At 42.0% G+C, this 255376-nt stretch overlaps 1 long non-coding RNA gene across 3 annotated transcripts; it reads right to left on the reverse strand.

Annotated features, from left to right (window-relative positions):
* Positions 1-1967: 1967 nt before the first annotated feature.
* On the reverse strand, positions 1968-211226 carry LOC307182552. Of its 3 annotated transcripts, none has more exons than XR_013827192.1 (6): positions 210796-211226; positions 76000-76047; positions 61169-61275; positions 4490-4541; positions 2972-3110; positions 1968-2087 (listed from the first exon to the last, which is right to left on the reverse strand). It is a non-coding gene; the product is annotated as an uncharacterized lncRNA (long non-coding RNA). The 3 variants fall into 3 exon arrangements; XR_013827193.1 differs by lacking the exon at positions 1968-2087 and adding an exon at positions 2490-2573; XR_013827194.1 differs by lacking the exon at positions 1968-2087 and having other exon boundaries at positions 2501-3110.
* Between the last annotated feature and the right edge of the window lie 44150 nt (positions 211227-255376).

Raw genomic sequence — 255376 nt, forward strand, 5'->3', positions numbered from 1 at the left:
TTTCTCTGACCTGTCACATCTTTGGCCATCAGAGAAGTGCTGATGGAAGCAATATATTTCTAATTCCAGAAAGGTCGCGCACAGTTTTGAATTGAAAATTTAAAAGCTTCCTTAACACTCCTAAAGGCAAGGATCAAACCAGGGTTTGGTCAATGGAATGCTGGGGAACAATTTCCACCTTTCCTGTCCTTCTATTACCGCTCAGGCCCAACTGCTCACAGGAACCACTCAGGAAACATTTGCTTCTCAAACGGAGTTCTATTTTATTGCCCCATGGAAGAGAGAAAGGGATAGGGAGAGAGGTAGGAAGTATCCTTGTTTCCTTTATCCCAGCTCAAGTCCTGAATCAAATCCACCATTCTCATATCTACTAAACAGAAGAGGAACATTTCCACTGGAGCAGGTCTTTACATCCTCCTTAACACTGGAAGGGTGAATGCACAGAACAGCTCTAGGCCTCTCAACGGATTGAATCCAGCCCGTCTGACCATCTAGGATAATCTAACTCAGTTAAAGTTAACTGACTGTGGACTTTAATCACAGCTACAAAGTACCTTCACAACACCACCTAGATCAGTGCTTGACTGAGTAACTGGGGACTGTAGCCAAGCCAAGTTCACACGTAAAACTGACCGTGACACTAGCAGTAAGACAACACATCAAATCCACTAGTCTTAATTTCCTCAACCCATTCACTGTACTCTTTACTTCAGTCCCTCAGACTTAACAGCTACACAGTAATGATGGAACACATCATTATTGGCAACTGTTCAAATTTTAACAGTTGTAAAATGTACCACTGTAAATGTGAAATGCCTACCCCTCGCTTCAGCTGAGCATGTTCTCCATGTCCATCATGTCCCAACCCTGGGCCCTAGTCCCCCAAATACACATTCAGCCTGGATCACTCTCCACCTGGCCACTGGTGCTCTGGTAGCACAGGCATCCTCCCTCTGACACTTCCTCCCGACAGCTGACTTTTCAATCCCCGCTGCTGCAAATACTCACTGTTTCTCTCTCTCTCTCTCTCTCTCTCTCTCTCTCTCTCTCTCTCTCTCTCTCTCTCTCTCTCTCTCTCTCTCCCTCCCTCCCTCCCTCCCTCCCTCCCTCCTCCTCCCTCCCTCTCCCTCCCTCCCCCTCTCCCTCCCTCCCTCTCTCTCTCTCTCTCTCTCTCTCTCTCTCATTGAATGAGGTCAATGATTGATGCCACAATAAATTCATTTTCTCTACCCTAAGCCAGACTCTCACTGCTGCTTGGGGTTTTACTTGTCTCCAACTGATTCCCTCTGTCTTTCCTCCAATACATTAAATCTTTCCCACTCTCTTCGAGCCTCCAGGCTTCCCTTCTCTGCGGGTGACCTGGTGTCCTACTGAAGCTGCACAACGTGAACTTTTTCCCTCTCTCTTCCACGTCTAAGTGTCTGTTTCTTCTGCCACCCTCTGCTCCTTCGCTCCCATTACAGAGATGGTTCTTCCTTCTTCTCCCTGAGGTCGACTCCTCTACCTCTATTTGTATTTAGCCATCCTAAGCCTCCTGCCTCTTCTTGAACCTTATCTCGTATTTATCAGTCCTCTCCCTGTAGCCTTCAAGTTCTTCCTCTCTTCATTGCTTTTTTCTCCATCATTAAAAGCATGTGCAGCATTCTTGTGTTTCAAAACAAGACGTAACAGAACAAAATTCCTCTCTAGATCCCCACTCCTTCCTGAACTTCCTCTTCCTTTCCCTCCCAATGTTCTCAAAGAACCCATTCTGTCTACTTTTATTCTACCCCCAGCTCCTGCCTCCTTACCAAAGAAATCATTGTTTTGAAGATCATTAATTTACCAGTCACCAAATCCGATGGCTTTTTAACAGCATTTGATTGTTAAACAAACCTCCTTCACGTTCCAAGACCTGGGAATTTCTTGGTTCTCCTCTGCCTTTCTTGACCACTCCTTGTCTGTCTCCTCTCACCAGTGATTCTCCTTCATTGCACATTCACAGCTCACATGCACCTACATCTTTCAAACTGGGTATTCTTACCCCGAGACTTCACCATGATGCAGTAGGAGGATGTGAAGACATAGGATAACCAGGGTGCACGGAACTGGAGAAAATACATGGAGAATGCAAAACTGGCTATGACGTTTAATATGAAACCATAAATCTTTCAAGAAACAGCCACACCTTCCAGATCCCAGACGTGTGCCATTCGCTGTCCTCTGCCACCGGGGGTGCTTTAATGGAAACACTTTAGAATCACTGGACACATTATCTCATTTGACCGTTATGGCAAACATATTATCAGAGTGATAGAGTTATTAACTGGTTTTGCAGGCAAGAAAACTTAGGGTAGGGTAAGTTTTGATTAACTTGTGGTTTCAGTTATCTAGTGCTGTATAACAAACCACTTCAAACTTAGTGGTATGAAACAACCAATTTATTATTTCAAACAGTTATGTGCGTGGATGGGGGCTCAGCTGGACAGCTTTTTTTTTTTTTTTTTTTTGGTCTCTCTTGGGATTTCTCATGAAGCTGCATCCGATGGCGGCTGGAACGTCTTAGATGGCTTGCTTGCATGTCAGGCACCTGGCTGGGGACAGTTAAAAGGCTGGCCTCAGCTGGGATGCTGAAATAGCTGGGTCTCTCTCTCTCCCCATGTAGTCTCAGGGCTACTCTCTCTATGGGTTCTCCAGAAGGGTAACTGGATTTCTTATATGGTGGCTCAGAGCACCCCAGAGAACAAAAGCCTTCTTAAGGTTTAAGTCCGGAACTGGCACAGTATGACTTCCACCATATTCCATTGGTTAGAGCAGTCACAGACCCAGGCCATGCTCAAGGGGAAGGGAAGTGAGGCTCACTGGGGACCACCAGTGTAACCAGCCACTGCATTTGTCTAGCCGATGATGCTGGGACTGGGACCTGTTCTTTAACTCTAAGTTTAGTGAACCTTGTTTTTGTTCTACTGTCCTTCCTTGTTGTTATTCTTACCGCTAGCTGAAGTTCTGTCCTCTGCCTCTTTCTCTCCACTCTTCTTTGGTAACCTCATTCCATTTCAGGAACTCAGCAGTTCACTCCATGGGAATGGGTATCATGCCTTCTCTGTTTGACTTCTCTCATTTCCAATTGTCTGTGGATTAAGACGTCCTACCTCAGACTGAACACACCTGAGATAGGTTCCATGCTCTTCCCTTCTGTACTTGCTGATTCCTGTGTTCCCTATTTTGGATCCTGGAATCAGCTTCTCCTAATCACCCAAGATTGAAGTCACTGAATACCTTTGATACCGCCCTCTCCCACAGCCCACACATAATCAAGGTGGCAAAAGCTCGCTATCTGACCTCCTCCTCACCTTTTAATCCATGCCTTTCTTGTTATTCCCACTCCATTCCCAAGCCTTATAAACCCTTGCCTAGACTGTTTTCAAATTATAATTTTAAGCACGAGTGGTTTAAAACTAGAGGAGAAAATCATAATCCCCAAACCCCAATACCCTCACACAATTACAATCTTAATTTGGTTTATTTTTTAATGTATTTTTAAAAGAATTATTATTATATTATACATATCATTGACTGCTTTCTTCACTAATATTTTTCAATTTTGCTACATACTGTTCATAATGATAACATTTTGATGACTATACAACTTTCCATCCTATGCATTCCTAATTTACATAAAAATTTCTCTATTACTGGACCTTTTTCTCAGCATTACCTTTTTTTAAAATTTAATTTAATTTTTATTTTATATTGGAGTATAGTTGATTTACAATGTTGTGTTAGTTTCAGGTGTACAGCAAAGTGATTCAGTTATACATATACATATATCCATTCTTTTTCAGATTCTTTTCCCATATAGGTTATTACAGAATATTAAGTAGAGTTCCCTGTGCTATACCGTAGGTTCTTGTTGATTATCTATTTTATATATAGTATGTGTAATTACCTTGTTATTTATTTTTTTGCTATTATAAGTTACTTGGTGATGAAAGAACAACTTCATTTATGTAGCTTCTTGATGTTTGAGGTTATTTCCTAAATATCCAAAATTGGTATTGCTAGAATTAATTATATTAATACTCTTATAGCTCTTGATACATAGTCAATTATTTTTCAATTCAGTTATGCTGTTTTATATAAAGTTTTGTACATAATATATGAATACATAACTTTCCTATGCCCTTAATTTGAACTAAATATTATCATCAAAGCTTTGCTAATTTAATTAGCAAAGTGATATCATTATTTCAGTTTGCATTTCCTTGAATAATAGCAAGACCAGCTTTTTGGTTGCATTTCCTTACCAATTATTATTTTTTCTTTTAGGAATTATAAGCCTATATCTTTTGTCTATTATTCTTTGATATGTTGCTATATTCCTTATCAAGTTTATGGTACTTTACATAATAATAATCCTAAAATTTTGTTACATCTGCTATAAACATTTTTTTCCTTTTTTGGGGGGTACCCCATCTATGGTCTACTTTTTCTTCAATCATCTACATACCTTTTAATATGACTTTTTTTGAAGTCCCAGTCTTGAATGTGACAGTCTCCTCCTAAAAACAAAACCAAACAACCAAGAAAGAAATCAGTAGTTTCTTACTGTTTAAGACAGCAGTTCCCATTTCTTTGTGACTCAGGACACCCATGACAGACAGTCGTCACATGCCTGTCACACTACCATTGCACATATAGGATTATGCACAACTTTTCACACATTTGTTTTCACTTCACCTTTTTCCCTTATTTAAAAAAAACTTATCAAGATTTTCTAACTCTCTGCTGAGATTGCCTATTTTTCATTTGTTACAAGCATATTTTCTTTTACCTGATGAGCATAGTTATAATATGTTAAATTATAGTTAAAATTCTTTTCTGACAGTACCAATGTCTACATTATCTTGGAGTTGGCATCTGTCAATTGTTCTTTCCCTTAGAAATATTTTCCTGAGTTTTCATATATTAAATAATTTAGGGTTGTGTCTTTGGCATGTTAATACTATGCTGTGGGAGACTCTCAATTCTGTTATATTCCTTCAAAAAGTATTCTTTTTATTTTCTTTAGAAAGCAATTAACTTGGTTAAACTCAAAATGTAAAATGAAAGCCTGCCTGCCCTGGTGGTGACTCTGCATGTATGGTTTAATGTCTGGCAGGGTCTTGGGCAAAGTGTATGTGCAGATTTTGACATTTCCTCCTCTGCTTCTCTTGTTTCTGGAGTTCCCCATCATCCTCCAGTGCTCCTAGCTGCCCAAGCCTCGTCCTTCTAAATCCCCTTGGCAGAGAGGCAGAGGATTTCCACTGCAGTTTTAACCCCATGCCAACACCATGAATGCCTGCAGGGTAAAACTGCTGCAGGGCATTGGCAGTCACCTCTTCCAAATTGTGACTCTCTTTTTGCTTTGCTACAGTCTCCAGAGCCCTCAGAGTGACTTTTTTGTTGTTGCTCAGACTTTATAGTTGTTATCTGTCAGACAGTCAAGCTGTTAGATTAGAAACCTACTCTACAATACAGGAAGCAGAACTCTTTCAGAATATATACTTATGAGGTGAAGTTTCACAAAAATACACACACTGTTTGTTCAAGGTGAACACAGAGCCATTCTGGTATGGAGTATCACTATTTTGCTCATAACTTTTTGTTTAATTATGGCTGCAAAATTTTAACAAGAAGCTGCCAGTGTACTAACATGTCTCTAAATCAATCGCCTATAAACACACTCTCAGTGAACATATACAACTTTTGTAATTCTTTTGTTCTGCTTGTTCTGATTATACCCATTGAAATGTAATATGTATCTGTTAACTATACATAATATATAAATATTTAATATATCTGAATATATATTAAATATATTTTTATGTATTTAAAATATATTTTTATGTGAAAATATTTTTATATCTATTTTTAACATCTTTTTTGGAGTATAATTGCTTTACAATGGTGTGTTAGTTTCTGCTGTATAACAATGTGAATCAGCTATACATATACATATATCCCCATATCTCCTCCCTCTTGCATCTCCCTCCCACCCTCCCTATCCCACCCCTCTAGGTGGTCACAAAGCACCAAGCTGGTCTCCCTGTGCCATGCGGCTGCTGCACACGAGCTAGCTATTTTACAATTTGGTAGTATATATTTGTCCATGTCACTCTCTCACTTCGTCTCAGCTTACCCTTCCCACTCCCTGTGTCCTCAAGACCATTCTCTATGTCTGCGTCTTTATTCCTGTCCTGCCACTAGGTTCATCAGAACCATTTTCTTTCTTTTATTCCATATATATGTGTTAGCATACGGTATTTGTTTTCTCTTTCTGACTTACTTCACTCTCTATGACAGGCTCTAGGTCCATCCACCTCACTACAAACAACTCAATTTTGTTTTGTTTTATGGCTGAGTAATATTCCATTGTATATATGTGCCACATCTTTATTCATTCATCTGTCGATGGACACTTACGTTGCTTCCATGTCCTGGCTATTGTAAATAGAGCTGCAATGAACATTGTGGTACATGTCGCTTTTAGAATTATGGTTTTCTCAGGGTTTATGCCTAGTAGTGGAATTGCTGCGTCATATGGTAGTTCTATTTTCAGTTTTTTAATGAACCTCCATACTGTTCTCCATAGTGGCTGTTTCAATTTACATTCCCACCAACAGTGCAAGAGGCTTCCCTTTTCTCCACACCCTCTTCAGCATGTACTGTTTGTAGATTTTTTGATGATGGCCATTCTGACTGGTGTGAGGTGATACCTCACTGTAGTTTTGATCTGTATTTCTCTAATGATTAATGATGTTGAACATTCTTTCATGTGTTTGTTGGCAATCTTCTTTGGAGAAATGTCTATTTAGGTCTTTTGCCTGTTTTTGGATTGGGTTGTTTTGTTGATATTGAGCTGCATGAGCTGCTTGTAAATTTTGCAGATTAATCCTTTGTCAGTTGTTTCATTTGCAAATACTTTCTTTTGTCTTTTGGTCTTGTTTATGGTTTCCTTTGCTGTGCAAAAGCTTTTAAGTTTCATTAGGTCCCATTTGTTTATTTTTGTTTTTATTTCCATTTCTCTAGGAGGTGGGTCAAAAAGGATCTTGCTGTGATTGATGTCAAAGAGTGTTCTGCCTATGTTTTCCTCTAAGAGTTTTATAGTGCCTTACATTTAGGTCTTTAATTCATTTTGAGTTTATTTTTGTGTGTGGTGTTAGGGAGTGTTCTAATTTCATTCTTTTACATGGAGCTGTCCAGTTTTCCCAACATCACTTATTAAAGAGGCTGTCTTTTCTCCATTGTATATTCTTTCCTCCTTTAACAAAAATAAGGTGACCATATGCGTGTGGGTTTATCTCTAGGCTTTCTATCCTGTTCCATTGATCTATATTTCTGTTTTTGTGCCAGTACCATAATGCATTTTAACCCTCAAAATTTCAATCACATGATAAGTTTAAAATTTTTAACATAATGATAAGGGACAAAATGAGGGTGGAAAACTGTACATTTGTTCTAGTTCTGTGAAAAATGCCAGTGGTAGTTTGACAGGGATTGCACTGAATCTGTATATTGCTTTGGGTAGCATAGTCATTTTCACAACGTTGCTTCTTCCAATCAAAGAACATGGTATATCTCTCCGTCTGTTTGTATCCTCTTTCTTTCATCAATGTCATAGTTTTCTGCATAGAGGTCTTTTGTCTCCTTAGGTAGGTTTATTCCTAGGTATTTTATTCTTTTTGTTGCATTGGTAAATGGGGATGTTTCCTAAATTTCTCTTTCAGATTTTTCATCATTAGTGTATAGGAATGCCAGAGATTTCTGTGCATTAATTTTGTATCCTGCTACTTTACCAAATTCATTGATTAGCTCTAGTAGTTTTCTGGTAGCATCTTTAGGATTCTCTATGTATAGTATCATGTCACCTGCAAACAGTAACAGCCTTACTTCTTCTTTTCCGATTTGGATCCCTTTTATTTCATTTTCTTCTCTGACTGCTGTGGCTAAAACTTCCAAAACTATGTTGAATAATAGTGGTGAGAGTGGGCAACCTTCTCTTGTTCCTGATCTTAGTGGAAATGGTTTCAGTTTTTCACCATTAAGAACTATGTTGGCTGTGAGTTGGTCATATATGGCCTTTATTATGTTGACGTAAGTTCCCTCTGTGCCTATTTTCTGGAGGGTTTTTTACCATAAATTGGTGTTGAATTTTGTCAAAAGCTTTTTCTGCATTTATTCAGATTATCATATGGTTTTTATCCTTCAATTTGTTAATATGGTGTATCACATTGATTGATGTGCATATATTGAAGAATCCTTGCATTCCTAGGATAAACCCCACTTGATCATGGTGTATGACCTTTTTCACATGCTGTTGGATTCTGTTTGCTACTATTCTGTTGAGGATTTTTGCATCTATGCTTATCAGTGATATTGGCCTGCAGTTTTCTTTCCTTGTGACATCTTTGTCTGGTTTTGGTATCAGGGTGATGGTGGCCTCATAGAATGAGTTTGGGAGTCTTCTTCCCTCTGCTATATTTTGAAAGAGTTTGAGAAGAATAGGTGTTAGCTCTTCTCTAAATGTTTGATAGAATTCGCCTGTGAAGCCATCTGGCCCTGGGCTTTTGTTTGTTGGAAGATTTTTAATAACAGTCTCAATTTCAATGCTTGTGATTGGTCTGTTTATATTTTCTATTTCTTCCTGGTTCAGTCTCAGAAGGTTGTGCTTTTCTAAGAATTTGTCCATTTCTTCTTGTTTGTCCATTTTATTGGCATATAGTTGCTTGTAGTAATTTCTCATGATCCTTTGTATTTCTGGAGTGTCAGTTGTTACTTCTCCTTTTTCATTTCTAATTCTATTGATTTGAGTCTTCTCCCATTTTTTTCTTGATGAGTCTGGCTAATGGTTTATCAATTTTGTTTATCTTCTCAAAGAACGAGCTTTTAGTTTTATTGATCTTTGCTGTTGTTTCCTTCATTTCTTTTTCATTTATTTCTGATCTGATCTTTATGATTTCTTTCCTTCTGCTAACTTTGGGGTTTTATTGTTTTTCTTTCTCTAATTGCTTTAGGCGTAAGGTAAGGTTGTTTATTTGAGATGTTTCTTGTTTCCTGAGGTAGGATTGTATTGCTATACACTTCCCTCTTAGAACTGCTTTTGCTGCATCACATATGTTTTGGGTCATTGTGTTTTCATTGTCATTTGTTCCTAGGTATTTTCTGATTTCCTCTTTGATTTCTTCAGTGATTGCTTGGTTATTTAGTAGTGTATTGTTTAGCCTCCATGTGTTGTATTTTTTACAGATTTTTTCCTGTAATTGATATCTAGTCTTATAGCGTTGTGGTCAGAAAAGATACTTGATACAATTTCAATTTTCTTAAATTTACCAAGGCTTGATTTGTGACCCAATATATGATCTATCCTGGAGAATGTTCCATGAGCACTTGAGAAGAAAGTGTATTCTGTTGTTTTTGGATGGAATGTCCTATAAATACCAAATAAGTCCATCTTGTGTAATGTACCATTTAAAGCTTGTGTTTCCTTATTTATTTTCATTTGGGATGATCTGTCCTTTGGTGAAAGTGGGGTGTTAAAGTCCCCTACTATGATTGTTGTACTCTCAATTTCCCCTTTTATGGCTGTCAGCATGTGCCTTATGTATTGAGGTGCTCCTATGTTGGGTGCATAAATATTTACAATTGTTGTATCTTCTTCTTTGATTGATCCCTTGATCATTATGTAGTGTCTTTCTTTGCCTCTTGTAATAGTCTTTATTTTAAAGTCTATTTTGTCTGATACGAGAATTGCTACTCCAGCTTTCTTTTGATTTCCATTTGCATGGAATATCTTTTTTTCATCCCCTCACTTTCAGTCTGTATGTGCCCCTAGGTCTGAAATGGGTCTCTTGTAGACAGCATATATACGGGTCTTGTTTTTGTATCCATTCAGCCAGTCTATGTCTTTTGGTTGAAGCATTTAATCCATTTACACTTAAAGTAGTTATCAGTATATATGTTCCTATTACCATTTTCTTAATTGTTATGTGTTTGTTTTTGTAGGTCTTTTCCTTCTCTTGTGTTTCCTGCCTAGAGAATTTCCTTTAGTATTTGTTGTAAAGCTGATTTGGTGGTACTGAATTTTCTTAGCTTTTGCTTGTCTGTAAAGTTTTTAATTTCTCCTTCAAATCTGAATGAGCTCCTTGCTGGGTAGAGTAATCTTGGTTGTAGGTTTTTCTCTTTCATCACTTTAAATATGTTCTGCCACTCCCTTCTGGCTTGCAGAGTTTCTGATGAAAGATCAGCTGTTAACCTTATGGGGATTCCCTTGAAAGTTATTTGTTGCATTTCAGTTGCTGCTTTAAATATTTTTTCTTTGTATCTAATTTTTGATAGTTTGATACGTGTCTTGGCATGTTTCTCCTTGGATTTATCCTGTATGAGACTCTCTGCGCTTCCTAGATGTGACTATTTCTTTTCCCATATAAGGGAAGTTTTCAACTATAATCTCTTCAAATATTTTCTCAGTCCCTTTCTTTTGCTCTTCTTCTTCTGAGACCCCTATAATTCAAATGTTGGTTTGTTTAATGTTGTCCCAGAAGTCTCTGAGATTGTCCTCAATTCTTTTCATTCTTTTTTCTTTACTCTGCTCTGCAGTAGTTATTTCCACTATTTTATCTTTCAGGTCACTTATCCGTTCTTCTGCCTCAGTTATTCTTTTATTGATTCCTTCTAGAGAATTCTTAATTTCATTCATTGTGTTGTTCATCAATGTTTGTTTGCTCTTTAGTTCTTCTAGGTCCTTGTTAAACATTTCTTGTATTTTCTCCATTCTCTTTCCAAGGTTTTGGATCTTTACTATCATTATTCTGAATTCTTTTTCAGGTAGACTGCCTATTTCCTCTCATTTGTTTGCTCTGGTAGGTTTTTTCCTTGCTCCTTCATTTGCTGTGTGCTTCTCTGTCTTCTCATTTTGCTTAACTTATTGTGTTTGGGGTCTCCTTTTCACAGGCTGCAGGTTCACAGTTCCCGTTGTTTTTGGTGTTGCCCCTAGTGGCTAAGGTTGATTCAGTGGGTTGTGTAGGCTTCCGGGTGGAGGAGACTGGTGCCTCTGTTCTGCTGGATAAGGCTGGATCTTGTCTTTCTGGTGGGCAGGACCATATCCAACGGTGTGTTTAGGGTGTCTGTGACCTTATTATGATTTTAGGCAGCCTCTCTGCTAATGGGTGGGGTTGTGTTCCTGTCTTGCTAGTTGTTTGGCATGGGGTGTCCAGCACTGTAGCTTGCTGGTCATTGAGTTGAGCTGGGTCTCAGCATTGATATGGAGATCTCTGTGAGAGCTTTCGCCGATTGATATTACGTGGAGCTGGGAGGTCTCTGGTGGACCAATGTCCTGAACTTTGCTCTCCCACCTCAAAGGCACAGGCCTGACACCCGGCCAGAGCACCAAGACCCTGTCAGCCACATGGCTCAGAAGAAAAGGGAGAGAAAAAAAGAAAGAAAGAAATAATAAAATAAAATAAAGTTATTAAAATAAAAAAAATTATTAAAAATAAAATAATTAAAAAGTCATAAAAAGAAGAAAGACGAGAGCAACCGAACCAATAAGCAAATCCACCAATGGTAACAAGCACTAAAAACTATACTAAAAAAAGAAACCCTAGGACAAATGGTAAAACCAAACGATACAGACAAAATCACACAAAGAAACATACATATAGACACTCACAAAAAGAGAAAAAGGAAAAATATATATATACCTATATATATGAGAAAAAAAAAAGGAAGAGAGCAACCAAATCAATAAACAAATCTACCAATGAAAATAAACTCTAAATACTAAACTAAGATAAACATAAAACCCAAAACAAATTAAATGCAGAAAGCAAATCTCAAGTCTACAGCTGCTCCCAAAGTCCATCCACCTCCTCAATTTGGGATGATTCGTTGTCTATTCAGGTATTCCACAGATGCAGGGTACATCAAGTTGACTGTGGAGGCTGCTCCTGAGGCTGCTGGGAGAGATTTCCCTTTCTCTCCTTTGTTCGCACAGCTCCTGGGGTTCAGCTTTGGATTTGGCCCCACCTCTGCGTGTAGGTCACCTCAGGGCATCTGTTCTTTGCCCAGACAGAACAGGGTTAAGGAAGCAGCTGATTTGGGGGCTCTGGCTCACTCAGGCCGGGGGTAGGGAGGGTTACAGAATGCGGGGCGAGCCTGTGGCAGCAGAGGCCAGCATGACATTGCAACAGCCTGGGGTGCGCTGTGTGTTCTCCCGGGGAAGTTGTCCCTGCATCACAGAACCCTGGCAGTGGCGGGCTGCACAGGCTCCTGGGAGGGGAGGTGTGGATAGTGACCTGTGCTTGCACACAGGCTTCTTGGTGGCTGCAGCAGCAGCCTTAGAGTTTCATGCCCATCTCTGGTGTCCGCGCTGATAGTTGTGGCTCCTGCCTGTCTCTGGAGCTCGTTTAGGTGGTGCTCTGAATCCCCTCTCCTCGCGCACCCCGAAACAATGGTCTCTTGCTTCTTAGGCAAGTCCAGACCTTTCCCGGACTCCCTCCCGGCTAGCCGTGGTGCACTAACCCCTTCAGGCTGTGTTCAAGCCGCCAACCCCAGTCCTCTCCTTGGGATCTGACCTCTGAAGCCCGAGCCTCAGCTCCCAGCCCCCGCCCGCCCCGGCGGGTGAGCAGACAAGCCTCTTGGGCTGGTGAGTGCTGGTCGGCACCGGTCCTTTGTGCGGGAATCTCTCTGCTTTGCCCCCTGCACCCCTGTTGCTGCGCTCTCCCCCATGGCTCCAAAGCTTCCCCCCATCTCTGCCAGTGAAGGGGCTTCCCTTCCTAGTGTGTGGAAACTTTTCTTCCTTCACGGCTCTCTCCCAGAGGTGCAGGTCCCGTCCCTATTCTTTTGTCTCTGTTTTTCCGTTTTTCTTTTGCCCTACCCAGGTACGTGGGGAGTTTCTTGCCTTTTGGGAAGTCTGAGGTCTTCTGCCAGAGTTCAGTAGGTGTTCTGTAGGAGTTGTTCCACATGTAGATGTATTTCTGATGTGTTTGTGCGGAGGAAGGTGACCTCCACGTGTTACTCCTCCGCCATCTTGAAAGTCTCTCTCAATGGGAAAATATTGACATAAATCAGTCTCTTGTAGTTTATCAAGCTCTGTCCCTTGTGGTTCATCACCATCAAATCAGTTTGATAAATATTCTCATGTAGATTTCTGGTAATTTATGTTTCTTTTCTCCAGAAGAAGCAAACTCTGACTAAATTGGTTTATGCTAAATTGGCTTACGCTGACTCCCATAAATATTTTGCATCTACCTCATAACTACTTTATAATATTTTGATACAGTACCTAGGTTTTATTGTTTATATTTTGAGTTTAAAAAGATGTTTTTGAACTCCTATACTAATAGATATTTTGTAAGTTCCATGACAAACAGTTTAAGTTCCCGTAGGAAGCTGGGAGCCAGTGCTCATGAATAGACTTTTCCATACATTTCCAAAGGCAGTTGGAGCTTTACTGTGCTGGTTAGGGCAAGGTCAATGGACTCGTGGTGGCTGGCAGGAGTGGGAGAATCCAGTTCCTTTTTGATCAAACATCTTAAGAACACTGGCATTATCACTGGTATTCATTCTATGTTCTGATATGAATATTAAAACTTTGATAAGAGCATGAGAATTTTGGCACTATTACTAGTTTCCTCCACCTCACATATTGGCCACCACTTTGTACACCTGGTAAAATGAGCCTTGCAGCAAGTCGCAGGAGAGCAGTATTGTCTAACTTCAGACCTAAGTCCATTTTCACGGGCCATGTTCACTGGTGTGTTTTTCGTACAGAGAAGCAGGAATATATACACCTTTTACATGCAAACAATATTTGCCCCACTAGGACCACTTCAATCAACCATTAGCAATCATAAGAAGCATTGATACTAATATACAATACTTGTATTTGTGACAGAATGTCCATGTGGATGCCTTTCTAAAGAGTAAACCTGTGTACATATGACTAGTGTCATATTCTCAGCTCAGCTTCTATTCCACAAAGCCAATCAACTTGCTGTCCTTTATCCATGTTGCACTGGGTCCTCACCAGTGACCCTTTGCTTGGTCATCCTTACAGCCTCTTTCTTCCTCTTTGACCATCACATGAATCCCACACTTCAGCCCACATCTGAAAACTGACCCCCTCAAGAAGCTTCTCCAGCAACTTCCTCTTGATCTCGGTTTTAGAAGATAGATTACTAAGTCGGTGCTGCATTAATTTGTACTTGTTTTTAATCCTACCTGCTCATTTTTACTCACTTCTCTGGCTAAACAAATTACTGAGCACCTGACTACAATTGCTCCCACAATCTCTCATGTGGGCCTGAAATTTACTTAATACCCCATACTGGTAGATTAAAAAATATTAAAAAATCTTTTTATTATATAGCTAATACTGTTACATTGTGGAAAAATTATAAAATAGAGAAAATAATAAAATTACCCATAATTCCACCTGCAAGCAACAGCACGTTGGCATCTATCCTTCTAGAGATCATTCTATATAATTACATAGCTATAGAGATGGATATGGATGCAAACCTAAATATAGACACAGATATAAATATATTACAAATGAAAAAACTGACTAGATTATGAATGATTATGAAAATAATTGCATGGGGAAAATGCAATTTAGATACTTTATGTTAACATTATGCTTTACCAGTTTTTAGGTTTAATTCCAAAAGACTGTCTTCCTTTACCTGGAAGAGTGAAAAGGAATACTGGATTCCAATTTGCTGGATATAAGGACTTTCCTGGATATAAGGAAGGTTAAATACAAACATAGGTTCCTGAGGGATATTTAATCTCCTTTAGATATTTTAACAGAAACAGTAACAAAACTACATAGACGTTAATACATAGGGATAAATGTAAATGTGGTCTTCTCTGAAGACTAGAGCAAAATGGCAAAACAATCCTCCAGGTTGCCACAGAAAATTCTGCTTCTATCTACGTGGTAAGTTTTCATGGGGGCATGAAACCCAGCTCTGATGCTGTCATTACCAAGTCCTGAGACCACAGGGAAGTCCCTTTACCTGTCTCAGCAGCGACAGCCTGAGTTTTAAAATGAGGATGTTATAGAGGAGATCATGGATGAGAGAATGTAGCTCATCAGCTGTGGTCATTACTCCTTTGCTTCTAGATAAGAAGAGGGACTGGCTTCTTGTTAGTTTCCATATTCTTTTCCTTCCCTTATAAATAGAAATTACAATTTCAAAAGACATTCCTTTTTCTCTCTTTTTTTTTTTTTTTTTGGAGTCAGTATCACTTGAGAGTTTTCAGCTTCTTGGAGACTTGCAAGGACCTTCTGACAAATAAAGACACACACCCCCACCCCACGACCTTATCCTCATGCTCATGGAAAGCTTTTGTATGATCATATGCCATCTCCTGGGTTTGGCAGGACCAGAAAATACAACATAGGGTGAGACCAAGCAATTTCAGAGCTTTTGAAACTCAGTAGGAAAAAAATAATGGAAGCTATTAGAAAATGGGTGAGAGATAAACCTAAGCGGTGTCTGCCCTGTCTTGTTTTCTTGTGCTATTACGTTATTCCTGGGGGGAGGAGGGGGGAAATATCTTCATAGCACAGAGACACCATACAAACATTAAGGGAGCTCATCACTTCCACACAAAAAAGGCTAACACACTCTTTTATAAGCTGGCATTCTTTGGATAGGATTTTGTTAAATGGCATTGTAACGTATTTATTCAGACATAGTTTTAGTTTCTATAGCCGTGTGGGTAGGACAGAGAAATTAGAGGAAAGAAGGAATTGGTGAGATGAAGAGTAAAGTAAGTCCAGACATGGGCTCTCAAACTTGAGAGTCTGAGCACCAGTTTCCTCAACTGTAAAATGTAGATAGTCATTCTCAGTGAGGTGTCATGATATTCAAATTATATCATTGATCTGAAAGGGCTGATAAATCAGAAAGCATTATATAATTATAAGGGAATATTACTACAAAAGATGAAAATCCCCTTGCCTGTACTCTGAGCATGTGTGATGTTCTCCCATAGCAAGATTTCCTCTCCTGATGCCTGTACAATCCTCATTTACTGTACTTTCTACATTTTGCCACCAATCTAGACTTCCTCTCTGAGCTCCAGAATGTTCATCCAATTGCCTACTTGACCTGTGCACTGAGATATCTCAAAGGCACTGCAAACTCTACAGGTCCAAAGGTAAACTCATGGTCTTTCCTCCTCAAACCTCTTTCAGCACTCCTTAACTCAGGAAATGGTGTCGTTTCTCAACCAGTGACTCAAGTCAGAAATTTTGAGTTATCACTGACATCTCCCTTTCACTCATGCTCTGTATCCAACCCATCACCAAATCCCATTAATAGTATCGTCTTAAATATCTCTTGAGTTTGCCTACTTGTTTGCATCTTCATCACTACAACAATCACCATCCTGGTTCAAGCCAACCTCACTTCTAGTCTCCTCACTTCTCTTTCTGTACCCCCATTCTTAGCTCACCCCCTCTCACCCATGTGTTTACCACACTATTCACCCGAATAATTTTTTCAAAACACAGATCTGATCATGTAACCCTTCTGCTTCAATGGCTTCCCATCTTAGGGAAAAAGACAATGATGACTCCACAGTCCAGCCATCACCCACTGGTCCAGCCTTATCTTGCCAGTTCCATACTATCTGCACTAGGCTTTTCTGTTTCTTGAATTTGTAATTTTCCCTCCTGCTACAGACTGCTGTGCTTTCTATGAGCCCTACCTAGAACCTCTTCCCTCGACTCTTCACCTGATTACCGAAGGTGTTATTTCCTTTTCCTTGACATACCTGCTAGGGCAAAGCCCCCCATCATATACCCATGAAGCATCATGTATGCCAACTTCAGAGCCCTTTCATGATTATGGTTTTATAGTTACTTCTGTGAAGCTGTCTCCTCCACTGTCTCTTCAAGCATGTCTGTTTGGCTCCATCCCCAGTGTCTGACCTATACTAGATGCTGTATAAATATCTTTTTGAATAAATGAATGAATGAGTGGATGAGTGACAATACAGTTATTCATTATTTCTATATTTGTCTTCCCTAGGAAAAGTGAGCTCCTAAAAAGGCAAGTACACCTAATTCATCTTAGAAGCCTTCAGTGTCTAACACTGTTCTAACATATAACAAATATAAAACGTTTGTTGAAGGAACAAATTAATTCCAATATTGAGGTATATATATAATTGAAAAAACAGAGTCATATGGATCTTAATTTGGGTCCCTCCTCTTTCCTTCACTAGTGGTAAAACCAGGGACAAGTGACCTAGCCTTTCAGAAACTGTTTCCTCATTACATACCTATCTTACAAATCTGTCATAAAAGAGGGAGCTAACCCATGTAGAGACCCCACAGAGAGACTAATAAATAGTAATCACGCAAAGTTTCACCAGTGTTCCTTCTCCCTCTCTCAGAGTCTGTATACCACCCACCTTGATACATCTGAGATATTATGGTGTGTCTTGCCCACTTCTTGTTTGAGAATGTAATCCTATGACCCTGAGTCTGACAAGTCTTAGTATCCTCATTTTTTCTCTCCCAAAGCTCATTCATTAATTCAGTGATTCATTCTTGGGCCCACCCATTCATTAAACTGTTGACTCATCAAGAGGTTGCTGTGTACCAAGCACTGTGTCGTGCATCCGTGATGACCCAAATAGCCCTCCTGATGCTTAGAGTCTACTGGGAGAGCCGGCCATCAGAGAAACACTTATGTGAATAACTATTTTCAAAGCTAGGGGAATTCAGTCTTCAGGCAGGATTCAGTCAAGGCTTTCCTAAGAATAGATGCTAGGAATGAGAAGTGAGGAGGACCTAGTCTGGCAAGGATGGTTTTCCCGAGGAAGAGATGTTGAAGCTGAGAAGGGGAGGATGAAAAGGGTTAGGCAAGGGAAGAGGGTATAGAAATATCTCTAGGTAAAGGTGCCAACATGTGTGAAGGTGCTGAATGAGGCTATCTGAGAATCTAAAAGAATATTGATGTTTCTGGAGGGTGCCAGTGAGGAGTGAGTGGTGTGGAAGGAGCTCACAGAGGTGGAGAGATGCCATGGTCTGCAAGCCCCTGCAGACCATGCTAAATGTCATTCACCTGCTGTGCAGAGAGTCAGGCAAAAGTATGGAAGGAATTCAAGGCAAATTCAATATGAAGGAATGCAGAATCCAATCTGATGGTTAAGGGAATTCATGGCAATCTCGGACAGAGTGTAGAAAACATCTATTTAAATTAGGTGATAAAAATTGAGAGAAGTTATGAGTGAACTAGGTAAGAGTATAACTTGAACCCATGGAATGCTGGTAGTGAAACCAATACCGTGTAAGGGATATGGACTCAGAGTCCCTTGTTGATACATCAGCTATAAAAAGGGTCCAACATGTCATCTATGGCTTGAATAGAATCATCCTGGACACATGTAGCCCTGGAATCCCTCCAGCTATAAATTTATACAAATTAACAAATGCCTTGGTAACCTCAGCCTGCCTGAAATGAAAATATGCTCCAACAGGTTTAAAATTAAATTTAAAATGATAAAGTAAATCAAACTTATCATTTGGTTTAGGAATAATCTCTGTGCTGTAACTTAACATGTAATGTTTGAAAGGTTCTTGACATTTTAGACTTGTGATTTTAAGTTTAAACATAAAAGAAAGTTAACTAAACTTGTGAATAGTATTGAAAATTTAAGAGAATTTGACAATTAGATTCACTAGAGCTATTCAAATACTTGGAAAGTTCCTGTTTGTTAGTGTAGACATTCAAAGATTCCCCCCAGTAAAGTCAAATACAGTAAATGTATACATGAGTTTAAATGTTTAAGATAATTTAATTAATTGAACTTGTATATGGGATCAATTTCATAAGGCAGTTTAATCAAAGAAAAAATGAAAGTGGTTGTTCTTACTAAATTAACAAACAGGATAACAAGATTTGTAAGCTGAACTCAAAGACCTGAGGGAAAAAGTCTGTTTTAACTTTGCGAATTTAACAAATTGAATATTATTTTAAAACAAAGTAACCGTAAGTACTCTGTTCCACACTCAAAAATGGTTCTGAACATTTACCAAAAACAAATACCCTCACACTGACTTTACGAACTCGAGACTCTCAGTGCAATTGTTGGTCCACAGTCACCTCAGATTTCTTGATATATATGTGTGTGTGTGTGTGTATACTAGTAATCCCTTCCTGAATTAGAGACTGGCTATGAATACATTTTAAGCTATGCTAGCCAAATCAGTCTTTGGCTGGATTAAAGACAGAATCTGAAATTAGTTCTCTGGAAGCTCATTCATTTCTCTACTTCTGTGGTTTCCTTTCATATCTTAGTAAAGATGACAGCCTCATCATGTGGGGGGAATGGAACTCCTTAACTGTCGGTAAGGTTGGAGAGGTGAGCTGGATGTGGGGCCAACAGACTGGACTGGTTCAAAGCCCAGAGTGACTCACAGAGCTGTGGGGACACAGACTAGGACCCAAAGAGGGGAAGAATTAGTGATACCATCAACTGCCCAGACAGGATTTAAGTACGCCACCCTACAACATGACATGCTGGAAGTGAAGGGGGAGGCTGGACAGAGAAGTGAGGTGCCGGGCAGGGAAGGAGGACGCTCCAGACACCTAGGAGCAGGCCAGCTGGCCTCCACGTGAGAGTTTCTGAGAGCAACACTGAAGGGCTGGAGGGGCGGGTCGATGGCAGTTTACTGTAGTGAGCACTGAAGACAATTTCCAGAGTCCACTGGCTGGTGGGGTGGACGTTCCCAGTGTCATGTAGGACTAGACATAAGATGCGCTAGAGCTGAATCAGGGAGTGAGGCTGGAGGCACGCTTCTTTTCCGTGTTCCACCAATCATGTTTTAAAACCTTAAATCATTGGAACATTTTCCAAAAAAGTAAATCTTAATTGTAAACCAATACACCACAGATAAGGAAAGCCGCATTGTTGAAGAGGAGACGGGGGAGGGGCATTGGGTTCCCTTTTATCTACTGGAGATGGAAGAGGTCCAGTTAGCCTCCTTTTAATCATTGGGGATGGGAGAGAGGCACCCGTAACTTCTCTTTCAACCATTATGGGCGGAGGGGTGGGAGGCACACGCAGCCCCTCCTTCAATCCTTACCCCATCCCTGAGGGCAACTCAGAGAGATCTGAGTTAGCAAACTGTTGCCTCTGATCATTTGCCCTTAGTCTTGTCCAAGAAAAACACAAATGTGTATGTTGTCTTATAAAGAGGCTCTTGCGATGTTGGCCACAGCTGGAGACAAACAAGAAAATTAAGTTTCCATGACAGTTATCAGGCTTGAAAGTAGACAAGGAAGAAAAATATATTGCCCATATTTTCTCTGGCACAAAATTAGGGTGTAATTACACAATGGCAACTGTCCTGTGAACAACTATAGCCTCAGGCTTTGCTCATAATGGTTACCACCAAGGCAGAATATTCCGGGTTGTTGTGGATCCAAAGCTGTGCTACACTGAGCTGGAGTGACAGGACGTTTCTGTGACGAGGGTAAAGAGCATACTGAGTGCTCATGTCTAATCAGTACTAAGTGCTGGACTGCGTATTTGCCACGTAACGTGAATAGTTATAATGAAATACAGGGGAAGGTGTGTGGCAGAGGCCACTTGTTCTTTATTAAAGGGAATACAAATTGGTCCAACTTTCCCTTAGAGAAATTTGGCAGTACAATCACCATTTTAAGTGTGCATAAGCATCAACACAGCAATTCCACTTCTAGCAGTGTATCCTATAGAAATACTCAGCAGAGGTACACATAGAGAGAGAGAGAGATAAGGACTTTTTTGCAGCGTGGTTTTTAACAGCAAAAATGGGAATACTAAAATAACTTTTAATAGAGATTTTACCTAATATATTATATATATATATTACATAATCTGTACCCAGTATGGGACACAACACAGCTTTCAAAAGGAGATACTTCTAAATGTATGGGCATGGAGGGATATGCGTGTAGTAAAAAGCAAAAGAGAGTTTCAGGCAGTCTGCATAGTATACTTCCATTTGTGTGTAAAAACCTCAAAACTATGCATCTACATAATGCATATAGACAGCTGGAGCCACAGTAATTGACATTGCCACAGAAAAAGGTAAACACCAAATGTTAACATCTTTTTCCCCTGGGGAGCAGGTGTACAGGAAAAACTTTAACTTCCTACTCTTCAGTGGTAATCGGAATACTTTCAACAAGAAAACAACGAAGTGGGCACGAAAAACAAGAGAATGACAGAGTCAGCATTTGCAGCCCTGCTGGGCTGGCTCACTGTCCGAATCTTCTGCCCTATGCCACAAGCCACAAGCCAATTTTATATATAGACAGCTGGCCACTGTCTATATATAAAATTACCTGTCAGGCTACCACTTGGTCTACCAACACCGTGGGACTCCTCCCAGCTGTCACTACTCCTGTTGCAGGAGGCTGGGGCCAAAATTTTAGTTCCTGTTTCATCTCCTCAGAACGATGACCAGCCGTTTAGAACCCCCGAGATGGAGAAGGGGACTTGCTATTTGAGACCCCAGATTCCTTTGACCAGGAATTTCCCTTTTCATTAATCAAAAATAAAGACTTCTCTTAAAAACCTAAACATGTTACCTGTTAAGCAAACCTCTGAACAGAGCAGATGCTGAGAACAAACGTCTCAAGCAGACAAGCCTGGGGCCTAGTTAACTACCCCAGCCCTTCCCATCACTTAAACCCCCGGTCCTGTTGCTGTAGGTAGGTTGAGGAGGGGCCTGGGTTCTTTTCCATCTACTTGAGTGCTGTGAAAACCCTCCACGGCTGATACTTGGTGTGGTTCCAGTGAGAAGCCTTCTGGGCCTGCTGGTCTCCTGGCCCCCTGGGGCCTGGCTTTCTGAGACTCTGATCTCAGACGTTCCCTGCTCAGGCTCTGTGGCCAAGGGAGCCAGCTATGGCAGAAAGGCCTCTGACTTTCCTGACCTTGTGCTTTTTCACCTCTTTCTCAAGCCCAGGCTTTTGCCCTCAGCAGCCAAACCCTCTTAGTGCTGGTCACAAGCTACTCACAGGTCTGTGCTACTCCAGGCTCAGACACCTTCTCATCCATGTTACTGACCAACAGGAGAGACTCTTTTGCTTGATGTTACAATTCTGTTTGCATTCTTTCTGTCTGTTCGGGAAAGATCTGCTTTTGACCCCTTGCTTCTAACTTTTCAGATATCCATGGTTTTTTTGAGGTATCATCAGATTAACAGGAACAAGATGTATTTCTCTGGTTCCTATCTCCACAGACCATAGTGACCTCCATCTCTTCCTACTTCACCCCCAAGGGTCTCCATCATTCTTCTTCTGGGAGAGTTGGATCTTCCTCACAATCCACAAGGCGGGCACCACGTCGCCATCAGTGTTCCCTGCACTCAGCAATGAAAGAGGCAGAACCGGGACAGGAGCCTCAACATGACAGGCAGGCTGGGGAGGGCCTTCAGAACACTGACCTTTCTGTGCCTGGAGGTCTGCTGGGTAAGGATCTACCCAACCCCCATCCCTCACCATCCCACCATTTAAAACCAACAAACACTTATTTTAAATCTTTGTCTCCGAGATTTTTCAGTAGGATTCTGTGAGGAGTCCCCAGGGGCGATGCATCTGAGATTTGAAATGAATATTCAATATTATAATTTAAGACTCTTATTCAAACTTGGGTTTTATGTTCTTCAAACAAGTGTTTGCGATACCAGTCTTAGCAACTGTCAGTTTAAAAACCTCTGTCTCCTCTTCTCATAGGAAAGAAATCACATGGATGGCTCCATGTTTAGTTCAGAAGACAGAAAACTCTTTGCGGGTGGTTCCTTAACTCAGAAAGCTAGGAGAATGAAGAAAATTTGGAAGTCTGTCTCCATGTCAAGCCCTGATTGACATGATGATTGTGCTTATCCACCACCACTGCCCTCAATTCCCCCAGGTCCTGGGACGGAGGTATGTTGGTACCGTGGATAAGACCTAGCTTTGCAGACAGTGGTGGACCAAGCCTGAGCAAATGTGTTTGGGGAGATTTCTGAAGACAGGCCTCTATCTTGGTCTGATCTTCGACATTTCTCAAATGTTCTGGTTCTGTCCTGCAGAAGTTTGCACATTGTACCCAGTCCCATTCCAAATTCCACCTCTTAAGTGTTTAAGCTTCCTGAGTGACTCTGTTTGGAGGTAACCACTGGTTACAAAAGAAAAGAAAGGAAAATACTGCAAGCGACTACTCTTCTCTTCCTTGGTTTCTAAAGTACTTCTTTTCTGATACACCATAAAATGTCTTTATTTATTATGTTTACTGTTTATCATTTATCTCTTCCTGTGGAATGTAAACTTCAAAAGGGCAGGAATCTTTGTTTTGTTTACTGACAAATCCCATATGCCTGTAAAAGATCTGACATATAGTAGGCAGTCAAAAAGTATTTGCTGAATTAAATTGAAGTTGAAACTGGGACACAGTTCAAAGTTCCCTTCCCTGATATCTGAACCCTCTGATTTTCAAAGCTTTTCTTGATTATGGGTTAGGCCCATTTGTGCCAGCTTGTTGGTATTCTCCTTGGAGGCGGCCATGCTCCCTCCTCCTGCCAACTGCCGTGACACTGATACATTGTTTGTATACAGCTCCTCCTAGGCACGGAGACAGTCTTCCATATCAGAGCCCACAGCCAAGCTCAGGCAACCAGCTCAGATGTGAAACCCTAGACTTGGCAGCTGGCACCTGGCAGCCAGACATGATAAGCGGTCCCCAGCTTTCTTCAGACATTTCCAAGCACTCCTGGGTATGCCCGCACTTCCCTGAGCATGAGCTTTTTCACTTGACATGACTTGGAAGGGAATGAGCAAGCCCTGGTGCTCTGCTCACCATCAGCTGCTTTTCATTAGAGCAAACATTCAGCCATACCCATGTGCTTGGCCCAGCCCTGCCTGGAGAAACGGGCACAAACGCTGGGCCAGTGACCAGCAGGGCCAGAAGTGGGCCCCAGATTCAGGCTCCCTGCCAGGCAGAAGGGAAGAGGACTGCAGATCGTCACTGAGGAAATAGAAGCACTGAAGACCAGACGGGTGAGGGGATTTGTCCAACATCATATGGCAAGATGGTGGCAAACTGGACTGCATTTCCTACTCCTTCACTGCCCTGCCTCTTGGCTGTTACGTGTCTGCTTTTACCTTTAGCCCAAGCGACAGGGCCACCACACCTGCCCTGCATGAGTATGGCTCAGGCATGGAGGGTCTTTGAGGCCTTTCTTGTCTACATGTCTTCACACAGCTCAGTTGGTTCTTTACTGGAAGACAACTGACTTCAATGACATTCTCATTCATTCTATTTCACCCATCTCTTTTGCCCTGAGCACCTAACACAGTTACTTGCATTTAATAGGTACTCGATAGACAGCCACTGAATAAAGAAAGAAATGAATAAGTAAATACGTTTCATCCCCTTAGTTCTACAGATGTGGCACATGGTTTCTTCCATGAGTATTGTAGTTTAAGCACCAAGCTACCAAGGCAATCACACAGCTGACCAGTCCTCACTTCTGGGAGCAGATCTCCCGGGTGGATATTTTAGGTAATTTGGTGCTCTTGAGCAAAGGCAAGGAGGCCTGGTTGTTGAGCATCGGGCCTTCTGGAATTGATACCCCAAATGGGAATTTCCAGCAGGGCCAAGGAGAGACCAGGACCAAAGGGGCAGGTATGAGACAGAAGAGAAGTATTTCTGCCCTGCATCACCCAACATCAGAGCTGGGCAATGACAGTCTATTCCTTACTAGCTAGGCTAATGTGTCAGCAACGATGCAGCCAGATAAGTGAAAGCATTTGAGTTATGAAAATACATTTTAGGTTAATTTCTGGGAGACAACGTGTCAAAATGGCAATAGCAGAGGTTTTGTGGTTAAATCAATGAGGTTCGTATCCCTGCTGCACCATTTACCAGCTGCAAAACTTAGGACAATTACTTAACTTTGTTTACTCATTTGTAATAAGGAGGAAAGTAAATAGCTGGCAGGAATAATGTGAACGTGAAAAGGAAAAATAATGTGTGTGTGTGTGTGCGTATCTTAACACAGTACCCAAAACATTGAAAGTACTCAGTTGCTAGTATAAGACTAACTTCAGTCTTTCATCATCACTCAATAATTGTTTTTAAGCACCTGGTATGTGCTAAGCAGTTGGTATTCTGTTTAAGTTTTATTTTAAAATATCCCACATTAAGAAATATTCACGTTGAGGACTTCCCTGGTGGTGCAGTGATTGGGAGACCGCCTGCCAATGTGGGGGAGACGGGTTCGAGCCCTGGTCCAGGAGGATCCCACGTGCCGCGGAGTGGCTGGGCCCGTGCGCCACAATTACTGGGCCTGCGCTCTAGAGCTCAAAAGCCACAACTACTGAAGCCCGCATGTCTGGGGCCCATGCTCTGCAACGGGGGAGGCCACCGCAATAAGAAGCCCATGCACCACAGCAGGGAGTGGCCCCCGCTCGCCGCAACTAGAGAAAAGCCCACATGCAGCAATGAAAACCCAATGCAGCCAAAAATAAATAAATAAATAAATTTATTTTTTAAAAAAAGAAAAAAGAAATATTCACCTTGAAGAAAGTTTTCAGAAGCAGCAGAGGCATTTTATAAAAGTTGCAGGTGAGCTGTAATCATTGATAAGTCACCAAAAGAAGCCTCGGTAACACTAGCTCTGTGCTTGGTAACTATTAATGAGCAACAGCTCCCTCTGACTGAGTAACTGGGAAAACACTATCTTCTGATTAGAGAGGATACTGTCTTGAAAAACTATCTTCTTAACAGAGGGAAACCTTGTGGTTTCTTTCCTTTTGCCTCTATTGCATGAAAGGAGGTGGTAAGAAAGAAAAACCGCCCCAGGTCTTTAAGTCAGGTGTCTCCACCTTTATAAAATTCACGTGCTTCATGTGGGGTTTCAATGTTTTTTAAGCTAATAACAGTCATGAGTCAAGAGGCTCCTCGTTTGGTGTAAGTACTGGATGTAGCTCCGAGATTAATGAAATATAGTCTTTATTTCAAATTATTTTAGTTTTGTCTGTCATCCTTTATTTTGCCCCAATGTAGATTAATTAAAATCAGTTCAGAATTATATAATTAATTACATTCAGCTTTAATTATGGTTCCTGCTAACATGATATCCGGTGAGAGTCAGTTACTAATGGCCACAGCCAAGTGCGGTCCCTACTGGGTTTGTGTTAGCTAAAGAAATTTCAGAAAATTTTGGCTAATGAATTGTGGCCTGTAGGCCACATGTTGGATCCCCAGGGTACTGGTGATCTGAACTGCTTGGAAGGGAAACTGAGATCACCCTATATATACCTTCGATAGCTTAGGCCAAGTTGACAAATCATGTTGCCTTCTTGATTTTTTTCATCCTAGCACACATCACTGTTGATCACTATACTCTCTCCTAGTAAGCCTAAACTCTGCCCCAGAATATTTTTCAAGATAGCCATCACCAGTTGTATTAGTTATCTATTGCTGCCTAGCAAATTACAACAAACTTAGCAGTTTTAAAAAACACACATTGGGCTTCCCTGGTGGCGCAGTGGTTGAGAGTCCGCCTGCCGATGCAGGGGACACAGGTTCATGCCCCGGTCCGGGAGGACCCCACATGCCACGGAGCGGCTGGGCCCGTGGGCCACGGCCACTGAGCCTGCGCGTCCGGAGCCTGTGCTCCGCAACGGGAGAGGCCACGGCGGTGAGAGGCGCGCGTACCGCAAAAACAACAACAACAACAACAAAAACATTTATTATCTCACAGTTTCTGTAGGTCAGGCTTCTGGGCATGGTTTAGCTGGATTCTCTGTTTCAAGATCTTTCACAAAGCTGCAATCCAAGTGCTGGCCAGGGCTGGGATCTCATCTCATCCAGGGCTGGGGAAGGATTTGCTTCCATGCTCCTGTGGTTGTTGGCAGCATCTAGTTCTTCACAAGCTGCCAGGCTGAGGGCCTCCATTTCTTGCTGGTTGTTGGCTGGAGGCTTAGCTCCTGCCACATGGCTCTTTCCCTAGGCAGCTCACAACATGGCAGCTTGCTTCTTCAAAGCCAACAAGGAAGGGAGTCTTCTAGCAAGACAGCCGTTACAATTTTATGTAATTAGGTACAGCTTGTCACCTTTGCTGTATTCTACTGGTTAGAAGCAAGTCACATGTCCTGCCCACATTCAATAGAAGGGGATTACACAAGGGTGTGAATACCAGGAAGTGGGGATCATAAGGGTTACCTTAGACTGTCCCTTACACCAATATATCAGAGTTATCTGGAGAGATAACACAGTTTCACCTTTTTTGATTTAGGCAGTTAGATTGCCTGTGATGGGAATTTTTGACCCGCTGAACCAGGCCACTTAAAAGTATTTGAAGGTCATGTTAAGCCATTCCTAGAAGACTATAACTCTAAGAATTTTTGTTACAAAGGAGCATTCTAATTAAATTCGAAGTATTCAAACTAAAAAATATTAGGGAAGACTTGCATGTTCAGCAATATGGCAAAGTTTTTCAGTACAAAACGTCTAAGAATATAGGATAAAAATACATGAAAACTTTAAAGGCACGGCTGAGTCCATAAAAAAAAAGTAAGACAAAGCCTCAGAAATTTGAATCAATCAGAATACACAATTCTAAGAGGCAAGAGAGCACTGAAGCACTTGTCTGTGGCATCTGCTAATCACCAATGAACTGAAACTTAGGTTTTAATGGGCTAAAGATGTGGCAGGGAGGAGAAAATCCTAGGTCCAGCATGGTGGGAGGTTGGATTGGAGCCTATCTTCTCCACCCACTAAAGCCAGGACATTGAAAAGACAAGACCCTCAGTGGTAAACTGGTGGGGAGGAACCATCTCTCACAGAGAGGTGATAGAAATGATTACTTGACTATTAGTAGAGAAGAAAATGTGGGGGAAAAGTTCTCCCCTGAGAGTTGCTAACCACCATGAGCAACCCTCATGAAGATCTGGGGCAAGAACTTGTACTTCCAAAAAGTCTCAAGCTGAAAATTTAGATTAAAATTACCTTGGGATATAGCTACTCCAGGCCTTGGGTAGAAATGTTCCTAATCATTGCAGAAAGAATGTATTTAAATTCAAGCTTCACATAATTCCCACAGATAAAGTTTGAATGAACTCATAGTAATCATAACCACAACAACAAAATCACAAAACATACAAGGAAACAAGCCAGTGGGAGCTAGAGTCTGCAGAAACAAACCAACCCAGAAACTACAAAGGTAGACTTGCAAAGACTGCAGATACAGAAATGATAAGATATAGAGTATACAATAAATACATTAAAAATGTTTAAATATGGAAAAAGAATTCAAAAGGATGCTTAGGAATAATAGATGATTATATTTGATTAGGCAAAATTGAAAAAATTATGCTGCTAAAAACACAAGATACATAACTGACATTAGAAACTTGGTGGGTGATTTTAAAAGCAGATTAAACACAGCAGAAGTGAGAATTTTTTTTTTGTTTTTTTTTTGCGGTACGCGGGCCTCTTACTGTTGTGGCCTCTCCCATTGCGGAGCACAGGCTCTGGACGCGCAGGCTCAGTGGCCATGGTTCACGGGCCCAGCCGCTCCGCGGCATGTGGAATCTTCCCGGACGGGGGCACGAACCCGTGTCCCCTGCATAGGCAGGCAGACTCTCAACCACTGTGCCACCAGGGAAGCCCAGAAGTGAGAATTTATGAATTGAAATATAGATCTGAAAAAAACTGCACAAGAATCAGCTCAGTAAAACAAAGAAATGAAAATTTGAGAAGAGGTTAAGAGAAATGGGAGGGTAAAGTGAGAAAGTCTAATGGGAGTTCCAGAAGAAGACAAAGAGAATAGGAAGAGGTAATATTCAGAAAAAAAAGTAGATGAGAATTTCCCAGAACTAACAAATGATATAAATCTTCATATTCAAGAAGCCCTGTGAAACCCAAACAAGGTAAATTAAGAGACAAAACAAAAAACCCAGATTTATTGTTCTTAAACTCCAGAACACCCAAGTCAAAGAGAAGCTCTTGAATCATGAAATATTTTAATCTGTTGAGGAAAAAAGGCAGATTACTTATAAAAGAACAATAGACTGATTTGACATCTGAGTTCTCAAAAGCAACAAAGAAGACAGAAGAAAATGGAATAATATATTCAAAGGGTTGAAAATAATTAACTGTCAACTTAGATTTCTGTTGTTAATACAATAATAATATCTAATTTGGAACTTACAAAAGAGAACACATATGCAGGGAAACTACAAATAAGGTGGAAGAGTGTGACAGGAGTTAAAGTTCTCATTTTTCTGGAGAAGGGAGAAAATATTGGTAACTTGAGACTTTATTGAGTTAGTATGAATATTAAAATTTCTAGGGCAAACACACAAAAAAATCAATGGAGTATATACCTTAGGAAAACTTTTAATATGGACTGTAGCCTCAAACGATCTAAAATGAGGCAACGAAGAGAAAAAAAAGAGATAACTAGAAAGCATACAATAATATTGACAAAATTAATCCAAATATACCATTAAATTTAATCAATGTATACAGACTAACCTCCCTAAGTTTAAATGAAAAAGATGGTCAGATGGGGTAAAACCTACCTATGTGAAGACACACAAAACTAAAATACAATAAGGTTTAAAAATTTTTAATGATATTCTAGGTAAGTAGTAACAAAATCTGGAGTAGCCATGTTTATAGCAGACAAAATAGATTTTTAGGAAAAAAAATCACTAGAGACAAAGAGGGTCACTGTATATGAATAAATGTTCAATTGGGCAGGAAAATACAATTCTACCCTTGTGTGTTCCTAATTCGATAGCCTCAAAATAAGTAAATCAAATTGACAGAACTACAAAGAAAAATATTCAAGTTCACCATCATAGTGACAAATGTTATCATATTTTTCTCAATAATGTATAGACCAAAAAACTTGAAGATTTAAACAGTGAAAAGCTTGATCTAATGAACATAATCAGAACATGGTACCCAACAGTTACATTCTTTCCACACATTTTTCCAAACACACATGGAACACTGTGGCAGAGACAGACAGAAGACTCCCAATAACCATTCTCTCTCTCTTCTCTGAGTTTTTACCTGGGAATATGGCCATTCCAAATAAGGAACTACATTTCCCAGCTTCCTTTGAAGGTAGCTGTGGCCACCTGACTACATGCTGGCTAACAGGATACAAGCAGAAGCAATATACGTGCACTGAAGGGAGGGCACAAGTTCTTTCCTTCCCTGTCCTCCTTCCTGTCTGGAACACAGCTGGGGTGGTAATGTGCACAGAGATAAAAACAAGAATGTTCACAGCAGCATAATTCGTAATAGCCTAAAACCAGTAACACACCAAACATCCATCATCAAAGAAAGGAATAAGTAAATTTGGAAAATCCATACAATAGAAAACTATTCTAGAGTAAAAATGAATGAACAGCAGCTACACCTGTCAACACAGCATGGAATGAAACAGGACACAGAGGAATATATATAGTACCATTCCAGTTATATAAAAGTAAAAAACTAAGTAATATATTTTAAGGGATGCATACGAATGTGGTAAAAACTAAAGAAAAGCAAGAGAATTATAAATCCAAAATTCAGCAGAGGATACTTCTTCATAGGAGAGAGGGGGGCAATTAAGGAGGGATATACAGAGCTACAGATGTACTAGTAATTTTTATTCTGAGGGATTACACAGGTTAATTTTATTATAAATCTTATCAATCTATTTGTAATCTTATAAATCTATTGAAATTATATATATATAAACACACATTATGTATTCTCTATTGTATACGTAACACACTAAAAAGTGAACTTAGAAGAGAGAAGTGGTAAAACTACCAGGTTCTTCCTAGACATTCATGTCTTTAAAAGCCTGCAACAATTATGACTTACCTATTGTTTAATGTCTAACTGATTTAGTAAGCCCTTGAGTGTGGGAACCTGAACTACCTGGCACCATTTTAGTAACTCAGAGGTGGACTTCCCGGGTAGCTCCTGCCTTAGCCCACCCTTTATCAGACTTTGTGTCTGGACCAATAGTTTTCATATTTTACTTTTTGAAATCCTGTTCATTTTTAGTGGACCCTTCCATCAAATGAGATCTCGTGGAAAGCCAAAACATACAGCAGATAAAAGCAGAGCTGCCCTGACTGGGGAGAGGGGTGCCTGAGACCCTTCTTGTTAACATTACTAGTGCCTGGACGTAACCCCGGGAGTCTATGGCTCTGGGGAATGTCATTAATGAAGGTACAAAGCAGAAGTGACATTATCGCATTTGTGCAACATCCTCCTTTTGCAAAGGAGGAAACCAGACCCTAGTTGAAGCTCAGACCAGCGGCAATAAATTTGTGGTCATTGGAGAGGACAAAATTAATTAGATTAATTGCTGGGTACCATCAGCTTTTAATAACTATCTGCCAGACTCTGCTCTAAATGTAAACACACACACACACACACACACACACACACACACACACACACACACGCGCGCGCGGACTATCTCGCCCCCGCCCCCTGCCCTTACAGAGCTCACCGTCAATGAACCTCCCTAATACGGCTGGTTCCAAAGGGGACAGCAGCATTTGCCATGGCACACGGTGAAGCTCATTATCACAGGATAGCTGGTCATGAGGCAGCAGAGGCAGCCTTTTCCTGCTGGGAGAATCGTTCTTACCCACCTGCTTTACCAAGTAACCCTGTCAACATGAATCAAAGCTAGGCAGGACGCAGACAATTGCTTGTAGAATACTCAGCTGCAACAACAAAGGCCTAGACGAGGTGGGTACCTTGATCTCTTCTCAGCAGGCCGCCCGGGCCTCAGAGACAGCGGAGATCTCAGACCTTGGCTCCTGCACGTGCAAAACCAGTTATCTCAGCAGCTGCTGCTCCTAACAGGAATTCCCTCTGGGCGACGTTCATGCCTTTGTTCCAGTCAGCGTGTCTTTTTCAGTTCTAAAGCTAGAGTCAAGAATCAGGCTTACACATCTTGCCTGGAAAAATGTCCCACAAATGCTTTTACCTTAGAGATGACTATACATGAACTGACGTGTATACTTTAAATGTAGGCAGTGCAAGGAGTCTGGTACCTAAAATTTCTCCTTTAAAACACTTGTGAGCATCCGTTTGGGCCTTTCTTCCAAGGCCTTTCTCCAGGTCAGCCTTTTGGCATAGACCATCTTTATCTAGAATTTTGGATTTTAATCTTCAGCTACCTGGTCTGTAGGTCCAGAATGCTTTTGAAAATACGATGAAAGCTATAACCCTCTCCGAGAAAAATGCACAGAACTTTGCACACAATTTCGGAGGATTCATGGATCCCTGGAGCTATGCATGAAAACCCTTCCCTAGGCTGACAAGCATTTACTTTCTCCAATTATAAGAAGAGTTCTTGACCAAGAAAGAATGGAGCTTGGCATTACCCCTACTATCAAGTCAGTCTGTATAGGTCTGTTCAATAAGCTGGTCAGGTTGTTAGTCCTATTCCTCCAGCCACACTCATTGGGACATTTTGGTTCCAACGGAAGACAGATTAGATTAGATAAATAGATTAGAACGCTGTAAGGCGTATTTGCTGCCTTTTCTCTCCCCCATTCCCCCCTTGGGTTTCTCTTCCTCCATCACCGCCTTCAATGTTGGCTCCTGATCACATGGCTCCTCTGTTTGAAACACTTCAGTGATTCACCATCTCCGACAGGACAAAGTCCAAGTTCCCCGACATGCTTTCCAGGTTGTCCATCTTCCTCATCCATCTGGCTCGTATCCCTCCACTCTTTCTGGTCCCATCCACCCAGAAGTCCACCTCGTGCTTCTGCCTCTCATGCCTGGCTCATGTAGTCCCACGGCCTAGAATGCTCCTCTCCCTTCAGCAGGCTCATCTCTGGTCATCAGTTCATTTGGCTGCCATCTCCTCCAGGGAGCCTCTGCTGACCCCTCTGTGTGTCCTTTGTCTCGCTGAGCTTCCTTCGCCCTCTCAGGGCACCTATCAGTATGCAATTGTCCGCTCATAGGTCTGTCTTCCCCACAAGATGGTGAGCTCCCCAGGGCTAGTTCAGTTTTATATCACCAGTGTCTGCTGCATGGCGGCTACTCAGTAAATGTTTGAGGAAGGAAGGATGGAAAGAGCCTTTGAATATACCCATTATATGCTCTAACAGGACAAGGTCTCCTTGAAAGTTTACACCTGCAGAACAATGCTAAATCACAGGGTGAAAAGGAGTGGGTCAGAATTAGCATGGGGACCTGAAAAGAAGCGAATCACTCAGTCGGTTCCGAGGGAGCCTGGCATGCTGCACTCACCCTCTCTCCTTATGGTATGGCTTCGTGGCTAAGGGTCCAGAGAGCACAGTTCTCAGTTGGAACTGCACATCAGAATCCCTGGGGAGCTTTAAAAAAATACCGATGCCTGGGTCACACCCCCAAAGGTTCTGATCTAATTGTTCTAGGGTATAGCCTAGGCATCAGGAGTTTTAAAATCTCCCCAGGCGATTCTAATGTGAAACCATGGCTGAGGTCCGCCACTCTAGATTTGGACATGGATTGAAGTCTAGCTCTGGTCCTAAAGCAGCTTTGAACGTTCTGGTAAGTCCCCTAGTCTCTCTGAACTTCAGATTCCCCTTCATTTGGATAGTGTGAGGATTAAATGAGATGATGACTATTAAGTGCTCAGCCTGGCACCCCATAAGGAGACACACAGTAAGTGTTAGCAGATGTCATTATGATACCACCGACTTTGTCCTCCCAAAGGGAAACTCTAGAAGGATGCTGAAAGAGGTAGTGAGTCATACAGAGCACCAGCTCCTACAAGACTGGCTGGCTGGGATGACTCTTGGTTGTTCAAGCATTCTGGAACCAATAGGATGCTCATAGTAATCAACACACCTTGGTGAACGAGGTAAGATTACTGAATGCAAATGAGTCAGAGATATATTGCAGCTGTTTGTCAGCGAGACCTTGGAACATACTAAAGTTTATGAGCTTAATAAAGTACGTTTTTTTTTTTTCCGTCCCCAACCTCACTGAGTCTGATCAACATCAGCAGCTCAGCAGTCACTCAAATCAGTTCAAAAATCCTCAGGATGTGGGGTAAGATTAGCAGAGGGGCTCAACTGCAGAGAGCGTAAGAATCACCTGGGGGCATGTTTAAGTACAGAACCCCTGGCTTCAGCCCCAAGGATCAGTGGGGCTACTTAGAAGTGTCTGGGGGCTTTAGCCCAACACTTCCTAATCCCCATGAGCACCGTAAGCCACCCCAAATTTCATAAAAACAGTAGCATACATTGATATGAAATGGACAACTGAAACTTCCTTATCCTGTAAAGTGTGAATCTTTAGAAAGCATTGCTCTTTGTGAAAACTGGCTGTATTTTAAGTGAAAATGCACCCATTTGAAGTGAAAGTTTTGATCGATTTTAACAATTTTATACACCTGTGTAGCCACAACCACAAACACTGCCAAACATAAACGTGCCCATCAACCCCAAAATTCCCCCCCCCCCCAGGCTCTCTTTCAGTCAGTCCTCACTCCATCCCGCATCCCCAGACGTGGGCAACAATGAAATCATCCCTCTGTCACTATACACGAGGATGTATTTCTAGAGTTTTTTTTTTTTTTACAAATATAATCAAGCAGTGTGAATTCTTCTGTGTCTGGCTTTTCCCGCTCAGCAAAGTGTCTGTGAAATTTATCCCTGTGGCTGCACGTGTCACTAGTTTATTCCTTTTTATTGCTGAATCATTGTCCATTGTAAAGATGTACCACAATTTATTTATTCACCTGTTGATGGACATTTAGTTGTTTTCAGTTTGGGCTTTTATTCGGTTGCATACATGCTAAGTCAAACAGTGCATTTACTACTTAAACAGTTTCAAAGACAAGACTCAGCCCCTTTACCAAACAGATTGCTGACCCTAAGTCTCTCCTGTATGCAAGTTCTAGAGTTGCCTTCTCCAGGAATTCTGATGAGGTTTGAGTTACAGCCCAGGAACCTGCATCCTTAATAATTATGGCTGGTTATGCTGATACCCAAATCCCCAAACTACACCATGAAGATATCGTCCCAAAGTGTAGGGCACTGGCTAACCCCAGGTACAGCCCACCTCTGGTCACAAGGATTTGCATCTTTCTTCTGTGGCAGAACTACATTAAGACCCTCTCTCTCAGAGTCCACAGGGCTCACCAGGCTCCTGTATCAAACGGCCAAATCAGAGATGCGGGGAAGCCAGGGCACTGCTTCCCAAATTGTGAATCCTCTCAGATCAACAAGGCCGCTGCTATGGTAAGATCCTCAGGGAGTGAGAGGTGGCCATGAAGGCCTTTTGCACACCTTCCATCCCTAGTCATTTCAAGACCCAATTTTTCATCTCATTAAGGAGTCAGACATCAGGTAAAGTTGATGCCATTGATGTCTGAAGCAAGAACCTGTAATTATGGCCTAAAGAAAGATACCACCTACTGGAAGGGTATGAAAGAATTCCACAGATTGGCCTGAGTATCAAACCATGGGTAATCATAGTTAAATCCATCACACCTCTAACCTGCCCTAACCAATCAAGGTCATTTTAATTGTTGCTACAAAAGACTTACAGGTCCTCCAAGCAGCACACAGCCTAAACAATAAGATGTTTGCCTGAGTTGTTTTCCAGGAACTTGGAGTCAGCTGTGTCTAGTTGGAGTTGAGCTGGTTAAGACTGGGTAAGACCACCGACCCTCCAACTGGGCATGCAAAAGTGTCCACTTGGTGACCTTTTGACAGCAGAGGGCTGAAAACTCCACCCTCAGATCCTGCTAAGCACCTCCACATTGGAACGTGTGCAGAGGCCTGTAGTTAGTTACACCTGTGCAGAACGATGATTACCACACCTTTTCCCAATCAACTTTCCCCAGACTCCCTAAGCCACCACGCTTCAGACCGCCCTGATGCTTTAGCCCAGAAGTACCCTGGGCCCATTGCCTTTGGGGGAGGCTGAACTAAGTCTTGTCTCGCGTCTCCTCACTTGGCTGCCTTGCGAATAAACCCCCTCTTTGCTGCTAAACCTCAGGGTCTCAGCATTTTGGCTCTCTGTGCGTAGGGCAAAACAAACCCTTGGGTAACAAGTATGGCTAGGACAACACAGGCGGTCAAAGTTATAGCTAAAGAAAATGAGGCTCAGTGCTAACAAGGCTGGCCTGTTTGGCAAGGATGCTTTAACGAAGATTGAAGGAGAAGTGGGGAGTGTCAAAGGAGGCGAACGCAAGAACCAGGGCTTAGCTTGTGGGGCCTCTTCTTACCATCTTAAATATCATATTAGTTAACCACTGACAAAAGGATTCTCATTTTTCCTCTAAGAAAAACATACATTTTGTTGAGCCTTTCCTCCCCAAACCACTCTGTTGTTAGTTTCATTCCTTTAGATTTTTCCTTTTTTGGGAACACTTTTAACCTGTAGGATACAACAGATGAAGCACATCCCTAAGTTTCCACATCCACAGAATTAAGGAAACCATAAGCTTTTCCTTCTCCTCCTTTTTCTCTTTTTCTCTTCCCCCCCCCCACCATCTTTTTTTGGGCCAAGTTTCATGACCCATGCCTGGCATTTTGCACAACAGGAGTGTGTCAGAAGTCAAAACGATAAAATATTATGCCAAGGAGGAGAGAGGTGGGAGATGGAGGTACTGGGAGGTTGGGATTAGCGGATGCAAACTGCTATATATACAATGGAGAAACAAAGTCCTACTGTATAACACAGGGAACTATATTCAATATCCAGTGATAAGCCATAATGGAAAAGAATATGAAAAAGAATGTATATATGTGTGTAACTGAGTCACTTTGCTGTACAGCAGTAATTAACACATTGTAATTCAACTATACTTCAATAAGAAAAATTTCTAAAAAGGAATACTGTGTCACATCAACCTAGTCCATGTGTGAAAGCTTGCCAGCCAATCTTGGTATGTTAATAGAAGTGTTTTCAGTTTCTACAACAGTTTGGAGTTTTTCTGCCATTTATTCATTCTTTCAGCAGATATTTAATGAGGACCTAATAAATGCCACGCACTGTCCTGGATGCTGAGGATGCCAAAATTAGAGTTTACGGTCCAGTGGGAGAAACAGGCACTGAAGCAGACAAATTACAAGCTGGTGCTGTAGGGCAGGAAAAGAGATGGGAGCACAGGAGTGGGAGGAGGATGCTGCAGGAGTTGGGAGATACTGATGTTAATTTAAAAATCTGCTGTGCCATCAGTGACCTCCGTTCATGCAAGATCATAGCAGATTTAATGGAGTGGAGGGAAGGGTCGAGGGCAGGAGTGATGAGGAAAGCTTTCATAATTTATCACTCTATGCATGCTGGAACCTTGGTTTTCACCAAAACACAACCTGTTGTTCTATTAGCTCTTCTCGCTTGAAAGTCAAGATTGTCCTCTTTCTTCAGGACACTGTCAAGTAAATCTGTTGATGTGTGAAGCTGAGGGATTCGAAATGAAATTACTCATGGAAGAAATGAGTATTTCAAGGAAAATAACATGTGCTCTCTGAGAATCTCTTGAAGTTTGGCCAGAAGTTCATACCAACCCTTTGTGCTGGCCAAATGCCTGATTTCTGGGAAGTTTAAACATGTAATTGACATTTCCCCCATGGTTGTCATAGAAACTCTCCAATGGGGATGGATGACCAAAAACATTGTAAAAGTGGGGGGTAAACAATCAGAAGGAATATAGGTTGGGGTTGCCCTGGGTTTAGAGCCCCCTTTTCCTTGTTTTTCATATTCATCAGTTGCCTTCTAGGCCTTCCACCCCCATGTGACCCGCACTCCCCATCTGTGTATTCAGCCCCTAGCCTTCCCTCCAGCTCTAGAGCTGTGTGTCTATCTGCCAGAGCCAAACTTAGCATCCACCCCCTCCAGATCAGTGAGTGGGAAAGAACATATATAACAGGAATGTATGGAAAAATCTACAGTCTAATGCAGATAGAGATGGGGATTCTGATCTCTTTCCCAGAATTTGTTTTATAAGTCAGATCTAATAGCAAGTAAAAAAATGGTTTAGTTTGACTTTCCGTTCTTTCTATTTCCTTTTCTCCTTGAAAAGTCCCAAAAGCAGAAAGACAGAAAAACAGACAGCCCCAAGAAATCCAAATGGGATGTGGCAGAAACTCTTACATGCCTCCAATATAGCCACTCTTCTCTTTTTCCTTAGTAACAGAACCTTGATTTTACTTGGTCCAGCAGTGCATACAGCTGAAAGACATTTCCCACCTTGCTTTGCCGTTAGCTGTAGCCACCTGACTAAGTTCTGGTCAGTGAGACTTAATTGGCAATATCTTATGGGATTTCCAAGAAGGCTGTTTAAAGGGATTTAAAGTTATCTGACACTGCTGGGAAAAGAGCCCTTTGTCCTTCCTCTCCTTCCTCCTGCCAGGGATATAGACATGATGACTAGAGGTTCAGCAGCCTTTTTCTGCTAAGAAGACCTTGGTGATAAAAATTATGTGATGAGGGAAGAGCCAGGCTCTCTAATGACCTCATGGAGCTGCCATACAAGCCCTGGACTGCTTATTTCCAGACTTCTTTTAAGTAAAAGACTTTAAGCTACTATGTACTTAAGCTACTATATTCAGGTCTCTGTTATGACAAAACCTAATCCTTACCGATACATTAAATAATTAGGAGTTAGCTATAATATCTAATAATCGGGGGTTAACTGTAATATCAGCAGTTAAAGCTTGAGAGAGACCTATAGTGTCTGGTGAGTGTGATAATAAATTAAACATCAACCCTTCCCATTCTCAACATTATTGTGGCCTTGATGGATGCAAGGCAGTGACAGCAGCAGGACAAAGGAAATGAATGTTGGGTTAACGTCTGACTGCATAGCCTGATGAAGTTCAAATGCCCTAGCAGCTGATGTTCTTCTGGTCTTACTATTTAACTGCTTTGCTCCGGGCCTGAATTCAGCACCGGGATCCTCAGGCTGCACAGCCTGGACTGGACTGATCAGATACAAGCCGCATGACCCAAGTTAGCATCAAGCAAACCCTCACGGTAACAACTTTGCTCCTATTTGCCTTATCAGGAAGCTGGTGACAAATCCACCCAGAACCAAGATCAAGCTCGGAAGAGGGAAGAAGCCCATTTAGTGACAAAAACAAGTTACTCTCTGCCCCTCCCAACTCATCAAGATGTCAGTGCACATCTCCACCAAACCCCAGGACAAGAATCACCACGATCACCAGGACTATAAGCAGATGAGGCCAGAGGTCACATTTGTACTAGTGGCACTTCCCCCCCACCTCTACCCCAGCCTTGATATTCCACTGGGTCAAGCAGGGCTCAAGGCAGTCACTTCCTCAATCAAAGACTCAGGCAGCCTTCTAGCCTGGAATCAGCCCTGCCCAGCTGCCTTGGACTCTGGCCCTCCTCCAGAGAGACTCAGAGCCCTTGTCCAGGGGTGAAGACAGGACAAGTCTTCCCCACCAGCTCAGTGGAGAGAGGCCCTGCCTTCTCCTCATGTTTCTTTTGGCTCCCTGACATGACCTCAGCAGGTCCCACATCAAGGGTTTCTTCAGGATTTGGGGGGAACACTGCTGGGCAGGAGTGGGATTCCAAGCCACTTTTCAATGGGCATCCCTTTCACACCACCGTCTTACACTCTACCATTTCTTAATTAAAAACAGGGCTTTCAAATCTGAATGGAATTAGCTGGATTTTTAACACCTTGTCAAAGGCAACCTGGCTCAGTATGGTGCATTGGAGAGAGCTGAGTTATGGGCCACCAGAGGCGTGGGTTCAAGTGCTACTGTTTACTAATTAGCCATGGGGTCTTGGGCAAGCCCAGTTGCATCCTTTTTCTTTTTTCTTTTTTTTTTTTTTGGTGACTTCTACATACCAAGCATTTGTCAAGGTGCTGAGAATTCAGGAGCAAACAAAACAGATTAAAAAATCCCTGCCTTTATGGGGTTTATGATTTGATGCAGCAGGGTGGAGGTGTGGGGAGAGATAGACCTGAAACAGAATGACATATGTACATATATGTTTGTAGACTCTGATAAATATTATGAAAAGAAAGCACATGGTTCTCAGTGGGGGAACCATCTACTTTAGACTGAGGGAGATAACATTTTAGCTAAAGCCTGAGGAACGGGCAGGAGTTAGATGGAAGAAGATGGTTTGAAAAACAGGAACCAGACAAGCAATGGATCTATGAGTCCATATTTCTCTTTCATGGCTCCAAAATAATAATAATAATTATTACTATAATCGTCAAGCGATCTGTACATGTATGTATATCATGTACACACATGAATAATAATTGTAATAGTCAAGTGACCTGTGAGAGCCTGTTGACCAAGACCAGATGAGAGATGTGACATTCAGGAGATACTGATGGAACAGAGGCCAGTCATCAAGAACCAGACAAGAGGATTTGCACCCTGTAGACACCAGCCAACGGGCAAACCACCACCCCAGCGCTCCACCACACCCTGAATCCCTGACATCCTGCAAGACCAGGGCTCTTGGTCCCCATGAGGGGAAAAAAGGCAGGTAGTGGTAGTTATCCTGAATTCATTGGGATTAAATGTGAAAATTCTGAAAAACACTGCAGTGACCAAGACTATTTGGAAAGAATGAAGTGGAGTTTTCTGCCATGGGCTTGAGATGGAAATTGTTTTTGCCATGAGAGATTATGGTTTTGTTTTGGGTTTTTTTGCACATCTGACTGTAACCTGTGAGGTGCTTCTGTGTGAGTGCGTATGTGCATTCCACAGAAGGAGAGAGTGATGGGAGAGTGAGTCAGCTGTTGCTTGTTATGGAGTGCGGACTGGCAGCAGCAGAACACATCACCAACCTCTTGGCAGCCTGGCAGCAGGCTCCCCCAGCCCATGCCTGACCTCCCCTTACAGACCCCTCCACCCACACTCCCTCCGCTCGCTTGGCCCAGGCCTAAGATTTCCCAGCACCCTCCAGGAGTGTGCACACGTTAACAGACGGGTCTACTCTGGCCCTGGACATATTTCCCAGCGCTTCCTGACTTCTTCCTGCTCTGCAGGGTGTGTGATCTGAGACTCGAGCCTGGGGGTCGCCTCCCAGTAGCCCCTCCACCCCGGTGGGCGCCTGCAACCCCAACTGTGTTCTCCCAGACCGAATGGCCTCAACTCCCACTTCTACCTGAGAGAAGGGGCTGGCAGCCCTGACTGGGTGGAGAGGCCAGAGCAGGGATGTAAATAACTCTGAGTTAAGATGAGGCAGCTTGGCAGAGTGAAGAATAGGCTATGCAAACACCTAGACAGCAATGGCCATTCTGACTGGTGTGAGGTGATACCTCATTGTAGTTTTGATTTGCATTTCTCTAATAATTAGTGAAGTTGAGCAGCTTTTCATGTGCTTTTTGGACATCTGTATGTCTTCTTTGGAGAAATGTCTACTTAGACCTTCCACACATTTTTTGATTGAGTTGTTTGCTTTTTGAATTTGGGCTGCATAAGCTCTTTGTATATTTTGGAGATTAATCCCTTGTCTGTTGCTTAATTTGCAAATATTTTCTCCCATTCTGTGGGTTGTCTTTTCATCCTGTTTATGGTTTCCTTTGCTATGCAAAAGCTTTTAAGTTTCATTAGGTCCCATTTGTTTATTTTTATTTCCATTTCTCTAGGAGGTGGGTCAAAAAGGATCTTGCTGTGATTTGTGTCAAAGAGTGTTCTGCCTAAGCTTTTCTCTAAGAGTTCTAAAGTGTCTGGCCTTACATTTAGGTCTTTGATCCATTTTGATTTTGTTTTTGTGTATGGTGTTAGAGAATGTTCTAATTTCATTCTTTTACATGCAGCTGTCCAGTTTTCCCAGCAACACTTATTGAAGAGACTGTCTTTTCTCCATTGTATATTCTTGCCTCCTTTGTTATAGATTAGGTGACCATAGGTGTATGGGTTTAGCTCTGGACTTTCTATCCTGTTCCACTGATCTATTTTCTGTTTTTGTGAGAGTACCATACCGTTTTCATTACTATAGCTTTGTAGTATAGTCTAATCAGTCAGAATGGCCATCATCAAAAAATCTACAAACAGTAAATGCTGGAGAGGGTGTGGAGAAAAAGGAACCCTCCTACACTGTTGGTGGGAATGTAAATTTGTACAGTCACTATGGAGAACAGTATGGAGGTTTCTTAAAAAAAAAAAAAAAAACACTAAAAATAAAGCTATCATATGATCCAGCAACCCCAATCCTGGGCATATATCCAGAGAAAACCATACTTTGAAAAGATACATGCACCCCAATGTTCACTGCAGCACTATTTACAATAGCCAGGACGTGGAAACAATGTAAATGTCCATCAATGGATGAATGGATAAAGAAGATGTGGCTTACTAGAAGACATCAATAAACTAACACAGGAACATGAATGACTTAGACCAGTAGGAACAAAAGTTTGGGGTCAGTCTGCAGAGCAGTGAGACATTGTCAGCTGAGTGACTTTCTAAAACTAAAGAAAATGTTGACTGGAGAGAGAAAAATTAGATATACCGACCAGGGACCTTCAAGACAGCAGAGGAGTAAGACATGGAGATCACCTTCCTCCCCACAAATACATCAAAAATACAACTACATGTGGAACAACTCCTACAGAACACCTACTGAACTCTGGCAGAAGACCTCAGAATTCCCAAAAGGCAAGAAAATCCCCACATACCTGGGTAGGGCAAAAGAAAAAAGAAAAAACAAGGACAAAAGAATAGGGATGGGACCTGCACCTCTGGGAGGGAGATGTGAAGGAGGAAACGTTTCCACACACTAGGAAGCCCCTTCACTGGCAGAGACGGGGTGTGGGTGGGGAGAAGCTTCGGAGCCATGGAGGAGAGAGCAGCAACAGGGGTGCAGAGGGCAAAGGAGAGAGATTTTCACACAGAGGATCGGTGCCAGCCAGCACTCACCAGCCCGAGAGGCTTGTCTGCTCACCTGCCGGGGTGGGCGGGGGCTGGGAGCTGAGGCTCGGGCTTCAGAGGTCAGATCCCAGGGAGAGGACTGGAGTTGGCTGTGGGAACATAGCCTGAAGGGGCCTAGTATGCCACTGCTAGCTGGGAGGGAGTCTGGGGAAAACACTGGACCCGCCTAAGAGGCAAGAGACCATTGTTTCGAGGTGCGCAAGGAGAGGGGATTCCTTTCCTGTCTGCCCACAGAAGGCAGAGCACCACCTAAATGAGCTCCAGAGATGGGTGCGAGCCATGGCTGTCAGCTCGGACACCAGAGGCAGGTCTGAAACGCTAATGCTGTGGCTGCAGCCACCAAGATTCCTGTGTGCAAGCACAGATCACTATCCACAGGCTGCAACCCCAGTGTGCAGCCCACCACTGCCAGGATCCTGTGATCCAGGGACAAATTGCCTGGGAGAACACACAGTGCACCTCAGGCTGTTACAACGTCACGCCAGCCTCTGCCGCCGCAGGCTCATCCTGCATTCCAATTATAACTACCATACCTCTCCTTCCCCCTGGCATGAGTAAGCCAGAGCCCCCTAATCAGCAGCTGCTTTAACCCCGTCCTGTCTGGGTGGAAACAGAATCCTGAGGGCGACCTACACGCAGAGGTGGGGCCAAAACCAAAGCTGAACCCCGGGAGCTGTGCGAACATAGAAGAAAAAGGGAAATCTCTCCCAGCAGCCTCAAGAGCAGCATATTAAATCCCCACAATCAACTTGAGGTACCCTGCATCTGTGGAATACCTGAATAGACAACGAATCAACCCAAAATTGAGGCGGTGGACTGTGGGTGCAACTGTAGACTTTGGGTTTGCTGTCTGCAACTGACTTGTTTCTGATTTTTATGTTTATCTTAGTATAGTTTTTAGTGCCTGTTAACATTGGTGGATTTGTTTACTGGTTTGGTTTCTCTCTCCTTTTTTTTTTGATTATTATTTTTTCTTTCTTCATTTCTCCCTTTTCTTCTGAACCATGTGGCTGACAAGGTCTTGTTGCTCCAGCCTAGTGTCAGGCCTGAGCCTCTGAGAGGGGGAGCTGAGTTCAGGACATTGGACTCCAGAGAACTCTCCCAGAGATCTCCATCTCAACGCTAAGACCCAGCTCCACCCAACAGCCAGCAGCTCCAGTGCTGTACACCCCATGCCAAACAACTAGCAACACAGGAACACAGCCCCACCCATTAACAGAGAGGTTGCCTAAAATCATACTAAGTTCACAGACACCCCAAAACACACCATCAGATGCAGCCCTGCCCACCAGAAAGATAAGATCCAGCCTCCCCTCAACCAGAACAGAGGAACCAGTCCCCTCCACAAAAGCCTACACAAGCCACTGAATGAACCTTACCCACCGGGGGCAGACACAAGAAACAACGGGAACTACGAGCGTGCAGCCTGTGAAAAGGAGACCCCCAAAACAGCAAGTTAGGCAAAAGGAGAAGACAGAGAAACACACAGCAGGTGAAGGAGCAGTGTAAAAATCCACCAGACCAAACAAATGAAGAGGAAATAGGCAGTCTCCCTGAAAAAGAATTCACAGTAATGATAGTAAAGATGATCCAAAACCTTGGAAATAGAATGGAGAAAATAAAAGAAACGTTTAACAAAGACCCAGAAGAACTAAAGAGCAAACAAACAATGATGAACAACACAATAAATGAAATAAAAAATTCTCTAGAAGGAATCAATAGCAGAATAATGGAGGCAGAAGAACGGATAAGTGACCTGGGAGATAAAAAATGCGAAACAACTACCACAGAGCAGAATAAAGAAAAAAGAATGAAAAGAATTGAGGACAGTCTCAGAGACCTCTGGGACAACATTAAAGCACCAACATTCGAATTATAGGGGTCCCAGAAGAAGAAGAGAAAGAAAGGGTCTGAGAACATATTTGAAGAGATTGTAGTTGAAAACTTCCCTAACATATGAAAGGAAATACTCAATCAAGTCCAGGAAGCATAGAGAGCCCATTCAGGATAAATCCATGGAGAAACATGCCAAGACACATATTAATCAAACTATCAAAAATTAAATACAAAGAAAAAACATTAAAAGCAGCAAGGGAAAAACAACTAATACCATACAAGGGAATCCAAATAAGGTTAACAGCTGATCTTTCAGCAGAAATTCTGCAGGCCAGAAGGGGGTGGCAGGACATATTTAAAGTGATGAAACGGAAAAACCTACAACCAAGATTACTCTACCCAGCAACGATCTCATTCAGATTTGAAGGAGAAATTAAAACCTTTACAGACAAGCAAAAGTTAAGAATTCAGCGCCACCAAACCAGCTGTACAACAAAAAAGGAACTTCTCTAGGCAGGAAACACAAGAGAAGGAAAAGACCTATAAAAACAAACCCCAAACAATTAAGAAAATGGTAATAGGAACATACGTATCGATAATCACCTAGAATGTAAATGGATTAAATGCTCCAACCAAAAGACATAGACTGGATACAAAAACAAGACCTGTATATATACTGTCTACAAGAGACCCACTTCAGACCTAGGGACACATGCAGACTGAAAGTCAGGGGATGGAAAAAGATATTCCATGCAAATGGAAATCAAAAGAAAGCTGGAGTAGCAATTCTCATATCAGACAAAATAGACTTTAAAATAAAGACTTTTATAAGAGACAAAGAAAGACACTACATAATGATCAAGGGGTCAGTCCAAGAAGGTATAACAATTGTAAATATTTATGCACCCAACACAGGAGTGCCTCAATACATAAGGCAAATGCTAAAAGCCATAAAAGGAGAAACTGACATGAACACAATCATACAGGGGACTTTAACACCCCACTTTCACAAACCGACAGATCATTCAAAATGAAAATAAATAAGGAAACATAGGCTTTAAATGATACATTATACAAGATGAATTTAATTGATATTTACAGGACATTCCATCCTATAATGGAACTCATGGAACATTCTCCAGGATAGATCATATCTTGGGTCACAAATCGAGCCTTGGTAAATTTAAGAAAATTGAAATCCTATGAAGTATCTGTTCTGACCACAATGCTATGAGACTGGATATCAATTACAGGAAAAAATCTGTAAAAAATACAAACAAATGGAGGCTAAACAATACACTATTAATAACCAAGATATCACTGAGGAAATCAAAAAATACCTAGAAACAAATGACAATGAAAACACACTGACCCAAAACCTATGGGATGCAACAAAAGCAGTTCTAAGAGGGAAGTTTATAGCAATACAATCCTATGCAACAAACAAGAATCATCTCATATAAACAACCTAAACATACACTTAAAGCAATGAGAGAAAGAAGAACAAAAAAAACCAATGTTAGCAGAAGGAAAGAAATCATAAAGATCAGATCAGAAATAAATGATAAAGAAATGAAGGAAACAATAGCAAAGATCAATAAAACTAAAAGCTGGTTCTTTGAGAAGATAAACAAAATTGATAAACCCTTAGCCAGACTCATGAAGAAAAAAAGGGAGAAGACTCAAGTCAATAGAATTAGAAGTGAAAAAGGAGAAGTAACAACTGACACTGCAGAAATAAAAAGGATCATGAGAGAGTACTACAAGCAATTATATGCCAATGAAATGGAAAACCTGGAGGAAATGTATAAATTCTTAGAAAAGCACAACCTTCCAAGACTGAACCAGGAAGAAACAGAAAATATAAGCAGACCAATCACAAGCACTGAAATTAAAAGTGTGAGTAAAAACCTTCCAACAAACAAAAGCCCAGGGCCAGATGGCTTCTATCAAACATTTAGAGAAGACCTAACACCTATCCTTTGCAAATTCTTCCAAAATATAGCAGAGGGAGGAACACTCCCAAACTCATTCTACGAGGGCACCATCACCCTGACACCAAAACTACACAAAGATGTCACAAAGAAAGAAAACTGCAGGCCAATATCACTGATGAACATAGATGCAAAAATCCTCCCACAAAATACTAGAAAACAGAATCCAACAGCACAATAAAAGGATCATACACCATGATCAAGTGGGGTTTATCCCAGGAATGCAGGGAGTCTTCAGTATATGCAAATCAATCAATGTGATATACCATATTAACAAACTGAAGGAGAAAAACCATATGATCATCTCAATAGATGCAGAAAAAGCTTTTGACAAAATTGAACACCCATTTATGATAAAACCCCTCCAGAAAGTAGGCATAGAGGGAACTTACCTCAACATAATAAAGGCCATATATGACAAACACACAGCCAACATCATCCTCAATGGTGAAAAACTGAAACCATTTCCTCTAAGATCAGGAACAAGACAAGACTGTCCACTCTCACCACTATTATTCAACATAGTTTTGTAAGTTTTAGCCACAGCAATCAGAGAAGAAAAGGAAATAAAAGGAATCCAAATCAGAAAAGAAGAAGTAAAGCGGTCATTGTTTGCAGATGACATGATACTATACATAGAGAATCCTAAAGATGCCACCAGAAAACTACTAGAGCTTATCCATGAATTTGGTAAATAGCAGGATACAAAATTAATGCACAGAAATCTCTTGCATTCCTGTACACTAATGAAGAAAAGTCTGAAAGAGAAATTAAGGAAACGCTCCCAGTTACCATTGCAACAAAAAGAATAAAATACCTAGGAATAAGCCTACCTAAGGAGACAAAAGACCTGTATGTAGAAAACTATAAGACACTGATGAAAGAAATTAAAGAGGATACAAAACTGATGGAGAGATATACCATGTTCTTGGAATGGAAGAAGCAACATTGTGAAATTGACTATACTACCCAAAGCAATCTACAGATTCAATGCAATTCCTATCAAACTACCAATGGCATTTTTCACAGAATTAGAACAAAAGTTTCACAATTTGTATGGAAACACAGAAGACCCCGAAAAGCCAAAGCAATCTTGAGAAAGAAAAATGGAGCTGGAAGAATCAGGCTCCCTGACTTCAGACTGTACTACAAAGCCACAGTAATCAAGACAGTATGGTACTGGCACAAAAACAGAAATATAGATCAACTGAACAAGATAGAAAGCCCAGAGATAAACCCACGCACATATGGTCACCTTATTTTTGATAAAGGAGGCAAGAATATACAATGGAGAAAAGACAGCCTCTTCAATAAGTGGTGCTGGGAAAACTGGACAGCTACATGTAAAAGAATGAAATTAGAACACTCTCTAACACCATACAAAAAAATAAACTCAAAATGGGTTAAAGACCTAAATGTAAGGCCAGACACTATAAAACTCTTAGAAGAAAACAGAGGCAGAACACTCTATGACATAAATCACAGCAAGATCCTTTTTGACCCACCTCCTAGAGAAATGGAAATAAAAAGAAAAATAAACAAATGGGACCTAATGAAACTTCAAAGCTTTTGCACAACAAAGGAAAACATAAAGAAGAGAAAAAGACAACCCTCAGAGTGGGAAAAAATATTGGCAAATGAAGCAACTGACAAAGATTAATCTCCAAAATTTATGAGCAGCTCATGCAGCTCAATATCAAAAAAACAAACAACCCAATCCAAAAATGGTCAGAAGACCTACATAGACATTTCTCCAAAGAAGATATACAGATTGCCAACAAACACATGAAAGAATGCTCAACATCATTAATCATTAGAGAAATGCAAATCAAAACTACAATGAGGTATCACCTCACACCAGTCAGAATGGTCATCATCAAAAAATCTACAAACAATAAATGCTGGAGAGGGTATGGAGAAAAGGGAACCCTCCTGCACTGTTGGTGGGAATGTAGATTGATACAGCCACTATGGAGAACAGTATGAAGGTTCCTTAAAAAACTAAAAATAGAACTACCATATGACCCAGCAATCCCGCTACTGGGCATGTACCCTGAGAAAACCATAATTCAGAAGGAGTCATGTACTACAATGTTCACTGCAGCTCTAGTTACAATAGCCAGGACATGGAAGCAACCTAAGTGTCCACTGACAATGTGGCACATATATACAATGGAATATTACTCAGCCATAAAAAGGAATGAAACTGACTTATTTGTAGTGAGGTGGATGGACCTAGAGACTGTCATACAGAGTGAAGTAAGTCAGAAAGAGAAAAACAAATACCATATGCTAACACATATATATGGAATCTAAAAAAAAAGAGAGAGAGAGAAAAAATGGTTCTGATGAGCCTAGGGGCAGGACAGGAATAAAGATGTAGACACAGAGAATGGACTTGAGGACATTGCGAGGGGGAAGGGGAAGCTGGGATGAAGTAAGTGAGTAGCACTGACATATATACACTAGCAAATGTAAAATAGATAGCTAGTGGGAAGCAGCTACATCGCACACGGAGATCAGCTCGGTGCTCTGTGTCCACCTAGACGGGTGGGATAGGGAGGGTGAGAGGGAGATGCAAGTGGGAGGGGATATGGGGATATATGTATACGTATAGCTGATTCACTTTGTTATATGGCAGAAACTAACACAACACTGTAAAGCAATTATACTCCAATAAAGATGTTAAAAAAAAAAAAGATGTGGTACATATGTACAATGGAATACTACTCAGCCAAAAAAAGAATGAAATCATGCCATTTTCAGTGACATGGATGGAAGTCAAACAGCGAAAGACAAATATATATCGCTTATATGTGAAATCTAAAAAAATGGTGTAAATGAACTTATTTACAAAACATAAATAGAGTTCAGATGTAGAAAACAAACTTATGGTCACCAAGAGGGAAAATGGGGGGATAAACTGGGAGACTGGATTGACATAAACACACTAGTATATATAAAACAGATAACTAATAAGGACCTACTGTATAGCACAGGGAACTCTACTCAGTACTCTGTAATGACCTATATGGGAAAAGAATGTAAAAAAGACAGAATATATGTGTGTGTATAACTGATTCACTTTGTTGTGTAGCAGAAACTAACACAACATTGTAAATCAACTATACTCCAATAAAAATTAATTAAAAAAAATAATCTAGAGGGCACATGGCTCTGGGTCCAGGGGGGCAGCCCCCCAGAGCTGGCCAAGAGACCACCTCCAGCCACAAGGCGCCCCCTGCAGAACTCACCACTGGAAACCCAGACAAGGCCTGGCCTGGATCACTAACAAACAGTATGAGGCCTTCCCCAAGGAGTGAATTCTATCCAATCCACCATTTATTTGTTTGGAGGACTTGCTATTCCCTTTTTTTTTTCTGGCAGACGGGGAGCTTGCAGAGAGGACAGCCGAACTGCACTTAGAGCTGACAGTAGTCTGGAAACTTGACCACATCCCCTGGGGTGGCAGAGGGGGTCTCCTGTGCCTTGAAACACAGCCCAGGGAAAAAGCAGTGGTCTTGAATTGGAACCAAGATGGTGGAGTAGAAGGACATGCTCTCACTCCCTCTTGCGAGAACACCAGAATCACAACTAGCTGCTGGACAATCGTCGAATGGAAGACACTGGGACTCACCCAAAAAGATACCCCACATCCAAAGGCAAAGGAGAAGCCACAATGACACGGTAAGAGGGGCACAATCACAGTAACATCAAATCCTATAACTGCTGGGTGGGTGACTCAGACTGGAGAACACTTATACCACAGAAGTCCACCCACTGGAGTGAAGGTTCTGAGCCCCACATCAGGCTTCCCAACCTGGGGGTCTGGCAACGGGAGGAGGAATTCCTAGAGAATCAGACTTTGAAGGTTAGTGGGATTTGACTGCAGTGGGATTTGACAGAAATGGGGGAAACAGAGGCTCCACTCTTGGAGGGCACACACAAAGTAGTGTGCGCATCGGGACTCAGGGGAAGGAACAGTGACCCCAGGGGAGAGTGAACGAGACCTACCTGCTACTGTTGGAGGGTCTCTGCAGAGGCGGGGGGGGGGGGTGGCTGTGGCTCACCATGAGGACAAGGACACTGACAGCAGAAGTTCTGGGAGTACTCCTTGGCGTGAGCCCTCCCAGAGTCTGCCATTAGCCCCACAAAAGAGCCCAGGTAGGCTCCAGTGTTGGGTTGCCTCAGGCCAAACAATCAACAGGGAGGGAACCCAGCCCCACCCATCAGCAGTCAAGCGGATTAAAGTTTTACTGAGCTCTGCCCACCAGAGCAACAGTCAGCTCTACCCACCACCAGTCCCTCCCATCAGGAAACTTGCACAAACCTCTTAGATAGCCTCATCCACCAGACGGCAGACAGCAGAACAATCCTGCAGCCTGTAGAATGAAAACCACATTCACAGAAAGATGGACAAGAAGAAAAGGCAGAGGACTATGTACCAGATGAAGGAACAAGATAAAACGCCAGAAAAAAACCTAAATGAAGTGGAGATGGGCAACTTTCCAGAAAAAGAATTCAGAATAATGATAGTGAAGATGATCCAGGACCTCAGAAAAAAAATGGAGGCAAAGATCAAGAAGATGCAAGAAATGTTTAACAAAGACCTAGAAGAATTAAAGGAAAAACAAACAGAGATGAACAGTACAATAAGGGAAATGAAAACTACACTAGAAGGAATCAATAGCAGAATAACTGAGGCAGAAGAAAAGATAAATGACAGAACAGTGTCAGTGCAGAACAGAATAAAGAAAAAAGAATGAAAAGAAATGAAGACAGCCTAAGAGACCTCTGGGACAACATTAAATGCAACAACATTCACATTATAGGGGCCCCAAAAGAAGAGAGACAGCAAGGACCAGAGAAAATATTTGAAGAGATTATAGTCGAAAACTTCCCTAACATAGGAAAGGAAATAGCCACCCAAGTCCAGGAAGCTCAGAGAGTCCCATACAGGATAAACCCAAGGAGACACACACCAAGACACATAGTAATCAAATTGGCAAAAATTAAAGACAAAGAAAAATTATCGAAAGCAGCAAGGGAAAAACGACAAATAACATACAAGGGAACTCCCATAAGGTTAACAGCTGATTTCTCAGCAGAAACTCTACAAGCCAGAAGGGAGTGGCATGATATACTTAAAGTGATGAAAGGGAAGAACCTACAACCAAGATTACTCACCCAGCAAGGATCTCATTCAGATTTGATGGAGAAATCCAAAGCTTTACAGACAAGCAAAAGCTAAGAGAATTCAGCACCACCAAACCAGCTCTACAACAAATGCTACAGGAATTTCTCTAAGTGGGAAACACAAGAGAAGAAAAGGACCTACAAAAACAACCCCAAAACAATTAAGAAAATGGTCAGAGGAACATACATATCAATAATTACCTTAAACGTAAATGGATTAAATGCTCCAACCAAAAGACACAGGCTTCCTTTATGGATACAAAAACAAGACCCATATATATGCTGTCTACAAGAGACCTACTTCAGAACTAGGGACACATGCAGACTGAAAGTCAGGGGATGGAAAAAGATAATCCATGCAAATAGAAATCAGAAGAAAGCTGGAGTAGCAATTCTCATATCAGATAAAATAGACTTTAAAGAATGTTACAAGAGACAAGGAAGGACACTACATAAGGATCGGGGGATCAATCCAAGAAGAAGATAAAACAATTATAAATATATATGCACCCAACATAGGAGCACCTCAATACATAAGGCAACTGCTAACAGCTATAAAAGAGGAAAGCAACAGTAACACAATAATAGTGGGGGACTTTTAACACATCACTTATACCAATGGACAGATCATACAAAATGAAAATAAATAAGGAAACAGAAGCTTTAAATGACACAATAGACTAGGTAGATTTAACTGATATTTATAGGACATTCCATCCAAAACCAGCAGATTACACTTTCCTCTCAAGTGCACATGGAACATCCTCCAGGATAGATCACATCTTGGGTCACAAATCAAACCTCAGTAAATTTAAGAAAACTGAAATCATATCAAGCATCTTTTCTGACCACAACACTATGAGATTAGAAATGAATTACAGGGAAAAAAACATAAAAAACACAAACACATGGAGGCTAAACAATACATTACTAAATAACCACGAGATCACTGAAGAAATCAAAGAGGAAATCAAAAAATACCTAGAGACAAATGACAATGAAAACACAATGATCCAAAAGCTATGGGATGCAGCAAAAGCAGTTCTAAGAGGGAAGTTTATAGCTATACAAGTCTACCTCAAAAAACAAGAAAAATCTCAAATAAACAATCTAACCTTACACCTAAAGGAACTAGAGAAAGAATAACAAACAAAACCCAAAGTTAGCAGAAGGAAAGAAATCATAAAGATCCGAGCAGAAATAAATGAAATAGAAACAAAGAAAATAATAGCGAAGATCAATAAAACTAAAAGCTGGTTCTTTGAGAAGATAAACAAAATTGATAAACCATTAGCCAGACTCATCAAGAAAAAGAGGGAGAGGACTCAAATCAATAATATTAGAAATGAAAAAGAAGTTACAACAGACACCACAGAAATACAAAGCATCCTAAGAGACTACTACAAGCAACTCTATGCCAATAAAATGGACAACCTGGAAGAAATGGACAAATTCTTCGAAAGGTTTAACTTTCCGAGACTGAACCAGGAAGAAATAGAAAATATGAACAGACCAATCACAAGTAATGAAATTGAAACTGTGATTAAAAATCTTCCAACAAAGAGAAGTCCAGAATCAGATAGTTTCACAGATGAATTCTATCAAACATTTAGAGACAAGCTAACACCCATCCTTCTGAAACTCTTCCAAAAAATTGCGGAGGAAGGAACACTCCCAAACTCATTCTATGAGGCCTCCATCACCCTGATACCAAAACCAGACAAAGATACTACAAAAAAAGAAAATTACAGACCAATATCACTGATGAATATAGATGCAAAAATCCTCAACAAAATACTAGCGAACAGAATCCAACAACACATTAAAAGGATCATACACCATGATCAAGTGGGACTTATCCCAGGGATGCAAGGATTCTTCAATATACGAAATCAATCAATGTGATACACCATATTAACAAACTGAAGAACAAAAACCATATGATCATCTCAATAGATGTAGAAAAATCTTTTGACAAAATTCAACAGCAATTTATGATAAAAGCTCTCCAGAAAGTGGGCATAGAGGGAACCTATCTCAACATAATAAAGGCCATATACAACAAACCCACAGCAAACATCATTCTCAATGGTGAAAAACTGAAAGCATTTCCTCTGAGATCAGGAACAAGACAAGGATATCCACTCTCACCACTATTATTCAACATAGTTTTGAAGTCCTAGCCACGGCAATCAGAGAAGAAAAAGAAATAAAAGGAATACAAATTGGAAAAGAAGAAGTAAAACTGTCACTGTTTACAGACGACATGATACTATACATAGAGAATCCTAAAGATGCCACTAGAAAACTACTAGAGTTAATCAATGAATTTGGTAAAGTTGCAGGATACAAAATTAATGCACAGAAATCTCTTGCATTCCTATACACTAATGATGAAATATCTGAACGAGAAATTAAGGAAACACTCCCATTTACCATTGCAACAAAAAGAATAAAATACCTAGGAATAAACCTACCTAAGGAGATGAGACCTGTATGCAGAAAACTATAAGACACTGATGAAAGAAATTAAAGATGATACCAACAGATGGAGAGATATACCATGTTCTTGGATTGGAAGAATCAATATTGGGAAAATGACTATACTACCCAAAACAATCTAAAGATTCAATGCAACCCCTATCAAATTACCAATGGCATTTTTTATGGAACTAGAACAAAAAATCTTAAAATTTGTATGGAGACACAAACGACCCCAAATAGCCAAAGAGTCTTGAGGGAAAAATATGGAGCTGGAGGAATCAGACTCCCTGCCTTCAGACTATAGTACAAAGCTACAATAATCAAGACAATATGGTACTGGCACAAAAACAGAAACATAGATCAGTGGAACAAGATAGAAAGCCCAGAGACAAACCCATGCACCTATGGTCAACTAATCTATGACAAAGGATGCAAGGATATACAATGGAGAAAAGAGAGCCTCTTCAATAAGCGGTGCTGGGAAAACTGGACAGCTACATGTAAAAGAATGAAATTAGAACACTCCCTCACACCGTACACAAAAAGAAACTCAAAATGGATTGAAAACCTAAATGTAAGGCCAGACACTATCAAACTCTTAGAGGAAAACAGAGGCAGAACACTCTTTGACATAAAGCACAGCAAGATCTTTTTTGATCCACCTCCTAGAGTAATGGAAATAAAAACAAAAATAAACAAATGGGACCTAATGAAACTTCAAAGCTTTTGCACAGCAAAGGAAACCATAAACAAGCCGAAAAGACAACCCTCAGAATGGGAGAAAATATTTGCAAATGAATCAACGGACAAAGGATTAATCTCCAAAATATATAAACAGCTGGTGCAGCTCAATATTAAAAAAACAAACAACCCAATCTAAAAATGGGCAGAAGACCTAAATAGACATTTCTCCAAAGAAGACATACAGATGGCCAAGAAGCACATGAAAAGCTGCTCAAAATCACTAATTATTAGAGTAATGCAAATCAGAACTACAATGAGGTATCACTTCACACCAGTTAGAATGGGCATCATCAGAAAATCTACAAACAACAAATGCTGGAGAGGGTGTGGAGAAAAGGGAACCCTCTTGCACTGCTGGTGGGAATGTAAATTGATACAGCCACTATGGAGAACAGTATGGAGGTTCCTTAAATACTAAATACAGAATTACCATATGATCCAGCAATCCCACTACTGGGCATATACCCAGAGAAAACCATAATTCAAAAAGACAGATGCACCCCAATTTTCACTGCAGCACTATTTACAACAGCCAGGTCGTGGAAGCAACATAAATGCCCACTGACAGACAAATGGATAAAGAAGATGTGGTACATATATACAATAGAATATTACTCAGCCATAAAAAGGAATGAAACTGGGTCATTTGTAGAGACGTGGATGGATCTAGAGACTGTCATACAGAGTGAAGTCAGAGAGAGTAAAACAAATATTGTATATTGACCCATATATGTGAAACCTAGAAAAATGGTACAGATGAACCAGTTTGCAGGGCAGAAGTTGAGACACAAATGTAGAGAACAAACGTATGGACATCAAGGGGGGAAAGCGGCTTGGGGTGGGGGTGGGGGTGGGATGAATTCAGAGATTGGTATTGACATGTACACACTGATGTGTATAAAATGGATGACTAATAAGAACCTGCTGTTTAAAAAAGTAAATAAAATTAAATTTTTTTTTAAAAAAGGTGGTTGAGACAACATGTATACAACTTTTTTAAATATTTGGTAAAAATATAAAGACAGAAAGGAGTAGCTAAGATGCATGTATGTATTTAAAATGATTTTTCAATTATCAAACCACATCACCAAGAAATGCAAAGCCTGTAGTAAAAAAAGAAAAAAAAAATCCCTCTACCCCAAAACAAATATGGTTAAAATATTGCTTAAAAATTGATTAAATTTTTTTTCTAGCATTTCTCCTATAACAACAATAATAATTATTAGGTACCATTTAGTAAGCTCCTATGCTAAACTGTTTTCTAAATTCTTTAAAAATGTTCTTTCAATGGATGAATGAATAGCTAAAATGTGGTATATACTAATACAACGGAATATTATTCAGCCTGAATATTATTCAGGAAGGAAATTCTGACATATGCTACAACTAGATGCACCCTGAAAACATTACGCTAAGTGAAACAAACCAGACACAATAATATAAATATTGAATGATTCCACTTACATGAGGTACCAAGAATAGGCAAATTCATAGAGACAGAAAGTAGAACAGCGAGGTGGCCAGGGGCCAGCAGAAGGGGAGAGTGGGGAGTTATTGTTTAATGAGGAGAGTTTCTGTTTGGAATGATTTAAACATTTTGGAAATGGACGGTAGTGATGACTGCACTATATTGTGCAGGTACTTAAAGCCACTCAACTGTACATTTAAAAATGGCTAAAGTATCAGTAGTACATTTTATACGATGTATATTTTACCACAAAAACCTATTCTCATTCATATCTTCAATTCTATAAGATGAGTTATACAACTAATAGATGGATTTGAACCCAAGCAATCTGACTACAGAACCTAGGTTCTTTGCCCATATTTTTAAAAAGAAAGAGAGAATAGTATAAAGAACCTCCACACCGATCACCCTGTTTCAACAATTATCTGCTTCTGGCCAACCTTGTTTCATATGTTCCCTTACCTATTCCCTGCCCTGCCTCTAGGATATTTTGATGTAAATTTCAGACATCATGTCATTTAATCTGTAAATATTTCAATATATAGCTCTAAAAGAATTTTTTAGAAGTTATAACACTTTAAAAAATCTAACGATTTCTTAATATCATCAAGTATTCTGTTATTGTTCACATTTCCCCAATTGCCTTACAAATTTTTAAGTTTGTTTGAATTAGGACCCAAATAAAACTTACACACTGCAAAAAAAAGAGAAAAAGCACTGGTCTTGCATCCAGCTCCCCCTGTGTCACGTGGAACAGACTACTTAATGTGTCTAGGATCAGGGAGAACAGGTGCTTCATGGATGTTTGGCAGGTTAGTGATATTGTATGTGAATGTGTCTAAAACAATATCTAGGTTTTTATTTTCTACCTCAGCCACCTTCTGTTCTGACACTGCATTTATTGCAACTTGTAATTTTATTACTTTGTGTTTTGACTTCATTATTTTTATTGTTTTTGCTGTTGTTTATATCCCTCACCAGACTATAAAATTCCTGAGAACACAGAGCACGGCTGTCTTGCTCACATGTGTCCCCAGAGCCTAGCGCATAATAAGTACTCAATAAGAATATTTTCAATAATGTATTAATTCATTCAATAAAAATTAGATTCTCTTGTTCTTTTGACCCCCTGGGTAAGTCAAATATTCCTGAGATAGCAACCAAAGCTGGGTGGCTTTTCCGAGATACTCATTGCAGCATTTACACCCAAAACTACTGAGAAAGGAAACCAGTAACCTCGGGCAATCACTAGACACGGTTCTGGTGTTTACCTGATGAGATATTACTAAGTCAGTCACCTAGGAGCAACTTCAGAATGAAGCAGTCAACCAGCTCACTCCTGGAGGATAGCAGAGTAGGGACGTGTGGCTCTGGCCCCTCCGCCCACCCCTCCTAGGAACAACAGCAAGACCCTCTGGTCCTGGGGGTAGGCTGCTGGGAGAGCAAGCTTCCAGTAATTGCAATGCTGTTTCTTCAAGAGATGGAGGGAAAAGCATTTCAGTAATAAGCAAAGACGAGGGAAAATCAATAAGGATGTGTGTAATGAATTTTTGTTTCCTGAAATAGCCTGGCAGGAGCCTTGCCAGGAAAAGTTAGGAGTGATCAGCGACAAGATTAGAGACACAAATCCAAGAACATTATTCAGCTCTGCAGGCTCCCCTGGTGGAAGAATGTCAGTGTAAGGAATTAAAGAGAGCCCAGGCTTTGTCCAGAAAGACAGTCTTTAAGAGAAGCTGGACAAGGTAACAATAGTATCTATTGGGGAGGAAAACCGTGCTTCTCTTGCCACTTGGAATTTGAGAGGGGTCTGATCAGGTTGGACAAATTGTAATGGTTTTTGAACCCTTCAAGTCAAATAATCATCCTCCATTAATATTATACATATTCCACGTTTGTGCTACCACATAATGGTTATGAGCAGATTTCAACTCTGCCATTTACTACTCATTAACTGTGTAATCTTGGGTAAGTTACTTAACATCTCTGAACCTCTGCTGCATCTTCTATAAAACAGGGAGCTAACAGCACCCATGTTGTAAAGCTGTTGGGAAGATTAAATGAGATAATATGTCGATCATGGAGCTCAATGCCTGCCACAAGGTAAACACGCAATAAACAGTAGTTATTATTGTTATCATCATTGTTAACTAAGCCCACTGTGCTGAGTCCCTGATAAGATCACTGGGTCTTTTGCTAGACTGTTTGTTCACCCTTAACGTGCTGGCATCGTGTTTTCATCCTAGAACACCCTTTACCTGGCAGAACCAATAAACATTAGCCCAACAAAACTGTTGAACTGAAAGCTAGAAATTAGGATAAGGAGTTTCTCACTTTAATCTTCTCCCCTGTATATCTCATCTTAGTTTATGTCTATGTGTGCATGGTTCACCTGAAAAATAGAGGGAATTCCCTTACAGGGACTTCAAACATCTAACAATTCACTCACTGATGACAGAGCAATTAGCCTCATATTAGCACTTTCTAAAACCACTCTGAAGTAATTTCACTTCTTGCCATAATTACTTGCAACACAGTGAAGTGGTTCTGAACCACATTATCATCATTTTGTTAATTCCTGTAACTAAAGTTTTAAAATCAATTTTATTTGCGGCACAATTTACATGTAACAAATAGACACATTCCAGTGTACGGTGTAGTGTGTTTTGATCAATTTCCTCACTCATGTAACCACCAGATAAATCATAATGTAGAAAATTTCCAAACAGGCTCCCTTGTGCTCTTTCCCAATCAATCCCTACCTCCACTTCCATCCCCAGACAACCACTCTTGCATCTATTATAGATTAGACTTGTCTTTACTAGAGTTTGACTTAAATGGAAACATACCATATGTAGCCTGTATTGTCTGTCCTCTTTTGATCAACATAATGTTTTTTCTTTGTTTTTTTGCGGTACGCGGGCCTCTCACCGCTGTGGCCTCTCCTGTCGCGGAGCACATGCTCCGGATGCGCAGGCCCAGCGGCCATGGCCCACGGGCCCAGCCGCTCCGCGGCATGTGGGACCCTCCCGGACCGGGGCACGAACCCGCGTCCCCTGCATCGGCAGGCGGACTCCCAACCACTGCGCCACCAGGGAAGCCCCAACATAATGTTTTTGATATTCATTTATTTTGTTGCATGTATCAGCAGTACATTCCTTTCTATTGCTAGGCAGTATTCCATTGTATGACTATAATACATTTTTTAAAAAAATTGATTCACCTACTGATGAACATTCTAGGTTGTTTCCAGTTTTTCTTACTCTTATGAATAAAGCTGCTATGAATATTCATGTACAAGTCTTTTGACATGTTTTCATTTCCCTTAGGTGAATATCTAGGAATGATATTCCAGGGTCATATGACAAGTTTATGTTCAACTTTTGAAGATACTGCCAAACTATTTTCCAAAGTGTCTGTGCCATTTTTCATTCTCACCAGCAGTAAGAACTCCTGTGGCTCCATACATTCTCCAACATTTGGAGTTGTGACTACATCTTAAATGACTTATTCTATTTTACTTGGACCTTCTGAGAATTTCTTCCTCTCTCCCCCATCCCTCCAATTTCTAGAACCTCTACCATTCCGTTTAGTGTCTCTGGAGGGCAGAAGTAAGGTTAAAGTGTTTATTATTAAATTCCAAAACTTGTTTTAAATATACTTTAAAGTGCTCATATGGAAACAATCTAAGTGTTCATCAATGGATGAATGGATAAAGAGGATTGTCATATATATGAGACAATATTATTCAGCCATGAGAAGGAAAGAAGTCCTGCCATTTGCAACAACATGGATGGACCTTGAGGACCTTATGCTAAGTGAGATAAGTCAGACAGAGAAAGACAAATACTAATACTGTAGGATTTCACTTATACGTGGAATCTGAAAAAAGCCAAACTCATAGAAACAGAGGGTAGAATAGTGGTTACCAGGGGCTGGGGAGTTGGGGGAATTGGGGAGACATTGGTCAAAAGAGTACAAGCTTGCAGTTAGAAGATGAATAATAAGTCCTAGAGATCTAATGCACAGCACAGCGATTATAGTCAACAATACTGCATTGCATACTTCAAAGTTGCTAAGAGATGAGATCATGAATGTTCTCACCACAAAAAAGTTAATAATTATGTGACAGGATAGAGGTGTTAGTTAATGCTACAGTGGTAATCATATTACAATATATAAGTGTATCAAATCAACACACTTTAAACTTACACAATGTTATATGTCAATTACATCTCAATTAAAATAAAATAAAATGCTCAAAAGATGTCAGAAGCTCATCTACCAGAGAAAGACCTTCCACAGCAGGATCGCTCTTGTTTATGTCACTATAACCCACACATACAAATATACACACTTAAAATCTTCTTATCTTTGGGCAAATGTGGCTCTGGAATAATTTAATTACAGCAGACAAAGGAAAGAAGAAAAAACCCAGCTTCCTTTAGACACTAAACTATTAGCTTCCAGGACCTTACTTTCAACAACTGCTCAGAAAATGGAATTGTCTGGCTCACCTTCTGTGGTGTCCTTCCCTCTGGGCTTGTTTTCAGTCACTCTTGAGCCCAGTTTGGCCTCCATATTACATGTCAGTCACTAAATTCACAGTAGCCAACCACTGCACCTGTAAACAGATTCGTTGCTTCATAAAATTTATTGTCTAGGCTGTGTTTCATTCAGTGCTATCAGTTCTTGTTTTAGAAAATAGAATCTCAATCTGTAGCAAAATGAAGAACACACACAGGTATTTCATTACGAAGATTTTGACTCAGGGAAATAAAAACCTCATGTACTTTAAATTTCCAAGATTTCAACATAACCATGTTCTTTCTAGGATTAAAAGAATAATAATAATAAACAACAAAACTTTGTGATGGAAATGCCAAGGTCTTTTTAAAAGATGTGCAAATGATTTCTTAAGGCAAGTAATGGGGTCTATCAGGCTCTGAGGTTCAGATCATGTTTGGATGGTCAGATTATATTCCTTGAGGAGCCTACAGTTATTTTCCAAACCCCAAGTATAGGAAAATGCAAACCTTTTTTTTTTTTTTTTTGGCCAAATACTTTCCAGTTTTAAAGCCAAGTAATTTAAGGAAGATGTTTATGCCACTACTCCTTTCTACTTAAGTCATTAAATGTTGTATGACATAAACTCTTTGATACCTTTGAAAGCCATCTGCAAGGGCTTTTCTGAGTTCTTTTTCTTAGAAACAGAACATTTTTATTTTAAGAGTAAATTAGCTTGAACATCAGAAGTTTCCACTTCAGGTGAAAACGCTGAACCCAGGAGGTTTGGGTGAGTTATGAACTTGACAAAATGCACGCTCTGCCATCCCCAGCGATCAGTGCAGCTTCCAGCAATAGAAATGCAATGGTCAAATGCTGCAGGAGCAGAACATGGCCAATCACTGTGACAGGCAGGTGATCAATAATGCTGTCAGCCTCTTCTTAAGGTTTGGAAGGATAGAAGCCCAGGGGCTCCTCAACACTCTAGTAAATGAACAAAAACAAATGCCTCCACCACAAAAACAAGACACTACAAACCCAAGCTAGAAACTCTCATAAATGTGAAAGGTTTTTTGCATTCTTATATATAAGCTGTTATATTTTTTGCAAATAGTAATACTGTTTCACAACTGCATTACTATTTCATAACTATATTTACTATTATATTTCTTATTATATAACCGTATATACTATTACTATGATATATATTACATACCATATATAACTGTTATGTAACTGTACACACTGTTACATTTCGTAACTGTATATACTATTTCATAGCTACATATTACATATGTATGTGTACATGCACACACACACACACACACACACACACACACACACACACACACACATAAAAGAAAATACATCAAAATGTTAATAGCAGGGCTTCCCTCGTGGCACATTGGTTGAGAGTCTGCCTGCCGATTCAGGGGACAGGGGTTTGTGCCCCGGTCTGGGAAGATACCACATGCCACAGAGCGGCTGGGCCCGTGAGCCATGGCCGCTGAGCCTGCGCGTCCGGAGCCTGTGCTCCGCAACGGGAGAGGTCACAACAGTGAGAGGCCCACGTACCACAAAAAAAAAAAAAAAAGTCACTCAAAAAGTTAAGAAAAAAAAAGATCAAGATGAGAAACAAAATCTAACATGACCCATTTGGCACAGTGTGTTGGACTTGGCCCGGGGAAGGGCCTTGAACTTTAAGCCCTGGACACAAAGTTTAGCTTTGGAGCATTCAGCGTCCTACATGAGGCTCTGTGGGCATCTGTATGGGAACCCAAGCTCAACTTGTCTTCACCTCTTTTATTCCAGGGACACTGTTAGGGACTCAATTACTTTACAATGCCTGTTCTTCATGGGAAAGCAGCCCAGACGACTGATTAGATTATTTTTAATCCCTTATTTAGAAAAGCCCAAGTTGCTACAACTGATGTTCTATCCAACTGGATGAACACAAAGTGAGTAGCCAAAAGGTTCAGTAATTGCTGTAGCTAGAATATATTAATTACTCAGACAGAGGTACAGCATTTTAAGTCCATGGAATTCACTGTCCACTGTCCCAAGCAGTAGAGAAAAAATATCAAGTAGATTCAAATCTCATTTGAAGAATGGAAGAGAAATAAATATGTTAGCATTAACACAAATGGTCATATATAAATAAAGTAAAATTTCTATTAGAGCTGTTGATCCTGCAGAGTGTATTAAACCAAAGGTAGTACCAGGAGGAGGTGTTGCAACCTATTCCCTGAACTAGACCCCTCAAGGCAAATGTGAGCATCAACAATGTTTGGCTTAAAACAACGATAAACCAGAATGACAATGTGTTAATTCAGAGAGAAATCCATTTTTTATGGGGACAGTAATATATCAATCCATGTGACTAGCTCATGGCATAGTGAAGTGCATAGGCATCTGAGCTAGACAGATCTGGGTTCAAGTCCTGGGCCCTGCACTTAATTGCTGGGTGATCTTGGGTAGACATTGATCCCAAGGTTTAAGCCTTGGTAACAACAAAATGTTACTGAGGTGTTTTGCATTAAATTAGATAATGCATACAAAGCACTTGGAACATTGTCTACATATGGTGACAGCTCATTAAATGTTAGCTATTATTATCCCATTTTATAGATGAAATTCAAAAAGGTGGAGTAATTTGCCCAAAGTCCCAGAGATAAAACACAGATGTGAATCCAAGTGAACCAGGTCCTCATATACAGATCATAGATAATGAAAAAAAAATGATAATAAGTTCCATATTATCAGAAGGAGACTCAAATGTATTCTCATTTCTGTAATATTTATAATCAACCCTGACCCATGTTCGGGGAGGAAAGAAAAATCTCTCAAATTACCTTTCAAAGGTAATTTGAAACTGCCTGAATTGAGGGTGGCATATTCAGTTGTACAAGATGTACACTGCACAACTCTAGAGTTTGCCTTTCACACAGACAGCAGCCTTAAGGGTACCTGACGCATGAACTGCAGAACCACTGTTATGCACTGGGATTAAGAGGACACTGGGAGTGAGGAGCTAAACTGCAGAAGCTATATATTGTTAAGGAGCTCCTGTAGATATAATCAGAACTTTCTATCATTTCCAGAAGCACAGTGCTTCTGGAATAGTGCTCAGTACCACTACCACCTCTCTTTGCAATGCTAAACAGTTCTCTCTTCGGAAAGGACAAAGCACTTTTATAAGTATCCTCATAATACCAATTGTTACTTTGGTAGTGCTTAGTCACAACAGGATCCACTGTTTAAAACAGCTCTGGGCCAAAAACCTAAAATAGGATTTTGATGTGTAAAATAAGTGCTCTGAGTGATGAAATGATTCTAAGAGAATTCTTCTATGAAGCAAGAACAGGCCAGTCATCAATATTCCCCAGCTGCCAGGACTGGGTGGGCTGTCCACTTGTGGGCCTTAGTTAGAGCTAAGGCTCACCCTCATTGTAGTGTTTATTGCAGTGCTGAGCACGTCCGCCTGTGTCCTGGGAGCTTCCCAAGCTGGGAGGCTCTGGCGAGCCAGAAGGACTGTGTGTCTCATCTCTGCATCACCAGTGCCTGGCACAGAGCAGGGTATCAATAAACGTTCAGTGAATGGATGAATTTATAACTTCTGAGGAGGCCTGATTATTAACAGATCCCATATTTGTAGAAAATTTTGTTGCGAAACTGAATTTTTGTCAAAAATGAATCAGAATGACTTGCCTGACCCAGGGCTGCTGCTAAAAAGCTTTTCCTCCCACATCACAGCCAGCAAAGGAAGGCCAGGCACCGGAGAAAAATCCCAAGACTCTCTGGGATTCTCATGATATTGGGTTCATCCCAATCTAGTCCAAGAAGACATGTTCTGTTCTTCACTTGGAGTAAGGCATGAAGTGGACTATCTCTATAAGTCTTCTCAGGACCTCACTCAGTGACATTTACCCTTCAAAACTCTCACCAGAGCTATGTCCTTTCAATTGAGTCCCTTCTAGGAGGACACCGTAATAACCATACATTTATCTGTTTTTGGCTTCCTGAAAGTCTTGTTATGATGCAGGCAGAACAAATCTATTTCCACACTGTGTTCAGTAGACTTCCCCCCACTCTTTTGGCCCACTGCTATTTTTAAAAAATATATAAGGAAAATATTTTAAATATAATAATTAGTAATTATAATAATGACATAAATAATTTTCGTGACAGACACTGCTAGGATACACACACACACTACTATAATATATATACAAATGTGTGTGTGTGTGTGTGTGTTTACACAGTAGGCCCTTGGTACCTGCAGAGGATTGGTTCCAGGACATGCCCCCCACAACGGATACCAAAATCCATGGATGCTCAAGCCTTCTATACAAAAGGCATAGTACAGTTGGACTCCAAATCCGTGGATGCAGAGGGCTGACTGTATATGCTAAAAAACTTTATATATTTTAAAAATCTCAGAAAGTCCTTACAATAACAATACCATGTTAGTTCTGTTCACCAATTCAATTCAACTGATGGCGAATCTGAGGCTCACTAACTCCCACTGTCACATAAATAATAAGCAGTGGCATGTGGATCAGATCTCAGACCTACCTATAGCCCAAACCCCACTCTTTACACTAAGCTTCACCAGTAAAGCCACAAAGCTGCCCCATCCTGTTAGGTTCTTAACATATTTTTTAAAATTCATGCAATCCCCTCCCAACCTTCCAGCCTCCCAAATAATAAGTAACCAAATAATAAGATTGTCTCCCAGGGTGAGATTCCATCTGTGCGATGAGGGGTGCACACCTAGGGCTTTGATTTAATTCTCTTGCACTAAACTGATCAAGTGCAGAGCAGTTTAGAATCTTTTATAATTTTATTAGGTTAGATCATTAGATTTCAGAGATGAAATGAATGGAAGCCTGACCTGAGACTAAAACAGCCAAATCCAGCTGCATGGAAGGTTCCTCAGGGCTAGCTTTCAGGACTCAAACACTCAATAATACTGCAAAGCATGACACTCTGAACAACAAGGATAAAATTTCGATATTAAAATAACTTTTATGGTGCCAGGAAGTACAGTGACATGCCTTTGTCTTGAAGCAACATGCTTTTGCTTTAGTGAAACCATAGATTATCGATTCTCAGATTCGGGAACACTGTCCTAATGGATTTGGTCTCGAGTTATATTACTACTACAGCCATTAACTCATGCAACTAAAAGCAAATGACTTCACCTCCTTGTGCCTTATCTCCCTTGAACCTTTCCCGAAGAATTTAGAAAAATGAGGGCATTCAATTAAGAAAACATTTGAGTCCACATGTAAAAGACACAGTAAAATGGAATGTGTAGCTGCTTCTTATGCTTCTTGCTGGATTCCCAGGGTCAGAATTCCTTGGGCAAAGCCACTTTTGTAATATTTCAACAGACACAAAAATAGCATCAGGTGTATATCATACCTGGCTCAGTCCTGAGATGGTCATTCTTCTCTATCTCTATACTCCTTCTTGAGGTCCTATAAAATGTTCAAAACCCGCCACATGGAGTTCTCTCCAAGCCTCTAATTTCTAGCCCTAATTCCTCATCCTGTCCTGAATTTTACATCTCCAGTTAACCATGGACTATCTCTACTTGGATATAAAAATTAATAATCCAAGCACTGCTTTGCCACCATCCTCTCTCAATTTCTCCTTCCATCCGTGGTACCAGGTTCTCCAGGCTCAGAACCTCATCCTTTTTCGCCTCCCACATCAGACCAGTCACCATGTCCTGCTCATTTTTGTTGCTATTGATATCTCCCTTTTTATTTCTTTAGTTCCACTCTTAATCCAGGACTCTTTACCTTATCTCTAATTTTTTGGCAGTTGCCTTCCATCTCATCCAGATTCCTCTGATTTTTCTCTATATTATTCTACACATAGATCCATAAGAAAGAACTCTCCTCTTGACTGTCATATAAACTCTGATTTCCATCATGGGGCCTTGCTCTTTTATCTGTTCTCCCTACTCCATTACCCTCACAAGCTTCTTCTCCATGTTACAACCTTAACATGGGCCCTGTCCTCCAGACAAGCTTATTTGTGTTCTGACTCCAATCTACTGCTTGCTTGTTCCTATTATTGGTATTCCAAAAGAATTAACTGAATCAAAGAATGGATGGATGGATACACAGAATGGGTGTATATGCCCAAACCTGAACTCTCCTCTACTATCTCTGTCCCTCACCACAATAATCAGAGCAAAATACATTCATAAAGCCTTTGGAAATGGATCATCTACACAGATTGCTGCTACTCAGAATTGGTGTTATTCTTCCCTGGGTTCCTGTCTCAGACACATGATTTTCAGTTTCACGTGTGTGTGTTCTCCTTCCTTGTGGCAGAGATTGCTAGCTCTTTACCAAACCCAGTTCCTCTTCTTGTATGTAACTGGGCATGTAACTGGACTACATTTCCCAGCCCCCTTTGCAGTTGGCTAGGTGTAGCCATGTTACTACTGGACGATGGAATGTGAGTGAAAGCAACGCGGGCCACTTCCAGGCTGTGGAAGCTTAAGACCAGGTTGTACCTCTCCATGCTTCTTTTTCTGTTTCCTCTGGGGTGGGGAAAAGCAAAGAGCAAGTGGCTTTGGGAGTCAGGTGTTGAAGATGGCAGTGTTGCCACCAGCCTGGGCCCCCAAAGAGGAGAGCTAGCCACTAACCTGGAACATTTCCCTGGATGAGGGTATAAAAACTTCTGTATTTCTGGGGCCACTGAAATTTTGCTGGATCTTGTTACAACAGCTCAGCCCTCTCTAAATAATTCATTCCTCAACTGGATCACGAGTGCCCTGAGTAGTTGCAGCAGCATGAGCAGTCAGGACTACACCTGGATGTGCATCAGAGCTGCAGAAACACCTTGAGTAGGACTAGATAATCCAGCTGAAGGTATAAAGCAAGGTGGACTAGGCTGAGCTCTGGGATTCCTCCTAAGCGTGGATGTAGCTGAATCACGGACAAGGAAGAAGGCATCTTAGAAGAATTAATGTGTGATCAGTGCTGGAGACTGTTGAGGCAGAAGCCTGGAGAATGGATTAAAATAGCACTAGGGATCATTCTCACTGGGTTTGGTTCTATTGCTAAGTTTGTAAAGAATACTGGGCTCTGTTCTAGAAGAGCATAGGCTTTTCTTCTAATCATACCTGGTAAATCTTTCGGAGTCTTATTTCTGCAGGTTCATGATTATTTCCTTATCTGTGCCATCTCCCAGGGATAGCACAAGGTTGGACTGAAATAAAGTCTTCTGAGTCCCTACAACAGGATGGGCTAGAGTCCTGAAAGCTGGGTTTGGGGGCAGGGCTTAAACTCCATTCACATTGCCAGGACAGCTCAGGCCAGGCAAAGTGGCAGAAGGCTAAAGAAAAGAAACTCTGTTCTGGGGCTTCCCTGGTGGCACAGTGGTTGAGAATCCGACTGCCAATGCAGGGGACACGGGTTCGTGCCCCGGTCCGGGAAGATCCCACATGCCGCGGAGCGGCTGGGCCCGTGAGCCATGGCCGCTGAGCCTGCGCGTCTGGAGCCTGTGCTCCGCAACAGGAGAGGCCACAACAGTGAGAGGCCCGAGTACCGCAAAAAAAAAAGAAAGAAAGAAACTCTGTCCTGGACCCCTGGATTAGACCCCCTTCCAGAGGATTGAGGGTACATAGGAAGATCTGAGGCTGGTGAAGGGGTGCAATGGAGAAGCATTTTGGCATTGTGCTAAGGCAGAGGAGAAAGCAATGGAGGTAGGATGGGTCTTTAGGTCACTAAGGAACTGAAATTTGTAGATTTCAGGTTCATTCACTGGAAAAACAATTATACAACATCTTTTAAGTTCCAGGAACTACAGAGGTAGAATTCTGATGCTACGTGAGCATCTAAAGAAGCAGTGTACCTATTTTTTTATAAAGCTAAATGGAAACCAAGGGCAGAGTGTATGGCCATATCTCTCCACCACAAGGTCTTCCTTTGCTGAAATTGTTGAAATTTTATACAAGTGTTTCAGCTGGGCTATTTTGAAGTCCCCATCTTGAACAGTCCGTGGGTAGGAAGGGGATGAGGTAGGGAAAAGCAGCAGCACAGGTAAAAGCCATGACCTATGGGTAAGAGGCATCCCCAACCAGGATGTCAAGGTGTAATTATAAGCATAAGAGTCTCTAATGTGACAGTTGGAAGAGTGGCAGATCAGAGAGCTAAGAATTGCCCTTGAATGAAGAGTCTTCTTACTTCAGAACTTGATTAGCAACATGAAATCCAGACTGGGCTGATGGACAACATCATTCCCTGGTCAAAAAGCCAGGGGTTCTGATGTCCTCAGACCAAAGCTGGAATTTAATGACAAAGCCTTGGCTCTCCAAGTCAGAAGCCAGGCAGACATTTGTCTGGAAGTTAAGAAAGAAGACAAAGAAGGGTCATTACACGTGACCAGAGTCAGCACAAAAGCATGCTTGGTCCCCTCCATCTGTTATTACGTCTCAAGTGAAGCCTTTCTTGCCAGCAGTGTTCCCACAAGATCAAGTCATTCAGTTCTGTAACGAGCTTATGTCAGGTTATAACTTATGGCCCATACTGAATTTAGATGCTCTATACCTACAGTGTGAAGAGACATCTTAGATCCCCCAAATTTGTATGACTAAGGCCGATGATGCTTTCTTCACTGCTAGAAAAACATGCTCTTGGGAAAGGAATCATTAAACTCAACCACTCAAGGGGAAGTGACTTTGATAATATGATATAGTGTTCATTCTAGGGATGTTTATACTTTAACCAGCCAGGAGAAGTCTTTATCTCAAAGAGTCAATCAACCACGTTGAAGAACTGGGAGATCAACATAAGTCTAATAACTAGGCTCTCCCACATGTTCACCTTTCACCAGATAGGTGGCATATGTAGGGAAGGGTTGAGGTGAGGATTTATGGGATTTTCTGTACGGAGAAGAGCAGTGAAATAGAAGGACGAGGGTCTATTCCTACCTTCAAGAGTAAATAGCTGTAGGACAATGTCCAAGCCATTTAGCCTTTTTGTAACATATTCTGCATAAAATAAGAAGAACAATACTTTTTGCTCTTACATGGGTATTATGAGGATCTAATGAAGTGTTGGGTGTGGATCATTTTACTAAATACATATGAACACAAAACATATTATTGTGCTAATGTTGCCAGCACGTGAGTGTGTATGTGAATTTGTTAAACAGCAATGTGGAAAGTAACACAATACTTTATACTCTACACAATACTTTACAATAATAATTCTCAGCTTGTGCCCCACCCAAGCAGCAGAAGGTGACTCTTCCCATCAAGGAAACAAAACACACACAGATGTACTGAGACACAGAACATGCATGTAGGACAGCAAACTCAGGTTAGAGAGAGAGCTGCCAGGCCAAGGAACAGATCAAAGTTAACCCATGATAAATGAGTAAAATAGTCAGACAGGGATTTATTGAATCTATGCTGTTAATTTTTTAAAAATAGCCTCCCACAAAAATAACTGACAAAATCTTGCTATTGGGTTGGCCAAAAATGTTCGTTCGGGTTTTTCCATAACATCTTACAGAAAAACCCAAACGAACTTTTTTGGTCAACCCAATACTTAAAGTAAACTTTAGAAAGCAGAAATAGGAATAACCCACAGATATCAGCAAGTGATTTGAAACAAGGATGCTAATTCCAGGGCAGACAGCCTGGTGAGGTGTGATGGAAACCAGGAGTATGATTCGTGGCCTAAAATAAAGTGTAATTAAGGAATGGGTGCCTTGTCAGTTTCACTAGCTGACTACTCCAGAGAAGGACGGCCACAGCTCTGCCATCCATGGTGTGAGATAAGCGCATTCACAGCCTGCTTTGGTGCCACCACAGTGCCAGGTTGGAGCATTGACAGCCAGGACCTGGGGCTTGAAGATTAACCTAAAAGGAAGGGGCAGCGGAGATGCCCCAAGGTGCCTGAGAAGACAACTTCCCTTCAGCAGTACTGTGAGTTTACTCCTGCCCAGATGAAGGTTGGCTGGGGTCCCAGTGATTTCCTGGGAGGGGCTGCACCAGACACTATGGAGACCCTCATTCCTTAGTGCACACCAGGCTGGTGTGGTCTCAGGAAGCAGAGTGCTTGTGTATTACCAGAGAACAGCTCTCCATTTTAGAGTTTAAGAAAAACTTAAGGAAGTGAGTGACTGCTTTCCATAGCCTGCTTGCACCCTGCATGTGCTTTACAACTTTAAAAGCAACTGGAAGGCAAAAAGTTAATAATAGTTAAACATTCAGACAGAGTTGGAAATGGAGTACTCTTGTTCCTTAGAGTCTGTGTAGCCAGCTTATGTCTTTCTTTAGCAAGGGATGAGGGACCACAGAAATTGTAAAAGAAAGCTTCTAGAGAGCAGTACTTGGTGAGCTGTAATACGTTTACTTATGAATTAGCCTTTAATCAACAGATTTAATATTAATTAATAATTCATAAGCTGCTCTTCGCATAGAAATGACATAATTATGTCTCTGGTTCAACCCAAAGTGTCCACTGAAGAATGTATAAAATGTTAATTAGTAGTGAAAGGCAGTTAGGAAAAAAATTCTTTTAATTATGTAATAATGCTCATTACAATGGGTAATCAACAAAACTGCCAAATTAGTCCTCTGGTGGCATTTTTCTATATATAGCAAATAAACTTTTGTTTGAAGAAAACGTGTGTTTGAATAGACCGATTTTGAATTGCTTTCCTGAAAGGAGCAGCAGTAAATCCCAGAAACAGTTAGAAATGATCTTGTAATCTTTCAATTCTGTGAGCCAATAAAGATGGGTCAGATAAAGGAAGGAAAAAAGTCCCAAGTATTCCTCCAATAGTTGAACAAATGCTCAAAACTTCCCCTGATTTGAACCGATGTGATATTATCTTTTGGAGACCTCAGCTGTTTCTGAAAGAGTTCAGGTAGCAGAAGCATTATTATAAACAGGGTATTAATGCAGCACCTATTGAATACAGAACATCAAAGAAAGGGAAAATGTGATCCCTGCCTTTTATTGATAAGACCTCAAAAACTGAGTCTCCATCCATCCTACATGTGTGAGCTCCATGGCCAAGAACTCACCAAACACATATTCATGAGCAAAGATGCAACTTCATCCATCATTCATCATTCACTCATTCATTCATTCTGCAAAAACGTATTGATTGCTTTCCGTTTTCAGGCCCAGTGCCAGAACCACAAAGATGGCCAAAGCATGACTTCTGCCCCCACAGAGCTTTCGGAAGTAGTTTGAGGAGTAGATCTGAGGTCTGAAAATCGAACCATCCTAGATTCCCATACATTGTAGCCCCACCCTCACCACATCATAGCCATGTGAAGTTGGGCAAATAACTTCCCTAAGGCTCAGTTTCCTCATCTACAGGAGGACGATCTTATCTACTTTGTGGGGTTCTTTAAAGGTTTCAATGGGTTAATGATGTAAAGTGCTCAGCCCGTGCGTGGCAGGAGGCAATGCAGACTGTCTCTTCTCTGTCCTTCACGTCTTGGGTGGTGGTGATTCGTCAGCTTCAGCTGAACTTAATACACCTTATGATATAAAGACATTTAAGGAATGGCTACGGAACTTAATTCAAATTAACCAACATTTGTATTAAGTGCTGCCCTAGATGCAGGGAACATAAAGGGGAAAGCTCTAATCCCTCCTGCCAGGAGTGTCAAACCTATTTCTCCTTGTCTTGGGCCTTGCGCCCGCACTTTCTACCCATCCTACTTGTCCTCATCCCTCCTAGGACTTTGCCTCTATTAGGTCGTCATCTGTGATCAGTTCTCCAGTCCTGAGAACTAGTCTCTAGTCTCTCTGGCCACTTTCATTCCTCCTCTCCACAAACCCCCAGGTCCTGACCTCTGCTGCCCATCAGAACCTCTGCTCAGGCCTGCAGAGGCCAGACTCATAATGCCCCTGCAGGGGCTCAGGTCAGACTGTCCTAACCCCAATGAAGAGAGTGGAAATTCACTCCCTCCCCCACCTTACCATAGTCCTTTCCATCAGGAAGCAAAAGAACAAAGCTCTGCAGATCCTGGCACTCCAGCCGGGAGCAGGAAGTACAACTCTTCGGTCATCCCACTCTGGCTCAGCCTCTGAGGGTCCCCTTCCAGCTCACTCCCACCAGACAAGTGCCCAGTTGGCCCTGGAAGAGTTGCAGAGCCTTCAGGCTCACCTCCAGATGAGTGCAGAGCTCCAGCAACTGAGTGGGGGCGATTGAGAAGTCTTGGGCACTTTCTGATATTCAGTGGCTCAGAGTGCCTGGCCCACAGAGGGTGCGTAATACGTGCAGAATGTAAAATGCATGAATCTGATATGTAGGCTACCTGCTGTCTACCAGCCTATCCCAAAGCTGGGTATGACCAGAGCTTAATCACCCAGCTTAAGCAGACTTTCTGAGACCCACTCTGCCAGGAGGCTATCAACTGTCAGACTTCATGGCTCTAGCAGAGGCACTGATCCATCCTGGGGCATATGAGTCCATGACAAATGCCTAGACCCTGAACTGGAATGAGATGAGTCTGCCATGGTGGACATGGTCCAGGCTGGACCAGGAATCCATCCAGGAGCGGCCTGCCCAGGCTGAGATATATGAATCCATGCCTAGAGAGAGCAACTGACGCTGCTGAGATATCCTTACCATAGTGTTCTTCTGCCAGGACATTCCTAGTTTAAAAAGGAGGGTTACAGCAATCCCACTACTGAACATATACCCTGAGAAAATCATAATTCAAAAAGATACGTGTACCACAATGTTCATTGCAGCACTATTTACAATAGCCAGGACATGGAAGCAACCTAAATGTCCATCGACAGATGAATGGATAAAGAAGATGTGGCACATATATACAATGGAATATTACTCAGCCATAAAATGGAACGAAATTGAGTTGTTTGTAATTAGGCAGATGGACCTAGAGTCTGTCATACAGAGTGAAGTAAGTCAGAAAGAGAAAAACAAATATGCTAACGCACATATATGGAATCTAAAATAAACGGTACTGATGAACCTACTGGCAGGGCAGGAATAAAGACGCAGAGGTAGAGAACAGACTTGAGGACACAGGGTGGGAAGGGGAAGCTGGGACGAAGTGAGAGAGTAGCACGGATGTATATACACTACCAAATGTAAAATAGATAGCTAGTGGGAAGCTGCTGCATAGCACAGGGAGATCAACTCAGAGCTTTGTGACCACCTCGAGGGGTGGGATAGGGAGGGTGGGAGGGAGGCTCAATAGGAAGGGGATATGGGGATATATATATACTTATAGCTAATTCACTTTGTTACACAGCAGAAACTAACACAACATTGTAAAGCAATTATACTCTATTAAAGATATGAAATTAAAAAAATTAAAAAATACAAAGGAGGGTCAGGGACTGTGCATAAAAACCAGGAGATGGGCATGAGCCCAGGGCAAGTGCAGAAATACTCTGAGGTTTGTTACATCTCAGCCAGTTCTTCTACCTGCCCTCCTCACCCAGAAATTGCTCTTTTTAAATGGATATAATAAACAGTGAAGAATAGATTGGATAGACAGACGGATGGATGGTGGTGGATGGATGGATGGATGGATGGATGGATGGATGGAGATACAGAGGGAGGGGGTTTTAATTCAAGATACTTTCCCAGAAGTATGAGAATTTCAAAAGAGAATATAAACCTTTGCGATGGAAAAGCCTCTATATGGAAATCCATGGGACAGCCCAGTTGCCAGCTACGTGGCAGCCAGCCCTCAGACACAGGTTTTCTAACTCCAAGTCATCATCCCAGGCTGCACTTATACATGGCATTATAGCCTTAGGGAAATACATACGGATAATTAGCTACTCCTGCTTTTAAAAATTCATTCCAAGACACAAAACCTGCTATAGAACCAAAGTTGAGATAATAATTTGGGGACAATGATGACAGCATTCAGACAACTGAGACAGGAGGCAACACGACATTTTTTGACTCATAAAACCATTTTCCTATTACCCAAATCCAGTTTAAGTCCACACAACAGCTGCTGATGGTGCTGTGTAATTCCCTAGAGGTACCTCCTCCTGAAGAGAGAAATTTAAACCACCGACCGCATCAAATCCTGGTGGACTGTGGCCATCAGCAATGACCCTGAGGCTAATCAGATCTCCATTCTCTATAAGTAAAGATGCCCAGAAGTGCTGGATATGTTTGGGTGGCCTCCTCCTGGAGCTACATTCATTTTGAAGCTATAAAACCACAGCAACCATTTCTATAAAATTTGGATAATTCCAGTTTCTACGCTATTGGTTTTCATCAGGAAGGCTCACATATCAAAACGAGCTGTAAAATATGAAATGAGCAGTAAGGACAGATTCTTCCATGACAGCCTCCTCAATGCTCACCCTGGGGTCGCTGCAGGTGCTGAGTTCCAGGCATGGCAATAGGAACATTTTTGCCGTCCCTCTATGATCACGAGCCATGTGAACTTGGGATGCTGGTTGGCTCTGTAACTCAGATGTTAGCTGGAGTTTCAGCTACTTCAGATCTAGATAAGATGGATTTACAACCTTTACCAAAACCCAAAGCCCTGTCCGCAAAATTCCTCAGCTCCCCATGGGCTTATATTTCTATATTATCCTTGACCTTAAATTTCCTGCTTCTGCTGAAATTTGTTTTTCGCTTCGCATCCCTTGATCTCATCTGGAATCGACCCAAACTTGGTGCCCACTCTCCAAAATCCTCAGCTTCAAAACAAGTTCAAATAATTATTATTAACAACTAAGATTTATTGGGCGCTTACTGTATATCAGACTCTATTCAGAGCACTTATGTGTATGTTTTCATTTGATCATCCCAACAATACTTTAAAAAATATCTAGAATATTACCTGTAGCAGAATCAGGATTTGGGGATCACAGGAAAGTGGCATCACATTCTGCACAAAAGAAAAACAACTTCTAATTGTCTTGGTCTGTCTGGCTTCCCTGGTCTTCAGTTCTTCACAGGCTCTATCTATCCCCTGTGGCAAGCCCTCCTTGCAACCTCATCTTATTGGCTTCTACTGTCTCCCATCATAAATTTGCTTCTCACTTATTCTGTCTGGTATTAGTCTAGGAATCTTATCTTATGCAGGGAAATCCTGCTTACTTAGAGCACCTATTTCCAAATTCTCATGTACGAAATGACTGTGGTGTTCAGCAGAACAAGGTGATTCACTCTGCGCAGTGAGGACTTTCCTGAGAAGGTAGCTGGGATTATAAAAATCAGGTTTGGTTGATACTTGTGTCATGGTTCTTACTTGTTATTATGACTGTAATCCCCAAGAAATCAAACCAAACATCAGGAATAGAGCTGGACTCATTTGTGGACAATCACTGTTAAGATTTTTAGTTTAAATCTTTTACATTGATAGTGCATTTTCATGTTCTAAATTCAAAGAGTTCAAAGGATACATGGTGAGAAGGCTCCCTTCCACCCTGGTCCCCCAGCAAGTGGGTTCTTTTCCACTGAGGGGAATAAATTTTATCAATATTTTGCATATATTCTAGGGATACTTTAGGCATCTACAAACACACCCTCTTAAATTTCATCCTTCCTCTTTTTATTACAATGGCTTTAAAATGGTAGCATGCCATGCCACTGTTAGGCACTTTGCTTTTCTCACTCAACAATAGCTCTCAGAGGTCATTCCACATCAGTATATAAAGAGTTCTTCATTCTTTGTTACAGCTGCATAGTATTCTCTTGAGTTCCATAATGTATATAAGCAGTCCCCAAAGTGGGGACATTTAGGTTGATTCCAATGTTCTGCTATTATAAACTATAGTTCAGTTAATAACTTACACATATATCATCTCACATATGTGCAAGGGAAACGACTTTTGGAAAAAACAATCATGAGAGAAGTGCTGTAGAGAGAAACAGAACCTATCTACAAAGCTACACAGATGCAAAGCTACCAGGTCTTACACTTCACACAAGAGGAGTGGCATCCAAGTGTGTTCCCTCAACTCCCTCCTCTCCCTTAGCATCTTCACTCATTTCCTGCTTCCCTCCAGTCTCAGAGGAAGGCCTGCTGCATCAATGATGTCTTTTTCCATCAGTTATCCTCCTTCTTTTGCTTCCTACCTCAATCCCTCCCTCTGAATTCGTTCCTTCCACTCAGCCTACAAATATGCTAAGTCTGCCAAGCTGAAAACAACCAACCAACCAACACTTCACTGACTATTATCTCTTGGTTGTCTAGTCCAGTTTTCTTAAGTTAGTATTTGTGGAGCACTCATTAGGTGTCAAGTACTATTCTAAAATCTTACATGGGTTAACTCATTTAATCCCTGACAACCCTATAAGGAAGGTACAAAATTATCTTGCCCAGTTTTTGTTTTTGTTTTTAATGAGGAAATAGGCACAGAGAAGTTAGGTGACTTGCCCAAGGTCACACAGCTAGTATACGGCAGAGCCAGGGTTTGAACACAGCATCCTTGCTCCAGAGTTCACAAGCTTGAACACTACACTGCCCTCTGCCTGCACACTTCTCAACAGAGCCATCTCCATCAGTATGTCTGCTTCCCACCTCTGACTCACCCCTTAACCCTCCATTCTTAACTAACTTCTACCCTTGCTATTCTACTTAAACTCTTCTGGAAAACTACCAGTGACTTCCTGAGAACCAAACCTAAAGAATCTCATTTTACAAATGTTATTTTCTAGTCATTATGCCAAGCAAATAGAAAAAGTACAAGACGACACAATTTTTACTCTCAAGGAGCAAAGAGTTTTGTACATTAGAAAAGGCAATCACGACACAGTGTGACCTGTGTAAAAACATAAATGTGCACAAGATACAGAAGAGTGTTTACCCCACCGTGAGTGGTCCAAACATGCTTTGTGAAAGACATGGCACCTGAACAGCATTTTGAAGGGTGAATAAGAATTTTCCAAGCAGACAAAGGTAGAGAAAGTGTTCCAAAAAGATTGCAAAGGGCAGATACTGTTTGAAAGGCTCAGGTTCAATGTCTTGGGGAATAAGCAACCGTTGACTCTAAGAAGATGGGAACAGGAGGGTGGGACTGATTGATAGATGATATGGTGGGAGAAGGGGCTGGAGAGTCACGAAGGGCCATAAACGCAGAAGAAATGAAAGCAAAAGTAAACAAATGGGACCTAGTTAGACTTAAAAGCTCTTGCACAGCGAAAGAAACCACCAACAAAATGAAAAGACAACCTACAGAATGGGAGAAAATATTTGCAAATGATTAGACTAACAAAGGGTTAATATCCAAAATACACAAGCAGCTCATACAACTCAATATCAAACAAAAACAAAAACACATACACACACAATCCAATCAAAAAATGGGCAAGACATGAATAGATATTTTTCCAAAGAAAACATACAGGTGGCTAACAGGCACATGAAAAAATGCTCAACATTCCTCATTATTAGAGAAATGCAAATCAAAACCACAATGAGGTATCACCTCACACTGGTGAGAATGGCTATCATCAAAAAGTCTACAAACAGCAAATGTTGGAGAGGGTGTTGAAGAAAGGGTACACACCTACATTGTTGGTGGGGCCAACAGTGGAGCAGCCACTATGGAAAACAGTATGGAGGGTCCTTAAAAAAAAATAAATAAATAACTAAAAATAGAACTACCATATGATCCAGCAATTCCACTCCTGGGCATAGATCTGAAAAAAATGAAAACACTAAGCCAAAAAAGACACATGTCCCTCTATGTTCATAGCAGCACTATTTATAATAGCCAAGGCATGGAAGCAACCTAAGTGTCCATCAACAGATGACTGGATTAAGAAAATGTGGTATATATATAAAATGGAATATTACTCAGCCATAAAAAGGAACGAAATACTGCCACTAGCAGCAATGTGGATGGACCTAGAAAATATTATGCTTAGTGAAATAAATCAGAGAACGACAATACAATGTGATATCACTGATATGTGGAATCTAAAAAATAATACAAATGAATGTTTATACAAAACAGCAATAGACTCACAGACATAGAAAACAAACTTATGGTTACCGAAGGATGGGGGGAGGAACAAATTAGGGGTATGGTATTAACAAGATACTATACATAAAATAGATAAGCAACAAGGACTAACTGTACAGGGAACTATACCCAGTATCTTACAGTAACCTATAACAGAATATAATCTTCAAAAAAACTGAATCACTATGCTGTATACCTGAAACTAACAAGAGGGAAGGAGCCAGCACTACCTCAATCCTCCCTATTCAATTCAATCTCCCTTGGAACTTTTGTGCCTGCTATAAGCCTAGTACATGCTCTTTTCATAACTGTTATAAAAATATCCTAACTGGTTTCTCCATCTCCATTCTCTCTCCTGCTGGTAGGACATATGTCCCATCCTACTCAATTATTGCTATGATTTCCCATGGTCTTGTGAACCTGCTTTGATTCATATCTGGCATTTCAGACTTGGATTCATAATCTGAATCCAAGTCCCTTCTATCTTATCCTTAACCTGCTCCTCTCGCCACCCTCCATTCCAGTTCAACTGATCTCCCATTTCACCCTTATCCACTCCGAGAGCATTTCTAATAAACGTGCCCTCTCCATTCCCATTTCACTACAGTATCTCCTCCAGAAATCCTTCTTCCTGGACCCGCACTCCTCCAGGAGCAACTCATTCCTCTTCTAGACTCATGTAGTGTTTTATCTGTACCTCTCTTTTGGTCTTTTTGGCCATATAGTTATTTGTGTATTTATTCAACATTCAACAAGCATTATTTAGAATCTATGACATGCCAAGCCCTGTGCTAAGTGCTACGTATACAGTGGTAACCAAAACAGGGTGCAGGGCAATTTCACACCCTAAGGAACATTTGACAGTATCTAGAGACATTTTGGGTTGTAACACTGTGGGAAAGAAGGTGCTATTGACATTGAGTAGATAGAGGCTAAGGATGACGCTAAACAGCCTGCAAGGCACACAACATCCCTCACCCAACAAAGAATTATCTGGCTCCCAATGTCAAAAGTGATGAGGTTGAGAGATTATGTACAAAATGCACAGGGGCGGGCGGGGGTGGGAATCTGTTTATTGTTTAGTTTAACATCCTCCAAAACACCCAACATAGTGATTTGATAGATAAGCAGCTCCTAAGTATTTTTAGGAATAAAAAATGGTACCCTTAGGATCTAGAAAAGGGATAAGTTTTAATTAGAAAAAGCAATAAGAAATATTAATTTCACAGGGGAAATCATAGCCTAAACTTCTCTGTTATGGGTATGGTAAATTAAGTTAGTATTTTATGTTCCACTGTTGTGTTTTCTTCATTATAATATTTATCATGTAAATCCACCAACTTACATAACTCACTGGGAAAGCAAGGGATTAATTAAGCAATTTCAAGATGCATAAGTACATTAATATTAACAAAATATATATGGTGGTGGAGGAACACATTAAGAGACATAAATCAAAGGTAATAGAGAACAAACTTACTAGTGGAAAACAGGCTTGCAATGTCTAGAAATGTTTTTCTTTTGTATCTAATAACATGACAGATTCCTGGAACAATACTCCTGTTCATTACAGGGCTATTAATTTCATCATATGTACCTTGTGCGAACTTGCTTTATGTCATTTGTGTGTATGTGAAGGGTCAATAGAGGTCACTGTCATGGCAATGACTTGGCATATCCACAGCTTTTGAAATGGTTCTGTACATCCAGCAAAGACAAACATCTGGCAATGGATGGGTTCAGGATGTGCTAACAGGGCCCACTCACAGACATGCATTTCAGGGGCAGGCTAAATGGAAGCTCCAGCCAAGTCCAGACTCTCCCCCATAGATGGGGCATTTTCCTCCCCAGCTATCCAAGGGAGATTTTACTCAGAGGCATAAATCCTTAAAATTCCAGCCTTAGAAGTATACTGAGAGTTGATCTAATCCGACCCTTTCATTTTACAGAAAGTGAAACTGAGGCAGAGGAGTTTAAGTGAGTTGCCAAAGGCAGAGAGCTGGCTAGCAGATGCCCTGGTTTGGATGCCTTCTGACTCCACTAATTCTCCCTGCATTTTCTTACCATTATATCCTTCTGATTTTAAACACATCTCCTACTATTGAACGGAGATTACATTTAATATGCCAGTTGCTACTCACTTGTCTCTTTATTTCATGTATTATTTGATTTCAAATGCATTTTATAGTTCAGAGGCTTTGTATATATACCTTTAACCAAATATGGATGCATCTATATATTGATTTGTTCATTTGTTGATGTCTAATGGTCAGTGTTTGTGTAGCAGCCAGTGTCTAACCAGGAAAATGGAAAGTATTCCAGGTATTTCAGAGGGAATTTAATACAGGTAATTGGTTACAAAAGTGGTGAAAGGATTGAGGGGCCCAAAACGCAAAAAAATATTCCAATTTAAGTAAGCCCCTAGAGGAGCAAAGGGGAAATTATGCCCAAGGGGTTCATGTACACTGCCACTGTCAGAAACTGGCTGCTGAGCAAGAACCAGGGGAGGCACCTGCTGCCCACTGATACTGCTGCCCAGAGCTGGAAGATGAAATAGCTCCTCCCTTTCTTCCACCTTCCAGTCACCCATCAGTACCTCCCACCAGCAGAATCTAATAAGCCAGCTGGCTAAAAAGTCTGGGAAATGTAGTTTACAGGCTTCCCGCCCCAAAAGTAGAGAGATGGGTGAAGAAGGATCGGTAAGGCCCTGAGCAACCGCAGACAGCATCTGGCGCTCACCCCAATGGAAAATCCTTTGTGCGTCTTGTGCAAGAGCAAGCTGCACATGTATTTAAAACTGTCCTCACTGTTGCTCCCATATCTGCCAATCTCCCATCATCTTTTTTTTGTTTTGTTTTGTTTTTTGGCGGTACGCGGGCCTCTCACTGTTGTGGCCTCTCCTGTTGTGGAGCACAGGCTCCAAACGCGCAGGCTCAGCGGCCATGGCTCACGGGCCCAGCCGCTCCGCGGCATGTGGGATCTTCCCGGACCGGGGCACGAACCCGTGGTCTCCTGCATCGGCAGGCGGACTCTCAACCACCAGGGAAGCCCTCTCCCATGATCTTTTATCCCTGCTTTCCTTCCTTCCTCCCTTCCTCACATATCATATGCTAAGCGGGGCACTTGGCACCGGGGATACAAAGTGAACCAGCCAGTGCTCCTACTCCCATGAGGGTTAGATTCTCGTAGAGGGTAAGACACACAAACATTCTGAGCTCTCCCTAATTCTTTCCTTTCCGGATTTTTGTTCATGCTTTCCCATTCCTAACTTTCCCAGGATAGCAATTCCCTTATTTAAATGACATGCCAACGCTGCTTAATATTCATGCTTTAGAATGCTGTTTACACTTCTACTGTGAATGTAAATCATTTGTCTAATAGGACGCTATTCCAAGATTAAGAGAGGATACGAGTTAATGAGTGTGTGTGATTTCCAGAAGTATGTTTGAATTTCATAGTCTTATCCTTCACAGCTGAGCCTCAGATTCAGTTGAGGCTTTCTGTATTTCCATTATAATCAATTTGAGCTTATAAATAATAAGCTTTGTCAAAACAAAAAGGACAGAACTATAGTTTATAGAATTTTCTCATAGAGCCTCCCTGAAAAAATGCATAAAACCAGTTTGTTCACTGATTCAAGTGAATGAATTGACAGTTAACCCTGCGTTGCTGCTGGGTCCTGAGAATACAGAAGAAAGTAAGAGTCTCTGTTCTCAAGGAGCCTGTAGCCTAGAGGGGGAGGTAGACAAACAGAATTAACAGTGACAGCCCAGGGTACAAAGTGCCTAATCGTGGGGTAAGAACACAGAAAAGGTGTATCCATGTCAGCCTGAGGGCTCAGGGCAGTTTCCAAGAAAAATGAGGCTTTAGATGAAATGGAAGGGTGCAGACAAGTCAAGTGAAGAAGGGAGAAGAAGGAGGAGGCCTCTTGACCCCCTGCACAAAGCACTGGAGGGTCATGAGACAAGAGTGAAGGAAGGTGCAGGAGTGACTTCCATGAAGGAAAATATGAGATGACGTGACGGTTGTTAGGAGGAGTTGGGTTACGGAAGGATTTAAACCATGTGCAAAAGGCTTTATTCTGAAGGAAGTGAACCAGCCACCAGCTTTAGAGGAAAGAATAAGATCACTCTGGGAGCACCATGGAGGGTGTACCAGAAGGGCTCAAGACTGAGACTGCAAGACCAGTTGAAAGACATTGTGGTAAGAAATGACAAGGACCTAAACTATGCGACTGGAGAAGAAATGAAGAGCAGAGGGCAGGGATGAGAAATATATAAGCTAGAGAGGCAATAAGATATAGTGAGAAGTGCTGTAAGAGCAGAAGAAGGATCTAGAATGATTCCCGGCGTGCTGAGTTATGTGACCAGCGGGCCAGTGGTCCAGTGACCAAGGCAGTGAAGTACAGGAGCAGGAAAAGTTCAGGGCAGGTATTGGGGTGGTGGGAGATGGCTGGATGAGAAGACTTTTAACATGCTAAATTTAAAACACTTAAGAAACATCCTAGTGTTTGGTAGAAAATATGAATATGGAGCTCAGCAGACAGACCTGAGCTGTCTACCCAGCTTTAGGAGTTGTCTGCTTTAAAGAGAAGCCAGAGATGGGCAAGAAATCACACAAGGAGAAGGAGGAGGCCAAGGACAAATCGCTTGAGAACTTCCATATTTAAAGGACATACAGAGTAAAAGAAACCCACAAAGAAAACCAGGAAAGAATGGTTAGAACTGCAGGAGAAAAAGTCTGTGTGTGTTCTGCCTTATCTCGTAAACCTCCAAGATGCATCCTCCAAGTTGCTTTTGCTGGAAACTAGGAGACCATCCTTCCACTTCCAATTCTTCATTGAGTTCCATTAATGGTATCTTCAATATATACTACAAATCCAGTGCCACTGGTAGCAGCCGAGTCCTGGTTCAAGCCGCCATCTGCTCTCTACTGATCTATACGATTGCCTTCCACTCATCCCTAATTCCCTCTTGCCCAGCTGTAAGCCAGAGAACCTGTCTGTTTTGTTTAAACAGCACAACATAGCTTCTTGAACGAATACATGATCAAATGAATGAATGTAGTAGTACTGCTGGAAGACACTGGTGACAGCTGTTCTCCTGAAGGACTGGAGGGCATTGGGGTTAAGTCTTGAGTTCCCTATGATGTTAGGGACCCTGATTATTCTCTGTGGCCAGAGGTCACTCTCCTGTCATTAGGGAGAAGAGCCAAAATTAAATTATTTCTTAAGGTTGAGAATAAATCCTTAAGTATTTATGCTCTCCTTCCCATTGAGGACGCGGAATTTTGCTGGATGGATAAAAATGTCCATTACACCCATTATATCACAGCATTAACTGTCCAAACCTTGAATCTTCCTTATGATTCTTCTTCAACCCAAATGCTGATATACCATAAGTTTCAATGCCCTTAATGAGATCCAGGACCAAATCCCCTGGGCCCCTGATATTCTATTTCCATGTCACATCTAAGCAACTTTCAGAGAGTCAGGTAAGGAATTCTGTGCCTTCTACGTTTGACTAAATTGAGGAGTAGTAGCTTTCACAACAGAAAATTTGTCTCACTTGGTCAACATCTGCCAGATTATTACTGCACCTTTCTGCAACCTTCATGAGGTGTGGAGTGAGTGTTTTGAAGGGAAAAAAAAATTTCTCTAACAGTATTTCTCAGGAGCCAGTTGCCAGAGTTGGCAGAGAAAGAGTAAAACTCAGTTGATGAGGAGGGAGGGGTAGCGTTTTGGTGTAAAATTTGGGCCCCATTAGAGCTTGGCAGCACTGACCTAGTGGAAGTCTGGGAGCATCCCTTGGATTCCAAGGTCCGGGGAGCATCTCCAGAAGAAGACAGGCAGACAAGTGCGGACCTTGGGGCCGTAGCCAGCATGCCCAGGCAAGAACTGCAGCCCGATGTTTATCGCTTTGCTGCCGTTTTCTATTATAGATGTCCCCTGAAGGCTCTAGTACTGGGCACCATTTTTCAGACAGAAATTTAGTAAAGCAATTGACATCCACCTGGGCCCCATGGCAAGTGGGAATAAAGCTTGTTGTCCCTTAAACTGACAACGTGGTGATGAAGAGGTCTCCTGTGTCTCCCTCTGTTGTAGTACTCACCCTCTGGCCCTGCTGGATATGAAAACTGTTTCCAGTAGCACCTTGCTAGAAGGAGGCATGTATTAAACCTGTTCTCCCACACTGAGCTTGAAGCAGAGCGTAGGCACTGAGCTGGATTTGAAGCCTGGTAACTGTTGATGAGACCAGATTGTCCTCGAGGTCTTTGCATCCCAGAAGAAAACGCTGAGATTTTCAGGACAGAATTTAACCCTCCCTCCCAGCTGCCCTGCGAAGTAGGCAGGTCGCCTTGGGGGCTGTCAAAGTCAGAACAGCTGCAGGGGAAACCTGATGCGGGGAGGGGTCCAGAGAGGAGCACAGGGGAAGATGCTGCCTTGCCAGCAGGCACCGAAGATGTCCTCCAGCTGCATTTAGCAGCTAAATCCAGAAACGGGTTCACAGCAGGACGTCCAGTTCTCCAAACTGGATATAGAAGAAAACTAGTCTCCCCAAGATTTTGAATTTGCTCCAGACTGACTTTTAAGAGCCACAGAGATTCTCCCAGGGGGTCAGAAGGAGAGCCCTGGAGTCCTGGGAAGGTGCTGTAAAAGTAGCCCTGTTAAGAAGCTGCAGGAAGAAAGTGGGGCTTCCTGCCCTTCCTTGATATCCCTGTGACCCAGGCTTCCTAGGTTTCAGTAGCCTGGGCTTCAAAGCTGGGCCATTTTAGTGGTACCAACAAACCCACCAACAAACCCAGAAGGTGCCTCCCTGGAGCACATCCATTCAGTGTTAGGAAATTTTCCATTTCTGTCTCCTGCTGAGTCCCTCCCTCTTGGGTCTCAGTGCTCAGTCAGGGAGGGGATCTTCCCTGCTTGTGAAAAAACACAGGCCCTTCTCAGGTGTGCTCTGTGGTTTAACACTGACCCTACTGCAGAAGCATCTGAGGAGCTCTTAAAGAACGAAATGTTCAGACCCCACCTCTAGAACCACTAGAGGTAGTGCCCAGGAATTGTAAATCACTTTAAAAAGAGACTCGAATAATTATGATGCAGCCATCCACAGACTGGCTTGGAAACCACAATCCTGTAAAACAAGAGTCCAGACTTGAAGTCAAATTCCTTCTCTGCCACCAACCAGCTTAATATTTAGGCAAAGCTATTTTAACATCCCCGGGCCCTGATTTCCTCATCTCCATGGTACAGGTAATCTACTGATATTGTTAAAGCAGTGATTTTTATTTGTATTTTCTTGCTGCCTTCTAAGACAGCATTTTCCATGAGATTTAGTGTCCCAGAGGAGAGGGCAGACCAGTGGGGACCCCTCCCCTTTTAATACATGGGGAGCCAGGGCTGGAGACTGTGGTCTTCAAACTTCCAGAAACTTCTCCCTTGCCAAGGCACCCCAATCTGGAGAGTTGTATGGGAATCAGTGTTATCTGCTACACTTTCCTACCTCCCTCTTCCCTCACGGTACAGAGGAAGGTAGACAACGCAAAGAAAGGAAGCTGACTCAAATCTTACTAAGAGGCATTTTCCTAAAGTGCAGAACCTCTGGCAACAAACGAAAGGACACTTTGAAGTATTAGTAGCTGCAGAGCCCACTTGAATTGCCATAACAACCCTCCCATCCATTTCATTAAGAGATAACATTTCTAGCGCAATTGTTTTTTTGTTTAATAATTACCCATAAAACTATGTAATATGTATATATATATAGTTTTGATCAATTTACTAATAATAATTCTATTGGAAACTTAATCCATAATACATTTTATAACAGGATGCTGTGGTGACTCCCCCAAAATTAACAATTTAAAATTTTCAATGTATATACATATTTTTGTTGAAGAGCAGAACGATAGGGTGATTAATAAAAAGACTTTCAAGCATAAAATATATCACATTAGGATACAGTTCTGCAGGAGAAGCGAAATGGAAATGCAATTTCAAAAAGGAAAAGAAAATATTGTAAAATTTCCAACTTAAAGAAAAGAGCTTGTTCATGTGTTTTTTGAACCATGGGTATTAAATCACTATGGTATTTAGATTTCACTGGGTAAATTTAAAAGAGCACCATAACAGTTTTATTCTAAAATGTCAATATTCACAGGGAGGAGGAAGGGTAAGCTGGGATGAAGTGAGAGAGTGGCATGGACATATATACACTACCAAATGTAAAATAGGTAGCTAGTGGGAAGCAGCCACATAGCACAGGGAGATCAGCTCAGTGCTTTGTGTGGGTGGGATAGGGAGGGTGGGAGGGAGGCTGAAGGGGGAGGAGATATGGAGATATATGTATATGTATAGCTGGTTCACTTTGTTATAAAGCAGAAACTAACACACTAAAAAAATACAAAATAAAATAAAATACGATCTGGGGGGTGGGGATGGTGGTGTGATGAACTGGGTGATTGGGATTGACATGTATACACTGATGTGTATAAAATTGATGACTACTAAGAACCTGCTGTATAAAAAATAAATAAAAATAAATACGATCCTCATGTATTGTACAACACAAGGAATATAGCCAATATTTTGTAATAACTGTAAGTGGAGTATAATCTCTGAAAATTGTGAATCACTATATTGTACACCTATAACTTATATAATATTGTACATCAACTATACTTCAATATAAAAACATCTAAAGGAAGAAAAATAAATATGAACCTCATTTTAGAAAGAAAAATAAATAAATAAAATGTCAGTATTTACAATAAGACAAAAATTACATCCTTTTGCAACTCTATTGTTTAGATGAAAAACATGCAATAGCAACCTGAAAAGGAGGTCAGAGCTTCCCAGAAGTTTTTGAGGGGCCACACAAAACAAGAGTATGAGGACCACGGGGCTGTATCATAGGGTTGTACTACAACCTATGCAAGGAGCCATGGTCCTTTGCAGCCCAGGGATCAGGGTAAGAGAGGCCGGGAGAGCGATGAGTCAGCGCACTGTCCTCCCATAGAGGGCGGCCTGAGGTTGCCATGGCCCATGTGTGGCATTCGGGAAGTTTCCACGAGCCCCAGCACAGACGGACGATCACCTGCTACAGACTTCACGACAGCACGGATGATCAGCCCCCAGTAGTGTGAGATTCATGTGACTCCGGAAGACCAGATGGGCCCATTTACCCTCCCTGGTCAGCCAGCCCATATGCAGCAGGGCAAGAAGTGTCCAGCAGCCCGTCCCCTGACTGTGGAATCCCAGTGAGTCCTGCCAACACCCAGGACTGTCTTTGGGGATATGCAGCAAGAGTACGTGCTCATCGAGGGAGAATGAGTCATCCAAAAGACACCAATGGAAACAGCCCTGATAGGGAATTTGGCTTAGAAAATCCTGACTATTGAAACAGGAAAGAGGCTATAAACCAGGAGAGATGGAAGTGTTGTTAATTGGTGAGACTCAGTTCCATGCTACCCAGCAGGGCGGGAGCAAGTCAGTTGGAGAAAAGGGTTTACATTGTCTCTGTGCACAGTGTCATCTGAGCAAATACACCATCCTATTGCACCTGTAAGTGAGGCTAACGATACTTATGTTGCAGGGTTCCTGTAAGAATTACAGAGAATGAACATAAAGTAACCCAGCACATACGTGCTCTGTGAAGGGCAACTACGACTGTTATTGTAAAATCTGTCTGCCTCCACTGCTGCCTTGAGGTGATGAGAAGATGCCTGGACCATGGTCCCTGGGGCTGGTGTCAAGCTTTCCCTACCTTTGTGTGGCAGCGGCAGCCTCTGAGAACTGAAGCCCACTTCTAACAGAGGCAGGAGGACACCTCTCCTATCATGTTCAGTACTTTATCCCTGGGTACCGTGGGTGCTGCTCTGGGCTGCAATATCATACAGAGCCAGAGAGGAACCAGTTCTGAGGAAAAGCCCTCACACTCTTCTCAGAATCAGTTCTCTGATAACTGGGGCACTGTTATTAGTAGGCCTGACCCTTCCTTAGAGCAGGTTTGTTCCCAGGGAACACCCCATCCTCCCTGCAAACAGGCCCTCAGTGAGCCCCACCCTAGGAGTCCCCGATAAAGCTGGGTCCCAGAGGGTGCAGAGCACCCAGCCCCAGAAGCAGATTGACCGTCAAACTACTGAAACATAAGCTTCCATGCTGCTTCCCAGACCCTGTGCCTAATGTCATATTCTTTCTCTCAAACAGAGCCATCCAAAATGTGAACAGCTCTGGCTCCACAAAACCTGGATCTGTTCCATCCAGACCTTATTCGTACTCTCTCTGGTGAGTGGAAGAAAGAACTGGGCCTCCCGTGCTGCTATTGTGAGAAAGCCCTAACTGTGTCAGTGATAAAAGCACCTCCACGGATTGAAAAAAAAAAACACTTCCCAAGTTAAATTTTCTCACCAAGTTCCCTCAGGTAATGAATTCATTGATCAAACGTTAATTAAGCACCCACCAAGGGCAGGCACCAGGCCAGGTGCTCCCAGCCCATACCGGGAAGATCCTACAGCCAAGTGGGGGCATCTGCCAGCACACTGCCTAAGCAATCTCTGCAAACTCTCTCCCTTGGGGCTGATGAGCAGCCTAGAGGCACCAGCATGTGCCGCCCTGGGTCAGCTCCCCAAGGTCCATCAACTAAAGGGTTAACACAGCAGGAGATGGGAACCATACTGGTTGTCAAGATTTTCATATTATCCCTCCTTCCAACTAGTATTTTCCAAGTCCTTCAGTTCGACTGGTCTTCATTAGGGACCAAAAACAAACCGAGGAATAGTGATCATTCTGATCATCTATACAGGAAGCCCAGGTAAGCCTGGATGACCTTTGGAAGGCTCTCTACCATGCACATAGCCATATAGAGGCAGATCTTGCTTGAAGAAAAATCTGACTCTAAAACTTAGGTCTAAACAAAAGGCCAACTAGGAATTCTAATTCCTTTTACAGGATTGATGCAAGATAGGATTCATTTGAACAATAGCTTTCTCCTAATGCATTTAAAATATGTTCTACCAGAAGCTAACACAACGTTGTAAATCAACTATACCTCAATAAAAAAACCATGCTCCATTTATAATAACTAATTTATACACAGTTGCCCAGGAACATGTCCATGGGGTAAAATGAGTTCAAGCATTCATTCTTTCATTCGACAGAATTTTATTAAGTATCCACTATGTGCCAGGCACTGTTCTAGATACAGTAGTGAACAAAACAGACAATGGTTATTTTCATGGAGCTGACATTCTGGTGGGAGTAGACAAATAGCCACTAAATATGTAATATGTTAGGATGGGATAAGTGCTATATATAAAATAAAACAGAGCAAAGGGGGTATCAGAGTGACTGGGTAAGGAATGGGGTGCTATCTCTACAGGGAAGGCCACTCTGCTTGGTGATGTTTGAGCTGAGAAGATGTGGGCAGAGGAAAGAAAGGGAACATGGCTTGAAGTCAGAGCATGCTTGGTGTGTCTTAAGAACAGCAAAGCAGGCTAGCATGGCTGGGGCCTGGTGCAGCTGGGGTCGAACCTGCAAAGGGGAGTGTGGAAGAGTATGAGGTTGGAGAACGAGCCAGGACTTATGTCTGAACTGCCTGAAGCAGACATTTGTTCTGAAATAGTCCTCGATATGCGCAGCATATAGTCAGGACCCAGAATCTCCCTGACTCCTCTAGAAAATTCAATAATAAAATGATAAACCAAATTTAGGAACTCTAAACACATTTTAGATTAAAAAACAAGTTCCTTCCAATATCCTGCAACTCTACACCAGGATATCCATGGCAGGCTGGACACAGTATACAATGATTGCTTCTCACTCAATAAATGTGCTGTCAGCTACCCAGGCCTAGAGAGGAAAGGATGGTACTCTCACATACTTAATTCCACTCTGCTTTTGATTAGGTCTTTGTGTTGCACCACTGACTCCCAGAAGGCTTTCTGATACACCAGCTGCTGACGGCCTGGTATGCAATATTCACTAGAAAGGTTATTCTCTGATGCTGACCTCCAGTTTCCTGATGATAAACATGAATGAGCTAAGAAGCACATTAAACCCACCCCAGTGTCATTCCTGCCCCAAAGAGAAGTGCTCTTCAAATTCTCACCTCTTCCTTCCTTTATCCTACACTTTAAAAAATTAAAATATATCAACAACTTTCATGAGTTATTTTTCCCCCTTCGTATCTCTGAGGAATTCCGTTACTAGTGTATGGGAAGGGCCAGTGTCTCAGGACCCCATGGAGTCATGCCACAATAATGTCAAAGAAGGATCATTTCTTTATTCGGGGAAATTACAGTCACCTAGCATGCTTGACTGTAGGAAGTTATCAGGTAGCATCTCAGCAAGAGAAAACTGTTTCTAGAAACTGCTCAACTAGGCAATCCATCTCTCAAAAGGATTTTAGCTTCCTAACCAAGCAAAAGAATAACATGGAGGAAATTTAGTAAATAATGACCCAACTCCCAAAAGCTACTAGCAAGTGTTTATTTTGTTTTGTTTTTAGATTAAAATAGCTTCTATAAAAACAAAACATTTCTCAATGTAGAAATATATTAATGCAATTCAGAAAAGCATGAAGGAGAAAGTGAAAAACTAGTCACTTGATATCACTGAGAGATAACCCATGTTAACATTCTGGTGAACACTTTTTCAGACATTTTTATGCATGAGCACACAGAGATAATTTTACATAAATAGAATCAAAGCATACTTAAAGTTTTGTGATTTACTTTTTTTTCACTCATGTATTGTGGACAGCTTTCTAAATTATTAAATATAGACCTTAATCATTATTTCAACTAGATGCACAAAATTCCATTATACAAATTGAGAGAGTCACGAAATCACTTAACTACACTCATACATGCGAAGAAATAAGGCTTCTTTATGGGTCATAAGTGGAGCCTTTCACCAGTTAGTGGAGAAAAAATAATTTAGTCCAATTCCATCATCTCAGTACAATCTCATAATGTGAATGGTCCTCAAAGGATAATATTCTTTTCTGGGCAAAATTCTTAATCTCTCATATTCATTTCTCTCCCACATATTTTTACTAATAAATGTGTGGCTGTATAACAGAAAAGGGTACAGATTATGGGACATTATGGTAACAAGGGAGGAGGATTCTCAGGTGCACCTCCCTTGCCTGGTCTGCTGGATCCTAGCTGGGACTTCCAATGATGTAGCAGGTGTTACCTGCCTCCTGAACAGAGGCTGTGGAAGTACCACTGGCCATCTTGGTTTTTTGTTCAGGCAATGAGCGAAATCCACCCATGATAGCAACCACTATATACCACCATGGTCAGGGTGATCCCCAGAAAGGAGTGGGGCTCCGAGGCAACTCAACCAGTGTAGGGGTGCCCAAGGTAGCACACTTGAAAGGAGACTACTGCTGACATCTTCCACTGCACCCTTGGGTATATACTATTAAAGACGGACATCTGCAAGCCTAGGGTGGCTGCCTGATTATCCCACCCAGGAGACAGACCTGTTGCAGTCTCTTTCAGTTGACCCTGATCTCAAAGGTCCCAACTCTGGCAGCCTCTTCCACCTGCCCCCAGTCCCTGCTCATTCAGTGGGGCTCTCAGCACCCCCAAAGCTCCTTGAGGTTGCAGTGGCTAGTACTTCCTTGGCCCGGAACCCTCCTGATAGCAGTGCCTGTGATCAGTAAAACACCACCCAGTTGGGTTTAGAATTCTCTTAGGGGATCCAGGTGTCCAATCACCTGCCTCCCCATCCTCTGTGGGGTCCAGAGTTCCCCATCTTTGAAGTCTTCCTCTCTGCTGTCAGGGTATAGAGGTCCCACTGCACTCTAGCCTCCCCCATCCAAACATGGAGCACATTCCTCTTCAATCTGCAAGCTCCATGAGGGCGGAGACCACATCTGCTGTGTTTACTATTGAGTTCACACTGCCCTGCAAAGGATATTATACATGCTCAAGGCACATTTGAGGAATGAACAAATGAATGAATGAATGAATGAGGTTCCTGCACCAGTGTGGCCCTGAGAGGAGCATTTCCTGCCTAGCACTTGACTTCTGTAATCCTGGGGATGCTGTTTCTGTCTTCTGGGTCTGTCAGAACTCAGACAGGATCCCTGGACAGGATCTTGTTCCTACTCCGACAGAAGCTTCCCTGTATCTGGACACCAGATTGGATGCTAACAGCAGGAGTCATGAGGGGAGTTAGGCATTCAGAAACACTCTGTTTCCTGACATCTGGAGAGAGAGAGAGACAGAGAGAGGGAGGGAGAGAGCACACTAAGTGCTACCAGGAGATAGCCATACCCCATCTAAGCCCTGCTTTGCATTGCAGTGTCTTACACTTATTAAGAGGTGAGAATCCCCCATCATGATTTATCAACTCTAATAAGTACATTTTATGGTCCAGGTCATATCCTTTCATGAGCCTCATTATTTTAAACCAGTTTTATAGCAATAAGAGAATAAAATGTACCATAAATTATTTTTCACTAAGCATCAATTAGCAATTCTGTTTAAGCACTACTTCTAAATCCAAAGGAAGAAAGTTGTTTGTGCTAAATAATATGTTGCTATGACAGGGTGTCAAAAATGTAAGTTCATGTTAATTTTAGTCCACTGAGATAAACTATAAAAGTCTTGGGGCTTCCCTGGTGGCGCAGTGGTTGAGCGTCCGCCTGCCGATGCAGGGGACACGGGTTCGTGCCCCGGTCCGGGAAGTTCCCACATGCCACGAAGCAACTGGGCCCGTGAGCCATGGCCGCTGAGCCTGCGCGTCCGGAGCCTGTGCTCCGCAACGGGAGAGGTCACAACAGTGAGAGGCCCGTGTACCGCAAAAAAAAAAAAAAAAAAAAAAAACTATAAGTCTTTTACTTTCATTAAAAAATACTGCTTTTTTGACAACTGACAAAAAAAAAAAGCCTGTGGATTTTTGTTGCCATTGTTTATTTATTTCCCTCACTTAAAAAAACAAGTTACTGATATTTTTCTGTGAGTAGCTGTAATTGGCTCTGGCCAGCCAATAAATTCAGGGAGGAAATTAGGGTTTTTCTTGTGCTATGAGTAAGTTACCCAGGAACGTTTTCTAATTACCTTGTTTTATGACAACTGCTTCTACTCAGGAGGTATTTATTGAAAAATCCCTTCAACTACTTCAGAGATATACTTCGAAAGCAAAAGTATTATTTATTTCTAACTTTTTGCTAGAGTGAAATACTGCCACTTTTACCTGGATGGAGGTGGGGAGATGCCATCCTGCTATGCTGTTATCTCTGACTCAGGGCAAAATCAGCTCCAAACCATTGTGTCTCGTGGCCCTCGTTCATCTGAGCAGCTTCAGCCCAATGTGATCACTGGTCTGTTCCCCACAGTGTCAGCTGGCACCATCTCATGACCACCTTTAAAGCAGGATCCTTCAGAAGTTCTGTGCTGCAGTTAACCTCTCTTCCCCTTGGACTGTCCTCCAGTCTTGCTCTAATAGAACCTCATCCTGGAGATCTACTCGCCGGCCTGGTGCTCACAGCCAACAGCACTGTACTATGTACCTAAAGTTTTCTAAGAGGGTGAATCTTAAGTGCTCTTACCACACACATGTACACACAAAATAATAATAATAATAATAAAGGAGGCAAGAGGAAAGTGGCCCCTTTTGCAAGGTGATGGATATGTCTGTAGCCTTGAAGGTGATCATGGTTTCATGGGTGTATACTTATCCCCAAACTCATCGAGTTGCATACATTAAATATGTACAGCTTTTCCCATGTCAATCATACCTCAAGAAAGTGGGTTTGTTTGTTTTTGTTTTGTTTTGTTTTGCGGTACACGGGCCTCTCACTGTTGTGGCCTCTCCCATTGTGGAGCACAGGCTCCGGACGCGCAGGCTCAGCGGCCATGGTTCACGGGCGCAGCCGCTCCTCGGAATGTGGGATCTTCCCGGACCGGGGCACGAACCCGTGTCCCCTGCATCGGCAGGCGGACTCTCAACCACTGTGCCACCAGGGAAGCCCAATAAAGTGGTTTCTAAAAAATAAAGTTTTTTTTAAATCAGGAAAAAAAGAAAAAAAATTGGGTCATATCTCTCTTTCAGCTAATGACCCAGCATGGCTGGCTGCTAAAATTATGTTATATTTTTCTTCCACCAAGATCACCACTCCTGCTCACAAGCTGTAAGAGAATCAGCATTCTATTCACCCAGGAATAAAAGGTAATCATCACGAGGCATTGTGCTGTAAAATTCTATTTCCAGGCTTATAAACTCAAGTTATGAAAGACAGGTATACCCAAAATTAATAGGAATAAAGCAATACTTTGAAAAGGCATTAGTAAAACCAAAGCTGATAACTTAAAGTCCGGTTAAAATCAATATTTTCATATTTAATAACAAAAGCAAAGAAAGAGTGGCATCAGGAAGCCAGGAAAAGATATTTTGGGAAAAGGATCTCATTCTTGGAGTTAATGAGTTTCCCTACACAAGTTCCATGAGTTCAAGAATGTTGATAACATCACCAAGTGGTATTTCAGAGCCAAGATGGAATCACAGAGCTATGTAGCACGTGTTTCGTAAGTTCAAGTTTCAATGAGGATCTCTGCATTTACCCAAAAACCTTTGAAATAATTATGTAAGGATGTAATCACGATTTTCCACTTACCACATTGTTGGAGTTGTTTTGGTGTATCTCAAAGTTTTTGGAACAGCAGTTTGAGACAATGTGATTTGATTGTGTGAAATTTTCCAGGGTGAGTGCATAAGCATGTAATTCATGTTTTTAAATACATGCTATGAAATGCACGTTGCTTATTAGCTTTCTAGCAATCTCCCAACTCTTCTATTTTCATCCCTTTAATTTTTATTAAATGATTTTCTTTTTTATCATTATCTTCCTTATTCCCAACTTCAAAGAAATAATTATTTACATGACCCTATTTTCTACTAACCTTTGAAAGTATTTTCCCTACCAGCCCCCATCTTTTTTTGGTGATATTTTGTGCAACGGTTCTTGGTAGTGGTGTCCAGCCATAACAGTTAGCATTTACTGGCCACTTACTATGTGCCAGGCACTACATTATCTCATTCAATTTACTGAAAGCACAGTTCTAAATTCTCCTGTTGCTTTTGCTTGGGAGAATTTGTTAAAACCCCGTTTATTAGTGTGAGAATTAGCAGCAGCTTTGCTGCTTGAAGTAGACTAAAAGCAAAATCCGCTCTGTATTCAAGCCAGGGTACTGAATGCGGCTGCCAGGTCCAGCTGGCCACGGGAAATGTCTGGATGATTTCATTTAACGCCTTTAGAAATATTTCTCACTGGGCTAATTCAAGGAAAATGGCTTGTCACGGATGATATCTGACTATAATAAGCGGCTAAAATGCTTTCCCAATAAATATTGTAAAATGAAACAGGTGTAAAGCCACAGTTGAAAAATCAGCAGCCAAAGAGTGCCGCAGGGATTATGGGCCAACTTTCCAGCAGAAGGCTGATCCCTGGGAGGTGGCAGGGATCCGTGTTAGCCGGGCATTTTCCCCAATGCTTCCAAGAAAGTCATCGTTTATTCAAGCATTCATTTAATAAATATTGACATACTACATAGAGGCATTCTACTGGGTCTTAGCAGGACTCAAAGATTAATGCACTTCAGCCTTAAGGAGATGCAGGCTAGTGGGAATTAGAGGACCTGGTAGGATCTGTGTGAAGCCCTGCCACCCCACATATGCATAGATTGCTCCCTGCTGCACGTAGAGAAAACCCAAGTCCCTGAGTTGAAGGAGGTGCCAAAGGGCCATCAGTCTGGATTGGTTAGAGAGAAAAGAGCTGCAGAAGAAGCTGAAAACGAGCAAGGTGGTAGACGCTGGTGGCAGGAAACAGCTCCCCTCTCCCCTGGAGGAACACCAGGGGTTTAGAGACCTGCAAGGTAAGAGCTGAGCCCGGGCGAGTGGCCTGTGAGGACTGCCCGTTGTGTGGAGGAGCTGCAGCGGAGGCAGGCAGTGGAGGAGAGCCAAGGGCATACCTTGCGGGTTGGTCAGCTGGCTTCTGTTTGCCTCCAAGTTGTTGTGCAAGCTGAGCTCAGGGCCAGCGCTGAGAGAGGAGTGAGCAGCACGTCCAGCATCCAATGCAGAGAGCGGAGGGCTCAAAATTTAGTGTATTCAGCGGAGCTCCACGGAAGTGGGAGCTGTGAGGCTGGCCTGAGGAGCCACCCACCCTGAGGCTCGCATGTCTGCACAAAGAAGGGAGAGCCAAGGTTGTGTGGAAGCCGATGGCCCTTAAGGGAGAGAAAGGGCCCTGTGATTTTCCTGTGCTCCCAACATGTGCGTGACGATGATGATGCGTTGAGTGTTTCCTACGTGCCAAACATTTTTCTAAACATAGAAAAATGTTATCTCATTGAATCTCTATAACAACTCTATGAGGTAAATATTATTATTATCCCCATTTGGCAAGTGATAAACCTGAGTACAAGAGAGGCGACACAACTTCCCCACGTTCCCACAGCTAATACCCACAACAGCTGGATTTCGAACCCTGGCTGCCTGCCCTAGACCCACACTGTTCATTACTGAGCCATTCTGCCCCCTGGAAAATGGTCATGCTTCAGAGAAATGAAAATCCATAAAGTCATGATGCCAGGCCAGCATCAGTCAACACAGGCATCTAAGATGCATCTCAAGAGTGTATAACTGAGACACCTCAGCCACATAAGTGCAGCACATGGCTTTTACGTTTATTTGCTTAAAAAGTCTTCATTCTATCGGACTTGGAAGCGGAGCAGGAGAAGCTCGTGCTGATGGGGTGAAGGTGCCAGCAGGTCCTAAAAGCCAGTAGGAGAGCAAACCATCCCCACGATGCTCTGTGTGAATGCTCAAGGACACTTTATTACAATTCATGTGTGAGTCAAGACCTGTCCATATTTACAGCATGAGCTTCCAACGGCCAACATCTCTTAAGATTCTAATATGTCATTGCTAAGTACACAAATGTACTTGTCCAATAATTCTCTTATATCTCAAGTTGGAGTTTTAAAAAAAGGAAAATATTACTCCTGGATTTCAGGCTTTTGGTGGGGGACAGAGGGAGAAGGAGACTAATAAAGGCATATTTCAAAAATATTTATGTTCACATGAAAACCTGTACATGAACGTACACAATAGCTCTATTCCCAATAAGCTAAAACTAGAAATAACTCAGACATCCTACAACAGGTGAAGAGTTTACAGCGGTACAGCCATACCATGGACTACTACTTAGTAATAAAAAGGAATGAACTATTGATACATGCCCCCCAAAGTTGTACTTGCTACTCATTAAACTCCATTTCTGTAATGCTGACCACCTATGCTTTCTTTTACATATTCTTATGAACACTTGGAAAAAAGACTGTGGCAATCCCATAATAGTCTGGGAAATTGAGTGCCTGGGCAGTTTGTGTTAGGGGTGGCTGTCACCAATGTTACACTGAGTTATGTGTAAGTAGTGGTATGCTGGAGTCAGCTTGTACCATTCATCACCCCAACTCTATGCTCAGTGACATCATAATGGTGCCTAAAATTAGCCATGGTGGGAGTATTTACATCATGGAAATCAGCAAATCAGAGGTCACTTCCAACCCTGAGAACTTGTTATTAAAGCTTTGCCAGGATGTCACTGTGGATGTCATGTGAATAAGTTATTTTAGGAAGTTCCAGAGGTGGGAAGTGGGAATAATCCAAGACAGGGAAATCTAAATCAGTTCATATATTGTAGCACCACCACTGTATGATCCCTCATGTATCACCACCCTGATAATCAGTTCTGAGCCAGACACATTTCTCAAGCCAGAACTAAGACTTGAGTGGAAAAACCTGGGAGATGTGAATAAGGAAAATATCTGAGTTTTAATAAACAAAGTCCTTTCACGTTTTTCAAGGAACATGAAAAATAAACCAATAAAATGTCACCCAACACAGTAAGACAAGTTGCTGAAAGGGAAAACACCTGGGCAAGGTCAGTTTTGACCACCTGCAGGTGCCATGTATCTATTTTGAGGAAGGTGATTCAGCACCTACAAGGATCATTGCCTGAGTGCCTTCCAAACATTATTAAAGACCAAAACTTGTATCTTAAAAAAAGCATTTGACAAAATCCAACACTCATCCTTAAAGGGAAAAAAAAAAACAAAAACAAGAACCTCTTAGCAAACTGGGAATAAAGGGGAACTTTCTTAACTTGATACAGAGTTTCTAAAAACAAAAAGAAAAAAATAAACAAAAATAAACCCAAAAAACCCTATACAACTAACAACATACTTAATAAAGAAATGCTGAATGCTTTCTCCCTAAGATTAGGAAGAGGGCTAGATGGCTTCTCTCTCTCTCTTATTCAACATATGACTCACAACTCATTCAACATAGTATTGGAAGTTCTATGTTGCAATAGGGCAAGGAAAAGAAATAAAATACATTAAGATTGGAAAGGATGAAATTAAAATGTCCCTATTTGCAGATAATGTAATTGTGTAGAAAATCCCAAGGAATTTACAAAAAGAAAACAAAAAACAGAAACCCTTCTAGAATTAGTAAGTGAGCTCAGCAGAATTGTAGGATACAAGGTCAATATTTTAAAAATTAATTACATTTCTATGTATTAATAATGATATATGGAAAATGAAATTAGAAACACAGTACCACTCATGACCAAAAAAATGAATACTTGGATATAAACTTAACAAAACATGTACAGAATCTTTATGCTGAAATTTACAAAACACTGATGAAAGAAATCAAAGACCTAAATAATTGAGGGACATATGAAATTCATGGATTCAAAGACTCAACATAGTAAAGATGTAATTTCTCCCCAAGTCAATACATAGCTTTAATGCAATCCCTATCGAAATCCCCAGCAAGATTTTTTGGCAGATACAGACAGCATTATTCTAAAATTTGTATGGAAAGGCAAAGAAACTAGAATAGCTAAAACAATTTTGAAAAATAAAGTGGGAGGAATCACTCTACTTGATATTAAAGACTACAATATACTACAGTAATCAAGATGGTGTGGTACTGTCAAAGGGATAAATACATAGATCAATGGGACAGAATACAGAACCCATAAATAGACCCACACAAATATGCCCAACTGATTTTTGATGAAAGTGCAAAAGCAATTAAATGCAGGAAGGACAACCTTTTCAAAAAATGGTACTGGAGCAATTCGACATCTGTAGTGAAAAAAACAAAACAGAACAAAAAAGGAAGAACCTGGACTTAAGTCTCTTAACTTACAGAAAAATTAACTCATAATGAATCACAGACCTAAATGTACAATGTAAAATTAAGTGTTATAGCTCTTTTAGAATTGGTCTGGCAGGTTTCTGGTCCTTACCAGAAGACCTCCATAGGGGGGAAAAATGTGAAACTAGAACTTTTAGAAAAAAAATAGAAGAAAAATTGGGGGACACAGGATTCAGCAAAGAATTCTTAGATTTGACTAAAAAAGCATAATCTATATGAGGAAAAACTGATAAATTAGACCTCATCCAAAACTTGCAACTTTCCTATGTAAAAAATCTTAAAAGGATGAAAAGATAAGCCACAGACTAGGAAAAGATACTTGCAAACCACATATTCAACAAAGGACTAGAATACATAAAAACTCGACATTAAAAGACAAATAATCTAATTAGGAAATGAGCAAAAAACATTAATAACGTGTCACCAAAGAGGATATACAGATGGCAAATAAGCACATGAAAAGATGTTCAATAGCATTATCCATTAGGAGAATGCAAATTAAAACTACAATGATATCATCACCACACACCTTGCAAAATGGCTAAAATGAAAAACAGTAACAGCACCAAATTCTGCCAAGAATGTAAAAAACTGAATCATCCATAGACTGCTCCTGAGAATGAAAAATAAAACTCTGGAAAACTATTGGGCAGCTACATACAAAACAAAAATATGACTAACATACAATCCAACAATAACACTCTTGGGCATTTTCCCCAGATAATTTTAAAATGTATGTTTACATCAAAATCTGTGTACAAATGTTCATAACAGCTTTATTCATAATAACCCAAAACTGGAAACAACTCAGATGTCTTTCACCAGGTGATCATTAAACAAATGTGGTACATCCATACCATGGAATACTACTCAACAATGAAAAGGATAAACTATTGACACACATGGCTTGGATGAATCTCCAGGGGATTATGCTGGGTGAAAGAAAGCCAATCCTAAAAAGTCAGACACTTTATGATTTTATTTATATAACATTCCTGAAAAAACAAAATTATGGACATGGAGAACAGGTTAGTCGTTGTCAAGAGTCAGGCATGGGAGTTAGGGGGAGGTATACATGGCTATAAAAGGGCATCATGAGGGATTCTTGTGGTGATAAAAATGTTCTTTACCTTGACTGTATCAATGAGATATCCCAGTTGTAGTAATACACTATGGTTTTTTAAGATGTTAGCTTGGGAGAAATGGCACAAATGGTAGCGGGATCTCTCTGTATCATTTCTTAGCAATGCATGTGGATCTAAAATTATCTCAAAATGAAAATTCTAATATTTTTAAAAACCCTGTATCTTGGGAACTTGATTGTTTCTTTTTACATTTTTATCTGTATTTTTTTTTTGCTTATAACTTTTTGTAAGTTTCTTTGAAAATATTAGCCTGTTTGTATATTTAAGAGACTTTTAACATGTTTGATCATTTGACACAGTAATTCCAAGTCCAGAATTATAGCCTTAGAAAAAATTCAAAATGCAGAAAAAGATGTTCATTGTAACAATATGTGCTAACAAAAAATCCTAAAAGCAACTCTGTGTCCAACATCTAAGGAGGGATTAAATAAAATATCATATCCAAATGATGGAATATTCTGCAACCACTGAGGACAATTTTTTTAAACATCTTTATTGGAGTATAATTGCTTTACAATGGTGTGTTAGTTTCTGCTGTATAACAAAGTGAATCAGCTATACATCTACATATATCCCCATATCTCCTCTCTCTTGCGTCTCCCTCCCACCCTCCCTATCCTACCCCTCTAGGAGGACACAAAGCACTGAGCTGATCTCCCCATACTACGTGGCTGCTTCCCACTAGCTATCTATTTTACATTTGGTAGTGTATATATGTCCATGCCACTCTCTCACTTCGTCCCAGCTTACCCTTCTCCCTCCCCGTGTCCTCAAGTCCATTCTCTACATCTGTGTCTTTACTCCTGTCCTGCCCCTAGTTTCTTCAGAACCTTTTTTTTTTTTAGATTCCATATATATGTGTTAGCATACGGTATTTGTTTGTCTCTTTCTGACTTACTTCACTCTGTATGACAGTCTCTATGTCCATCCACCTCACTACAAATAACTCAATTTCATTTCTTTTTATGGCTGAGTAATATTCCATTGTTTATATGTGCCACATCTTCTTTATCCATTCATCTGTCAATGGACATTTAGGTTGCTTCCAGGTCCTGGCTATTGTAAATAGAGCTGCAGTGAACATTGTGGGACATGACTCTTTTTGATTTATGGTTTTCTCAGGGTATATGTCCACTAGTGGGATTGCTGGGTCATATGGTAGTTCTAGTTTTAGTTTTTGAGGAACCTCCATACTGTTCTCCATAATGGCTGCATCAATTTACATTCCCACCAACACTGCAAGAGGGTTCCCTTTTCTCCACACCCTCTCCAGCATTTACTGTTTGTAGATTTTTTGATGATGGCCATTCTGACCAGTGTGAGGTGATACCTCATTGTAGTTTTGATTTGCATTTCTCTAATGATTAATGATGTTGAGCATTCTTTCATGGGTCTGTAGGCAATCTGTATATCTTCTTTGGAGAAATGTCTGTTTAGGTCTTCTGCCCATTTTTGGATTGGGTTGTTTGTTTTTTCTGATATTGAGCTGCATAAGCTGCCTGTATATTTTGGAGACTAATCCTTTGTCAGTTGCTTCGTTTGCAAATATTTTCTCCCATTCTGAGGGCTGTCTTTTCGTCTTGTTTATGGTTTCCTTTGCTGTGCAAAAGCTTTGAAGTTTCATTAGGTCCCATTTGTTTGTTTTTGTTTTTATTTCCATTTCTCTGGGAGGTGGGTCAAAAAGGATCTTGCTGTGATGTATGTCATAGAGTGTTGCCTATGTTTTCCTCTAAGACTTTTATAGTGTCTGGCCTTACATTTACATCTTTAATCCATTTTGAGTTTATTTTTTGTGTATGGTGTTAGGGAGTGTTCTAATTTCATTCTTTTACATGTAGCTGTCCAGTTTTCCCAGCACCACTTATTGAAGAGGCTGTCTTTTCTCCATTGTATATTCTTGCCTCCTTTATCAAAGATAAGGTGACCATAGGTGCGTGGGTTTATCTCTGGGCTTTCTATCCTGTTCCATTGATCTATATTTCTGTTTTTGTGCCAGTACCATACTGCATTTAAGACAATTTTAACCTCCCAAATTTCAATCACATGATGAGTTGAAAATTTTTAACATAATGCTAAGGGACAAAATGAAGGTGGAGAACTGTACATTCAACATGATTTCAATAATTTACAATGATATGGATAGAAAGAGGGAAATACTCCAAATGTTAGCAATAATACTGTCTAGGTGATAGAATTACAGATGAGTTTTATTCTCCTCTTCAATATTCTTTTTGGTTTTCTGCGAGGAGCTTACAACTGGTATGATCTTGGACTAGCTGTTATCCTTTCTAAGCCTTGGAGTCCTCACTCATTAAACAGAGATAATAATAGTACCTTCCTTATGTTTGGTATTAATCTATAGTGCTTCGCAAATTATGACACACAATAAATGTTATTTATTTGACAAGCATACATGTATAGTACTCACAATGTACCAGGCACTATTCTAAGATCTTTCCAAATATTAACTCATTTAGTCCTCATAACAAGCGTCTGAGGTAGTACAATTATTACTGAATGAGGAAACTGAGGCAAAGAGAAATTAAATAATCTGCCCTAAGTTATACAACAAATAAATAGCAGAGCTGGAGTCTGAACCCAGATAGTCTGGCTCCAAAGTCTGTACTATTAATCATTACGCTATTTGGCCATTGTTTATTACTATTATTATGGAGTAAAAGTAAAACTTTAAGTCAGATCCTAAAATAATGAAAAAGGCAGAATTTTTCTAGACATGTATGGTTGATGACAACCAGCACAGAGAAAGAATGGCAGAACAGGTACATTGCTAGGAGTGCTTATGGAATTTGGAGTCATGTAATCTGAACTGGATATCAGTTCCCTCAATTCTAACCTATAGGGCCTTGCATAAATTATTTAATCTGTCTGGGCATGAATTGAATAATCTGTGAAATAAAATTTAAAAGTACCTACATTTCAGGCTCATTGAGAGGATTATTTAAGTTAATACAGGTAAAGTAATTCTATATAGTAAATACTCAACAAATGCTTATTTCTTTTCTCCTTGTTAACATCTAAAACAGTTTTTAAATAGGGCAGAACACATTCAGACGATCACATCAAAAAACATGCCTCATGATAAACAGACCATGTCCTGATTATCACCAGCAAAATAAAATTGATGCATGGTATCTAAGTGGCTTAATGGACCATCTTGACTACATAGCCCAAAGTTCCTGGAAAACGTAGAACCTACAGAGTGTGTAGTTGAATTATCTCTTGGAGTTTGAATACCCAGCACAGACAGCAAGTGGGTGATTCTTGGTAACATTGTTTACTTGATAAATACAGCAGACACTATAAAACACCCCTTGCAGAGTCCTAAGACTTCACAACATCAAAAGCAAATATACACCATCCGGTCTTTATGGAGCTTTATGACCCAATAAAAATGGAAACAACAGACCACTGCATCAATATACAAACCCAAAATAACAGTGGGGCCCAACAGACACTGGGGTATATCATCTGCAGCTAAAGAACGGGAGAGTGATCAGGTATAACTAAACTATCTGTAGCAGGTCCAAACAGGTAGTGTGGTATTACTTACAGCTGGGGACAGTTGGTCAGAGAACCTTAAGGGTGGTGACCTATGAGTTTCCTGGTCACAAGGTTTAAAAAAATAGCCTTTCCTACACAAAGTGTGAAGCTGAGGGAAAATGGATTATCTGCTATGATACAAAATGTGTCTTACATTGATCGTTTTAACAGTCAGGTAATTTCATATTTCATGTCAATAGCCACAACAATTAGTAAAATCCTGTGTCTAGAAGTCATACATGCCAAAATTGTGGAAGTTGCCATGAAAAGAACACAGCCTTTGGAGCTAGACGGAGGTTGGCCCCCTGACCCCTCTCTTTACCATTAAGGTGACTTTGAGCAAGACATTTAAGTTCCTTTAATTCTCAGTTTTATTCATCTATAAAGTAAAAAAAATTACTTAAGCTTGAAGAATTATTATAAGATTATAGATTAGGTATGGAAAGGGAAAACATCAAATGCCCACTAAATGAACTGCTATTATTATTAAATTTAAAAGTGTGGAAACTCTTACCACTCAGCCATAAAATAGGGTGGAATCTTGCCATTTGTAAGACATGGATGGGCCTTGAGGCATTACACTAAGTGAAGTAAGTCAGGCAGAGAAAGAAAAATATCATATTATCTCAGTTACATGTGGAATCAAAAGAAACAAACAAAACAAAACAACAACAAACCAAGTCCATAGATAGAAAGAACAGACTGGTGGTTGCCAGAGGGGAAGCTGGATGGGGAAGTGGGCAAAATGGATGAAGAAGGTCAAAAGGTACAAACTTCTAGTTATAAAATAAATAAGTCATGGAGATGTAATGTATGGCATGGTGACTATAGTTAATAATACTGTGTTACATGTTTGAAAGTTCCTAAGAAAGTAAATCTTAAATGTTCTCACAAGAAAAAAAAATTTTTTTGTAACGTGTATGGTGATGGATGGTAACTAGACTTATGATGGTGTTAATTTTGCAGTGTATACAAATACCAAATCATTAGGTTATACATCTGAAACTAATATAATGTTATATGTCAATTATACCTCAACAAAAATTAATTTATTAATTTTTTTCAAAAGAAATCATGCAAATTCTACAAAACTCTTTCAGAAAATAGAAAAGCAAAGAACAGGTCCCACCTCATTTTATGAAACCAGAAGTCATTACCCTGATACCAAACCAGGTAATAAGAAGGAAAGAAAAGAAAAAAAAAAAGAAAAGAAAGACCAATATTCCTCACGGGCATAGATGCAAAAATCCTCAACGAAGTATCAGTACATTGCAACTGACAATACATAAAAAGAATAATGCACCACAACCAAGTGGGGTTTATCCAGGAAATGTAAGGCTGGTTCATGTTTAAAACTCAATCATGTAATCCACAACATTAACATTCTAAAGAAAGAATACCATATGATCATAGTAATTGATGTAGAAGAAACATTTGAAAAAAATCAACATCCATTATGACAAAAACTCTCAGCAAACTAGAAACACAAGAGGACTTCCTTGCCCTGATAAAAGGCATCTACAAAAACCTAGAGCTAACATCATGCTTAATGATGTAAGCTGAATGTTTTATCCCTAATACAGGGAACCAGGTAAGGATGTCCACTCTCACCAGTCCTATTCCGCATCAGGAAGTCTTAGCCAGTGCAACTGGCAATAAATAGAAATAAAAGACATACCAAATAGAAAGGAAGAAATAAAACTCTACCTATTCATATGTGACACAGTTGTCTACAAAAAAGCCTAAGCAGTCTGAAAAAAAAAAGAATAAGTGAGTTAGTAAGGCCTCAGAAAACAAGGTCACCTCACAAAAATTAATCACATTTCTATATACTACAATGAACATGGAAAACCAAAATTTAAAAATGCAGTACCATGCAGAATAGATACAAAAATGAAATATTTAGGTATAAATTTAAAAAATATGTACAGGATCTATATTTGAAAACTACAAAATACTGATGAAAAGATTTAAAGAAGACTTAAGTAAAATAAGGGACCTACCATGTCTTATGTATAGAATGTTTGTGTCCCCCCAAAATCCATATGTTGAAGTCATAAGCTCCAGTGTGGCTATAGTACCTCTAAGCAAGTAAAGTTAAAAGAGGTCATAGGGGCTTCCCTGGTGGTGCAGTGGTTGAGAGTCTGCCTGCCGATGCAGGGGACACGGGTTCGTGCCCCGGTTCAGGAAGATCCCACATGCCACGGAGCGGCTAGGCCCATGAGCCATGGCTGCTGAGCCTGCGCTTCCAGAGCCTATGCTCCACAACAGGAGAGGCCACAACAGTGAGAGGCCCACGCACCACAAAAAAAAAAAAAGAAAGAAAAAAAAAAAGAGGTCATAGGGTGGAGCCTTGCTCTGATAGGAATAGTGTTCTGATAAGAAGAGACTGAAGGAGCTCACTCTCTCTCTTTCTCCAAGGACAAAAAGAAGAAGTCATGTGAGCAAATAGTGAGAAGATGACTGTCTGCAACCCAAGGAGATAGACTTCACCAGACACTGACCCTGATGACATCTTGATCTTAGACTTCCAGTCTCCAGAACTGAGCAAATAAGTTGCTTAAGCTATCCAGTTTATGGTATTTTGGCAAGGTAGCCTGAACAGATAAATACACCATGCTTATGGACTGGAAGACTCAACGAAGTAAAGATGTTAATTCCACCCAAGTTGATCTAGAGATTTAATACCATTCCAAACAAAACACCAATCATATTTTTTCTAATTCTCAAATACATATGGAAAGGCAAAGCAGCTAGAATAGCCAAAACAATCATTAAAAATGAGAATAAAATTGGAAGAACCACACTACTTAAATGTACAAGTTACTAAAAATTACAGTAATCAAAAGAATATAGTATTGGTCAAAGAACAGACATATAAATCAATGGAGCAAAATAGATGGCCAATAAATAAATTCATGGAAATACAGTCAATGGATTTTTGACAAAGGTAAAGATAATTCAATAGAGAAAGAATAGTCTTTTCAGCTACAGTGTTGGAAAACTTGGATATCCTTATATCCAATAAGAATCTTGGCCACTGTCTCCATTAGTACTTTTAACCTCATAACTTACACAAAAATTAAAATGTATCATCGGTTTAAATGTAAAAATAAAACTCTCATATTCTTAAGAGAAAACCTTGTGACTTACGGTTAGACAAAGAGTTCTTAGACATGAAGCAAAAGCACACACAAAAAAGAAAAAATTAATAAACTGGACTTCATAAAAATTATCACCTTTTGCTCTATGAAAGACACTGTTAACAGAATTAAAAGATAAGCTACAGACTGGGAGGAAATATCTGCAAGTCACATATCCAACAGACAGTTTGTATCCATAAAGAACTCTCAAAATTCCACAGTATGAAAACAGAGAACTCAATTTTTAAATGGGCAAAAGACTTGAACAGACACTTCAGTAAAGAAGATGTTTGGATATCAAATGAAAGATGTACAACATCATTAGCCATCACAGAAATGCACATTAAAACCACAGTTAGATATCACTACACACATATTAGAAAGACTAAAACTAAAAACACTGACAATACTAAGTGCTGACAAGGATATGGATCAATAAAGCTCTTATATATTTCTTTGAAAATGCAAAATGGTACAACTTTTCTGGAAACATTTTGGCAGTTTCTTATAAAGTTAAACATACACTTACCATATGATCCAGAAACTGGAATTTCCTAGTATTTACAAGGTATTTACTATAGAGAAATAATAAACCCTTGTTCATACAAAAGCCTGTTAATATTAACTCTGTTCATAATCACCCACAACTGGAAACAACCCACTGTCTCTCAATGGGTAAAAGGATAAACTATGAGACATCTATACAGTAGAGTACTACTAAGCAAAAGGAAGGAATAAACTACTGATGTGTGCAACAAACTGGATGAATCTCAAAGGCATTATCCTGAGTGAAAGAAGCCAGTATCCACAGGGATGCAAGGATTCTTCAATATCCGCAAATCAATCAGTGTGATACACCACACTGACAAACTGAAGAATAAAAAGCATACAATCATCTCAATAGATGCAGAAAAAGCTTCTGACAAAATTCAACACCCATTTATGATAAAAACTCTCCAGAAAGTTGGCATAGAGGGAACTTACCTCAACATAATAAAGGCCATATATGACAAACCCACAGTTAGCATCATTCTCAACAGTGAATAGATGAAAGCATTCCCTCTAAGATCAGGAACACGACAAAGATATCCACTGTTGGCCCTTTTATTCAATATAGTTTTGGAAGTCCTAGCCAGGGCAATCAGAGAAGAAAAAGAAATAAAAGGAATCCAAACGGGAAAAGTAGAAGTAAAACTGTCACTGTATGCAGATGACATGATACTATACATAGAAAATCCTAAAGATGCCACCAGAAAACTACTAGAGCTCATTAATGTATTTGGTAAAGTTGCAGGATACACAATTAATACACAGAAATCTCTTGCATTCCTATATGCCAAAAATGAAATGTCAGAAAGAGAAGAAAGAGAAGTTAAAGAAACAATTTCATTTACCATCACATCAAAAAGAATAAAATACCTAGTAATAAACCTACCTAAGGAGGCAAAAGACCTGTACTCTGAAAGCTCTAAGACACTGATGAAAGAAATTGAAGATGACACAAACAGATGGAAAGATATACCATGCTCTTGGATTGGAAGACTCAGTACTGTCAAAATGACTATACTACCAAAGGCAATCTACAGATTCAATGCAATCCTATCAAAGTACCAAAGACATTTTTCACAGAACTAGAACAAACATTTTTTTTAATTTGTATGGAAACACAAAAGACACCAAATAGCCAAAGCAATCCTGAGAAAGAAAAATGCAGCTGGAGGAATCAGGTTCCCTGACTTCAGACTATACTACAAAGCTACAGTAAGTAAAACAGTATGGTACTGGTGCAAAAACAGAAATATAAATCAATGGAACAGGACAGAAAGCCCAGAAATAAACCAACACACCTATGGTCAATTAATCTATGACAAAGAAGGCAAGAACACACAATGGAGAAAGATAGTCTCTTCAATAAGTGGTGCTTGGAAAACTGGACAGCTACATGTAAAAGAATGAAATTAGAACATTCTCTAACACCATACACAAAAACAAGCTCAAAATGGATCAAAGACCTAAACATAAGGCCGAACACTATAGAACTCTTAGAGAAAAACATAGGCAGAACATTCTTTGGCATAAATCGCAGCAATATCTTTTTTGATCCGTCTCCTAGAGTCATGAAAATAAAAACAAACAAACGGGACCTAATGAAACTTAAAAGCTTTTGCACAGCAAAGGAAACCATAAACAAAACAAAAAGACAACCCACAGAATAGGAGAAAATATTTGCAAATGAAGCAACTGACAAGGGATTAATCTCCAAAATATACAAGCAGCTCATGCAGCTCAATATCAAAAAAATGAACAACGCAATCAAAAAATGAGCATAAGATTTGGGGCTTCCCTGGTGGCGCAGTGGTTGAGAGTCCGCCTGCCGATGCAGGGGACACGGGTTCGTGCCCCGGTCTGGGAAGATCCCACATGCCACGGAGCGGCTGCGCCCGTGAGCCATGGCCGCTGAGCCTGCGCGACCGGAGCCTGTGCTCCGCAATGGGAGAGGCCACAACAGTGAGAGGCCCGCGTACCGCATTAAAAAAAAAAAAAAAAAGAGATCTAAATAGACATTTCTCCAAAGAAGACATACAGATGGTCAAAAAGCACATGAAAAGATGCTCAAAAACACTAATCAGAGAAATGCAAATCAAAACTACAATGAGGTATCAGCTCACACCAGTCAGAATGGCCATCATCAAAAAATCTACAAACAGTAAATGCTGGAGAGGGTGTGGAGAAAAGGAACCCTCTTACACTGTTGGTGGGAATGTAAATTGGTACAGCCACTATGGAGAACAGTACAGAGGTTCTGTAAAAAACTAAAAGCAGAACTACCATATGATCCAACAACCCCACTCCTGAGCATATGTCTGAAGAAAACCATAATTCAAAAAGATGCATGCACTCCAACATTCATTGCAGCACTATTTACAATAGCCAAGACATGGAAACAACCTAAATGTCCACTGACAGAGGAATGGATAAAGATGTGGTACTTTTATACAATGCAATATTTCTCAACCATAAAAAAGAACGAAATAATGCCATTTGCAGCAAAATGGATGGACCTAGAGATTATCATACTAAGTGAAGTCAGACAGAAAGACAAATATAATATGATATCACTCATATGTGGAATCTAAAATATGATACAAATGAACTTATTTACAAAGCAGAAACAGATTTCAAAAACAAACTTATGGCTTCCAAAGGGGAAACGTGGCAGGCAGGGATAAATTAGGAGCTTGAGATTAACATACACACACTACTACATATAAAATTGATTACCAACAAGGACCTACTGTATAGCATAGGGAACCCTACTCAATATTCTGTAATAACCTATATGGGTAAAAATCTGAAGAAGAATGAATATATGTATATGTATAACTGAATTACTTTGCTGTACACCTGAAACTAACACAGCATTGCAAATCAACTATACGCCAAAAGAATTTTAAGAAAAAAGCAGCCAGTATCAAAAGATTATGTTTTGTAATGATCTCATATATATGACATTCTCAAAAAGACAAACCTATAGTGATGGAGAACACACCATTGGTTGTCAGAGGCTGGGATGGGGGGAGGTCCTGACTAAAAAGGAGTGGCACAATCGAAATTTTTTGGGTGGTGCAGCCATCTGTACCCTGATTGTGGGGATAGTTACACAAATTTTTTAATGTGTTAAAATACATAAAAATGTATATACAAAAAGAATAAATTTTACTGTATATTAATTTACAAAATATTTTTTAACAGAAGTAAAAACATTGCATTGCTAGCATCGTTTTCACCAAATTCCATTGGGTTTGATAACTGTATTACAGTGACCATGCTGTGAGTGTCCAGAATCAAATTGCAAATTTGGATATAACATGATAATGTGGACATGAACTTGACAGTGTTGTATTTACTGGCTTAGAGTAAGGAAACACACCATAATCTTTACTTGGTATTTGTTTACCTTATAGAATTGTATAGCAGAAGTCTAACTTATCATAAGTAAGACTGCCTGTCTAGAGACATTTACAAGCTACTCCTTGATGATATGATGGGCCAAATCAAGTTGGATTTTATGATCAATATTCTTCATAACAAAGAGACTGAAGCCAGGTTGGCTAAAAGAGTCAGTCTTCTTCAATCTACTAAATTCTATTTGCTATGTCTTATTCTCCTAGCGCTGCCTGTTTTTAATAGACATCTATAATACAAATGGTCAGAAATTCCCTGTTCAGATATCAACTACAGCCCACTGTCTCCATTAGTACTTTTACTACGCCAGAATTTAATTGGACCTGAGAGCTTATGTTTGCCAACTTTTTCTAAATATAGTGCTTTCAAGCTTTATACAGAATATGATACTTGGGCACTTAATACTTTACTTTTTCTTGCTTGGAAATCAGTGACAGGTGTGGGTGGAAAATCTCTGAGCAGAGTTAAAGCAAACTGATAATGAAGAAGCTCTAGAATAGTATCATTTCTAAAGACATTCACTCATTCATTTACTCATACATTCATTTATTCAAGAAATATTTACACAGTAGCTATGTGATAGGCATTATGCTAATGAATAAGACAGTCAAGGTCCCTGCTCATGCAGCTTACAATTGGATGGGGGGGGATCAAAAATAATCAAATAAATAGCCAAATAAATAAGACAGTCACAGATTATAATAAGTACTAGGAAGGAAAGTCCAGGTGAGGTGATAGAGAGTAATTGGGAGAGGCCACCTAAGAGGGGATGGTCAGAAAAGGCCCACTAGCAAAGTAAGATTTGAGCCAAGACCTGAAGGATGAGAATGAGATGGCTGGGAGGAAATGAAGGAATGGGATTCCTAAATGGTGAAGGAAAATGCCCAAAGGCAGAAGGCTCAGTGCATGTGACTAACAGAAAGGCCAGTGTGTTCATGGAGCAGTGAGTGAGAGAGAAGCATGGTATGGAAAGATGTCAGAGGAGTGCAGTAGACAAATCAGGCATAAACTTGTAGGTCAAGCATTCTTTTCTTTCCAAAATAAACAGAAAGCTACTAAAGAATTTTAAGCAGGGAAGTGACATATATAATTTGTTATTTTTTTAAATCTCTCTGGTTGGTACCTAAGAGAATGGGTTGAAAAGGGGCAAAGAAGCAACTGTAGAAATTCAAATAAAAAATAATGATGACTTGAACGTAAGTGGTAATAATGCAGATGGGGAGAAGTGGACAGATTTTAAACCTGCTTTGGATGTAGAATCAACAACATATGCTGATTGAGTAGACATGTGGAGGGTTGAAGGAAAGGGGGAAATCAAACATAACTCCTATACTTTTGGCTTGAGCATCTGAGAGTTTGACAGTGCCATCTATTGAGAAGGTTAATACTGGAGGAAGATTCAGTTCGTGAGAGAAAGAAACTCCTCCGTTTTGAGCACATTAAGTTTAAGAAGTCAGTTAGACATTCACATGGGAAGAAATGGAAAGTAACTGGATATGTGAGTAAGTTGCTCAGGTGATAGGTCTAAATTACACTTAACCAGGGAATATATTGAACCCTTGGGGAAGAGCTCAGGACTGAACTCCAAGGTGTGCCAACATTTGGAAGTTAAGTAGACTAGAAGTAACCAGCAAAGGAGGATGAGAAAACAAGGCCAGTGATGTTGAAGCCAAACCAGGAGAGTTCAGTGCTTTGGAAACCAAGACATGAAAGTGCTGGTAGATGGAGAGGATGGTCAACCAGCCAACAACTGGAGTGGTTGATGCCGTTCAAGGGTCAAATCAGATGAGGGCAGAGAACAGCCCTTTGGACTGACAACATGGAAGACACTGATACCCTTAAGGAGAACGTTTTAGTGGAAGGAAACCAGTTTTAATGCAGAAACTGGACTAAAGTACAGATGAGAAGTAAAGAAATGAAGGTGGTAAGCATAGGTAATGCACTGTGAAAGTTCAGCTATTCAGGAGAGCAGATAAGTGAGCTCAAGGGAAAGTTTTTCAACATGGGAGAGCTTAGAGAATATTTATGTGCTTATGGAAATTGTCAGCCAAGAAGGAAAAACTGGTGATGTAGGAGAGAGTGGACACAAAGGAAGGAGCACTGTTATGAAGAGGCAGGTGATCTTTGATAAAAGAAAGGGCAGAGATGGGTACACGTGCTTAGTTAATCCTTGTAAGGTAATAATTAGGATGCAATGCCTACAACCTGACTCTCCAGATTAAAGACTGTGTGTAAGACCCAACCCAGAGAGGCTGATCTGTTTCCATCTCATGTATCCCCGGCCATCATGCTATCATGAGGGCAGCTGGCCTGACAAACCCAGCATGCCTCCCTCCAAAGGGAATTGAGTGAGGAGAGGAGCCACATTCAAGAAAATCTGTAATCGTGCTTATCCCATGTGTATTCAGTTTCATGCAATGTATGAGTAAACTGATTTTATGTTGTTAATAAAATAGAGTTGTCAGTTATTTTCTCTCTATCTAAGGTTTTTCGTGAAAACTTAGAGGAGACCATAGTTTAGCCTGTAACATATCCTACCAGTGAAATCTATCAGCAATACAAGAAGGCTTATGAGAGTAAGAATGTCCTATTTCAAGTATGTTAGTGGTATATGGTGGGCTGGCTGGGCTGTGCAGTATGCTGAGAGCACCATGGCAGACAAACTCGAAACCGGGACAGAAGCTTCCCTACACAGACAGGATAACTAGAAAAAATGGCTATAGTTTCCTGGACACTCCGCGCCCTTTAGATGATTAAAGGATTATCCCTTCAGGTAGCAGATTAAATCCAGGCATCATCTAAGGGTGAACATTCACTCCGATAGAACTGCAAAGCCGGCTCTCATTGGCTATGCTCAATTACAGGACAGAACTACACCCACAGGATGAAAGCCACAGTTATCTTCAGCTGAGCAGGGGTTAGTAAGCTGAGAGCAGAGTGCCAGGATCCAGGGAGAAATGAACCAGTCACTTCCACCAAATCCTATGAGATCTGGGTAGTGAATATTAGCAACGCATTTAAGCTTGCTGGGCAGTGCTGCTGACTCCAGAGATTTCTTTTTATCCCTCACCCTTTAGTCATGGTTAAGCTCTAATAAGGATATGTTTTTACTAAGTGAATTTAGAGTCACTCTTTTTGGAGACCTGAATGGCCTTCTCTATCAAATTTTCTACTAAATTCTTATTTTACCATAAAAATATATACAAACACACACACGTGCACACACACACACACACGTCCTAAAGATAGTCCAGAACATATTCTAATTTAGCCTGTAGGAACAGAGCAGGAAGCTATCATACAATCAAATCTTTCGACCCATAAACCTCACCAAATCTCTTAGAGTCATTAAGAAATTTCTGTAATCCCATGAGAATGCCTCCAGAGGCACGTGCATGATGGCATGCACACAATTATGACTCACTTAGCAGAGTCAGCATCTCTATGAACAAACACAAAACCCAAGATTAAACACCCTTCCACATTAGGGCAATCCAAAAAGCTCATCTTCTCTTGGCTTCAGAGCTGAAGATATTGCTGAATGTATCCTCTGAGGCACCGCACTTCCCATGATCAAGAAATTCTAAGTGTTCTTAGGGACCCTGGTGTGACATTAAGCTCCATCCCTAACTGAGTGGGGCTAAGAACAACTCTTTCTGTTTGCAGAACCTGCTACAGATCTCACATTTCCTTCTTGAGTGTTTTCTCAACTCTCCTTAGAGTTATTTTTGTATTTCATTAGTGGTTAGCATATGGTTCTTCCTTGGAAAATCACTTATTTGAAAATGATGTCCCCAAAGCTTTTCTTCTCTCCCAGGCAATCTCTCAATGGCTATGCCTCTCCAAGAGTCATTGCCTATTTCTCTCTCATGCAAACTGAAGGCCTGCAGGGAGATACAAAAGAACCATTTTTCCTAGCTAAACCTTGAACATATCACAGAGGTCACCTATGTGCTCTTAAATACAGTTTTCTCAGTTTCATTTGCCCTTTTACAGCACTGGGGGCAAATCACATTCAACTTACCCTGGACTTTTGATTCATGTGAAGGAAGATGTGATGGTGGGATAAGAACAAGAGAGAGAACTTTGAGAAACACAGTTTATCCCTGCAGACACTGTTTGTTTCCCCTGGGAAGAAATAAACAAGGCCTCAGGCCAGGAGCTGAAGATGGAGGCACACAGGTATAGCGATAACTAAACATTAGGGAGAGGAGTGGGTATCAGCACAAATGTGCTGCTGACCATGGTCCTGAGAAATAGTTGCCTATTAGGGTCTAATCTTCCTAATACTGAGATACTGGTGACTCTGGTACAACCCTCTTCAGGACTTCTGAATCAGGTGAGGAAGGAAGTGGTGGCAGGAAAGAATGGAAGAGAGCAAGAGAGAGATGGACAGAGGTTCTCAGAGAAGCGTAGTCATTAACTAATTCCCAGGAAGAAAAAAAGACTTTCTGGACATTTTCAATTAATTGTAATCACTAAGAAAGAAACAACTAACCGTACCTAAAAATCAAACATTTGAGGGTAACTAAGAAATTTTGTACCAGAATATGCAGAGTTGTACAAGGGGAGGCATGAACAAATAAGTATGACCAGGAGATGAACAGAGCATCAGCTGTGTAGAATCGAAATGTCATTGTGAGTTGAGTTATAACAACATCCTCCTCTCATCCCTCTGCATTATCTCCTTGGAGGATCTTGTCCATTTCCATAGCTGCAACAGCATCTAATGCTGATGACTCCAATTTCATATTTCCACCTGTGATCTCACCTTTGAGCTCTAGAAATTAGTATCCAACCGCCTACTTCCCATATCTACTTGTATGATTCATAAGATATGAATTGCCCAATTGAACACGCCTTTAGAGAGAGAACAACTGGCAGCACAGAAAAAAAAATACTTCAATAGGATAAATACAGTATCAGACAGTGTAAACCACGTGACAACATTCAGGACAAATGAAAAAATTCTAACTGGATAGGAAACTTGGACGTGAGACAGGGGGCTTATTCAGAGAGGATAGTGAAAAGATGGAAACTCAGAGGCATTTCCTGCTCATGGTAACTATAAATAAAAGCAATTCCTTTCTGAATACCCTGCAGAAAGAGTTGTGGCCAGGCATGTCTTCCCAGTCATATCTGTACCCACAAATAGGAACACTGTCAAATAATGATAATAAGATTCTCAAATCCAGAAACTCGAAGGCTGAAGGTAAGACTGAAGGAAACTCACATATACTGATAAACCCAGAAAAGTGATGATGGAGTCATCATGTTCCAAAGCCTCAGAATTCCAGAACCAAGGCTTGCAGGACGATACCTTAAAGGAAGTAAAAGTAGCATTACTTTACACAGTGGGTAGTAAATTTATGGAATTCTTAGCTCTAGTGGTAACAGAAGCTAAAAACATAAATCAAGTTGAAAATTTTTGGATCCCTTTCTTGGTAGAGGCATCATTGTGTATTAGCAAGGGACTTTTATTTGGGGGAAACATAACTGGTTGTGTAAGCCTGAAGTCCTAGAGAGATTTGTAAATGCCATCCTGATACCATCTTTCAAATAAATGCAGAGGTAAGACAAGACTGCCCACAGGTTACAGAACATGGAGCTGATAGAGATCTGAATGTCAACATCTTGGACTAAGTAAGACCAGAATTGAGAACTGAGATAACCCAAATGCCAAAGACCAGAATTGAGAACTGAGATAACCCAAACGCCACATGTAAAGTAACAGAATGGCATTTAATAGCAAAAAGACAGAAGGAGCAAGTTCAGAGGAAAGGAAGGAGGTAGATACTGGAAAGATGTTTCAAGACACAAACATAGGAGCTTATCTAGGGGGTAAGGGCCTGGCCATGGATGAGGAGCAGGTTGTCATGGGCACAAAGCTATGGCACCCCTTCAAAGGTAAAGCCTGCCAATGGACCAGTGACCTTTCCGTATACTCTTTGGAACATGAAATGCACACACAGATTATAACATCCTCTAAAACCATATTCTAGTATGAAGATTGGCGTGCTGCATGAGAAGGCTCACGCATGCACACACACACATTCCCATAAAGTTTTTATTAGCATCAAAAGCCAAGAAAGGAGGAGGGAAAGGATCCTTTGACCCAAAGACTGAACAAAGTTTTTCACAATATGTCATGCACATGAGAATTTAATGAGTCACAAATTCCAGGGGGTATTTTTTTCCTCAATTTTCCAGTTTGTTCTGTTTTGCAAATATTTGTACTCAAATGATAATGTGACTTTTGTTGAACAGCCACACTGACTCCCTCATGAAGAGCTTTATTTTGAGCCAGAAGACATCTGCTAAATTGAGATTTACAAAGAACTTAATAAACCCCAACATAAATAGATGAGCTCTGAATATTTTATTCTGAGCATTCACTTCCTTATGTACTCGCAAATTATACACCAGTAGGCAAAGCATCTCAAAAGAGCGATGAGTAAATCTCAGAATATTTTCCTTCTGAACACCTTGGAGATGTTCTTCCATTCAAAGCCATTAATCAGGGAGGTTAGACACTGCCTTCCTCATATGCAATCTTTGTCTCTACCGGCTACTGATGCACAATGTGGGGAAAGACAAAGCCAGTGCACTGGAGGATTATGACAGTTGATGACTGACATCAAGAATCCATAATATATTCCAGACACAGATTTCAGTCAAGTCTAACAGTGCACAGGACGCACTATGGCACAAGCCAAAACCCTTGGGAACTTCATATTCCTGGGGAGGAGGCTGTTTTACGATTTTCAGCCTCATAAGTGAATCAGATTTGGCCTCATTGCTTTGCTTTCGAAACCGTTACTTGGCACTGTCACAGTGAAAAAACCAATGGCCTAAAATGCAATTAGCTATTATGCCTCCTTGTTAAGCAACAGCCTGCTTGCCCCTGGCAATACATGTGAGATGCAGTTAATGTGGCATGCCTAGCTGTTAGGCAGGTCCCAGTCCAGATGAAATAAGGAACTCGAGGCATTTCTCTGCAGACTCCAAAACTATTAAAAAAAAATTGCCTGCCAAATTAAAGAGAAGTTTTGTAATATGATATAGATGCAGTGTCGCAGAGGTTCTGGGCTCCCTCTGGAACTGTGTAATATTTTAATAATATTTATCACTTATCTCCTGTGGTTAGAAAGGTAGAGAGGGTCAGGAAGGCACAGCATATAAATTGGTTTCTGCGGCCTTTGATAAAAAACTGTTTGCATTACATCATTTTAGTGGCTCTTGAATTCTGACTGAGGACATTATTTGGCTCTCCAAAACTGACGGCACCTCCTCGGGCGATAAAGTCATAATATGGAAAATTTTGCACTCCCTACCCTTCCCTTGTAAATTGAAGTCCTAGCAAGAGGAAAGACTTCAGTTTTGCCATCTATCTGCAGATGCATGACTATGATAATGATAATGACCAATTCCACATCACTGAACAAGAGTACTCCATTAATTCCGAGGAGCCAGGTCTCAAGGATAAATGAAATAAGTGTCCAGTGGTCTCAGTTCCTGCCCTGGGTCCTACCAATCCCAGCTGGCTCCCAATCACCCACAGTGAAATCCCAGCTGTTTCCTGAATGTGCAGCAAGAGCGTATAAATTTCTTTCCACGATAAACCAGCTTCTGAGATGGTGGACCCTGATCCTTGTAGGTCTTTAGTTTTGCAGTGTGCGATATGCATGTTTGGGGCCTGTGAGACGGGTTGCTTTAACAGCCCCAATGAATGTCCTCTGTATACTCATCTCTTTGTCCTGTAACTTTGTAGACCCCGTCCACTGTAACTCTGGGCTTGACCATGTGGCTTTCTTTCGCCAGTGGGACCATAACAAACCTGACACTTAACAGAGGTATTACAAAGTGTTTGAGTACTTCTGCTTCCTGTCTTGTTCCTCCGTGATTATCGTGAGTATATCTCAGGCAGGGCAGCCTGAGACCATGCCTGAGCTAGCATGCCAGGGGCGTATGTGGGACATGTGCATGTGACAGACCCATGGAGGAGACCTCAGCATGCCCAGCTGTGGCCACCCCAGCCCAGGCAGTCTTCATCTGACTCACCAGCTGAACAGATGCATGAATGGGCCCAACTAACCCAAGATGCATGGGAAATAATAAATGGCTATTGTTTTGGGTCACTATTTGGGGGTGTTTTGTTACATGGTACTATGTTGGCAATAAGTAACTGATATAGAGCAGGAGCTGAATTTTTTAGGGCAACAAAGGACAATGTGAGTGCTAACGTCATCCTGCTTCTCCACTGTCCCCTGTGCAACCTCATTAAATGTCAAACAAAAACTTAAAGAGTCAGCTTGAAAGAGCACTAAATGATTAATCTATCTGAAGCACGCACAGTTTGGGGAGGCATCACAGACAAGAGGCAAAGCAGGACCTCAGCTATCAGGTGACTGTGAACAGACCTAGGTGGATGGGTCTAAGGACAGACAGGACTCGAAAGCCTAAGACACTGACGCATCATGAAGCTGAGTACCCGACTTTGGCCCTGGGGCTCCAGAGTCTTTCAGCAAGCTTACAGGTACAGGCTCTATCTCATCAACACCTTCCTTGAGAAAAACTCTGAAGAATCTCAGAAGGAATCTCAATGGTCATCTGGTATGTACACTCCTGAAACTTGATAAATGGGAGTTGTCTGTCATCTTGCCTGGTTTGTTATAAGCTGAACAAATGATTGTATCTGGGAGAGGTGGTACATTAATGACAATCACTGGGGACAGTTAGACAGGTCTGAGAACTAGAAAAGGCCTCTGTGTGTTCAGGTTCCTGCCTGGAACTCCCTCACTAGGCTCTGCCAGCAAGAAATACAAACCGAGCCAGAGCCTTCGATTTCTCTAAAGCTTTTAATCCACACATTAAAGCCAGAATCTGAAGGAAAAATAAACCAGGTTTCATTAATCAGAATTTTACAAAATCTCAAGTCAAACAAAAATGTATTATATGCCCGGTTTTGTGCCCTCTGCTGGACACTATTGTTTTTCAAAATAAGGACACAGACTTCTGCCTTCAAAATTCTTATAATTTGCTAAAGGAATATCAACATACTGTAAATACTAGCAGACCAATAAGGACTACATAATTATGATAATCATTTATATGTTCAAAAATATTCAGATTCTCCTTCCACACACAAGGATTTTATTTTATTTTTTTAACATCTGTATTGGAGTATAACTGCTTTACAATGGTGTGTTAATTTCTGATCTAAAACATAGTGAATCAGCTATACATATACATATAACTTCATATCTCCTCCCTCTTGCATCTCCTTCCCACCATCCCTATCCCACCCCTCTAGGTGGACACAAAAAACCGAGCTGATCTCCCTGTGCTATGTGGCTGCTTCCCACTAGCTAACTATTTTACATTTGGTAGTGTATATATGTCAATGTTACTCTGTCACTTGTCCCAGCTTACCCTTCCCCCTCCCTGTGTCGTCAACTCCGTTCTCTATGTCTGAGTCTTTATTCCTGTCCTGCCCCTAAGTTCTTCAGAACCTTTTTTTTTTCTTTATAGATTCCATATATATGTGTTAGCATACAGTATTTGTTTTTCTTTTTCTAACTTACTTCACTCTGTATGAAAGTCTCTAGATCCATCGACCTCACTACAAATAACTCAATTTCGTTTCTTTTTATGGCTGAGTAATAGTCCATGGTATAAATGTGCCGTATCTTCTTTATCCATTCATCTGTCAATGGACACTTCAGTTGCTTCCATGTCCTGGCTATTGTAAATAGAGCTGCAGTGAGCATTGTGGGACATGACTCTTTTTGAATTATGGTTTTCTCAGGGTATATGCCCAGTAGTGGGATTGCTGGGTCGTATAGTAGTTCTACTTTTAGGTTTTTGAGGAATCTCCATACTCTTCTGCATAGTGGCTGTATCAATTTACATTCCCAACAACACTGCAAGAGGGTTCCCTTTTCTCCACACCCTCTCCAGCATTTACTGCTTGTAGATTTTCTGATGATGGCTATTCTGACCTGTGTGAGGTGAAACCTCATTGTAGTCTTGATCTGCATTTCTCTAATTAGAGATGTTGAGCATCCTTTCATGTGTTTGTTGGCAATCTGTATATCTTCTTTGGAGAAATGTCTATTTTAGGTCTTCTACCCATTTTTGGATTGGGTGGTTGTTTTTTTTTTTTTTGATATTGAGCTGCATGAGCTGCTTGTATATTTTTGAGATTAATCATTTGTCAGTTGCTTCATTTGCAAATATTTCCTCAGATTCTGAGGGTTGTCTTTTCCTCTTGTTTGCTGTGCAACAGCTTTTAAATTTCATTAGGTCTCATTTGTTTATTTTTGTTTTTATTTCCATTTCTCTAGGATGTGGGTCAAAAAGGATCTTGCTGTGATTTATGTCATAGAGTGCTCTGCCTATGCTTTCCTCTAAGAGTTTGATAGTGTCTGGCCTTACATTTAGGTCTTTAATCCATTTTGAGTTTATTTTTGTGTATGGTGTTAGGGAGTGTTCTAATTTCATTTTTTTACATGTAGCTGTCCAGTTTTCTCAGTACCACTTATTGAAGAGGCTGTCTCTTCTCCACTGTATATTCTTGCCTCCTTTATCAAAGATAAGGTGACCATATATGTGTGAGTTTATCTCTGGGCTTTCTATCCTGTTCCATTGATCTATATTTCTGCTTTTCAGTACCATACTGTCTTCATTACTGTAGCTTTGTAGTATAGTCTGAAGTCAGGGAGCCTGATTACTCCAGCTCCGTTTTTCTTTCTCAAGACTCCTTTGGCTATTCAGGGTCTTTTGTGCTTCCATACAAATTGTAAAATTTTTTGTTCTAGTTCTGTGAAAAATGCCAGTGGTAGTTTGATAGGGATTGCATTGAATCTGTAGATTGCTTTGGGTAGTAGAGTCATTTTCACAATGTTGCTTCTTCCAATCCAAGAATGTGATATATCTCTCATTCTATTTGCGTCATCTTTAATTTATCAGTGTCTTATAGTTTTCTGCATACAGGTCTTTTGTCTCCTTAGGTAGGCTTATTCCCAGGGAATTTATTCACTTTGTTGCAATGGAAAATGGGAGTGTTTCCTTAATTTCTCTTTCAGATTTTTCATCATTGTGTATAGGAATGTAAGAGATTTCTGTGCATTAATTTTACATCCTGCTACTTTACCAAATTCATTGATTAGCTCTAGTAGTTTTCTGGTGGCATCTTTAGGATTCTCTATGTATAGCATCATGTCATCTGCAGACACTGACAACTTTACTTCTTTTCCAATTTGGATTCCTTTTATTTCTTTTTCTTCTCTGATTGCTATGGCTAAAACTTCCAAAACTATGTTGAATAACAGTGGTGAGAGTGGGCAACCTTGTCTTGTCCCTGATCTTAGTGGAAATGGTTTCAGTCTTTCACCACTGAAAAAGATGTTGGCTGGGCTTCTCTGGTGGAGCAGTGGTTGAGAGTCCACCTGCTGATGCAGGGAACATGGGTTCATGCCCCTGTCTGGGAAGATCCCACATGCTGCAGAGCAGCTGGGCCCATGAGCCATGGCTGCTGAGCCTGCGTGTCCGGAGTCTGTGCTCCGCAACAGGATAGGCCACAACAGTGAGAGGCCCACATACCGCAAAAAAAAAAAAAAAAAAAAAAAAAAAAAAATGTTGGCTGTGGGTTTGTCATATATGGCCTTTATTATGTTGAGGTAAGTTCCCTCTATGCCTAAATGTATGCTGAATTTTGTCAAAAGCTTTTTCTGCATCTATTGAGATGATCATATGGTTTTTCTCCTTCAATTTGTTAATATGGTTTATCACATTGATTGACCTGCGTATACTTAAGAATCCTTGCATTCCTTGGATAAATCCCACTTGATCATGGTGTACGAGCCTTTTAATGTGCTGTTTGATTCCGTTTGTTGCAAGATTTTTAATCACAGTCTCAATTTCAGTGCTTGTGATTGGTCTCTTTATATTTTCTATCTCTTCCTGGTTCAGTCTCTGAAGGTTGTGCTTTTCTAAGAATTTGTCCATTTCTTCTTGGTTGTCCATTTTATTGACATATAGTTGCCTGTAGTTATCTCTCATGATTCTTTGTATTTCTGGAGTGTCATTGTTACTTCTCCTTTTTCATTTCTAATTATGTTGGTTTGAGTCTTCTCCCTTTTTTTCTTGATGAGTCTGGTTAGTGGTTTATCAATTTTGTTTTTCTTCTCAAAGAACCAGATTTTAGTTTTATGATTGTTGCTATAGTTTCCTTCATTTCTTTTTCATTTATTTCGGATCTGATATTTATGATTTCTTTCCTTCTGCTAACTTTGGAGTTTTTTTGTTCTTTTTTCTCTAATTGCTTTAGGTGCAAAGTTAGGCTGTTTATTTGAGATGTTTCTTGTTTCTTGAGGTAGAACTGTATTGCTTTAAACTTCCCTCTTAGAACTGCTTTTGCTGCATCCCATAAGTTTTGGGTCATCGTGTTTTCATTGTCATTTGTTTCTAGGTATTTTTTGATTTCCTCTTTGAATTCTTCAGTGATCTCTTGGTTATTTAGTAGCATATTCTTTAGCCTCCATGTGTTTGTATTTTTTACAGTTTTTTTTTTTCCTGTAATTGATAGCTAGTCTCATAGTGTTGTGGTTGGAAAAGATAGTTGATACAATTTCAATTTTCCTAAATTTACCAAGGCTTGATTTGTGACCCAAGGTATGATCTATCCTGGAGAATGTTTCATGGGCACTTGAGAAGAATGTGTAATCTGCTGGTTTTGGATGCAATGTGCCATAAATATCAATTAAGTGCATCTTCTTTAATGTGTCATTTAAAGCTTGTGTTTCCTTGTTTATTTTCATTTTGGATGATCTGTCCATTGGTGAAAGTGGGCTGTTAATGTCCCCTATTATGATTGTGTTACTGTCGATTTCCCCATTCTTGGCTGTTACCATTTGTATTATGTATTGAGGTGCTCCTATGTTGGACACATAAATATTTACAATTGTTATATCTTCTTCTTGGATTGATCCCTTGATCATTATGTAGTGTCCTCCTTTGTCTCTTGTAATAGTCTATTTCAAAGTCTATTTGTCTGATATGAGAATTGCTACTCCAGCTCTCTTTTGATTTCCATTTGCATGGAATATCTTTTTCCATCCCCCACTTTCAGTCTATATGTGTCCATAGGTCTGAAGTGGGTCTCTTGTAGACAGCATATATATGGGTCTTGTTTTTGTATCCATTCAGCCAGTCTATGTCTTTTGGTTGGAGCATTTAATCCATTTACACTTAAGGTAATTATCAATATGTATGTTCCTATTCCCATTTTCTTAATTGTTTTTGGTTTGTTATTGTAGGTCTTCTCCTTCTCATGTTTCTTGCCTAGAGAAGATGCTTTTGCATTGGTTGTAAAGCTGGTTTGGTGGTGCTGAACTCTCTCAGCTTTTGCTTATCTGTAAAGGTTTTAATTTCTCCATCAAATCTGAATGAGATCCTTGCTGGATAGAGTAATCTTGGTTGTAGGTTTTTCTCCTTCATCACTTTAAATATGTCCTGCCACTCCCTTCTGGCTTGCAGAGCTTCTGCTGAGAAATCAGCTGCTAACCTTATGGGGATTCCCTTGTATGTCATTTGTTGCTTCTCCCTTGCTGCTTTTAATATTTTTTCTTTGTATTTAATTTTTCATAGTTTGATTAATATGTGTCTTGGCGTGTTTCTCCTTGGATTTATCCTGTATGGGACTCTCTGTGCTTCCTGGACTTGACTATTTCCTTTCCCATATTAGGGAAGGTTTCAACTACAATCTCTTCAAATATTTTCTCAGTCCCTTTCTTTTTTTCTTTTTCTGGGACCACTTTAATTCGAATGCTGGTCCGTTTAATATTGCCCCAGATGTCTCTGAGACTGTTCTCAATTCTTTTCATTCTTTTTTCTTTATTCCGCTCTGTGGTAGTTATTTCCACTATTTTATCTTCCAGGTCACTTATCCATTTTTCTGCCTCAGTTATTCTGCTATTGACTCCTTCTAGAGAATTTTTAATTTCATTTATAGTGTTGTTCATCATTGTTTCTTTGCTCTTTAGTTCTTCTATGGCCTTGTTAAACGTTTCTTGTATTTTCTCCATTCTATTTCCAATTCTATTTTCCAATTCTATTTCCAATTCTCTTTTCAATATCTTTAGTATCATTACTGAGAATCTTTTTCAGGTAGGCTGCCTATTTCCTCTTCATTTGTTTGGTCTGGTGGGTTTTTACCTTGGTCCTTCATCTGCTGTGTATTTCTCTGTCTCCTCATTTTGCTTAACTTACTGTGTTTGGGGTCTCCTTTTCACAGGCTGCAGGTTTGTAGTTCCCGTTACTTCTGGTGTCTGCCCCTAGTGGGCAAGGTGGGTTCAGTGGGTTGTGTAGGTTTTCTGGTGGAGGCGACTGGTGCCTGTGTTCTGGTGGTTGGGGCTGGATACTGTCTTTCTGGTGGGCAGGACTGTGTCCGGTGGTGTGTCTTGGGGTGTCTGTGAACTTATGATTTTAGGTAGCCTCTCTGCTAATAAGCGGGTTGTGTTCCTGTCTTGCTAGTTGTTTGGCATAGGGTATCCAGCACTGTAGCTTGCTGGTCGTAAAGTGGAGCTGGTCTTAGTGTTGAGATGGAGATTTCTGGGAGAGCTTCCGCCATTTGATATTACATGGGGCCAGGAGGTCTCTGGTGGACCAATATCCTGAACTTGGCTCTCCCTCCTCAGAGCCTCAGATCTGACACCCGGCCGGAGCACGAAGACCCTGTCAGCCACACGGATCAGAAAAAGAAAGAAACAAAGAGAGAGAGAGTAAGAGAGGGAGGGAGGAAGGGAGGAAGAAAAAAAGGAAGGTAGGAAGGAAGGAAGGAAGGAAGGAAGGAAGAAAGAAAGAAAGAAAGAGAGAAAGAAAGAAAGAAAGAAAGAAAGAAAGAAAGAAAGAAAGAAAGAAAGAAAGAAAGAAAGAAAGGAAGGAAGGAAGGAAGGAAGAAAGAAAGAAAGAAAAAATAATAATAAAATAAAATAAAGTTATAAAAATTTTAAAAAATGATTAAAAAATAAAAACGTAACTTAAAAAAAGAAAGAGAGAAGAGAGCAACCAAACCAAAAAACAAATCCAACAATAACAAGTGCTAAAAACTAAACAAAAAAAAAAAAGCAGACAGAACCCTACGACAAACGGTAAAACCAAAGCTATACAGACAAAATCACACAAAGAAGCATACACATACACTCACAAAAACAGAAAAAGGAAAATATATACATATGTATATATATATAAAAGGAAGAGAGCAACCAAATCAATAAACAAATCTACCAATGATAATAAGCTCTAAACACTAAACTAAGATAAACATAAAACCAGAAACAAATCAGATGCAGAAAGCAAACCCCAAGTCTACAGTTGCTCCAAAATTCCACCACCTCAATTTTGGGATGATTCGTTGTCTATTCAGGTATTCCACAGATGCAGGGTACATCAAGTTGATTGTGGAGATTTAATTTGCTGCTCCTCAGGCTGCTGGGAGAGATTTCCCTTTCTCTTCTTTGTTCGCACAGCTCCCGGGGTTCAGCTTTGGATTTGGCCTCGCCTCTGCGTGTAGGTCACCTGAAGGCGTCTGTTCTTCGCCCAGACAGGACAGGGTTAAAGAAGCAGCTGATTCAGGGGCTCTGGCTCACTCAGGCCAGGGGGAGGGTGGGGTACAGTATGTGGGGCGAGCCTGCAGCAGCAGAGGCCAGCATAAGGTTGCACCAGCCTGAGGCACGCCGTGTGTTCTCCTGGGGAAGTTGTCCCTCGATCACAGGACCCTGGCAGTGGCAGGATGCACAGGCTCCCGGGAGGGGAGGTGTGGAGAGTGACCTGTGTTGCACACAGGTTTCTTGGTGGCTGCAGCAGCAGCCTTAGCGTTTCATGCCCATCTCTGTTGTCCACACTGATAGCCACTACTCGCGCCCATCTCTGGAGCCCGTTTAGGCAGTGCTCTTAATCCCCTCTCCTCACGCACCCCGAAACAACGGTCTCTGGCCTCTTAGGCAGGTCCAGACGTTTCCCCAGACTACCCCCTGGCTAGCCGTGGCACACTAGCCCCCTTCAGGCTGTGTTCACGCAGCCAACCCGAGTCCTCTCCCTGAGATCTGAACTCCGAAGCCTGAGCCTCAGCTCCCAGCCCTGCCCGCCCCGGCGGGTGAGCAGACAAGCCTCTCGGGCTGGTGAGTGCCGGTCGGCCCTGATCCTCTGTGCCGGAATCTCTCCGCTTTGCCCTCTGCACCCCTGTTGCTGGGCTCTCCTCCGTGGCTCCGAAGCTTCCCCCCCACCCACCCCCGTCTTTGCCCGCGAAGGGGCTTCCAAGTATGTGGAAACCTTTCCTCCTTCACATCTCCCTCCCAGAGGTGCAGGTCCCGTCCCTATTCTTTTGTCTCTGTTTTTTTCTTTTTTCTTTTGCCCTACCTAGGTACGTGGGGGAGTTTCTTGCCTTTTGGGAAGTCTGAGGTCTTCTCTCAGCATTCAGTAAGTGTTCTGTAGGAGCTGTTCCACGTGTAGATGTATTTTTGATATATTTGTGGGGAGGAAGGTGATCTCCACATCTTACTCCTCCGCCATCTTGAAGGTCCCTCTGCACCACTTTTTAAATATGTTAGGTCTGAACTCAGTCCTCCCACTTGCTCAGACTTCAGTCCACCTGAGGCAGGGGCCAGTGCCCTTAGAAGCACCAACCCTCAGGCCAAGAGCTAAGTGCTTTACAGGCAGAGCAGGCCCTGGGGGCTTGAAATACATGACCATTCAACACGCCATCCCGGGACTGTCATCCTGCTCCAGGCAGCAAGCTCTTCCACCAGGAAACCTCAGACTAGAGCTTACTGTCTGAACTGTCTTTGACTAGGCCTGGGACAGCCTTCATCCTAGGTAATATAATTAAGCTATTAAGCAATAATGATGGAGACTATGCTTATTATAAGGTAATTGTACACTCAAGATGGTTTTAGCAGCAAGGCCTACCCAGAGGGCCTTAAGTCTCCAGGAAGGAGATTAACTCGTGATAAAAACACTCACTGGGGCCTTCTCTGCTTTGGAAATTTTTTTTAAAATAATAATCTTTACCACAGAGAAAGATGATATGGTGTGGGGGAGAGGACTTTTGAACAACAATTTCAGATGTGATAAGTTCAGATTAATGGGCCCTACTAGACTGTCCCACTGCCAGTCAATACCTCATTAACCATTACAATAAAAACAGAAACACTCAAGACAAGGGTCTCCTATTGTGGAAAATAGATAAATACCCCTAAAGCTAATCTTGGAGAGGCTCAATATGGGGATGAGGGAAGCAGGGAATTCACCTGGTCTAATTACATAAGCCAGTTTAACGATTTCTCCTTTATTTGCACTTTCTTGAGAGTGCTCAGGAAAACATGTCATAGATTTTTCTGTCTGGTTTCAACAAGCTTATTGACTCATCTGTGCCAACTGCACATCAAAGCATATGCTCTTAGCCTCCTCTGTGGTGTGTGATGTGTGTGTGTGATATCCAGGGCTAGGTGGTTCTCTGATGTCTCTGCTCCTCACTTCCAGAGAGGCTTCTCAGTCACAATAAGATGAGAGAAAAGTGACCAGTACGGAAGCTCCAAACTATCCTCTCCCGCACAAAGCCGAAAATTCTCCACAATGGCGCAGCAGCATCATGGCTGCCAACAGAGTATGTTCTATCCTACATGCACCTGTGGATACATAATCAAGGAATTCTAGGTACGTAAGACAAAAAATTCAAGTGGAACCTCCCAGGGAAGAATTCCTGCCATTTCCCTTTTATTTTGACACCACACTAGGGATCCTGTCATGTGAGGCTTGGTCATTAGTCTTTTACAGTTATCTCTAAATACCCCTTGGATCCATACATGCCTTTCCACCTTCAGAGCCGCCTCCTTCATCCAAGCTATCATAATTTCTCGCATGGACTATGGCGATAGCCTTAAAACCTGTCCTTCTAGCAGCCTCCGCATTGCATTCAGAGCAATGTGGTTTTCTTTTTTATTGAGGTGAAATTCACATAACATAAAGTTAACCACTTAAAGTTTACAATCCACTAGCATTTAGTGTACATGCACAGGACTGTGCATGTACCACCTATATCAAGTTCCAAAAGCTTGTCGTCATCCCAATAGGAAACTCCATACCATTAAGCAATCGCTCCCCATTCCCGTGCTCTCTCCAACTCCTAGCAACCATGAATCTGATTTTTGTCTCTATGGCTTTACCTATTCTAGGTATTTTGTGTAAACGGAATCATGAAATATTTGTCCTTTTGTGTCTGGCTTCTTTCATTTAGCTTAATGTTTTCAAGATTCATCCATGTTGTAGCAAGCATCAGTACTTCGTTCCTGTTCATGACTGAGTAATATTCCATTGTGTGTATATACCCTAATTTGTTTACCCATTCATTCACTGAGGGACGTTTGGGGGTTTCCACTTTGGGCTAGTGTGAAGAGTGCTGCTATGAACATTCTGGTGGTGGCAGAAGTCAATCAAAGCAGCTGGGTGGCATTATGAAAAGAAATTTTAGTTTCTACCTAGTCCTGTGAAGTTTATAGAAGTCTGTCCGGCCTAGAGCTGTTGAGCCCCCGCCTTTCAAGGGAGAGAAATGGGAAAAACTTACTCCTCTCCAAACTGAGATGTTCTAGCCAAGGCCATTGTGAGCTGTCACTTCACAGACATTGGAGATTTCCCTTCTCACTCTCCAGGGCTCTCACCAATCAAAAGAACATAAACCAACCAATAGGACAGGGTCAAACATGGGTCTTTAACTAGATTATGGGTTTTGCTTTCAAGCCTGTCATAATACCTATAAGCTGTATAGCAAACCAAAAATGGAAAAAGACCTCTGTTTCAATGGAATTTACCCAGCCTTCTAACTGTATGCCAATGTAATGAACCCTTTTATGCTAATATCAAGCCAGATCAGTTGCAGGCATTTTGTTCATTAGAAGGTATCATTTTTCAACTCTTATCAGTATGTAAATTAGATTGACTCTCTGGCCACCTGCTCCAAAGGCACAAACTCTCGAAATTCAATTAACATAATTTTTATTCTAGTGTGACACTTCTGTTGATGAGGGCTGGATAGAGCCCCTAACTGAGGACTGGGCTGGGGTTCCTCTACTTTTGGCAGAACCAGAAAAGGCTAGGTTTTCCTAAGGTAAAAGCCACTAGAAATCAAACCTCGGGGACGTGAATCAGAGGATGCCAAGTATTTTCTTGCTGGAAGTTCTTCAGAAATGTCTAAGGCCAGCCCCCTTTTTTGACACATCAGGACACTGAGGCTCCAAGTGCAGAGGTGGGAGGGTTCTGAGGCAGACGTTCAGGAGGGGCTATCTGAATAGTGGGTGAATACCTGGACTGAATGCCAGAGGCAGCTTCCGACCTAGGTCCCGCTGTACAGAGAACTGTGTTTTCCATTGTTAAAAAAAGAAAGGACAGGCCCAAAATAGAGTCACTTGTGCTAAGCCCCACATCAATAAACCAAGACTTAATATCTAACCTAATTGCAGTTACGACCACCCGCAGGAATGTCGTCTGACCCGGTCAGTCTGGAATGTTCTGGTGAGCATCAGTGAGGTAATCTGCCACATAGCTCCCTTCCATCCCCCATAGGTCGGTTACCTAAGCCTAAAACAGTTCACTCTTTTGCCTCTTCTGCCTATAAAAGGCTTCCATCTTGTACAACTCCTTGGAGCTACTCACTACTTGCCAGATGGGATGCTGCCCATTCATGAATCATTCATAAATCCAATTAGATCTCTAAAATTTACTCAGTTGAATTTTTATTTTTTAACACCACCTACTCCTATTTCCTTTTTTTCACCCTTTTCTTCTCCTTCGTGCCATCACCCCCAGCTACCCAGAAGTCTACACTATGGTGTCCCATCTCTATCTACTCTCTCAAACACTGCCTTAGAACACAAACTTCTCCTTTCCTTCCTTCTCCCTCTTCTATCTATGTTATTGATTGTTTACTTTGATAATCTGATGAATGCAATGAACTCTCTCAGAAAAAAAATGCACCCACACAATTTTGCATTCAATTTTAGTGTTTTCAGACCTCCTGAGGTCTTATCCACCTGTCTCAACTTAAGAACTCTTGACTTCTGCCTTTTTTTTTCTCTAAGCAATCATGGGGGGAAAGCAGTCAGAAAATTTAAATTTTGTACTGAAAAGTATTTCCCAACCCAGGTTCCCCACAAAGAACCAAAAGCTTAAAATACAGCACTTCATTGGGAAGTCTGATCCCAGGGAGATGGATGGGGGAGGGGTGAAGGTTGTATTATGGAGTTTGCCACCTGAAGTGGGGAGGGGGAGGCAGGAACTGTTCTGGATGGCACAACCTATGAACCTCGCAGATATCTGAGGAATCCCAAGCTGAGGCATCAGTAACAAAGCTCTGGGGTGGGTGTTGAGAGATGCAGAAGGTGGGCCTGAGGTGAGGCATGGCTTGCTGCACCTGCATGAACCTGGTCTGAGCTCTCCCTGAGTTGGTCCCCACAGCAGTGGCCAAGAGAAGACACAGGTGAGGTGAAGAGGATCTAAAGCGATGCTTAAGAGGTATCTGACATAGGAATCTTGCAATCTGTCTAAATCATTTTCCACATTTATCTGATAAACTAACTCACACTTATCTGTCAGGGATTGGGAAGAATTCTGGTTACCCAGAAATGGCATTAAATTTGGAAAAGGCATTAAAGTTGTACAATAAGATATTTTGAGAAAGAGAGATCACACTCACGTAACTTTTACTACAGTATATTGCTACAATATATTGTTCTATCTTATTATTATTGTTAATCTCTTATTTACCTAATTTATAAATTAAACTTTATCATAGGTATGTATGTATAGGAAAAAACATAGTACAATATATATAGGGTCTGGTACTGTCCATGGCTTCAGGCATCCACTGGGGGTCTTAGAACGTATTCCCCATGGATAAAGGGAGGCTACTGTATATCCATATATATTTCATAAATACTCTGCAACCATGAAAACTGTTCTTATAGATGAATATTTAATGGAAGGGAAAAGTGTGCCCAGAACATAGTAGGGTTCTATAAATATTGGTTAAATGAATAATAGCTACCACATATAATGTATATTATCTGCCAGGCTCTATTTTTGTATATTAACTCATTTAATCCTCAGACCAATGCTATGAGGTAGGTACTAATATTATTCCAATTTTATAGACAAGGAAATCTCATGAAGAGATTAAGGGACATGCTCAAGATCATGCAGCTGTTAAGTAGTGGAGGTGAAATTCACACCTGGAAGTCTGAGTCAGAGTCCCTGCTCTTAACCATTATGGATGGGTGGAGGGGTGGGTGGGTGGGTGGGTGGATGGGTGGGTGGACGGATGGATGTTGATTCTTCTTAGCAACTTATAGCTTTCTGTATAAAACCACACTACAACTGGGCATTTTGTGCTACAGGTATTTCATGAACACATAAAACTCTATAATCACTAGGTTTTATCTTCAATCACAGGAGCATCTCTTTGGAAGTCAATTGTTTCCTCCCATGTAAAGTGAATCTCATTCTCCAGGTGTTAGTAGCTGATTTTTTCTAGTGCTATAAGAATCCTTTGTCTTTAAAAGAGCAGCATTGGGACTTCCCTGGTGGTGCACTGGTTAAGAATCCGCCTGCCAATGCAGGGGACATGGGTTCGAGCCCTGGTCCGGGAAGATCCCACATGCCGCGGAGCAACTAAGCCCATGTGCCACAACTACTGAGCCTGTGCTCTAGAGCCCACAAGCCACAACTACTGAACCCTGTGCCACAACTACTGAGCCTGTGCTCTAGAGCCCGCAAGCTACAACTACTGAAGCCCGCGCGCCTAGAGCCCGTGCTCTGCAGCAAGAAAAGCCACCTCAATGAGAAGCACACACACTGCAACGAAGAGTAGCCCCTGCTCGCGGCAACTAGAGCAAAGCCCGCACGCAGCAACAAAGACCCAACTCAGCCAAAAATATATTTAAAAAAATAAAACTAAAAGAGTAGCATTTTATTCCTAGAGAACAGTGGCTTTTTTATGACATAACCATGCCATTAGCCAAGCCTGGGGGGCATTTTTAACCCTCATTTTAATAATAGAAACGCATTAATGTGGTACAGTAACAAGGGCAGACTCAATTTGGGGCAGCCTGCTCTGTTTCTTATTATCTTTTTCCTTTTCTTTCCCCATCATTGTTTACTTCCTTCATTCCCTCCTCCCTCCCTTCCTTCCTTCCTTCTGAAGGTAATTCCTGGAAAGAAAAATGAATTCGAGTTCAGAAAATGTGGCTGTTTTTTAAATAAGGAACTTACTACACTCAATACAAATGCCTTTTTCTTTGGCAAAGTGCTTTGTACTTCTAAATCCTGGGTATTATCTCCTTTGAGCCTAGTGAAAATCCCAAGAAACAAAACCAATACTCTATCGTTATTTTGCAGATTAGAAGACTGGAGTTGCTATTCTATACTTTCCGCTCCAACAAACAAACAAACAAAAGAATCCCACTGCCCTGTTTCTTTTCTCCAAAAAGAGGAGAGAGAAACCCATCTGATGGTGGTCTGTCCTTGCGAAGAAGCATCGTGTAGAAGTACTGTAGCAGCAGCACTGCACAGAGGAGATCCGTCCTACTGAGCCAGGTGGGCAGGAGGGCGCGAGGCTGGCGGCTGGCCGTAGAGTCTGCTTCCTCCGGCAGCTTCTTCCTCCAGTTGGTGAGGTTGTCCTGTGTTCCTCCACTTCCTCCACTTGGTGAGGCTGTCCTGTGTTAATGTCTTTGCTGCCCAGCCTCCGGTAAATACACGAAGGTGGTAACCATGCGGTGGCTCAAACAGAGGCAACGACAGTCCTGAGGTGGAGCTGGGGAGGAGGTCAGGGCCGGAGGGGACAGGTGACTCTCAGAGAACTCGCAGGGCTGGTGGATGTGCAGCACACAGGCCAGCTGATCGGAGCCAGAGTCGGGAATGCTGGTGATCCTTGCTGCCTTCTTGGCCTACAGATAGGTGATCAAGGCAGATAGGCGACGAGGGACTTAGTCTGGCCCACAACGTCCTCTTGGTGATGGCCACAGGGCAGAGCCAATAATCTGTCTCTCCCGTCATCATTCATTTCAGGCAACCCCCTGCAGATCTGAGGCCTCCAGCTGCATCCTCCGTGGAATTCCTAGGGACGCCTCCTTCAGCAAGGGGCAGAGACCCATGGACCAGGGCTTTGTTGCCATTCTATACCTTCCAACAATTTGTTTAGAGACAGGACGATGCATTCGTTCAGTTCATTCAACAAACATTTATTCAGCGCCTATTACGGTCCAGACACCGTTCTAGCTGCTTTGGATATATCAGTGAACAAAACAAAGATCTCTGAGGAGAAGGAGCTTACATCCCAGAAGGGGAGACACATATTAAACATGAGAAATAAAGTGTATAGTATGCTAGAAGAGGGTGAGGAACACGGAAAATGAAAACAAAGCACAGAGTAAGAGGGACAGGAAGTGCGGTGGCAGGGGTAAATGAGGAGTCAGGAAAGGCCTCATTGAGATGGTGAATTTTGAGCAAAGACTGGAAGAGGCAGAGGGCATGTGAGCCATGCTTCTATCTCGGGGGAGAGTTCCAGGCAGACAGAACAGATTGGATAAGAACAGTTCTCCTGACATCTGGTACAGAGCCTTTGGCACCTCACCCAGTGTAATCTGACATGGGGAAGGAAAATAGAATAAATGAACCTTTTGCATAAAATCTATCATGAAGACATTATAATCCAGGCCTCCCGGCTGTAATACAGCAAGCACTCTGTGAGGGCACCTACGATTCTCTGGTAAAAGTTTAACAACCAGGACTCCAGAGAGGCATGTGTGTGTCAATTTCCATGGTGTAAATACCTTCACTATGGCTGAGTCCAAGCTACCAAAATGAGATCACTGAACTTGGAGCTGGAGCTGATGCCAACATACTGATTCTCACCTTCTTCTAGGGAAAAATGCCAAAAATTACCCAGTGTTTCAGGATTTCTTATCACCCACTCGTTCCTTAATATTTCTTTATTCTGAAGTGGAACCTTCTTTCCCCTACCTTTACACCCAGCACCAAAAGTCAACTCAAGAACATCTCTTTTTCTTTCTGCTTTGTAAGAAATTTTCTGGAGAAAGGCCTAAATGGATAAAGAAAAATCCAGGGAGACAGAGATGTAAAACATGGAGTCAAGAGGCAAATGCTGAGATGAGGGGAGAGGAAAACCTAGCTCATAACACACAGTTCAAATGGATGAAACATCAAGAACTTAGTCAGAAGCCTGTGAGCTCCAGCACCAAAAAAAAAAAAGAGAAAAAAATAATAAAATGCACTTGAAAGCAAATGTACTTTTACTTGAGCAAATGATGTAAATCCATCCAAAACACAAATCTGAGCGCAGCTGTCCCTCCTGAGCTGGTTTTATGCATACACACACACACACACACACACACACACACACACACACACACATATAAAGAATTTGGGATGGGGTTAGGAAAGGTAGGCCTATTTGAAACTAGGTTTGCAGATTTGTTTTGATCACAGCCTTTCATAATAACAAAGGCAACCACACTACATGAAGCCACCTGTTGCTCTTGGTTCCTTCAGCAAAATCAACAAGGAACAAAGGATGAGATTAAAGGTCCAATTAAAACAGGCAAGAGGATTTTGAGTCTGCCTGTGCCCCGCCCAAAGAAGCTCTGGGGATGAACAAAGGGGTCAGGGAGACGAAGCTCAGACGTGCCCTTAACCCATGGGCAGGGGGACTCTGAAATCCTTGGGCTAGACTGTCCCAATCCATTTAGTAGAATAATCCCTCTGAGTGTCATTCCACTTTGTATCCACTAGACAACACTGAACTGAATCTACCTTGGAAGGCTATTGTGGGAAACACCCATTAAAAGTATTCTTAAGTCTTCGTCTCTGAAATTCCTTTCCAGTTTGGTTCAGAAGGAACCAACTCTGCCAGCCCCCTAGATGCAATACTCAAGGTATTCTTTCTGAGCACTTGGTGGAGAAGAGAAACAAGAAAGATCCTGCAAATGTCTTAGAGGCTTTCTTCCAAAGGGGCACTATTTTCATTTTATGAAACATTTTCTGCCTAACTTCCTCATCGAGTTCCTCTGAAGACTGAGCTTTAAATAAAACTTAAAGCACTTTGAACTCTGGATGAAAGAAGTTTTGATACGTGCATTATTATTAGTTGCTGTCTTAATGGATATCTACTGTTTTGTCTTCTGAGGAATGTGCCTTTCACTAAACTCTAAATATGATTAAATGACAGCTGCTGTCATTTTATGAGCCGTGCCTCCCTGGCCACAGTGATTGTCTAGAGGTAGAACCTAACCCAAGTAAGAAGAGTCATGGCAACATGCCCCCGGGGCCATAATGCTAAGAGAATAAGCTCTGAAGCACCACAGTTCAGAAAGGTCTTTAGAAACAAAAGAAGTCTCAGCTACACAGGATGTGTATCTGGAAGCAGCCAGGTGTGAGTTCTAGTGCAAATGCACAGAACACCTTTTGTACACAACTGCAAATCTGCTCCGCCTCACCTCTTATCCACCCACAGCTGGAACAACCAGTTCTGCATAGATTTTGAACAGATCATGCAGGTACAACCTGACAGCCGCACCTCTACACAAGCTTCTCACATCCCACCCTGGGTTTTGCCTGACCAGGAAGCGCAGGCTCAGACAAGAACCACCCAGAAGGGCAGGAGAATTAACACCCACAGAGCAACACCTGACTACCGGGGAAATAAGTCAACAGATAGATGCTTCCTCCTTTCCTTCTCCAGGTGGATGCTTCTGACCCCTTCAATGGTCCTGTGAGACAGATCACACAGTCACCCCAAGCGGTGGCCACACATAGCTCTGTGACCTTGGGGAAGTAACTGAATGTCACCAGGTCTCTATTACCTTTTCCAAAAATGAGTATGCTATTACTTACCTTGAAGATTTACTTTAAAGATAACTATGTGACACGTGGTTAGTATTGTGAATATCAGCTGTAACTCTTTAAAACCCACTTGCCAACAAAAAACAAACATATCCTTCGATCCAATTCTTCCTTAAAATCAAGTGGAATGCCTAGCAGGTCATCCTCACTTTATGTTGCTGTTTCAAACTCTTAATGATGATCACACCACATCTCATCACTCACACTTTGTCTTTCTCTTCTAAATAACTTCAGCTTTTCTCTTCCCCCAAAGCTCTCACTTTCCAAGCTCTACGTGACCATGGTAAGTGACATCTTCCCAAAGTCGTCACACGCCTTTAAGAATGTGAGACATGAATTGGGAGATTGGGATTGACATACATACACTAATATGTATAAAGTAGGTAACTAATGAAAAAAATTTTTAAAAAAGAATGTGAAACAGTATTTAGTGGAAGAACAGAAAAGACTCTGGACAAACAATCAGGAATCCTGGATTACAGTTTCAGCGTCTGGGACCTTGGGCAAGAGTATCCAGCTCTCAGCTCAGTGTCCCCCAGTGTGAAAGGAGGTGGCCCTGAAGTCACTGCTGAAGCTCCCTCTTGTGCTGACTTACGACATCTGAGCCAGATGTTGGAGGTCGATGTGGGGGTCTCAGGCGCCATGCAGACCTCGGTGCCATCCTTCGCCTCCTCATGTCCATCATGCCCGCTCCCTCATTTCTAACCACGGAGGCCACACCAAACAATGTCCAACGAGCGATCACACAACTACTATGGGTGCATGCAAAACGGTGTGGAAGAAGACTGTTCAATAACACGTGTGATATTGATATCTTAAAACTGATACAGAGTACCATCTTATTTTTAAAAAGGAAAGGGTGAGCATGTGTATAGAGGGAGAGGTGCATGCACAGGAACGTTTTAAAGTGCATCCACCATGGCAGGTTTATGACTGGTATCTTTTCTTGTGGTTGCTGAATTTTCTAAGTTTCCTACAATTAGCACATATTTGTTTTGGAATAAAATTGAAATAGGATTATAAATTGAATCTGCTCTGCCCACAGGCCAAGCAGGCAGCCTCTGACCCTGGCCTGAGCTTCCCAAATCCCCAAACATCTCTCTGAGCCGTGGCTCCTTTGTGCTCTTCCCCCTCAGCCCCAGTTCCCACCATTCACCTCACCCCATCTGTGCTGAACAGCAAACACAGCAGTGTCCCCCAGAGGCCCCTGTTAAAGGCCCACATGTTCTTCTGGAGGAAAGCAGGGGTCCTGAGAGCCTAATCTGGCCTTTCCCATTGGTACATAGGAGCTGGCTTCCTTCTCATATTAGTTCATTCTCACCTCGGATGGCAGTAACAGGTGACTTCAATGGCCTGAGGGTGCTGAGGAAAACTTGGGAGTCATGAACCAGAGAGGGTAGGCCCTCATGGTGGACCACCCAGAACCAGCCTCTGGGTGAAGGGATAAGGAAGGGAGAGAAAAAGGGAGGTCAGGGGTGGTGAGAAAGACACATAATCCCAAAAAACACATTAGGAGGGAAAAGCTGCCTCCAAATGAACACAGGGAGAAAAGACTATGAATTCTGGAGTCAAACAGAGTTGGTTCTAATCCCACCTAGTAGCAACTCCTTAAGAAGAGTTACTCAACCTCCTGCGATCTTAGCTTCCTTAACAGTAAAATGGCTAGAGAAAAAACCCATCTTGCTAGGCTATTCTGAAGATTAAAGGAGAAAATGCCTCTGAAGAGCCTACAATAGTACCTGTCAATAGATAAAGCAGGCCCTCCTACAGAACTCCTACTATTAATAACTTGAAGTTATTGTTGTAATTTATAATAATAACAAGACGAAGAAGAAGGGGAGGGGAGGAGGAGAAGAAGAAGAGGAAGAAGTGAGAGGAGGGGAAGGGGAAAAGGAAGAAGAAGAAGGAGGCAGAGGTTGTCCTTGGCTGCATCCCAGATGGAGTTCACAGGCAACCACATATTATCACAAACCATCACTCGTGTTATCATTGTTCAACAAAAATTTACTGAGCAACTGCTGAGTACCAGGCTCTGGGGTGATAAGTTCCTGTCTTTAAAAAACAACCAGTTTGGAGAGTGAGGGAGAGGTGTAAATAGAGAGGGGATGAGCGGATGAAAGGCATGAGGGGGGAGCCACAGGAGCACTGGAAAGGGAGCTCACTGCCTGGGAGAACCAGGGAAGGCTTTACAAAGGAGGCAAGGCTTTATTTCAGTCTCTGAGGAGGCTGTTTTGGTAAAGAGCAAGAAAGGCCTTTTAGGGAACTCAGTTTGTGCCAAGTCAGAGCTGCAGAAGGGGCACAGTGTTGTTTGGGAAATGGAATGACTTTCAGTGTGACTGGGGGCCGTGTGTATCAGGTGAAGTGAGAACTTACACAGGAGGATAGAACCGGGTTGTAATGACCTTGCAAGCCATGATAAGGGACTTGGCAAAAGGGGGAGCAGCACAAAGCTTCAAGCAGATGAATAACAAGCTCAGGTTTGTGTTTTCACTCTGATAGGACACTGGAGGCTGGACTGAAGTGAGGAAAGCCTTTGGCAGGAAGACCAAAAAGGAAGCAGTTGTAATAATCCAGAAAAGACAAAATGAGACCCTACAAAAGACAAGACAGTGGCAAGAAATGGGACTGGATTCAGAAGCTATTTCAGTGGTAGAATTGAAAGGATCTGGAGGCCCACACGGGGCAATGCGTGGGGAAGGATGGGTTCCAGACCCTAGCCAGGTATCCAGCTCAGAAGACTGGATGCTGTCCCCACTAGGAGACAAGCAGGAAGGAGGTGATTCTGAAGGGACGCTGAACCCACCTGAGTTTGAGATGACTGTGGGGCACACGAAGGAGATATTTGGCCTAGACCTGGAAATATGGATCAGGAGCTCAAGAGGGAACTTAGATGTAAATTGGGGAAGTATTAACATGTGGGTCGTAGTTGACATCATGGCAATGGATATGATCATAAAGGAAACAATTATAAATCGGAAAGGGGCCAATGACTAGGGGGACCATACATCCTTGTATCCCCACAGCAGTCCTGGTTTATACCTGCTGTCCAGCGTAATCACCCAGAGCACCCTGCTTAATTTCAAATTGTCCCGGTTTAGACAATGAATTATATAGTCCCCCTACCAATAATCGAGCTCTGGGGACCATCAGGCAAAGACTGAAGGAGACAGGAAAGCATATCAAGATGTGGGAGAAAACAGGATAAGGGGGTATCTTTAACCATGTGGGGACAGGCCTCTAATGAAGTGTGTAAATGTCATGCTATCAAAACACCCAACAAAATTTATTGGAACTTGATCATTTAAACTAAAATCACTTATAAAAAAATAAACATAAGAGACATGCAGTGAAAATTCCCAAATAAAAGCAAAAGGAACAAGAATGTTTTAAATTGATTGTAAGGCTACAGCAATAAAAGAGTTTAGTACTGATGAATAAATTGACAGAAACATCAACGAAACAGAATAAAAGGTAAAAACATTCAATCAATCACACACAGAAGTTTAATACATGACAGAGGTGACATTTCTAATGGATGAGGCTAAGATATATTAATTATTAGACAATGTTAAGATAGTTGGCCAACCATGTGGAAGAAAAAGGGGTTAGATTTTTATATATTACTCCCATTCCAAATGGATAAAACATTAAACATTTTTAAAAGAAACCATAAATGTACTAGAAGAAAGCATAGATGCCTTTTTTTTCCCCCAAATCATCCTGAGCCTGGTGACAGGGTTAAAAAAAGCCTTTATACCCAGGAGTGAAATTGCTGGATCATATGGTAGTTGTATTTTTAGTTTTTTGTGGAACCTCCATACTGTTCTCCATAGTGGCTACACCAATTTACATTCCCACCAACAGTGCAAGAGGGTTCCCTTTTTTCCACACCCTCTCCAGCATCTGTTACTTATAGACTTTTTGATGACAGCCATTCTGACAGGTGTGAGGTGATATCTCATTGTGGTTTTTATTTCCATGTCAACCCAAGTGCCCATCAACAGACGACTGAATTAAGAAGATGTAGTATATATATAATGGAATATTAGCCATAAAAAAAGAATGAAATACTGCTACTTGCAGCAACATGGATGGACCTAGAGAATATTATACGTAGTGAAATAAGTCAGGCAAAGACAAATACTGTATGATCTCTTACATGTGGAATCTAAAAATAATAAAAATGAATGTATATGCAAAATAGAAATAGACTCACAGATATAGAAAACAAACTTGTGGTTACCAAAGGGGAGAGGGAAGGGGGAAGGGAAAAATTAGTAGTATGGGATTAACAGATACAAACTACAATATATAAAATAGATAAGCAACACGGATATACTATATAGCACAGGGAATTATACCCATTATCTTGTAATAATCTATAATGGAGTATAATCTGCAAAAATACTGAGTCACTATGCTGTACATCTGAAACTAACACAATATTTTAAATCAACTATACTTCAATTTAAAAGAAACAACTTCAAGTTTAAAAAAAAAAAAAGACCTTTATAAGCATGACATAAAACCCCAAACCCACAAGGGAAAACTTGATAAATTTACCTCAATAAAACTTAGCATTTTCTGTTGGGTAAAAAGAACATGAATAAAGTCAAAAGTCAAATAGCAACATGGAAAAATATTTGCAACACATATGATAGACCAGTCCTGTGCTCTTATGACTCAGTAAGTAAAAGACCAACAGCCCCATTTTTAAGTATGAAAAGAAAAATTAAAATTATCAGTATGCCTATGAAAACATGCTTAACTTCATTCATAATTTTAATCGCTTCCACCTCAGGCAGGCAATAATTAATAATCATAATAACAGCTTTATTCAGATATAATTCATATATGCCATAAGATTCCTTCATTTAAAGAGTATAATTCAGCGGACTTCAGCATATTCACAGAGCTGTACAGCCATCACAGGAGACCTTTCTGAGCCTCAGTAAAGCTGGGGGTGATTATGGTGCCACCCTCATGGAGACATTACAACAAGTGACTGGGAACATGTTTACAGAGGGCATGGCACAGTGCCTGACCAACAGAAAGCCCTCAGCCAGGGGAGCTGTTATGGTTATCACCTAGGGTCACACAGTGAAGCTGATGGTGGCATGAGACTCCCCTTCTCCTGCCATATAGCTGACTCTGGGCAGTAAGTTAAGGAGGCATAGGTGGGAGGGAAGCTATGACTGCAATTGTTTAAAAAGCCCTGAGATGGCTAATATCTGAGTCAGCCAGAACCACTCCTCTCAGCTAAGCCAGTGATTCTCAAAGTTAAGACTGAACACCCTTTGACACACTTTTAGGAATATTACCCTACATATATATTTTTATAAATACTCAAAATATATTTCTAAAGTAATATTAAAATTAAAATTTTGGCAGACAAGAAGATTCAATTAGACATTGCTTTCCAAAAATAGGATACTAACGAAGATACAGCAATTTTCGAAGTAGGTGGCTGATAATGAGTTAATCAACTCAAAAAACCCCTCGTGCACATTGCGAATACAAGAGGGGTTTAAAATTGAAAGATTCTGTTTTATGATTTCAGGAAAGAGCTGTTGTTATGATGAGTCTCATCTCCTACCAAGGACTGGAACAGACACAAATAGCTCCTCATTCCAGAGGACTCAACTTGCATCCCTTGCTGCTGGGGGATGCAGTGGACTGATTTCTGGCATACCTCACCTACTTACACAAATCCTAAAGTTGGCCCTCCTATTCAGGGAAAGGATCTGTTGGGAAAACTTTCCCATACAACTATAGAGGAAGCTCACATCAGTTCCCTTTATTAATCAGGCTAGTCCTTCATTCATAAATGAAAGGAACCTCAAAAAAGCCAGGGCTTCTCTAGTGGCGCAGTGGTTGCGAGTCCGCCTGCCGATGCAGGGGACACGGGTTGGTGCCCCGGTCCGGGAAGATCCCACACGCCGCAGAGCAGCTGGGCCCATGAGCCATGGCCGCTGAGCCTGTGCTCCGCAACAGGAGAGGCCACAACAGTGAGAGGCCCACGTACCGCAAAAAAAAAAAAAAAAAAAAAAAAAAAAGCTAGATTTTTTTGAGGAAAATCAGCAATGTGAAATGGAAGGACCAAAGTAATTGAAACTTCAGGAAACAAAACATTCAAGGAATAGGAGAAAACTTAAAAGGAAAATTTTTAATTGGTATCCTCAGAAAGATTCAAGAGGACATTGCATTCATAAAGTAAGAATACTGCTATGAAAAGAAACCATCAGGAAAAAAGAAGAGTACATGAAAATTTAAAATATGATTGTCAAAATAAAATTATTTAGCAGAGGGTTGGAATATTAACATAGATGTGGCCAAGACTGAATTGGTACAATATAAAGCCATGGAAAGTTCCCACAACTTCAAAAGACAAAGAGAGAATTTGATAAGAAAGTTGAAAAGACGGGGAGGACCAACCCATGAGGTCCAACACCTGCTCAGTAGGAGTGCAGAAAACAGAAAACAGAAATTGGAGTGAGGAAGCGATAACAGAATAAACAATATAGGAATTTTCTGAGCTGAAGACTTAGGTCTTTAGATTAGAAGGATCTACAGAGTCTCAAACAGGTGAATTGGGGGAAAAGTTGACATCTAGACACATTCTGATAAAATTTCACAGCTCAAAAGATAAAGAGAAAATTCTAAAACCTCTCAAAGAGGGAAAAAACCAGGTCACCCATGAAGGAATAATAGAGAGGATGCTATCAGACTTCTTATCTGCACCACAAGCTATCAGAAGGCATTGAAGCAAAACCTTCAACACTATAATGACATGCTCTGGAACGTAGATGTGCCAGTTATTGATTTATTGCCTCTTGGCTCCAAATTCTCCTTTTTTGCTTGTTCTATGAAAATACATCTGGGCCCTTTAAATATTTCTCTTTGCTGCTGTCACTGAAGTTTGCCACTAGAGAGCTCTGGAGAGACACCACAGGATTTTGTGTCCTGGTTTGGGTATGCTTACTCAGCAGGCTCCCACAGTACTACAAGCAGCTGCTCCAGCACCCGATTCCTATAGTACAGTCCAAGGCTGCAGCACTCAGTGTCCAGAAGGTCTCCTGGAATCATCTCTCGAGCAGGTTTGTCATGCAACACCCCGATGAGACACTGCCCCGTGAACAGCTTTCCCCAGCACCTAGAGAGTAGATTTCCAGCAAGTTCCAAAGGGTGGATTTCCAACTGGCATGTCACCACAGTGACCTCTCTGCTACTTGGTGAGCCATGGCTGTGCTCTCTTCAACAAGATCTGGATCTCAGCTCTGGCTCAGGGGAGGGGACGCTTGCTCTTCTTGGGTGCTCTGTCTCAATCTAAGGGTAGAACTGCTATTCTTACGTTCCTCAGAGTTCTCTTTACTTCTTACTAGACAATTCCTCATTACTCCAGAGTTAATAATTCTCTATACTACTTTCCCTGTTCAAATTACTGTGTGGTTTCTGTCTCCTGATTGGACCAAGGCTGATACACTAGACTTTTAAATCTTGGTAAGTATCAATCATGTATGAAGGCAAAATAAAGATATTTTCAGAAGTCTAGCAATGAAGAAAATTATTCTATATATTATTTCCAGTAATTATTTGATGATGATCTTTAGCAAAACAACAAAAGAATTTAAGAAAGAATAATAAATGATTTCTGAAAATAAAGGAACTACTACAAGAACCCAATGAAAAGAAAATTAGGATGACAACTTTGAAATCCACTTAGAAAGCAACTGATCCAAATTAAACCCAGAAGTCCGAAGGCTCTATGAAGATCTTCAAAAAGAAGATGGTTCTATTTATGATTAAAAATGTGGAAGATCTTAAAGACATGTTTCTTCAGTTAACAAGGAAAAAGAAAGATATTTAGAAACTCCAGGGGGAAACAACCAAAGCCTGTATAAAACATCACTCCATATATAATGCAAACTAAAATGTGAAAAAAAAAGAGCAATTATTACAATGTAGGGAAAAATAATTCATTTGACTTGAAACATACTCCTGTTTATGGTATAAAATGACATTTCCTTCTCTGAAGCTTCATTCACAGTAGTGGATTCTACCAGGAAGAACAGTTACATAATTATGGCATTATAAATGTTATTCAATGCATTTCAGCTTTTAGAATCTACCTACAGACAGAGCAGAAAGCTTGACTGCATTTATGCAACAGAATATACATGCAACCAATAAATGTAAATCTTGACAATGTAAAAGTAATACAATGACTGACCAAAGCAGGAAGGGAGAAAGGGTGATAGAAGTGGTGGAAGTTCTGGACATTCTTTATGCCTTATTTTATATAGTAGGGAATTAATAAATTCTGTCTAAAGTTGATGACTCAAAAAATAAATGTATGTGTGTATATAAATATGTGTGTATTTTTTTTAATTATGGTGGTAGCCAAAATGATTAAAGTGATTAAAAGGGGAGATTTACCAACTGTGGTAAATCTTTTTCTATTTTTTTTTCCATTTTTTCCACCTACCCACTTCTACCACTCATAAATAGGGAGACCGCATAATTTATCATCCAAATAGAACACTTCAGATGGTGAAATTGGGAGCTAAAAATAATTAACAATCATTAATTAATCAACAAGCATTTACCAGGACCATCCAGGCAAACCAAAATGTATGGTCATTCTACTCATAAATCTATAGAATGTCTTCCATGGGGCTAGCTCAGGGTACAAAAAGGGAAATTATTATACTTTTTAAAAAAATTGATTTATTTTTATTTTTGGCTGTGTTGGGTCTTTGTTGCTGCACGCAGGCTTTCTCTAGTTGCGGCGAGCAGGGGCTACTCTTTGTTGCAGTGCATGGGCTTCTCTCGTTGCGGAGCACAGGCTCTAGAGCGCGTGGGCTTCAGTAGTTGTGGCACAGGGCTCAGTAGTTGTGGCTCAGGGGCTCTAGAGCGCAGGCTCGGTAGTTGTGGTGCACGGGTTTAGCTGCTCCACGGCATGTGGGATTTTCCCGGACCAGGGTTCAAACCCGTGTCCCCTGCATTGGCAGGCAGATTCTTAACCACTGTGCCACCAGGGAAGCCCGAAATTATTATACTTTTAAAGCTTGCCAAGTTCCTCATTATCTGGCTGGCAAATACACAGAGAATAGATGTGAGTAAAACTCTGGGAAGACAAATACAGCCAAATTTAAATGGATATTCAAATCATTATAATGTATACCTTCTCTAATTCCACATGTAGGCAAGGGGATTGGCATTTGAATTTATCTGCTTTTCCAATCAGTGTAAGAAATCTTCCCTTCTCCAAGCACAAAAGCAGAGATACCTCTCGCTGGTGCCATGATTATTATGATGCTGTGATGTCCTTCAAATTTTCTGACTAGTTCCATATCCATATAGAACAAACCAAAATGAACATTTGTAGCAAAAAAATACAGTGGCAGCTGCTATAATTTTTTTGACTTTTTTTATACATACAGCAGGCTCTTATTAGTTATCCATTTTATACATATTAGTGTATATTTTTGGTGATTTTCTGGATAAGGATGTTTCCAGTTTACATGAATCACAGAGTTGAATGAGCAAACTAAAATAACAAGCAAGTCTATCTGAATTTAGATGGGGTAATCCACGGGACTTCAAAATGTGGGTGAGTTAGAGGCTTATCTCAGCTCCCTGACCCTCAGATGCCTTGAAAACCTGCTCTTTCTCAGCTTTCCAAGTGCAGTAACTGTACCTAAGGATCATGTCCTCAAATTTCACTCCGCTGGAGTCTAGGATGGCTCCCTAACCAACTACGGAGGAGCAGAGAGCTTGTGCCAATGAGGACAGGACCCACCTGGCAGCCAGGCCCTCTCACCCCTCAGGGCCACAAGCAGAGCTGTGTGCCATGCTCCCTTAGAAGCTCTTTAGCCCTTCACAAACTCCTCTCCATTCAATAGTGACTTTAGTGAGGTAGGTACATGGGAAGAAGCAGAGGCACATAGAACATCCTGACCTCGTTTCTTTGTTTGTTGGGGGCAGGGGGAGGGGACAGACAATTTTCAATATTTGGAAGACACATCAAAGATACTGTCTGGATGGTTCCTTATTGTCAGCAAGCTTAAACTTGGTGTTTTGTGGTGGTGTTTTTTTTTCTCAGAATGAATTCCTTATTCTACTACCTCTTCCTTTTCTCTTTCTTGAAGAACTGCCCAAAAATTCTTAGCTCCCAAGGGACCATTTTGGTTGTTGATGCTTGAAGAATCCTGTCTACGGAGAATAAGAAGGATAAGTGGCTGTTAAACCCCAAGCATCTATCCAAGGAGATGCCCTCCCACGTGCTAAAGGCTGTGTGCACCCTCAAATATTCCATCAGTGCTTGCAGAAAAGCATGCTGTCTCCTTCACCAAGGAGGCCATGACTCCACTAGGAGGTCAAGGCAAGTTGTTTGACGCCTGTGCTAGACCCCCATTTGACAGGACAATGACATGCTTCCAGAGCAACCTTTGCCTAACGTAAACCTAAGGAATGAAGCAGCAATCATCTAAATCAGTGTTATACGTGCTCACAGAGCATTAGTCCTCTAAGATGCTTCCACTGCCATATACACCTGAGAAATCCTGCTCACCGAAACCGCCTCTGGGAGATTCATAATGCAAGTTATATATTAAATGCTCTGAGAAATCCTGCAATTAAAAGAAATCTGTCTGTGATTAACCAAACATTTCCCAAAGTTATTTTACCACTGAACTCTTGTTTTACATATTGAGTGTCAATTTCCCAGAAGATATTTTGGGAAGTGTTTTAAGAAAAAAAAAAGAGTGAAGGCACATCGAAGGGGGATCTGAGAAGCATTTTCCTTGATGACAAGGACTCACACGCTAACACCTATCTGGGAATTAGAAATAGGTATCCTGCTAGACGAATCCATTTTTAAAATGTGTCCCTTCTTCAGGCTGACACAGCTGCACACCTGGGCGAATAGCTTTGCCAATGGAGCCGGCTAGATTTTGACCTCCACATTCACCCGCGCAGCCAAGCAACTTCACTGTGCATGGAGACCCTACCTGCCCCTAGACTAATCAGTGACACATTCCCTGTCCTTCCCATCATCCAAAACATGGAGACTAGGAGAGCCCATCCCACTGAAACCCTCACCCCCGCCCAGAGTGCAATGGTTTTGTCAGGACATGGGAACACTTAAGCATAAAGGAAAATCTAAGCTTATATTGGGACTGGTGTGAACATAATTTCCTGGACCTACTTCTAAATTACCCACGTTAGGTGAGGTTTGGTTAATGCTTTCCACATCCTCTTTATCCCCATGTATGTTCTTCACTTTTCTCAGGGCATTTGTTCTTCAAAACAACTCACACACCTGTCTCTTCTGAGACAGCTGTTTCATCTAAGCATACTGGGATAGTGCTGACTTATCGTACCACACATGCCCACCCTCATGGCACAGAGTTCTAGCTCAGGACCTAGAAAGTAACCTTTGCCTTGGCCACGTGATCTACACACGCCATCAGGAGTATCTTTCTTAATTTAGGAAATGTGTTGCTCCTGGGTAACTGCAAATCCCTTTTCTCCAGCTGCTTGCCTCTCTGAGACCAATACCTTGGTGGTTCCAAAGGACTGGTCCCGAAAATCACCGGGAGGAGAAGTATTAGGAAACAGGAGGAAACAAGGGATGTGGCATATGGAATTCAACCAGAACCACCCAGACGCCTCCTAGTTACAGTCTTGGAGTGTGCTCGCTCGCTCTCTCGCTCTCTCTCTCTCTCTCTCTCCATTACCTGCAGGATTAATTTGCCCTTATTATTATTTGTTCTGGGAGGTTTTCCTTTTACTAGAACATCTGGCACTATAGTTTCATGCCCTGAGGTTTCCTGGAAACACTCTCAGGGAGGAATTGGAACCTCTGCTACTAGAACTGGCCTGGACCTGAAATGCTGTGAGCTGTAATCTCAGCCCACGTCACGTTCTCTCCCTTGTTTCCTTTGCAAAACGTCATTGCAATCAGCCCTGCTGTTTTTCAATGAGAAGTGCTGGCAGCAAGCCCAAAAGTGGCTGCACAGGCCTTGTCCTGCCAGGGAGTGGAGGTAGCACAGGCCTGATAGCCCTCCCACCATATCTTTGGGTGGCTCCCACCCTACACTGCTGCCCAGCTTTCTGGGTGAGGTCAGCGTGCACCAAGCAGGCGAGTGGGCTAGGTGTGCACTTGGCTCACACGCTGGTCCCAGTCACACTGTTACTGACGTAGCTGAATCACAGGTGAAAAGGCCCCTTGGTCCACTGACTCCTTCAGGGGAGCCACAGGGCGCTTTAAGTTTTGAAAGACTGAGCTGAGCAAATGAAGAATGTGACCTGGGAGGCTCTGGAAGGGGCCCCTCCTGCCTCTCCGCTATCCCTCTCCTTTCTGTTCCTGCCTTGGCTGTTTTTTGTTCTGGCTGTTTGTCTGCAGAACTTCTCTTCCCCATCATCTTTGCAGCCTGGCTCCTTGTCCTTCAGATTGCAGCTGAAATATCACCTCCTCCAAAAAGCCTTCCCTGACCTCCCAGGTTAAAGTGGTCACCCAGGGGCTCCACCAACATCAGCCTATTTTAATTCTCCTCGTGGCACTAATCACTATCTGAGAGTTTGTTAATACATCTGCTTCTTGGATTCTTACCTGACTTGACCAGCTAGCAGAGGAGCAGGGACACTGCCTACCTTGTTCACCTAGAACAGGTGCCTGGCATGTAGCGGGTGCTGAATATATAAAGAATTGTTGAAAACATGGAGTTTGTGCACTGGCCCCACTACTTACTAGTTGCTTAATCTTAGCAAAGTTATTTAACTTCTCTGTGCTTCAGTTCCTCATCTTAAAAATAGGAATAATTACAGTTCCTAATTTGGGGGACTGTTAAAAGAATTAGATGAGATCATCCTTGCACAGCCTTCGCAGAGCGCCTGACACAAAGCGGCAGTCAACAAACATCAGCTATTATCACTATTAACATGTTAACCCATAAGCACTTAGTCACCTCCCAGTACTCACTAGTTTCTCAGCTTGGCTGGGTCCTGAAAGAACAGAGAGGAGTAGAGGCCACAGAAAAGGCCAGACATCGGGGCAGCACCATGGGGAAGTGTACCAGAGGAAGAATGTCACAGGAAAGCTCACAGAACCAGGCCAGAAAGTAACACCTCCTCTTTCTCCAATAAGAACTACTCCTTTCAGAAGGGTTCTTTCTTTCCCCCTTCCCTTTCTCTTCCTGTCCCTACCAACCCCACAGGACTCAGCTTGGCCCTACACTTGTCAAGGAGCAGTAGAGGTCAGAGTGATGCTCTATAGTCAGGGCAGCCTAGCGTTCCAACCAGGCTGTTCCGCCACCTTGCCTGAGGCTAGGGGACAAGTGACAGCTCCCTCCTAGCTGTGCCACATAAAAATAGTGCAGGAAAAATGTCCAAGAAGTCACATAATTTAACTTCGGATATGACGAGAACGGGAGAAAGGTCAGTCTCCTTTGGTTGTGACCACAGTTCAGTACGGACTCAAGCCCATGACACCGTTAATACTCTGTGCACAAGGTAACAAAGCCACTGGGCCCTGGAACTCGGCATTCCGTAGGAGACGGTTTCTCTAGCCACCCGAAGGGAATGTGGGAGACAGGTTTTCACTAGGAAGAGGAATTGTGTGCTGCTCCAGACCAGAGATGATCTCTGTCATACCCTCTCCCCACACCCACCCCAGCAGAGAGGGCCCTGCAAGCGCCTCTCCTTCCCAAGCCAGCCAGCTGCTTGGAACCTCCCATCAAGACCCAGCTGATGCTCTCACATTCTGATCCAGACACCACCTGGTATTTCAGTGAATGGTGTGGGGGTCATTCCAGTGGCCCCTGGGGCCCACCTAGCATTCGTCCTCTATTACTGCCAGGGCAAATGCTATATTTAGTAATAATACCAATTCTGCAGCTCAGTCTGATTTCCCCACTGAGTTGTTATTCTTACTCTGTCTACATTGTGGCACTGTATACTCCCCCACTGCAGAGGAGATCAGCCCCCAGCCGGACAAACATCTATCTACCTACCAACAGCAGTGGGAGGAGAAGGCTGTGGACCTCAGCGAGTTATCGCAGCTCGGCCCATGTGGCCCTGTGAGCTCTCCACAGTTGTCTAACCACCCCTCCACTTTCCAGACACTCTAGCTCTGGCAGGAAAAGACCCAGACATTTGTCAGGTCTCACTGGAGTTCCCTCATAAACCTGAGACCAGGATTGGGTGCAAATGTTTATTTGGAGGTGACCAGCCCGCATGGTGACAGAGATGGAAATTGAGACAGGGCGGGCATGCAAGCCAAGTAAAAGGCATAAATGAGAAACTTCCGGCTGCAGGTAGCTGATGCTCCCTCCCACGGGAACCCTCGTAGAGAATGTGTAGAACCCACCTCAGAATTGGCCATTGCTGGCAAGGAAGCTGGGGGATTTACCCACCAACTCCTGCCCTTATTGACTGAAGTGTTTACTCCTCAGGACTTCAAGTCTGTCCCCAGCAAGCACTACCAGAGAATGTTCTCCAGCAGAGAGCCCGAACGCCATGGGGCCTGTACAGGATCTGTCTGTGGGCAATATTTAAGGTGGGCCAAGGAGATTTGGGCCTGGCCAGACAATTCCTGCTACATCAAGCTTTCTAATGACCAGTAATGAGCTTCTTAGAACAATGCCCTGTGGGTAGAGGCATTTTAGAATAGCTATTTCAAATTTCTCATAACTTCCTAGAAATCCTTTCAATAATCCTTAAATAGATATAGTTATATAAATCAGCCTCTCTATGATTTCTAACGACATGAAGCAAGCCGTTCAAACAAATGGCCCAAGTTCCATCCTCCCTGGACTCATAATCAGGGCCCACAGAGCTCTGAGTAGACACTTTGCTTTGGACACTTTGGGAGGAGGTCAGATCTCACCAGTTTTCCATGGAGACCAAGCAGGAAAAAAGATAGAGGAGCATGCTTTGCAAAGCTTTGAAGTTCAGATTAAAAGCTCAGCAGGGAGGCACACACCCTTCCCCCAACTATGGGGCAAAGTGAGCTAAGAACTGGTGGAATAAACTGAATCCTAATGAGAAAAAATAATCTCTTCTCCCAAGTACCTCTCCACCCACCCATCTGGACATGCCCACTCTCACAAGCCCTGGGCAGGAACAGGCTTACTTTGAACAATAGAAACCATATCAGGGGGAATTTTCCTGGAGTTCAGCCATGGAAAAATTCACCCAACTACCATTTGATACCTTGATTCATGGAGCTCCCACCCACCTCAGGCACTCTGAAACTCCTGTAGAGTCTTTTGATAACATCCTGCTTCAACTAAATACCACATTGCTCTTTGCCGACAAAGAAAAATTTTCCACAGGCATTGCTGACTCTGTTACACTCTCAAAAGTAGCAGGTGATTCAGCATGGAAGGTTCCGAAAGAAAAGGAAAAATCTCCTTATTCCTATGCTACAGCCGAGGTTGAGGGTCAACTCTTTATCAAAGAGATACAAGAAGATCAAGGAGTTTTCTGCAATTTATAGCCTAGAATAAAAATGCTTACAATCAGCTCACCCAGGTGATGATGAGATGATTACAAGATGCACACCCATGAAGTCAAGAGTCCTGTGTTCTGGCTGACTTTTACCAAATAATTTTGTGGCCTCAGATGAATCATTTGACCTACCTAGACCGTAAAATGACGGGTCAGTCAGGGATAGCAAACAGAGTCAGCTGCTAGAACTACGCCTCTGCACCTAGAATAGAGACTCGGCAGCTAAAATAGTGTCATGCGTATAACAGGCACTTGATATTTGGTGGTTGAATGAATGGATGTGTCTAACATGTCATTGCTCCTGATTTCTTCATCCCTGACAGACACTGCTAATCAACTGTGATAGTTTTTCACACTGAAACTGGATGCAGTATCAAAATTCTTCTCAGCACAACTCTCCAGACAGGTACCACCAATCTACTGGTGCCCATGTGTGAAATGATATCTGTTTGCCTTACCTGGACAAACTCTGGAATTTTTCCACATTCAACTTTTGTTTTAAGGGAAATGCTAAAAGGTAGACTATTTGTCACTCAGAGGAGATAAATATAAATATGAATGTTTTAATCTAATCTGCATAAGAATTTGTATTTTTATCATCCTGACTAGAGTAAGGAAATGCATTTTATCAGTGAAGACTCCATAAAAACAGGCCACTTGGAGTCCTTACAGGCAACTATACATTTCTAGACCCTTGTGGAAGCCATCAAATTTCTCATCCCAACCATGCAGAAGAAAACCAGCTCTGAGAGATATCCTCACCCCTGCAACTAGACACCTCTGATCCATGATAACTCTAGAAATAGCCAGTGTCTGGGATCTGGTTCATCATCTGGGCGTCATGCTCACTCACCAACTTCACACAGATGAAATGTTGTATTAGTCACGGTTCCCCAGAGAAACAGAACCAATAGATTATACATAGAGATCCATTACATGGAACTGGCTTACGTGACTTCAAAGGCTGAGAAGTCCCACTATCTGCTATCTGCAAGATGGAAACTCAGGAAAGCCAGTCATGCAGTTCAAAGGCCCGAGAGCTGGAGAGCTGTAGGATCCAGGTGGACTCTGAAGGCCTGAGAACCAGGAGCGCCAGGAACGTGAGAAGACAGATGTTCCAGCTCAAGTATCCAGGCAGAAAGAGAGTGAATCATCTCTTCCCCATTTTTTTGCTCTATTCAGGCCCTCAACAGATTGGATGATGCCCACCCACACTGGGAAGAGCAATCCCTTTTACTCAGTCTACTGATTCAAATGTTAACCTCTTCCAGAAACACTCTCACAGACACATCCAGAAATAATGTGTCTGGGCATCTTGTGATCTAGTCAAGTTGAAACATGAGATTAATTATCACAAGTATCAAGGACAGCACTGAAAGGGGAAAAAAAGTCACAGAAAAACAACAGAGAGCGAGATGGGGAGAGTGGCTCCTAAGAAGGTACAGACCCTTCAATGTTTTCAACCCCCAGTGCCTGACCTGCCTGGAAATACTTGGTAATACTCATCTATGATTCCCTTTGGGCACAAATATTAAAGCTCACCACATGGCTTTTGGAACATCATCAAAAGAGCCCCAAGGGTGTCTAGCTGCTTATCTTCATTTATGAATACAAAGCTTCTTGGGGGCCGCTGAAGACTTGCATTCTTCTGCATGGTGTTCATGCAGGTAAGCCATGACCATGACCCTTCTCTGCCATCCTAGGTTTCCATCGGCACTGGGCCCTTGTCTGGTGATACACCTGAAGTCTACACTGATTGGCACGTGCTAAATTATGTCTGCTTTTCTGTAAAATGAGAACAAATGAAGTGAGTCACTTTCCCACTACATATGCAAAGCACTGAGGCACAGATGTCCCCTCTGGCCCAAAAGTCAGTTTTCAACGTGTTCATCTTCTGTTGATTGTCTCTCAAGGCTTGAACCTGGAGACATAAATCATCAGAAATCTCTAGGCATTAAGAGAAATGGATGAGGTCTGAATTCTTAGCACGCAGCTCTAGTTGTTGGGGGTGGGTGGGGAAGGGTACTTTATTGGTACCAATAGCTTCCAGGAGGCCTTAACTGTCACTCATGCTGGCTTCAGTTAAAACCCTCAGTGCAGTAAATTACTAAATCAGTGGATTTAACGAGAGCCTAGGGATCTAAGAATCAGAGAAGTTGCTATGGAAGGACTGGCAGGGGGACTTCAGCTAATGGCCCCCCAAGTGCTGAAAGAACTGCTCTCCAGTTTAGTTCCCCCACGCAGTGCTCCCATATCCTCAAGAACTGTCCCACTGGGGAACAGATACCAAATGCAATTATTGGTGCCCTACGGGCTCAACGTAGGACCATGCTTTCTTGACTTTCCTCTGGAAAGGAAACACATGAGACAAAATGCTGACTTGCCCAATCTGTTTAAGTAAAGATACTCTTAGCAAAAGAAAACTCTTTGTCAGCACCATGCTGACCACAGAATTGTTCCTGTCTATGGCAGACAGAGCTTGCTGCAGAGCAAAGATTTTGCTCCTCTCTGTAGAGCTGTTCTTGGGAAGTAGATGCCCAGCCAGGGAAAACCTGGTGATCTAAAAGTCAAAGAACTTGTCATAACTGCAGAGGGCCTTCAGTTAATACTTACCCAGTTGAAGAAATACTTCCTCTTGCAAAAGGGGGCCCATTCAGGAACATGAGTGGACATTTAGGTTGTTTTCATGTCCTGGCTATTGTAAATCGTGCTGCAATGAACAATGGGGTACATGTGTCTTTTTGAATTATGGTTTTCTCAGGGTATAAAGCAATTATACTCCAATTAAAAAAACATTATGTCCTTAAACTTATACAATGTTATATGTCAACTGTATCTCAGTAAAACTGGAAAAAGTCCTTAAAAAAAAAAGGAGGAACGTGAGTGGAATGGATGTGGTTCAAAAGCAGATGTGTTTCTCTGCTTGTTCTTCCCTCATTTGCTGGCCTGGTATCAATGGAAGGGACATGTTGTGTGCCTTGTATTTAAGACAGCAGAGCATCCATCAACCTAGATCCCTAAATGCCTACAGGAAGTAGAGCCACCCCACTTTCAGCCAACCAGAAGGAAGTCCTAAGAAATAAAATGCTTGTATTAAACCACTGGAGTTTTTTTGTCATAGCAGTTAGGCTGCTCTAACTAACCCACTATTCTTAACTAGAAGAGTAGGAACCCAGTCATTACTCTCACGGCAAACGACAGCACACCTCCCCATCACCACCCACCCACCAACATTCTATCCTAAAAACTCTAAACAGCCCCAGAACTGAAGGTTACTTCTACAATCACCTTGATATTTGCTTTGGCTTCCAGGAAGGTATTCTATCTGGAACCTGCCACCCAAATTCAGATGGGTCAGCCCTCCAGAGGAGTGGAGGCTTCACTTGTTTGGGTTTGCAAAGCTTCTGTTTGTAAGGCTGCCAACTTGCCAGACGCCTTTGCCTTTCTCCTTAACATGCATCCTGTAATCCTTTGACCTTAGTTGTGTGACTCTGACCTTGTCAAATCTGCACACACATCAGGCTGCAAGAAACAGTGTCTGAGGCTTTCAGAGGAGCCTCAATGTGCTGACTGCAGTACACCTTCACAGATGGTCAAAAAGCTCCTCTCCCAAGGAGGCTTAGTTTGGACTCCTAACCACCCCTCCCCCACGCTCCAATAAATCCCTGTGCAGATTCCCAGCCTTAGAAGCAAGCTCACAATTTTGTGCCTTCCACGCTGAGTTCGCAGGAGGCAGAAGGCCCAACAGAGGTGCCACGCTTTGAAAATTCACACCAGGAGGCCCCTTCTCCCCTAAGCAGTCATGTCTAGAAACTGCCTAGAAGCTCTGTTGAGCCATGGTGGTGTAATTACCCTGTAAAGGCAATAATATGTCGGAACCCGTTCCCTCGCCTTGAGATAGCTGATCGGGCGCTTCTCTTCCCAGCTCCAAACTCAGTCATACCACACTGATGGCTTGCAGTCAGCCCTGGGGAAAGCACACCATGGAAGCTGGCACACACTATAAGTCAGGGCTTTTTTATGTCCCAGAGAACCAATTATTAAACATTTGCAGAACTGCCCAGCAAACAAGAATCAGTGGAATGAGCTCTGTCTGGCCGCCTCTTTCCTTCTTGGAAAGGACAAGGACAGAGCACCCCATCTCCAGAGTAGCGGCAAGGCCCTGTTGGCTGTGCTCAGTGACATTTGTAGGGCCTTTGTTCTGGATCTGATAAGAAAGGAGGCTAAAGGATGGTGACCTTCCACGGCAAATAATGGACACAACAATGCTGAACCGCTGCAGACAAAGGGACTTCAAGAGGCAGATTCATCATTTTGGACACCACAGAATGGATCCCATCTCAGTAATCAGATTCTAATTACTTGCTCTGCCACTCACCTGGCCACTCTGTAGCTCTGAGTAGGAGGAGGAAAGAAGAGGACCAAGTTCACGGTCAGGCTGTCAAGCCCAGTGCTGGGCATTTCACACGAGTTAATGAAGCTGACCCTCATATGGTCCTATGTCTCAGAGTTGGAATACCCATTGCTCAAAGCAGGGAAATGAGGCACCAGGAGGTCAGAACAGCAACCTGCCTAAGGGCACACGGTGGTAAGGAGGCTGGATGCAAATCTGGTTATGTCTGATGCTAGTGTCCACACTCTGCATCACACCACATTGCCAACGAGCCTCGTTTTAGTTATCTGGGGAACTGCAGGAAAAGAAGCTCTCACCCTGTCTCGTTGGAAATTAATGACAAACCTGTTTTTTTTTGTTTTGTTTGTTTTTTGGTGATACACGGGCCTCTCACGGTTGTGGCCTCTCCCGTTGCGGAGCACAGGCTCTGGGTGCACAGGCTCAGCGGCCATGGCTCACGGACCCAGCCGCTCTGCGGCACGTGGGATCTTCCCGGACCGGGGCACGAACCCATGTCCCTGCATCGGGAGGCGGACTCTCAACCGCTAGCCACCAGGGAAGCCCCAAACCTGTATTTTTTTAATAACAGCTTTGTTGAGATATAATTCCCATCCCATAAAATTTGCCCTTTTAAAGTATACAGTTTGATAGTTCTTAAGATATTCATGGAGCTGAATTTCACCGTCACCACTATCTAGTCAGAGAATATTTTTGTTACCCCGAAAAGGAAACCCCATCCCCATTAGCAGTCACGCCCTCCTCCCTCCTCCCTGCAGCCTCCCGCAAGCCCTCATCTGCTTTCTGTCTCTGTGGATCTGCCTGTTCTGGACATTCACACACATGGAATCACACCATTACGCGGCCTTTGGTGTCTGGCTTCCTTCATTTAGCACAAAATTGACGGGTCTGTTTTCAAGTTCGTAGAGGCTACAGAAGAAATCCACTAAGTTGAAAGGCAAACATACGCAGTTTTTATTTAAATACAGAAGCAAGGCAATGAATGTGAAGTACTTGCATCAATGTGTTTTTTTGATTCAATTCTACAGCATTTATTGACTGCTTATTATATGCCAGACACAAAACAGACCAAATCCCTGCCTTCATAGAGCTTCATTATGGCGGGGAGAAACAGACCAAAAAAATAAACAAACAAACGTAATAAAATAAGAATAGCATATTAGAGTACTTTAATTACTGTGTGTGGAAACGAGCAGATTTGGAGGATCATGGATGCTGGAGGAGGCCTTCTGAATGGACTCCGGAATATGTTACACTTCTTCCTTCCTCATTTCTCTCTCTCTTCCTCCCCCGCCTCACTAAATGCCCAGTTGTGACCCAGGTGCTGTCCTAATGCCTTCTGTGTTTCCAGACGCCCGACAGCAGGAGTACCCCAACCTCCACGCCATGGCCCGCCTCTGAAAGTTAGTGGGCATCCTTCCCACCACGGGCAATACACCAGCAGGCAGCACCCTTCACTCATTCTGTGATAGCTCCATCCCCAGGCCAGACTCACTTCCTCTCTGAAATCCTGAGTTCAGAATAGAGAGAAGTTCCTCCTCCTTCATCTATTCTGGCCAGAACAACCCTGAAAACACCATCCCCAGCTCCATCCTCCCCAGGCTCCCTGCCCTGCCCCCATATTTACATGCATTTATCAATGACCTGCGGGGGTTCTTGCCAAATATTTCCAGGCATAACATCTGCCTTGGTCTGAAGCTTTCTGGATCCTGGCGAGGTTTTCCTTAGCCTCCGCATCCTGCCATTTCACAAATGATTGTCTACTTCAGCTCTCCTGCCACTACCGTTGCTGGTTCTAAAACACTAAACCTCTTTTTTAAGCCTGCATTTATTCTTATAATTAGAAACATTCCAACTTTTCTTCCCAGGTAACTACACCATCTCAAATGCCAAAAAGGGTTATTAGGCCATAAGGATCCACACCTGAGTGTGGTGGAGCCTAAAGAAGTCCCAGTTTTCTTCCACAAGGAATATAGTGCTTCCTCCACCACAGTAAGTACTGCTGTATATATAATTAATCATGGTTTCCAAATAGATTTTCTTATTATAAAAGTACTGCGGGTCATTAGAGAGAAAACAGAAAATACAGATGAGAAAAGCAAAGCCCCCCCGTGTAGTGGTTAGTCTCTAAGAGGGCCCCCAGTGATCCTCCCTCCTGGTACTCACATCCTTGTGGAATCCCCCCCATACTGTGGGCTGGACCTAGTAACTCACTTCTAATGAAGAGAATACAGAAGAAGGCGTGGCTATCACTTCCAAGATTAGGTGTGTAGAAGAGAGTTAACAGAGCAGGCCTGAGACTGTTATCCTTAGAAAGGCCTGCTTGCAAGGTTGACCTGTGGCCAGCATCTGGGAACTTGGATTTCAGGATGAAAGTTTCCCAGTATTCCCTGATAAGAAAAGCTCGCTGTGCCTAAACTGTTCACGCAAGCAATATGTTTATGTTAAACGCCAGCCTCCTTTCCAGGAGTCTGGAATTTTGATATGAACTAGGCAGAGGGGGCCCACGTGTCCAGCCCCCAGTAAAAACTCTGAGCATTGAGTCTTTAATGAGGGTCCCTGGTAGACAGCATTTCACACTTGTTGTCACAACTCACTGCTGGGTGAATTCAGTGTGTCCTGCATGATTCCACTGGGAGAGGACTCTTGGAAGCTTCTGCCTAGTTTCCTCCAGACTTCACCTCATGTACGTTTTCCCTTTGCTGATTTTGTGTTGTGTCCTTTCACTGTAATAAGTCATAGTCTAAATGCTATAACTATATAGAATAGGACTATGTGCTGAGTCGTATGAGCCAACCATCAAACCTGGGGTGTGTCTGGGGGACCCCCAACGTATTAGGCTAGCAAAAGACTAAGATTTCTCTCTTTACCTCTGTGTGTCTGTCTTTCTCCCCTTCTACTCTCTCTCTTTCTCTCTCTGCCTCTCTTTCCTCTCTCTCTTCCTCTCTCTCTCACACACACACATCCTTCCCTAGTTGAGCCCTGAGATGACTAAGGCCCAGCCACAACCTTGACTGCAGCCTGTGAGGCACTCTGAGCGAGAGGACATGCAACTAAGCTGCATCTAGATTCCTGATCTATAGAAACTGTGAGATAGTAAGTGCTTGTTGCTTTAAGCTGCTAAATTTTAAGGTAATTTGTTACACAGCAATAGATAACTAATATACCTCCTGTCCCTAGAGATCACTGATGTTTATATTTTAAGGTAGGTCTCTTCAAGGATATGTGTGTGTGTGTGTGTGTGTATAGAGAGAGAGAGAGAGAGAGAGAGAGACTAAGTGTTCTAGTTGAAACTGAATTCTTTTTTTTGGAAACATTCTTTGTAAAAAGCAAAGGCATGAGGCAGAGGTACAATATTTCCTTTTATTACTACAAGAAATATTTGTATTCCAGAATGATAACTGACGTTTCAAACTGTCTCTTTGTTCTGGGGAGTAGAGGGAGTAAAGGGAAGGGTCTCTTTAATGGCCTTTTGGTCATGCAATCATAAGATCTCATCCTGAAATGGGGAGGTTTCACACACTAAGTTAAATCACTCAGCATAATAGGGTAAATGTTATTATCCTCAGTGTGGGTACAATTAATTTCTACAAACTATATTTCCTTTTAGGAAAGCTATTTTGCCCTCTCCAGGGCCTCAGAGGGATTGGTGGCAGGGACTCCTGGGAGGGGAGATGAGCTTAAGGACACTCTTGAGAGGACAGTAATAAGCTAGTCCTTGCAAAATGGTGACTATCAGGCAGAAAAGGAGAGAAACAACCAAGAGAGGACACGGAGACACATGGGTGAGACTGACCCAAGCATAAGTTTTCTGGGAGCAAACATATCTAGTATTCTATTTTAAGTTTTCCTTTCTTGGCGTTGCCACTCCCATATATTACACCCAAGTGCTCAGGGAAGCTGTACATTATTAAGCATCAAAGCTCAGTCTTACCTACGTTTGGGAAAATTAAGGGAACCAATCGTTGCCTGGGTTTCTGCAAAGCTTCATAAGTGGAGAGATATCAGCCTAGAGAAGCTGGCTTCCAGAGGACAAGGGTGACCTGGAAAGGAGTGAAGCACCAGGCTAAGGTGATGAGAGACAGAGGAGGGAATTTCCTAGAAGAAAGAACTCTTGCTATCAAGCTGGATGGGGGCTAGAGTCACAGGATGTGAATTTTAAAGGCAAGTGTAGCCTCTTGAGGCTACAGGAAGTTAGAAAGTCAAAGTTATAACAAGTTGCAATCAAACTGAACATACTGTTTATAGCCTGCTTAAACTGCTTAGCAATATATTGTATCCTAAAAATTTGTCTACAGTGCAATTTGTACTGCTAAGTATTCCATCATATGGGAAAACCGTAATTCCTTTCACCAATTTTCTATTATTTCACAGGTAGGTCATTTCCAGATTTTCATCACTACTATAAACAACACTGCAATGAACATCCTTGAATTAAATCTCTGTCCAAAAATATAATATCTTTAGAATACATTGTTAAAAACGGAATTGTTATATCAAGGCTTCTGCACATTTATGAGTTTTGATGCATTTTTCCAAATTTCTTTGCAGAAAATTATACCAATCTAAACTCTTGCCAAAAGGAGCTAAGAGTGTATTTTGTCCCATCACTTAGCCAAAACTGTATATTATCTTTTTTTATTTTTACAATATGATATATATGTATGTCCTCACACTTGCTTGAACACATTATAAGAGAGATATGGTTGAATACTACCTTTTTGTCTCAGGTAAGAAAAGGTGTCATAAGGGCTGGATTTTATTCTTTCCTCATTTACTAATGATCCCCATTATTCATATAGGAAATGTGACCATGCTCGAAAATAAAAGGTTATTAATTTAAGAAAGTTTAAGTAACAAAACAGTTCTGCAAAAATGTAGTGAATGAATATTAAGTGCCTTGTTGGAATAGAGAAGGGGAGACAAGGGTGACAAAGAATGAGGAACAGTCACAGGCTCGATCCTCAGTATGGGTACAATTGATTTCTACAAATTATATTTCCTTTTAGGAAAGCTATTTTCCCCTCTCCAGGGCCTCAGAGGGATTGGTGGCAAGGACTCCTAGAAGGGGAGATAAGCTGGGTATATTTTCTTCTATGATGCTTTTCTGGGGGAAAATATACAAACTTCTAATCTTGCACCACCTCCTGTAATGCTCTGAGAAGAGAATGTTATCTCCTGTAGTATTCTTGCCAAAAATGAATAACCTGAATTTAATCAGGAGGAGACATCAGACAAACCCAAACGCACACACATTCTACAAAATAACTATCTAGCAATCTTCAAAAGCATGTCTTGCAAGACAAAGAAGACTGACTCCAGCTTCAAGGGGGTTAAGGAAATATGACAACTAAATGCACTAGGGGATTCTGGGTTGGATCCTGGACCAGAAAAAGGACATCAGTGGGGCAACTAGAGAAAGTCGAATGATTTGCTTTTAAATTAAATTTCAATTTAATTCTACAGAATTAACCTATAGATTAATTAACAGTATCATATTGATGTTAATTTCCTGGTTTTGATCATAGGGCTATGGTTTCTAAGAAGTTAATATTTAAAGAAGCTGAGAGAAGGGTATAGGGAAGCTTTGTAAGATTTTTGCAACTTCTTTTGTAAGTCTGAAATTCTTCAAAATGAAGTATTAAAAAATATTAATGACGTAAATATTTATTAAGTGGGGATGACTGTCTTCTTCCTCCATCCCTTTTTCTTCCTTCTTCAAAGTACCACCTCTCCTTGGCTGTCCTGGCTTCTCAGAAGAAGGGTGGGGTAAGGAAGGTATTGGCAAAAGAAAATAAATTATTTTTTTTAGGCCAGCACATCCTCTTCTGGGGAGGAAGGGGAAGACAGGGATTTTATCATGCAGATTGCCTCCTATTAGGGGATGGGAGGGTGGGGTGGGAACAGAGTGGGCCCATGTGACAGACTACATCATTGGTGCTGACCAGAAAATTCCAGAATGGTTAATTAGGATTAATTTCTGGGGAAGGTCAAAACTACAATTAAGTCAGGTATTAAGTCTAGATTTGGCATGGGCTTCAATTCAAGTGATGCCATTTTAGCCCTGTGGTTTTTCTTTTTAACACCAAGTAACCTTTTTAAGAATAAACAAAGAAGATGACAAGCTTTAGGGGTACCTTTACTACCCTCCAAGGGCTGTGGAGAACAAGTTAGGATGAGACCTGCTCCCTCCTCTGCCCAGGGACACTGCCCCACAATCCCATAAGTCTCACTGGCACTAGCAACTGCAGTGGGCCTTCTGTCTTCAGAACTCTCTAGATTCTACATTGTGGGCACCAGGCTTTATGTCCATACTTCCTCACCTCAGGGGCCCAGGTTGGCCTTTCCAAGGACTTCTTCATCATGCTGAATTTTGGTGACAGCACAGTGTGAGCCTGTGGGTTCTGCCACTCGGCAAACCTCCAACAGCTAGTTTCCCTTCTCATGGGTCCCCAGTCTTTGCATTTGGCATCAAAGAAGGAAAAACATTCCCTTCCCCCTGGTAAGATACCAGCTCCTCACTGCACACGTGGCCTGAGTGCTAGGAAGACCACTCTTCCCCTCGCCTCCAGTCCTCGTCCCAAACAGCCTCAGGAGGGGCCAGTGGGAGAGCAGTGGGTGGTGGCAGGCCCCATCCTGCTGCTTCTTGATGAACCTGGCACCGAGGGTGTGGCCCAAATCTTCAGGAAGTGCTGCTTAACTTCTTGTTTCAGACTTGGGCCATAGCCACCATTCAAGACCACAGCACAAGTCCCACCCTATGAATGAATGAATGAATGAGTTTTGGCATCAGACAAAACTGGATTCCAACCATGACTCCTCTATTTACCGTGTAAGTCACAACTTTTCTAACTATAAGTTGCCATTCCTTCTGTTCTGGCCTCTAGGAAACCTGAGCTAAATCTATGGCCACATCTAGCAACTCTGCCAGTGTGCTGTGCATTGCTGGCAGCTTAATATTCTTTCCATGCTTTGCCTTCACTCCTTGTCTCTGCATCAAGTTTTATTGTTTTCCTTTTGAATCCTAAGTGCTTTTGTTAACTATCTCAAATCCTTCAAAGAACAGCAGAGAGTGAAATAAATAAACTTAACTTCCCTGAGACTGTGTTTCCTCATCTAGAAAAGATGATGAAAATAACCGCCACCTCACAGGCTCACGGGGAGGGCAGGTTGAGTCAGCCTTCACAATGGCCCAGCGGAGGGCCTGGAGCACATCAGGGAGGGGCTCACCAGGTGCTGGGCTCCTCCCCACCAACCTTGCCTCCTTTCAGCCAAGTCGAAGGACCTCGAGGACTCAGACTGCGTTTCACAGAGAAATATTTCTTATTGATTGCTTTTGCCCAGGATAGATTGCTAGAGTGTGAGCTTGTTGGACAGTCCTGGGCTGACCATCCATGAAAGACAGGCACCAGCAGGAGAGGGGCAGGGGCAGGAGAGGATAACACTTGCACTATGGACCCGGGGTGAGTCCCATGTGGGTGTGGGTACGTTTCCAGTATAGATCTCCCCATTTAATCATGCTGCAAAAGCAGTCACAAATCTCACTTCCTCCTGTTTATTGACGGGGTCCCCCACCCTGTTTTCAATACTAGTTAACCTTTCTGCCATCAAACTGTGGGCACAAGGCCCAAAATTCCTTCCACTGCAGGTCACAAGGCCCTGTAAAGCGTGTTGCCCTGGAATTCTCAGAGCTGGCCTTCATGTCCTTTCTGGAAGGTGCCCTGGTAATGATGTGGAAGGAGGTGGTGGGGAAGAATCTGTGCTGGGTTTTGCTTGTAAGCAAACTGGGGATAGGGGAGGGAGAGGCAGGAGGGAGTGGAAGAGACAGAGTGCCCCCTTCGGCCCTGTGCCTACAGGGTAGTTTGGGAGATTTCCCCACGTTCCTTTTCTCATAAAGCTGCACAAAGCCTGGAATGAAAACATCCCTCCCTCTCCAAGCTCTGAGCTGACAGGCATTGTCCTGAAACACGGTTGCCCAGACATCACCCACAAGGCCCTTCCATCACACCCAACCACGTCAGTCACCCCAGCTTCAGGAAAAGCCTGAATAAACAGGTGAATCAAGCCTCATAGGGACAGGAAAGCTTTATAGGTTTTTTCATTAAACATGTTCGGGAGGGGAAGGGTAGGATACATTTTTCTTTCATCCACAATGGAGCTAAAATCTTCTCTGTGATGTGATCTTCTGACTCGTGTAACGCTCCAAGTATAATACAAACTAAAGGGGGCATCAGTAATAAGGGGAACAAGAAGCCGGTGAGGCCCCCAAAGACACGATGAAGCTGGCAGTGGTTTTCCCACACGTTGTGGAGGTTCCTCTGGGCTTCCCGGGAGAAAAACACTCTGCACATTTAAAGAACTATCACCTAATCATGTTAGCAGATTGGAGCTTCATGAAAGTGTAGGATCACTTCTTGGCAATCCTGAACTCTCTTGACAAGGAAAGTAAGCCCAAACACGTATCAGCTCTATGGACCACCCTTCCAGGGTACAGCCTTATAGGAACACCTCCCTATAACTGACAGAGGAGAATTCTTAGACAGATGTGGGCTAAAACACCAGCGGGTGTCCTGATGACATTATGAAACCTAAGACAGGGCTTCAATGGCCTGTGCAGTCAGCAAACAGACCAAGGAGAATTATGGCCCATCATTTACCAGCAGGGTGGCCATCCATGACTGCCCTTCACCATAGGGAGCCCAACAGCTGAGGTTTTTTAAAATCACACTCACCTAGGCCTTCCATTTTGCACATAATTTTTTTAGCACTAGGCATTTATAAAACCAGGAGGCAGCTTAACATTCCCATGGGCCCCACTTTCAAGTGCAAGAAACGTGAATGCCAGAAAGGGCTAGCCGCTTTGCTGGGCTTATATCACAACCTCCAAATTCTAGCGCTATGCCTGGAGTATGGGGAGTTCCGAGTCCTTGAAGAAATCTAAGATCAGTGAAAACAAGCAAAGGGCAAGCTTACAGGACAGCAAAGATTACCTGCAAGAAAGACGTTGAATCACTTTGAAAGGAAGAAGAGACTAACACATCCGGTCGATGTACAGGTGCTACTGATATGAGGAAGACCACCCTTGTGGCAAGGGCTGTTAGTCCCGAGCAGGTGGCCAATAGAGTCAGAAAGTCCTTTAAGAGGGCTTCCCTGGTGGCGCAGTGGTTAAGAATCCACCTACCAAAGGAGGGAGTATAAGAAAGAAGTATGTGTTCCTGAGTAGCGGGGGTCCCATCCTACTGCTTGGCAGCAGAGCCAGGGAGGTGGAAAGTAGGGATAGCTCAGGCACAGAGTCTTTGCAAAGACCCTATGGCCCAACAGTGCCTGGAGTGGCAGGGCTCCTGTGTCCATGCAGGTTGTGCAGGCAGATCACAAGGGACAGGTGGGGCCACCCTATTCCCCATGTCTCACCACTGTATATGTTTCCTTGAACCTTCCTGGGGTGGTAAAGAATCTTCAAGAATGACTTCGATTAAATTCTCTGCCTGCTTGGCAGATTGAGGTCTCCAGGTTAGAAGTTAAACTGAGTTACAGAAAATAACCAGACATTTCTTGCACATCTAAGTTTGGTGACTGACATTCATATCTGCTGCACAAGTGTGATTTGTTTAATCATTCTTTGGCTGCATCCAGGCTTTTTCCGTAAGCTAAGAAGAAAATGAAGCCCCCATTCTAAATTTATATTATTAAGTTTTAGGAATTAAATTCAGACTTTATATTAAATCCTACTAAGTTAAAAAAAAAATCCACCTACCAATGCAGGGGACAGGGGTTTGAGCCCTGTCCAGAAAGAACCCACATGCTGCAGAGCAACTAAGCCCATGCACCACAACCACTGAGCCTGTGCTCTAGAGCCTGCAAGCCACAAATACTGAGCCCATGAGCCTAGAGTCCGTGCTCCGCAACAAAGAAAAGCCACTGCAATGAGAAGCCCACGCACTGCAACGAAGAGTAGCCCCCGCTCGCCGCAACTAGAGAGAAAGCCTGCGTGCGGCAACGAAGACCCAACGCATCCAAAAATTAAAAAAATAAAATAAAATAAAAAAAGAAAGTCCTTTAAGAAAGAGATAGGCAAACACTTTCTGGAATAGTTGAAGCTCAGACCCTAGAGTCTAGAAACTGGTGCATGCCACCTTTTCAAGACTCTTAGGAGTCCATAGTTAATGATCTTAGCCTATGGTTCCATGTCTAAAAACTGAGGTAAACAAAGAAAACAGCCTTTTTTAAAAAAAAAGTCATAGCAATAGCTAAAAGAGGGAAACAACCCAAATGTTCAACAGAGGAATGGGTAAACAAATTATAGTACATCAATACAAAGGAATATTATTCGGCCATGAAAAATAACGAAGTACTAGGACTTCCCTGGCAGTCCAGTGGTTACGACTCTACGCTTCCACTGCAGGGGGTTTGGGTTCGATCCCTGGTCAAGGAACTAAGATCTCACATGCCGTGCCACACAGCATGGCAAAAAATAATAATAATAATGAAGTACTGATACATGCTACAATATGCATGAAGCTTGAAATACATCATGCTAAGAAACCAAACACAAAAGGCCATATGTTGTATGATTTCATTTATATTAAATTTCCAGAATAGGTAAATCCATAGAGACAGAAACCAGATTAGTGGTTGCTGGGCACTGGAAGGTGGGGAATCGGGGAAGAACGGGGAGGGACTGCTTAAGGGGTACAGGGTTTCTGTTTGAGGTGATAAAAACGTTCTACAACTAGATTGAGGTAGTGGCTGCACAACATCAGAAATGTATAAATGCCACTGAGAACTGTACACTTTAAAATGGTTGCGTGTTATACGAATTCCACCTTAATTTTTAAAAAACTCATAGCATCACTCAAATGGATGATCTTCATGCTTTAGAGAGAGTGGCTGCTAGAGCACATGAGGGACGTGTGATGGAAGCAGGAGAAATTAAGCATCTGAGGACACTAAAAGCATCAGAGGACAGGTCACTGGGCAGAGGGTAGCTCAGTACAAATTTTGCAGGCTCTGTGGTCCAGGAAAAGGCTCTGGGCATATCCAGTGAAAAGACATTTAGTAGGTCTTCCCTTGCTGGGGAAGGGCTTGAGAAAACATATTTTTGCCAAAATCCAGACCCTTTCTTGGTGGCCCAGCCAAAGAAGGGGTGGCCCTGACTGTCAATCCCCTAGGACAGCTTTGCTAGACAGAGACCTCATTTGCATAATACCACTGAAGAAAGAGAAAGACCATGCAACAGGTGGAGCAGAGCCCAGATGAAGCTCCAGCCCCTTCTCAAATTCGTGATGGGGGAGGAGGGCACAGCACTGCCTGAACTGGGCCTCTCCCCATATTCAGAGCACACAACTCAGCAGAGCCAGCCTCCTCCTGTGCACCACACACCATCTCTTATAGGGTCAGGCACCTCCTTCTTCCTGTCTGCCCCACAGGCCATGAGCACCCACCCAAAAACACTAGAGAACAGTGGCAGTGACTGAAACATTATTATAATAAGTTCAAAATAATCTTATCTCAGGGTGCTTTATGATCTTTGATACCTCTTTGAATGACTTTTAAAAAAAACAAAATTTTAGGTAGAAAATGTCATGCTCTTATCTTCTTGGCAGTGAGATTTCCACTGAAATAAAAATACTGAGTAAACAGATTCAGTTACTCTAAGAAAAAAATGTTACATAACAACATTTATGGCTCTAAAAAGTATTTTAAATATTTATCAATTTTGACATATACATAGTCCCAAAATGTCTGAAATGAATGACCTGACTTTTCTATGTGTTCTCCATGGCCACGTCTGGGGGAAAAAATGTTTAAATAATGAATATAAATGTTTGAAAAATCAATTTTATGACTCCACTAGACTAAATTTCATAAATGATAAGAATTACTTAACGATTCTCATGAGTATGGAGTTGAGTAACTACACAGTGTATTGTTCCTTAGATTTCTATCTGAGGACTTTCCTATTATTTGCCAGTTGAGTGGCTGTGGTTTTCTATAGCTGTTATAGCAAGGAAGTAGGTAGATGCATAAGTGGATTGACTGATGATGGTAATGACAGTGAAGATATTTTTAATTTTTTATGTTCTTTGAAAATTCTAGTTCTTGCCCTTTTCCAATTGCTTTTTAAAAAATTTTCCTCTAACATTTAAAGAATGCAAGTTCTCTTCAGACTGAATTAAATGCTAAATGCAAACAAGAAAGTACAGTAGCTGAGATTGTCATGGTCAGGTCAACCTGACCACTTCACCTCATGGGGCAGAAACTGATGCTGTGCCAACAGCTGACTGATGCTGTGGGTGGAATTGTGTCCCCCGGCAAATTCATGTGTTGCAGTCCTGGCCCTCAGTACTTCAGAATGAGACCTTATTTGGGAATAGGGTCATTGCACACATAATTAGTTAAGATGAGGCCATATTGGGGTAGGGTGGGGCCCTAATCCACTATAACTGGTGTTCTTATAAAGGGGACAAAGGGGGAAATTTGGACACAGACATGCACACAGGGAGAATGCCATGTGAAGATTAAGACAGAGATGGGGGTGATTTCTACAAGCCAAGGAATTCCAAAGATTGCCAGCAAACCACCAGAAGCTAGCGAAAAGGCATGGAACAGATTCTTCCTCACGGCCCTCAGAAGGACCAACCCTGCCAAGACTCTGATCTCAGACTTCTAGCCTCCAGAACCATAAGAAAATAAATTTCTATTATTTAAGCCAGTTTTTGGTACTTTGTTACAGCAGCCCTAGAACCTAATACATCTACCTACCCAACAGCCATTCCTCTCTACTTTCTTATTGAGTCTTGATATCATTCATGGAGCTACAGGCTCAGAAAAAGGGAGGCCCGCTCTAGACCCAGGAAAGGAACCATGATAGGTCTAAACCAAAATGGTAGCCCCATAGGCACTGGCTAGTGATTGGTTTAGAGATGAGCATGTGACTTGCTTCTAGTCAAAGAGAGGTAAGGTAAACCTTTTGGAAGTTTCTGAGAAGGATTTTTCTCCTGGATGAAAGAGAAACAGAAGAAGAAAGGGAGAGGGAGAAGAAAGAAAGGAGGGGGAGAAACGTAGGAAAAGGGGAGAGACAGACAGATGGGGAGGGGGGGAGGGAGGGACGCAGGGAGGAAAGAAGAGAAAAATACCCTTTCTTTCCCTCTTGGAGTCCTGTTGGAACCTCAGAGCTGTGATGATCATTTTGTGATCTTGACCAAAAAAAGGCCAGAAGCATTAAAGAACCACCAACTCAGAGGGTTGACCTGCTGAACAAATTCTGAAACTGCCGACCACCAACTCCTTCTTAAGAGTACGTTTTCTTTGCTTTAAGCCACTCGTAGTCCAGTTAACTGGCAAATTGCAGAAAAAGGCAGCCCACCCAGTGTGTATGGACATGTGTGCCACAGGCTTTGAAAGGACACCTTGTGGCTTCTCTTCAGGCTGTGCCACTGAGTGCCCTAATCAGGGCTGGCAAAACTAGAAAGAATTCTGTCTCTGTCTGGAGTGATGGGTACTTTAGATTTTAAAATATATTCTTCTGCAGCTACATTTCTTCTGCTTTGCTATTTTTACTCCTATTCGCTAAGGCACACATTTATGTTCTTATAGAAAGTATAACTCATTTAATCAGACCCAACAAACTGCCTGCTATGAAAGGCCTTCTGTGTCCCTGCAGTGGCGGAGAGGAGCCCCGGGGTGTGGGCGGGTCGTTTTTAAGCATCCCCAGCTTTTGAATGTGAAGAGAACATCATCCCGTTGAGTCTACTCAGGAGGCCTCTGCACACAGTTACTTCCTGTCTCGCTTTATCAACATCTCTCTGGGTGGTAGGCATCAACTGTTGCTGAAAACTGCCCACTTGATACATCCTGGGGCTTTGCTATTTAGTTATTTTATGACTATGTCAGACTGATGGCTAACTTTCAGGTGAATGTCAACTCCAGCCCTAATCCTTGAGAAATCTAGCTTGGTTCAGGGACTCCTTGGAATGGGACACAGTCCTACCCCTCAAGGAGTTTATAATCCATGGAGGAAAAAGCATCTACAATGTATGGAACGTAGGTTATCGACCCTGAATGGTGCTAAGTTTAAATACATCATCTGGTTTATACATCACCTCATTTATACACCTAAGCTCGTTTAACTAACCTTACTCGGTGTCTTGTGCAAACACACAGCACAGAAAATGTGCAGAAATGTCACCTAAGCCAGACTAACAGGCCCAAGTCACCCTGGCCACCAGTGAATTTGTACAATCCCAGAGTAAGATCAAGGGGTATGATCGGGTCATGCCATTCTCAGGTGGCTCCACAGGAACAGGAGGAATCTGATCTGCAGCACAGGGGACTCTGCAACGGTCAGGAAGTAGAGGGCTAGGGAATGGTACCTGGAGAGACTGCCTGAGCAACGGTGCTCACAGGAGGAAGGGAGCCATCGTGGGGACCTTCAGAGGAGGACATGGGCCTGGACAGAAATGAGAAGGAGCCTAAGCTGGTTAGGAGAAACTTTCCCTCTAAAGTTCTGAAATGCCATATCCCCCAGAGAAATTTCTTTCCCTAGTGTGCGAGGCCCAAAGGGCACCTACCTCCAAACTCATCAGGAGAGTTGTTAAAAATACGGACTCCTGAACACTTTCTCTGACCTACCAAATCATAACTTGCGAGGCTTGAGCCTGGAAAGCCTCTAATGAGCCACCTTGGTGAACCTCATGCAGGCTAAAGTGAGAACCACTGCCCCAGACAATGGCCCAAGCACCAAGCCAAACATTTATTCATTCAATAAACATTACTGTATACCTCCATGTGCTAAGCCTAGAGCTGGGAGATAAGTAAGACCAACTACCCTCATTACCATGAGCAATAAGAAAGAGAATCATGCATATGTCTATTTTTGGAATATACTACATTTCCAAGGTCACCCAAGTATACAAGAAAAACTATTCTTATTATGGCTTAATTGACAGAAGGAAGACCTGGGAACCTCATGGGCTCAGATGTGAACACTGAAGAGGTCTGAGTAAGTAGCTCTGGAGGGCTATTCTGAGCTTCGTTAAAAGATACCCCTGTTGCAAAGAGTTTTGTCCCCTTTTCTCTCCTACAAAAGTGTCAAAACGAAGAAATATTAAGGAAATGCAACTGGGAAAATGAGACTGTTTTTAAAAGTCATCTGCAGAAATGGACAAAAACAAAGGAAATTCTGTGACCGAGTCTGCCCCTGTATTCCAAATCCCTACTCATTTTCCTTCTGATTTCTTCCTCAAACGTAATACTGCAAGGTAAGGATAGAGTCAGCCTTCCTGTAGATGGTCCTGGTGTCAGCCCTGGATAACACACTCCGTCAAACCAGAAGCATTCAGGCAGGCACAAATGAATCTCAGGAGGCAGCCTTCACAGTTAGGAACAAATCTGACTAATCTAGTAAAAAGAAATCTCTAACCCAAAACATATGCATTTAGATATAACTCTATAAAGCCAATGCTAATTAATCCTCCTGCTCATGTAAAATGGCAAAGGAATTAACAATATTGCCAAGTCTCAAAAAGTCTTTTAATTGCACTGCAATTCTTTCCAAGCAGCAGGAATCTGAGCCACATGTGGCTGCACACCCTACTCACACGCGGATTCACCCTTCATGCAAAGCACTCGGCACTCAGCCTCACAACCATGTTTTGTTGAAGCCTGCTACGCATCTCCCCACAAACTGCTCAGAAACCAGCAAGGCAAATCCTGTTTACCTTTGTAAAAGGTCAACTGCTGAACATTGCAGGTACCCCAGGAACACTTCAAGTCCCCTCTGGCCATTTACCTTCCTGGGAAGATATTTTTGTTTGTTCTTTATGCTAGGAAAGGAATTGATTGAGATTAAAAGTGTGGGCTATGGGTACCTTGCCTTCCATTTGGGAAAGGTCATTAAGTACGTTCTTGAGGTACAATGAAGTGGACTTGCCTTTTTGATTCTAAGGCTAAAATGAAAAGCAAGGTTAGGTAGGGTTCCCTTAAATACAAACTCTGGGATAGACTCCTGGGCATACTGGATGAAATACACTGGTGAGGTGCTCAAACCACTGCCGCTGAGAGTGAAGGGCATCCCAGGAAGCCCCCGTCCCTTCTCCCACCCCTCCTCAAGCAAAGGGCTTTAGGGTCTCAATGAGATGTGAGTTCTGGGGGCATTCTGTTTCCAGACTAAACCCTGACACTGGATTTTCCATCTTCCCTGGCTGGGAGCCTCCAGATGCTTCCAACTCCCAGAGACAGGATTATTCTGCTGGAGAACCAGCAGCCAATCCTTTCTGAGAGGCCCCAGCTAAAAAAGCTGTGACTAATGACCACATGTGTTCTACAGATTACCAGGTTAAATGACAGAATAAGGAGTTATTGAGCACCTACTATGCGTAAAGCAATGTTATCCTAGGGGCTCTGGAAAGCATGAAGGAATCAAAGATTCTGTTCTCAGGGAACTTAAATTTGGGGACAAAGAGGAGAGAGGGCAAAGGGCATGTGAATAAATACACATTATCACTAGGTTTTGGGGTGGGAGGGTGGCACTGATGACACCTGAGCTTTCCAAGTTGTTCATTATATTTGGAAGTTTTATCAACATTATGAAGTTTCTGGACTTCCTTCCTGGAACAAAGAACTAGACATGAGGCCCTCAAGGCTTTTGGATTCCATGTTCTGCAGCGATGATTCTGTTTAAAAAAATGCAGGGCTAAAGTTCATGCAACTTGAAAGTCCTGATGCTCCCTCCCTCTAGACCACAGTCGTGGAATTTAAATAGGGGGCAATAGATTAGACTAAACAGAATCCACTGTCTTCTTCAAATCCACCTCCCCTACCATTATTCCCCTGGTCCCACCCTGCCTCTAACCCAGACTATTTCATAAGATAAATTAAAGGAGAAAACCACATTAATAGGAAACCTTGTCTTGGTCAAAGCTGCCATATATAGCTGTATTCAACTGAGTCTATGTGAATGGTGACCCTAGAGCTGTCTGGGACACAATCTGCAACTGTACATGCATCCCCCAAAGTAGCAGCTGGTTCTCATGCCATTCTTGGCCATGGTCTCCATAAACTGGGCAAGGCAGAGTTGGTGAAACTCCCAGCAGCTTAGGGAATCCTTAACCTGAGGAAAGCCAGACAAGAAGAATAGCTCTAGGATCACCTTACACGTCCAGACCTGAGCTGTCCTCAAAGGCTTGAGTTCAACTAGGCCTGATGAAATTTTCTCAGATTACCTTGAGTTAAAATTTTTTAATTACTCCATTCTTCTGAGAATTCTTCCTTGACCTTCCTAGCTAAAGCTGCTCCCTTTGTTTTTCACTAGTTTATACCATCCTAGTTTTGTTTCCTTTATAATACCATAATTTGTAAACAATGTATTTGACCACTTACTTGAGTTTTTCTGTCTCTTCCCTCTAGACCTTAACGGCAGGCTCCACGTCTGTCTTGATCACTGCTTTACTCTCAGCTGAGAACAGTTCCAGATGTGTGATAGGTACTCAGAGAAATGTTTTCTGATTAATAAATGACTGACAGGAAAGGACAAAGGACATATACCATAAAGGTCAAGTTTCCCTTCATTCAGACATGAACCCAGCAGAAATAGCAAATTATGAGGACAATAGTCATATAGTTTGCACAGAGAGGTTAATTAAGTCTTTAAACATACAGGTAATTTTGTATCTAGAACTCTACCTAAACTTTTCTTCCCCATCATCTAGTTGAAGGATTGGACTGAACAGTCTCTGAGATCCCTTTCAGCTCTAACATAGCATCACCTATGATGCACATCTGGGGAGACCAACCCATTTCCCATCTCTGATCTCTTTAAACCAGAAACAGGGCTAGTACTGCCATCAACTGCAGAGAGGAATAGCTTGTTTATAAGATAACTGAAAACAAGTCAATACTGACATTATTTTTGAGACACTTCTGCTCCTGGTAGTACTGGCTCTGACTTAGATACACACATTATAATTTCCTTATAATGCCTAAAGGCAGGATGTGGTTCAGCTTCAGTATGTGTCCTTGGAGATGTGTAACTGTAAGTGACCTCCGATTAGATCGTTACGTCATGTTCTCCCAATTGTCCTTGGATGGGTCATTATTCATGGACCACAGTGACCCAAAGCACTATTCTCTCCACCTGTTCCCTGAGCACGCTGCCTCTCTCCCCTCACGTACTGGGCACTTTTTGTTTGGACCACGCAGCTTATACTTTCCCTGCCTCTTGGAAAGAGAAGTTTAATTCTCATTCAAGTATCTACCTGCATATCTACCATATGCACTAGGAAAAACTGACCCTACATCTAGCTCTATGGGTGAATCTTGACTAACTTAAACCACAAACGGCTGAGTGTGCTCAGAGTGGCTGAGCACCAGGGGACACTTCTGGTTATGTCATCCTGCAGTTCCAGTGAGAGGAGGGAGCGGTCCTCCCTAGTGAGTTACTGTAGCTCCATCCCTGACAGCTAGATCTCAGCTGTGGGTTCTTCTGGGAACTCTGTAGAGTTCATAGCAAAGGTCCAGATCCCAGTCCTGAAGACCAGGGAGCTCTACCCTTGGATGGCTAGTTTAGTAGTAAAGGCTGGATCTAGTCTCAAGGTTCATGGGCCAAGATCAAGAAGTGACAATTCCTAGAAGAGAACAAAACCCAAAAATACCCTATCTTACACCACTTATAAAAATTAATCCCAAATGGATTAAAGACTTAAACATAAGGCCTGATAACTGTAAATTCCTAGAAGAAAACATAGGGAAGAAGATCCTTGACATTGGCCTTGGCAATGATTTTTTGGATACGGCACAAAAAGCACAAGCAACCAAAGCAAAAATCAATAAGTGGGACAACATCAAACTAAAATCTTCTGCACAGCAAAAGAAACAATCAACAAAATGAAAAAGTAACCTATGGAATGGTAGAAAATATATGCAAACCATGTATCAGATAAGAAGTTAAAATCCAAAATATATTTTAAAACTCATACAACTCAATAACAAACAAAAAAAAATCTGACCTAAACATGGACAGAGGAACTAAAACTAGAACTATCATACGACCCACCAATCCCACTACTGGGCATATACCCTGAGAAAACCATAATTCAAAAAGAATCATGTACCACAATATTCATTGCAGCTCTGTTTACAACAGCCAGGACATGGAAGCAACCTAAGTGTCCATCGACAGATGAATGGATAAAGAAGATGTGGTACATATATACAATGGAATATTACCCAGCCATAAAAAGAAACGAAATTGAGTTATTTGTAGTGAGGTGGATGGACCTAGAGTCTGTCATACAGAGTGAAGTAAGTCAGAAAGAGAAAAACAAATACCGTATGCTAACACATATATATGGAATCTAAAAAAAAAAAAAAGTTCATGAAGAACCTAGGGGCAGGACGGGAATAAAGACCCAGAATTACTAGAGAGTGGACTTGAGGACACGGGGAGGGGGAAGGGTAAGCTGAGACAAAGTGAGAGAGTGGCATGGACATATATACACTACCAAATGTAAAATAGATAGCTAGTGGGAAGCAGCTGCACAGCACAGGGAGATCAGCTCAGTGCTTTGTGACCACCTAGAGGGGTGGGATGGGGAGGGTGGGAGGGAGGGAGACGCAAGAGGGAGGAGATATGGGGATATATGTATATTTATAGCTGATTCATTTTGTTATAAAGCAGAAACTAACACACCACTGTAAAGCAATTATACTCCAATAAAGATGTTAAAAATAAAATAAAATAAATGTGCATGTTTATTTGCTAACAAAAAAAAATGGACAGAGGAGCTGAATAGACATTTTTCCAAAGAACACATCCAAATAGCCAACAGGTATATGAAAAGAAGCTCAATGTCACTAATCATCAGGAAATGCAAATCAAACCCACAATGAGATATTGCCTCATACCTGTTAGAGTGGCTATCATTAAGAAGACAAGAGATAAGTGTTGGCAGGGATGTGGAGAAAGGAAGCCCTTCTGCACTGTTGGAATGTAAATTTGGTGTAGCCACTATGGACAAGAGTATGAAGATTCTTCAAAAATTAAAAATAGAACGACCACATGATCCAGCAATCTCACTTCTGCCTGTATATCCAAAGGAAATGAATACAGGATATCTAAACTTTAAAGGATATCTGCACTCCCATGTTTATTTCAGCATCATTCACAATAGCCAAGACATGGAAACAACGTGTCTGTCAGATGAACAGATAAAGATGTGGTATATATAGTGTATATCCACAGTGTATATACACAATGGAATATTATTCAGTCATGAGAAAGAAGAAAGTCTTGCCATTAGTGACAACATGGTTGGAAATTGAGGTCATTATACTAAGTGAAATAAGTCAGAAAGACAAATACTGGATGATCTCATTTATATGTGGAATCTAACAAACAAACAAACAAAACAAACAAACAAAAAACTGAACTCACAGAAACAGAGAGTAGAATGGTGGTTACCAGGGTCTGGAGATTGCAGGGAATTGGGAGATGTTTTTTAAGTGTACAACATTACAACTAGTAGATTTTAAAGTCCTGGAGATCTAATGCACAGCATAGTGATTACAGTCAACAATAGATATAAACTTCAAAGTTGCTAAGAGACTAGATCTTAATTGTTCTCACCACAAAAAAAGAAATGATAATTGTGACGTGATAACGGTGTTAGCTAACACCACCGTGGTAATCATATTGCAATATATGTGTATCAAATCAACACATTGTACACCTTAAACTTACACAGTGTTATGTATCAATTATATCTCAATTTTTTTAAAAAATAAATACTAACCCCCTCCTCAAAACAAAAAAACTCTCACAAAATCAGAAAGACAGGAACAGCCAAAGCCAAAAAAGGCAATGAAACTAGCATATAAAGATACTCAACATCACTAATCATTAGAGAAATGCAAATCAAAACTGCAATGAGGTATCACCTCACACCGGTCAGAATGGCCATCATCAAAAAATCTACAAACAATAAATGCTGGAGAGGATGTGGAAAAAAGGGAACCCTCCTACACTGTTGGTGGGAATGTAAATTGGTACAGCCATTATGGAGAACAGTACAGAGGTTCCTTAAAAAACTAAAAATAGAGCTACCATATGATCCTGCAATCCCACTCCTGGGCATATACCTGGAAAAAAAACATAATTCGAAAAGATACATGCACCCCAATGTTCATTGCAACACTATCTACAATAGCCAGGACATGGAAGCAACCTAAATGTCCATTGACAGAGAAGTGGATAAAGAAGATGAGGTACATATATACAATGGAATATTACTCAGCCATAAAAAAAGAATGAAAAAATGTCATTTGCAGCAACATGGATGGACCTAGAGATTATCATACTAAGTGAAGTCAGACAGAGAAAAACAAAAATCATATGATATCGCTTATATGTGGAATCTAAAAAAAAAATGGTACAAATGAAGTTTTTTACAAAACAGAAACAGAGTCACAGATGTAGAAAACAAACTTACGGTTACCAGAGGGATAAATTGGGAGACTGGGGTTGACACATATACACTACTTTATAAAAAATAGATGACCAATAAGGACCTACTGCATAGCACAGGGAATTCTGCTCAATACTCTGTAATGACCTATATGGGAAAAGAATTTTTAAAAGAGTGTATATATGTATATATATAACTGATTCACTTTGCTGTACAGCAGAAATTAACACATTTTAAATCAACTATACTCCAATAAAAATTTTTAAAATAAAAAAAAAATAAAACACATAACCAACAAGGACCTACTGTATAGCACAGGGAACTCCGCTCAATATTCTATAATAACTTAAGTGGGAAAAGAATTTGAAAAAGAATAGATACATGTATATGTAAAAAAAAATTAAATCTATTTTTGAGATGCTTAATTTAAAACAAAAGAAAAACAGCATGTAAAGGGAGAGCAGTGAACCTTTCCTGGCTACACCCCACTCCACCCCACATCTATGTCAGGTGCTCCAGCTCTAAATTCCCATTGCCCTCACCTCTATCAGTATTTATCCAGTGTATCGTAAATGCAAAACTTTTCCTCCGTTCCTTCAGTTCCTAATGATTCTGGACTCATCATTGACTCCTCTCTTTCCCTCATCCTATACAAATAATCCATCAATAAATCCCATTGGCTTTATATTAAACATATGTTCCAAATATTTACAACCATTTCTCAGTAACTCATCATAACCATCTTAGTCCAAGCCACTATCTTGCCTGTACTAATAAGACAGCCCATTAAGTAGAGTCCCTGAATCCACTCTTAGCCCCCTTTGTTCTCCACAGAGTAGTCAGAGTAATTATTTTAACACTTAGGTCAGATCCTGTTACTCCTCTGCACAAAGTCCTCCAAAGTGCTCAACAGTGAAAGTAAAATTTGAAGTCCTCACCATAGCTTCTTAAGACTATTTGTCCTGACCTCACTCTCCCTTTCACTCTTTCTGTCCAGTCATGCTGGTCTTGTTGCTTGAAGCCTAGAATGCTCTTCTCCCCAATATTTACGTGGCTTGCTCCCTTACTTCATCTAGATCTCTGTTCAAACACCACCTCTTCTGAGAGGAGACCCCTGGTCAATTTATCTTAAAAGGTCATTTCTTTCCTTTCTATCCTCTTACCTGCTTCATTTTCCTTCAAAGTGCTTATCATTTGTTTGTTTGCTGTCTGTCTCCTACTATTAGAATGTTAACTCTCATGTGGACAGGGATCAATGCCAAACTCTGCCTTTTCCCAGTAATAGTTGAAGTGTTCAAGGGATAAATAGCCTAAGACCACAGAGCCATTAAAATACAAGTTCTATGACTACCTCCTTCTGAAATTTGGGCAAGTGAACCTCTTTGTCTGTATAAGAGGCACATGTGATAAAATGTATTTTACAAAATGAAAAGATGAGGCTCTCTCTTTCTAGCTTCATTATTCAAGGTCTGGCTTGGCATCTATTATTATTTGATCCATCCAAAAAAGTTAACGAATTATAAAAATATGCTTTGGAGCCTAAAATAGTTTTCTTTTGACCCTTTTCTTTTTATGTGTTAACTTACCATTTGTTATTTCTTCTCCTGTGAAATACTTATTCATGCCTTTTGCCCATTCTAAATTTTATCTGTTTTTCGATGATTGCAATATAGCTCTTTATTTGTCTATAACATCTTTTTCTGATATAAACTTTTGGGGAAATTTTTAAATGTAAAATTCTAGCTTGGCAATTACTTTCTTTCAGCACTTTAAGATCTTATGCCAATGTTTTCTGGATCCCATCGTTTTTGTTGAGAAGTCAAATGTCTTATTGTTGTTCCTTTAGAGGTAAATGTATCTTTCTTCTCCGACTACTTTTTGTTTGTTTGTTTGTTTGTTTTTTGCGGTACGTGGGCCTCTCACTGCTGTGGCCTCTCCCGTTGCGGAGCACAGGCTCCGGACGCGCAGGCTCAGCGGCCATGGCTCACGGGCCCAGCCGCTCCGCGGCACGTGGGATCCTCCCGGACCAGGGCACAAACCCGTGTCCCCTGCATCGGCAGGCAGACTCCCAACCACTGCGCCACCAGGGAAGCCCCCGACTACTTTTAAGATGCTTCTCTTTGTGTGGATTTTCATCAGTTTCCTTATATGACTAGTCATGGTTTTCATTCTATTTACCCTGCTTGGGTTCACACAGAATCTTTGTATTTATGGCTTGATGCATCAGTTTGGGAAATTCTTGACCATTATCTCTTCAAATATTCTTCTACTCCATTCTCTTTCTGCTTATAGAATTCAAATTCTATTGTTCTATTATATCTCTTATACTCTTTTATATATTTTCCTTTTTTTTTCCCTCCACCCTCCAGTATGGGTATTTCTACTCACCCATCGTATAGCTCACCAATCCCCCTTTACCTGTGTCTTATTTGCTGTTAAAGCCATCTACTCGGTTCTTAATTTCAGGTGTAGGATTTTTTAATCTCTAAAATTTCCATTTGATATTTTTCTGTATAGATTCTTACTCTCAGTGAAATTCTCCATTTTGGGGGTCACTTCTTGGTCTGCTTTTCTAGATTCTATTTCTTTCTCTTGGCTTGATTTATCATTTTTTATGGAATACTAAATGTTGTACATGAAAAGCTGTGGAATCTCTACATGACATCACTCCAGAGAAGATACCCCCTATTCTCTGCCAGATGCTGTAGCGGTGCATAACATCAACCCAGTCAGGATCCGATCTTGCTCAAGATTTGTTTTCAGTCCTCATTAGGTTCACAGTTATTTCTGGCTCTTTCTGCAATCCTAGAGATTAGGCCTCCCAGGGGTCCCAACCGAGAATCTAGGATGTTTTCTATGCTTCCTCCTCCCTAATGGGCCCTGAACTCAAGTTTTATCTCCACAGCACTGTCTAAGATTCCACTCTGTTTCAGCAGCCTTCTGGTTGCTTACTCTACATATATTAAACAGTAAATGTCTCAAAGGGAAAACCGGTGCAGCATCTGATCCACTCCTCTCCAAGTTCTTGGGCCCTTGACTCCTGGTTTTCTTGCAAGCCTGGACTCTAATAGTTGTCTCCCCAGCTTCATGAAATTGCTAAAAGCTCAGAAGTCCTCTCTGACCCTTAGAAGCCAAACCACTGCCCAGAGTCTCAGCATCTTATCCATGTCTATACTTACTAAATGTCCAATGAAGAAGGTAGCACATAAAATAAAATATGCTTATTTCAATGAGCCTTCTTTCTTTCTAGAATCTGGCCCTTCAAATCATAGCAGGCTTGGCATCTCTCTGATGCTTTCAAACAAAGCTTTCTTTTGTACTTTATCCACATTTTCTAGGCATTCTTGGCAGAAGCAATGGTCTGGTACAAGTGATAGCCTTATCATAGCCACAAACCTAACACACTGTGTATTAAATCATTTTTTATTTTATTTTATTTATTTTTTAAAACATCTTTATTGGAGTCTAATTGCTTTACAATGGTGTGTTAGTTCCTGCTTTATAACAAAATGAATCAGTCGTACATATACATATATCCTCATATCTCCTCCCTCTTGCGTCTCCCTCTCACCCTCCCTATCCCACCCCTCCAGGTGGTCACAAAGCACCGAGCTGATCTCCCTGTGCTGTGCAGCTGCTTCCCACTAGCTACCTATTTTACATTTGGTAGTGTACATATGTCCATGCCACTCTCTCACTTTGTCACAGCTTACCCTTCCCCCTCCCCGTGTCCTCAAGTCCATTCTCTACAACTGCGTCTTTATTCCTGCCCTGCCCCTAGGTTTTTCATAACCACTTTTTTTTTAATCATCAATTTTTAAAAACCAAAACAGGTTTCAGTAAAAGCATCATGTTTTCCCTACAATAAAATAATCTGTTGAGGAACACAGGCTGATTGGATATAAAATAATTGTATTTTTCATGTAGAACACAGGAAAGTTTTTCACTGGTGGCAAAGAGCTTTCTTGCAACAGAAAGCACTTCTGAAAAGTTATCGTTTTCTTCTTCAGGAAGAAAACAAAGCACATTCTTTTTTTTTATGATTCCATTTATTTATTTAAATTAATTTTTTTATTGGAGTATAGTTGCTTTACAATGTTGTGTTAGTTTCTGCTGTACAGCAAAGTGAATCAGCTATACGTATACATATATCCCCTCTTTTTTGGATTTCCTTCCCATTTAGGTCAGAGCATTGAGTAGAGTCCCATGTGCTATACAGTAAGTTCTCATTAGTTATCTATTTTATACATAGTAGTGTATATATGTCAATCCCAATTTCCCAATTCATCCCCCCTCCCCTTCCCCCTTGGTATCCATACATTTGTTCTCTACGCCTGTGTCTATATTTCTGAACAAATCACATCTATTCAGTCTTCGTATGTGGTGGGGCAGTTTGGAGGGTTGCTATGTAAGAAGCAATCTGTAATATCAGAGGGATGGGAGTTATCAGACAGATAGGAGCCAACAAGGTCGAGTCTCATAGGCCACTGAAAAGACTTCACATGTTACTCAGTCTCTCTTTTCTACCTTCTCCCATCTCTGAATAGCATGTACATGTGGTTATGGTCAGAATTTGTTCCTCGGTGCTCATTAACTGAAAATAATACCAATGTACTAGAACGTTATCACCAGATAATAGCTTCCAGCAATGACAGAAATGCATTTATATTTCCAAGCCAAAGCAATTGATCCTCTTGGCAATATTCAAGGGCACTGACAGCACTTAAGCTGGGCCCTGTGATTAATGCAAATTTAATCAGTTTCTCAGATGGATATCAGTGCAGAGCTGTGACAGTGCCCCTGCGGACCCCAACACACTGGTTGGTGTACACAACAGAACCATTGTGGCTGAGGCCAATCAAAGACTGGACCAGTTCATCCCAGGGGCACTGAACTGTTATGAATAAGCTGCTTTCTAACTGGCTCAAGTCACTGTTACTGTTTATTAATTTTGCCAATGAATAAAGCTTATCCACATTCATTGGATCCAATTGGTTGGCCCCGATCCCAGGCCACATAACTAATGCCACATTGTGTTGGAATATTTCTGAACTGACATGTGGCAGGCAGAGAAGATTCTAAATGAGTTCATCGCCACCAGGGCTCTAACCAAAAAAAAAAAGTCAAATTAATGCAGAATAATGGATTGGCCAAACGGCCAGCTGCTATCTTCCTGTCCCAGCACATTGTCATTCATCCCTAGAAATTGTGTCCAACTGGTTATGGCAAGGAAGTTCTTGAAATATCCCACAGTGTGTAAGAATAGGAAATCTTAACTCCAGCACCTTGGCCACCTTCCATTTTGAATAATTATATTCCATATGCCAAGAATTTCCTCTGCCTTAGGCCTTCAGAAATATAGCTGGATGGGGTCTCAGTACCCCCAATCTCAACACTTCATCCCAGAAGAATCTTTACCCATGGTAGTGCTAATTAGAGAAGTTTATACGCACATACACATGTGTGCGCGCGCACACACACACACAATCAGAGGCAAGTATGTTTTCTCATACACATGACAATTTTATGCATACCATTAAAAAGGTACGAGCATATTTAAAACAACACTCAATTGGGGAAAAAATGTACAATTTGGTTCACTATTGGGCATTCGTAGCAGAGGTTTATTGGTTTCTGCATCACAAGGGAGCTCATTATAACAGAAGCTTTGCCTGGAGTGCAGCACAAACAGGGGACAGGCCCTATTTCCTGGGCTTTTGGTGGCGGGAGGGTAGAGAAAGGGGAGCTGTAACGCTCCAGACGGCTGAGGCCAAAAGCAAATTGAGGAGTGTAGGGGAGGAAAACTTTTCCTTCTACCCTTCTAGGTTCTTCGGCTGTTCTAATGATCAAATTGACATGAGACAGATTAACAGGAGAAAAGCCAATTTAATTTTGTATGCACGGGGATGCCATAAAAATATGAGGCACAATGGCAAGATGGGCGGTCGAGGCTCATATGCCATCCTGAGCTAAAGAACGGCACAGGGGCCTGGGGCTTCCAAGGGGAGGAGGACAATTCACAGGACAGTAAGTAGAGCAGAAGTATAGTCATTAGATGCTTGCCCTGCCATGGGGATAGGTCATTCAGATGGAAACTTACCTCTGGTAATAGCTCTCTGTTACCTAAATTCTTTTATGTAGTTAAGGGGGAGGCAGAAAGCTCTTCCTGAGCCTCTTGGGCCTTGACTGTCTTCAGCTCAAAATAATCCACATGTCAAAGTGACACATTTTGAGAAGGCTTGTTCTGAACCCCTTGGAGATAGAGATGGCCTAGCCAGCTGCTCTTTTAAAGACCTGAGTGGATCATTTTTAAAAATTATCTCTCTCTATATATATATGTGTGTGTGTGTGTATATATATATATATAAAGTGTACATATATTTCATACACATATAGAGATACATTGCACATATATGTACTCAATATGGGACAGCCCACACCTTGCATCCAGCAGGCTGACCTTTTGTATCCTCTCCGGGCCTTTTTCCCTTCCAGAGTGAAGCTCTGACTACTTCCCTCAGTCTCATGCCTTTGGGAGACATTGATTCTACCACCAACATAGTACGATGGCTTTGCCATGGTTCCTGATTTGGAGTTCAGAAAATATGGCACCCAAACAGCACTGGAAGATCCTTTTAGTCAATTTTATTAGCAAAGAAAGACTAGCAGGGCAGGGAGTAGACGTGGTGTGTGATCAGTCTTCTTCATGCCCCACCCCTACCCTGCGAGAGATGGCAGGATATTAAAGGTTATTGTTTCACCTTTAGAATCCTGGTACTCCAGCAAGGTAACATTTAAAACACCGAAGTGCTCTTTATCATCATAATGATTCCACACCCTATTTGCATAACAACAGTGTAATATAGTGCAAAGACTTGGAAAGATATCAGTAAAGGTCAATCTCTATGGTAGCTTGGGGTTTGGAGTTTTCTTTTTTCTTTCCTTTTTCTCTCAAACACTCTTTTCAACATCCGTTTCATCTAGCTTCCCTTAAGTTTTGAGTGTACCCCTAAAGATAAAATGGGGTTAGGGAACCTGGAAGAGGAGGCTTCCACCTATGCAAGAGAGACTTTCCTGGGTAAAGTAGAGCCAAGAGAGAAGCAGGACTCCCCTGGGTCATGGCACGAGCCTTGGGAGTCTCAAGAAACGATGTTAGGTGATAAACAGAAATCTACAGGGGAAACTTCTATGAAGAGAAAGTTTTAAAAGTCCCCGTATATCCAGGCAAGTGACTGCAATAAATCTGAAGCACAAATTGGGACTAGAAGTGTGCACACGTCATGGGAAAAACAGGAGACACAGACAGGATAAGGGAGCCCTTGGCATTGCAGAAAATGCCTGCAGGAGGTATTCAAAAACGGGGTGAAGAACATCCCAGAGCATGTGACAGATACACATGATGCCAGGGTCAACACAATATATTTGTGTAAAATGCAAACTTCCCCAGATTTTAAGAAGTCAGATTGCTTTACTTTAGTTGGTTAGGTAAAGTAACAGTAGAGTAAGTCTTGCACTCTATGAATTTCACAGAGCTCTCAGGGACAGAAGATGCTAACTGCAGTAGGTAATTATCTGTTACAGAACATGGTTCATGATTATGTTCAGAAGATGTTAATCACACTTAGGGAAAAGATTACAAGGCCTTCAAAGGGGTCCCTCTGGGCCATGGGACTGTAATGTGGTCTGAGGAGCCTCTTTAATGCAAATACTTGTTGTCATGGTGACAGGATAGCACTCGTCTGCTCACCAGCAAGATGCAAAAGCCCCCTATTTTGGCACAATAAGCTTTTAGTTCAAGATAGACTTTATAAGTAACCAAGAATGGAAAGTAACATCCCATATGCTTCTATCTATCTATCTGTCGCTCTGTGAGGACCTAAAGTTCAGAGTGAATCTAATCCTAGGAAAGGTTTGGAACAGAATGGAAGAAACTGAGAAAGCCCTAAGAATCCTCACTCCCCTGACACACACAAGCACGCACACACACACACAGAGTCTCCTGTTTTCTGAAATTTAACAGTTACTGCTGGCAGAATTGTCCTTGCACTAAGACACATCATCATTCGGTTTTTTGCACATTTCTTCTATTTCATTCATAATAAAGGAGATAGCACTTTAAATATTTTGTGATGCCTTAGAGATAAGTGGTCACCTGGAGTGAGTGATGATTTATGGGGGTCAAGTAATGAAGAGTAGGAATTTCATTTATTTTATTGCCTGTTTACGTCCTGGGGGAAGGGACAGCTGGTAAATTTGGTGGGTTAGTAAACTGGGGGGCCTCTGTTTGCTGGGCCCCAGAAGAAATCACAGGATGAAGAGGGTCCAGGGGCTGCCTCCTTCGCACATCCCCTTCCGAGTTAGGACTGCTCACAGAGCAGATCAGCAAGAAAGCTGTTAATTCTTCCATTTAGAAACTCTAGGCTAAAAAATAATGAGTTTCTTCTCTCCATTGTTCCAATGCCTTTAGGTCCTCTTAGTCTTTAAGTACTTCCTTATGTCTAACCTGAAGCCTCTTGTTTCCCATTTTCACCAGTTAATTATTCCTCTTCTATTCATGTAGAGATTTCCCTGGAGGCAAACTCAAGCATTAGTACTTGTCTCAGTTCAAAACCGGATTTCTTTGGCATATCTGGTCAGTTCCTACAGAAACCTCAGGGCATCTACTATTTCCTTCCTCTAAAATAGGAAGAAGACCCCTTGCCCTCAAATAGCCAGTTGAGAAAATATAAACATTTCTTTGCTCTTTTATATGAAGCTCATCAAAACTTAGTTTAATCATTTCCTGAGAGGTCAGCACTCAGGTAACATCATTATTTTTGTGATCAAATAAGTAAGGATAAAAACATATTATTTTTTTCACAACTATTCTGTACCATAACATACCATAAATACCCAATGTCTCCCTGTCCTTGTTCTAGTTCTTCTGGGATATGGCCCTCAAGATGAAACAGTAAGGAGAAATGTTGCTCAGGAAAAGTGTGCATTGTCTGCCTGTATTTCTTGCACTTTGCCCACATATGTGTGCGTGTTTAATGGGCCAACCCAGTGCTTTTAAATTTTTTAAATTAGTTGCCAACATTCTGTACATGGGAAATTTCAGTTAAGAGTCTGGATTTCAGGCTTTTCTTTAAAAATGTGAAGATGTAGCAACAACTGTTATATAGCCACAAGTGAAGCTATATAGTACCTGCCCCCTTTAATGGGGTCTTCACTTTCCACTTCTCCCTAGTCCTCACCAGTCTCTACTGCATTACACCCTGCTCTTACCTTGCGTTACTTGTCTGACCCCTTTTTCATAGCTAGTTACTTTATTCTAATTTGGGATAAGTCTATCTACCCAATTGAAATCAACTTTCCAAATGCAATCCTTTTTTCCCTTTGCTATGAAAGCTGGGACTGCTTATTCTCAAAAGGACATAACCTAGTGGGAACGGAACAATCAGCACTGCCCCATGTCCCCTCCCCACTGGCTCCTAACAAAGGGACAGATCTCACAGGGGTCTCCAATAAGGAGGATTAGTGTGAACGCGCATTTCCTCTCTCTGAAGTGCTCTTTGACCCTCCGTCTACCCACGGGCTGCATCCTTTTCTGTGGCCGAGAATCCACATCTGAACAGCTGAGGGGGGCAAGAACCCTGAGCCAATCAAGTCACCTCAGAAGACCCTCCAAGATCCCCTACCTCCTTTCTTCCTGGCATGCAATCATCCCCACCTCCCAGGAGTCATACCCTGGACTTACCGATTCATTTCTAACACACAGAATACGGCAGGAGCCATGTTATATCAATTCCAAGTTTAGGTTATATAAAAACTGTGGCTCCCATTTTGAGTGATCGCTCACTCTCTCTTTGATCTCCTGCCCTAGGGGAAGCCAGGGGTCACGTTAAGAAACAGCCGTATGACAAGGCTAATGGGGTGAGAGACAGAGACCCAACAACGACCACATGAGTGAGCTTGGAAGTGGATCTCCCCTCCTTCCGATGAGTCCACAGCCTCTACTGACAGCCTGACTGCAACCTCATGAGAGACTGTGAGCCTGAAGCTCCCAACTAAGCCACACCCAGATTCCTGACCCACAGAAACTGTGAGATGATACGTGTTTGTTGTTTTAAGCTACTAAATTTTGGGGTAATTTGTTAAGCAACACTATGTAACTAACACACAGTGGATGCTGGGGCTGCTGATCCAAAGACAATTGTTTGGAAACGCTGGCTCTAGTGGAACAGCTTCTTCTTCAGTCTTCTGACTTGTCTGGGCAGGGAAATGCTGGTTTTTTGATATCGCTGAGCCCTAGAGTGTCATAGGAGCAACCTTCCAGTCTCTTCACCATGTTGATTAGAGACAAGTCTGACATATCAGCACCAGTCACCAAAGAGCCCCACCTTCTCTGCAGGTGGAATGATGGAGGCAAGGTGCTGTGGGTGGGCTGGTCCTCCCCCTGCTGCCCAGAACTATGGGAGATGGTTGGGAGATGGTCGGGAGATCGAAGATCTCTATTACAAGGAAAGACACAGGCCATTCCTGCTTCTACTGAGAGCACAGCAAAAGTCAGGGCCCAGAAAAATTGGAGAAGTGAATAAAGTATTTCTTTGGAAACCCTCATTGTCTCTCTCCACCCTGGTGAGCAGCCTTGGGGGCCTGCCCTGTGCCTCACCCTCTGGACTTAGTTATCAGTGAATCCACAGGAAGCTGCCCTACGTACGTTCCACCGTCATATGTACATTCCACAAGGGCAGAGACCTTTGCCTGTTCTGCTTACTGCTATGTACAAGCACTTTGACCTGTGAGTGACATGTAGAAGGCACTCAGTAAATGTGTGTTGAATTTAAGTTTTAATACCTCAGGGTGGGACCTGACCAAGGGTTAACGACCTCCTATAAACCAGAGCACGCATCTTCCACTCCCTTCCCTTCCTCCCAGCATCAGTTTGCTCACCCCTGGAGTCTGGACTGGGGAACACCCCCAATCAGCTTAGCCAGGTCCCTGGCACTGTGGAGATGGGGGACTGGCACAAGGGCACCACCCTCGGACCGTTCCATATTACCACAGTGTTCAAGGAAAAGGACCGTCCCTGTACCCAGCAAGGAGACAGACACACAAAGATTCTGCAGGCCATCTCTGTAAAGCTTCAAGGCCAAGGTTCAAGGGACACAAGGGGCTGGAAACACCAATGGGGTCCTTTGGTGACTGGGTCCAAACTGCCTGGTGCCAGACACCAGAAAATATAAAATGGCATTTTTTTGTACATATAGCAACTGGCCTAGGGTCTTATTCCACCAGCTTCAGAGGGAAATAAATCATGTTTGTTTAACAGACCCAGTGGAAGAATGTCCTGGCACAATGCCTGACACCCAGTAAGCACTTAATAAATATTTACTGAACGAATGAGAAAGATCGTAAGCCCAGCAATGTATTTCTTGGCTGCAAGTGGGGAAAGGTAAAAATCAGATTTCTGAAGCCATACATCCCCTCTCTTCCCCACAACCCACACACAGAAAAGAGCAAAAAGGAAAGCAAAAAAAGGTATCATTAGAGCAGTAGGAAGAAGCCACCTCTGCTTTGTGACTTGGGTCAAAGCAGTTAACCTCTCTGGGCCATAAGAGCTTCGTTTGTATAATGGAAAGTCTGGGCTTGGTGAGCCAGTGCTGAGATCCTATGGCTCTGAGCTTCTCTAAGGCACAGCCCCTCACACCTAATTACATGGTTTGCCTGCAAAAGGAGTGAGGCCTGCCTCTATCAAGGTAGCAACTATAAGGAAGAGCCATTGTCATTCAAATCATGGGGCTGACCTTTCTCTCAACCTCCTGCTTTGAGTAAGGAGCCCAGTTACAGAGCAGATATTCTTCTTTAGAGCTATTTTTTAGCAACATTGGGAAGAGGTTGAAGAGGAGAAGGTTCTGGTGAAAACATGCCCTCCTTTTCAGGTTTTAATTTTTCACGCTCACTACAATGAGAAACCCCCTTGCCAAGGACAGTGGGGAAAAAAAAGGCCAGGATATATGTCCAGTAGTGGGATTGCTGGGTCGTATGATAGTTCTATTTTTAGTTTTTTTTTTTAACATCTTTATTGGAGTATAATTGCTTTACAAAGGTGTGTTAGTTTCTGCTTTATAACAAAGTGAATCAGTTATACATATGGAACCTCCATTCTGTTCTCCATAGAGGCAGTATCAATTACATTCCCACCAACAGTGCAAGAGTGTTCCCTTTTCTCCACACCCTCTCCAGCATTCATTGTTTCTAGATTTTTTTGATGATGGCCATTCTGACCGGTGTGAGATGATATCTCATCGTAGTTTTGATTTGCATTTCTCTAATGATTAATGATGTTGAGCATTCTTTCATGTGTTTGCTGGCAATCTGTATATCTTCTTTGGAGAAATGTCTATTTAGGTCTTCTGCCCATTTTTGGATTGGGTTGTTTGTTTTTTTGATATTGAGCTGCATGAGCTGCTTGTAAATTTTCATTTGCAAAAATTTTCTCCCATTCTGAGGGTTGTCTTTTCATCTTGTTTATGGTTTGCTTTGCTGTGCAAAAGCTTTTAAGTTTCATTAGGTCCCACTTGTTTATTTTTGTTTTTATTTCCATTTCTCTAGGAGGTGGGTCAAAATGGATCTTGCTGTGATTTATGTCATAGAGTGTTCTGCCTATGTTTACGACCCAGCAATCCCACTACTGGGCATATACCTGAGAAAACCAAAATTCAAAAAGAGTCATGTACCAAAATGTTCATTGCAGCTCTATTTACAATAGCCAAGACATGGAAGCAACCTAAGTGTCCATCAACAGATGAATGGATAAAGAAGGTGTGGCACATGCATACAATGGAATATTAGTCAGCCATAAAAAGAAAAGAAATTGAGTTATTTGTAGTGAGGTGGATGGACCTAGAGTCTGTCATACAGAGTGAAGTAAGTCACAAAGAGAAAAACAAATACCATATGCTAACACATATATATGGAATCTAAGGGAAAAAAAAAAAAGGTCATGAAGAACCTAGGGGCAAGACGGGAATAAAGACGCAGACCTACTAGAGAATGGACTTGAGGATATGGGGAGGGGGAAGGGTAAGCTGTGACAAAGTGAGAGAGTGGCATGGACTAATATATACTACCAAACGTAAAATAGATAGCTAGTGGGAAGCAGCCGCATAGCACAGGGAGATCAGCTACGTGGTTTGTGACCACCTAGAGGGGTGGGATAGGGAGGGTAGGAGGGAGGGAGACGCAAGAGGGAAGAGATATGGGAACATATGTGTATGTATAATTGATTCAATTTGTTATAAAGGAGAAACTAACACACCATTGTAAAGCAATTATACTCCAATAAAGACGTTAAATAAATAAATAAAACACAAACAAACAAAAAGGCCAGCAAAGTTTCTCCATATGGAACTCTTTCTCAGTCTGCTGCTGGGGTCGAGCAGCTGGTATTCAAGAAACAGGAGTAGTTTTACTGGTGACAGGAAGTGGATGAGAGGAAGGGGGAGAGCAGAGAGCAGGCTCTTTTGCCTCTCTGCCTTTCCAGTTTTGCAGACAGTGAAAAATGTCCTTTCGAAAAGAGCAAAAGGAAGAGGGGGGAAAAGAAGTTCTTAAGTGAAAAAAAATTAAATTTTTTTTGTGAAAATAAGGCACTTATTTTCAGTATCTATAGTATTGGTGGTCGGCACCAAAATCCTTGCTGAAAAGAGGGCAAAGAAATCAAAATCCGTGCCAGGAAATTGCAGAGATTTTAATAAATGTCACATAGCAGAAGGATTCCATGCTCAAATTAGTTTGGGGCATGATTTACTGCAGGACTTCTCAGAGCCTTTAATGTAGGAAATTGCAGAGATTTTAGTAAATGTCACATAGCAAAAGGATTCCATGCTTCAATTAGTTTGGGGAATGATTTACTGCAGGACTTCTCAGAGCCTTTAATGTAGGAATGGGCATGGTGACTTGAAAGAGACTTTTTCCTCAGAGAGCAGATTTTTCAGAAGACACTTGGGAAACACTGCTTTATAACTTATTTATCTGAAGGCAAATCATGCAAATGAAAAAGAATTATCTTCTCTAGTTTCAGAAGACAACACATGTTTAAAATTATTCCTTTGGGAGAGTGGAATTAACAATTTAGTTTCAGTACTGAACCTTTGCATGGAAGTTAGAGGACAAAAGATCCAGGCTTGATATATTGAAGCACTTGCTGACAATAACAGCTGTTCCCAAATGAAGAAGTCCATCATCAGGAAGACGGAATAACCTGTCTCTGGAATAACAATAATAGCCACCCCAGACAGAGTGTTTGCTCTTTTATGATTCTGTGCTAAATAGCACTATCTATAGAGATATATAAAACATATATGTATATATGGTATGTATGTATGAATTTATATTTATGTTTGTATCCATTTTTTATATTTCATCTTTACAACCCTATGTAAGGAGATACTACCATTTACCCCCATTTTGTAGATAAGTAAACTAAGGTTTCAGAACATTACCTAACTTCCCCAAGGCCACGTACAGAGTAAAAGGCTTAGCGGAGATTCAAAGGCAGGCAGCTGACTGCAGAGGCCCACTCTTCCCCACACCAGCACACTGGCCCATGGAAGTCACTGGAAGGTAGCTGTAACTAACAGTCACAACAGGGACCTTGCAGAAGGGGTTTTGGTATAGAGAAGGTATGTTCTATGTGACTTACAGGATCCTTACAAATAGTTATGACTAATTTTCCATCAACCTATATAGACTACTAATAACGGTATTTACAAAAACATTGAATTCAACTTTTAAACGTATTAGTGGCTGCTATGTGCCTATCACTGTAAAGAATGCAATTGGTAAGAGGGAAGTAAATGTTATCAAAGATGGTATCTACCCTTGAGGAGCTCGTGGTTCCACAAGAGACGAGACGACACACAGGAAGCCATGAGACACCGCAGCCTGAACTGGCTGTATTTCCAGCTAGTGCGCCCAGCCTCCGTTTCTGGGGGTGCCTAGAGGACCCAGGTCTATGTGGGTTGTAGGGACCCCAACACAGTGTGGCTGCCTACCTGACAGGATTTCACAAGGACCCCAGGATGGATGTTGATCATGGTGGCTGCCCAGCTTCCGAACTTCCCTCCTGTTTGTGTAAATGTGGGTGAGAGGCAGCAAATGCTAGGTGCTTAGGCATCGTCAGACTTCCAATTGCCAGCACCCGTGGCTTGTTGCCTGAGGGCTTCCTCTGGCCCCCAAAGCCCACTTTGCAAATGCAGGATGCAAGAGGAGCAGGAAAGGTACGCTGCACCTCCTACCCAGCAGCCCTCAGCTAATGACTGTCTAGGGTTGATGGACAAACATCCTACCTCCCTGCCCGTCAGTGACATAGCTCTGAGGTGCATGGTCTACACTTTCTCCTAGCAGGGTTATGCTCTAGTTGCCCACAGGGGTAATTTGCTTGATAACACACCGTTTATTACTTCATTCTCTATCTGACTTTCCCACTCCCTTCCAGTGTTTCCTCGGATCACCTCCCAAATTAACCCCTTGCACTCAAATCCTTGTTCGCGGGTGCTTCTGGGGGAACCCCACCTGGACTTGGACTCCCAGCCCCTGGCAACAAGGGCATCCAACTTAAGTCCAAATGACCTAAATGCTTCCACCTGAGATTTTTACCCTGGAGCAAGTGAAGGATTAGGAACAGTCCAGAATTTGTTCTGAGGCCAGCAGAGAGGGCCTCCTGTGTCCAACAAGGTGATATTTTACTCCTTGAATTTTAGAGTTGGGAAGGACATATGAGGCCATCCAGTTTCTTTCTTCACAGATGAGAAAACTGAGGCTTGCAAGGTTAAGAGATTTACTTAAGGTCCCAGAGGGAGGTAGAGGCAAGAGACAGTTTTTTGACCATAGTGGTTGAGAACCAGGCTTTTTGAAGGCAGGTATCTTGGTTTGAGGCCCCACTTGCTGCTTGTGCGATTTGTAGAAAGCTATTTACGATCTCTAAGTCACCATTTTCTCATCATTATAAAGTTGTGAGGATCAAGTGAGATGATCTATACAAAGAATTTAGCATGGCATTCATTGGGATGCTTTCAGCTCTAAATAACAGAATACTTCAGTAAAAGTATAAAAAAAAAGGGAATTATAATAAGAAGCTCAGAATTGGGGCTGCTCCAAGGCTGGTTAAGCAGTTTTTTACGTCATTGAGGACTCATGCTCTCCATGTCCTGCTATGCCATCTGCAATCTGTCTCCCCTGATGGATGCAAAAATGGCAAAAGACGCTCCAAGCAGCACCGCCTCATGCAACAACCATCAGCAGGAGAGGAGACTGTCCCCCAAGATGCTCTATATCAAGGGAGAAAACCTCTTCCGGAAGCCCCCTTATGTCTCACTAGCCAGGTCTGCATTGCATTCCGTCTCTAAACCAATCGCTGACAATAGGAATCCAGGCAGCACGACTGGCTTAGATCCAAGCAACATGCTCCTCCTGGTACAGGGGTACGAGTCACCTCCATGGAATATGTGAGGAGGAGCCAAACAAACATCAGGGCTCTTCCAGCAAGAAGCAGGGGTTGGTACAGATTGACTGATGGGTTAGGAAGCAACGATGTCAACCACAGTTGCAGAGTTTACAGAGATGCTGAATAAATGCTATTTTTAGTGTGATGCTCAGTTCTCTGTGCTAAAAAGTTACAATTCTTTCTTTGGTTTAAAGCTATTTGTCTTCAAAGGTAAAATTAACTAGTAGTATAAGTAACACTCATTAACAGACATTTTGGTTGGTTAGTTGGTTGGTTTGTTGGTTTTGGCTCTGCTTTTTTTTTTAAGACATTATTTTTTAGAGCAGTTTTAGGTTCACAGCAAAATTAAGAGGAATGTACAAAGATCTCCCATATACCCCTGCCCACACGTACATAGCCCCCCATATCAACATCCCCCACCAGAGTGGTACATTTGTTACAACTGATGAACCTACACTGACACAATACCATCCAAAGTCCATAGTTTACACTCGGGTTCACTCTTGGTGTTGTACATTCTATGGGTCTGACCATATGTATAACATGTATCCATCATTATAGTATCATACAGAGTATTTTCACTACCCTAGAAATCCTCTGTGCTTCACCTATGCGCCCCTCCCCTTGGCAACCACTGATCTTGTCACTATCTCCATAGTTTTGCCTTTTCCACATTGTCACAGTGTTGCATCATCCAGTGTGTAGCCTCTTCAGTTTAGTTCCCTTCACTTGGTAATATGTTAAGTCACTTTTTACCTTACAATATAGGGAAGTTTTGTAAAGGAGAAAGGTGGCTGTGGAGCTGGGGAAATAGATGGAAGAACAGAGAAAGAAGGGCCTTGTGGAACCAGAAAGCCAATTTCATAGGCATCCCAGTTTTTTCACAGGCAGGGCCTGCTCCAAGCTAGGCTTTAAAGAATGGATTTTACACTTGCACTTGTCCTCCTGATCCAAATTCCCACTTGTACTAAGAGACTTTCAAGCAAAGAGCAAGTCAAAAAACAAATCCTGTTGAAGCCCCTTCTAATAGCTGTGCCTCTTAGCACACATCGCCCTGGCAGGGGCCTGTCTAACTTGTTTTGTTCACCCTGACACGGCCAGCACAGCAGATGATCAGGACAGGAAGTGGCCCAACCAGACCTTCCCAGGTTCTGTCACGAATGCAAATCTTAACCCTCAATGAGCATCTTTCATCTTTCAATTTCCTCACCTTGAAAAAGGACTGTTACCTTAATGCTCATCTCAGCCTCTTAGCTGACAGGATCTTTTAGCCTGAGTGTTCTCTGTTCCCCTGTGACTCCTAACTCACATTTTTCCCAGAGAGGGAATCCGGTTGACTTCGCTCACTGGCCAGTCTACTACTAAGGACCTCGCCCTCAGGTGAGCTGTAGCCCCCAGTCTGTCAGCAGGATTTAGGCAGTACAGGGTCCCATCCTAATTTCCGGTGTGACCCGACCTGTGAACAGGGGCAGATTCCATTCTCTTGAAGGGGATATGGGGGGAGTGGAGGGGTGGGTGGCAAGGACCCAGACCAAAGTACATGGGGAAGCGGAGGAGGGCATCTACTCAGGAGTATTTAGCCAGAAGAACTAGAGAAAGCTTCCTCTGGCCTTCTCCAAGAGAGAGAGACCCCGGGAAGCACAAACATGAAGTTAGATCTAAGGCACAGTGTTTTTGAGGGACCCAGAATTAGTCTGCCTCCTTCCCCTTGTCCATATCCACTTTCAGGGTTTTCTGTAAACCAACAAAGATAAAAAATAATGAAGGTGGGAAATTGCAGAGGTAATAGAAGCTTGCGGAAGTCTAAACATGGGAGCCTAGTCTGAAGTTTCTGCCTTCCTTCTGATGTGGCAAACTGCAATCTCTCTGGACTTTTCCCCTCTACCTTTAGATTGGAATTCAAATTTCTCTCTGTCTTGAGCCATAGAATTATAGAGATAGAAAAGTGCAAAAAGTACGTCCCCTTGTGTTCAGATACAGAACCCGAGACCCAAAGAAGCTGTGCGACATGCCTAATTGCCGGAACTTGTCTTGGAATTAAGTATTTGGCCTGGCTACCCATGTATTCTGGTACCAGTGGGACCTCTCCAGAGCTACCCAGAGAAGTCTCAGCATTACAATAGCTGCATGGGTGACAAGAGTGTTTGCAGACATCAGACATGGGAGCCTGGAGGGCCCCTGCGCTTCCATGTCCTCACAGCTGATGTAGGTAGGAGCAGTGTCATCCCAGCTCAATGAGACCATCTGGAGGCACCAGAGAACCTGAGGCTCACTACAGCACGCCTTGCTTAGGCAACGTGAAGATTGAGAGATTCAGGCAAGTCACTCTGCTCATTGTGTGACGTGATGTTGCTGTTACTTACGAAAGAGTACCGGCCAAAATCACTAGTCATTAAAGATGAATCAAGGTAAGGTTAAAAAGTTACAAAGGCGAAGACTTAATCTGACTACAGGTTACCTAAAGGAGGGGATGACCATTTCTTGGGCAAAACCCATCCAAAAGCTGAATGAAAGATGCTTAGCAACTGCCCTTTCCCTCGATTTTCTTGGGAATAGGCAACCCCAGCTCTGGAGGGAAGAGACCTGGGTACAAACCCTGAATCCTCTGCTTACTAGCCGTGCAGGCCTGGCCAAGCAACTGCACTCGTCTGAGGATGTGCTTGCTCATCTACATGAGCTGGGACTGTTGTGAGAATTCAATGGGATAATGTGCATAAGAGGCCCAGCTCCGGACGGCCACAGAGTAGGTATTAATGAAACAGTCATGTATGTAGGTGTCACCATCATCGTTTGACCACAGTGTGCCCAGATCTAACCATGACCAACCTAAGTGAGCTGTTTCAGCAGGTGAGAGCCAGGCTTTGGTTGGACAAAGCCACCTGGACCTCACACGCCAGTGAGAGCACAGAGCCAGCACTGGACACTGGTTGGCCTAAACCATGGTTCCTCGACCTCGATACTACTGACATTTTGGACTAAATACTTCTTTGTTGGGTAACCCTGTCCTGTGCTTTGTAGAATGGTTAGCAGGATCCCTGGCCTCTACTCGCTAAATACCAGTAGCATCTTCCCCTTGTCACAACCAAAAATGTTTCCAGGCGTTGCCATATGCTCCCCCAGGGGCAAAATTACCCCTGGTTGAACCCCTGGTCTAGTGACATGCCTAGAATGGGTTTCTCAGGCAAGGTCAAAGAATCTACCCAGAGTTTCTGGTTACAAATCACCTGCCTAGGGTTACCTTTTTCCAGCAAACCACTGAAGAACATTCACCTCATATATTTTATAAGCACTACATTCCAAGGGAAGAGAATGAACTGGGGAACTAATTTGGTGGGCACGTAACATTTGTACTTATGAACAAGGCTGCTTCATGCTAATACATCTGTGACAACCAACTGCTGCTTGATAAAATGGTGGGATTCGCTAAAGCTCGAGCACAGACCAGATGTTGGCAGGAGCGCCTTGCCGCTGGTTAAACATTGTGGCTGGTCAGCAGCATTCTTTCCAGGGGTATTCATCACTCTCGAGTTAAACATACCAAGGCACTGTTCCAATTCCAGGGGCCTGCGACTGCAGGGGGCCCTTTAACAAGAAAATAAAAGGATAAAGGAGCAAAAGAATGAATGAAACGCCTCCTTTTCCTGCCACCTTCTGTTGACCTGTTCGACTCAGGTTTACTAATATATAGGCTCTGCCCAAACACCCACCTCCCTATAAAAAAAATAATGTTTTTTTTAAGGGAATGGTTTTTTTGTTTGAATTTTATTTATTTATGTATGTATGTATGTATGGCTGTGTTGGGCCCTCGTTTCTGTGCGAGGGCTTTCTCTAGTTGTGGCGAGCGGGGGCCACTCTTCATCGCCGTGCGCGGGCCTCTCACTATCGCGGCCTCTCTTGTTGCAGAGCACAGGCTCCAGACGCGCAGGCTCAGTAATTGTGGCTCATGGGCCTAGTTGCTCCGTGGCATGTGGGATCCTCCCAGACCAGGGCTCGAACCAGTGTCCCTTGCATTAGCAGGCAGACTCTCAACTACTGCGCCACCAGGGAAGCCCCCCAAAAATAATAAATTTTTTTTTAAAAAATAGCAGGCAGTGATTGAGGCACACCCCTGGCAGGGAATGGGTTCTCGTGGTCCCCACCCCTGGCAGCTCACTGTTGGCCCCTCCAATGACCTCCAGGAATACACTTGAGAGAGCACTCTGAGTCCTGCTGTGGCCCAAGGGCCTCAAAAATGTGCAGAAACTGGTTCTTTCCAGGTACAGGGGACTAAAGTGAGTGCAGTTCCACAGTGAGTGGAGAGAAGCAACCCCACATCAGGCACACAGAGAGTGCCCCAAGATCTGGTGGTCCCAGAGGGGAGAGGGCACAAGAAAGGAAGTGGGTAAGGGAAGGCAGACCCAAAAGGAGAGAGCATTTACTGAGCACTTATTATGTACCTTACAGTAAGACCCTTTTGCAAATGTTACCTCCTTTACTTGTCACCACAGAGCCATTATTGGGGTGGCCAAAAAGTTTGTTCGCGTTTTTCTGTAAGATGGCTCTACTAGTGCTTAGTTGTCTTTAACTTCATTTGAAACAATTTTGTTACATTGTATTGTGACAGCTGTCATAGCGTGCATTTAAAAAAAATCAAAACTGGTGAATTTTTTTATTAGTTATCTATTATATACATATTACTGTATATGTGTCAATCCCAATCTCCCAATTCATCCCACCACCACCCCGCACCCCCGCCTTTCCGCCCTTGGTGTCCATACGTTTGTTCTCTACATCTGTGTCTCTATTTCTGCCTTGCAAACCGGTTCATCTGTACCATTTTCTAGATTCCACACATATGCGTTAATACATGATATTTGTTTTTCTCTTCCTGACTTACTTCACTCTGTATGACAGGCTCTAGGTCCATCCACGTCTCTAGAAATGACCCAATTTCGTTCCTTTTTATGGCTGAGTAATATTCCATTGTATATATGTGCCACATATTCTTTATCCATTCGTCTGTCAGTGGGCATTTAGGTTACTTCCATGACCTGGCTATGGTAAATAGTGCTGCAATGAACACTGGGGTGCCTGGGGTCTTTTGGAATTATGGTTTTCTCTGGGTATATGCCCAGTAGTGGGACTGCTGGGTCATATGGTAATTCTATTTTTAGTTTTTTAAGGAACGTCTATACTGTTCTCCATAGTGGCTGTATCAATTTACATTCCCACCAACAGTGCAAGAGGGTTCCCTTTTCTCCACACCCTCTCCAGCATTTGCTGTTTGTAGATTTTCTGATGAGGCCCATTCTAACTGGTGTGAGGTGATACCTTATTGTAGTTTTGATTTGCATTTCTATAATAATTAGTGATGTTGAGCAGCTTTTCATATGCCTCTTGGCCATCTGTATGTCTCCTTTGGAGAAATGTCTATTTACGTCTTCTGCCCATTTTTGGATTGGGTTGTTTGTTTTTTTAATATTGAGCTGCACCAGCTGTTTATATATTTTGGAGATTAATCCTTTGTCCGTTGATTCGTTTGCGAATATTTTCTGCCATTCTAATGGTTGTCTTTTCATCTTGCTTATGGTTTCCTTTGCTGTGCAAAAGATTTTAAGTTTTCATTAGGTCCCATTTGTTTCTTTTTGTTTTTATTTCCATTACTCTAGGAGATGGGTCAAAAAGATCTTGCTGTGATTTATGTGAAAGAGTGTTCTTCCTACGTTTTCCTCTAAAGGTTTTATAATGTCTGGTCTTACATTTAAGCCTTTAATCCATTTTGAGTTTATTTTTGTGTATGGTGTTAGGGAGTGTTCTAATTTCATTCTTTTACATGTAGCTGCCCAGTTTTCCCAGCACCACTTATTGAAGAGACTGTCTTTTCTCCATTGTATATCCTTGCCCCTTTGTCATAGATTAGTTGACCATAGGTACATGGGTTTATGTCTGGGCTTTCTATCCTGTTGCATTGATCTATCTTTCTGTTTCGGTGCCAGTACCATATTGTCTTGATTACTGTAGCTTTGTAGTATAGTCTGAAGTCAGGGAGTCTGATTCCTCCAGCTCTGTTTTTCCCCCTCAAGATTCCTTGGGCTATTCAGGGTCTTTTGTGTCTCCATACAAATTTTAAGATTTTTTGTTCTAGTTCTGCAAAAAAAATGCCATTGGTAATCTGATAAGGATTGCATCGAATATGTAGATTGCTTTGGATAGTATAGTCATTTTCACAATATTGATCCTTCCAATCCAAAAACATGGTATATCTCTGCATCTGCTTGTGTCATCTTTGATTTCTCTCATCAGTGTCTTATAGTTTTCTGAGTACAGGTCTTTTACTTCCTTAGGTAGGTTTATTCCTAGGTATTTTATTCTTTTTGTTGCAAGGGTAAATGTGATTGTTTCCTTAATTTCTCTTTCTGATTTTTCATTGTTACTGTATAGGAATACAAGAATTTCTGTGCATTATTTTGTATCCTGCAACTTTACCAAATTCATTGATTAGTTCTAGTAGTTTTCTGGTGGCATCTTTAGGATTCTCTATGTATAGTATCATGTCATCTGCAAACAGTGACAGTGTTACTTCTTCTTTTCCAGTGTGGATTCCTTTTATATATTTTTCTTCTCTGATTGCTGTGGCTAGGACTTCCAAAACTATGTTGAATAATAGTGGCGAGAGTGGACATCCTTGTCTTGTTCCTGATCCTACTGGAAATGCTTTCAGTTTTTCACCATTGAGTATGATGCTAGCTGTGGGTTTGTCATATATGGCCTTTATTATATTGAGGTAGGTTCCCTCTATGCCCATTTTCTGGAGAGCTCTTTTATCCTAAATGGGTGCTGAATTTTGTCAAAAGCTTTATCTGCATCTATTGTGATGATCATATGGTTTTTATCCTTCAATTTGTAAATGTGGTGTATCACAATGATTGATTTGCATATATTGAAGAATCGTTGCATCCCTGGGATAAATCCCACTTGATTATGGTGTATGATCCTTTTAATGTGCTGTTAGATTCTGCTTGCTAGTATTCTGTTCAGAATTTTTGCATCTATGTTCATCAGTGATATTGGTCTATAACTTTCTTTTTTTGGAATAGCTTTTTCTGGTTTTGGTGTCAGGGTGATGGTGGCTTCGTAGAATGAATTTGGGAGTGTTTCTCCCTCTGCAATTTTTTGGAAGAGTTTGAGAAGGACTGGTGTTACCTCTTCTCTAAATGTTTGATAGAATTTGCCTGTGAAGCCATCTGGCCCTGGACTTTTGTTTGTTGGAAGATTTTTAATTACGGTTTCAATTTCATTATTTGTGATAGGTCTCTTTATATTTTCTACTTCTTCCTGGTTCAGTCTTTGAAAATTGTACCTTTCCAAGAATTTGTCCATTTCTTCGTGGTTGTCCATTTTACTGGCATATAGTAATTTGTAGTAGTCTCTTATAATCCTTTGTATTTCTGCACTATCAGTTGCGATTTCTCCTTTTTCATTTCTAATTTTATTGATTTGTGTCCTCTCCTTTTCTTGGTGAGTCTGGCTAAGGGTTTATCAATTTTGTTTATCTTCTCAAAGAACCAGCTTTTAGTTTTATTGATCTTTGCTTCTGTTTTCTTCATTTCTATTTCATTTGTTTCTGCTCTGATCTTTATGATTTCATTCCTTCTACTGACTTTGGGTTTTCTTTTTCTTTCTCTAGTTGTTTTAAGTGCAGGGTTAGATCGTTTACTTGAGTTTTTTCTTGTTTCTTGAGGTGAGATTGAATAGCTATAAACTTCCCTCTTAAAACTGCTTTTTGCTACATCCCATAGGTTGTGGGTCATCATGTTTTCATTGTCATTTGTTTCTATGTATTTTTTTTATTTCTTCTTTGATTTCTACAGTGATCTCTTGGTTATTTAGTAGTGCACTATTTAGCCTCCATGTATTTGTGTTTTTTACAGTTTTTTTTCCTGTAAATGATTTCCAATCTCATAGCGTTTTTGTTAGAAAAGATGCTTGATACGATTTCAACTTTCTTCAATTTTCTGAGGCTTGATTTTTGACCCAAGATGTGATCTATCCTAGAGAATGTTCCATGTGCACTTGAGAAGAAAGTGCATTCTGCCACTTTGGGTGGAATGTTCTATAAATATCTTTTAGATCTATCTTATCTATTGTGTCATTTAAAGCTTGTGTTTCCTTATTTATTTTGTTTGGATGATCTGTCCATTGGTGTAAGAGGGGTGTTAAAGTCCCTCACTATTATTGTGTTACTGTTGTTTCTCCTTTCATGGTTGTTAGCATTTACCTTATGTATTGGGGTGCTCCTATGTTGGGTGCATAAACATTTATAATTGTTTTATCTTCTTCTTGGATTGATCCCTTGATCATTATGTAGTGTCCGTCCTTGTCTCTTGTAACATTCTTTATTTTGAAGTCTATTTTATCTGATATGAGTATTGCTTCTCCAGCTTTCTTTTGATTTCCATTTGCATGGAATATCTTTTTCCACCCCCTCACTCTCAGTCAGTATGTGTTCCTAGGTCTGAAGTGGATCTCCCGCCGTAGACAGCATATATATGGGTCTTGTTTTTGTATCCATTCAGCCAGTCTGTGTCTTTTGGTTGGAGCATTTAATCCATTCACATTTAAGGTAATTATCGATAAGTATGGTCCTATTACCATTTTCTGAATTGTTTTGGGTTTGTTTTTGTAGGTCCTTTTCTTCTCTTGTGTTTCCCACTTAAAGAAGTTCCTTTAGCATTTGTTGTAGAGCTGGTTTGGTGGTGCTGAATTCTCTTAGCTTTGCTTATCTGTAAAGCTTTTGATTTCTCTGTCGAATCTGAATGAGATCCTTGCCGGGTAATCTTGGTTGTAGGTTCTTCCCTTTCATCACTTTAAATATGTCATGCCACTCCCTTCTGGTTTGCAGAGTTTCTACTGAGAAATCAGCTGTTAACCTTATGGGAGTTCCCTTGTATGTTATTTGTCGTTTTTCCCTTGTTGCTTTCAATAATTTTTCTTTGTCTTTCATTTTTGTCAGTTTTATTACCACGCATCTCAGCATGTGTCTCCTTGGGTTTATCCTGCCTGGAACTCTCTGTGCTTCCTGGACTTGGGTGGCTATTTCCTTTCCCATGTTAGGGAAGTTTTCCACTATAATCTCTGCAAATATTTTCTCAGGTCCTTTCTCTCTCTCTTCTCCTTCTGGGACCCCAATAATGCAAATGTTGGTGCATTTAATGTTGTCCCAGAGGTCTCTTAGGCTATCTTCATTTCTTTTCATTCTTTTTTCTTTATTCTGTCCCATGGCAGTGATTTCCACCATTCTTTCAGGTCACTTATCTGTTCTTCTCCCTCAGTTATTCTGCTATTGATTTCTTCTAGTCTATTTTTCATTTCAGTTATTGTATTGTTCGTCTCTGTTTATTTGTTCTTTAATTCTTCTAGGTCTTTGTTAAATGTTTCTTGCATGGTCTCGATCTTTGCCTCCATTCTTTTTCCAAGGCCCTGAAACATCTTCACTATCATTATTCTGAATTCTTTGTCTAGAAGGTCACCTATCTCCACATCATTTAGTTGTTTTTCTGGGGTTTTATCTTGTTCCTTTCTCTGGTACACAGTCCTCTCCCTTTTCATTTGGTCTATCTTTCTGTGAATGTGGTTTTCATTCTACAGGCTGCAGGATTGTAGTTCTTTTTGCTTCTGCTATCTGTCCTCTGGTGGATGAGGCTATCTAAGAGGCTTGTGCAAGCTTCCTGATGGGAGGGACTGGTGGTGGGTAGAGCTGGGTGTTGCTCTGGTGAGCAGAGCTCAGTAAAACTTTAATCTGCTTGTCTGCTGATGGGTGGGGCTGAGTTCCCTCCCTGGTTGTTGGTTGTTTGGCCTGAGGTGACCCAGCACTGGATGCTACAAGGCTCTATGGTTCGGCTAATGGCAGACTCTGGGAGGGCTCACACCAAGGAGCACTTCCCAGAACTTCTGCTGCCAGCGTCCTTGTCCCCATGGTGAGCCACAGCCGCCCCCCACCTCTGCAGGAGACCCTCCACCACTAGCAGGTAGGTCTGGTTCAGTCTCCTATGGGGTCACTGCTCCTTCCCCTGGGTCCCAATGCACACACTACTTTGTGTGTGCACTCCAAGAGTGGAGTCTCTGTTTTCCCCAGACCTGTTGAAGTCCTGCAATCAAATCCCGCTAGCTTTCAAAGTCTGATTCTCGGAATTCTTCCTCCTGTTGCCGGGCCCCCAGGTTGAGAAGCCCGACGTGGGGCTCAGAACCTTCACTCCAGTGGGTGGACTTCTGTGGTATAACTGTTCTCCAGTTTGTGAGTCGCCCACCCAGCAGTTATGGGATTTGATTTTATTGTGATTGTGCCCCTCTTACTGTCTCATTGTGGCTTCTCCTTTGTTTTGGGATGTGGGGTATCTTTTTTGGTGAGTTCCAGTGTCTTCCTGTTGATGATTGTTCAGCAGTTAGTTGTGATTCCAGTGGTCTCGCAAGAGGGAGTGTGAAATTGGTGAATTTTTGTGTAGCCATTTTAATATTGAAGATGGAAGAAAAAGAGCAATATTTTTGGCATATTATGCTTCATCATTTCAAGAAATGTAAAAACGCAACTGAAACACAAAAAAAGATTTGTGCATTGTATGGAGAATGCGCTGTGACTGATCAAACGTGTCAAAAGTGGTTTGCGAAGTTTCACGCTGGGGATTTCTCTCGCTGGATGATGCTCCACGGTCGGGTAGACCAGTTGAAGTTGACAGCGATCAAATCAAGACATTAATAAGAACAATCAAAGTTATACCACACGGGAGATAGCTGACATACTCAAAATATCCAAATCAAGCGTTGAAAATCATTTGTAAGAGCTTGGTTATGTTAATCGCTTTGATGTTTGGGTTCCACATAACTTAAGCGAAAAAACCTTCTTGACCGTATTTCCACATGTGATTCTCTACTTAAATGTAATGAAAATGTTCCATTTTTAAAACAAATTGTGATAGGCGATGAAAAGTGTACACTGTACAATAATGTGGAACGGAAGAGATCGTGGGGCAAGTGAAACAGACCACCACCAACCACACCACAGGCCGGTCTTCATGCAAAGTAGGTGATATTATATATAGTGGGACTGGAAGGGAGTCCTCTATTATGAGCTCCTTCCGGAAAACCAAACAATTAATTCCAACAAGTACTGCTCCCAATTAGAACAACTGAAAGCAGCACTCAACGAAAAGCATCCAGAATTACTCAACAGAAAACACATAATCTTCCGTCAGGATAATGCAAGACCGCGTGTCTCTTTGATGACCAGGCAAAAACTGTTACAGTTTGGCTGGGAAGTTCTGATTTATCCACCATATTCACCAGACATTGCACCTTTGGATTTCCATTTATTTTGGTCTTTACAAAATTCTCTTAATGGAAAAAATTTCAATCCCCTGGAAGACTATAAAAGGCACCTGGAACAGTTCTTTGCTCAAAAAGATAAAAAGTTTTGGGAAGATGGCATTATGAAGTTGCCTGAAAAATGGCAGAAGGCAGTGGAACAAAACAATGAATACGTTGTTCAATAAAGTTCTTGGTGAAAATTAAAAATGTGTCTTTTATTTTTACTTAAAAACCAAAGGAACTTTTCGGCCAACCCAAAATTATCCCCAGTTCCATCAATAGTCAACCCAGAAAAGTCTGGCTGGCTGAGACTGGTCTTTACCACACCTGGGGCTCCCAGCCCTGGCTGCAGAGTTAAATCACCTGAAAAGCTTTAGAAAAATACAGATGCCCAGGCCCCAGGGTCCACCAATTCTGTCAAACCCCTAGCAGCGGAGCCAGGCATATTAATTTTGGAAAAGCTCCCCCGGTGATTATAGTGAATATGTAGGGCCTAGAACCACTGCTCTACACAAGGAATAGAGCAGGGAGGTGTGGACAGAAGGACAACACAGTGGGTAGCCATTGTCTGTGTCCAGTTATCCACCCCCAGAGCCACACAGTGCTGCAAGGGATCCTGCAAGGCATTTAATTTGGCACACAGTTTTAATGTGTGCCAAATTAATGCCTTGGAAAGATAAATCCACAAACCTGCACGCTGTGTGATATATTCCAGTAAAAACTGCTTGTGCATAATGGGCTTTTTCAAATAGTCTGCACCCCGTCTCACTTTATTCCTACAGAGCACTGGTTCTCAGGCAGGGGCAGTTTGGCCCTACAGCGGACATTGGGCAATGTCTGCAAACAAGTTTGCTTCTCACTACTTGGGAGGGATAGGGAGGTGTTACTGGCATCTGGTGAGTAGAGGCCAGGGATGCTACTAAACATCCTACAATGCACAGAATGGCCCCCTGCCACAAAGCATTATCCAGCTCCAAATGGCAACAGTACTGAAGTTGAAACTCTGCTGTAAAGAAGCAGTAGTCACCACTAGGTAGACGCGAAGCCTTGAATACAACCCTCCTCCAGGTCGGAAGCCCGTCCCTGACCAAGCATGTTTCAAAGAATCACAGAATCTTACAGCAGGAAGAGACTTCAGAGACAATGAGCCCACTGAGACTCAGTTGGGTTTTTAGGAAAATCCTAGAACAAAGCTACACAATGTTTACCAAACCACATTATAATGCATTGCTGGCTTGACTTTCCGCCCAGGTAGCACAAGTGTTGCAAATTAACTAAAAATGGTATTCCTTACAGCCAATTCTTATTCGTTGATTTAACAAGTATTTGTTGGGTGCCCAGTATGTTCAGGGCACGTTGCCAAATTTCCCTGCCAACACTGTTACCCACCCTGGAATAGCCCTCTTAATGTTCAAGCCCAATATAAGATCCAGGCAAGATATGCAGACTCAGAACACAGCACAATCACCGCCAGCTGGGTTTATGGTGGTTTTATTGTTTTCTGGCTCATTGGGTAACTTGGCAACCTGGGATCAGGTGTGCAAAGAACTGAAGGAGACCCATCCAAGAATCAGCTCTCCCAGGGGCTACACTGGGGTGAGGCTTAGCACAGCCTGAAGCCCAAGGTCAGATGCCTAGCATTCCTCCCAGCTGCCCAAAGCTGCCCTCTGCCCCCAGCCCAGCCTGCTCCAGCTCCCTGTCACACTGGGCGAGCTACGGGCAGCAGACTCAGGCCAGCCAGCACCCAGCCACCACGTCCAGGGCTCTCCTCCTTCTCCACGCGCCCTCCTCACGTCCTCACTGCCACACTGTTATCGACAAGAATAAGCACTCCGTGGTAACTTGCCACAGAAATGAAAACTGCTCTGGGGGAAGAAACTGGGAACGTTTTGTCCTGCTGGGTCACAAGAGATTTAAGTTATTCTCCCTACTGGAGGTCTCATTTACACTGGGTGGAAACAACAACAAAATAAAAACCTGTGGAATGGATTGTGCAACAAAAGGAAATAAATGCTGCAGACACAAACCGCTGGGGGCAAAGAAGAAAGGAGAGGAAGGACACGAAGCCGCCATGAAGAAGAAACTGAGTCCGTGTGCCAGGGGGTGCTGGGCACTGGGTGATGCTGGAGGAGGGGGCCAGGGGCCGCCCTCCTGCCGGCTCCTTGAAATGTCCCTGTGCCTGCAACCATGCCTCCCCGTGCCAGGGAACACAGCTCCCCACGCCTCTGCCCACCCCACAAAACTCTGGGCTCATCTGTGCCACTGCCACCTGGCCTGAGACAACTGTCCCTGATATAAAGCAAGAGCCGGCCAGAGCCACCTGCCCAGCGGGCCTGTGATCACAGCAGACGCTCCCAATATTTCACCTCTTTCCTCCTCCTTCGGAACTCTATCTCAAAGTTATTTCCTCAGGGATGCTTCCTCGAATCCCCTAGATTCATTCTTTCACTCAACAAATATCTACTGAATGAATTTATTGAGTGGCCCCCAAGGGTAAGGTGCCCTTCCACAGCAAACGCCTTCCCCTCTTTAACAATAATGATGGTAATTAAGTACTTACATAATTATTTCTTAGGGTCCAGTTCCCACCCCAAACCACCAGTCCTTCCAGAATACTGAGCTACATGAGAACAGGAGCCACACCTGTCTGGCTGACTGCTACATCCCACCGTCAGTGCCTCCCAGGTGTCAGGACATATTGAATGAATGAGCGAACATATGTGTGAGCAAACGGTCAGAGATACTCTTTTTATCATGTAAGTCCTCAAAAATCCAGTACTTATTTTACCCTTACAGCAGATGTCAAATTGGACAAGCCTCATTTCAAGGGCTCATAGCCACACGTGGTTACCATACAGGACAGTGCAAGGCTGGGCTCCACTAGGGCCTTACCAGTGTGCTTGTTTGCTGGGAAAGTAGGAGAACATTTAAGCTCTGCTACACCGGGAGACAACACATCCCTTATGCTTCTTTCTGGTCGTTAGATGGCCCGAGTCCAATCCTATCTCTGCCACTTACTACTTGCACGACCTGGGCAAGTTATGTGACCTCCCTGTGCCTCAGTTCCCTCTTCTATAAAGTGGGGGTATTTTCATAACAGTATCTACGTTATGGGAGAGATGGCAGGAGCAATGAGTTAAGATCCCTCAGCCCTTAGCACACTGCCTGTCTCATAGTAAGTACGCGATAGCATCAGCCATTTAATATCTTATTATATGTTTACATCATGTACAGATATTCATGCTCCACTTCCTGCCACACGAGATGGGAGGTAGCTCAAGTCACCACACATTCCGTGGTCACAACAAAAGAAGAACCAGTATCCATTTTAGAATTACATTCTGAGCATATCTGTCACCGACAAAGACCCCTGGGTTCTCCAAGGAAAAGCAAGACAGAATCTAGGTGATAAGATAAGGTCTAACCTCTTCCTTTGTGCTTCATGTAGTTTCCCTTGTTCTTAGGGAGCCGCATCCAGAGGCCTCGCACCCGGCCCTTCAGACCGGCGTTCCTGGTGCAGCACGGCTGCGCCGTCCCCTCAGCTCCAGGGCTCTGCGCAGAAACACTGCAACCAGCTCTCAGTTCAAGATGGCGGCGGTGGCGGGCCGTGTGCAGAGCCGCTGCTCTCGGCGCTGCGATCTGGAGGCGGAGCCGCAGCAGCTGCACCATATCCCACAAGAGCTCCGCCTCCTCCCCCACTGCCGAGATCCCTAGAAAGCAGCCCCACCCACAGTCTTTACGGGAGAGCGTGTGCTCTGCAGCCGGAGTTCACACCTCTCTGTTCTTTGATCAAAGAATAAAACTCTTTTGCTTCCAAATGGAAGAACTCAGTCTCGTTCTATTGGTTTGAGCAACACTGGGCAGAAGGACCCTTCTTAGGGACCAACTCGGGAGGGTCAGTAACATGTTCTTTCATGGGTACTGCAAGATATATCTTAACAAATGAGACTGATTATGTATGTACGAGTTGTACAGGCTAGTAAAAACTGTAAATGCACATAGAGAAGAGAATTTAGACGCGGCCATGGCACACGTTATCACTGGTGAGAATGGGAAGTACTCGTTTAAATAGAAATCTTTGTGCAACTTTGTACAGGGTGTTTTAATGTGGTTCTCCCATCTGTTAAACTCAAATTCCACTGTACAGGACAGACAAGCTGTGTCCTTTCCAATCCAGCACAGAAAGAAAATGACAGTTACATTTGATTTCCTGTCTGGGGCATAAGGTCGGCTCCAGAAAGCTGAGCATTCAGCAGGTTCCAGATGCAGGGCAAATGCTGGAACCATGACTGCTGTCATCGTGGCCCCAGAGCAGGGGGATGCCACATTTGGAATGAGGTAATAGTACCTACCTTGCAGGAACACTGGGAAAATTTAATTGAAATATTATGAGTGACAGTGCTTGACCCAAAGTAGGCATTTGATAAATGTCCTTAGGGAAACACAATCTAATGTCTGGGTCTTCTAATGATTCCACAATCTCATTAAAAAGACTTCTGTATTGAACTAAAAATATGTTCTAATTCTGCCCTTCTTGACTATACAGAATGAGTCTAATTCCTCCTCCAGAAAGCCCTCCAACATATGAGGGTGACCTTTCATGCCCTCCCCACCAAACTTCTCTTTTCCAGCCAAACATCCTCAGGTTCCTCCAATAAGACAAGAATTTGTTGTCTTCAAAGTAACTAGAAGCATCTGGGCTCCAGTGGATCCCAAGACACATCTCAGCACCAATAACATGCCAATAGCCCTGCAGGATCCCCAACTTGGTCTTGTGGGATATGGATAAAGTTAACCTCATGGTTAAGCCTAATGCTTTCTTCATCATATAAAATTCAGGGAACATTCTGCATATGCTCTCCCCAGCCCCAGCCCCAACTGCAGATGCTGCTTTGTTTGAAAGAGCCCATTTTAGGACTAATACACTCTTCACAGTTGAAATCCAGTCCCGAACCTTTAAAGTGACATTTATTGTGGTCTTGGGAAAGGTTCAGTGGAGGTGAGAAGTGACAGCTGAGGGTGCTAAATCAAATGCAGCTCAGTTTTCATTTAAGGGCAAACTATCATCCCGCCAGCCTGTCTCAGTCATCACGCAGCTCTGGCAGCTTGTGACTTCTCACGTACATGGTAAACAGAACACTGAATGGTGACAATTTCTTCAACTGCTAGGATGAGCCGTCGGCTTCTGTTCTCTGCTCAAACTTGACATCTTAAGCTGCTGGTTAGAGGACAGGCATGTTAAAAACTTTTCAGGATTAATCATAATCATAAAGCCTCTTTTAGAAATGATGCTGCTTGTACAGCATGTTCACAGCACGCCTTGTCTGCTCTGCTTCCTAAAGCGCTGAACTGAAGGTTGTAACACTCTAGCACTGACCGTCCAGTACAGCAGTCACTAGCCACATGAGAACACTGAGCATTTGAAATCTGGCTAGCTTGACTTGAGATGTGATGTAAGTATAAAATAATACAGGATTTCAAAAATTTAGTACAAAAAATTGTAAAATATCTTATTTCTAATCATATGTATTGATTTTATGTTGAACTGATAATGTTTTGGATATATTGGATTAAACTAAATAATTATTAAAATTAATTTCACCTCTTTCTTTTTACATTTTTTTCAATGTGGCTACTAGAAAATTTTAAGTTACATATGCAATTTGTAAAGTGGCTCCATTACACTTCAGTTGAACAGCGCTAGTCTGGAAGGCAAGGTGGGAGCTGGAAACCCCTCATTTCTCTGGCTCTTCCTCTGGGTTCAGACTTAGGAAAAAGGGACCTACTTCAGAAACCATCACTCGCTTTACTATTTATTGGTTAGACTACAGCAGTGGTCCTCAAACTTCAGTGAACATAAATGCTATGGACTGAACTGCATTACCCCAAGATTCATACGTTGAAGCCTAACCCTCCCTGTATTGGAGATAAGGCCTTTAAGGGGGTGATTAAGGTTAAATGAGGTCACAAGGGTGGAGCCCTGATCCAATAAAACTGATACTCCTGGGTATATATTCAAAAAAACCAAAAACACTAATTCAAAAAGATACACACACACCCTAATGTTCATAGCAGCATTATTTACAATAGCCTAGAAATGGAAGCAACCTAAGCATTCATCAACAGATGAATGGATGAAGATTACACACACACACACACACACACACACACACACACGCAGCCATAAAAAAGACTGAAATTTTGCCACTTGCAGCAACATGGATGGACTTGGAGGGTATAATTCTAAATAAAATAAGTCAGAAGGAGAAAGACAAATACTGTGTGATATCACTTATATGTGGATTCTAAGAAATACAACAAACTAGTGAATATAATAAAAAAGAAGCAGACTCGCAGATATAGAGAACAAACTAGTGGTTACCAGTGGGGGAGTGGGAGGTACAAACTATTAGGTATAAAATAAGCTACAAAGATATATTGTACAATAGGGGGAATATAGCCAATATTTTATCAAAACTATAAATGGAGTATAACCCTTAAAAACCGAATCACTATATTGTACACCTGTAACTTATATAATATTGTACATCAACTATACTTCAATAACAAAAAAAAGAAGAGGAGGAAACACCAGCCCTCTCTCTCCACCATGGGAGGACACAGGGAGAAGGTAGCCATCTACAAGCCAGGAAGAGAGACTGCACCGGAAACTAAACCCTGATGGAACCCCGATCTTAGATTTTCCAGACTCCAGAACTGTGAGAAAATACATTTCTGTTGTTTTAAGCCAGAAAGCCTGTGGTATTTTGTTATGGCAGCTTGAACAGACTAAGGCAATAAGCATCACCTGTGGAGCTTGTTAGACATACAGGTTGTTGTTGTTTCTATTCCTGAAAGAGGCTGACTATTGATCTGAGACAGGCCTGGAAATCTGCCCTTCTTTAACAAGCACTCTAAGCATTCTATGTGTATTTTGAGGTACCCTGGAGCAAAAGAAACATCATTATCTAGACTCCTGTTGGCGCCGTTTGCAGAAGGAGTTGGTGGGCAAGAACTGAATTCCTAGTTCTACCACTCCAGCAGTGGTAGCCAAATTAATTTGATCGTGAGCGTCCCCTTTCGGTAAAGCATTTTTGAGCATGCAACCGGCTGAGCACTATACTTCGTGATAAATTACATACGCCCAAACTATAAACCATATACTGAATATTAGCAAAGTTAATTTTTACATAAAAATACAGGTATGAAGTTATGCTGTTTATTTTTGGATCCCAGTGGATCATCTTCAGCCTGTGGAGGCCTCTCATCAAACAAGTTATAACACTTTATATGCTACATGAAGTCCTGGCTTTTGCCCATGCTGCTCCCATTTTGCCGTCTCTGCACTTAGAATATGCCTATTTATTCCTCAGGCTTCAGCTCGTAAATCTCCTCGGAACCGCTCTTCCTTCTTTCTCCTCCCCCTCCTACAGACAGCACTTCAGCCCCTCTTTGCGGCACATCTATGGACTCACCACACTGAATTGCAAATATTTGTTTAACCTGTCATCTCCCTGGGGGCATGGACTGTGCTTTATTTATCTGTTTCGCCTGTGCCTTGCACACAGCTCCTGGCACAAGGTATGCATTTTTTTTAATGTTTGTAAAATGAGCAAACCAGTGAATGAGACTACAATTAATCAATACTTTCAGCAAGTCACTGCCCTTCTCTGTGGAAGCAGAATCACCGTAGTTTATGTGAGAAATAACCCACATAAAGGAGTGCGGTGAGAAGCTATCTGAAGCCATGCTGGGCTTTAAGTCTGGGTTTACAAAAGCACGTATAATTCACACCAAGCTGAGGATGAAAGCAAAGTGAACAGCCTAAACCACTCACAGCATAAAGAGCAGAGAAGGTTTTGGGATTTTTTTTACTGCTATTTTTAATTGTTTGTCTTAAGGTCAGGATCCTCCTGGCAAGGTAATAATGGATGGCTTGTGAGAGATCTCAGTGCATCTTTGCGGGGCAAGACAAAGATGGATGGGGAATGGGTGGGCTTGTAGAGGCAATATCATTTGTGAGCTACATCCAGGTCTGCACCTGCACAAAATGAAGCAGTCACTTGGTCCAAGCCTCAGAAACGTTACAGCTAAAAGTATCACCTTTGGAAATTTAAACCTGACTTGGGTGTGTAATAGCAAGTGTCCTCCCTCTGTGAAGTCTAAAGCCTCGTTAGTTAGAGGTTTGTTTCCCCCATTCCTTCACGTGCATCGTGCTGTCTCTGTCCCCAAGCTTCCCCTGTCAAGGAGTCGTCATGGGCGGCAGCAGTACCCTGGCTGGAAGAATTCTCTGGGTGCTCTCTCACATGTGCTGGGGCCCATAGGAGAAGAGAAATGCTTTGCCACTTCCCTGTTTACATAACAGCTTTTCCTCTCAGCAGGAACTTGAAAGAAACAAAGTTGTACATAATCGGTTTATCTTCTCAGACCCACTTACAAGGATTGACCCTGTGATATACTGAAAAGTAAAATACGTGTCTGTATATGAATCAGTTTTCAAGGTGATTAACAAGCAACATTACCAGTAGAAAGGTTTCTATATTGTTCCCCTAAGAGTAGGGTTGCCATATTTAGCAAATAAAAATATAGGACGCCTGGTTAAATTTGAATTTCAGATAGGCAATGAATAATTTTCTGGTATAAACATATATTGCACATGTCTTGCATTTTATCTGGCAACCCTACCTGAAGGGGAAAAAAATCTCTTCATAACCCTCATGGGGAAAATTTCTCTCTATGTCTCTGGAAATGTTTCCCACTAGCTGAGAGGTGTATGTTAATAAAAATATACGTCTGAAAGCTAAGATATCTAAATTCTATTCTAGTTCATGCTCTCATTGATTCATCAATGTTTCATCCCAAATACTGAGGTATGACTCTCCTGGGAGCGTGTTTCCTTTGTAACATAGCAGATTTCTAAAGATCAAATATGTTACCTGACAGGAGGAACCCTAATGGAGGGAATTTCACGTAACAGTGGCAGATACATGGTACTCAAGAAGGACTTTCTGTCCTAGCTAAGCCTTCAAAATGTAGTTACCACTTCTACCTATGTTTAAAGGCTGTCCTGCACCTGACTTGTTGTTGTTCATTTATTATTACATCTTGTGCCTGCTTCCAAAATGGAAGTAATTTGCAGTGAAAAAGAATAAAAATCACCCAAAGTAAATATCATGTGAGGACTGAGCTTCCTGGAAGCCAAGGCAGAAAATAAAATGCAGCACTTTATACACCTCTCACTGTTGGGTAAACAGCACTGTTGGCTTCTCAGAAGAAACAAAGTTCTTCCTGGCATTAAATTCCAACATGCGGGCTTCCCTGGTGGCGCGGTGGTTGGGGGTCCGCCTGCCGATGCAGGGGACACGGGTTCGTGCCACGGTCCGGGAAGATCCCACATGCCGCGGAGCGGCTGGGCCTGTGAGCCATGGCCACTGAGCCTGCGCGTCCCGAGCCTGTGCTCCGCAACGGGAGAGGCCACAACAGTGACAGGCCCGCATACCGCAAAAAAAAAAAAAAAAAAAATTCCAACATGCATGCATATGTGCAAAAATGTGCATGTCCAGATGCCCCTTCAGAACTGTCCTTCCAGAACTTTCAAAGTTATTTGATAAGAATTCTGCAACAGAGATCAAGACTCTGCCCATAAATTTAAAGTCCTTTTATTGGGAGTTACCTCTTCAGGAAGGAGGGTACTAGCATAGTGTAAACGCAAAGCAGGGGGAAGATAAAAAAAGAAAAAACTGGCTGAGCTTGGTCACAAATGTGAAAGTAGACTTTCACACGTGAAAAACACTATAGAGCCTGAACACGGCTCTCCACACAGTGTTCTTCATTATTATCATTCATTAGTGTAAACATGTGGCTTGTTTTCAATTATTCCGTATTGAAGCTAGGGAGACAAGATGATAAAGTTCCAAGACAACGTTAAATTACCAGGGCCTCTTATTACAAAGCAGCATTTTTCTTTTCAGGGTTATGTACCACCCTTTTTCTTATTCATTACTAATGCAACATCAAGCTGTGAACTTCTACAAGACTGAAAATAATTCATGCAACCAATCTTCTTTAACAAACTAATCATCTTGTTCCTTCAGGAAGTACAAGATATGGAACACTGGTGATGATTATGAAAAATAACAGTATTTATAAGAACCCACCGTGCTCCACACTATAGCTAAGGAAACTTTACCTGTGTTTAATGATCTTGCCACTAATACTCTCATGGAGATGGGGCCTGTCATATCATTTTAGGACGGAAGTTCTCAAACACATTGTTCTCAGAATGCTTTTATACTCTTACCAAAATTATTAAGTACCCCAAAGAGCTATTGTTTAGATGTATTATAAAGATAAATATAATATGTTGCTATATTAGAAATTAAGGCTGAAAAAAATTAAATATCTATTTGTTAACCTTACTAAGAAAAAATCTAATACATGTTAACATTTTTATCAAACACAGCTATGTTTTCCAAAACAAAAACATTAGTGAGGAGAGTGGTATTACTATACATTTTTGCAAATCTCTTTAATGCCTGGATAGCTGGATTCTCATATCTGCTTCTGTGTTCAATCTGTTCCAATGTCACATGTTACATGACATCTGGAAAAACCCCCTGTACACTCATGAGAGAATGAGAGTTTAAAAAAGGAGTTGGGGGGGCTTCCCTGGTGGTGCAGTGGTTGAGGGTCCGCCTGCCAATGCAGGGGACGTGGGTTCGTGCCCGGGTCCTGGAAGATCCCACATGCCGCAGAGCGGCTGGGCCCGTGAGCCATGGCCACTGGGCCTGTGCATCCGGAGCCTGTGCTCCGCGATGGGAGAGGCCACAACAGTGAGAGGCCCGCGTACTGCAAAAAAAAAAAAAAAAAAAAAAAGGAGATAGGGAGGGAGATGCAAGAGGGAGGAGATATATGGGGATATATGTATAGCTGATTCACTTTGTTATAAAGCAGAAACTAACACACCATTGTAAAGCAATTATACTCCAATAAAGATGTTAAAAATAAAAAGGAGATAACAACTTAGTATTATTATTAAAATAGTTTTGTCTTCACAGACCCCCCTGAGAGTGTCTCGCGGGACTATTAGGGTTCCCTCAACACATTTTGAGAACTGCTGTATTTGGATAAGACTGACTCCCATAAAAGCAAAATTAAGTTTACTATCTAGTGAAGAAAGCACTAGAATTACAAGAGTAAAAGTTCCATTCTACATATATAAGCTAAACAGAAGTACAAAACACAGTATCTATTTTAAGGGGCTTAAAATTTATTTTGCAATAGAGTAGTGGGGTATATCGCATTACTCTTCAAAATATCAGCTGCTCCTCTTACAAGGAGCACCTAAATGGGCCCACCCAACAGAGACTATCCCTATGGAGAGATAATACTCTTCCCACCCTATTGTGTTCATGTCTGTCCATCTGACTCACTTTAGCCAAGGAAATGTGAGTAGAAGTGGTATGTGCTACTTCTGTGCAGAAGCTTTAATGACCATTAATGGATGCTTTAATGGCTAGGTGATTCTTCCATCCCTCATCTCCTCTCCCATGAGACTCACAATGTCCAGGAAAGAGCTGCTTCTTCAGCCTGGGTCCTGAAACAAAGGCAACATGGAGCAGAGCGGCAGTTAATCCACGCAATGCGGGTAACAAAGCAGTCCACTGAGACTTTTGGAGTTATTTGTTACCACAGCATAACTTAGCCTATGGTGACTGATAAAGGTGGGATAAGATAAGTATAGAAAAACTTATATAGCAAAGAAGTATCGTAATAATTATTCCCACTTATTAACCAATATAAAGCAAAGGGAAATCTATGTCAGTATCCTCAATTTTTAAGCAAATATTTAATTAAATGTAACAAGCATTATGGAGTCAGGCTCTATGCTACACACTGAATATCCAGTGATGAGTAAGATATGGTCTCAGCATGGAAGGAGGTGGTGGGAAGCACAGCTCTGACACTGGAAACTTAGCTCTGCTACTCACAACTGTACGACCTTGGGTAAGTTTCTCTGAGCCTTATTTTCTCACCTGTAAAGTGGATATAATAATACCTACTTCAGATGATTGTAAGAATTAAATGATATGATTATGTAAAGTATGTAGCAGATAGCCTAGCATAGTGTGTATCTTCTTTCTTTTTTTTTTTTTTTTTTTGCAGTACGCGGGCCTCTCACTGTTGTGGCCTCTCCTGTTGCGGAGCACAGGCTCCGGACGCACAGGCTCAGCGGCCATGGCTCACGGGCCCAGCCGCTCCGCGGCATGTGGGATCTTCCCGGACCGGGGCACGAACCCGTGTCCCCTGCATCGGCAGGCGGACTCTCAACCACTGCGCCACCAGGGAAGCCCCATAGTGTGTATTTTCAATAAAGACTATTATCCTTCCTCATATGTCTCCCCATCTCCCACCTCCCACTCCTAGATGAGGGTCTTAGGATTCTAAACTTAGCTCTATCTACTGGATTTCTGAGTTACTTTTCTAAATTTTAGTTTCTCCAAAAATAAAAAAATTGCATATGTACCACATGCATATACATACACACACAAATATATTCATTTAGTCTGTCACTCAACTAATACTTATGAAGTATTATACTCACTTTACAAATAAGAAAACTCAAGCAGTGACAGGTTGAATAACTTCTCCAATGTCATATGTCAGCACATATATATTTAACCTCATTTTCTTAATGGCTGATAATATTCAACAGTATTTATAGATCACAATTCACTTAACTATCCCCTCTTTGATGGATATTTGTAAGACGTGTTATGTGTTTACTATGACAACAAAGAAACATCCTTATACAAATATTTTTTATACACATGTAACTACATTTTAGTATAAATTCTTAGAATTGGATCGCCAGGTCAAAGAGCACAGAAATTTAAATTCTGATAGGTACTGTGAAATTGCTTTTTAGAAAGTCTTTGCCAGTTTATACTCCTGCCCTCGAGGAATGAACGTGCCGTTTCTTCAGAGCCTTATCTACACTATCCACTAAACCTTCAACAGCTTGTGCCTCTGGGTCTGGTTGATGTTCCCAAGAATACTCTCACTGGGCACTGTTCAGGAAAGCTGCTGAACGGAGAGGACCCGTATTTTTGTGCCTGGTGGGTTAATGCTTTCTTTCTCTGCTTTCACACACAATGCATTTGGGACATCTGGCTGCAAGTAGGCTTTGATCCGCTCTGAACTACACAAGAATAATTCATCTATCTGAAAGGTAACTTGTATATTGATCCAGAAACATTGCAGGAGTGCAGCTTTTTCATTGATTAGTTGATAATGGGTCATTTCATTTTTATCTACTTCTGACTTCTCTGTCTAACTCAGATTTAAAAACTAGGTAACCCTGAGCACATAATTCACCTCAGTGGAAAGTATTTTGCCTGCCAATTCACATTAGCTCAAAAAGTGACCCTGCAAACCTCTAAGTCCTTCAGAGCAATACATTTTAGAGATGGCTCTTCCAACCTGCCTTATTCTTGTTTAACATCTGGACAAGACACTAAGGGAGCATTTAGTTTGAGGCAAATTGCATCTCGTATCTTCTTGGAATGAGGCAAAAGCAAATTTAAAACATCTTTCAATGAAGTGAGCCCACATTGACAAGAGTCCATGTATTTGCTTCCATTGTATGTTCTTAGCTAATTTACAGCTACATTCATTGAATTAATAATGATCAGCTGGGATTCACAGAGGCCTGATACCCAGGGCTCCATTCAGGGGCTGCTGGCCTGATATTTAAATATTTATTGATGATAATTGGGTGACAGACAGGGATGGGCTCAGCCAGAAATAAATTCAATCTGCTTGCACAAGCATCCTAGCCAAGAGTCCTCCTTAGGCCACATAGATACAATACCAAGAGAAATGGGAGGTGAAAGAACATTGAAGGTATGTGAAAACTAAGAAATTGAGTCTTATGATTGCTTTGTTTAGTTAAAGGCAAAGGTAAACTCCTTAAACATTTTTTTTAACCAAATTGCCAACAAAAAGAAGAGAATGTGGAATTCAACACTGCTCTCCTGGATTCTGAATATTTCCTCCCACTTTAAAAAACATTTGAGGGCTTCCCTGGTGGCGCAATGGTTGAGAGTCCGCCTGCCGATGCAGGGGACACGGGTTCGTGCCCCGGTCCAGGAAGATCCCACATGCCGCGGAGCGGCTGGGCCCGTGAGCCATGGCCGCTGAGCCTGTGCATCCGGAGCCTGTGCTCCGCAACGGGAGAGGCCACAGCAGTGAGAGGACCGCGTACCCAAAAAATAAAAAACAAAACATTTGAGTGCTACTAGGCACTAGGCATTAGATCTGTATAGAGACTAAAAGGAGACCCAAAGGAAAAAAAATGAAAGAGGTAGAAGGTAGAGGAAGAAAAGGTAAGAGAGGGAAAAGAAGTTGATCAGAAAGAAAACACTGGAAAAAAATGATAAAAGATCCTTTTCAACCCATGACCTACCTTATTAGCACTTAGAAACATTCAGTCATTATTCTCCCCCCATACACACAAGATGATTCAGCCTGCTGCCTCTACTTGACAAATAGGAAGATTACAGATAATTTAGCTCTCAGTGTTAATCACCTTACTGGAGCATGTATTAGTCAAGATATGCCAGGTTATGCTGCAGTAACAAAGAAACTCAAAACCTTAATGACCAAAAACTACAAAGGCTATTTCATGCTCTCACCGCATGTCCATCTCAAGTTGCAGGGCATTCTGCTCATCAGAGTCACCCAAGGACACAGGCTGACAGAGCAGCCAATGGCCCCTGCAGAAGGAGAATCTTGCATTGGCAATTAAATGATCTGGCCTGGAAGGAAACAGCACTGATGACCACCACAGGGGACATGCTCAAGACAGGCGTGGCTCTGAAGCCCTTCTCTGCTTCTAACTAACCCCGTGAACTTGAACACATCATTTAAACTCTTGGAGACTCAGATTCCTTAACTGAAAAATGGAAATAATACAACTTACTCATGAAGTTGCTATAAAGAATAAATGAGATGATAAATATGCAGAACCTAGCACATACTGGGGGCTCCATGAACGATCGGCTCTTGGTTCTCACCACATTAAAAGACTTCCGAAGAGCCCAGTGTGCTTTTACTCTCTTGCACTACATTATACACGAGATTCTTTAAAATATATATTAAACCACAATACATAACGTATTTTAAGGCTCTCATTGCCACCTACTGTGGTTTCCAACAGCTCAGTTTTGTACATGGGGAAAGGTGAGCTGGAGGTGATTGAAGAATTCGGCCAAAGTTGTTCCATAGTCAAGAAGGAGTAACAACCATCTTTGTGTCTCCTGACGTCCACTGCAATCTCCATCTCACTGCTACGCCTGACCTACTGTGTGTGGGGGCAAGAAGGGAAAACCATATACCTCACCCCAGAGAGCATCTTTGGCAGCAAGCTTTTAGACAACAAGCGGGTAAGTCAAAAGGTTACTTTCTATTCATAGGCAGTGATTACTCTTCACTGTATTTCCCATAATAGCCAAGGAAAGCTAAAGAGATAAAAAAAAATGATTACAATTATAATAACCATAATAATGGCTAACATTTACTAAGAACTTACTCCATGCCAGGTCCTATTCTACAAACTTTTAGAAGATTCTCTCATTTAATACTCACACTAACACTAGGAAGTAGGTGGTAACATTACCCCATTTTGCAAGCGAGAGAACTGAGGCCCCATGAGGTGAAGCATCTTGCCCAGGGCATCCTAAACAGTAAGCGGTAGTCAGCAGTCAAGCCCAGACAATTTTATTCTGAATCCCATCGTCTTAGCTTCCCCACTATGGTTCTAATTCATATACAGTCACTCTTTTGAAATCTTGCTTACCGGGAAAAGGGAATGGTGGCTGATGGAATTGCTCCATAAGTTCAAGGGCTAAGAACTGTAGGTTCATTCAGACATTCTGTTGTATTCTTGTCCGTCATTATACTCAGCATCTCCCTAGCATCAGACAATTAAACAGATAAGTTCTTGAACATGTAAAGAAAGAGTAAAAGAGACAGATCGGAGCACAGAGAAGATGATCGACTGATATTTACCAAACACGTGAACATCAAATTCATCATCATTAATTGAAGAAAATTCAAATTGATGTTCTTCCTGTGCTAGTCAACAACATCCCAGACATAAACAAAGCTCATTATTTTAACTTCATCAGCCCCTTAACACAAGATATGCATGCCAGATTCTGAATATTGAACCTCATTGCACCACTGCCTTTTTATAAACCAAGGAAGATAGTTCATGGAACAAAGTGCTTTAGGAAAGTGTCACAGGGTGGAAGAAGGAGAGGGAATTCACACTTATCTCCAGGGAGAAGGGGGGACCCCATGGAAGGAGCAGGCTAGCTCCCTCAGTCCTGACAGGTACTATTTCAGTGTTATGGGACCAATAAATTGGAGAGAGAATTAGTACCTATTATTTTAATACTCAGCTAAAAGAAAATTTTAAATTCCGTATCTATGAATTTTCAGGGAGAACCAAGTAGTCTGCACTAACCCCAAAATGTCGCAGCTAATGCTCTGTCAAACAAAACAAATCTCTCTCCACATAAAGACAACAATATTAAATGGAATTCTCTGTGTGTTTTTAAATGCATAACTAATTAGGAATCACTCAGTAATGAACTAATAGAACTTACAAGGTTCCCCTTTCTGATTTTGCAGAAATATTTGGAAATTAATGGGATGTGATTTATCAGACTAAGCTCACAAGCTATTTCCAAGTCCTTGTTCTTTTTCCTCTCACATGACAAAGTGGGCTGCAACTAACAATTTCTGTGGTCACAGTGTATGATCACTATTGCTAAGCGGAAGTTGTAGGGGTAATAACAGCAGTTGGCCAGGGTAGGTTAGGATGGCAAACAAGGCCTTGTCAGTCAGTGCCCCTCAGATCACATACTTCCACCTGCCCCACATCTCCTTAGCTGTGTTTGTTGAGAAAGATTTAGCCTCAGCGAGCTGGTGAATGGTCCATGACATGCTCCGGCAACAGGGATCAGAAACATACAAGCATTGAAAACTTTTTGGCGAAGTAGAGGTCAATCCAAATACATAGGCCCTAAAGCAAAAGTTATCAGTTTGTTAGCAGTGACTTTAAAATCAAATAGAACAGACCAGTTTCACTGCACCAACAGAGGGTCAAGGTAACCCCAAAGGAAGCCCTTTGGCTTTTTGACTGTCAAGGAGCCTTGATTCAGAAATGATGGAGGAGGGCTTCCCTGGTGGTGCAGTGGTTAAGAATCCGCCTGTCAATGCAGGGGACACAGGTTCGAGCCCTGGTCTGGGAAGATCCCACATGCCGCGGAGCAACTAAGCCCGTGCGCCACAACTACTGAGCCTGCGCTCTAGAGCCCGCGAGCCACAACTACAGAGCCCGCATGCCTAGAGCCCGTGCTCCACAACAAGAGAAGCCACTGCAATGAGAAGCCTGCACACCGCAACGAAGAGTAGCCCCCGCTCACCACAACTAGAGAAAGCCCGTGTGCAGCAACAAAGACCCAACACAGCCATAAAAATAAAAATTAAAACATTAAAAAATTAGAAATGATGGAGGACTTCTGCTTAAGTCCTGAGCAGACTTGCAGCTCACAAGGCTACAAGTCTTGTAGTTAAAAAAATTAAAATTAAAAAATTAAAAAAAAGAAACAATGGAGGATTTCTACTTAAGTCCTGAGCAGATTTGCAGCTCATAAGGCTACAAGTGGCCTTCCTCATACCTTTGTGTTTTCTGGGGGCGTGGCACCACCACCATGCACATATCTATGTGCCTGTTATAAGACACAAGTTGTTATTTTCCTCTAGGCAGGAATTAACTATCAAATGACCTTATATAGGAGCCATAGCACCTGTACCTTTGATATGCAAAAATGTTTACTTTTCAAACTAACGACGGTACTGTGGTCTTGCCAATCAGCACCAAAATAGATCAGGTCACACTTCATGCTAGCATAGTAGTTTTCCACTGTTCCACAGAGCGCCAGGGTTTCACGGAGGGGCTCCTCCAAGAGAGGAAGCAGGGAAGTGAAGGTCAACAGGGTGAAGCATCTCTCCCACCTCCACAGCCATGGTTTCTGCTTTATCTGTTATATCAGAGATACGGTTTTTCACTTGAGGAGGGGTCCGGTTCCTTAAAAAATTTAAAAACCACTATTCTAGAAGATGCCCGGGTTATCAGAATAATAAAATCAGTATGTGCCTCATCCAAGAGAAGCGGCTATGTGTGTATCAGTGTTCTGGGTTTCCAGGGTAAAGTATTTTCCTTTCTCAACAGTGAACCGTAGTTACCCCTCAGAACTCCAGGAAGAACCAGCAACTCTGAGCGCCTCAACAGTCTAACAGAGCCCCTACTTGATCAACCTGAAGAAAAAAGAAAGCCATGTAGGGAAAGAAGACATATGAATAAAACAAGTTAAAAACAATAGCGAAACAGCAGCACTATGCCACCATGGAAATGCTATATTATTAACTTGCTTCATGGGAATTTACCCAGCCCTCTGCATGCGAATGGTCCAACCCAGCTATTGAAAGGTTCACGCAGACCGAAGGAAGTTAAGAGACAAAAGGAGCTGAGTAGAGGCCGTATCTGCACTCAGAAGGCCTGTGGTGACCTAGCAACTCACAGTCCTGCTGAGTCTAGAGAGAGAGAGAGAAACTAGACCCCGGGGCTGAATCATCGGTAGTCAATTCCGAATGCATCCCCAGACAAAACATCCGTCAGACACCCTGGCACCAAAGACACAACGAAGAAAATGCTGGGGAAAGATCTCTGTTTAAAGGTCTGTTGATCCCAGAAGAGCCCTACAGCAGAAAGTCTTTGACTCCAAATGCAGCAGACTGTTTTCATCCCCGCTGTGCCTGCGACACACACAGCCTGATGCGAAATGAGCCTGCGCTGTTCTGATGTTCATCCATGAGGCAAGAAAGGGTATCCAAGGTAGAAGAGCAGAAAGCCCCTCTGGGAAGCATCCAGACCCCTGGCTCTAAAGGCGTGATGCGGATCCTAGAAGCCTCCATGTGGGACCCTTCTATGAGGCCCCCTAACCTGTTCTGTCTCCCAGGGACCAGACAACAGTAGGGGGGCAGGTCTCACTAGCCAGAGAGGAGAACGGGACACAGAGTGGATGGTGGATGGAGAAAGAGACCCAAGGTTTGGGCAATGGGGTCTCCGAACGCCCAGCCTACTTCTGGCTCCTGGACCTGAACGGCTCTTCCATGCAGACACTCCAGTGCCTCTTCTTTGGACATCCTGGGACCTCTCCCTGCCTTACCTTTACCCAAGTTCCCTGCCTTTCATCACCCCTAATGCTTTTCCACGGACGAGCTCCTTTCAGAGCAGGCCCAGGTAACTACTACTTCTTAGGCCATAGGCCCAAGACATTGTATGCCCAATGGAGCTTCTTTGAAGAGCCCAGGGAGGGCCAGTTTAAATGACCTTGCCTCCGAGCAGTGCCTCCAGAAGCTCCACAATGCACCTCTCTGCCGCAGAACGTCTACCTGAAGATTTAGAGGCGGAAAAGGACAGAGTTATGTGGGTTATGCACTGTTGGGTTGCTTTCTCCGACCCCCGAAGACCTTCCTCCATCTTCTCTCCAATCTGACCCAGGACTCTGAAGTCATAAACTAATCCTTACCCTTTCTCTCCCCAAATACAGCAGATTCTTTCACAGTCATATTACCAAGGCGTCCACTCATCATTAGCTTGGAATGGAAGTTCAGCAACTTTGCTATGGTGTGGCTTTGCTCTGATGTTTTCATTATGATAGCTACAGAAGAATTGGGGGACATTTTATAAACCCCAAAGTCTTAAAGTGAATTTTTAGAGATTCATTAGCTCATGAAATCTTAGGTTATGTCATTGTTGTGTGACGGCCAATACACAGGGATCTGAAATATGTGTCTCTAGTGACCACATGGTTTCTCAGAGTGAGACTTCTCCACAGCCAGGGGCCAACAGATGACCAGGCGACCAGCTAGAGGAGGTGGCGTTGTCATAGGAAAGCAGAACTTCTGACTCCTAGCGTTTCCTTAGTCCAGTGTGGGAAAAAGTTCCAGTTCTTATTTGTTTGCCAACAAAATGTTCAGTTGTCTAGAATCCATCTGTGAAGAGCCCCACAAGAATCTGGCAGTCACATCAGAGCAAGGGAGCTTGTTCAGAGTGATTAGAATGGAAAGTCATAGCAGTAACTTTCTAATATCACTAATCTGCAACAGATTTTCATTCCTTGGGGGGCCGAGCCATCATTTAGCTTATTAGGAAGGAAAGGCATATGGCTCAGTCAGAGGAGTCTGGATCAACTCAGTACAATAAGGTTTGAAGGCTGAGGGTATACCCACCAGGGAGAGACAAAAGAGAGAAGATGGGGCCAACAAGGCAGGACCAGGTAAGCAGGAAGGAAATGAAAGATGGTGGCCGATGTCACAATCCTCTGGTTACGAATGCCCCATCCCAATCAAACTTACCATGGAGATACTGGGGGTCAGGCTCTCTGAGCAGAGCCTACACCTCCTACACCAGAGCCACCAGGCTCTACTTCTTGGAAGTCTGGTCCATGGACAGTCATCTTTCCTTAAAACTGAATGGTACAGGACAGTGATCTAGAGGAAAAGTTCAGAGGGAACTTCGCTTTGAACTCTGAAGCCCACGTAAGATTCCTCTTAGCCTAGATTTCTTAGGCAAGGATTAAGGGCTGAAGCTTTACTCAGGCAATACAATGCCAGGGCAGTGAAAATAAGGGGAAAGGAGGGTCAGTCAGGAAAGGATGGAAAGTAAATGCATGTTGATGTCTTACTGTGCTGTCCACTGCTTCCCAACAAGTGTTAAAGAGATGCAGCCCTTGCACAATGGGTGTAGCTGCTTGGCCACAGCAGGACATCTCTGGTCAAGCTATAAAGAGAAAAAAAATGTGCCTCAGGACTGTCCATCAAAGGGAAGAATGGAGAGGGAATTTACCCATCTCCAGTCTTGTTGGCCAAGATGTGGCCCATTTAACTCCCTTGCATTTCTGAGTTGCATCGAACAGCTCTGCCCCCACCAAGTGCCACGATGTTCATTCTCATCCAGAGGTGCTGGGAGGAGGCAGAGCCTCTGGGCATCAGAACCGCACCAGAGCCTTGCCAAAGTTGACCCACACTGCAACCGCTGAGACGAGTAAGCAGCTGCGTCCAGGAGGCAGGGGAGGCCAAGAGGATGGGGGCACCTGAGATGTGGCCATAAACTGACGTGATCTTTAGTTAAAGGAAACTGCTTCCCCTTGCTCCTGATTTTCAATGTAGCTGTCGTCAATTCTGAGCGCATCACTGGACCTGGCAGAATCTGGAGTTTAGGAAGCCTAATGTGAAGCTGGACTCCCTGCCCCTCTGCCTCTCTAGGTGACCTTCTGGAAGGGAAGATGCCTAATGCCTCTTTGCACCTGCTCCCTGAGACAGACTTTCCACTTCCGTCCACAAACATATTAGTAACCGGATGAGATCAGGTTTGGCCCATTGGGTGATTGTGGGATTCCACTCTAGCTCTTGGCTTGATGATGCATATCAAAAAGCCAAAAAGAACTATACATCCCCTTTCCCGTATATTGAGGCAGCACAGCATTAGGCTGAGGGTTTTAGGTTGGGCTCTGGAGGGAGACAGCCTAGAGTAACTGGGGCCACCACCTCCTAGTTATGTAACCTCCTTCTCTGTTCTCTCATATGTAAAAATGGACATAAGGTTAGGATGCCCTCACAGAGCTGTTGGGAGGGTGAAGCGAAACATTCCCTGGCTAGTGCCTCAACAGTACCTGGTACCTAGAAGGCATGAAATATTAGCTTTTAATAGTTAGAAAGTCCCTTGCCCATTATTATTATTATTTTTTTGTCCTCGCTGCCAAAAAGTCGGGAGGTAAACTGTGACCCATCTGACCTCATCACCTACAAACCTGTTTATTCCTCCTGAGTCAACTTGTTTTTCTCCCTGCTCTGTTGTATCTGCACTGTCATGTGAACGTCCTTTACAACAAGCTGCATCTTCCATCTCCTTTCCTATCAAGCTTTCCTCCTTTGATCTGCCCTATCACAGTCCCATTTTTCCGGATAAGGTAACTGGCCTCTCTCTGGCTTGCGTCCCGCACCCAGCACCCTTCCTAGGGTAGGTGTCAGGCTGAGCGCTGACCCTTCCATGTTTTGTGTCTCGAGAGGGCTGCCGGCTTCATTAAAGGTAGGCGCAGCCCTGCAGGACCCAGCTGTCACCATCTGGAGTGCTGGGCCGCAGAGTGCTGACGAGTCGGAGTCGGAATAAGGGTTCTAGAAAAATCACTCCTCAGACGCTGCAGCCTCCAAAGGCCAGCTCCCCGCCCAAACCATCCACGAGCCACTGGGTATCAGCCAATACTCTTCTGGGGATGTAGGAGCCAACGCACCCCCATTTTCTCTTCCCCAAACGAGGCGTTCTGTTTCCTAGGACAGTGAGTCTCTCGGGTAACGGCCAGTTTATTACTCGACATTTGAAACTCAAAGCCTCAAAAACAAACAGAATTGCAATTTCCTCGATGCTCCGAAAGCTACAGATTTCCACGCAACTTCCTTGGGCGCCCAAAGGTCACACTCACCTGTGTGATTCCTTCACAACTACCAAAAGCCCCTAGCGGTGGCTTTCCGGGTCAGGCGGCCACCCAGCCCGGCCCTTCCTAGTGTAGAGCGAGCACAAGGCACGCAGGAGAGCACGGGGCAGCTGGCGGCGGCTCTCCCCGCTGCGCGCTCCACCATCTGCTTTGCAGGCTGACCCTCCCGCCAGCCGGGGAAGTAACCTGATTGGCTGAAGGAAACACTGCAGCAAGAGCTCCCGCCGCCTGGGGTGGAAGAGAACCTCCTGCTGCTGAGGAACTGCGCATTCTCGGGCAGGCGCCCGGTGTGGACTGAGGTTGGGGAGGGAGCCCCCGGAAGGTGGAGGAAGATCCACCGCAATCCATCGCGAGCCCTTCTGCGTCAGGAATCCCAGATGGACCAGGAAGGAGAAGGAAGCTATAAAGGGCCTGGCCTCAAAGTGCTGGGAAGCTTTTAATCCGAAATAAAACAAGCAAGGCAAGTTTAGATACCGTCTGCTTTCGGTAACAGCAGTTTGTTCAGGCCCCAGTTAAACCCAACAAAATGTCAATAGGTATAGCCAAGCAAATTTCAGAGCCTCTGATTCAGACTGTCAAGGTATAACATTAATTTTATACAAACCAATTTAATTTCTGTATCTGAGCCCCTGTTCTGCTGATGGTAGCAAACACATTCTTGTCAAATTTAAATAAGTGTCCATGTACGTGTCTTCCCCAGCCCCACTCTGGGCCTCTCTCAGCCCCTCCTGCCCTTCCAGGGGCCCAGGATGGTTGGGTATTCTCTTTGCACTAAGACGAGGTGCCAGGACTCCACGAGGCTGCCCTCAGGGCCCCGTGGCTGTCCCCTGGCCCCATGTGCCTTCTCTACCTCTGTGGGTCCTTGGGCAACACCACGGGCAAGGAAACACAGGTCACCCGTGCTCCGGGGTCATCCAGACTTAACTGGGGTTTCCATCAACATTCCTCCGAGCTGGGGCTTGGTTCTGATGGTGTGAGCCTTTCTCTGAAATACTCCTGACATCAAATTCAACTTATCTCCTAACTCAAAAACCAAAACCAAAAAAACTTCTCCAAAGACAAGAAAAGGTTTGTATTTGGGAGGAAATACTGCCCTTACATAATTTATTCATTCTTTCCAATGCTATTCTTTATGAAGTCAACCTTATGCTCCGTCAGGTTTTTTTGTTTGTTTTGTTTTAGTTTTGTTTTTGTTTTTTTGTTTTTTGTTTGCAGTACACAGGCCTCTCACTGTTGTGGTCTCTCCCGCTGCGGAGCACAGGCTCTGGACGCGCAGGTTCAGCGGCCATGGCTCACAGGCCCAGGCGCTCCGCGGCATGTGGGATCTTCCCGGACTGGGGCACAAACCCGTGTCCCCTGCATTGGCAGGCGGACTCTCAACCACTGCGCCACCAGGGAAGCCCTTGTTTGTTTTGTTTTGTTTTGTTTTTACTTTTGTAACTCAAAAAACAACAGTAATAGTAGCAAAATAATAATGATAATAATTTTCAAATGGCACCAATGTTTTTCCTCTTGGCAAGAACTGCAGGCTTCACTGCCCCTGGTGTAGTCCAAGGAGCTCCATGATCCAGATGACCCATTTATGGCGCCTCGCTGGTTCGTCTTCTTCCCTGGGTATTGAGCTAGAACGAGCAAGGAAAAGAAATACTGTATATTTCAAACAAGCAAACTTTTAGAACCCAAAGGAAGTAAAAATGTCTTACCCCAAACCAACACGTTGTCCAATAAAAACAGAAATGGCCCCATTTGTGAAGAGCTGTGGCTCTCCCACAGTTGTCCCAAAAGGAAATACCCGCTAATAATGGTGCCCTTCAAACTGCCATTTCCTGATTATTTTCCCTCTTCTTTGTGAGAGCCCTCTCACTGAGAAATAACAGAAAATGGAAAGAGAAGATCACAAAAGGAGCAAGTAAGGATCATGGGAATATTTACCAGCCCATAAAATTGGCAGGATTTTAGAAAAACACAAAGACTCACGTGCATAAATAATGAATGATATTTTCTTTCATTTTATTTCTAATTTCATTTTTTTCTTTTTTACACAAATTATGATTTCTAACATTGATGTAATACTATTACCATCCATAATCAAATTTCCTCAGTTGTCCTAAAGCTGTCCTTTAGAGGTTAATTTTTCCCAATATCCAGGATACAGTCAAGGATCACACACTGCCTTTAGTTGAAATGTCTTCTTGTTACTCTCCTTTAATCTGGGATAGTTTCCAGACATTTCATCTTTTATGACATTGAATTTTTGAAGAATCCAGGCCAGTACTTTTGTAAAATGTCCCCAAATTTGGATATGTTTGATAGTTTCTTCTTGATTAGATTCACGCTCGATATTTTTGGCAAGAATCCCACACAGGCAGCGTTGTGTCCTCAGGTGTCACACCAGAGGCCATTATGTCTATTTATCCATTATTGGTGATGTTAGTTTTGATCACTTAGTTAAGGTGGTATCTGCCAGATTTCTCCTTCATAAAGTACCTTTTCCCCATAGTAATTAATAAGTCACCCAGGGGAGGAAATTTGGAGACTGTGTGCATATCCCCTACCCCATCAACATTTCACCCAGTGGTTTTAGCATCCATTAAAAAATTCATACCTGAATTAGTTATTACTGTGGTGGTTGAAAAACCATGGTTTTGTAATTGTATCATTCCTCCATATGTATTGACATTCTTCTACAAAGAAGGGCTTCTTCTTCTCCCTTCCCTCTTTTATTCAGTATAAATGTAGACTGGGAGATTCTTTTTTTAATGCAATGTGTTATTATCCATTACTGCCATTATTACTATCATTATTAATTTTGATGTTCAAGTTGCCCCAAATCTGGTTAGGGGAGCCCCTTCAAGCAAATTCGGTGTCCTTTTGACGTGGCCCTTTCAGTTTTGGGGGTTTTTTTTAAATAATTTTTTAAAATTAATTAATTAATTAATTTATGGCTATGTTGGGTCTTCGTTTCTGTGCGAGGGCTTTCCCTAGTTATGGCAAGCGGGGGCCACTCTTCATCGCGTTGCGCGGGCCTCTCACTGTCGCGGCCTCTCTTGTTGCGGAGCACAGACTCCAGACGCACAGGCTCAGTAGTTGGGGCTCGCGGGCCTGGTTGCTCCGCGCCATGTGGGATCTTCCCAGACCAGGGCTCGAACCTGTGTCCCCTGCATTGGCAGGCAGATTCTCAACCACTGCGCCACCAGGGAAGCCCTCCCTTTCAGTTTTTAACACATTACAGTGGTATTTAGAATGAAAGACAGAGATCAAGGGAAATGTGGAAGAAGGAAGAAGACCAGGAAGAACTAGGCAAGAGGATAGTTACGGTCCCAGTGGCAGTTCTTTTCAGTCAAAACAGAGATCACATCTTCAGCCAGAGCTTCCATGTCCACCACTGTGGGTCAGGAGCAATAGGGACAGACCTTGCGGTAGTTGACGTGCATGGGAAGTCTCTTGGAAAGAATTCGGGATATGTCCCCTGATAGGTTCAAAAATATTAGGTCAGGCCTGGCAAATAGCCCATTTTCAGAGGGATGTAGGACTCGTCTTAAGAGAGGGGAGTGGATCACCACTGATTGGCCCATGGTTGTTAAAGGAGAGTAGACGTTCACAAGATGAATGGGATGGGGGTGGGGAGAGAGGCTATTCTGTGAATCCCCCTCTGGCCAGTCCTGAAGGTGAGAGAGGCAACTGACACGACGGTGAACTCTGTGACACTTGGAAGTTCAAGCAGCACTACTCTGGGCTCCTTCTAGCAGGTGGTAACACAAGGTAAGCCTCTTCTTTTTGGCAACAGAGTCCCAGGTAGGGACTCTGGTTCTAGGGAAGCCACGAAGAATCTCCACCTGGCAGAACAGAGCAGACACCACAGGTGGAGACTTCTTCATGCGTACTGGGGACTGACTCCCAGAAATACTTGAAGTGGGAGAGAAGATGGACTATTTGGATAATCCTGCATGAACAACAGAGGCAAGAGCAAGATTAACGTGAGTTACAAAGTAAATAGTGCTACACCTGAATGGCAGACTTGGAAGCAAAGGCTCAGGGGCATTCTGCTACGTCTCAAGGTTAACTAGCTAGCGAGTGGTATTCATGGGGCTTGAACTCCTAGGCCAAACATTCTTCCCTTTCCAAAAGGGAAATGAAGAATTCCAGAAGAATGGAAAGAGAAGAGAACAGATCACCATAGGAAGAAACACAAGGATGACAATGAACTAGAAATAGCCAGAGAAGGGTCTGCCTGCAATAAACAAACAGACCATCCCACAGGAGCAGAATTAAATGGATGGGAATGATCAGGAACATGCCTTACTAGCTCTGCCGACAAATATGGTCTGCAGAGGAATGCAGTGGAGAAAAGAAAGGGGAAACTGAACCTCAAGGAAAACAGAAGTGATCACAGAGGAACAAGGCAAGAAGCCAGAGAACAGTGAGAGAGTCAATGCTTAGCCTTTAGTCTCTTCCATTCATTTGTTGGGCAACACCCACTATTCAAAAGTATTCATGAGAAACTAAGATGCCTTCATGGAAACACTTCAACAAAAGCACAAGATCAAACCTGGATGAGAACGGCAGCCAGTGCCTAATACAGGCCTTTGCTTTTCTGTTTTAAATCCCTGAGCATCATTTACAAGAAAAATACACTTCCCTTCGGAGACTAAGTTTGCTTGTATGCACTATCTATTGCCGCCCCCTAGTGATTGCATTTGAGATGTGCACTAAGAATCCACTGGTAGAGTTGAAAAATTAAATGACCCAATGATAATAATTATAATGCCTCTTTATACTTGTACAATATCACAGGTCCTCAAAATGCTTTTCTGTATCCTGACAACAGCCCCGTGAAACAGGCAAGGTGTATTCCACCAGTAAATCGCCTCAAGCTGACATTGCTTGGGAACCTATTAATCAAAACCTAGGGGTTTGGAGTGAGACCTGCACTTGAAGCCTGGTGCTGCCATGCATCCCTTTGTGATGTCCAGCCAGGGGCTTATACTCTGTGCCTCCATCTCCATTCGTGTGAAAGCGGGGGGGGGGGGGGGTGGGCGGAGACTGCAAGTATCACAGAGATGCAATAAGGACTCAGTCACATTTTTGCAGGCTTGAGCACTGAGTCAGGTGCACAGATAAGGCCTGTAAAAATGATATGGCTGCTGCTTCTGCTGCTAACAGCATCTCTGAGGAGGAGTTTTCACTGCCTCAGAAACCCATTATGGTTTCTGAACCTGCTGGGAGGCATCTTACTGAAAAACATGTCACTCTAACTGCTTAAATCTATTTTCTTTTGCTCAATTTTCCTTATCTTCCAGTTGTTTCTCCCTTTTTAACCTGGCTTACAGTTCACATCTAAGGGAGAAGAGCCTTGACATTGCAAGAGTCCTGCCATCCCTCAGCTTTGGTCTCAAGCCCAGAGCCATGTACAAACCCAGAGGATGCCCTTTCCTGATGCTCCCTTGGTTCCTGTGACAGTGTATCTCCCCAGCTCTGGGCACCGAGGGAGCCCAGCACAACCAGAAGAGCATGTTCAGACCAGGCTGTGTTCAGAATGGATTCTCTTCCTCAAAGACTTTAGCCCCTGGTAGATAAAGAGGAACCAGTGGTCATGAGGAAGGGCAGAAAAGTCCATAGGGAGCTCTTTAAGACGCGAAATCAGACTTATAATCAGACACACACACACAAGTTCAGAGCAGTTATAGGCTCATGAGATCGCTTTGGGGATGATGGGAAATAATTCCTGTAGTTGGCTACCAAAGCTAGCTCCAGCACCTGGACTGAGCAGATGTCAGGATGAAGAGCAAATACCTTTGACACAACAGGAGTCACCCAGGCAGCCCTCGGAACAAGCGTTAGCCTCTGTCTCCATTCCATGGAGGAGTCAAGACTCCACCAGGTACTTTGGGGTCTTATGAGATAAATGGGGAGAAAAAAAAGGGAAATCGGGGACTGCAGGAACTTCTTTATTCAGGTGCCTCCTTTCTGTTGCTGAAGAACATGCCACCCTTGCCACCTCCAAGGTGCAGAGGACTGAAATTTTTTTTTACCTGCGGTAGGAAGAAGCTCTCCAAAATTCATGCTCTGGGATGGGAGACATGGGGCGTACGGCCAAGCTTGTGCTTGCTTCTCTGCATTGAGGCTAGAGAACTTGTACTCCAGTCCCTAAAGGGGAAGCAGGAGATGCCATCATGGTCTCAGCTTCTTCAAAACTTCCGGTCGGTCCTGCAAGCCCAAGCCAAGGACTGACAGATCTGTAACAAGGTAAGGACCCAGTCTGCAGACCCACCCCAGGAGCCAGGGACACTTGGGAATCAGAGCCCATCATATTTGCACTCAACAAACATCTGTTAGATTGATCTGAAGGGTTCTATTCATGTGTATTGAAAAAACCCCAAGATGCCTCCAAGTTTTAGGTAACGATGGATTAAGGATGCAGGACCAAGAAGTTATAACTCTTCCTTTAGGAGACAAACGTTCCTTGAGTCCCTTCTAAGTGCCAGGCACTGTGTTATATGCTTGACCCAGTTTTATCCTTTAGTCCTCACAATGATCCCATGAATCCCTGCTTGACAGATACCTATGGCCACACAGCTTGAGGGACAAAAGGATTTGGAACCAATTCCTGGTTACTGGGAAGTGATCTAACTACAATGCTGACATCCCAAGAAGCAGCAAATGTCACTGTTGGTGAGAGCTGTCACCTAAAAAGATGGCATATCCAGTCCTGCACAGCTTGACTCAGGCAGCATTTAATAGGCAAGCTGTGCACCTCATCAGCCCAGTCTGGACACCAAAACCTTGACTGCAGTTGCCAAGTAGGGACCACCCCATTCAGGAACTTGAAGGGTATCTTTAACTGTATGAAGCCAGCCAAAAGAACCACCTTCGCCCCAGGGAATGGAGCTAAGAACATAGGCTGTACATCATACTGCCTGTGTGAAGCCTTGATTGGGCCACAATAGCTGTGTGATCTTGGGCAAGTCAATGAGTCTCTCTGAGTCTCCCTTTTCTCTTCTGTACAATAAGGTAATACGAGAATCTACTTCACTCAGTGTGAAAGTTAAATGAGATGATATACTTAGAGTACTTAGCACAGCAGCTGGAATGCAGCGATCATTCAATAAATGTTCACCATTATTATTACTATCATTAAAGTTAATCAGAATTATACACAACAAAAGATAGATAATCTACAGAGGGGTGGACTCTGATACTAACTTCCAGTCTCTCCTTGCTAGGAACTGATGAACAGCTCTAGCCAGGTATGGCTAAAGTAAATGTCTTCCTTTTCTTTGGTTTTGCATTTTATGCAGATACTGTTCTGTGTGACACATGACTTCCTCCTTTCCCTCTTCACGTCTGTGTCTGGGGGAAGGCAGAGCTTCCAGACTGGTCAGTGGACACTGTGATCATCAGAGCATTCACAGAGGCTGAGAAGGAAGTCTGGTGATGGTACCCCTGGGGTCTGAGTAAGAGAACTGTCTACTCTCCCATCCAGTGCTCATCAGTGCCATGATACCATGACCTGTCCTTTCCTGGAATCAGAGTCCTTAATACGAAATGCAAGGAATAAGTAATATTTGCTCCAAGTCTATATATAACTGTAAATACAGTCTCTACTGCATTTTGCAGGGAAAGCTACTTTCTTGCTTCACCACCACTTGTTGGCATATATGTGCACAGCACTGCACAGTGTATTCATTCAGGGCTCTCCAGAGAAAGAGAATCTGGAGGGGGTGTGTGTGTGTGTGTGTGTCTGAGTGTGTTCACACACTCAGATACACAGAGAGATTCATCATAAGAAGTTGGCCCATGTGATAGGCTGACAAGGGTGAGTCAGCAAGCTGGAGGCCCAGGAATACTGATGGCGTAGCTCCAGTCTGAAGGCCAGCAGGATTCAGGAAGAGCTGATGCTTCAGTTCAAGTGTGAAGGCAGGAAAAACCGATGTGCTAGCTCAAAGGCAGTCAGGCAGGAGGAATTCTCTATTACTTGGGAGAGGTCAGCCTTTTTGTTCTAGTCAGGCCTTCAGCTGATTGGATGAAGCCCACCCATTAGGAAGGACAGTCTGCTTTACTCAATCTACCAATTCAAATGTTAATCTCATCCAAAAATACCCTCACAGAAACACTCAGAATAATGTTTGATCAAAGATATGTGCACCTGTGGCTCAGTCAACACATAAAATTAACCACCACATGCAGTGTGAGGTTTTTTCTCTCTGTTAGCGCTGTCTCCCTGGTTCTTCCCCCTTCAGCCCATGATTTAGGCATGAGAAAGGTTTTATACTCTGCCATTTCCAGAATGAGTATGAGTTGAAAAGCACCTCCTGTAGTACAGAGGCAAAAACTTCTCCAATAAAATTTCCTGAGCGGCAGTATCATGAGCTGCAACACATTGAAAAGGAAATAGCAAAATCTTGGCGACCAGACCTGGTTTGAATCCTGGTTCTACCTCTTCCTGGTTGGTCGATCTTGGAAATGTTACTTAATCTCTTCAGTCCTCAGTTTTCTCATCCTTAAAATGGACATAATAATATCCCACTCTTGCAGGGAAACCAGGGGAATAAAACAACGTGTAAAACACTTGACACCCACAGGCATTAAGTAAGCAGAGCCTTTGTCTGCTTTGTTCCCGTGTAACCTTATAAATGGCCCTGTTGCAGCAGCTGAGTGTGGTTTGTGCCCTACCATCTCATCCTGCCTCATCATGCAGGATCTTCCACTGCCTCGAGGCTAACAGCCCTCACATGGTGCCTCTTATGTTGTTATTGCTGTTGGGTTGCAGTAATTTTTTCAGAAAATCTGTTAGGCCCAACCCTCTAGAGACTCCTACTGTGCCCCAGAATAGCTTACATTAAAAATGAGTATCTTCGACTCTTCATTTCTTACCCTAAGCGCCCTGGGACATGTTTAAAACAATAATCAAAGCAGCATAACCAGTTGACACAAGTCCTGAATAAAAGCAGCCTGTACCTCATCTCATTCCTCTTGAGATCATTAAATGACGTTCAGTCCCACTTTAAATAAAGCCTTTCTTTCCAGGGGATAAGACTGAGGTGTTTAACATCCTAAAGTCACTCTGCTAGCTACCTGGCCCTTCCTCCTCATTCCTCCTGAACCCCGCTCCTGTTCATTCTCACTTCCACCTCTCTCAATAGCCTCCTTAGTTTCTTGCTCTCCTGCCCCAATATCGACAATGATGGTGACAGTAACAACCTGGGAACACCTACAACGTGCCAGGCCCTGTTATAAGGAACTTATAGGTGCCAAGTCATTGACCTCCCACAACAAACCTAAGAAGAGTGTGTTACTGTTATCCGCATTTTGCAGATGACAAAGGTGCCGACATGTCTGAGTAACTAACCCAAGATCACAGAACCAGTGGACGCCCAAACCACCACGTATTGAGAGGCTCTTATCCATTCTTGAGCATTTCTTCTCCCTCCCTCTCGTCCCCAAGCCCTTACCCTCTATCTCCTAAATAACCCCTGAATCCATCCTTTCTCTCATCTGCGTGGTCCTGCTTTAGCTCACGCTCTCATCACCTCTCGCCTGGATTCTTACCACTACAACCTCTTCCCTGGTCTCCCGGCCACTACTGTCTCCTTCCCTACACCATCCTCCACATGACCACATTATTCATTCAGTCCTTCACTCATCTAACAAAGTGTTACTAGGTGGCTGTTATGTGCCACACACTGTAGTAGTTTTGGGGTCACCAAAATGGTAAGATAGTCTCTGACCCCAAGGAGCTCACAGTATTGGGAAAGTCAGACAGACAAACCAAAGATAATAGTCGGTGTTAACAGAATAGAAGACTGTGCAACATGTGAAACAGAAACTCAGAGGAAGGACTATTAGATTCTGCCTAGCATTGTGTAACAGGATTGGTTTGGGCCGCAAATCAACTAAGGTGGTTTAAACAAATTGTTTTTGTTTTTGTTTCTGTCTACATACTCAGAAGTCCAGAGGTGAGAAGTTACAGGGGTACTTAAGAGTTTCAAAGATTTGGGGGCCTTTTCTGCAATTTCTTTGGCTTGTCCTTCATGTCACAAGATGGCTGCTGCTTCTCTAGCCATTCTGTATTCAAGGCAGGAAAAAGAGGAAAAGGCCAAAGGGCTGAACCAGCTCATGTGCTCTTTTTTTTTTTTCTTTTTAATCAAGAGAAATTTTGCTTTCCCAGAAGCCCCTCTGCTTAAGGTTCACAGCCCAGATCTGGGTTACATGGCCACTCTAAGCTACAAGGGAAGCTAGAAAAGTGAGTATCTGGCTTTTCAGCCCCTATATTGGGAGGCAGCAAAGGAGAAGGAGGCTGGGTATAGCTTTTGGATGGACAGGCCACACATGGTCAGGAACATTTCAAAGCAGATATGATGCTTGCTATGGCCTGAGGGTGCCCTCCCAAAATTCATATGTTGAAACCTAAGCCCCAAGGTGATAGCATTAGGAGATGAGCCTCTGGGAGGTGATTAGGTCATGAGGAAGAGTCCTCATGTATGTAGTTAGTGCCCTTATACAAGAGGCCCTTGAGAGTTCCTTTGCCCCTTCCACCATGTGAAGACACAATGAGAAGTCTGTACCTGGAAGTGGGCCCTCAACCCACCATGCTGGCACCCTAAGTTCTCAGACTTCCAGCCCTCAGAACTGGGGAAAATGTGTTTCTGTTGTTTTTAAGCCACCCAGTCTGTGGTGTTTTGTTATAGCAGCCTGAGTGGACTAAGACATGCTTAAGCCAAGTCTTGATTCCTAATTCACAATCCACAAATGAGTGCCGTGATTGCTGTGCTGGTTCTCATTCAGAAACGCTTCAAGAGTGAAATTCTATGTACAGAATTGTTACGTCACCATTACCGTGTACCTGCTTGACAACAGGAGGGGAGAACCACTTAGATGAAGGCAGAAACACACCTAAATTCTCCATCACCCTCTCCTGTACCTCCTGTTCCACCCCCTCATCCCACTCTGCCACTCCCCACCCTAAATTCCCTTCTCTGCCTGTACCTGCCACTTTAGGCCTTTGGGAGCTGAGACGTTGTGTCCTCCTGGGAGCCGTCCCTGACCTGGGTCAGTGGCCTGTCACTGGCTTTTCCATGACCTGTAACCCCCCCCCGTGGCCCCATGAGCTCTGTAGAGACACCATCAGGTCTCTTATTCTCTGCTGTGTCCCAGCCCCAGAACTTCTGCCTGGTTCCTAGAAGATGTACAGTAAAAACTTGTTGAATGAATAAAAGTCACACATCCTCTGTAAACATACTGTAACATACCCGTAGTTTTAGGAAAGTGCCCTTATTCCTACCCCAAAAGCAGGCAAGTAAGCAAACAAACAGAAACCACCCTAGAAATGAAGCCAAGAAGGAACGGGCTTAACCTTGATGTGCCCAATACCAAGATGCTGTTCATGTTGAGGTCTGTAGATAATCCCAACACTGGAACCCAGTTTAGAAAGAATAAGCAAGACATACCAGTAAATTAGGCTGAGACACGGTGCTGAAGGAATCTAAATGGGCTTCCTGGCAACAAGGGCTCAGTTCCCCTGTCACAGATGCACTCCGGAACACGCGCTGGTGCCTGAGTGCTGAGGGCTGCTCTGGTTCACCATGGCGGGTGGGAGGATTTCCATTACCGAGACTCAGCCCGTGCCAACACCTCACTTTTCTCACCGCAGCCCTCTGGGGTAAGAGACTTTGCTGTATGTGGGAAGGTGTTAAAAGGCTCAACACACTGCGGTAACTACTAAGCCCCCGTGGCCACGCTAGACAGCAGACCATGCTCCTTGCCCACACAGTGTGCGCTGGGCGCTCTTCTGCACGGCTCTCCTTCAGCACTGCCTCTGGGATCTGAGCTCCCTGGTGTGACTCCCAACCCTGAGTCCTTCCTTCCCAGCCTTGGAGATCTCGCACCTGCACTTGCCTTGAGGGCAGGAACATGCTGGTTACCTCTACCTCCGTTCATAGGCCTCTGATGGTATCTTCAGCTTTTGTCCGCTGAGGTCTTTTCTGGACAGAATCCAAGACAATCCCACTAGCTTTTTCCCTCACACGGCTCGTGTCTGGTCCATGGCAGACACCCACATATCCTGTATTCTGAAAAATGTGGGTAGTGTGGGCCATCCAGCATGGCCACCTCTCCTTTAACCTGCCATCAAAGCAACCATCTCTCAGCCTTTGGATTTTCCAGGAGGGAATCAGTCACCAGTCCACTCTGTTTTCCAAATGCGGAGGATGCATTACAAGCTCTTGAGACGGTCCCATTGAAGGCCCTCCCTCTTGACTGGAGATGAAGGATCCGACCCTCGAATTTCTACCCACCCTGGTGAGAGTGGGACTCACAGTACAATAACAGCAATCTCTGAAAAATTCCCTTTTCAACTAATTTCTAACTTCAAACCCTATTATGCCATCACTGTGGATGTGGGAAATAAGGGCAGCAGGACCATTCCCCCATCTTCCATTTTCAGAGTCCTCATATTGCAGAGTCCTGCCCCACTTGACAGTTTCGTCTCTACATAAGCTTCCACTTGAATATACTATGATGCAGATTTGGAGCTCTTTGTCAAGCACGTGTAAGAGACAAGGGGTAACAGGATTTTGTATATTCACAGAAGAGATATAGACACGTGGAATCATAGAGAAAGGAATGAAATCAATAGGTATTATAATTTTTTTTTTAAAGGCTGTTGAGGGCAAATGGCAGGACCTGTGGGACTTAGAGGCCAAGAGATCTGGAACGATGGGAGATGGTATCAGAGGTTGGAACACTGGAGGCTAATGACAAGGTTCAAGGTGTGCTCATAGGTGTGAAAGAGACAAAGGTCTTTGGAGTTGCAGTAGTCTGAATCATGTCCCCCCAAAAGATAGCCACATCCTAATCCCCAGAAGCTCGGCATGTTATGTTACATGGTAAGGAGAACTTGCAGATGTGATTATTTTAAAAATCTTGAGGTAGGAAAATTATCTTCGATTATCAAGGTGGGCTTTATGTATAATCACAAGGATCCCTCCTTAAGAGGAAGGCAAGAAGACCAAAAGAGGAATTAGGAGGTGTGACAACAGAAGTAGGAGGTTGGAGTGAGATAAGGAAGGGCTCACCAGCTGAGGAATACAGGAGGCCTCCAGAAGCTAGAAAAGACAAGGGAGGGACTACCCTGGTGGTGCAGTGGTTAAGAATCCAGCTGCCAATGCAGGGGACATGGGTTCAAGCCCTGGTCCGGGAAGGTCCCACATGGCGCGGAGCAACTAAGCCCGTGCGCCACAACTACTGAGCCTGCACTCTACAGCCCGCGAGCCACAACTACTGAGCCCGTGTAAGACAACTACTGAAGCCCGCGCGCCTAGAGCCCGTGCTCTGCAACAAGAGAAGCCACCGCAGTGAGAAGCCTGCGCACCGCAAAAGAGTAGCCCCCGCTCGCCGCAACTAGAGAAAGCCTGCCCGCAGCAATGAAGACCCAACACAGCCATAAATAAATAAATAAAATTTATTTAAAAAAAAAAAAGACAAGGGAACAGATTCTCCTCAAGAGCCTCCAGAGGGAACCACTCCTGCTGACACCTTGACTGTAGTGCAGTGACATCGATTTTGGACTTCTAGCCTCCAGAACTCTAAGAGAATAAATTTGTGCTGTTTTTAAGCCACTAAATTCATGGTAAATTGTTATAGCAGCCATAAGAAACTCTACAGGAGTCAAGGTCTAAAAACTGTAAGCCTAGAAGGCTGAGTGAAATATCCACATGGACGTTCAGATCACCTGTGATGGTTGTGGAACTTGTACTGGAGAGAAAGCTACAAGGTGGATGCCAGTTTTTAACAAATGGGGAGAAATGACTAGGAGGCATATGGTTGACAGCAAAGAGGAGACACAATATTTCTAGATAGCATAAGATTTAAGGGAGTAGTTTTTTTTTTTTTTTTTTTAAAGAATGTTTGAGGGGATATCAGTTTTCCAAAGGAAAGGATTTCCAGAGGGAGAAGTGGAAAGATTCAGGTGGGAAGAAAGCAAGCAGATTGGGTCAGTGGGGAAAAAACACAGGGCAGTGTGAGGAAGAAAATCTGGGAGAGGATGTTTGATTAGAGGGTCTATCAGTTAAGGTCCGATCAAGACACAAAAACCCACAAAATTTGAACAGGGAAAGTTTAATATAAAGAATTATTAATTATACCAGGGGATGACCTCTAACAGGGTAAAAATAACTCTAAAGAATACCTCAGGGCTGAGGTAGAGTACCTAGAGAAGGACAGAGTTGGAAGGGAAGGCAGGAATTCAAGCCTCACTGGAGAAGCCTGGAGAAGGCAGAGAAGTTCACTAGGTTGCCCTGGGCCACAGCTGGTCTGCAGTCACTGAACAAGCAGGAACACCCATCCCAGGTGCAGATGATAGGAGATCGCAGCCAGGAGTGGTTGTATCAGTTTCCTATCACTGCTGTAACAAATTACCATAAACCTAGTGTCTTAAAACTGCACAAATTAATTTTCTTATCATCCTGGAGGTCAGAAGTCCTTCATGGGTACCACTGTATAAAAATCAAGGTGTTGACAGGCCTGAGTTCCTTCTGGAGGCTCTAGGAGAGTATCCTTTTCCTTGCCTTTTTCAACCTTCTAGAAAGTCTAGGCTTTGGATTACCAAAAACTCAACTTTGGCATTGGAAAGCTCTATAAAAACTCCAAAAACTATACTCCCACAATAATACATCTTTCCAGATGACCTTCAAAAGGAAATCACTAGCAAAATGAAGCACGCAGTTAAAAACACTTAGCATGGTACCTGGAAAACAGCATTCAATAAATGTATGTAATTATTCCAATTGCTATTATTAACATTGATAAAATGCCCCCAAGTAAACGGTTAATTAGTTGCTTTATAGGGGCATCAGTCATAATCCAGTTAAAAGTTAGGTGGTATATGCTAATTGAATGTATGTTCTAGGGTGCTGGGCGATGTCTAAGGTGGTGAAGTAGTCCATCCTTCACTCCTAAGCCATTCTGAGAGTGACTAGAGAGCAGGGCCAGTTGTCTCTAAGGCTACTCATAACATTCAAACCATTCTATGAGAAAACTTTGTATTTTCTATGCAAGTATGGGTAGGAAATGCAGTTAGATTATTCAAAATAGGTGTCAAGGTACGGTCAGATAGTTACCAAGATTGGTTGTCAGAAAAAAACCCTGTTCCACCTGACTGGACATGTTCATCTGTTTTAACAGAAGACCGAGTCCATAGAAACTGTCCCCTAAGGGAACATAAAGGCAAAGAGTCTGTAAGAGTCTTTATACCTGGGTTTCTATATTGTCCTCACACTGCTGAGTGCATAAATCATCCTATCCTTGGTATCAAAAGTGAGAAAAACTTGTTTTTCTTATCAAATTTTATTCCAACTGAGTCTTCCTTCAAGGCACTAAAAATCATAACACTGGTCAATGTGAGAATAGCATTCATGCCTATAAAGAAATTCACCAAAGAGGAGAAAAACGTAAGATAAATTTGTTTTTTAAAAAATACTCCTTGCGTGGCATAACCAGGAAATAACAAGAAACACCAAGAAAACCACCAATTAGCACTTCACCCTTTTTAGGCCTACTTTGGGAGAATTCGGTTTTCAGCGTGATAGGCAGAGCACATGCTGCAATCTCTCCCACCTCATATTTGTAGAAATTAGAAAAGTAATATAAAAAAAATAGTAAATATTTACCAATATTTGAAAACAGGAACTCTCATTTGACAGGAAACTGTGAAGAAACTGCAAAAGAAGAAAAGCAAATTGAAAACCATAATGCATGATTTTCAATGTGTGGTCCCCAAACAAGCAACATGAGCATCACTTGGAACTTATTTGAAATGCAAATTCTTGAGCCCCACCCCAGACCTAATAAACTAGAAACACAGTTTGGGAACCACGGGAATTAACAAATTTGAATTTAACAAATAGAAAATATCCGTTCTTTTCAATTGCTTGGAATATTTACAAGTATTGACCATGAACTTGGCAACAAAGGAATTGCTGAAGAAAACTCATTATTGCATTTAGATTAGAATTTACTAGAGCCACAGTTTTATTTTACTTACACAGCTAGCAAGGAGAAAAACTAGATGTACAGGCCGAAAAGCCTGCACAATTTAGGCGGTGATGGAACTTAACACAATTCATCAATGTAAGTGAAGTTCCATTTCCTACAACCATAGTGTATGGACTACAATCAACAATACCATATTTCAGATATTTTGAAAGGAATACTGCATTCAGCAGATAAACAGAAACTCTGTACTTGGCATGGAATGAAATCTCAAGAACTCTGTATTGAATAGCCCAGGAAGAACCTGCTCTTAACTCAAAAACTCATTAATTTCTTGACTGTTCATAGCAAAAGCATGAGACAATGTATAAATATAAACGTAAATAAGACTTTTCCCCACCTTTTTTTTTCTTTGGCTGCATTGTGTCTTTGTTGCTGCACGCGGGTTTTATCTAGTTGCGGTGACCGGGGGCTACTACTCTTCGTTGTGGTGTGCAGGCTTCTCGTTTGCAGTGGCTTCCCTTGTTGCGGACCACGGGTTCTAGGTGTGCGAGCTTCAGTAGCTGTAGCACGTGGGCCCTAGGGTGAGCAGGCTTCAGTAGTTGCAGCACATGGGCTTAGTAGTTGCGGCACACGGGCTCTAGAGTGCAGGCTCAGTAGCTGCGGTGCATGGGCTTAGTTGCTCTATGGCATGTGGGATCTTCCCAGACCAGGGCTTGAACCCATGTCGCCTGCATTGACAGGCGGATTCTTTTCTTTTTTTTTTTAACATCTTTATTGGAATATAATTGCTTTACAATGGTGTGTTAGTTTCTGCTTTATAACAAAGTGAATCAGCTACACATATACACATATCTCCATACCTCTTCTCTCTTGCATCTCCCTCCCTCCCAACCTCCCTATCCCACCCCTCCAGGTGGTCACAAAGCACCGAGCTGATCTCCCTGTGCTATGCGGCTGCTTCCCACTAGCTATCGATTTTACATTTGGTAGTGTATATATGTCCATGCCACTCTCTCACTTCATCCCAGCTTACCCTTCCCCCTCCCCGTGTCCTCAAGTCCATTCTCTAGTAGGTCTGCGTCTTTAATCCTGTCCTGACCCTAGGTTCTTCATAACCATTTTTTTTTTCAGATTCCATATATATGTGTTAGCATACGGTATTCTTCTCTTTCTGACTTACTTCACTCTGTATAACAGACTCTAGGTCCATCACCTCATTACAAATAACTCAATTTCATTTCTTTTCATGGCTGAGTAATATTCCATTGTATATATGTGCCACATCTTTTTTATCCATTCATCTGCTGATGGACACTTAGGTTGTTTCCATCTCCAGGCTATTGTAAATAGAGCTGCAATGAACATTGTGATACATGACTCTTTGAATTATGGTTTTCTCAGGGTATATGCCCAGTAGTGGGATTGCTGGGTCCTATGGTAGTTCTATTTTTAGTTTTTTAAGGAACCTCCATACTGTTCTCCATAGTGGCTGTATCAATTTACATTCCCACCAACAGTGCAAGAGGATTCCCTTTTCTCCACACCCTCTCCAGCATTTATTGTTTGTAGATTTTTTGATGATGGCCATTCTAACCTGGTGTGAGGTGATACCTCATTGTAGTTTTGATTTGCATTTCCCTAATGATTAGTGATGTTGACCATCCTTTCATGTGTTTGTTGGCAATCTGTACATCTTCTTTGGAGAAATGTCTATTTAGGTCTTCTGCCCATCTTTGGATTGGGTTGTTTTTTTGATATTGAGCTGCATGAGCTGTTTGTAAATTTTAGAGATTAATCCTTTGTCAGTTGCTTCATTTGCAAATATTTTCTCCCATTCTGAGGGTTGTCTTTTCATCTTATGGTTTCCTTTGCTGTGCAAAAGCTTTGAAGTTTCATTAGGTTCCATTTATTTTTGTTTTTATTTCCATTTCTCTAAGAGGTGGATCAAAAAGGATCTTGCTGTGATTTATGTCATGGAGTGTTCTGCCTATGTTTTCCTCTAAGAGTTTGATAGTGTCTGGCCTTACATTTAGGTCTCTAATCCATTTTGAGTTTTTGTGTATGGTGTTAGGGAGTGATCTAATCTCATTCTTTTACATGTAGCTGTCCAGTTTTCCCAGCACCACTTATTGAAGAGGCTGTCTTTTCTCCACTGTATATTCTTGCCTCCTTTATCAAAAATAAGGTGACCACGTATGCATGGCTTTATCTCTGGGCTTTTTATCCTGTTCCATTGATCTGTATTTCTGTTTTTGTGCCAGTGCCACACTGTCTTGATTACCGTAGCTTTGTATTATAGTCTGAAGTCAGGGAGCCTGATTACTCCAGCTCCCTTTTTCTTCCTCAAGATTGCTTTGGCTATTCGGGGTCTTTTGTGTTTCCATACAAATTATGAAATTTTTTGTTCTAGTTCTGTGAAAAATGCCATTGGTAGTTTGATAGGGATTGCAATGAATCTGTAGATTGCTGTGGGTAGTATAGTCTTTTTCACAATGTTGATTCTTCCAATCCAAGAACATGGTATATCTCTCCATCTGTTTGAATTATCATTAATTTCTTTCATCAGTGTCTTATAGGTTTCTGCATACAGGTCTTTTGTCTCCTTAGGTAGGTTTATTCCTAGGTATTTTATTCTTTTTGTTGCATTGGTAAATGGGGATGTTTCCTAAATTTCTCTTTCAGATTTTTCATCATTAGTGTATAGGAATGCCAGAGATTTCTGTGCATTAATTTTGTATCCTGCTACTTTACCAAATTCATTGATTAGCTCTAGTAGTTTTCTGGTAGCATCTTTAGGATTCTCTATGTGTAGTATCATGTCATCTGCAAACAGTGACAGCTTTACGTCTTCTGATTTGGATTCCTTTTATTTCTTTTTCTTCTCTGATTGCTGTGGCTAAAACTTCCAAAACTATGTTGAATAATAGTGGTGAGAGTGGTCAGCTTTGTCTTGTCCCTGATCTTAGTGGAAATGGTTTCAGTTTTTCACCATTGAGGACAATGTTGGCTGTGGGTTTGTCATACAGGGACTTTTTTATGTTGAGATAAGTTCCCTCTAAGCCTACTTTCTGGAGGGTTTCGACAGGCGGATTCTTAACCACTACACCACCAGGGAAGTCCCTCCCCACCTGTTTAACTCTGTTTCCTGTGTTCCTGAGGTCACCGGAAAATAAATATTCCCCATGGCTCTCATTTTCTAACAAAAGAGGATAACAAACAGCCTGGCAAAGTAATGTGAAAATTCAAACTACTCCACAGATAAAATCATTTCCTGCCAAAGCTTAGCATTCTTGCAGATAACCTCTTTTATTTTAAACCAAAACTAAATAATATTTTTGGTTTACAAGTTTTCTTTCTTCTGAAGTCTCCACATATTAAGGAGAAAAACAAACATGACATGTCATACAGGTCATGTTCACGGACTCAAATGCAATAATATTCAAAAACAATACTTTAAAAATCCATGATGTGGAAAATACACATGCTCAAAAAAAACTCTTAGCTTAAAGGAAATCAAAACAAAAGTTAACACAAAATTTTTTAAATTGGTGACAAATGTTTATTGTCAGAGGAATGTACAAACAAGCTGTGGCATATCCATAGTTAAAAATGAATGAATAAAAGCTGCATGTATGAATTTTAAAACTAATATTAAGCTAATAAAGCAAATGACAGAATAATTTATATAAAGTTTAAAACATGCAAAACACTATTACATGTTGATTCTTGGATACATGTATATGTATTAATCATATAACAACATGAAATTAAGTGATAAACACACCACAAAACTATTAGAATAAATGAATTCAGCATGGTTGTAGGGTACAAGATTAATATATAAAAATCTGTTGCATTTCTATATACTAATAATGAAATATCAAAAAGGGAAAGTAAAAAAAATCCCTTTTAAAATTACATCAAAAAATATTAAAATACCTAGGAATAAACTTAACCAAGGAAGTTAAAGACCTATACTGTGAAAACTATAAAACAGTGATGAAGGATACTGAAGATTCAAAGAAATGGAAGGATATCCTGCAATCTCCAAATTTAATGCAACCCCTGTCAAAATACCCATGACATTTTTCACAGAACTGGAACAAATAATCCTAAAATTTAATATATGGAACCACAAAAGACCCAGAATTGCCAAAGCAACCTTGAGAAAAAAGAACAAAGCTGGAAGTATAACCCTCCCAGTATTCAGACTCTACTACAAAGCTACCGTAATCAAAATACATATACATACTACTATATATAAAATAGATAACCAACAAGGACCTACTGTATAGCACAAGGAACTATACTCAATATTTTGTAATAAGTTATAAGGGAAAAGAATCTGAGAAAAACAAATATATATGTATGTATAAGTGAATCACTTTGCTGTACACCTGAAACTAACACAAATCAACTATACTTCAATAAAAAAATTTTTTTAAGTTGCGCAAACTCCTCTGTGGTGACACAAAAATTTTTTTAAAAAATCAGATTAGCCTGGTATTGGCACAAAAACAGACACATAGAACAACAGAACAGAGAGCCCAGAAATAAACTCAGACACCTACAGTCAATTAATGTACAACAAAAGAGGCAAGAATATACACAGTCTCTTCAACGAGTGGTTCTGGGAAAACTGGACAGCTACATGTGAGATAATGAGATTAGAGCATTCCCTCACACCTTCTTAAAAAATAAACTCAAAATGCTTTGAAGACCTAAACCTAAGACCTGAAACCATAAAACTCCTAGAAGAGAACATAGATGGAACACTCTTTGACATAAATTGTAGCAATATTTTCTTGTATTGGTCTCCTAAGGCAAAATAAATAAAAGGAAAAATAAATGGTACCTAATTAAAAGCTTTTGCACAGCAAAGGAAATCATCAACAAAATGAAAAGACAACCTACTGAATGGGAGAAAGTATTTGGAAATGATGCAACTGACAAGGGGTTAATATCCAAAATATATAAACAGCTCATACAACTCAACATCAAAAAAAGCAAATAACTCATTTAAAAAATGGGCAGAAGGCCTGAACAGACATTTCTCCAAAGAAGACATACAGATGGCTAACAGGAGCATGAAAAGATGCTCGGCATTAGAGAAATGCAAATCAAAACCACGAGATACCACGTCACACCTATTGGAATGGCCATTGTCAAAAAGTCTGCAAATAACAAATGTTGGAGAGGATGTGGAGAAAAGGGAACCCTTGTACACCGTTGATGGGAATGGAAATTGGTGCAGCCACCATGGAAAACAGTATGAAGCTTCCTTAAGAAACTAAGAATAGAACTACCATATGATCTAGCAATTCCACTCCTGGGTACATATTCAGAAAAAATGAAAACACTAATTTGAAAAGATATATACACCCCAATGTTCATAGCACTATTTACAATAGCCAAGACATGGAAGCAACCCAAGTGCCCATCAACAGATAATTGGATCAAAAGATGTGTGTGTGTGTGTGTGTGTGTGTGTGTGTGGGTGGGTGGGTGGGTGGGTGGTGGAATATTACTCAGCCATAAAAAAGGAATGAGCTACTGCCATTTGCAACAACATGGATGGACCTAGAGAATATTATGCTTAGTTAAATAAGTCAGACAAAGACATATGCTATATATCATCTGTATGTGAAATCTAAAAAGTAATACAAATGAATGCCTATGCAAAATAGAATCAGACTCAACAGATATAGAAAACAAACTTGTGGTTACCAAAGGGAAGTGAGGAGGGTCAAATTAGGGGTATGAGATTAACAGATATAATCTACTATATTTAAAATATTGATAGATAAGCAACGAGGATATACTGTACAGCACAGGAAAGTATACCCATTATCTTGTAATAACCTATAATGGAATATAATCCGCAAAAATACTGAATCACTATGCTGTACACCTAAAACACAATATTGTAAATTAACTATACTTCAAAAAAAATTAAATGATAAACATTACCTTCAGGGCAGTGCCTACCTCTGGAAAGGGAGGGAAATGGGATCAGGGAGAGGTATACAAGATGCTTCATCTGTATCAACTGTTTTGTTCCTTTTATTAAAAAAAAAAAAAAAAAAACTCGAGCAAATATGACAAAATGTTAATATTCGATATTGAGTGGGGTACACGGGTTTTTTTCTATTATTTTTTCATGATTTTGTGTATCTGAAATATTCATGATTGTAAGAACTGAAAGACAGCAAAATCCCCACATACCAAAATCTGTGGGATGCAAATAAGTCCAGAGGAAAACTTACAGCCTCTGAAAGGAATTAGAAAATAAGAAAAACTGAAAATAAATGAATTAACATTTAAAGACAAGAAGTTGGCAAAGTGCAACAAAATAAATGCAAAGAAAGTAAAAAGACTGAAAATGATAAGACCACATATGAAATAAACATAAAACAAAATACAACAAGAAAGTGCTGATAGAACTGCCTAGTATAATTTTAAAAACTGTTGGAAAAAAACAATATGCTAGACCAGTAGCCATCAAATTTTTCTTCTCAGAACTCCTTTACACTTTTAAAAGCTCTTCGGTTATTTCTATTAATATTCAATGTAATAGAAGTTAAAGCCAAGAAAAATTATAAATGCTCATTTTAAAGTTTTCAGGTTCTCGTGAAATATAACTTCATTTTCCAAAACAAACCAAAAAGATGTAGTGAGAAGACTGGCATTGCTTTACATGTTTGCAAATTTCTTTGACATATGGCTCAATAGAAGACAACTGTTTCTACATTCAATCTGTTGTGACAGGTAGTTTTGGTTGAAGTATACGAAGAAAATATGGCGCCATGCAGATATGTCACTAGAAAACAGAGAAGTAGCCATTTCAGGTAATTGTTGATATTCTTTGACACAGCAAAACTCAACACATGGCAATTTCTTAAAGATTAATCATGATGTAGAGTCTGAAACCCTATCAATGAACTTTTTGTACTCTGTTACATTAAAATCCATTAGTTTGTCTTGTTCTTTGAATGAATCTTTTACCCAAGCCTGATTTTATAACATTGTGTATTGGTCATTTGGAAAATATTGGTTCACTGAGTTATGCAGATCTTCCAAACGTTGACACATTTCATTATATATACCAAAAAAGCACATTCATTATTACCACTACTGATCTCATCAGAAAAGACATTCTTAAGTGAATCCAATATTGTCTTTACTGGGAGTGAATAGTGGTGAAAATACAGTAACTACCAACACAGTTTGGAACCACTGCTTTGATCCTTGTTGAAGCACCAGCAATTTTATCTACTTGTTTTAACACCATCAGCGAAAAAGGCAAATAACATCCTAGTATTATCAAAGTAGTTTTGACCTTTTGGAATTCTAGAAAGGACCCTGGCGATGCCCAGAGCACTGCAGACCACACTTCTGAGAACCACTGAGGTTGAAGGTCCCTTGGAAAGTACAGTCAAGAGAAAATGAGAAGGTACAATAACATCAGGAACAAACAGGTTTAATTAAAAAAAGTAATTTTTTAAATTATAAATTATATACATAATTACACACACATACATATATATATATATATGTGTGAATATATATATACACGAATGAGCCAATAAGAGAAGCAAGCCAGAAGGCTTAAGTTGGAGGATTGAATCCTAGTTCCTCCAGTCAGTAGCTGTGAGACCTTGTTTAATTGTCCCCCTGTGCCTCAATTTCCTTATTTATAAAATGGAGATGTTGATAAAAGCACCCCTTCAATAAATTCTGGTGAGGATTAAATGAGTTAACGCAAGTAAAGTGCTTTAAAAATGTCTGGCATGTGGTAGGTTGTATAAGTGATTAATGTGTTAACTGTCATAATAGAATTCCACCAATGAATATGAAATTGCCCAATTTCTGAGGAAAACACAAATGACAAAAACTGAGTCAAGAAGAAAGAGAAAAATCTATCAATCAGTTGGTAGAACAGCCTGGATTTGGCCTCATTTTCCCAAGCACGGTCTTTGTGCAGCACCTCCTTCTTCTCTTAAGCACAACCTGAGCAGATCCCACAGCTGTCCTGTAACTGCAGCTAATCCAAGTCTAGGTCAGAGTCACTGGCCTTAGTGGCAGCAACAGGGAGGAGACTGTTCTTTAACTCCTCCTTTGCCCTCCCTTCTCTGGGGACCCAGATGATGAATGGGGTCAAAGGACAAACATCTCTACTCAACCGAGGGTGCAAATGCAGCCCCCTTCTGGTGATCACTGTTCCTCCTGTACACGCCATCTAGGGCAGGTCTCACAAGTGGCAGATGCCCATATATGATTCGTCCTGGGATGCAAGACATGTGAAAATCTGGTCCTGGCTCTAACCCTCTACGGGCAATACAGGTGCTGCCCTGTGGCGGCTGGGGTGAACACTTACAAGGTGCTCAAGCCTTACACAGTGTCACTGACCTGCCAGAAATGTACTAGTTTTACTACACCCAACTGAAGGGTATAGCCTGCTTCTCAGGTATCCCGCCACTCCTCCCTTCCACATCTCTCCGTTCTTTCTAGGGATCACGATGTCTGCTCTCAACTACAGCTGAGTGGAAAGGCCCCATGGTAGAAGCATGGCTGAAACAGCAAGGAGGCCCCCATATGGCATAGCAGGTACTTTAATACTCAGTGGCATAAGGGTCATTCTCCCTCCCTGTAGTCACTCCTCAAACTGAGAAATACGCTCAGGGCTTGCTTCCTGCCTCAATTGGCTGTTAACAGTGGCAAGAGGGGCCACTAGAGACTGAGGACACAGACGACCTCTCTTTTGATGCTCCCATCCTCTCCCAGCGACCTGCCTATAGGACACTGGGGAAGGGTAGACAGCTGGGGATGGATGAGACAAGTAGGCTAGTTTAGCCTTCCATCATTCAGGGTAACTAAGGAACTGGGGATACTTAACCTAGAGGGGAATGGACTTCAGAGAACATGGGCTATCTTGGCATATTTGAAGAATAACTGAATGGGAGTATGGTATGCTTTTCCTATGTGATTCTGGAGTAAGGAAGTAGGACAAACCGATGTGAGTAACAGGAACACAACTTTCAATACAGTAACTTAATAACCATTAACAATTACAATTGTACCTAATTGTGAACTTCCCGCCACTTCAGAGGCAAAAAGATGAACACATATTTGGTTGGGATGTTGAGGGAGGGAACAGAAATTAATCAGAGATTAAGACTGAGTCCTCAAAATCTCTTGCAATTTTTTTTTAATTCAAACATATAAGGAGGTTGAAAAATAATACAGTTACACAGTTGTTCTGAGCAAGAACAGCAAGAAGGACTTCCCTGGTGGTGCAGTGGTTGGGAGTCTGCTTGCCAATGCAGGGGACACTGGTTCAAGCCCTGCTCCGGGAAGATCTCACATGCAATGGAGCAACTCCGTGTGC

Source organism: Stenella coeruleoalba (assembly GCF_951394435.1).
Source record: "Stenella coeruleoalba genome assembly, chromosome: 2".
NCBI classification, from domain to species: domain Eukaryota; kingdom Metazoa; phylum Chordata; class Mammalia; order Artiodactyla; family Delphinidae; genus Stenella; species Stenella coeruleoalba.